Here is a 274,073-nt window from a genome sequence, read left to right on the forward strand (position 1 = left end):
ATAATGGTGCTGCAAAGGGCATGGGCTCACACTGGCCATGCTGGATTTTCTGTCATGGGCTGATTTTCCCCTCCAGCATTAAACCAGGAATAGTCCTGACCACGCAGGAGGTTCCTCCTGGGAGGTGGCATCTGCTGTCAGCCCTGGGGGGACATGGCAGGGACAAAGGTAGGAGCAGGGGGAGGCAGCAGCGGCCCTGGCACTGCTCCAGGGGCTGCACCTCCCAAAATTTTTAATAGAGTTTAATAGAGACACAGGTCCAACACATGGCCCCTTGTTTCTGTAGTCCTGACATGGATAATGAATGCAGGATTCAGCTTTTGCTCAGCAGATGTAGAAAACCCACCCCAAACTGTTGTTTAACCCTTGTGGAAGAGGATGCTCATGCCCTCCAACCTTGTTTGCATCTGGGCACTGTGAACCCCCAGCTGGACCTGTCCCCAAGGTTTGCTGCCACCTCAGCCTGTGCCCAGGGACGGGGAGGAAGGTGAGGGATGGAGGGATGAAGGACTGGTGTTGCTGGCAGCATTTTGGTCCCTGGATCTGTCCTCCCTCAGGAAAGAGGATCACCCAGCTGCCACCTGGGAGTTGTGGAGACATCCCCCCAGGACAGGCCTCTCCAGCCTTGGCTGCCCCCAGGAAAGCTCCCTTTAGACCCCATCTCTGGCTTGCCATCCCTGTCTCTGCAGAAACTCCCTGCCCAAATCCTGCTCTGGGGCCAAATCCCCCATGGAGTGACAGCCAGGTGCTCTGTTGGGCTCTGCTTGGGAAGCTGCAGCCACATTCAGGAGGGAGCTGTGGTCCCAGGGGATGCAGAGCCCAGGCAGTGCAGGGGAAACTGAGCCGGGGTGAGACCAGGTGTCCCCAGCCAGGTGTGTTTGGTGTCCCTGGCAGAGCAGCCGGGGTGAAATCAGAGTGTTTTGGGAGGATAAACCCTGGCCATGACCACATTGGGCAGTTTTGAAGTGGTTTAGGGGAGGTTTGGGAGCTTTTCCCTTTCTTTGGTTTCACCATTTCCTGTCTGCTGAGGAGGGCGAGTGCTTGGCACCACTGAAGGAAATGAAAATTAATTATGGGCTCATTAACATGGACTCATTACCTGAGCTGCAGCACTGGGGAGCGTCCCCACTGGGGACCCAACACCTCCCAAATCACCACAACCCCCCAGTCACCCCAAAGCCCCCACACCTGCCAGGGTGGGGGTGTTCCAGGTGCTCCCAGACAGTGCTGGAGAATCAGCTGGGACTGGGCAGGGCTGGGGACACTGGGCTGGTACTGGGGGAACTCTGGGGGCATCGTGGTGGGGAGGTAAAGGGTGGGATGGAATTCAGGGTGGAATATGGGACGGGATTCAGAGTAGGATATGGGATACAGGGTGGAATGCGGGATGAAACGCAGGGTGGGGTAGAGGATGGGATTTAGGATTGGATGGGATGGGATACAGGGTGTGGTATGGGATAGGATGCAGGGTGGGATATGGGATGGGATGGAATACAGGGTGTGGTATGGGATAGGATGTAGGGTGGGATATGGGATGGGATGGGATGCAGGATGTAGTATAGGATGGGATACGGGGGGAGCTCTGTGGAAGGATGGGGGGCTCTGTGCAGTGCGGGAGAGCTGTGGAGCGATCAAAGGGGCTGTAGAAGGACTGGGGGCTCTGCAAGAATGAGGGGGGGCGTGTGTAATGACGGGAGGCTCTGTGTAAGGATGAAGGGGGCTCTATGGAAGAACAGGGGTCTGTGGAATGACGGGGGGCCTATGGAAGGATGGGGGCTCTGTGCAAGGACAGGGCTCAGTGTAAGTTTGGGGGTCTATGTAAAGATGACAGGGCTCTGTGTAAGGGTGACGGGGGGATCTATGGAAGTACAGGGCTCTGTGTAAGGACAGGGCTCTGTGTAAGTTCGGGGCTCTGTATAGGGACAGGGCTCTGTGTAATTTCGGGGCTCTGTGTAAGGACAGGGCTCTGTGTAAGTTCGGGGGTCTCTGTAAGTTCGAGGATGTGTGTGATTTCGGGGCTGTGTGTCGGTTCGGGGCTGTGTGTAATTTCGGGGCTCTGTGTAAGGACAGGGCTCTGTGTAAAGATGACACTTCTGTAAGTTCGGGGCTCTGTATAAATTCGGGGTGTGTAATTTCGGGGCTCTGTGTAATTTCGGGGCTCTCTGTGAGTTCGGGGCTCTGTGAGTTCGGGGTGTGTAAGTACAATGGTCTCTGTAATTTCGGGGCTCTATGTGAGTTCGGGGCTCTCTGTAATTTCGGGGCTCTCTGTGAGTTCGGGGCTCTATGTGAGTTCGGGGCTCTATGTGAGTTCGGGGTGTGTAAGTACAAAGGCTCTCTGTAATTTCGGGGCTCTATGTGAGTTCGGGGTCTCTGTAAGTTCGAGGATGTGTGTGATTTCGGGGCTGTGTGTCGGTTCGGGGCTGTGTGTAATTTCGGGGCTCTGTGTAAGGACAGGGCTCTGTGTAAAGATGACACGGCTCTGTAAGTTCGGGGCTCTCTAAGTTCGGGGCTCTGTATAAATTCGGGGTGTGTAATTTCGGGGCTCTGTGTAATTTCGGGGCTCTCTGTAAGTTCGGGATGTGTAAGTACAAAGGCTCTCTGTAATTTCGAGGCTCTGTGTAAGTTCGGGGCTCTATCTGAGTTCGGGGCTCTGTATAATTTCGGGGCTCTCTGTAAGTTCGGGGTGTGTAAGTACAATGGTCTCTGTAATTTCGGGGCTCTCTGTAATTTCGGGGCTCTATGTGAGTTCGGGGTGTGTAAGTACAAAGGCTCTCTCTGATTTCGGGGCTCTCTGTAATTTCGGGGCTCTCTGATTTCGGGGCTCCCGGCGCGGCGCGGTGCAGGCGCGCCCTCCGGCCGGCAGGCGGCGCTGCGGGCGGTGGCGGCGCGCTCCCCGCGGCGGCGGCGCTCTGTGTGGGGCGGCTCCGTGTGCCGGAGCTGTCCAGCACTTCAGCAGGGGCCGCGCCGGGGCCGCGCGGGAGGGGCCGCGGCCGGCGGGACCCCCGGCACCCCCGGCTCCCCCTGCACCCACCGGCACCCCCGGCACTCCCGCGGCCGACAGCGACCCAGCGGGGCCGGGCCCAGCGGGACGGCGGGGCGAGGTGAGGCGCGGCCGGGCCCGGAGCTGTGGGGCCGGCACCGGGCGGGGGGGCTGGGAAGGGAGCGGAGCGGGGCGGGGGGCGGTGGGACCGTGCTGGGCCCTGAGGGGGACACTGGGAGGTGCAGGGAGTGGGGGAGGACCGAGCCCCCCCACCCATCGGGTGATGCTGGCGACAGGCGGGTGATGACCCCCGCTGGTGGGGCTTGGGGGTGCGGTGCTCCTCGGGGGGCTGGGAACTGGGGTCTGCACAGGGACATGGATGGGAGGGATGGAGAAGGCGTGCACGGTGTTGTGGGTGCTGGGACAGCTGGGGACCCCGCCGGGAGGGGTGTGCCAGGGGCGTCCCCCCGTGAGGTTTGATGCTCCTGGGGGTGTGGGATGGGGTGAGGAGTCTGGAGATGAGGCGCTTTTTGGGGTACAGGGGGTCCCTCCAGGGATGCGGGTGTGCCGGGGGCTCCCTGGTGCTGGGGGTACCCACTTCCCGCTTTTCCGTGCTGGGAGAAGACAGGCTGGGACTGGGACAGTGGGTGACCCCCAGCAGCAGGTTTTTGGCTGGGAAGGATGGGACGGGGATGATCCCTCAGCAGATGCTGGTGTCTTGTGTGGTGCAGGTGGGAGATGAGGCAGGGACAAGGTTCCCAAAGCCCCTTTTTCTGCTGTGTGGACCCCCAGGCTGTGCTGGAGAGGGTTTGGCTGATGAGATTTCAAACCCTGCGGGTGTTGCACGAGGGAAGGAGAGGGGGCAAGGCTTGGCAGCGGGGAGCCACAGCAGCAACTCAAACGCTTGTCTTTTGGGAGTGTTTTGTGCTTCTCCTTCCCAGATCAGGAGGTTTGTCCCCAGGGATGTCCGGGCTGTGCCGTGCAGGGGGCTGGTGGTGATGGGTCAGGCCATGGCTCAGGGGAGCAGGTGGCTTTCAGAGGACACAGGTTCATTCACTTCCTCCAGAGCAAGATTTCAGACTGGATGTGTCTCTGTTTGCCTGTGCTCCCACTGCTGCAGGGGGGTCACCTGGGAGCTGGCAGCATTTGGGGGTGTCTCAGGTTGATGACAAATGTCAAGGACCTTCTCTGAGGGTGCAGATGCTCACTGGTTTCCTTGCCCTGGCATGTGGATTCTTCTCTGGCAGGAGCACAGGGACACCCCCTCTGGGGGGGATTTTGGGGACAGTGTTTGTGTCCACACACACATCATCATCTCTGTCCCACTCTGCCAGCGTGGCCTCACACAGTGCCACCCTCTGTGTCTCACCTGCTTTCCCCTGAATCCCCCTGGCATCCCACCTGCCTCCCCCTGCCCCAGGACTCACCCTGACAGCACGTGCAGGGAATGTCGGGGCCTTTCAGAGCCACAAATTGGGCAGATCTGAAGGGAACCTTTGGTCCTTGGTCACTGTTGGGAATGGCAAGCAAGGGTTTTGCCAGGCAGAGGGGCGCAGGGGTCTTGGTTGGCTTTGTCTCTGGTGCCAAGAAAATGATGCTTTTCCCCTGGACAAAGGTCTTGTGCCCCAGATCCAGTTGTGGGTGGGTGTGTGGCAGCAGGTCCTGGGGGCTGCTGGAAGAGGGAGCAGAGGGTGCCCACCCTGTTTCTCTGGGCAGGGGCTGCCTGCAGGGTGCAGGTCACCCTGTGGGGTTAGTGCTTATGCTGAGGGTCTGCCGGATGTGGGGGTCCCCAATCCCCAGAGCCCTTTCTCCTCCTCCTCCTCCTTCCTGTCTCCCAGCTCCCGTTTTCCCCGGCCAGGTGGCCCGTGGCTTATATAATGTGCTCAAACCCCGGAATAGCTCCTCCCGTTACACAACCACCCAGCCAGCCACGGGAGGGGGGTGCTGGGGGGGATTCCCAGCTGGATGCTCCCCCTGCACTGGCCGTGACCCCCCTCTGCCTGCAGTGCTCGGCTCCAGGGGTTGTTCACCGGGATTGTGTCCCCATTGGGGAAGGTGACCTCATTGTGACAGTCATCCCCCTGCTGCTCCATGTGCTCAATAATTGCTTTTATTTGTACTAGTGTTATTACTCCCCTTCCTCAGAGGGGCCTCGGGCTGACTGTTCCTCCTCCTGACTCCTTGCCCAGCAAAGCAAATGGCCCCAAAGGTGCAAAAGCTGGGGTGGCTCTTCCCCCTCTCCATCCCCATTCCTTGTTTAAGCACCTCCTGTTTGGGGAAGGTCTGTCAGGGCATTCCCAAGGGGATGAGGGAAGTGTGGCCAAGGGATTCAGGGTTGGGGATCCCGTAGGAAAAGCCATCACCTGAATCTGCTGCCTTTCCACTCAGCATGGGGGGATTGCTGTTGCCACGTGGATGTGCTGCTCCTTTCCCTCATCCCTGATTCAGGAATGGGGTCACTGTGTGGGTCCTGGGCCTGCTCCCTATCATGGGGTGACCCCTTTCCCACCAGCTCTTCTCCAGCCAGAGCTGAGAATGGAGCTCCTCAATAGCCAACAGCCCAAGGAGTTCAGGCTGGGGGGGCTTCAGCCACGGCATTTTGGGGACAGGAGTAAATCCTGGCTCCTCACCCTCCATCGTGCCCTTTTCCCTGGATCATCTCCAGGGGATGTCTGTGCCCACACCCCTGTGTGATGCTTGTCTGGTGTGGGACCAGTCCCCAACCCTGGCTCCCCCATCCCTACATCCCCAAGCCAGGAAGGAGCCCAGTTGCTTAGCAACTGTTTAGCTTCTCCACCAGCCTCCTCATCTATTTTAAAATATATATGTATTTATATATATATATATATATATATATATATCTGCACAGACGTAGGTATGCACACGCATCTGCAGCTCCTGACCCCCCAGCCAGCATCCATATATTCTTTACTAATTGCTTTAAAATCTGTGAGGTGTCAAATTCTGTTCAGGCAGCTATGGGAAAAGATGCCCTGGGCTTTGGGAAATAGGGATGGAAGCACTGGGAGGGCTGTCACCAATCCCTTCCCACTGCCCCTTCCCGCGGGCATCATCCCTATGCCTTGGGGCTGGAGGGCAGCGCTAACGAGCCCCAGAATGGCTGCACTTTTAAAGCTACATTTGCCTTTTTTCCTCGTTCTTGAAGGTCTGACTCACAGTTTTTGGCACTGGAAGGCAGCTCCGGAGAAGGTCAGCCCAATTAATGGCAGCAACCCCGGACTTTTCCTCCTTGTAACTCCAGCTGGGTGTTCAGAGGAGGCTGGCTGCCTGGCCATGGTGTTCTGGCATATTTTGTGTCCTGAAAAAAAGATCTTCTCCCAGCTGTCGCCACAGCACAGACAGGGAGCAGCCTGGGATGGGGCTGTGCCTGCTTGGGTCAGGGTTATGGTTTCAGTCAGTGGTGGTGTGTCCTGATGAGATCCCAACAGGCAGGAGAACCATGGGGACCACCCCTCTCAGCCTCTCTGGAGTGACTGGAGCATCCTCTCCTCATCTGGGCTGTCTCTGGCGTGTTGGGGCCGAGCTCTGGCACGCTCAGTGCACGAGTGGTCCAGGGAGCCGCCGTCCTGGGCTCTGTGCCCACACCCCGTGCCCGCATCCCGGCACGCGGGTGCTCACGGCCGCCCCGGCTGGTGCAGCTGGATGTGGTGAGAATTAATGGAGCACCGGCCGGAGGCGGCTTTAATTAGCACCGAGGCACGGGGAGGGGGCAGGATGCCCGGGGACCGCTGCCGCCTTTCCCTAGCGAGGGAGAGACTCCGGGAGAGCATCCAGGTACTCGGGAGAGCATCCAGGCACCCGGGAGAGCATCCAGGCACCGCCGCCTCCCCGCTGCCGTCCCCGCTCCCCCCGGGAAGCCGCTCCAGCCGCAGTACGGCGGCAGGGCCCTGCGGCGGCTGCTCAGCGCCGGGGGCTGCGGGCATGGCCCGGGGCTCAGCGGGGCCCAAGGGGGGATCTCAGCAGAGCCGGATGGGAAGGGGCTTGTTCTGGGCTGGGAAATAAAAGGGCAAAAGTGGCTTGGTGAAATAATGCTCTTTTCCCCATCATTTTGCTTTTTTCTTTTCGGGCTAGAGTTCTGAGCCTGTGAGCTGGACAAAACCCAGGTGGGACAGCCCCAGGGCTGGGACATGGGGATGGTCACATCCTGGGGCTACCCCACTCCAGCCCACAGGGAGTGAGCTCCATTCAGAGCTTGGCTGGAAACCAGCAGCTCCAAACCCTGGCAGGACGGTGAGGCTGGGCCTTGCACCCCGAGCTGGCAGGGCCTGTCCTGGCTGTGTGACAGGGGCACAGTGCAGTGTGTCCATCCTTCTGTCTGTCCTGGCAGTCTGTGAGCTGGTACTGCAGGTGCCCAGGCCCTCCACACCCTGGGTGTGATTCAGCATGGCTGGGGAGGGAGGGAGAGACCCGGGCATGGGATGGAGGATGGTGGTGGAGGGTGAGGAGGAGGAGAATGTAGAAGAGGGATGAAGATGGGGATGAGGAGGAGAATGGACAATAGGGATGGGGATGGAGAATGGGGATGAAGATGGTGGATGAGGAGGATGCTGAGGAAGAGGATGAGGAGGAAGATGGGGGATGAGGTTGGAATTTGGGGATGAGATTGAAGATAGGGATGGAGAATGAGGATGGAGGAGGGGGCATCTCTGAGCACTTCCAAAAGCTCTAATCCAGGTATCAGAAAGCACCTGCAAGCTGAAAAGCTGGATTGACCTCCCCAAGGCCCAAGGTGGCACGTAGGAGGAGGATCAGGATCCCAAAATACGTGGGCGAATGCCTGGTTAATATAGGAAAAGAAGGATTTGCTCAGAAGTCTCCCCAGCAGCTGCAGCCCATGGTGCCAGGAGGTTTGGGCCCTCCTGGGTGCCAGTAAGGGAATTTGGGAGCTGGGAATGGATGCCAGCAACTGTGTCCCCAGCTACATCCTGCAGCCTTTGGGAGTGTGTGGAGACACAGAGCTCACCCCAGGATGCCTCCTCTCCCTCTGGGCAAAGCAGCCAGGCAGTGGCTGCCAGTGATTGATGTTTTGTGGGTAATTACTGCAGATAATGAAATATTTAACCATCATCTTTATTATCGGGGTAGCGCCGAGCCGGGCGGGAAACCAGTGCTGTTTGGCCAGGGCTGTGCTCGTGGGTTTGGTGCTGATTTTGGTGCTGGCAGAGCCAGGTGGTCCCTGTGTGGTGGCCAATGGATTGAGGTCGTGGTGGTGGCAGCCACTCTGTGTCCCTGAGCTGTCCCTTGTGAGTGCAGGGCATTGCTGGGGCTCTCCTTGTGGGGCACAGACCCAGCTGGGGGACATGGGCTCCCTCTGCCCTGATGCCTTGTCCCCATTGTCACCAGCAGTGTAGGGCTGGCTCTGTTTGGCACCCAGGGATTTGCCTGGGGCATCTTTGGAGAGCTGGAGGAGGGTTGTGGGTGGGTTTTTCCCATTCCTTTGTTTCCATGCTGTGGCTGGTGGCACCTCCCAGGGTGGATATTGCTCCAAGCTGAGAGGACACTGGGATCAGCACCATATCCATTCCCAGTCCAGCTCCACCTGCCTGGCCCCAGGTGCAAGGGGATTTCTCCAACTCCATCCTTTTCATGGGAACAGGGAGCATTTCCTGGTGGATCTGCATGCCTGCCCCACCATGCAGCCTTCTCTCACAGGTACCCATCCAGCTGCCAGTTTGTCTCCATCTACCTGCCCAGCTCTATATCCCACATGCTCTTAAGGTTTTTCAGCAATGAATTTATCCACTGCTGTGCTCGGGATAAAATGAATTCCCACTGGGGACAAGCAAGCAGAGGCTGCTGCAGAAAGCATCCTCTCTCCTTCCCTGAGCCCCTCTGTGGGGAAAGGTTTCTAAGTAGGGAGCTCCCCCCTTTCCCTAACTTCCTTCCAGGTTTTTGGCTTCATGTTCTGATGAGAGAAAGAGGGAGAGGAATCCCCAGTGCAGACTCCTGGCTGGCTCCTGCTGCACCAGCAGGATCTCCCCTGTCCCTCTGTGGAAATAAAGGCTGCTGACTCCTCTCTGCATGGTAGTAATGGGGGGGGGGGGAAGAAAAGAAAAAAAAAAAGCCTTGTAATTAAGCACTCAGCTGCTGTTCTCCCTGGACAGGCTTGTCAGGAGATAAATGATTGTGTGGGGCAGCCAGTGGCAGCAGGAGAGTCAGGGATGTCCTGTGGAGATGCTGTGGGGTGGGACACACCTTCTGGCCAGGCTGGGATCCCCACCACCCCAGGGACGGCTCCGATACTGCCTGGTATCCTGGTGGAATACACACTGGGAATGGCAAACCTTTCCTGGGCTTGAAACAGTGTGGATCAGTCCATGGTCCATCTGCCCTTCCTGCTTCTGCTGGGCTTAGGGATGCCTCCTTCCCTGGGCCAGGTTTTGCCCCATCCTCCATGGGCAGCATGTGCTAGCCACCCAAGGATTGGCTGTTGCCTGCTTAGGAGATAGCATGCAGGCATCACCCATCCTTGGAAAAGCTTCTCCAGCATGATCCCTGCATAGAAACACCTCAGAGAAGTGGCTTTTTGGCAAAAGCTGCCTCTCCAAGCCGAAATCCAGCTTGAAGAGTGAGGCAGGATGCTCTGCCTTTGCTCCTAATCTTTCTCTTTGTGCAGGGCCCCTGTGGTGCCTCTGCAGGTGGAGCTGGTGGTTAAGGCAGCAGATCTCCAGTGGGAGCATCCCACCTTTGTGCAGGGCCCCTGTAAAGGCAAGGTGGTGCCTCTGCAGGTGGAGCTGGTGGTTAAGGCAGCAGATCTCCAGTGGGAGCATCCCATGCTCGGGAGAGGGCTGGAGTGCTGGGCAGGGGAGCTGGGCAGGGCAGGACAGCGAGGAATGGGTGCTCAGCCATGTGCCGATGGCCCGAGGGTGCTGACACAGGGCTGTGTCTGTCTGGTTGATCCAGGAGATTTGGGAGCATCTCCTCCCTCAGGCTTGGGGAGCATCAGCCAGAGCCTCAGCACGGCAGGGCTGCTTGAGAACAGTTGTCCTCTTCCAGGGGTTATTTTTGGAGCCAAGTGAGGACACATTGACTGTGTGGTGAAAAGAGGAGGCAGAAACACGTGAAGGAGAAAGCAGAGGGGCAGCAGCTGGTGGGGACCCTCATCTCCCCTTGCAGCCCACACTGGGCCGTGCCAGAGGATGCCGGGAAAGAGGAGGCAGAAACACGTGAAGGTGAAGGAGCAGGGAGAAGGCAGAGGGGCAGCAGCTGGTGGGGATCCTCATCTCCCCTTGCAGCCCACACTGGGCCGTGCCAGAGGATGCCAGGCCATAGCCAAAGAGTTCCAGGCCATGGCCCAACAGCATCAGCAAGTGTTTGCTGTCTGAGCCAGACAACAGGACGTCCCACCACTGCAACCAAACCAGCCAGTGCAGCTGGGAAATGCAAGGGGATATCTGAGGTCTTTGGGTCCCTAGAGGACTGTGAGGGTGGATACCTGTCCCTGCTCTAAACCCACACTGGCTGACGATGGGGCTCATGGGGTCCCTGTCCTGCTGCTGTCTTGGGCCCCACAGACCCACCACTGGCCAGGTTTTTCCAGTACAAGGCTGGAGCAGAGCATCCTCCTCTCTTCCCCAGCAGCCAGCCCTCTTGTCATGGTGACAGAAGTAGCCCCAGCCTTGCTTCTGAAGCAAGGTGCAGGGACATCTAGTCACTGTCCCCATCAACCTGCTTTCAAGACTGATTTTACCCTCAGGTCCTCGCAGGGTCCCCTCACTGTCACAAGGTGAGAGGGAAAGCAGGGCAGGGTCTGACCCTGACTCTTCCTCTCCCTCCCAGGCAATCATGGCTCTCTACAACAATGGGGCTGACGTGCCTTCGCCCCAGGAAGCCTCCAACGGCTTCCCCCAGCCCGGTGCCTCAGGAACGTGGCACAAGGGCGAGGAGGAGGTGAGGCTGGTGGAGCCCAGCGTGGTGAAGAAGGCTCACCGGGAAATCCTGGACCATGAGCGCAAGCGGCGCGTGGAGCTGAAGTGCATGGAGCTGCAGGAGATGATGGAGGAGCAGGGGTGAGTGGTGGGGACATCGGGGATGGGATCCTTTTGACCTGTTTGCACCTTGTTCTCCCCCTTTAAGAAATACCTTGAGGTGGCAAATGTCACCATTTGGAAGTAAATCCACTTTTGGGTGAACCAAACAGCTTTGGTGGGTTGGTCTGTAGTGGGAAATGCCTAGGAGTTCATCCACTTGCCCTGCTTGGAAGTTTGGGCTCCCAGCTTGTCCTGCAGGGAAAGCTGAAGCAGGAAGGAGGAATGAAGTTGTTCGTGTGTGTGCAACTCATCAGTGCCACCTACCCTGTGCCCCACATGCCTGGGATGTGAGATCCCAGGGGAAAGCTGGGGTTTAGTCACAGGAGAGGCTGATTTGGGGCTTCAGTTTGCCCTGTTTTCCTTCCCCTCCCCAGTTTTGGGGTGATGGGACCCCCTGCCCCCATCCTGCCAATGCCATGACCAGGCACTGTAAGCTGCTCCCCAGCCTTTGCTCTCCCCTTGGGAAACAAAGGGATAGGGAAAAACACAAGGGGCTGAGGAACATCCCTTCCTGGGTGGGCAGAAGGGACTGGGGGGCCAGAAAGGAGACCCCCATCCCTGCTGGGCATGGCTGTGCTGTCTCTGGCAGCAGCCAAACATCCTGATCCCTCTGACAGCTCTCTAAAACCTGATGGATGGAGCAAATTCTTCAGCACACTTGGGTAGATGGGGACTGGTATCAGCTGGGGAGAAGGAAAATGGATTGAGGGAAGGCTTCGCCAAGGCTTTCATTAAGAGTGCAAGCGTGACCTAGAATTAAATTGTCTCACACAGACTGGAATAATGATTGTGCCTAATTTGTCATTATGGAAATAAATAAGGCTGACCTGGCGCTTTGGGGAGCCCAGAGCCTCCTGTCAGGTTCCCGAGCCCTAGTAGGGATCTTACTACTGGTAGTAGCATTACTGCAATGGGTAATAGCAACACTGCAACCAGGATTGTTGTTATTGCTGTAATTGCTTTGCTATTATTAAGGCTATTAATAACACTGATGATGGTGATATGCCAAAATGATAATATAATTACAGTAATAATCCTGGTCAACCTGCTTAATCCTCTGCATGCTCTTCCCCTCTGCACAGGGGCTTTCCAGGGGGGTTCCATGAGAAAGGATTTGCACCCCTGAGGTTTCTGCCTGCACCAGGGGCAGCCTCCTGGCCATGGCCTTGGGGGAGTTGTTGATGAGGGCAGAGCTCCAGGATGGATGTGAGTGTCAGCAGAGGGGGTTCTGCAGGGATTTAAGCACTCCCTTGTTTCCTTAAAGGGGGATGGCTCCTCCTGCCTATGCTGTAGCTGGCTCCAGGCTGCCTGCACTGTTATTCCCTGCCTGCAGGCTGGATTCCTGGTCCAGAAAAGAAGTGTCAGCAAATTTTCTTTCTTTCCCAAATCGGTTCTATATGTTAAATGCAAAAGCAGACCCCCTCCAATAGGGTTATAAGGAGCACCAGGGGAATGCAGGAGGGAAAGGGCTGGTGATGCTCCTGCCTCCATCCCTGGAGGTGGTGGGGACTTCCTCGCCTTGGCCTCCCACCACAGATTTGCTAATGGCCCAGCCCCAGTGGCCCATCTGTCACCTCCTGTTCGGCCTCATGTCCCCTCTCCAAGAGCACTGGCCGTGTTCTTAATATGCTGCAGCAAATGCTGATCTTGGGCAGACATCTTCCTGCTGCTGTGGGCTGGCTGGTGTCCATGGGATGACTGGGGCTGTCAGCTCTGTCCTTCTGGGGTGGCCACTCTGCCCAGCTGGGTGCACTGCCATCGAGGGAATGGAGCAGAGCAGCATTTGGGGGTGCTACCCTGGTTTTGGGGCTCCCCACACCCAGGTGCAAGGTGAGGGGGAGCAGGCTGCCTCCATACCCTGTTATGAGCCTTCCTTCTGTGTGGAGTCTGGCTGGAGAGTTAATGAGAGCCTTTCAGTGCAAATGAGTTTGTTGATATTAATTCCCCTCTCCTTGCTGTTCCCCTTCATGCACACTGCAGGAGGGGTGGGTGGTGCTGCGTGCCCTTTTTCACCCAGGGCACCCAGAGCACTGCAAGGGGCATCACTGTCCCCAGCACAGGCTGTGTGAAGTGCCAGCCTTGGGACTGCAGGGCTAAGCCTGGCTCTGGCATCCTGTTTTCTGGGCTCCTGGCAGTGATGCTGATGGGGTGTGATGGAAAGGGTGGGCCATGAGCAGCCCCTCTAGAGGCTGTGTCTGAGGACAGGGACACACACAGAGCCTGACCCCTTCCCTCCCAGGGTGCCAGTGTGGTGGTGACATGAGGTCCCTCCCCCTTCACCCTCTTCCCTGGGTTGCCAAGAGCATCGTGGGTCTCTCCATGACATCCCTCTGTTGGGATGTTTTTTGTTGAGGAGGATGCTCAGGTGCATTTGTGCAGCCACAGGATGTGGCACAGGGCCACCCACCCGGGGCTGTCACCTGTCCCTTCCTAGGGACACCTCAGGGATGGCAGGAGTGCCGTGGTTTGCAGTGGCTGTTCTCAGATGCCAGGACACAGTGATTAGTGTCTTTTGTTAATGACCCTGCAGTGCCTGAGTCAGCTCAGCAGCTACACAGAGCTGGCACAGCTTTCAGGGTCCCAGAGCATCAGGGGATGAGCAGGGGGAGCTCATGATGGGACAGAGATGCTGGGAGGGAACCCCAAAATCACTGGCTGCAGTGGTGGCACTGCCAAGAGGGTTTGGTGGGCACTTTCCCCAAAGCCTGAGGCAGTCACAGGGAATGGCAACTTCATAGTCATCCTTTTTTTTCCCCTTCTTGATGTCCCTTCCTCTGCCAAGCACTGCTGGGAGAAGCAGGCAGCAGAGAGGAGGACACAGATAGCGGTGGCAGGGGACTCAGCAGAGGTCCTGCTGTCCTCCAGGCCCTGATGACTATCACCATGCCACCTCCCCTTTTGATTGACCCCTCAGGCCATGTGTCACTTCTAAGGTATAGAATTCCTCAGCAGGTCCATGGGGAGACCATGCTCCAACCACAGCAGCCCTGACCACATCTTTGCCCATCCAGGTACTCCGAAGAGGAGATCCGACAGAAAGTGGGGACCTTTCGGCAAATGCTGATGGAGAAGGAGGGTGTGCTCACCAGGGAGGACCAGCACGGGCGCCACATGTAAGTCAGTCAGCTTCCAGCTGGTCCATCTGTGTGTCATCCCAGAGAGGCACGTCCTGGATTGCTTCTGAGCATCAGTGGGCAGGTGGGTGGGTGGATGAGGGTATACCTAGGCATGACTGGATAGATGGATGGACATGGAGAGGGTACAAAAAGATGGATGGATGGATGGATGGATGGATGGATGGATGGATGGGTGTTGGCTTTGAGTGAATGCTTATTTGATTTGGTGGTTGGTTGGTTGGTTGGTTTGTTGGTTAATTTGGTGGTTCGATGTCTGGTGGTTGATTGGTTGATTTGATAGTTTGTTGGTTGATTTGATGGTTGGTTGGTTGGTTGGCTGTTCAGTCAGTTGAAGGCAGGAATTGCCCCTCTAAGGCAATATCCTATCCCTGGAGAGGTTGAAGGTTATCCTGCAATGGTTGTTTGGAGATCTCTGGGTGCTGTGCAGAGGCCAGCATTGTAATGCTCCAGTCCCAGAGGATGAAACCCAAGTGCAGAAGGTCTCAATACTTGGCTAACCCCACCAGCCAGGGGCAGAGATCCCATGGAAGAAGCTTCTCCAAGGAGATCCTGTACTGTTCCTCTGCTTCTAATCACTCCTCACAGTGCCTGGTCCTGGGGGGCTGCATCTGCCCTGGAAGGGAGCTTTGGGCTCAAGTTTGGTGTCCAAAGCAGCCCAGCTCCTGCTGGGGACATGCCAGCTGCTGCTCCTGCCCTGCACTGGACTATTCCCTGCCTCACCAGGGTCTACCCGGCTCGATGATGATGATTTATCAGTGCAATGCTTAATGGCCCAGGCAGCATGGCTGGCCCGGCGTGCACCATCCATCAGCCTGGAAACCAGGTCACTTGGGACAGGAATAGATGCTTCAGGTTCACTGAATATTAATGCTTCATTAGGGTCAGGAAATCAGGGCGAGGGGGGAGGCAGGGAAGCCATGGCAGCAGGGAGAGCCTCCCTCACACCACTCTGCTGGCACGCCAGGCAGGGTGGGACACAGGGACATGGCTGTGCCCTGCCTGGATGGGGCTCATGGGCTTGGGACAGCGTGAAACATTCAGGATCCTCCTCCAGGAAGGAAAAAACAAAGCATGGGGGAAACCAACCTGCCCAGGTCACTGAGCATCATGCCTGAGGTGTTAACAAGTGGCCTTTGCTGGTGGGGGCAGGAGTCATGTCCAGGGCATCTTCCTGGCAGGCTCGTTAGGGCCAGCATTGTAACGAGCACATGGGGAAGCCAAAGGTGCCTGAAAGTTACCCGGGCAGCCCTGGCTGTCACCTTTACAGGCTTGGTTTTGCAAAATGAAGGGTAATCATTAAAGATTAGCCCCAGGGCTATAAATAATAGTGCTGAGCTGGAAGGAGCAGTCTCACAGCAAAGGATTGCTCGGAGGAGAGCAAAGCCAGAGGCGCTTGAGGAGGCTGGGAGGAGCTGGGTCCAAAAGGAGGTGGCTCCTCATGCTGCAGGGAGGATAGCCTCTGTGCCAAAGGTCTCTGCTGCATGAAGAGGCTGGACAAGGGGGTTAAATAAGCTTTAAATAAAGAGCCTCAGCCTGTGGTGGCTGGGAGAGTGCTCAGCAGAACATCTCATGGGCTGGTCCCGCTCCAGCACCACTCCGGGCTTTTACCGCTTGGTCCTTGGCTGCTGGAATTGTGAGTCTGAACCAGCTGGTCCTGTTTCAGAGCCAATGCGAGGGCTCAGCATCATCTGCATAACTCCCCAGGGAAAACTGAGGCATCGAGCAGAGCTGTGACCACCTGAGTCCCTGGCTTTGCTCTTTGTGCTCTCCCAGCTCCTGTCTCCGTGTGCACAGCTCGGTACAGCCCTGTCCCCAAGGAGAAGGGTTTGATGGACAGGCTGGTGGGATTGCAGACAAAGGCGAGCGTGTGCTGGGCAGGGAGGGATAATTGGAACAGCACAAGGCTGGTCTTGAGCTGCTGAGCACAGCTAATGGGTGAGATGCTGGCAGCAGGCTCCAGTGTGGAGCTCTGCCTGCTCACAGAGCAAAGACACACACAGAGAATTAACCCCACTCTCTTCTCTCTTTGCCTCTTTTGTCCCCCTTCCCACGGTTGGGTGGGTGGTTGAAAGGCTGATTCTACCCTTGGGACATGGCCAAAGCAGGAGTCATGTGGAGAGGACCCAGCCAGCCATGGCTGTGGCACAGAAGGGAGCCCAAATTCTGCTTGAGTGATCATCCATGGTTAGGGGGAGGGTGCCTCGTGTGTAGTTTCAGTCCAAGACATTTCTAATTAGGTTAAACAGCCCATGGCCTGCCTGTGGCCAAGGATGCCAACGCGTGCCACTGTCAGATCTGCAGTCTGGGACTGGGAGCTTCCCTCTTCTCAGGCAATGGCCAGGCTGCCAAGGGACTGATGCTGTGGGGCTGCACTTCTCCACCAGCATCACTGACTGCTCACCTCCAGGCTGGGAAGGGCAGAGGAGCCCACATCAGGTTTCTGAGGGCAAATTTCCCTTGGGAAGCAAACACCTGGGCTGTTGTGGTGCTGGGTACCCTCCACGCCCGTCCCCATCTCTTAAGTTTCCTTCCAGAGAACCTGGATGTCCTCATCCCTCCATGGGTGAGATGTCCTACATCCCTCAAGAGCAAATGAGAGGCTCCCTGTGGATTTTGCTCCAGGGGATGATGGCAGAGCCAGCCCAGGGAGGTGGGGGCATCAGGAAGAGGTTGGGCAGGGACTCCTGAGACTGTCCTAGTCCAGCTGCCAGGCCTCTACCAAGCCCTGCCCACAGCCCCGGTAGTCAATGGCAACCTCATGCCGGTTTCCATGGCAGTGGGTAAAATTAATGCTGATGAAGTCACTCAGGGGAGAGAGAGACCCTGATGGCTCTAGGCATGATGTCCCCTCACCCCTTCTTCACCTGGTCCTAAGAGGGACATTGACCTGCCTGAAGCTCCAGTGCTGAGCTGGTGGGACTGTGGGGTGCTGGCCTCAAAGCCCAGATCATCCTGGGCAGTTCCCACCTAAATTTCCACTGCTGGTCTTCTGCCAGCTCCTCTCACCCTTATCCAACCCTGCAACCCTCCTGGGCTGACCCAGCCTCCCGCCCAGCCCCAGCACTTGAGCAAAGCCAAAAGGAGCTCAAACGAGGCTCAGGGTGGGCCCTGTGGGGAGATGGTGGCCTGAGTCTCACAGTGTCCCTGTGCCAGCCTGGTGGGGATCTCTGCAGGGATTGGAGCCACAGGAATACTTTGAGCAGACCTCCACCCTGGGACTTTGCTGTGTGTGGACATCAAGGGACATGACCAAGATCCCCTGGGGATGCTGTGGCAGAGGCAATGTCCCTCAACCCCTGTAGCTGCTTTGGGGCTGCCCCAGCTGCTCCGGTGGGAAACAGGGAATGGGGATCCCCAAATTAATCCTGCTCTTCCTCCTTTGGCAGTGTGATAGAAAACCACCACGGGGCAGATGGGGAGGAGTACGAGGTGGAGTACGCTGGCTACGGAGAGGGCTGCCTGCTGCAGTGCGACTGCTCGGCCGAGTGCTACCGCGAGGACAGCGGCCACCGCGAGTACAGGTTTGTGTGGATTTTGGGCACCTGCTCTGCACAGGGTCCCCATCCAGGCACACAGAGTCCAAGGGCCTGTCCCTTCTTCTTTTTCCAGTCTTGTCTGCTGTCTCCCACAGGTTGAAAAGACGCTCGAGCAGCTCCACCTCTCCTCCACCCAAGAAGAAAAAGAAGAAGAAATCAGGTCACCGCCGGAGCCGGTGAGTCCCTGGCTGTCCCTGCACTGTCCCTCTGGAGGGCAGCTCACCTCCCAGCTCAGCACTTTGCCAGGCTCTGGAGGGGCAAGTCACCCCACTTTGGGGGCAGTACATCCCTGAACATGCACCCTTAAGAGGTGCAGCACATCTGCATGTATTGATGCTGCAACACACGTGTGTGCACACACCGACTGCATGCACTGGTGGGACCTTGCCTGGTCCATGTGGGGAAGGAGTTCTCTGCCACAGTGCACAGCAGGCAGGATATGGCTCTGTGAAAAGTTCATCTGCCCAAAACCTCACCACTTAGCACTAGCTGCCTGGGCAGGATGCTGTCCCTAATGTCCCTTTCTTCTCTGCCTTTCCCACGGCAGCAAAAAGAGGAAACCCGGCTCAGAGCGCAGGTGAGTAACCACTGGGCTGGGTGGGCTGTGGGGTCCCCTCTGGGCTTGCAAGACCACTGAGCACAGACTGGCCTCTGCCACCCACTGTCCCCCTCTGAAATTTCCCCTGGGAATTGGCCACCTTGTCTCCTGCTGGAGGCTGTAGAGCCCACGAGGTGGCAATGAGACACAGCAGGATTTGGGCATTCCAGAACTGAAGGCAACCAGAGCCCTTCTGCCAAAAGTCCCTTTCTGTCCCCCAGCCCAAATCCCCCAGGAAATAACTGTTTGTGCATCCGATGGGGTGGTCCAGGGGAAGCAATGTGGCTGGGGGTGGTGGGACCAGACTCCCCTGAGCCAGGGGGAAGAGGCTGGGGAGTCCCTTGCTCCCTGCTCAAGGGCATCCACTTCTCCTATAGCTGTGACAGCTCTTCACCCATCCGCAAGGAAAAGAAAAAGAAGACTGGAAAGAAACACAGACGTGACAGGTAGGATGGACATGAGAGCAGGCTGGGGACAGCAGGGGTGGTTGGGGACAGAGGGGCTCATTGGGGCTGCTCAGTCCATTGGGCTGGGATTTAGAAGTGGAGAGGGATGGACACTGATGACTTTTCATGGGGCCCTCATCTCCTCACAGCCACTGTCACCTGCCCCATCCAGCTGCCCACCTCGGGGCCATCCCTCTGTCCTTCTCCTCATGCTTGGAAACTGCCCAGCCTTTGCTCCCCCCTGGCCAGATCAGTGTATCTCCTTCATCTGTGCCTCCTCTTCATCCCTTAGGTCTGAGTCGGGGTCACGAAAAAAGAGAAGACACAGGTAAGAGTGACAGCTACCAGGAGCCACCCCACTGCCACCAGCTGCCAGCTTCCCCTGCCCTCCTGCTGTCCCCTCCCCTCTGCACATCATGATGAGCCTCCTCACCCCACAGCTGGACACTGCTGTGTGTCCTCTACCCTTGGATGTGGCACAAGGCCACTCTGGCTGACGTGTGGGGCCCCAAATGTCCCCCGGGAGGAGGGGAGATCCCAGGCAGACATGGCCAGAGCAAACCTTGACTATTGCCCTGCTCTACAGATGCCCTCTGCCAACACTGCTATTTTAGGATGAAAGGAGTGAAAAACACACAAAGGGTGCCAAAGAGGGCACAGGGCAAAACAAGTGGGGGTGTGTCAATGGTCCCCCCGAGGATGCTGAGCAGAGCCATTCCCCCCCTCTCTCTCTTGCCTGGTCTCACCAGCCTGCACCTGACCCCACAGTCCCCCCAAATCCATCTGGGATCCCCACCACGCTTTGAACCTCAGTGGAGCCTGGCTCCAGACCAGGCAGGTCCTTCCCCTCGCTCCTCCCGCAGCCTCGGTGTCTCTGGGGGCTGGGAAAGCCACCCCCAGGTGCTGCCCCCGCTCCCACGTCTGCAGCTTTCGGCTCTTCCCGCAGGTCCCGAAGCCCCAAGAACAAACGGAAAGAGAAAAACAAAGAGCGCAAGAGGTGAGGGGCCGGGCTGGCGGGGGCAGCGGGGCCCTCTGTGTCCCTGCGTGTCCCCCGCGGCCGCTCAGCCTGTCCCCCGGCCGCCCTCTCCGCAGGTCCCGCAGCGAGTCCCCGGCCTGGCGCTCGCACCGCCGCAGCTCCTGCAGCTCCCACAGCGCCTCGCTCTCCTCCGACGACAGCGGCTCTAAATCCCCGGGCAGGTAGGGACAGTCCGGGAAACCCGTCCCCACCACCACACCCAGCCCCCAGCCTGCGCGATGGGACCCTGTGGGGTAGAGGGCAGGGACAGAGATGTCCTTGTGAGGGACACATGGACACATGCCCTTATGTGGCAGAGGGCAGGGAGGTGGGGGCAGAGGTGTCCCAAGGATGGGGATCCTGGGGGGTGGAGGGCAGAGGCAGGTGACAGAGGTGTCCTAAGGATGGGTACCCTGGGGGATGGAGGGCAGAGGCAGGGGACAGAGGTGTCCCAGGGATGGGGACCCTGGGGGATGGAGAGCAGAGGCAGGTGACAGAGGTGTCCTAGGGATGGAGACCCTGGGGGATGGAGGGTAAAGGCAGGTGGCAGAGACATCCCTGAGACAGTTGTAGAGGGGAGTGGGATGGCGCTGCAGCATTTCTGGAAGGTTTGGGAGCATAGTCCCCAGACGGGGTTTCAATTTTTAGCTAAAGACAGCACAAAGCACCAATTCTCACCCCATTTCTGCCTTCGGCAAGGCCTGGGCTGCAGCCGGCGGCTCTGCCGGAGCCGGGCCAAGGCGGGGCCGGGCTCGGGGCCGGGGGTGCGGGCAGCTGACGGTGCGGTTCTCCTCAGGCTGAGCCCCAAGCGCCGGCAGGATGGCCCCAAGGGCAGCAGCGCCCGCTCCAGCCGCAGCCCGTCCTCGCCCTCGCCGCAGCGCTCGGCCTCGCCGCACCAGAACGGGCACAAGGGCAGCGCCCAGAACGGCCGCCACAGCCACGGCGCCCCGCTCCCGGAGCCCTCGGATGTACGTAGGCTTTTCTTGGATCACTCTTCGCTTCCCTCCCCTCCTCCCTCCACAGGACTGCCCCCCTGCTCTCCTCTCCCCTCCTTCCCCACTCGCTCGGCTCCCCGCCCTGCCCAGCCGGAGCACACGGGGCAGATGTGGGGTGCAGGTTGCACCCTCCCAGCCCGCGCTGGGTGCACGATCTTCCTGGGGGAGCCAGCCCACCACCCTGAGGCAGGGATCAGGGCAGCCAACAGGTCATCCCTCTCCCAAAGCCACACGTCACCCTGCGGATGTCACCCCGCCGGGATGACGGCTTGGCAGGCCAGCATCACCTGCCAGGGTCAGCACCGGGCTCGGCACCTCCCTGAGACTGATCCCAGGCAGCCAAGAAATGGCCAAAGCAGAAAAATTCTTGTTTGCCCACCAGCCCCAACTCTCCCTAGTGCCAAGGGGCCAGCACCAGTGCTCAGGACTCCAACACCCAGTCTGGTCAAGTTAGGGTTTGGAGGGGATTTGATGCTGGATGCTCAGATTTTAGGACCTTGAGGTCCCCGTAGCAGGTGACATCAGAGCTGAGCATCCCCAGCTCTGCCTCAGCATCCCGAGGTGAAAATCTTGCTGAAAACTTGGGGAGTGGGGCAAAGCCTCTTGCTGAGTGGGGCAAAGCCCAGGGGGCCAGCCCCAGTTTAACCAGTGCTGGGCTGGTGAGGAGCCTGCTTTGGCTGAGGGGGGCTGGAGGCAGGGCTGAGCAAAGGCAGGGCACTGCAGGACTCTACCAATGGAGCCCACACAGGTCCCCACTTGCCCCAGGGAACTTTATTCCACAGCTGAGATCCTGGGCTGGCAGCACCCAACGCTGACACCCCAACACCTGCAGGGCCAGGGGCACCCCGGGAAACGGGGCCAGGAGCCCCTGACCCCACATCCACATCCCCTTGGCCCTCCCCAGCCCAGCACCCCCCAGCAGCACCCAGCACCCTGCCCACCTCTCGGGGCACCTCTCTGCTTTCTTCTTTCCTGTGGTTTGGCTGGGGCGCGGGGGGGTTCGGGAGCCGAGGCGCCGCCCCCGGGTGCCCGGCTGGCCCCGCTCCCGCCCTGCCCACCCCAGCATCGCCCAGGCCGCCGAGCTCCCTTGGCTCCCCGGCACCAGCGGGACTTTTCTCCAACAACTTTCTCTCTCTCTCTCTCTCTCTCTTTCTTTCTCTCTCTGGTTTCTATTTTTTATTTTTTTTTCTTTTTAATCCCATCTGTGTTTTTCTTTAGCCTCCCATTTGAAAAAAACCCAAACGGTAATATACACTTCCATTTCTTGCTCAGCAGAAGCAGGGACGAGGGGGAGGGAAGGGCAATGAAACGTGCTTTTTCCCCCGCCCCCTTGTTTTAGTTTCCTTTCTCATTATTTATTTTCTTTTCCCTTGTGATGTACAGAAATGCAAACGATATATATTTCTCTTATTTTTATTTCCCCCCACCCCGTCGTCGTCGTGTTGTTCTAGAATTTTTTGCTTTTGTGTGTGTTAATGTGGAGAAGAAAAAAAAAACAACAACAAAACAAAAACAAAAACCCGATGTGTTTTCTAAATATTTACGGCCGCTGAATATTGTATTTCCATTTTCTATATTTTGAACAAGGAATTTAAAAGGGAAGAGAACCCAGCAGCTCTGCACTGCAAAGGAGCGGATTGCCCTTTTCCTCCTCAAATTGGCAACTGCCCGGTGTCCTCGGCTGGATCCTGCTGCCGTGGCGAGCTTTTCCTCCCCGGCTGCAGGATGAGGCCGCTGGGTGCGGGGCTGTCCCGCATCCTGCATCCCGACAGGATGAGCACCCAGCCCCCTCCCCGCCTCCCGCAGACCCCCAAAAGCTCCGGGCTCCGCCGGGTGAGCCGTGCCCACCCCAGCACCCCCAGAGCCGCCGGGACCACGGGGCACTGCGGTTGCCTTCCCTTTTAAATACCCCGTCCTGTCTCCATCCATCCCTGCTGCCTTCCCAGCCTTCCTCCTGGGTTTCTCCTCCTCCTCCTCGCCCACACGCACCTTCTAGCCCCTCTCTTTCTCCGGTTTTCTTTGGGCCAACACAACCCGACATCCCTCGCCGTGTCCCACCTCCATCCATCGCCTTCCCTGCATGTTATCCGGGACTTTGCCATGTTATAGAGTGACTTTTTAAGACTGAACCGCAGCCTGATCGGGTTACAGACACCAGCCACCCCCCCCCCCCAATAGTAATGCTGCCCACACGCACCTTCCAGCCCCTCTCTTTCTCCGGTTTTCTTTGGGCCAACACAACCCGACATCCCTCGCCGTGTCCCACCTCCATCCATCGCCTTCCCTGCATGTTATCCGGGACTTTGCCATGTTATAGAGTGACTTTTTAAGACTGAACCGCAGCCTGATCGGGTTACAGACACCAGCCAGCCACCCCCCCCGCGGCCCCCCCGCTCGGCGGCCGGCCGCAGCCTTCCAATTAAAAAAATAAACAAACAAAAAATTTTTAAAAAGAGAATAAAAATTAGAAGCTAAAGAGACCAATTTTAAAAATAATTTTAAAACTTCTAAGCAAAGCAAACGGGATTAGCCGAGGGGTCTGGATCGCCATACTAAAGAGTCCTTGTCTTTTTCCCATTCTGCCCTCCAAATGTGGAGATTATTGTTTTCTTTTTTTATTATTGCATTCCTGTCACTGCCAATTCCGAAGGTAGGTATTTTGTCCACCTCTGCACGTTCACTTCTGCAGATGAGCCTGTTGAAAAGCACCGTAGCTTGATTTAATGTTATTTTCTCTTTCTTTCTGACTTTCTTTCTCTTTCTTTCTCACTCCCCTTCTCTGTCTCTCATTTTGTCTCTTTTTGGTGGCTAAATATAATTTTTTTTTATTTGTATGGTTTTCCCCAGTTAGCTGCAAAGCCATGCTCTTCTCTTACGTTCTTTTTGTTTATATTTTTTTGCCCTGTCCACGTAATATTTTTTTCTTTCTTCCCCCCTTTTCTCTTCCCCGTCTCCTCGTGCTGTCGGTAGAATGCATTTCTGTGTCTTTCAGCCCTCTGAATTTGTGTTGGTTTCCATTCAGGGGCCGAGCACGGCTGTTCCCTTTCAGCCCCCCATTAGTGGCCGGGTAATGAAGGTGAATATATTTAGGGAGAAATAGGGGTAGTGGCCACGGGTAGAAGTGGGTTTTGGGGTGGATGGATTGGGCAAGAAATGAGAATTCTGGGGAGATGTGTGGGTTTAGCCCCTCTTCAGGGGGACGAAAACACAGCTCAGGGAAAATACTGAGGGAGGCTGCAGTAGGGAAAGGTTTAAATCTTCCTGCGTGGAGAGAGGCAGGTCCAGGACATCCCAGCCTGCGAGGGGCAGGTGACAGCATCCCTGCCCTGGCTGTCCCATCCCCACAAGTGCCCACTGTGTGTTTTCCCTCTTAGGCTGAGTCTTTGGCAATTTGGGTTTATTCGGGATGCTTTTACCTTTGCTGCCTTCCTGCATGCCAGGGCAGGAGACTCCAGGGTCTGGGTGGGAACGCTGCATCCCACAGCCCGAGCCCATGGCAGGGCCAGCCAGTGCCAAAATGCCATCCTGGTAGAGAGGAACCTCCTCTCTTTATCTCTTCATCGTCCTCTTCTTCTTCTTCATCATCTTCTCTGCTTTAATGTTCCTCTCCTGGGATGTGGGGCTGGGCATGGGCCCCCTGATCCCCCTTTCTGGGGCTGCTGATCCCCCTGGAGCAGATCCATGTCCCCCAGTACCTGCAGGGCAGCTGGGCAGGGCTGATCGTCACTGCCAGCCTCCCCCTCGCTGCAGACATTGCAACAGCAACTGGTTTTTAATAAAAACCCCAAATCCCCCCATTTTGGCTGCAGCTCGCTGCTCTGTGGCTGGAGGGATTGGCTTTTCTATGGGGACAAGGAGGTGGTGGGGTGTGGAGCAGTCTGGGATGCTCAGGGACATGGAAGCTTTGTGTCCCTTTTGCAGCATCTTCGTGGTGATCCCCAGAATCCCAGCCCTTCACCCTGCCCCCTTCTTTTCTGGGGGGAGAAAAGTGGCGCTGAGAACACAGCAGGATGGCTGGAGAGAACCTCAGCCTCAAGGATCCACTGACCATTCACTGGCGTATTTGGGGCAAGGGGATGGTGAGGAATTTGGGGTCAGCAGCCCTGGGCGTGGTGGCACAATCCTGGCACCAGCCCAATATCCCTGAACCCCTTTTGATCTCCTCGGCTGGACTCAGCCATGCCCTGTGCAGGATTCACCCTTCCAGGGATTCTCAGGGACCTGGCACTGGGCTGTGGCTGGGGGCAAGGAGACCCCAAAGCCCCCCGAGCTGGGGTTTGCCAGCTTGGGCAGGACTGGTGTTGCAGGAGCTGTTTCCAGCCATCTTTTTGGTCTCGTGGTGTTTGCAAAGATGGGGGGAACACCCAGGCAGCCTTTGTGGCTCAGAGGAGCTGAGATATTTGGGAGCCTCAGGGCTGGGCAAAATGCCTTGAGGTCTCAGTGCTCAGGGCTTGGCCACGGTGGTGGCCCAAGGTTTCCCCTCCCCGTAGGAGAAGTGAGTTGGTTTGTTTTATTTCTCCTCTCTCTGGCTCTGTCTCTGTCTCTCCTCCTTCTCTCGCTCTTTCTTTCTCTCTTGCATTTTTGTGAATCTAATGATGCACTTATATTGCCCCGCTTTTCCCTTCTCTTCATACCTTACCTACTAAAGGAGGAAATGCCACTTTTTTGGTAAGTGGATGTTAACCAAGAGGGACTTAAAAAAAAAAAAAAGCATATAATGGAAAAAAAAAATTAAAAAAAGGAAGCAGAAAGCAAAGTCTGTGTTGAGTGCTGATGAGGACTTAGCAGTTCCCTGCAGAGTCACAGCTAACAGCTCAATGCGTGTCCCAGGAAGAGCTCAGAGACATTCGTTTATCTCAGTAACGAGGACATTTGTGAAGTTTTGCTTTGTTTATTTTATTTATTTATTTTTATTATTTTTTTTTAATTATTTTATTTGGATGGTTTTTCTTCTTTATTTTTTGTTGGTTTCTTTTATGCCTCCTCGCCCCCCCGGCCCCCTCCCCTGCCTTGCCCTCCATTGTCGCTCTGTGCCGTTTTTTCCTCGTTTCTGGATTTGTTTTAAGCCGAAAGCCATACTATTGATAAAAACTACACGTATCAGAACATATATCTCTATATATGTGCATGCCTCTGTGTGAGCAGACCCCATCACCTCCAGCCCTCTTTGGTTCGACCCTTTCCCCTCGGCTCAGTCTGATTTACTCTCCCCCACTGCCCCACCTTCCCTCCTCTCATCTTTTCTTTTTTATTATTATTTTTCCCCCATTTTCCTTCCTTCGTTTGGGTTTTATCCCCCTTTTCCCTTCCCCTTTCTTGGTCGGGGCGGGCGGGCACCAGGGTTTGCTTTCTCCCCTCTCCAGGTGGTTTTTGGGGTGGGGGGGGTGTGTTTGTTTCTTTCCCTTCAAGCTCTCCCTCCCCGACGACTTGGGGCTTTCTTGGATTTGTTTATTTTCCTCCCATCCCACCCCTTCCTTTGGGTTTTTATTACGATTTAAGTTGAGTTATATTTTTTTGGCGTTTTGCATGCGGAGGTTTGCATGACCCACGTTGTTGAGGGCGAGGAAGGTGCAGAGTAGCGTCTGTGTAGCCTGCCTTATGCGATGTGCATTGACGTTGTGATCTGCGCCCCCGGCCCGGCGCCCCCCGTTAAAATCCCCTTTCTCCTTCTTTCTTCTCTTCTTCCTCCCCTTCCTCCTCTCCCTCCTTCTCTGTCTCTCTCTCCCCCCCTGCCAGAGGCCGGCCTCGGCGTCCCCCTCTCCGCGGGCTCACGGCAGGACGGAGCCGCCGTCCCCCCGCTCCCGGGGGAGCCGACACGGCGCCCGCAGCCCCCGCTCGCCCACGCCGGAGCGGGCCAAGCACGGCCACCGGCACCGCTCCCGCAGCGCCTCGCCGCCGTCCCGACACCGCGGCCAGAGCAAGGGGCGGCCCCCGGCGCCCCGGGAGCCGCCGCCGCCGCCGCTCAGCCCCGCCGGCTACAGCAGCGACTCGGAGGGCTCGGCCGGCTCCCACCCGTACCACCCGCCGGCCGGCCCCGACAGGAACCACGGAGCGCACGGCAAGAAGTAAGGGAGTGCCCCGGATGGGATCCTGTCATCCCTGCCGGGATATGGGAGCTGGGCTCGGATGTTTGGCGTGCGGCTCCCTGCGGGCACCTTAAATCCATGCAGGCAAAGCCCTGGGGGCTAAGCTGGGGAGCGGGGCTGGGTTGGGATGCTCAAGGGATGGGAGTGGGAATAGGGATGGAAAGGGACAGGAATGGGGGTGGCAATGAGGGCGAGTTGGAGATGGGAATGGGGATGGGGACAGACCCTGTAGACCTCCTGCACGATGGGATGGTGATAGGGAAGGGATGGGCTTGGGGATAGGGATGGGGATAGGGAAGAGCCGCAGTGGGTCAATGGTAGCACACTGTGGGAAGGGACCCTGTAGACCTCCTGCACCATGGGATGGTGATAGGGAAGGGATGGGCTTGGGGATAAGGAAGAGCCACAGTGGGTCAATGGTAGCACACTGTGGGAAGGGTCATCCCTGCGAGGGATTATCCCACTGCGAACGGCAGTGCCGGGATGGCAGCAGGGGATCACAGCACCCCACAGGATGCGGGATGCCAAGCAAATGGAAGCCCTGTGCTTTACAGTCAGGGATATAGTCCAGTCAAAAACTGGTGTCATGGAGGTGTTCCTTATGGGAACCTGGGGTCCCTGGCTGCTGTGGGAACCTGGGGACCCCTGCCAGCCAGGACGGGGTGCGAGGCGGTGCTGCCTTCGCAGGGTGAAGGAGACATCCTGCCAGCCAGGACGGGGTGCGAGGCGGTGCTGGCATCTGCCTTCGCAGGGTGAAGGAGCGGCACCACCGGGGCCGGCCCAACAGCAGCTCGGAGTCGTCAGCCAAGCACTCCCGGCACGCCTCGGAGCGGAGGAAGAGCCCGTCCCCCAGCCCGGGCCAGCGCAGCAGCTCCTGGAGCTCCAGCGGCTCCCTCTCCAAGTCCCGCTCCCGCTCCCGGGAGAAGAGAGCAGGACGCAGCCGCTCCCGCTCGCCCTCGCCGAAAAAGCCAGCCAGCAGGTCAGGCCCGAGGGGACAGGGGCACGGGGACACCGCGGGTGCCGGTGGGCTCAGAGGGCATCGCGGCTCAGGGTGGTCCCGGCTGCCCTGGGGCTCGGGGAGGGGCCGCGCATCTTGTTGGTCACACTGGAAAGGCCAGCCCCAGGTGGGAGTGTCATCCGTGCGGGGAACTGCTGTCACAGGGTGTCCCTGCGTCCCACACGGGACCCCAGCCCATTCCCTGACCGTCCTCCTCCTCCTCCCCGGGCTGTAGAGAGAAGGACAACGAGCCCCGAACACGTCATGGTGATCCCGATCCCGCCCGCCCCCGGCGCCGCTCCAGGAGCTACTCCCCCATCAGGAAGAGGAGACGTGACTCCCCGAGCTTCATGGAGCCCAGGAGGATCACCAGGTGTGTCCTGGCATGTGGCAAAGGCTCTGCCACGGCCCGGGGCTGGGCACTGCTGCCAGCTGACCCCAAAGGGCACGTGGGTGGGTGGGTGGATGGATGGATGGATAATAGATGGATGGATAACAGATGGATGGATGGATAATGGATGGATGGGTGGATGGATGATGGAACAACAGCAGCTCTGTGGATGCACAGATAGCTGTGAGGATGACTGGGTGGATCAGCTGGCCCAGACAGATGGGTAACCAGACTGCCTCCAGTGCTGTGACCTTCTGATCTCTTCCTATTTCGAGGCACGAAAACAGGAATTAATTTTAATCCGCTGTGCCTATCCCGGCAATGCTCACGTCCGCAATCACGTCTCTCCTGCCCTCCAAAAGCTGGTTTCTCCTCCTTGGGATCCTATTGCCTCAGGATCCTGAGCTGTAAGACAGGCAATATTTCGTGCCAGACAAAACACTGTGTGCATATGTAGCACCTCGTTAAGATGCAGCACTGGCGGCGGGGCCGTGCCCAGCCGAGATTACCTCCTTCCTGACCTATTTGTCTCTCCCACTATCAGCTGGGTGATCAGGGGGGGCTGGATTTTCAGAAATCTGCCTCCCTGTGGGAGGGATTTTGTTTTGCCTGGGCAGGACTGGAGCTGTCAGGAGGGAGGACAGGAGAAAGGACAGGAGGAACACTGCAGAGCCCACGGGTTAGAGCTCCCCACTGTTCTCCCTGACGGATGCCCTGGAAAGAGAATGGGCTGGGAAAGCTGCTCCCAGCCCAGCCCAGGTGCCACTGTCTGGCTTTCCATCCCTCCTGCTCCATCCAGGTTTTCCCAGGATGTCCCCAGAGAGGTGGCAGGGCTCAGCTGGAAAACACAGATCACAGGAGACTGTTCACCTCATCCCCATCACCATCCTTGGGGGGGATGGGGGTGGCAGACCCTGCTCTGCTCAGGATTCAGGAGGAGCAGAGCCTTTTCTGTGAGGTGTAGAGGATGCTGTGGGTGGGGGGCAGCCAGGGAAACACCCCCAGCCCCCCTTGCCTGCCCCACAGCCCAGCCAGAAGCCCCAGGGCTCTCCTTTGCCCGCCTGCCCTGTCCCCAGTTCCCATCACGCCCCTCCACCATGTGGTCCTACCTCAGTGATGCCAACTTCTCCTTTTCCATTTCATCCCAAGGTCCCTCCCGGAGAGCATCGCCGCCAGCCTGGCTCCCAGGGTAACCTTCCCCCTTCCTCCTCCTCCTCCTCCTCCTCTTCCTCCTGGACCCCTCTGTGTCTCCTCACACCTTAGGATGCCCTCAGCACCCAGCCGCTCTCTGGTCCCACTAACACCAGGCTGGGAGAAGGGACAAGGGGCCGACTCCCGATGTCGCTGCCCCCTGTGTCCCCCACCCCACTGTCCCCGCGCCTCCCGTGTCCCTCCTCATCCTCAGGCGCCAGCGGGCCGCAGCTCGCCTCCCGCTAATCCCAAACGTCTCTTTTTCAGCAGCTTTCAATCTTTGGTGTCTGGGAAACACAAAAGCCACATTAACCTGCTCACTTTCTGCCCTCGACGCTGCCTAATCCAGGACTAACACCCCGGGGGAGGGGACAGGGGAGGAGGAGAGGGATGGATGGATGGATGGAAGGAAGGGGAGGTGATGCCGGTGGCCGCATCCTGACACCCCGCAGCGGGTCTGAGCCCGGCCGCTGGGGCGCTCGGCTGCCCTGGCTGAATGCTTGGCCACGCTTCCCCGAACGGCCGCGGGGGGCCTGACTCAGTTTCCCTTTTCCATTTGCAGCGCACGCAAGCGCCCCATCCCCTACTACCGGCCCAGCCCCTCGTCCTCCAGCTCGCTGAGCACCTACTCGTACAGCCGGAGCCGCAGCCGCAGCTACGACAGCTACAGCTCCAGCCGCAGCCGCAGCCGGACTCGCAGCCCCCCCAGCCGCTCCCGCAGCCCCAGCCGCAGCCCCAGCTACAACAGCCGCAGCAGCTCGGAGAGCGCCGGCTTCTGAGCCCCCCCGGCAGCCGGCCGCAGCCCCCCGACAGCCCAGCTCTGCCCCCTCCATGCCACCTGCGCCCCCACAAGGGACGGGACCACCGGGGAGGTGGAAAGGAGCCGGGGGATGCTAAGGACGGACCTGGCAGCGGGGGAAAGCACGGACGGGAACTCAAATGGGTCCTTGGAACGCCCTGGGAGGGGGTGGTTCCCCCCGCCCCGGGGTGTTTTGGGGTCGGGATGGGGAAGGGGAGGATCTTCTTATTTCTGCGAGTGCCGGGGTGGGGCGGGGCGGGGCGGGGTGGGCGAGCACAGAGCGAGGGAACAAATGCTCTGCAGAGACCTTGGGGCCAGTGGATGGGGGTGGCTGGGGACACCCCTGGGGTCCCCCTGTGCTTTTTTTGGTTTTGTTTGACTGTTTTTTAGCACAAGAGCATCCCGGGGAGGTGGGCACGGGGGCAGGCTCAGCTGGAGGGTGTGATGCCAGCCAGAGGTGAGCAAGGCCCTGTTTCCCCCAGTGAAGTTGTCCCCAGGGTGTCACGGGGGACAGGGACTCTGCAAAACATTTTGGGGTCCCCCCAGACCTGAGCACACGCCGAGCCATGGATGAACAAAGCTGGCAGCACCTGTAATTCTCTTCCCAAGCGAGGAGATCCAGGGAGAAACGCTGCTTGTCCCAGCTCAGGGCCCTGGCACCCACCCACCCAGCCAGTCTGGGGGGCACCCCCAGGAGGAGGGAGCTGCAGGGCCCGGGGCTGGGCAGGGGGTGCATGCAGCCATCCCCTGGCCTGTCCCACCTCTGGGCTCGCAGCCCCCAGTCCCCTCCTGCTCTGGGGAAAAGTGGCTGCTTTTTAAACTGAATTATGGCAAGAGAGAGGCAGGAGGGTCCCGGGCTTGGCCCGCCACCCGGCTTTTGCAGGATTTTGCTGATTTCCCAAAAAACAAAAAGCCCCCCAGGCGCTGAGGACAGTGGTGGCCCCCGGGGGGGTTGGTGTTTAACGCCGCGGCCCCGCGTTTTCCGGATGGCTGGAGCAGGACAACGGGGATGAGCCTCCCTGGGTGGGAGAGCAGCTGCCCGGATTAACCCGCTGCCCCTGCATGGAAAGGCAGGCTCTGGCGCTGGTTTCCAGCCAGCCGGGATCGGGAGGATCCTCTGGAGCTCAGCCTCGTTAGGCGGGGCCTGATGAACCAAAGGAGCTGGGAGGACAGAGGTGGGAGCGAAGGGGCACTTCAGGGTCAGCCTCCCAAAGCTGGCGTGTCCAGGCCCAGCCAGAGGCTGAGGATTCACCAGCCCTTGGCCAAAATCCCAGGAGCTGGGCAGTGACAGGTGCCAGCCCCTGGGTGTCCCAGCACCCGCTGGACAGACACCTGAACAAGCAGAGGGGTTAGAAATGGGGTGAGCAGGTAAGGAGGGGACACACTCGTGGCACTCCATGGTGCAGCTTGTCCCCACGTGCCAGCCCCGGGCAGGGTGGCAGCTCTGGATGGAGCAGGAGGAGACAAAGGGTTCTGCTCTCCTGGAGCCTGGGGAGATGGAGGACGTGAGTTCCCCCAGCATCCCCACAAACCCTGAGCCACGCGCTCCGAAAACCATCCCAGCAATTCCAGCTGCTGCCCCACAGCCCCCGTCCCCCCACGGCCCCACGGGGAGCTCAGAGCGGCCGCTGGAGCCCCCACCCTGCTGGGACATGGGGGAATCCCCTGACAACAGCCGAGCCAGCAGCGGGGATTGCCCTGCAGCCCCAGCCCTGCAGTCCCCGCGGGGCCGCGGCTCCCAAAAACCCGAGCCCCGACTGCAGCGGCGCCGCGGACCAGCCAGCACATCAGGGAAAAATTCCAGTCTTCCTCTTTTACAGTCTCTGTCTCCTGCCGCGGAGGGAGCCAACTGGAACAAATACTCTGTAGAAATACTTCAGTATTTTCCTGTCGCGCGTGCGCTCTCTCTCTGGGTTGTGAGTACAGCTGTAGATGCCGTGAGCTGGTGCAATTATAATAAATATACAGTATATATTGTAAATTACTCTGCGGGGCACTGAGAGGTTTCTTCCTGCCAGGAGCACGGCAGGGTTATCCCGCTCCTTCCGTCCGGCTCCCTGCGGATCCGTCCTGCTCTTCCCTCTGGCTCCACGGGGAGCAGCACCGGGAGTTTTGTGTCTGATCCCACCGAGGGTCCCGCTGTGTCTGTGGGGGACCCTCTGGCTCCTCCCTGGCTCCCTGCATCCTTCCCTGAGGCACTCCCATTTGCCTGCCAGCTCCCATCCGTCCTGCCTGCATCCCTCCCTGCATCCCTCCCTGCATCCCTCCCCTCTCTCCCACATCCCGGCATCCCTCCCATCTGCCTGCAACTCTCCCATCCATTCCATACCTCCTGCATCCCTCTCCGATCCCTCCCATCCTTCCCTGCTCCTCCCTGCGTTCCTGCCTGTATCCCTCCCATTTCCCTGCAGCCCTTCCTGCATTCCCACCTGCCACCCTTCCATTCCTCCCTGTATCCCTCCTCTGACCCCTCCCTCCCAGCATCCCTCCCTGCATCCCCTCCATTTCCCTGCATCCCTCCCTGCATTCCTGTCTGCATCTCTCCCCTCCCTCCCACACCCCCTCGTTTCCCCACATCCCTCCCATCCCTCCCCTCTGCAGTACCACATCCTCCCCTATGCCCCCACATTTCCCTCTGCATCATCCCCCCACACTCCTGGAGGTCAGTAATTCGTGCACTGCGTGTGTCAGGGCTCAGCTGCCACCCACCTCCTGTCTTCTCCAGGGCAAATCTGGGGCCACAGGGGATGGGCTCCAGAGCTGCTAGGCTTGCTGGGCTGGAAAACAGCCCTTCCCCAGCACGGGAGCTGGGCTCTGGCCCCAGATGAGAATCCCTTCCTGGGTGCCAGGGGTGTGGAGAGACTTGGATGAGAGGATCCCCTTCCACCCCCAGTCCCCCTGCCCCGCCAGAGCCCCCCTAACCCCACTATCACAACCAGCCCCCAGTCCCCACCGGCCCCATCAGGTCCTGCAAGCCCCCACCAACCCCCACAGGTCCCACTGGCCCCCAGACCCTCACCAACCCCAAGGGCCTCAGGGACCCCACTCCTGGGGACTGCAGCAGCCCAGCTGGGTGCTGGGCTTTCCTACCACGGTGCTGAGAGAGCACTGCAGCCACTGGAGTGCCAGAGGGCTGGGGGGCTCTGGAACCTTCTGGCTGTTGGGTGACCAGGAGCTGGGGGCTCTGGAACCTTCTGGCCGGCGGTGACACAGCACAGGGTCACCCAGGGCCTCCTGCACTGACTCATCCGGCCGCTCCCGAGGCGCTGGCCCGGCCCCAGCCCCTTCTCACGCCGCATCCCGGGGATTGTTTTCCGGGCAGGCAGGCGGGAGAGGCCGGGAGCCACTCCAAGGGCCATCCATCACTCCCAAGCAGGCCGAGCCTCTCCCGATGAAAGGAGGACGGACAATTCCTTGGCAGGGGGGCCCGCAGGCTGCCAGCCCCCTCCCGCACACCCACCGCCCACCCACTGCGGCTGCGTGCGGCCGCCCCAAGCCCGGGCAAGTTTCTCGTCCCTTCCCCGGGGCCGTCGCAATTTCCATTAATAGCCAGCCGAGCAGCCCGGCTAAAAATAACCCCGGGCTCTCTTCATAAGGCCCCGGCGGCCGCCCCCCGCAGCCCCGCACGCCATGGCCGAGCGCCGCGTCCCCTTCACCTTCCTGCGCAGCCCCAGCTGGGACCCCTTCCGCGACTGGTACCATGGCAGCCGCCTCTTCGACCAGTCCTTCGGGATGCCGCACATCCCCGAGGATTGGTACAAGTGGCCCAGCGGCAGCGCCTGGCCCGGCTATTTCCGCCTGCTGCCCCGGGAGAGCGCCCTGATGCCCGCGCCCGGCTCGCCCTTCGGGCAGGCGCTGAGCCGGCAGCTGAGCAGCGGCATCTCCGAGATCCGCCAGACCGCCGACAGCTGGAAGGTCACCCTGGACGTCAACCACTTCGCACCCGAGGAGCTGGTGGTGAAGACCAAGGATAATATCGTGGAGATAACCGGTGGGTGCTGGGGTGGGGCTCTGCGGGGTCTCCAGGGATGGGGCAGATGCTGTCCTGGAGCTTGCTGGGTGGAAAAGGGTGGAATAAGGGGTGGGAATAAGGGGAAGGAAAAGCAGAAGGAGATGGAGGAGAGGACAGGAAAAAGGGAAGGAGAAAATGGAGACACAGAGGAAGGCCCAGCATTAGAGCTGAGTCTCAGGGTGCACTCGGGTGCAGAGACCCCCCAGCCCCATACATTGACCCCTTGCTGCTGTTCTGGAGGGACACAGGGAGACACAGAGGGACCCCGGGGGTGACGTGGGGTGTCATGAGCCCTGCAGCCCCCACAGCGCCCTGGATGCTGTGACAAAGCCCAGATCTGTGGCACAAGGCCAAGATGTGCTTCCTGCTGGGTGAAGGGTGGCCTGCAAGGAATGGGGGCAATTCCCAGATGAATTCAGGGAGGGGGGTTGCTCAATCTCCAGCCCTGCCAAGCTCTGGGGCCAGCTGGACACTGTTGGGCCCCTTTGGCCACCCCCAGATCGTGGCACAGCACTTTCCTCTGCTTAAATCTGGGGGATGCACCCGGAGTGGCCCTGCAGAGGGTTCCCCCAAGTTGCTCCAGGCTGATATTATGGCAAAAGCCCCAGGACGGGCAGAATCAGCCCCTCACAAGTGTTGGGGTGGGGCAGGAGGGTTCCCACCCAGCCAGTCCCTTCCAAGCATTGAGAGGTGTTTGTTTCCTTCCAGGCAAACACGAGGAGAAGCAGGATGAGCACGGCTTCATCTCCAGGTGCTTCACCCGAAAATACACGTAAGTACCAGGGAGGAGGGGAGACACCTGATGCAGTCCCGATGTTTTTGGGGGCGTTTTCCCACCCACCCACACCCTCCAAAGTGCACTGGCCAAACCGGGAGTGCTGCTCAGCCAAACTGGGAGTGGGGGAGGCAGCAATTTGGGGCTGAGCATTGCATCCCCCGGGGTGGTGCTGCATCACTCACCTCCCCTCCCCTCTCCTCCCAGCCTTCCCCCTGGTGTCGAAGCCACGGCTGTGCGGTCCTCGCTGTCTCCCGATGGAATGCTGACGGTGGAGGCCCCCCTGCCCAAACCCGCCATCCAGTCTGCCGAAATCACCATCCCCGTCACCGTGGAGAGCCAGGCCAAGGAGCCGGCCAAGAAGTAGGCGGCACCGAGGAGGAGGAGGAGACGGAGGAGGAGGAGAAGCCGCTGCTGCCCCCCGCCCCCAGCTGCCCTCTCACACCCACCCCCTTTTTACTGTTGATTTTGTACTCGCCCTGTCACTGAGTGCCTTGAATAAATGTGAAGAATCCACCGGAATAAAAGCTGGTGAAAGAAACCTGTCCTTGTGGCGTGTCTGCCCCGGCACCTCGGCGGTGCCGTTCCTGCTGGGAGCTGCCCCGGGAGCAGAGCACCGGGACGGGGCTGCCCGGGCCAGCGGGGCCAGCAGGGTCCCCGAGCCTGCCCAGCACCTGGGGTCTGTCACCCAGCGCTCCACATCCCAGGTGCTCCCACCCCAATTCTTCACAGCCGGGCTCAGCATCCTGGGCTCGATGTCCCAGAGCTGCACACCCTGAGCCTCCCCGGCCTGGCTCTCCTACACCTCAGCTCTCCATATCCACCTCCAGCAGTCTGGGGGCTTTACATCCCGGATCTCCAGCATCTCTGCTGTGTTCACATGCCAGGTCTCCAGCATCCCTGTCTCAGCATCCCAGTTTTCCACAATCTGGGTCTCCTACATCCCAGGTGTCTCCAGTCCCAGATCTCAGCACAGTGAGTCTCCTCATGCCTGCTCTCCCACACTCAGGTTTCCACATGCCCTATCAGAGAATATTTGGGGTTTCCACACCCCAGTGTCACCATGCTGGGATGCTGCATCCCTGAAAAACAACTACACAAACACCCCCTTTGGGTCAGAGGGCAAATAGGGGCTTCATGGGCAAGAGCCCACCCCAGCAGTGCAGCCCCTTGAGCCCCAGCCCCCGTGGTGCCCCCCTTCCTTCCACCCATGGTCCGAGGGGCCGGGTTGGGGGTTCAGCCTCCCTTGGGGGGCTGGGTCGTGGTCCCGGTGCCGTTTGGCCCCGGCTGGCCCCGTGTCCCCTGTGCCCTCCCTGCCCCCGGGTCTCTGGGCAGGACTGGCCCTACATGGCCGAGGTCAGGCCCACGGCTTCCATGTCCCCCGATGTTCCTGCTCCGTCAAATCCCACTAATCCCCCCTGAGTCATCCCGCTGGCAGACGGTGACCTGGGAGGAATCCCGCAGCTGCGAGGCCCCTCTGCGAGCTCGGGGGGCTCCACGTGCCCCCGAGCCCCTGCCCCCCACGCCCTGCCCAGCAGCCTGGGCTGTGATGAGCTGGGCAGGTCTCAGCAGGCACTGGGGATCAATTCCCGATCCCAGCCATCCATTCCTGCTGCCGGGGGTCCCTCCTGTGCCTGGGGGGTTCCCGTGTGTGTGTGAGCCGGGCTGGGAGCCCCCGAGGAGCATCCCCGGCCCCCTCCCCTCTCCCGTGGCCACTCCACGGTGACTTTTGCTTCCCCAAAAAAGCGTCCCCCGAGCGGGGGTGGGGCTGGGAAGGATCACGGGCTGGGATGGGGTGGGGGGTCCCTCCCCGTGTGGGGGTGTCGGTGAGCCCAGCCCCTCCTTGCCGGGGGTGTCGGCGCCGCAGCCCCGGATCCCTCGCAGGGCGCGTGAGTCAAGGCGCATTTCTGTTTATAGCTTCGCGGGGAGGGGAATATTTTTACAGCGTGAGTCACCGCGCGTGTGGCTGCGAGCGGAAAACCATCGGCAAGGGCCGGAGGTGGGGAAGGACGGAGGTGGGGAAGCGCCCACCCAGCCCCTCCTGAACCCCCGGGACCCTCCCCGCGCTCCCACCGCCCCGGGGAGGAGCGGAGCAGCCGCAGGGATGCGGATCCCCACAGCAGCGGAAGGGAGGCGGCCCAGGAGCAGAAGCCAGGCCGTTCCCGAGCCCCCTCGTCCCACGGAGCCCCCCAGAAAGTCGAGACAGGCGATAACAATTAAGCAGCGCTGACGTCAGATCTGTAAGTTTATTTGCTCAATGTACGACGGCTACATAATGACTCACATTCATGATATTCCATCACTGAGGAAAAACTGCTAAGAATGGTCCGTGTGTGAAATAATTCCTTACAGAAACACGGAGTTGGAAAAATAATCACTGATTAGACCTTAAAAATAGTTCACTGCATAACATGACAAAAAGCACAAACAAAGGCTCATTCAAAGAACACAGTCATTGTTCTCCTACACTGTAATAGTTATAATTTCACCATGACGAACACCAGACATTAAGATTAAGCTAACACTGGTGTTTTCTTTTGCTTTTTTTTTTTCCTTTTTAAAAACAAAATAATATATAATTGCATGTCACTATAGCAACATCCATAACAGATCAGTTTGTTACGATCACTATTTGGTAGAGCAAACTTTACCCCCGAAAAAAAAAAAAGGAAAGAAAAATAAATTAAAAAACTTTAAAAAATTTTTGAAGACTATTTTGTCATAGGAATACATAACATCTACAGTATAAGTTAATAAATTTCAAGCTACTGTATAGAAATACGACACTAGCATGCACAATATTGTATCAATAGAGTAATGGAGCAGTAATCATTTCACTGGAGAGACAGTATCATAGGCAAGTGCATCTCTTAAAAAATGAAAGAAACCATTCAAGCTGCTTAAAAATCAAGTCCCTGACCCCCACTCCGTTTTTAGCCCTCTTGTGCCATCTCTCCTGCATAAGTTTCCTAAAGCAGCCAGAGCGATAAGCCAAAAAGAGTAGTAATTATTTGGAGGAAAAAAAAAATAAAATAATTAAAAAAAAAAAAAGATAGGTTTTGTAATTCCAGTAAATCACTTCCAATTGTACAGCTGGGACAACACTGCTCACGGGACACGGGGGCGACAGAGGGAGCTCAGAAGCCTAAAGCATCTCCCGGCGCCGGCACGCACCGGCACCGCTCAGCCCCCGCCGCGGGACGCTGCGCCCCGAACCCCCTGCTCGGAGCGGGGAAGCCGGCCCAAAGCAAGCCGTGCCGGGCCGGGCCGTGCCGGGCCGGGCCGTGCCGTGCCGGGCGGGGCCGTGCCGGGCCGAGGCGCTCCGGGCAGCGCTCGGGGCCGGAGCCGTGCCCGTCCCCCCGGGCCGGCGGTGCCGTGTGTGCCTCACCACAGCGCGCCGTGCGGGGCTGGCTCTCGCAAGGGACAGGGAAAGCCTGGTTCCAAAATCAGCGCCACAACCACGACAGGGAATTAAAGAACTAAAGAACTAAAGCACGAGCGCGGTTTCTCCTCACTGCGCAGCGCTGGGGGAAGCGTGCAGGGCGCAGCACTCCGCGAGCCAGAGAACAGCAGTGAACCTCCAACAACCATGGAAAAAATCAAACTGAAAGCTAAATTTACTCAAAATGGGGTAAATAGTACCTGCTAAGCAATTCAGATGCCCCAACTCCCACCCCTGGCCGGATCAGACAGACTGAGAAAAGATTTTGCTAAGAAGAGAACTAAGTTCCTGGGCTCCTGATGGTGGACAGAAATGTCTATGATTGTAGCTCTTCCCTTGAGGAATTCCTCTACCAAATTAATGTCTAAGCTCCTGAAGTTCACTCATTACACCACAAGCTTCCCCAGGAGAAAGGAAAACACACCCGGCTTCCCTGGTGACAAACAAGGGAGCCCTGGGTGCCGGAGATCTGCTGACAAACCTCATGGTACAGTGGGAGAAAGTCAGGCAGAGTGAAATGGCAGTGCAATCCCTGAGGAAGCAGCTGTGGCACCTTAAATCAGGATGGTCTTTTGAAATACCAAACACAGTACATGACATACAGACCTGAATGCTCTTTTTTTTTAATATTTTTTTATTGTTTTTTATTTAAGTGGCATTTTTAAGTTTAAACACTTCCCCCTTTGTCTAATTAAGTTCTTAAACCTTTAGCTGTGGACTTAAAATAGTTGAAACAGCCGCTAGCCAAGCACCTGTTAAGCTGTTGACCAAAAAACTAGAGCAGCTTTGATGTTCCTCGGGCGGGCGGTCTTCTTGCCTTGGGCGACACAGAATAGCTAAAGCCAGTCCACAGGCGAGGACTGCTCAGGAAGGCAAGCCAAAAGAACTAGCAAAAGAAAGAAAAACAGACAATCAAAGGCTTGATGTCATATGGCTGTAATGTAGAAATACTGTAAACTGCAATTTAGTGTTAATACTGTAAGCTACCCTAATAAATATCTCAACCAAAAAATTAAAAGAAAAAAAAAAAAAAAAAAGAAAAAAAGATTGGATGGCCTAAATCCCAGGGCTTTGCGAGCCCCAAATTCTTTAGTTTTGTTGGTTTTATTTTTAATTCCTTCTCAATTTGGGGATTTGCAGCTGTGCCCTGGCAGGCAGAGCGCTGCAGAGAGAGGCCCCGCGACGTGGCGCGGGCACACGGCACCTGGGCTGCGGAAACAAACGCTCGAAGCCTTACTGGAACCACAGAACTCCCTTTTTTTTTTTTTTTTCCAAATGTTTTTGCGTTGCTTTCCTTAAAAATGAGGGCCATTCCATCCACGCAAATTCGTCTTAAAACCCTTTTTTTTTTATTTCTAGCAATAAAGTTAAATTAAAGACAGCTCCACTTGTATTAATAATCTACAGAACAGTCCATATGCCAGTGAGGCTGCTATTCCATACCAGCACAGCCAGCCTGACTTCCACTAGTGGTGTTTTGGCAAAAATGTCAACGAGGCAATCAAAGACAGGTTGTGGGGGGCCTCCCTGGGAAGGTGTCCCCTCCCTTTCCCTCCCCCACCCCGGACCCCCCCCCACTCGTGGGAAAAAAATAAAGACTGCAGTAGTTAGCATCAGCGTGCGGCTGCCAGTCCATCGGGGGGTCTAGTTGTTGCCTTCTCCGCCGTCGTCGTCTTGCTGATCGCTCGTCCAGAGCGTTAGGTTGTCGCGGAGGAGCTGCATGATGAGCGTTGAGTCCTTGTAGGAGTCCTCGTTGAGGGTGTCCAGCTCGGCGATGGCGTCGTCGAAGGCTGTCTTGGCCAGGTGGCAGGCCTGCTCCGGCGCGTTCTGGATCTCGTAGTAGAAAACCGAGTAGTTAAGCGCCAGCCCGAGCCGGATGGGGTGGGTGGGCTGCATGTGCTCCTTGCTGATCTCGTGGGCTTCGCTATAGGCCTTCTCCGAAGACTCCACCACGGTCGCCCTCTTCTCCCCGGTGGCCACCTCGGCCAGGTAGCGGTAATAGTCCCCTTTCATCTTCAGGTAGAAGACTTTGCTCTCGTACTGCGTCTCGCTGCAGTTCTTGATCAGGTAGTTGTCCAGCAGGCTCAGCACGTCCTGGCACACCGCTTCCAGCTCCTTCTCGATCTTCTCGCGGTAGGCACGGACCATCTCGATCTTCTTCTCGTTCCCATCTGCAGAGGTCTTCTGCTCGATGCTGCTGATGACTCGCCAGGACGAGCGCCGAGCCCCCACCACGTTCTTGTAGGCGACGGACAACAGGTTCCTCTCTTCATTGGACAGGGGCTCGTTCAGCTCCGTCACCTGTGCGGAGAGAGGGGCAGAGAAAAGAGACATTTGGGTTAAGCCCAGCCTTGTGACGCTCCCATCACACCTCTGGGTGTGCCTGTGCATCTCTAGAGAGAGGCAGGAGGAGGCAGTCAGCTCGCAAAGTCCTGCTCTGTCATCCAGCTCTGTCTCTGCTCCCATCCCAGCAGGAGCCAGCTGGGAATCATGCTGTGGCCCAGACCCACAACAAAAGGAGCAGGCGTTGGGTTTTATTTGAGAGATCAGCATCTTCCAGAGCGAGAAAAGTCTTCTAGGAAACAGATGCCTTTCACCTGTAGGATGAGAGTTGGGCGTGGTGATGCAGGGGAGAGGGACAGTGAAAGCAAGAGGGAGGAGATGGTCCAGGGTTATGAGCTACCTGCACGGATTAACACCACCAGAGATACAGGGTGTTCATCTCTTCCACTTCCCACAAACATGGGGCACACTTCACAGATACCCAAAGAATCTCTGAGATGGCACAATTACAACTGCCTCAGGCACCTGCACAGATAAGGACTTAAAAGCTCACATGGTGAAGGGGAAATCCCCCACACTGAGTTTTCCTCACTGAGGTTAACAGCGTTACCTGCCTCATGCACCACAAAAACCACAAAGGGATTACAGAGATGACAAGCACAGAGCTCTCTCAGTAACTTGGGAAGCACCACTTGGTATCACAATAATCCCATTCCAGCTCCCACAACACCATCTCTGGCTGAAGCCACCCAGTCAGCACCTCTGGCCAAGACTGCACAGCTTCCCACCCCCAGGAGCAGGAGGAGCCCTTGCAGCAGAGAGCACACCACACGGCAGCTGCACACGGCCGCTCCCCTGAGCTGGTTACAGCTGCCAAGTGCCACTTTGAGCCTGGGCATGGCCACTGTCCCCTTTCCCCCAGGACACGCCCCCACCCCACATCCACACCCTGGGCACAGCCACCTGGGAATCAGGCCACCAGAGCAGGAACCTGTGAGCCACCTCACGGCAGTAAAGGATTAGGTAATGCTTTGGATGTGAAAGGCTTCTGCAAACACTGAGTCACTTTCACAAGGATCTGTAAGGACAAGGTTTGCTCTGGGCCCAGATAACCACATTTATGGTGGGGATCAGGAGGCCAAAGGCCCAGCCCAGGACCTCATTTGAATGGCCTTGAATGACTCACAGTTGCTCACACCATATTGACCTGCACATTCCAGAACATCCACTCCTCCAGCAGCTCTTCAGCCATGCTCTGGCTAATGTCTCCTCCTAAAATCAGGCCACAGCTAAGCCTGTTTCCCCCACAGCAAGCAGAGTCTCTGATCAGCCCTTTCCCTCAAGGCAGAGGCAGCAAGCAGACCCTCCACTCCCACCCCTGCTGCTCTGTGATCTGTGCTGCTCCACAGGATGCTCTAGAGCCCGGCACAGGAACAGCAGACACTCCTTTTCCATATGGAAGAGGGTCTTGCTGTGCAAACCAGCACAACTGCTTCTGCTGCAGGGCAAGGACAGCCGGGGGAGCAGGGAAATGGGTGTCACGTTATGAGGGCAGGATCTCCTGGGACAATCAGCAGCTGCCAGCGGCGCAGGACAAAGAGCACAGAGCAGGATGCCAGGCAGCTGCCAGTGCTCCCGCCCAAGGTAAGCAGGGCAGCGGTGCCCGGGCCATCCCGCAGCTCCCAGTACCAACCCTCACACCCCTCTCCTAGCCAAGACAACAGTGACTGTTTAACCACAGGGCCCTGGGATCCCTGTGATATCCTGCTTCCTGCAGCAGGACCAGGCAGGGCCAACCACAATATGCCAAATACCCGTGGTGAGACACTCACACGCTGCCTGCTGTGCTGAGGTCTCTACTCTGCAGTTTTACAGAATGTCTCCATTTGTTCTTCCCTCTCAGTGACACCTGCACAAACACACAGTAATGATTTTGTGGGTTAAAGACCTCTTTGGGAGCACAACCAAGGTGTCCCCCTGCCCCAGAGCTTATGGGTTATCTGTCCTCAGAGATAGCAAAGACTCCATCAGGTTACCTGGGAGCTTATCCCACCTAAGCTGCCCTGTTTTGAGTGAGGGATTTGGAAATAGAAACATCCAGAAATCCCAGGCTGAGTTATTCTCTTCCATCTCTAAATGGAGTGTCCAACACCAACAACCATACAAGAGACTCACTGATTCCAAGAGTTTTCTGTCCTGACAGGGGTTGTGGAGATTGATCACCAGATGAAATTTTGCTTTTAGCAAGGTGCTCCCTGAGAAGAGACACCAGTTTTGAAGTGAAGAACAAGCAGGTGCCCCACAGCCACGTCTGCAGATACTTATCACTGCAGGAAGAAGTAGATTTACCTCCTCGCACCAGAAGAGTCTTGCTGGAGGACAGATTTATTAAAACTACAGGGAGTTTTGTGGGATTAGCTTTGCCATAAACATTTTAAATTCGAAGCTATTAAGGATTACGGAGGAAAGTTGCCTGTCAAAATCCTTTCAACAAACTGGCTGACAGATGGAAGGTACACCTGTGGAGACAGCAGATTCCCCTAGGGAGCTCACAGGGAACTTGTAAAAGCAGGAAGGGAGCCTTGTTAACCATGTCACTGCTTTCTAGCAGCACCCAGACTCCCAGGGAGGAGCACTGCAGAGACATGGCCAAGATGTGACATGGGTGGGGACAAGGACCATGGCCCTCAGCACCAGGAAAGGGAAGGGGCTGTAGTCCCACACATTTCGGTTCGCAGTTGGGCTGAGGGAGGAAGAACAGAAAACCATCTGGCTCCTGCATTCCCAGCAGGAAGAAAATGCAAAAATGCCCAGGACACAAGGTATCAGACAGTAGGGTACACTGAGCTGCCTTAGCAGAGTCAGAAAAAAGCAGAAAAGATGTACCCAGGGTCAGCTGTCTTTGAGGACATCTCTGCCCTCGGTCTGCCCAGAGCTGCCTGCTGCCCGCCTGCCTGTGCTGGCATTTCCTGCCACAGCCCCCTCCACACCCCAGACTGCGCAGTCCCCGTCACTCTGCCCTTCCCACAGCACTGCACCACTGCCCATCTCCAGCAGAAACCACTCCAACACCTCTGCACCAGCCTGTCACATGCACATGGGGCTGTGCCTTCTCTGCAGCCTGTGCTGGCCAAACAAACGCTGGGTTTTTTCTTACACTGCAGGATACCGAAACGAAGTGAGTTCAAGCCACGGGCTAAACAGCAGGTTCTGATAAAATGAGTTTGTAGCATTGCACTGAATGCCTCTGCTATAACATCAAATAAGGCAATATCCTGCAACAGGCCTGGAGCACACTGCAGCAGTCACATTATGGAAGGGCAGAACCATTCCCCTTCTTAACTCAGACCCTGAAGGGATTTCACCTCCCCAAAGAAGGGCAGTACCCAGATCAGGTCCCCTGATGCCATTTCCAGCACTGTTACATGGAGTCAGAGACTTCAAATAGCCAAAGGAAAATCTTAGTTTGGCATTAGGAGGGCTTGGCAGGAGCACAAAGCCATCAGCCCCTGGCTGCAGTCTACCTGCTCTTTGGGAAGCTCAGTTTAGTTTTACTTCCCTGGCTGCCAGCAGAGAACAGCAGAATTTGCTCTGCAAAGCTCAGTAACTGTCCAGCCTCACGTCACTCTTGTGCTCATGGAGACTAGGGAGAGGGGCAGGAGATGCACGAGCCAGTGTCAAGTCCTGGATGTGGCATAAACAGCCAAGGACAAAGAGCTCATCCACATGGTGGAAACTTGATAAAGGAAAGTCTTCTAGCTATTCTGGAAAAAAAAAAGAAGAAAAAAGGAGAACACACCTGCCAGGAGCAGACTGCACAAGGACACCTAGGCAGGGAGTGCAGGGAGCTTGGCATGGAGCAGTCCATGCTGCCAGGCTCTGGCTGGGAGGCATGTTCATCACCAAGCTGGAGGACACTGCCAGTTCCAGTCTCACCCGTTCTCTGATGGCACAGTGTCTGATGGCACTGAGACTCAAGGGCCCTTAAGCCATGGGGAAACTCTGTGAATTCCCGTTGGACAAAAATTACTGAAGTTTAGGGTTTATACTGCTTGGGAGACCAGAGGCTTGTACAAATGCAAGCCTTTTGATTTGCAACAAAGCACTGCAGAGGCAGCACCATCTCTGAGAAGGTTTTCCTGATTTCTCCACTACAGCTGGAGCTCTGACTCAGCACCCTGCCCAAAACCTGGCAGGCTCCCGGCATGCCCGAGGATCACATTGCAGCCAGGCAAGCTTCAGCCTCTTGAGAAGCCAGGGAACAAGCAAAACTTTACCTGTCCCTTATGTCAAGGTAAGTAAACTCCAAAAGCCCAAGGGCTGGTTCTACAGCACCTTCTTTCTGGAGGTATCCTGATTAACAGGCTTTGGTGAGACCCACAGGGAAGGTTTGCTCCCAGAGAACAGCAAGTTAGGTTGGTTAGGGGCTTATTCCAGGACTCCCATCCTCTACTTCCCACCTTGCAAGAGTAGGTCTGAGTATGCATCAGGAAATGACTGTTTTTGAGGTCCCTTCAGTGACTGCAGTGAAGATCCATCACAGGACTTAGCTCTACCTGTTTATTCTTGCACACTTTTCACTTAGTTTGATAATTAAGTGCCCACCCATTTACAGCTTCTGCCTGGCTTTGATGTCTTATCTTAAAGCAGACAGCACTGGCAAGCTGACAGGACCCAGAGATCCTTCCCTGGGGAATACCATCAACATCTGACAGTTTAACCCATGGTATAAACCTCAACACTTGCTCTTCTTATTGCCTAAAAGAGAATCCGAGTCCTTCAGGACATCAGACAGCTACAACAGACTGAAGCTTTCCTGGAGATACAGAGACAGCCATGAGAACTTCAAACTGTTCACTGAGAAAAGCTTTTAAAGATCATCAGAGCTCCTCTCCCACCAGGATACACAACATCCATCTCCCCTTCAGCACTCGATGCAACTGTTCTATCTACAGCTCCTGCACCATGTAATTAAATTTGTTATCTCTCCACACAAACCCTAGCAAGTGCCTTGTTTTCCTCCAAATGCAGCTTGTTAGTCTGAGCTCTGGCCTGAAAGTCCCCTTCTCTGTTTCATTTTTTGAAAAGTAAATGTGCTTTTGAAACGATGTTCTGACCAAGTCCAGCTACTGAAATTCCTTCTTGGTCTGTAGCCACTGGCAAGGGGAGCAACAAGCACACAACCCCGCCAGGCTCAAGGAGCTGAAAAAAGTCACAACACCTGCAGACATGTCACCTCCCCCCATCTCCAGCTGCTGTCTCATGCTGGGACCCCACTACCCATGTGCAGGGACAAGAGGACACAGCCTCAGGCTGTGCCAGGGCAGGTTCAGGCTGGACATGAGAAGAAATTCTTCACAGAAAGGGTTGTCAGGCATTGGAAGGGGCTGCCCAGGGAGTTGGTAGAGCCCCCATCCCTGAAGTATTCAAGAAATGACTGGATATGGCACTAAGTGCTCTGGTCTGGTTGACATGGTAGTGACAGGTTAAAGGTTGGACTCTGTAACCTTGGAGGTCTTTTCCAGCCTTAATGATTCTGTGACAAGACCACCTTCAGCAACCCAAGTGCTGTCATTCTGGAAGGTCATGACTGACAGACTGCCTGTTTTTTCCTGTCCCCAGCTCGCCCCAGCTTGAAGAAATGGCTGCCCTCAAGCACATGAAATTGTCACCATTACCCAGCAGCCTGGTGAGAGTCACGACTCGATGTCACACAGCCTCACCAAGAGCAGCTTCTCCCCAAGCACCAGAGCAAGCTGTCCCACAACTCCATCGCAGCACACAGAAGATGCTTTTCTTAAGCACTGTCCTACTTTGGTGAAGTAGGCGTGTGTTAAACCAGACCTAAATCTAAAATGTTACCAGATTGGTTTGGATTCTTTTCCCTGTTGCCTTGCCTTCGCCCCCATGTCACACTTCCAAAGTGGAAGTCACACTGTAACTGCTTCTCTCCTGGCTGACCCCTTCCGCTGTCCTCTGCTCATGTTTTAACTCAGTGTGGCCAGGGGGGTTTTGGGCTGTAGGTCAAACCCTTCCTCTCATCCCAGACAAGACCAGAAAACAGCACGTGCAGCATGCAGGCTGTGGGCAGACACAAGTTCCCCACTGTCTTCTCCTCTGCCTGTTTCACTATGAATAATCCCCTACTAGTTCCCGTTTTCTAAGCTGGCAGGACCAGTTCACATCACAGGACAGCAGCTGAGGGCACATGGGATGGCTCTGCCATTACATTTCAAATGGCTCCCAGTGCCTCAAGGACCAGTGTCTGCAGAGAACTGTTTATGGCTTGTAGCCCAACTGCATCTCAGAGGCTACTCGGGCGCTCCAGACACCAATTAGGATTTCTGCATGTTCCTACACTTAACAGCAGCTTTCATCCCACTCTGCAGCCTTTATTACTTAAGGCGACTTTGAACCACCCAAGACAAAGACTTCAGACTGGGAGATGTGGAAACCAAGAGCTCATTTATTTTATTGGCCTTTGTAGCTTAATAACTACATGTGATTGCACTGCGTTCAGGTTTGATCAGTCCTTGGAGCCTGCAGACCTCCTGCTCCAGTTTCAGTGTGGCCATCATGGATTCCAGTTGGAGAAAAAGCAAATTTCAGCTACTTGGGTCATTCTTGCGCATGAAAGGTTGAAGGGAGCCAAGGTGAGAACACCAGTAAGAGCAGCAGAGCTCTGAGCTGCTCCATTCAGTGTCTGGCAGCAGCGTTTTGTGTACCAGCCCTTATCTGCAGCACTGCAGTCCCAGCACTTGGGCTAACGACTCTGGGTTTCTTTCCACTACAGAACACCTGGGTGCCATTGATTTGTGTCCCTGACTTCTTCTGCAGCTTGAGATAAGGCAAACACGAGGGAGCATCTGCCTGCCGTGGCTATTGTGGACAGAGAGCAGCCCAGACACATCCCAGTAACCAACTGGAAGGAAAAACCCCGGCCTTCCAGTTTTGTGTATGTTCAAGTGTTCTACAAACAAACACTCAAGGAGCTACAAACCATTTCTGAGTTAGCTTTGCACAGTCCTGTTGCAGGGAGCTGCTCCTCTAGCCAGCATGTGCTTTTTGAGCCAGGAAGGAATTATGCTCAAATTTTCTTGTTTTCCTTTTTAACACCCTGATTCCCATTAGCCCTACTGACAGGTTATTCAACAAGATGAAAACTGGCTGTAGGACAACTTGTTTCAGCATCTTGCTGCCACTACCTGCCTTGTACTTATTAAAAACTCTCGGGGAAGATGATTGACCTCTGTTGGCCTAGTGCCTTCCAGCCACCAGATGGAGAGAGCAGCAAGTCCAACCACATCAGTCCCACGTTTCAGGGGACTGTCACTCAGGGCTCATCACATCGTCCCTGGCAGATGGGATACTAGCACCTTTGCCTGCTAACTACAAAGCAACAGAAGGGATGCCAAGCTATTCCTTCCCTGGGATACAGCATGCTGGCAGCATCATCTGCCCACTGCTGTGCTCTGTGAGTGCCTCAGCAGCAGCACAGGATCACCACCACCCTTCTCCATCACCCAACAGCTTGGGGAGCTCTCCTGCCTTGGATTATCTGCTCTGTTCCCTGCTGACAGGCCTGTTCTCCAAGCTCTCTGCTAAGCACGTGGAAGACCAGTGCCACAGTGTGCCACTGCTGTGAGAGCTCAGATGTGCCCCTGGAGCTCACAGCAAGCTTCAGAAGCTCAGAGTTGATCCATTGATCCTTTTGGAAGGAGAATGACAATTCATGGCTGCTACAGGCTCTTCTGGGCTGCATTAAGCTTTTCCAGGTGAGAGCTGAAGAGCTCTTCAAGAGTAACTGTAGCTCTTTCCTCAGAAGCATTTCTGTACAAGTTTAAAGACTTGAGGTTTTTAAATTTCTGTTTAAGCATTATTCCTCAGAAGATTCCATCTACTCACAGGCTTTTGAGCTGAAGCAGCCATTCACAGGATGGCTATTGGACATTGGCCATTAAGACTCAGTCCACACAAAGGAAGATGGCTTTTTTCTTTTCAGTTCATGGTAAAGCAAACCCAAGCTAGAGAGATTTCAGGGACTCTAGATAAATACACCAAGTTTCATGTGGGGAGGGTGTTTAGTGCTGCTGGGAGCATTAGCTGCTTAAAGATTTACCTCACAGCTTCCAAGGGTACTAATCTGGCTCAGATCTTTGTGCTTTCCTGCTCACCTCCAGCCCCACTGGCAGGCAGTAAGAATCCTGCCACCAGATCATCAAATCCTCCCCAGAGCATCAAGTGCCAGGCCTTGTCCTTAATCAGGGGCTCAAAAACTGCCTGTGCCCATGACCTCTGCCTAGCTGAGCCAAGTGGAGAGAGAAGACATGACGTGCCATGGGCAGGCCACCCCAAGGCTGAGAGCAGGTTGTGGCTGCTGGGAGAGCCTGTTGCCAGGTCTGCTGGAGCAGGATGAACTGGGCAATTCCTGTCTGCTGGCATGGCTTCCTTCGGCACGGCAGAGCCATTGCTGCCATGGCAGCTGCAAGCTGCTGCTCCAAAGGGTGACATGGGAGAAGCTGCAGCCATGCAAAACTCCCTGCAGTGAGCATGCACGTTTTTAGCTGCTCCATGTCACTCCCACAAACACTTTGGATACACTTGGTTGTCACACGTCAAGGTAAGATTCTGGAAGCATTAAAAACAAGCACCTCACAAGATTTTTGCTCTAGGTCTCTTGGTCTGCAGATCCAGCAGTTCCTTGGTGTCTCAAACATGTTTTACCAGATTAAGCAAGAGACTTCCCAGAACACCCAGGTGGATTTCTGCATGCCAGCTCCATGATAGGTTTAATTTCTACATCAGTGAGTAAGGTGATTATCCCTCCAGATGTACTTTACCCTCCCACTGCTTTGGGGATTTCAGGCTTGATCTTACACACCTTCAACAAAGACAATTTTATTTAATTTCTTAAATGAACTTGCAGAAAAGAAGAAAGTTTTTGCTCTCGCAGCTTTCTGGAGCACTGTAACCAATTTTAAATTACAAGAAGAGTCACTTTACTATCCTAGATCCAACAGTTTAACTCCTCTCACCTGGCTCCAGCCATCCCCTCCCAGCCTCTTCTGAAGCCCAAGGGACTCCTACCACAGATTTGACCTCAGTTCACCACAGGTGACAGAACCCCTCGGGTGCCGATGCCATCTTGACACCACCAAACACAAGAAGCCAAGCTCCCAGATTCTAGGTAATGAAATATTCACCCCGTGTAACAAAGCCCAACAGCAAAAACAGGCAAAGCTCCAACGCCTGCCCCAGCTGGGTGTAAATCAAAGGCTGTTAATCTCCCCCAAGTTCTCGTTCACTGCTGCATTAGCCTTTTACAAGTAGACATCTCCTACAGCAATTGTTGAGCGTGTCTGTTAGCACATGGCACAGCAACAGCTTCTCCACCTACTATTAATAAACTTGATGCTGCTGAGCACCACAACTGTCCAAACAACGTGTCCATCAGCAGCCTCGTTAGCACTGAGGCTGAGACTTCTCACTGGTGTTTTCCTAGAGCCTTGCTGAAACCATCTTAGAGAGGAGTCAGAAGCACACTGACACGCCAAGTAGCTTTGCTTGGTACGTAAGCAAAGACACATCCCAAGCAAGCCAACCCATCTAGCGAGATCAGAGGGAATTTGCAAACAATTAAGGAATGGTTTGCACTTGGAATCCCTACAGACTTGAGCTTGTCCAAGCACAGCTGCCTCAAACACCCATACACGGACTCAATTCCAACATCTCCTTCACAGAAGAAAAACATTAAGTACTCTCATCCCTAATCTGGGGATCACTTTAAGGGAATCTCATGCCATCATCAGTGAAATGTTCTCTAGTTACACTCCCACTGCAATTAACTAATACACTGCCCCTGGTCACTAGATCACTAGCTTGAGGCCAAAAATCAGGTTTGTTTAATATCTAATTGAGCATGTACTGGGTCATGTCCGAGATGTGACTAAATCTGGGTTAGCACAGAAAAACCTCAAACTGGGGGAAGTTTGCCCTTAAACAGGCAGACAAAGGCTTTTGTTTCACCAGCTACATGAAGGCTTTGCTTTTGAGACAGTCTTGCCAGTGTTTCCTGAGCAGCCCAAGAATTGCTGCCTCATCATTTCAGCTCAATTTTCCAGAATTTACCATTTCTGAGCTTTTCCAGACTATACCAAGATAACCAGCAGTACAACCAGCATGAGACTCCAGGGTGAAGATCAACCCTTATGATTTACCAGCCTCAGCAGCTCCCAGGGCTCTAGCTCACAAAAGGGACCAGAAAGATGCAGCAGCTCAGCCTCAGTGTCATTGTGCACTCAGAAAAGATGGACAAAGCCATCCCACTGCTGAGCTCCTCCCCCAGAGCCATGGGTGGGAATCCCACATCTTGACATCTGGATTCTGAAGCAAAGAGTCAGATCTCTTACTTAAGAAAATAAAGAAATGTAAACAGCAGAATAAAAGTAATTTTGTCCCAATTTTACTTCATTTTAGGTTGGGAGGAAGGACTTTGTGCTCATTAGATCAAGCAGCCAGGGGAAAAACATTCCCTCAAAGCCATTTCGTTTGCATGAAGAAAGAAGAGTTCCCCCACCAGACCAAAAACTGCACTGGCAGAAGCACAGGCACAGCCTGGCAGCCAGCAGCCATGGCAGAATGTTTTATCTCAATGCCACCAGCATAAAACCAGCCACCACCATTTCTCTGGACTGCTTCCTCAAGTCAAGCCAAAGGTTTCAGAGCTGAAAGACAAAGCCACCCAAAATCCAGCACACTGACTGATCCACTGCTACTTCCCCTTGTTTTAGCTGGTTTCCAGGCTATTGCTGCCCAGCAGTGGCCATCACTAGTCAAATCAAGTCAATACTTATGTTTTCACTCAGTTTTTGCATCCCAGACAAGGTGGTTGCCATTTTTCAGAAAGGGCAGTTGCCATTTCTCTGCAGTCACATGAATCTAACACTGGGGAACAAGACTTCAGCTAAGGACCAGTTAGGATAGTTACCTTTCCAGTAAAGAGCAGAAGTTGTTGAAAGCTTTCAGGTTTCCAGAAGGAAAAGACAAAGACTTGACCAGTGAAGGAAAAAAGGTCTAAGCTGGCTCTAAACCAGTCAGCACAAAAATATTCCTCTTTTGGAAAAATCTGTCATGAACTGCAGAGCACTGAAGTAGAAGAATGCCTGGAAGCACCGAGGTGCAGCAGCCACCCAGAGACAACCTCAGCCCTGCTCACAGCTTTGCCACAGTGAGGTGGAAGATGATGCCTGGATCCTATCAAGGCTGTCAATGGAGAAACGCTTGGGAAGCCAGGCAAATGCTGTTCCACTGTGCTTTGTACTGCAGTCATTCTAATATGCATTCATGTTTTTCTGGTGGCTCAGGAGGCTGCACAGGGCAGAAAAGCACAAGGCACAGTCCTAAATGCCTCAGGCATGGACCCATCTGAGGAAAAGCTCCCTCAGGTAGGCTGGAGGCATTTTCCAATGCCTCCTTCCCTGTACCTGCCTCTGAACAGCCTGGTGTGTGGCTGGGACGCCGAGCAGCCAGCTCTGGTCTGAACTAGTCTGACAGTCCTCATGGCTCTTCCCTGCCAGACTGGAATTGAGCTCCCAACACACCACTCACCTCTGCCAAGGAAAAAGCAGCACCAACAAGTTCAGCAGTGCTCCACATCCAAGGACACGTCTGAGCTCAGACAAAGCCTCCTCCCAAAAAGCAGCTGGTTACTCAAGCACTAGCAGTTGGGACACACAAAAGCTTGGATTCTTTTTTTCCTAAATATGTACCCTTGCACACAACTTCTGTGCATGGTTTAGCTGGCATGAAGCTGCTGCAAATAGAAGCTCAAGAGTTCAGTCACAGAGTAGATGCATTAGGCCCTGCCAGATGTGTCACCATGCATGGAGTTTTCTCCAGATGTCAGGTCATGGCTACCAGTCTCCTCCCCAGCCCCTGCTCCATCAGCTGCATCCAGAGCCATGTTTCTCCTTCTGTCCTCAAGAGCAACAGCTAGCAGATCCAATTCTCAGCTACTTTTAAGCCTGCTGAGGTAGTAGAAACATCAGGCTTTGAAAAATCCTTGTTCTTAAGATTGTGACCTTGGGGTCACTCACCAGCCTGGGAACAAAACCCAGGCTTCCCCATGGGCTAACGGGGTCCATCAGGTCACTTTTACTCCACCTCCCTGATCTTAAGCTTAGCAAGGCTGTGGCTGCTTATTCCTACTTGGAAAGCCAAGCTGAGCATGCTCCTGAGCAGCACTAATGCTACTGGCCAGGCACAAGAAACATGGTTCAGTAATACTCATGAAGAAGGAGAAAAAGTATGGTGGGGATCCTCGAATTAAGGAAATTCTTAACTCTACCAGCTGTAGAAGGTGAGGTAGAACCATGTTTTTCATCTCCCTGATCAGAAACCAAACCTCAGCTGCAGGAGGCAGAGGGATACACCAGTTATGTGGATAACCCTGTTAAAAGCACCATCCAGAACATCCATGAGAATCACTAAGAGGATGCCAAAGACATCATCCTGTTGCCAAGAACAGTGTATATGTCCCTAGGTGCTGCAGTTTTCAACCCAGTAAATATTTCTGGAGCTGAAGTTCTGTGGTTGTCCCTAAATTGCTGTTCCTGGGTATTCCAGCAAGCCCAAGCACACATCATCAGTGTCCAAGGAGTTTATTCCACAGAGCAACTTTGGGATCAGCTGGTGAACACAGCTGGAGCAGAAAGGGTTTATCCACTGACATTATGGAACTTATTTGGTGTACTGAAATAATTGAATCTCCTGTGAACCAGCTATCTTTTTACACAAGAAGCAGCAAATAAAGGTGGTTGAAAGAAAATTTAATAAATCAAGACAACTCAACCAATCTTTTTGCACTTTCATGGTTAGACATCATCAACAGATCTACTGGATAAGCCCAAATAATCCAGGGGTTCATGGAGAGCCCTTGCCCAAGTTTTACTATTTCTATGCCCCCAGGTATAATTCATCTGCTATATTCTCCCTCATAGTCTCAATATCACTTTTGTTTAGTTCAAGAAGAGCTATTCCAAGTCCAATCCACCCTGGCTGCTAACTAAGAAACCCAGCATGGTCTTGTAAGTCAGTGACTCTTCCTTAATGGACTAAATAAGAACCCACAGGAGCTCAAAGAGGAATTTTTAAGAGCTTGATCTGCTGAAGACTGGCCAGTTACTGAGCAGTGTCCACTGCAGTCACACACAGGGCACACTGCTACCTATCTGTGGCTTAGGAGCAGATGTGACTCAGGCTACTGCTACAAGGTCCCAAGGCTGAGTCACACGGAGACAACCCCACGCTGTGAACCTCTACAAGGTCAGAAGGACAGGAGCTCCTGACAGCCACCATCCTGTCCTGACCCCGTGGGCCTCCAGGAAGGAAGCCCTGCTCGTGAGCCAGGCTGTGTCCCATCCCCAGCACCACTGCAGTCCACCAGTGGTCTGCAGGCACCATGAGGCTGGGCAGCATTCACTCTGCCTGCACAAGAGCATCAATGCTGCCATGAGATGCCAACAGCTAATGACTGCACCATCCACCTCGCACTGGGAACGCTTTCTCCAAAGCCTTCCCCAGCCCCCTGGGAAGTGCTACTACAGCAGCTCGCAGTCCTTGGTCCCCTCCCACCATCACAGATGGCCTGCCCAGCACTCCTCCTGGAGAAGCCTTTCCACCTTCACCACCCTTTTGTCTGTGTACACTGCGAGCAGAAAGCAGCTAATCATCCCTGCTCTGCTTCCTGGGGACTCTCCAGATAGGCTGGATTTGTGTTACTACCCCTTTTTCCAAGGGTGAGCCTGCGGTCTGTGTGAAGCCTTGCTGTCACTGATGTGGAGGATGGTAACCTGCCCAGCTGGTGACCATCACAAGAGAAGCCCACATACCCCGTGCCAGGGAAGGCCTGCAATTCCCCATCCTCATGCTCCTCCTCCACCCACAATGGCCATTTACTGCACCAAGCTGTGCTGTCTAAAGCTCGGAGCAGCCATCTGCTTTCCAGCATCTCCAACAGTCCCCCCTTCACAGCCACACTTGGTGGTCCTTGCATACAGCACAGCCAGGGCCCTGCTGCAGAGGTTGGGCCCCCCAGAATTGAGCAGTCAGGTGATCCCCTCACAGGGGACAGCCCCACGCCTACACCATCCATAGGTGCAGTACAATAATTCTCCCCACACACTTTTAAAAGATGACTTATTTCCTGGTTAAGTAATTGCAATCATCTTGTTCATTCACCTGCACATCCCCCCAACACGAAGGTCTGTGGGGAGGCACGTGCTCTGCCCCTGGGCAGTGCTGGCCAGGGGCCTGGCAGGGCTCCCACCTCCGGAAAGCCTCCAGCAGCACTGCTCTCCCCAGCTAATGGATATTGATCCCCAGCCCTGGCGTGGGCTCGGACAGCAAAGCTCTTCCTGAAGCTGAACCAGACAAAAATACATCTTGCTCCAACCACCAGCACTGTGGGAAGTGAAACTCCAGCAAGCAAGCCCAAGGCCAATGTCTGACCACACTGGGGACCAGCAGAGAGCTTTCCTGTCCCCCAGCACCTGATAGGGCTGATGGCACCCCCAGACAGCACTGAGGTGACAAGGGACATGAACAAGGTCATGTAGACATACCCTGGATCGATGGGCCCAGCCCTGCACCCTTCCTGGGTGTGGCATCACCTTCTACTCCCTTCTGTTGTTTTCAGAGACCCCCAGTAAACCTGCCCTTTTTGGGGGCTGAAGGAGCAATCCTGCTCCTGCAGCAGCAACAAAACAACAGGCAGCAATCAGGGGCACTGGCAGCTAGCACTTGCAAGAAGGAAGGCGCTGGAAGTTATTATATATAAATATTATTTTTGAGAAACTATTGCAATCCCAGACATCACTAGATGAATCAGCAGACAGCAAGAACCCCAGCACACCATTTCCATTTTAAACCATTAACACAGCCATTCAGCACTGGCTCCCAAGCACACGGGGCTGAGGCCGAACCCAGCTGCCCCATGTGAGGCAGCTGCCAAAATGCACCGGTGAGATGAAGCTGCTGCAAAACGAGCCTCTTTAATGCCCATCATTGCCACGACAGGTTGGAAAGGAGAACCATCCAGCATTTCTCAGCAGGGTGCTAGGCAGGGCTAGGTTTGGAGGGCAGGATGGCTCTGCATCACCTTCGCTAGGCGCAGCCCGCATGCTCTCTGCTACCGCCTGGGTGCATTGCAGCTTGGACCATGGCATATGACATCACTAGGCGTTGCTACGGAAATGAGTGCGAGGTCATCAGCCTCCCGCACAACCGGGGCTGGGGGCTGGGCAGCGCACGGGGACGGGGATAACCGGCTGTGACACGGCTGTGCCGTGGCCGCCGGACCGGCCGTGCCGGAGCTGGGGCAGCGCGGTGCAGAAAGGAAGAACAAAGCTCTGCCTTTTGTTTGCTGGTGAAGGGAGGCGGCAGCGCTCCCGCCGGGGATCGTTTCCTTACGGCCAAACTACCCGGCAGCTGATAAGAGGCGTTAGCCCGGGTTACTGTTTCACCAGGGCCCGTAAGGAAAAATCACACATAGGAGCTCTTAACAACACCTGGGCTCGAGCACCCGGCCCGGGGAGGCAGGCTAAGAGAAATTCACAGTGCAACACGGCTGTGAGTCCCAGGCACATCCCTGCTGGCTTTGTCACGGCGGCTGTATTATCCGTAGGAAATGAGCTGTAGGATCTGCTCACACAGCAGGCTTTGCTTTAAAATGAATAGATGCTGCTATCAGAAAATGGTATAAAAGCCACAGTGCAGCAGAGGGACAGCCCGGCTGGTTTAATGTGATAATATCTCGTTCCGATTATCCGTATTTCATTCCTTGATAAGACATCTCCTCCCTCCCCGGGCTCAGGCTGTGACAGTTTTGTCTGTTTGATAAATGCAAGGTTATTGACAAAATGGTGCAATATGGGCAAACAGAGCTGCACCCACGGCAGACTGCGACATTCCTAGATCGGCATTCACTTTTCATCAGCCAGGGAGGACACCCCAGCTCCCAGCAAAGGTTCAGACCTGACTAAGAAGACAAACATAAAGAACAGTTTTCCCCTTTAAAGCACCCCCTCCCTCCCTCCACCCAGTCTAGCCTCTCTGCAATATGACAAATGCAGAATCTTCTGGAATGACTTGATCCTGCCTCCCACGATTGCTTTGTTTGCAAGATCAGATCAGCGATATGTTTTTTTTTCCCTTCTTATATTGTCAAAATGTCAGTATTGAAGGGGAGCGTTCAGTGTCACAAATCAGATCAGCCTGCTATATGCAGAGTCTTTATTTTAAGAGCGTGAAATGAATACAACATGACTCAATTCATAAATCTCCAACCAAGAGCAGTAAAAATAAGAGCTTTGACAGTGAAAGGGCTGCCGATCTTTGGGGTCAGGGGCACACACCAGCCTGGGCGACCACGCGTGGGAAGGGATGCACGGGGAGATATTTCGGCAGCCGGGAGAGACGTGCACGAAACCCCCCCACCCCGGGTCCCCCCCTGCCTCGCCCCCCGGGGCCCCGAGCCGGTGTGACCCCCCCGGGCAGCGCCGCAGCCCCGCCTGGCTCCTCTGCCCCGCCACGCCGAGGCACGGGAGGGGGCCTGGGGCGGGGGGAGAGAAGAAACGCGGCTGGAAGGTGATGTGGGGGGCTGCAGGAATGCGGAGGGAACGCGCTCCAAGGCAGAGGAGAGGATGTGGGGGTGCTCCAGGGCAGGGGAGGGGATGCGTGGGGCTGGGTGGGGGCAGCAGGGCAAAGAGCGGGGTTTAGGGCAGGGGAGGATGGGGGGCGGCTCTAGGGCAGAGAGGGGGGATGTGTGCGGCTGGGTGGGGGCTCCGGAATAAAGGAGAAGATGCGGGGGGGTTTGGGGCAGGAGACAGCGATGTGCGGGGCTGGATGCGAGCCCCCGAGCAGGCGAAAGATGTGGAAAGGGGGCTCCAGGGCAGAGGAGCAGGAGGCGTGGGGCTGGGCGGGGGTCCCACAGCAGGGCAAAGGGTGCGTGGGGGGCTCTAGGGCAGGGATGGGGGTCGGGAGAAAGCAAAGTAACGCTGGATCGGGAAAAGCGGCGGGAACGGGACTCAGCTGGGGGTGTCGGAGGGCGAGGGACCGGGGCCCTCACAGCCCCGCGGCCCCCCCGGCCGAGCCCACCACCCACCGCGGGGAACACGCGGGAAAGGCGAGGGGAGGGCGGCCCCAGCGGGGCAGGAGGAGGAGGAGGGTGAGGGTGTGTGTGTCTGTGGGGAGCGCGACGGCCGCGGGACGGGACTCACGTTCTTCATGGCGGCCGCCATGTCGTCGTATCGCTCGGCTTGCTCGGCCAGCCGGGCCTTCTGCACCAGCTGCTCGCGGTCCACCATCTTCGCGGGGTCCGGGGGGGAGAGGGGCGAGGAGGCTGCGGGCTCCGGGAGGAGGAGGAGGAAGGAGGAGGAGGAAGAGGAGGACGAGGAGGGCGCGGCGGTGTCGGCGCTGCTGCGGCTGAGGCGGCGGCGGCGGCTGCGCCCGGTGCTGTGCGCGCGCCGCGGGCCACCACAACCCCCGGGCACGACGGGAGATGAAGTCCTCAGGCGCCCGAGCGGCGCTGAGTTCATGCAGTCCAGCCTTTCCCTTCAGAACTACATCTCCCGTCGCACCCCGCGCCAAGGCACCGGCCCCTCGCCCCGCTGAGCCCCGCCTGTGCTGATTCACCGGAGCCCGGCCCGGGTGGGCCGCGGAGGGCGCGGCCGCGCCGGGAGAGCGGGGGGGTCCGCCACAGGCACCGTGGGACGGGCGGCCCTCAGGACGGAGCCGCGGGACGGCGCCGGGCACGGGCCCACGCAGGGCAGGGACGCGGCCGCAGGCCACGCACAGTCACAGCCCGGTCCCGCTGGCGGCCCGGGAGCCGTTCGCAGCATGGGCGCGCTCAGGGCGGGGACGCTGCCGCGGCCCAGGCACACCCGCAGGCCGGGCTCGCACACGGAGCGGACTCAGTCACAGGCCAGGCCCGCTCAGAGCCCGCACACGGCCCGTGCTCACCGTGCCCACCAGAGCCCGGCCCCAGTGAGAGCCCGCACACACCGCACACAGCCCGTGCCCACCCAGAGCCCACTGAGAGCCCGCACACACCGCACACAGCCCGTGCCCACCAGAGCCCACCCAGAGCCCGCACACACCACACACAGCCCGTGCCCACCCAGAGCCCACCCAGAGCCCACACACAGCCCGTGCCCACCCAGAGCCCACGGGCACTCGGCTCGGAGCCACCCGCAGGCTGCTCTCAGAGCCTGGACCCACGCACAGCCTGGTCCTGCTCATGGCCAGACCCACTCGTGGCCCTGGCTCACTCACAGCCTGAACCCACTCACAATCCAAAGCCACTCACAACCAGATCCCATTGAAACCCTGATCCACTCAAAACCCAGACCCGCTCCCATCCTGGTCCCACTCACAGCCCGTGCACCCTTTCCCCATGGAGACCCTGCCAGTGTTGCTGTGCCTGGGGTCTCTGACGCTGTGGCACTGCTGGGCCAGGTCATGGTGACACATCTTGGGGTGAACCCCTGTCCCCTGCTTTCCCTGCCCCCTTTTTCCCACCACAGCCGGGGTCCTGGTCCACAGAGGAGAGCATTCCCACTGGAGATCAATGCTGGACCAGGGACAATGACAGCCACCCTGGTCACCCACTCATGGATAACCCGTGGGATGAAAATGTGTCTGCTCCAGCCATGTGGGGCTCTGCTACATGGGGAGAGCCACTGGGAGTCGTAAGACATCCCACTTCCCTAAAAAAAATCTGTGGATAAAGTGATGCTGAGATGAGGCTACAGCACTGGGAGGAATGAAAGGGTTTAATGGATCCTGTTTTCCTAAAAAGCCTCTGGATAAAGCGGTGCTGAGAGGATGCTGTGGCACTGGAAGAAAGGAAGGGGCTCTAATAAACAGAGTGATCCCAATGGAAGCACTTTGTCCTGCTTGGAGAGAGCCAGGCAGTGCTGATGCACAGATAAACACTGTCCTTCACGTGCCACATGTCCCTGGCCCTTCCCAAAGGCACTGTCCCTGCACAGGTGCTTTGGAATGTGTGGGGATGAGCTCGGAGGACTCAGCCACCCCACTGTGCCCTGTGGTTTCCTTCTGAAACGCCACAGGAAGCCTGGGTGGCACTGGGACATGCCAGTGTCCTCAGGGCAATGCTGTGGCTGTCCAGAGCCTGTGGCCACGGTCTCACCCTCGTGGGTGGGGACAAACTGGTTTGGGAATGCTGGTGGTGGTGAGCAACACCCTTTTGGGGCAAGACCTCTGTCTTTATTGTGGGTTTAGCACTGCTCTGCAAATAACAGAGAATGGCATCGCCTGGATTTGTGCAGCACAAAATCCTCCTTTGTTTACAGCTTCCGAGAGCAGAAGAAATCCCCCCCGAGATAAACAGGGGCAGAAAGACGCCCGGATCCTCTCCATTTCCTCTAGAAAACTCACACTCCTCGCTGGCACCCCCGGCCTCACACCCCGCAGCACACGTGGCTCCCGAGTGAGAACAGCCTTTGTTCGTGCCCAGCCTTTGTTTACTGCCCGGCCATCCCGAGGAGACATCCCACAGACAAGGGCAGTTTATTCCTCTCCCCTGATAAAGGCTCATTCATCCTCCCAGGGGGCTCGCTGTCATCTCTGCAGAGCTCCCACAGCAGGGCTCTGGGTTGTTTTCAGCCTGGCGCCAGTTTTGGGAGAGGGTTTGAGTAAAAAAAGTGCAGAATGCAAGAGAATATTACAGGAGTTTGGTTCACAAATTAATTTCTCAGTTATTGCTGCTTTTTCTTATTGATTATCTGGAGGTATCTGTGGGGCATCACCCGAGCCAAGCACGCTCGTGTCTGTGAATGAATGACAGCAAATTCCCTGCTCATCCCCTTTTGGAGGATCCTACTGCATTTGGGCTGGATATATGCACCCTCTAACTTGGAAAATAAATAATATCATCCCTTGGGTACAATTCCTGGGTTCTCATGGACAATACTGAACACAAGCCCAGACCTGAAGAAGTACTTTTGCACCTGCAAGATCCCCTGATTTCTCCAAATATATCAACAGTCCTAATAAAAACTGTTGCCTCTCCATACAAACCTTTGGAGTCTTATCTAGTATTTTCCATAAACCTGGCACATTCTCAGCCAGCCCGACTCTGCTGATTTACAGTGACCCTGTTTTTGCCCCAAAACGAGCAAATACTGATTTATTTCTGTCAGAGCACCAGAGCCATAAATACATTTCCCAACGCAGATGATTTCCTTCCCCATCACAGGTCAGAACAGGATATTCATGATGCTGTAAATTCTTCAGAGTAGCAATCTGGCTGTAATATTTATCTGCAGTGAATCCAGCCCCCTTTTTGAGCTCTGATGCATAAATCAACACCCCTCACAACACCTGATTCCTCTTCTGCACAGCCTGGGCAGCAGTGGGGTGAAGGTTTGGTGATGGATGGTCCAAATTAGAAGATTCTGGTGGGCAGCACGGGCAGCTGGAGTTGTTACCTGGCTGGACATCACTAAACCCCCTTTTCCCACCTCTGGTGCCTGCAGACACCCCTCAGTGAGAGGCTGGGGCAGCTGCTGTGTTGGGAAATCACAATGACCCAAAGGATGTGGGTCTGTTCTGCAGATGTCCCAGAAAAACCTAATAACCTCGATTCTGCCTGCGGGATTAAAAATACTTCTCTGCGTTCAAATGTGCCACTTTGTTAATTCCTGTGGCCTGGAAGAAGAGTCTTTCTCTTTGCATTTTCTTGCCTTCCCTGCTACGTCTTGTCAATGCCTTGTGACACCATGAGGGAAGGCAGGAAATTCTCTGTGACTTGGAGGTGTGCTTGGGTGAGCTGCTGACTGCTCTGAAAATGGATCCAGAAATCCTCACCCCTCGCTTCCAGCAGGAGAGCAACATCATGTGCCCCTAGCCTTGTGCCTTTTCCCTCCATGTCTGCCTGCTTGGAGCCAGAGAGATGCCCAGGGAAGGGGATGCCCAGGGAAGGGGATGCTCAGGGAAGGGAATGCCCAGGGAAGGGGATGCCCAGGGAAGGGGATGCCCAGGGAAGGGCATGCCCAGGGAACGGGATGCCCAGCATGGGGGATGCGTGGTGCAGGTGTCCCAGCCTGTCCCCACGCCAGGAGCTGTCACCACAGGTACACCAGCACACCTGCCACACCTCACACCAGCAGTGACCCGACTGCTTGGTGTCTTCACCTGGTGGGTGGCAAAGCTGTGAAGGCCAAGGGACACAGGGTGGCATGTCCCAGGGCTGGTGTGTGGGCTGGAATGGGTCCCATCCCTGGTTTGCTGCCCAGGCTCACCCCAAGTCCTACTGCCCAGGCAGCTGCTGCTTGGATTGCCCTGAGGAGGGGCTGCCTGCCCAGGGGAGCACTTTTGTTCCTGTTGCAGTTATGTGGAAAAACAAGCTAAGGAAACCTCTGGCATCAGTGTCCCCTTCCCTGAGGTTGCAGGACAGTGGTGCCATCGTGTCCTCCTTGCCCAATCCCTTACTGGGCCAGACTGCCTGTCCCCACCACCCCAGTGCTGTGGCACCCTGGCTCCTTTCCCACCGTGCTGCCCCGAGCCTGGCTGTGTGACACAGCGAGGGACACAACCCAGGAGCAGGACAAGGCTGTCCCCTCTTCCCCTGCACCTCCCCAGCCCCCCATGGTGCAGCCTTGGCCCCTCCACCCTGACACAAACCAGGGCTGGGGGGGTCACACCCAACCAAGGACCCCACAACCAAGAGCGGGGTGAGCTCAGGGGTCACCAACCCTCCCCAAAATGTCCCAGATCGAGGCTGCCTCACCTGGGGCAGGAGGTGATGGAGGGGCCGTGGCTGCTGGGCTGATGACAGACCCAAGGGTGCTTTGCTGGGAGTTTCCTTCCCCCTGTCTGTGGAGCTGCAGTGCTTTGTACCCAGCCCTGGCCTTTCATCTCAGCCTTTCAAAGCACTTTCCAAGCTCAAATTAATTCTGCTGCAGCAGCTGCCCTCCCGTGCTGTTTAGCATAAGCTCTGTCTCGAAGCAGGGCTGCCCTACCCCTCGGGGCTTCCAGGAATGATTTTCCCGGGAACCACCTCAAGCTATGGGATGGCAGAGCATCACCCCGTGCCTCCCACTCTCCCCTTATTCCCAACACCCTACCAAGAACTGCAGCAATGCCTATGCCATGGCACCCTCCTCTTGGAAAAACCCCTCTCAGCCTCCTTCCCTGCCCTCGGGAAGATGTTCCCACATGAGACATGTCCCGTGGGAAGCCGGGGTGCTCTGGGATGTCCAGGCTGTCACAACCTGCCCTGGATGCTGGTGGGGAGCCAGGGGGACCTGGGATGCAGGATCCCAGCGGGAAGGTGGGCCCGGAGCAGGCGGGAGTGCTGCTTCCCTGCGGGGCATTAATAATTAAGCAGGCTCGTCAGGCTCAGATGGCAGCTCTTATTTAAGGAGCCGATATAAATACCGCCCAGACGGCACTTACGGAGCACCTAAAAAAAGCCCTGCCTGTCTCGGTCCCTCCAGAAGCAGCTCTGAGCTCTGTGGGGCTGGTAGGCAGCACCAGGCAGGGTGGTCACCAGAGTCCTGTGGGGACAGGGCTGTCCCGGACGCTGAGCCGGAGAGGTGGCAGCATCTGGGGCCAGTACTCGGGGCACAGCCCGTGCCTCAGTTTCCCTCTGCGGCAGGGACCTGCCTCAGCCTTTCTCCTGTGCAGTAGCAGGGTTGATGCTCAGCTCTGTGTCCTGGGTTGGTGGTGTTGGGTAGGAGCTGGGGGCATCTCTGCCCACTCACCACCCCACTCCAGCCATGCCAAGGGAAAGCTGCCCCGTGTTCCAGTGGCTGCTGAGTGTTCTTTTGTGTTTGTGCTGGCAGCGAGTGACCCCCCCGGCCCTGCTGTCCCCCATGTCACAGCTACCCAGGGACACCCCTCCTGCACTGGGGTCAGGGACGCTCATCCCCCAAGGGCAGCTCAATCCTCCCCTCTCCCTTCCCAGGAACTCCAGGACCCCAATCTCGGAGCAGCCCCATCCCTATTGAAGGGCAGGGGGGTGGAGAGGGGCAAGCAGGGTTGGGAACTTCGACACAGCCATGACCAGGGGAGCAGCGGGACCCCCCAGCCTGGACACCAAGCCCCATCAGCATCCTGGCCCCCAGGAGGAGGCGAGGAGCCGGAGGCGGAGGGACAGGGCTGTCACAGCGAGCCGCTTGCTGCAGTCCTGCTCGCAGGCTCTGCAGCGTGACTCAGCACAGCCTCACCGCTCCCAGCCCCACCGCCGCGGCCCCTTCCCCCAGCCCGGGGGGAGCACACGCTCCCCACCGTCCCCCTGCCCTCCCACAGCCCCTGTCACCCCACAGCGACCCCCCGGTCCCACTCATCGCTCTCTGTCCCCACCCCAGGACCACCAGCGGCTCCTCCAGCCCCAGCACAGGCAGGGACCCCTCCTCCAGGGGCGAGTCCGGGCTCCGAGCGATGGAGAGCAGGGTGGGGTCGGTCTGCGAGCGCCCATCGCCTCTGCTGTGCCCAGGGATCCATCTGGATCTAGCCCTTTCCATCCAGTGGGGATTCCCATATGGGATCAGGGAGCTGAGCACCAACTCCTGCTATGGCACCTCTCCAGGCGTTGGGAGAAAGGATTGGGTTTGTTTTCTCTTTTTTTTTCCTGGGGGATGGGACTGAAAGATATGTTAGGTCACATAGAACAGTCTGGAGATTTTTAAAGGATTTTTTGAGCCTCACTTTTGGGGTGTTTGGAGCCTGCCAGGATCAGCTTGTCCCAGCCTTTCTGTACACATCCCTTCTGGCCATGACCTGGAGGTTACCGGGAGGTGAGGAGGGTGGGCAGAGAAACCAAACAGCGCTGGGCAGGGGGACTGAGACCCCCAGCTGTCCCCTGTGACTGTCCCCACATCCCCGGGCTCAAGGACACTGCGTGGCAGAACGCCACCTCTCTTTGTGCTGTGCCCCGGGGTGAGGCGTCCCTCCGCTGTCACAGCAGCCCATCCACACCCCATCTCTGCCATGGGACCAACAGGGTCGCACTTGCGGCCGTGCAGCTGGGGCACCGCTGTGGCTGCGCCCCGGAGGATGCAGAGCGGGTTAAACCAAGCGCCCAGCTGAGCACCCGGGAAGAGCCGGTCCCGGGAATAGCCGTTCCCGGGAATAGCCGGACCCCCTCCCACCCTCGGGGCAGCCCCAGGGCCGCGGCATGGCCCTGGGAAGCGCGGCTGGCAGACATTCCCTCTCCTGCCTCTCCCCAAACGCGAGCGGTGGCAGCGAGGCGGCAGCGAGCTGGCTCAGCAGCCCACGTGGGGAGGCTCCTGCCAGGGGAGCGACATCAAATTAAATATTAAAAAAAAAAAAAAAAAAAAAAAAAAAAAAAAAAAAAGGCAGAGAGAAGGAAATGATGGATGCGAGGATTTGCAGCCGTGGCCATTTGTCCTGGCGGAGGGACCCTGCAGGCGCAGGGAAGCTGGCGGTGCCCGTGGGCCGTGGCTGCACAGCCCCCGGCACGGCACGGCACGGCACGGCACGGCACAGCGTGGGGAGCAGCCGTCCCCGCGGTCCCCCCGCCGCCCCGCTGCCTTTGCCAGCCGACTAATTGCGCCAGTGACTTTGCAGTTCCCAAAATAGCTGCTGGCTCCGGCGGTGACGTTAGCGGGAGCCGCGGCGGCAGGCCCGGCGCAGCGGGGAAGGAGCCGGGGAAGGAGCCGGGCTGTGCGGAGCGGCTCCGGCACCCGCCCTGGTCCCGCTGGGTGACCTTGGCACCCGGGGCCGCGCTCGCAAGGGAGCGAGGCTTGCAGTGCCGCAGGGATGCCGCAGGGAGGTCAGGCCCTCGTTCATCCCGTCGGAGGAGGAGGAGGTGCTCCGGGGCTGTCCGTGCTCTGCATCCCTGCCGCGCGGGTGTCCGCGCTCCCGGGACTCTGACTGCAGGGGCTGGGGCAGGCTGCCCCGGGGGGGCAAATCTCGGGGTGAGGAATGCCCCTCCAGTCAGGGCAGCCTGTCCCTGCAGCTCTCCGAGGGTGTCAAGTGGTGAGCCAGGACCACCCTCCCTATGTCCCCCAGAGAAACTGAGGCAGCAAGGAGGGCAGGGGAGGGCACAGTGAGCCGGGGGGCACAGCGAGCTGGGGAACAGAGCAGAGCCCAAGGTCACCCAGGTGGTGCAGGGAGCAGCAGAGCCAGGGATGCTCCCGGCCCAGGGCTGCCTCCGGCACTGACTCACCCTGCGCCGGATAGCGCCCGGCTCCTCCGGTTACAGGCACACACGGGATTGCCTTAACGGGGCACGGCGGTGGCAGGGCTGGCCCAGCCCGGGAAGGGCACCCCTGGCACCGGGCACTGACCCAGGGGCCCGTCCTGCTGTCCCTGCAGGCTGCAGCCTGCCCCCACAAGCAGGGCGTCCTCCACCACGTCCCGGCCAGAAGCATTGCTTGTGCTGGTCTCATACTGGTCCCAGGATGGATTGCCCATCCCTCGCAGCACTGCTGGGGGGGGATTTAATCATGAGTGTCCCCTCACCTGCCCCAGTTCCCAGGGAGCAGAGCTCCTGAGCCCCACACCGGCACCCAGCCAGAGGCCAGCTTATTATTCTACAATGTGGCAAAATAATTAAAGCCTCCTCCATTTCCCCTTGCTCATTTGTGCTCCTTCAGCCTGGATTAATGGGTCTCTTCTCTCAGCACAGACTCATTCCTTATTCCTAATAGCCCATAAATCCCAGCCTCAAAATAACCCCAGCTTTTGCCTGGACCTGCTGAAATATTTATTCTCTCCTCCCTGCTACCCCCCACACCATCCCCTCTCCGGGGATGGGGAGAGGAACTAATCGATGACATCGACCGGTGTGGAGCTGCAGCTGCTCTGGGCGCCGGGAAACAGCTGACGTCGGCAAGAGGATGGGAGCTGGGCAGGAGCTCGGCTTATCCCGGCTCCCACGCAGCCGCTGCAGCCTGGCTGTGGTCCCGTGGTGGGATGCTCCCGCACCCTTGGCATCCCCTGTGCTGCTGCCGAGCCTCAGAGCATCCCCTGTGCTGCTGCCCTGCTCCACAACATCCCCTGAGCTGCTACCGAGCTCCAGAGCATCCTCTGTGCTGCTACCGAGCTCCAGAGCATTCCCTGTGCTGCTACCCTGCTCCAGAGCATCCCCTGTGCTGCTGCCGAGCTCCAGAGCATTCCCTGTGCTGCTGCATCCTGCTGCAGAGCCAGGGCATTCTCCACCTCCCCGTTCCTTGCCCCAGGGCATCCCCTTGCTGGTACCCTGCTCCCACCCTGCCTGCCATTCCCTGCTCCCAGAGGAACAGGACGTGATGCCCAGCTTGGCTGTGAGTGTCTGGGGGGATCCCTGTGGATCTCAGCCCATCCCAAGCTGGCTGCAGGAGAAAAGGCTGGAAGACAGGGAGGCAGCTGCTGCCTTTCCTGGCTGGAAACCCTTTGCTTGCCGGATTGTAGGCTGTGAAAGAGAGAAACTACAGGATACCAAGACCTGCTCTTCCCAGATCAAAGCCAAGAAGAGCAGGGTGTGGGGTAAGACAAAAAAACAGCCCAGCTTTGACAGCTGAAGGCATAGTCCCCAAGAAAAACAGGGAAAACCCATCGAGCCTTTCTTATCTTCCTCCCTGTGACACCCCAAGAGGCAGCAGCTTCCAAAGCAGCTCCTGGCCCCACTCCCATCTCCCATAGGCACAGGGAGGGGACAGCAAAGCTGGAGGAGCCCACAGCACCCTCTGACCCATCCCCAGTGGGCTGTGGGTATGGGCTGGGAGCTGCTGGGGACAGCTCTGTCCCCCTCCTGCTCCCAGCAGGACCCAGGCATTGCCCAGCTGTCCTGGAGGAGGAGGTGAGAGGGGAAGTGAGGGGGCAGTGGAGTGTGCAGGACCTGGGAGCACAGGGAAAGGAGGATTTTGTTCCCACACCACCTCCCTGCCCTCTCCCAGTGCTCCAGCAAGCCCTTGCCCAGCTGTGCTGCCACAACCTGCCTGGAAGATGCTTCCATGCCTCAGTTTCCCCACTGATGGGGATCTGGACTGGGATCAAAGTGCTGGGAAAGCTCTGTCCATGGGAAGTGGAAGAGAAGCAACCAACAGGAGCCTGAGCATGGGGCCAGGGCCACCTCACAGCTCATGTGTCTGCCAAATCCCACTGGGGACAAACCCAAAGCTGAGCCAGCCTCAACTCCTGAGCCTGATGGGCTTCAGGGCTGTACCCAGAGCTGGGGTGGGGAAAGGTCCAAGCTGAGCTGTCAGCTGGGTGGGAGTTAAAGGCAGCTTGAGCATTTTGAGGTAGGGATTTGGGTAAATTTTTGGCACCAAGAACTGAGCTCTCTCCTCCAGGTTTGGGACATCTCCTCTTCTCCAGGTGTTTGCTTTTACCCAGGGCTTTGAGGGGATGACAGGAAAACAAGTCAGCTCTGAGAGCACTTTCAAAGGGCTTTTATGTATTCACAAAAACAAACCCACACACATATAAGAAAAAAAAAAATTGGAAAATGAAAAAAACCCAACCCAGGAATATGCACAGTCTCTTATCAACAAAATAATTGCACAAACAGAGGAGTGAGCTTTGTGCCACTGCATGAGCCCTTCCCCACTCTTGAACCCCATCCATGAGAACACAGAAGTCATTTTCCCAATGTCCCAGTAGGAATCAAACACTTGGTGGTGAAGGTGACTGGTGCTGCAGGCTGGGTCTTTCCACCTGAGCTGGGAGGAAAACAGCCTTTATACCCCAAAGGCAGGGCACTGGGGAAGGAGCAGGCTCCTGGGTCCCTTTCTTTGCTCTGGGAAGGGATTTGGGGTCTTCCCTATGGTTTTCCATCTGCTTGTGTCCTGTCTGCCAGCTCCCTGCCTGCTCTGGGCACCTTGGAACATGGAGCTTTTGGGACAGAGCAGCCAAAGCCAGCACGTCTGTATGGCACAGCAGGGAGAAGGATGGGGGGCTGCAGGGTATCCCCATCCTTCCCCACTCCCCAGGAGATTTTTTTGGGCATGGACTGGCTGTGCTGAAGCCCCCCAGGAAGGGAAACCTTATCTGAGCTCTCCTAAACCCCCCAGTGTTTGCAGAAGGAGCAGGTGAAACAGGCACAAGGATTGCAGATGGCGTGAGATCCAACGCCTGCATTTCTGCTGCATGGGAATGGGGGAGGAACTGGTATTTCTGATGCCAAAATGGGAAGAAAAAGCTGGTATTGGGATTGCTGGAGGGCTTGCAAAGCAAATTGCAGAACAACAGTAACTCACTGCCGAGCCACTGGAGCATCCTGGTGTGATTTCAGCCCCCTTTTTACATTTTCTGAGTATAATTTAACATCATTTTCACAGCAGAAAATCCATTTTTCTTTCCTCATCTCTTAAAAGAAATGGCTGAAACCAACCAGATTTCACACCAGAAGCAGTTTTGTTTTTCCAAGGGGCAGTCTGGGGGTGGGGTGGGAGGGTAAGCTTCAGCCACTCTTTCAGGAGCTGAGGAGAACCCAGTCCTCACCCAGCTCCTCCCATTCTCAGACCCCAAACATCCAATTCCTGGGCAGCAGAGCTCCTGAGCCCCACACCAGCACCCAGCCAGAGGCCAGTTTATTATTCCAGAATGTGGCAAAATAATTAAAGCCTCCTCCATTTCCCCTTGCTCATTTGTGCTCCTTCAGCCTCCCATTCTCAGACCCCAAACATCCAGCGCAGGGAATTTATCCAGACCAGCACCAAGGGTTCAACCTCTCTCTGTGGCATTGCCACCAGCTCCCTGCGGCATCCCTGTCCCCCCTTACCTGCGGGAGGGTCATAGGATGTCACAGACAGCACCGGCATCCTCGGAGTGGTCGCAGTTGTGGACGTCCCAGCGGATGTGGGAGCAGCGCAGCAGCGAGGGCTCGTGGCCCTTGCACTTGAGGTTGTCGAGGAAGATGTAGCCCGTGCCTTGGCCGTAGTGTGCCTCCCCCCAGGCTGCCAGGGCGTGCCCACAGCCCAGCTGCCTGCACACCACCTTGGCGTCCCGCAGGTCCCAGGCGTCGTCGCACACCGTGCCCCACTGGGACAGGTAGAACATCTCCACGCGGCCCTCGCACCGGTGGCTGCCGTTCACCAGGCGCAGGGACCCTGCGGAGGGGAGGGGGTGAGGCAGCCCCTGCCTGTGCCCACCCCAGCGCTGTGCCCCACTGTCCCTGCCTGCTCTGGGGTCAGCCCAGAGCTTTGCACAGCCAGGAGTGGGGGGTGACCACCTGCCAGAGCTGGGGGTGACCCTCAGAGCATCATGGAGCAGAAAATCACCTCTGTTGCCAGCTCTGCCCCTTTGGTCCATCACCTCCTCTCCCCACCCTGAGGTCCGTCACTCAATGGTCCATCACCTCTGCCTGAATCAGCCTTAGGGGCACCAGGAGAGGCTTAACAGTGTCATCAGTTTTTCCCCCTTTTGTGGGCTGCTTCAGGCACTGCCAGATCTTGTGCCTCTGCTTGAGCCATTTATTTTTCCACCCTGTGCCAGCATGAGCATTCCCAGGGCTGACACTGTGTCCTCAGGTGACACCCCAGTACCTACCCTCCTTGGGACGAGTCGGGGCCAATGTGGTTGTTGTAGCAGTGGCCTCTTGGAAATGGTCTTCAGTGTCATCAGCACCTGGTGCAGTGGAGGAGAGGTGGGAAGAGTGACTCAAGGGACAGGGTCAGGTCAGAGCCCCCCAGCAGTAGTGTGGGATGGCTGGGGATGGCTGCAGGGATGTGGAGTGGGATGTGCAGCCACTGTGCACAAACGGGGACCACAGGGGGTGCCACACTCCAGCCATCACCTGCACCATGGCACCGACTGCCACTGCTCATTCTTCACCCCCAACCCCATTTTGGGGGACCCCATTTCCCACAGCCAGCCTGAGCGTGGCCAAAATCCCCCCTACATCCATTCTCTCGTTGACTTTCCCACTGAGCTGGGCTTCACCGGATACCTCCAGACCCCCCTCTCACAGCTCCCCCTCTCACCTCGGCAGATGACCCCGGCGTCCTCGTGGTGGCCGCAGTTGTGCTGTCCCCAGCCCAGGTGGAAGCAGTCTGCCAGGCGCGCCTCGCCGCCGCCGCAGCCCACGTTATCCAGCAGCACGGGCCCGCTGCCGTAGCCGAAGGAGCCGAGCACGGTGGCGGCGAGGGCGCTGCCGCAGCCCAGCTGCCGGCAAACCACCTGGGCGTCGGGGAAGTCCCAGTCGTCGTCGCAGACGGTGCCCCAGGTGCCGCGGTGCCGCACCTCCACCCGCCCGCGGCAGCTCCCGTTGCCGTTCGCCAGCCGCAAGCCGCCACCTGCGTGGCACGACGCCGGGGGGACCGGGGCTCCACAGGGGGCCCGGTGTCCCCTGCTGACCCTCCAAGGGCGTGGGGTGAGCCCCCGGTTTTTGGGGTAACCCCTGGGGACCTGGGTGCAACCTCCTGGGGATGTGGGGCAAACCCCTGTGGGCATGGGGTGACCCTCTGGGGTATGGGGTAACATCTGGAGAGCACGGGGTGACCCTCTGGGTTATGGGGTAACATCTGGAGAGCACGGGGTGACCCTCTGTGGTATGGGGTAATAACTGGAGGGTGACCGTGGGGATGTTAGCTGAGCCTCTGGGGACACAGGGTGAGTCCTGGTGATGTGGGGTGACACTGGGTACATGGGCTGATTCCCAAGTTGGGAGTACTGTGAGCATGAAGCAATCCCTGGAGGTGTGGGATCAACCCTTGAGTGTCATGGGGTGAACACCCTGTGGGCATGGAGTAAACCCAGGGGATGTGATGTGAGCCCTGGGGATGTGAGATAATTGCTGGGGCAATTGAGCAGTTGGAACATGGGGTGATGTTTGGGGACATGGAAGGAGCCCTGGGGACATGGGGTGAGCACTGTGAGCACTGGGGATGTGGAGTGACTCCTCCAGGGATGTGGAGCTCTGTGTAGGACTAGCAGCAGCTGCACACTTACTTTCCTGCTCGATGGTCAGGAGCGTGGTGGTGACCACCTTGGTGGCCTGGGAGGGCTGGTCCCTGCTGTCTGTCACTGCTGGGACAAGCGTGGGGACATGTGGGCATTGAGGGGTCCAGACCCAGCAGCCACCACCCCTGTTCCAGTCAGTGCCAGTGACCACCAGCAGCATGGCTGCCCCGGCGAGACCCTGCCATGGGCAGTGTCACCCCTCGAGCATCACCCACGCATGGCAGAACCCCAGGGTGGCCAGGCTGGCTCACAAGAGGACACAGAGGGCACAGCTTCCCCCCCAGATGAGTGACTGCCCACCTCCTACCTGTGGCCGTGGCTGTGAGCGTCTCCTCGGAGTCCAGGGCCACCGAGGTGGTGAATGATGTGATGGTGGATGTGTCCAGTCCTGTGGTGACACAGAGGGATAGAGGTGACACCTGGGAGATTTATCATCAGGATTCATTACCATTTATGCTTCATTATCCCTTGCCCCTCTGAGCAAGGTGTGGGCGTGGTGGTGCCATCGACTCTGTGCCCAGAGGAGGTGCCAGAGGGGATGGGGATGTTTAAGCAGGAAAGGACCAGCCTGAAAAATTGTCCCTTTTGTCCTACATCATCCCCTTTGTCCATTAATTGTGAGAAAGGGAAAGCACTGGCAGTGACTGCTCCCGTCATTAGCCATGTTAATGAGGGAATTCAGGGGGATTATTAATATTGTAAACAGTAATCAGTGGAGAATGGCAGGAATACATCATTTCAGGAGGGGAAGGGGAGGCAGGCTGGACCTGGCGCGGTGCCCAGCCCCTGGCAGCCGCTCGCTCCTTCCGGACACGGGCAGCTCGTTTTCCAGCCAGCAGAGCAGGGAAATGGCAGAGGGAAGTGGCAGGATGGCAGGTGCATTTCCCCTGCAAATCACCACCCTGGCTGTGCTCCGGGCTCTTGACGTAGGGCTGCTAATCCAGAGCACCGGGATGAGGGTGGGTAAGGAACAAGGATGCTCCCACAGCGCAGAGCCCAGTCCCTGCCCAGCCTTGAGCACCTCAGCATCTCTCTGAGGCCATTTCTGCTTGGAGAACAGGATGTCCCTGGGTTTTTCCCCACCCTGAGGGCAGTGCACTGCCTGGTACCTGCGCAGATGACCCCAGCATCCTCGTGGTGGCCACAGTTATGGATGCCCCAGCCGAGGCTGTAGCAGGCGGACAGGAAGGGCTCGCTGCCGTCGCAGTTGACGTTGTCCAGGAGGATACGTCCTGTTCCATAGCCAAAATAGGCATTGCTCTTGTAATCCAGGGCTTGCCCACAGCCCAGCTGCTTGCAGACCACGCTGGCATCGCTCAGGCCCCAGTCGTCGTCGCAGACGGTGCCCCAGTTCCCGCGGTAGAAGATCTCCACCCGGCCCTGGCAGGTGTCTGGGCCGCTCACCAGGCGGATGCTGCCGTCACCTGGAGGGTGGCAGCATGAGATGAGAAGGATGTGGTGTCCCTGCACGTGGCACAACGCTGCCACCATGCCCAGACCCTGCCGTGGCCATCATGGCAAAGGAAATGAGTGAGAAAGAGGGGGGAAGGGATGAAGCTTTAGAGCAATGGGGCTTGGGAACCTCTGGGATAGGGTGTGGCCATGGCCAGCACAATGATGGGGTTTGGGGGTCTGCAGCTCAGGACTGGAGGGTTGGCAGGCTTCAAGAGGGACAGCAGGTGACAGTAAGGGACACTGCCCTCAGGCAGTGACAGCTGAGCAGCTTACTTTCCCCATCCTGTACCGAGGCTGTGAGGGTCCTGGTGGTCGGTCCTTCGCTGACTTGCGTGGGTGAGAACTCTGCAAAGGGAAGCAGAGAGGTGGCATCTGCTGCTGCTCCACCTCAAAGCTGGAGGGATCCCTCCCACCCCGCTACTCCAGGAGGGTCTGCACCAAACCAGCTCCAGCTGAAAATAGAGGTGTTTGCAGCTGCACCAGAGCTCTCTGCCAATGCCTCCAGCCTCTCTTCTGCCCTCAGACCCAGCTCTCCACCTCCTTTTTCACTCATTCCACCTCTCCTCTGCAACAATGCCACAATTTAGTTTCCTGCTCAATCCACAACCTCTGTTCTCTGGTTGCTGTTGGTACAACCTACCAGCCAACCCAGCATCCCTGCCTTTCCATCCCTCCTTTTCCAAGCCCTGCTTGGACGTGGGGATTCACGGAACAGCTGCTCCAGGTCTGCCCAGCCTCAGTTTCACAGCTCACTGATGCCTGGCTGATGAGCAAAGCTTGCACAGCGAGGGAGGAACGTGTGTGGGGTACATAAGGGTCGTCACAGAGCCGTTCCACTTTCTCTTGCCAAGTTCAAACACTTTCCACTGCTTTTCTCACCTTTAGGAACATCTACTGAAAAGCTCAGCAATTTAAAGAAACACAAGTCAAAAGGGGAAAGAGCAGTTGGGCAGCAACTGACTCAGAGGCAGGAGCGTGGGTGGGCATGTGCTCTTTCCCCAGGGATCATGCTGGAGAGGGCACAAAGTCCCTGATCTGGGAGTGACAAGGAACACAAAACAGGCTGGTCACCTTATGGAGCACCAGCCTGTGGAGCAAGGAGGTGACCTGGATTGAGGAGAAGGGTGAGAGGAGAGGGCAGGGGATGTTTGGCTGACCCAGGTCAGAGAACCAGGCTCTGAAATAAGACTCTTGGGCTCTAGCAAGGCCCCTGCAGCCCCCAAGTCTTGCACCCCATAAGAACCCTGTGCTCTCCTTGCCCCCAGGGAACCCAACCTCGTTACCGTTGCACACAACAGCCACGTCCTCGTAGTGGTAGCAGTTGTGGATGCCCCAGCCGTGGCTCCAGCACTCGCTCAGGGCTGCCTCCGAGCCCTTGCAGTCCACGTTGTCCAGGAAGATGGGCCCGCTGCCCTGGCCGAAGGTCATGGCGGCGGGCAGGGTGATGGCATGGCCACAGCCCAGCTGGCGGCACACCACGTTGGCATCCACGATGTCCCAGTCGTCGTCGCAGACCGTGCCCCAGGAGCCGTTGTAGAGGATCTCCACTCGCCCCTGGCACCGGCTGGGCCCGTTGGCCAGGCGGATCTCTGGGAGGATGGCGACAGAGAGGTCCCTCAGCAGGCAACGGGCCATGGGGAGCAAATCTACATCAAACTCCTGCTCCTTAGATAAAATCCTGCCCCTTCTCTGAAGCACAACGCAGTTGTTGGCTTGGTGTTGCCCACCTGCTGGTGGGACGTGGGCTCCCCTTCATCTGCTGGCAGCAGTGGCTGTGGTGACACAGCACATCTCAATCCAGGCATGAGATGCACCATCACCAAGGTCGGGCTGGATGGGGCTTTGGACAGCCTGGTCTAGTGGAAGGTGTTCCTGCCCGTGGCAGGGGTAGAATGAGATGGTTTTTGGGGTGCCTTCCAACCCAAACCATTCTGTGACTCTGTGATGCTCCCATCAAAAGACCCAAGGGTGAGGGGAAAAGCAGACACGTGGCACCACATGTTGGCTTACAATAGGTGACAAGTGACAAGAAGCAATTAGCAAATTCCTATTAGCCTCAATGAATGCACCCAGAGCTGGTCCCACATGGAAGCTGGTGGGATGGAGATGATCTTCAGGCTGCTGGCAATGGGGGGCAGGCATGGGAGTGCCTGGGGTCTACCATATCAAGGGAATTATTTACTTGTGTGTGATGCATGGCACAGGGACAGGGACTCAGCAGGAAGTGAAAAATTCTCCTCTCAGGATAATTAGCAGAATAGGGATAATAAAGAATCTTTATTTTCTTTCTGTAAAAGAAGTTTAGCTTCTTCATGCCACTTTTTGTTCCAAACCAATATATTTCCTTTTTTAAATTCCCCAAATCCCTTCTTTTACCTAAAAATGCATTTTTCAACTACAAAACTTCCTGGAGAAAAGTGACTTTCAAAGAAGAATCTCACCTGGGAATGGCAACATCTCGGGCTCAGAGGTGGTGCCTGCAAGGAAGAAGAGGAAGGATCAGCTCTTCCCAGAGAGGAGGAGGTGCAGCTTGGAGAGTGATGGCAGCAGGGATGGGATGGGGGTGGTGGGGACTGGCAGGACCCAGCAGCCCTTGGATCCTTCCCTTCCCTACAAAGTCCCAGAGTTTGTAGGGAGAAAATGAACACCCTTCCCCAGGGCATCACTTCACCTACTTCATAGGTGGGGAAACTGAGGCAGCATATGAGTGACTGTGACTCTGGTGGGGCTGTGAAGCATAAGGTGACATGTCTGACCCTAATGAGCCCAATGGCTAGCAGAAGCCACTCCAGGTGGATCCTGTTTTAGGCAAGATCTTGGGGACCTTTTTTTCTGTCCCTGGCTCCATTACTGCCTTGCTGTGGGCCCTGGGCAGCTCCTGCATCCTCCTGCCCCATCACCCCCATGGAAAACTTAGGTGGTGAGATGGGAACAAGGAAAATCAATCCTGCCCAGCTTGAGAAACCCACTGGAGATCTCTTGATGGAAGATGCTGCACCCTGTGTGCATTTTCATTGGTTTTTTCTTTTATTTCCCCAGCAAAATCCACTTTGTGGAAGCTCCATAATTACATGCAAGTACCACCACACCTCCTGATGGGGTGTAGCCACCCTAGGGGGTGAACAAACCTCATGCAGAGGGAGGATGAAGGATGCAGGATGTGTCCTCATCTCTGGACCCCCCTCCCACTGCTGGGCATTATTTGGGCACAAAATCCCTCTCAGCTCCACTGCTGAGTGATGTGGGAACTTCCCTGGAATGCTGCCAGCACAGGTCACTGTGGGCTCCAGCTTGTCCAGGAGGTCACAAGAACAAGATCATGGTGCCCTAGGGGATGGTGGATGGAGATGGGCAGCTGGACCTCGTAGACATCCCAGTCCACAAGCACTTGTCCAGTGTTGGAGCCCAACACAGACCTCCTTGGGCACCTGAGCTCTTGAGGCTCTGGCTGCACAACCCTCTCCCGTGGGTGACACCTTCCAAAATCCTTCCAAACCTAGTGGATTGGGAGGGGGTTGGTACGAGATAAGTGTTAAGGTCGCTTCCAACCCAAACCATTCCACGATTCTATGATGCCTCCATGCTAATTACAGCACCCAGGGGCTGATCAACACCTGTGGCCTCCTTTCCTCCCACTGCCTCGGACCAGCCCTGTGCTGCTTCACGCTCAGCCTACGAGCAGTGGCGGGAAGGTCAATCCCAGCTGCTCTGGAGGTGGATGTCAGCGCCGTGAGAAGCTCTGTGAGCCTGGGGGGACAGTGCAGCAGTGAACCCACCTCCCTTTTCCTCGCTGGGACGTTGCCTGGGAGACCATTAAGTCAGCCAGAAATCAGGGCTGTCAAAGAAAGACCTAGAAACCCCAGGAGAAAGGAGAATAAGGCAACTGTCTGGATGTCTCCATAACTTAGCAGGGATAGTGGGATGAACATCAGCAGCCAGGGAGCTGCCCCAGGAGAAAGGAGAATAAGACAACTGTCTGGATGTATCCATGACTTTAGCAGGGATAGTGGGATGAACATCAGCAGCCAGGGAGCTCCAGCATCGTCAGTGCTCCTGCCCTACCCAGCTGGACCAGGCATGGAAAGGCATGCTGTGATTCCAGCAAGAACTGGGGATTAAACAGGTGAGACCACGGGAGGAGAAAGGCTCTGCAGGAGAGGACAGGGAAGGATACAGGAGCCCCGTGGGCTGGACAACAGGGTAGAGGTAATTCAGCTCACCCCTGCACCAAAAATGGGGAGATGTGTGGGTTTCTAGGAAGAGTGTTTGATCCTGGTTTGTATTGATTTTTAACACCTAGTCCACTCCAGTGCCAAAAAAGCAGAGGATAAAAAGGACATTGATAAATATTCATCTCCCTTTGAGTCAAAATCAAAGCTCTGAAATATTCATTTAAGAGCATCCTCCAGCAAAGTCAGGAGAGATCTGAAAAGAATATGCCTGGTGTGTCTACAATAATAAGGAACTGTCTTTCTGAGGAGAGATAGAGCCCTCCATGTTTCTCTGATCCAGCTTCACAAAGCCAAAAGAAAAAGGGAAACTGCTCGAGTAAACACCGCTGCTAAACAAAACCACCAAACGGGAGGACAAATGGCCCCTCGTTAGCGACTAATCTGTGCCCATTAAGGCAGAGAACGAGGAGAGCCAGGCGGTGCAGGGGACCGCGACAGAGCCACCAGCGTCCCCCCAGGATCCTCACACCCGGAGTGTGAGCGCGGATGCTGCCGCAGCATCCCGAGGGGGAAGGGAAGCACCAGCTGAGGGGGTGGGAAGGTAAAACCCGATTTAACTCAATTAGGATGTCTGCCTACATCTGAATTCCCAGCTTTCCGGCTGGCTGTGCCTTGGCGCGGGTTTGTTGAGGCAGGAATGCGTTCCCCACCGCCCGGCTGCAATGACATGGATGGAGTCACACTGGGATAACTGCGCTGCCACCACCCGCCTTCCCGAGCGGGAATGGCTTTCCCAGGTCTATTGAAATGCTTCCCATCCTGGCTGGACACTGCCTGCCAGGAGTGAGTAGAGACGGTTCTTCTCAGGAGATGGGTGCATGTTCTGCCCATTTCCTTGGCAGGACTGGTCCCACAGGTCCTGGGGAGCAACTCCAGGAGCATCCCTTGGCCATCAGCATCTCCCCATGGGTGCTGCCTGCTCTCTGCTCCCATGGGAGCCCAGAACTGCTCTGTCGCCAGTGCTGGCAGCTGCCTGTCCCATTTCCCTGCCTGTCCTGCATGCTGGGCTTGCCATCACAGCCAGGTCACGGTGGGACATAAGAGCTGAACGTGCTCCCTCCGTCCCTGTGCACACTCAGCGCTGTAGGGGACACCACAATAATCCTGTGCCTGGAGAAAATCTGCCCACAAATCTGAGAGCAGGAGAGGGATCGCAGGTGCCTAAAACCCCTCCCACTGCCCCAAGCGGGAGCTCACCGGTGGGGCTGAGGAGAACGAGGAGGATAAGGAGTGTGGCTGGCATCAAGGAGAGAGGCAGCACCTCGGTGTCCAGCCCCCTTGTGCCGTGCCGGGTGTCAGGACAGGGACCGAGTGTCATTGCTGCTCGTCAGTCCTCCTGCAGGCGAATTTCCAGAGGACACTTCCCTGAAAACATGCAGACAGCAGTGTTAGTGGTGGTGGTCTGGAGAGCCTGTGGTCACCAAGGACCTGTCCCCTCTCAGTATTCCCAGGAGCAGTGACAAGAAGACATATGAAAATAATTCCAGCTGGATTCTTTGAGAACAAGTGATTTTTTTTTTTTTCTTTTGAGTGGCAAGATGACGCTGAAGGGCCATATCCCACCTGCAAGACAAAACTCAGCAACAGGGAATGTCAGCAGAAAATGGGGAAGAGATCCAATATCTTAAGGTTCCATTTCCCCTCATTTACTGCTCACTGCCGAAGGGGTGGATTTCCAGCTCTGTCTCACTCAGGCTCTCTGGGAGGGGGGTGGGTGCTGGTCCTGCTGGCCAGGACTGCTCCGGGAGCCCAGACCCACATCCCCGCCGTGCCAGCAGCCGGTCTGGCGGCAGCGTGCGCTGGGGGAGCAGTGCCATCGTGAGGATGCGCCCGCACGCCGGCTCCAGAGCCGGGCTGTGAGGCTCAGCTCAGCTAAGCCCTAAAATTAATCCCTCCAGCCCGGGGCACATCAGCTCCTGAAGGGATGCACAACGACTGCTGCCGCTTCAGGCATCTGCTGGTGGTCAGAAACTTGGGAAAGGTCATTGAAATCCACTGTATCAGTGACTAACCCCTCCTTCCCATGGAAACCCCTCATCCAGCCTTTTGCTGCTCCTGGCTTTCCCATGGGGAGGCATGGCATCAGAAGAGCTCCAAGGTGGGTGTGCTGGTGTCCACCCAGCCAAGGGCTCTCCAGATCATGGGCTGGGGGAGCTCCAGAGCATCCAGACCAAGGCTTGGACCTTGTTGCCTTCACTAGGGAGAGATGGTGGTGGACCAAATGGTTTTCTATGCACCAGCAAGAGGTGATGGAGGTGCAGGAAGGAGCCCGGGTGGATGGGGCACGGCCCCGTTACATCTCCCTGATCTCTGCTCGACTCCTGCTGCCCAGGCCTCTGGATGAGACTCACCAGCGGACAGACAGCTCAGTGATGGGGGCTGAAAACCAATCTACTCGCTGAGGTGGTGGCTTTCAATACTCCATTCATCCCTCCTGAAGCACCGAATAATGTCGCCTTTTGTCCCACGGGCCCTCCCCTCTCCCCAGCGGGCAGGGCTGACAGATGGCCCCTCCGCCGCCCTGTCCCGGCCAAACCCCGGCATCGCGTCCTGCTCGCAGGGACGTTGTCATCGCCGGCCACTTTTGTGCCGGAGCCAGCGCGTTCCTGCTCCCTCGCAGGGTGGCAGCGGGCATTAACCACTGCGGTGCTGTGCCACTGCTGACCCCGAAGAGGGAAAACCCAACTTTCCTTCTCTGTCTGTGCTTTTCCAACTGCTTCTCAGTCCTCACCCCAACGCTCAAGATTCAGCTGAAAACTGAACTCCTTTCCTTAAACCCAGGGGTGTTGGGGCTCTTTCAGAATTTCCACAGAAAAAAATCTGCTTTTAAGCCATAATTAGTCGTTATGGCATTGTAGCAAAACCTAGCATCCCTTTTAATATCAGTCAGAGAAGCTGTGGCTGCCCCATCCCTGAAAGTGTCCAAGGCCAGGTTGGACAGGGTTTGGAGAAACCTGGGCTGGTGGAAGGTGTCCTGCCCACGGCAGGGAGGTGGAATGGGATGAGCTTTAAGGTCCCTTCCAACCCAAAACATTCTATGATTTTGTGATGATTCTATGACTTAAAGAGTTGCTCAATGTGGGTTTATGGAAGTCACTTCACACCAAGGTTTTCAAGCTGTCAGGTGTCCTGTGAAGCCACCCCCCACCACGGACCCGCTGGAAAAGCAGCAAATCCTCCATCAGCCCCATGCTGCACAAGCACTGACCACCAAGGATGGTACAAAACTCACAGGGGAGGATCAGGGCTTTAACGTAGGGCACAGAAAGTCTCTGCTTTCACCTCAAATAACACAGCACAGCAGATACACTGTGCCCAGCCAGCCCTTTGCCCTCAGTGAGAACTCCCTCCTCACACCTGGACACAGGACCCTGCAGATCCTTTCATCCCTTTTGGTCCCCTTTGGACCCTTTGGCCACAGCTGGAGTGAACCCCAGGTCTCTGTTTATCACTTCTTCCACTTTTTGACTATTCAAACAACTTCAGGAGAAATCACAGTTTTTCAGCTGCCACTACCCTGCCAGATCATTATTTGTAATTACCACCCTGACCTAAAAAAAAAGCATCATAAATCCACATACCTGTTCAGTATTTTCTCTTCAGTATAAAGATGGGTGTATCAAATCCCAGAAATATCCGTCCGCTTTTGAAATACACAAAGGAGCTGGCTAGTTAGTTATAAAATATTCAAAAATAACGATTGAAATTAATATTCCTGGTAAGATGGGATGGGGATAAGGCAGGATTTTTTTTTTTCCTTAGGTGAGATCTTGCTTAGAAAATTTAAAAAAAAAAATTAAAAAGGGGGAAGAAAATGGATCTCATCCATCAACGGAACAGCTCCAGCCTGTCATCCCTTCGCAGTTTTGGGGCTGCTGCTGCTGGGTTACAGCAGGATGGCAGCCCTGCAACACATCCTGGGGCAGATCATCCCCAAGCAAAGGAGAAAGAGGAGGAGAAGGAAGAAGGGAGAAGAGGAGGAAGAAGAAGCAGAAAGAAAAGAGAGGGAATACCGCTAAGGAGACATGGCGGGGAGGGAATGGCTCGGGTTTCAGGGAGGCAGGCAGGGACACATCCTTAAATTGGGTGCTGGCAGAGCCGGGTTACGCCTCGAGGGGAAGGAAGAAGCTTTTTCAGAGGATTTGGGCTTTTCAGCTCCTTCCCACCTCCCTCCTCGGCTGTCTGAGTGCCCACCTGGAGAGGAAGTCAGCAGTAACCATCTGGCTGGAAATACTTCTGTCGGTGCCTGAGCCAGCACTGGGATGCAGCAGGAGGGGATGGTTCTGACCTCCCTCCCTGCCTGGGGGCCTTGGAGACCTGTTCCTTGGGCAAACCATGGTCTTCCTTGCCTGCTCCTAGGCAAGAAATTACCTTTAGAGGTCTGTTTTCATGTGATTTTTCCTGTCTGACCATCCAAGGCATCTCTGCTGAGGACATTAGAGGGACCTGACCTATCCCTGTGCTCTCAGCCTGTGGAGAGGGATGTCCTGTGGCTGGGAACCTTCCCCATTCACCTCCCCACCTTCTACTCTACACATTCATGTTGTCTTCTTCTGCTTCTGACCAGGGCATATCTTTATTTTAAAAATAATTGTGTGTATTTAATAATTTTAAACAAATACAGCCTTTAAACCATTTTAACCATCATTACAAGTAACAGCCAGATAATGTGAAACTTGTGGGTCTCAGCAGCCTTGAAGACCACAGAAAAGGAACCTCCAAACATACTGGGTTTCCCAGCCTTATGAATTCTTAAGTTCCCCAACAATTTTAGGAGCCTGGTGTGCTTTGGGCTTTGAACAAGTTGATTTTATGAGCCACAGGATTCCTGCCCTCATTCTCACAGGAGGCAGAATTTGCCTTGTGGCTCTTGCTGCTGGATTTTTCGCTTGTTCCTGTGCAAAGCCCAGACATCTAAATGCCCTAAAAAGTCTGGGTTTTGTATTTTAGCTCTGCACAAAGCCAGCTCTGGCTACAACTGTTGCCAACTGCTTCTGCTGTTCCTTTCTTGCAGAGATTCAGTAATTAGCAATTAGGCACTTTTATTTCCCAGTAGCAGCAAGGTTCTAATTAACCAGATCATGAGCACAAGTTTCAAAGGTGCCTTTTAAGTCTGTTTTGCCTAAACTTTGACAAACTCTCCACCATCCTGGCTGTCTGCCAGGGCCCATGGACTGGGAATCATCAGCTCCAGCATCAATGCCCATCCAGGTTTGGCAGACCAGGGGCACAATGTGGACATGCAGGGATGAGATGCTCTCCACCCTGTCCAGGATTTCTCTGGGCACTGGGGCAGCATCTCAGCCTTTTTCCATGTCTACATCGTTCCTGTGTGTGCTTTGAGTGGCTTGGCAGTATCAGGCTGGGGGATTACGCTGCTCTGAGGAAAAGAAAACACAACCAGCCTTATTCAAGGAGCAGCCACAACATAAAAAAGGCTAATTATAAAATTCCACAGGACAGCAAGGCTGTTCTCTTGTGTGCCAGGAAAAAAAGAAGCTCTTTTTGTGCTTCCTGATGGTCCTGCTGCCTAGTCAGGCAGGGACACTCTGGGACACTCCAGAGATGTTCAGGGGAGAGAAGCTTCTGGAGGACTCAGGGCCATCCCCACATGCACTCAGCAGCTGCCACGTGCCACAAGCAGTTTCCTATGGCAGTGGGTGGCATCTCCAGCAGTCATCTTTTCTGGCAGTAGTTTGGCCATGGGTAGAAACTGGGGAAAACAAGTGGCTCATGAAACTGCAGAAAATACAAGGCCTCCAGGAAAAAAAAAAAAAACAACCAACCAAAAACCAAAACCAAAACAAAAACCGAAACTCCAAAGTGATTTCCCTTTTCAATTAGCTGGGAAAATACAGAGAGGAGAGATAAATTCATTTGTCCAGGCTATACAATGGCCAGGAAATTCATTTGGGATGTAAAGAAGGGCCTGGTGCCATATGAAAAAACCTTAAGCTGAAACAAAAGTCATCTTCTTGCTGCCAGGAGGGAAACACAGGGCTAAGAACACCAGTTGCTGTTTCAAGCCATTAGCTAGTGTATAAAGAATGACAGGATTCCCCTGGTGATTGCTGAGCTAAATCACCAGTGTTTAGGGGGCTCCTGCTGCTGCTTTCACTTTTGGGAGTACCAGCACGAAAAATGCTGCATTTACAGCAGGATGGAGCTTCCCTTCCTTCCTCTGCTCCTCCTGCTGCTCCAGGGCACGGATAGTGGTGGGATCCTGCAGTGTGGGGTCCTGGCAGCTCTCAGCCCCACACCAGCCTGTGGCCAGCAGCCTTTGAAGAAGGGAAAGATGTAAATCCAGTACAAGACCATTTTGGTTCCCTGTCCTGACATCAAGCCCCGCCTCGGTGCAGCTGGGGCTGTGCTCCCTGTGCTATTTGGGAACCACGAGCTAATTTTAAGGTGTTTTCTGGCAGTTCACTGAAGGAAGAGCAGGGCTGAGGAAAGAGCAGTGGAAGCCCGCAGAGAGGCTCAGCATCGCCCTGGGCTGCAGCAAGCTGGAGTTCGGGGAGAGCCATCCCCTCCCCAGACAAAATCACCTTTGTTCCTCCCTAATCTGCTTCCTGCTACAGAAACCACCTGGGGCAGGTGGGAAGGAGCAGCCCAAGGACGCGGTGCTGACAGGAGGCTCTCCGGAGGCAGCAGACCCATGCCGTGGGCTCCAGCCGCCATCGGGGCTGGGGAGGAGCAGGAACGGATCACATGGGGGAATAGGGGATGGGAAACAGCGAGCTGGGTCCCCTCTGTCACCAAAGGCACTCGCTGTGAGCCATGAGCTTTAGGGTGTCTGTAACTCCCTTTTCTGCCTGCCATTACTTGTGAGGGTGAAACCTCACCTGGCAGCAGGATCCTGTGGGACAACAGCCCTAGATATGTTATATAAATACTCAGATATTTATATAGGTGTCTTTATTTTTATGACTTGTCCATTGGGACCAGCACTTGGTGGCTTCTCTGCCAGCCCTGGGGAATTCCTGCATCTCATTCCTGCTGCAGCATCGCTGTTGTGAGATGGGACTGCTGCAGCCTCAGTGCTTTTAGATTCACTCCAGAGAGCCCAAACCGTGCCAAAGTGGGTGACTGGGAAGTGATGACCTGTGCGGGGACAGCCAGGCCGACAAGACAGATGGGGTGGACATCGCTGCCTGCCAGCGCAGGAACCTGTGTGGATGGAACAGCTCGGGCTGGAAGGGACCTGGAAAGGCTCATGTAGCTCCAGAAAGCTGCGGAGGGATGGATGGCCGGCCGTGCGGCTCAGTGTGCACTAGGTGGCACGCAGCTGCAGGGAGAAGCGCCTGCCACAGCGGGGAGGCTGGGATTCGGGAACAGAGGAACGCTCCGCGGGGAAAAGCAGGCAGAAGGCAGAGCGGGATGAGTTCTGCCCCTAATTAGCATTAATGGCGAGGTGAGTGTGGCCAGAGCAGGTGAGACAGGAACACAACCCAGAGGAGTCGGCTTCAGAGTTTCCCGGCTGGATTTAGCAAAGGCAGGGATGGAGAGAACCTTTTGATCATGGTCAGGATGGCAGGAGAAGGGGATGGGGTTTCAACTGAGAATGGTAAATTTAGGGTTGACATAAGGAAAAAATGTTTTATGATGAAAGTGGTGAGGCCCTGGCACAGGGACCTAGAGAAGATATGGATCCTGGAAGTGTTCAAGGTCAGGTTGGGTGGGGCTTGGAGCAGCCTGGGATGGTGGAAGGTGTCCCTGCCCATGGCAAGGGGCTGGAACAATCTGGGCCGGTCCCTTCCAACATAAACTGTTCAAGATTCCATTATTTCCCCAGAGAAGGCAGGCACTGGGACACAGAGAGCTGAGCTGAGCTCCTGGGTCATCTCCCACTAGCAGCAGGGATGAGGAACATGTCCCTCTCAGCAGGTAAATCCCAGGGCTTGGACAGCAAAGCCACCCAGCAGGAGGAGGATGCCCACACCGGATCCATCCCTGCCTTGTCTAACTGGTCCCTGGCAGGAACCAGCAGCAGCTGCTGCAGAGAAAAATGAAATGAAATTTCACCTATTATCCTTTGCCTGCAGAGGAATTTCTTCCTAATTCCTGTCACTTTGGGTTTGCTGGTTCAGGGAAATTAATCTGAAATCGAGTGGGCTGTGAATTCAAAGCGCTGCAGCAATCCCAGCAGAGCTCGGACAGGCAGTTTCCTAAGTGGCCAGGCTATTCCCTGGAGCACCAGGCTAAGCCTGGCAATTTAACAGAGCCTCAAGCATCAGGTTCTGTAGGCATTAGTGTAGGACCTCGAGCCAAAACCCTGTGAGAGGGAGCAGCCACGGAGAAATTAATTCAACAGCCTTCCAGCACCACTGCAAGGAAAGGAGCACGGGGAAGGCAAATATTTGGCTGGTTACCCCAGTGCGTGGATGGATCAGACAGGAGGTGATGCCTCGTTGGAGGACTCAGTGCTTTGCATACTGATTTGGGGAGGATGCAGAGAAGGGTGTGGGAAAGAACAGCACAGGAAAAGAGGGATCCAGCTGGGACAAAAACCCAAAACCCCAAACAAGCAAACAAACAAACAAACAAAAAAAACAAACAAAAAAACCCCCAAAACCATAAGGGACTATGTTAAAATCTGGAGATCATTAAAGTAAAAATCATGTAAAATATAAAATATTTTTGCAGGCAGTAAGGGACTATGTTAAAATTTGGAGATCATTAAAGTAAAAATCATGTAAAATATAAAATATTTTTGCAGGCAGCGAGGATTGTGAGGTGTGCATCCCTGTGAATACAGGGTCCTTAGGGACAGCAGGACACTGAGGTTCACCTTTTAGACTCAGGGATCACCGAGGATCCTTACAGCCACCCTCACAACACAGAACAGCTGGAGGAAGCTGTTCAGTGGTGTCTGACAGGCTCAGCTGGTCACCAGACCCCTCATTCTTGTTGCCCATGGCTCTGTTGGTCCCTTTCAGGGTGTTGGACCACGGTGGAATACAGGACAAGTGATGGAGAGGTGTGAGAAAAGGGAGATGAGGACCAGCCATGCACTTGCATTGCTGAGGTGAGGTGCCTCAGCCACTCACTATGCCTGGCAAAACCCTCCAGGGCCCCTGATGCAAAATCAGATCATGAATCCCTGCTCAAAAATTAAAAATTAAATAAATCCAGTGCAATTTAAGACTCTTCCCACAGCTCAGCCACTACCTGGCTGCTTTATCTCTGCCATACAGCCCTTCCCTCCACCCAGGAGCTGCACCCAATTCACCTCTGCTCTCCCCCACCCTGCAGCCCTTATCAGTAGCACCCTCAGCTCCAGAGCATCACCCTGAGGCCTCGCCCATCCTCTCTCAGCAGCCAGGACTCCTCACTGGGAGCATCCCTTTATCTGCCAGCCATGCCACGGAGGTCTGCAGGACTCAATAGAAACCCTTCTTCACCATCCTCAAATCTCCATGAAACCTTTTCCTGTTCAGGATCACAGGATATTTAATACCTGTCCACATGGATCACATGGTCTGCTCCCAGCAAGGCTTTATGAAGCATTCCTATCTATTTTTCAGGAAAAAAAACCCCTCTGCACTGCTCTCCATTTCCTAATTACAGCCGCAGGAGACAGGAATCCCAAGCACCTGAGTTGTAAATGTGAAGCTTATTGCTTAAGCAGACACATTACAAGCAGGCTATCAATCACTTCTGGCAATTATTAGTACTTTGTGAGTATTTTGAACTCAAGTATGTGACAGTCTCATCCATCCTGGAGCAGAGAAATCCATGGGCATTTGCATACGAGGCTGAGCTGTGGGGGGATGCAGCTCCAGAGGGTTTTCACTGGAGCTGTCGTGGTTATGTGCTTGGCACTCTACATTTTGGGATGAAAACCAACTTTATTCAGGCTCTGTAAAGACGAGTCTCACATGTTTAACCATGGAAGAAGATTTTTATAAAATCCCTTCATTCCTACAGTATAAAGTGCTTCTAATTTTTTTTTTTTTTTTTTTTTTTTTTTTTTTTTTTTTTTTTTTCTGTGACTACTGACTCCAAACATAATCTTCTCTATTTTATAAGACTTTTGGGGCAGGTGTATCATGGCATGGGTGAATCAGTGCTGCTGGGTGTAAAGTCCAGGGAGGTTTAAGTCATTTGATAAGGACTGGTAAACATTTCCTTGTTCAGAAGGAATTACGGTGATCTTAATGGTCTTTTTCAACCTAAATGATTCTCTGGCTCTGTGGTTCTTTAATCACTGCTGCTGAGGTCTTGGTGGGGGCCCCAGGAAAGGGGAAAACCGAGGCTGGGTCTGACCTACCTCTAAGAGAGCATGAAGAAGTGATGCAGCACCCTCTAAGATGCTCCAGGAGCAAAGGAATTCCTAAATAAACACACACATCTTGCAAGGGTGGTGATGGAGGAGCAGCAGCCGGGAGGGAGCAGCGCTGTGTCCTTGGAGAGATCTGTGGCACACAGGGTTGTGTTCCACCATCCTCACCCCAACAAGGAGCAGGCATCTCCAGGGCTTTGCTTGGATGTAAGCAAACCCTCAAGGTGGTGAGCAGCTGATTAATGCAGGCTGGATCTGGCTCCAGGGGTCACAGCCACATTCCCACAGGAGCTGCCAGAGGTGTTAAACTGCAGGAGAGGCTGCAGTGGTGGTGTGCAACACACACACACACACACACTCACACACACACACACTCACACACTCACTCACACACTCACACACACACACACTCACCATCCCATCACACACAGACACACACACACAGCCCCTCACACACAGACACACACACACTCACACACTCACACACACTCTCACACACTCACACACACTCTCACACACTCACACACACTCTCACACACTCACACACACTCTCACACACTCACACACACTCTCACACACTCACACACACTCTCACACACTCACACACACTCTCACACACTCACACACACTCTCACACACTCACACACACTCTCACACACTCACACACACTCTCACACACTCACACACACTCTCACACACTCACACACACTCTCACACACTCACACACACTCTCACACACTCACACACACTCTCACACACTCACACACACTCTCACACACTCACACACACTCTCACACACTCACACACACTCTCACACACTCACACACACTCTCACACACTCACACACACTCTCACACACTCACACACACTCTCACACACTCACACACACTCACACACTCACACACACACACAGCCCATCACACACAGACATGATCCCGCACAGACACACACATCCCATCACCCAGCCCATCGCACTCAGAATCCCCTGCACACACAGCGTCTCACCCCCAGTATTACACACTCTCACACTCACATGGAGGATATCACACTCATGCACAGTCACTCACACACGCCCCACACCATCACACACTGCCACACTCACACCCACACTATCCCACATACACATGGCACCAGCTCTCTCTCACACACTATCAGTCACTATCATTTACACCATCACTTTTCCATATCTATTCACACTCACTGTGACACACAATCACTCACACACTCATTATCATACACTATCACTATACACTGTACGCTATCACATCCACTATCACACAGGCACACTATCTCACATTATCATACAGCATCACACGAACAGTCACTAACACACGCTCATTGTCACACACTGTCACACATTGTCACTCGCACTATCACACAGTATCACACACGCTCATTATCACTGTCACACACTCATTACCGTACTCATTACCACACTCGGTCCCGGGCACTCGCACTCATTACCACACTCTGTCCCGGACACTCACACTCATTACCACACTCGGTCCCGCACACTCACACTCATTACCACACTCATTACCATATTCATTACCACACTCATTATCACACTCATTACCGCTCCCACACCGCCTCACGCTCACCGTTCCTCTCCCTCACGCCTCCACCAATCACGTCCGTCCTTCCCCCATGGCCCCGCCCCCGGCCCCGCCCCCTCAACTCGCCCCCCGGCAGTCTGGCGTGCGCACGCGCGGAGGTTCCGTGACCGCGGGCCGGGAGCGGCGGCGCCGGGCCCTGCTCGGGGTGAGGGGCCGGGGGAAGGGTGACGGGACCAGGGGACAGCGGGACAGCGGCGCCGGGACGGGGAGCTGGGTTGGGTTGGGTTGGGCTGGGCTGTGCTTCGCGAGGCGGGCACCCCCGGCACCCCGTTCCCTGTGCCGCGCAGCCCGGGCCGTTCGTCAGGGACCGTCCGGGCCGTTGCGGCTGCTCCGGGACCGGCCTGCCTGGCGTCCCGTCGGCCCGCGGGCACGGGCGCCGTTCCCCTCGCCCCGGGCCCCCGCCCCGCCGCAGCTTCCGGAGCGGTCGGTGTCGGCACCCGCGGGGCCCGGGGTGTCCGTGGTACCGGGGGCCGGTGGGAGCAGGCAGGCGGCTGCGGTGGGTGGCGGGTGCTGCCCAGGGCCCCAGGGCCGGGGGGAGCTCCCTGAGGGGCGGGTGGTCCCCGCCGGGCCGGTCCGAGCCGCCGGCTCCTCAGGCGGGACCCGGCTTGGCCGTTCCGGAGCTCCGGGAGCTCCTGCCACGAGCCGGAGCCGTGGGGCAGTTGGAGGGACCCTGCAGATGGTGCCAGGTTCTCACCACACAAGTCAGATCTCCCCGCAAATAAATCCCCCGCCTGGGTGCCCAGAAGGACCCGGGAGCGGTCGGGTTGTAGCGAGCTGTGGTGAGATCCCGTGTCCGGGTGGGATCCTGGGTCTGGGTGTACCTGCCCTCCTCTCGCTGCCTCAGTTTTAAAATTCACCCGTGCCCGAAACCAGCCCTCGGTTTAACTGACAGGCAAACGCTTTGTTCCGCCTCAGTCGCCTTCTCTATTTTCCCCCTCCGAGGGGAACTCGCTTAAAGGCTTGTTTTGAATGGAAGCAGTCCAGGTTTGGAGCAGCCGGCTTATTTCTTCTGTTGTTTTGGCTGTCAACCCAGCCACCTTGTGCCGTGAGGATCGGCAGAGGCTGGGAGAGGGCAGGGCTGGGATGGAGCTGCGTGCTTGGAGTTATTTCTGTGACCCTTCCCTCCTGCCGAGCTCTGTTCTTTCTCTTTGGTTGGTCTAATCGGTGCTGGGTGCTTGTGTAAGGGAAGGTGTGTTTGGGTATGAATTACCCGGCAACAGCTTCTAACCCTGGTGCATCGGGTTTTGCTGTGCCCAGAAGTGCAGCTCAGCTGGTGTGGGGACCCTGGTTTGGGGTGGGAGGAGGGCGCAGGGCACCTGTAATGCTGCTCCAGTCGTGCCCCCTGCACAGGGTCACGTTTTACTGCAGCCCTGCGGCCTCCCTGTGCTTTATGTGCTCCCCTAATCCCTGTGTAATCTCTTCCCATGGGATCTTTGGTGCCCTCCCAGTCCTGTCTCTCAAAGTGGTGCCCTGATGCTTAACGATCCCTCCTGGGCACTCTCTTTTCTGAACAACCTGCTGAGAAGTCTCTATTTTACCTATCTGGCGATTTTTATTTTTAATTCTGCCCAGCTCAAGAGCTCCCAAGGCTCTTTTTCTTTTCCAGGTACAAGCTCGCATTTCGTGATAACTTTTATCAGCGCTGGCAATTCAAGTTCAGAAACTTAACAAAAGGAGTTGGCATTTTTAGAAATCATCTCAGACCCATGAATTTTAAGATCCTGCATTTAAAGCGAAAGAAAAATCTGCTTTCTGGAAGTAGAACAGCGAATTAAACACAGCTTTCAAAGGCTTTAATTCCCGTTCTCCAGTTTTCTCACCACCATTTGCTGGAGTTTGAGGAGCAGGGAGTGAAGCTGCTGGAAAACTCATCTGAAATGCACTCGGTTTTTTTCCTGTCCAAGTCCCCAATTAAAGCCATGTGGACACATGTTTCAGAGGTTGTGCTGGGTGTAAAGTTCCAACCGAACAAATCCATACTCAAGCTCTGAGCCAGTATTACCAAATACCTTCAAAGTGAAGGGCATCCGGCAGGAATATTTAAGTCTACACTTGAATTAGCCAGGGGTTTGTTTTCACTGGAGGAAGGGTGGCCCAGAGGATTTCTGTCTGGAGCCATGACTGTTTGGTGAATAAGAGCTTTTAGGGTTGATGCGAATTTCAGCTTTTCAAGGTGTTTTTAAAGCTTGAGATGAAGTGTTCAGGTCCATGGGATTTGAGTAAAGATGTGAGCTGGGTGTGTAACACATCCCAAAATACATGCTACTCTTCCCCAATCCCTTTCTGCTGTGGTGTAATGCTGAACACTGTTCAAGCAGCTCCAGTATTGAATTTCTCAGCTTTCACTATTTGTGTGCTGCTGAATTCTCAAAGAGAAGCCAGGAACTGCAACTTTAGGCCTTTTCTTTCTTATTTGCCATAACTCCAGGACTTGTGTAATTCTGGCTTACTGATGCTCTCCCGCATTCCTCACTTCCCAATCCGTGCAAACAGCTGCTGGCTCCAGCAGCTTTCAGCAAGAACTGGCAGGAGGCTGAAATACGCCCCTCGCTCCTCCTTTGGAGCAGCAGTCCCAGCACAGGAAATATTTTTCCACTCTGGTGGGGAAGTGGATGTTGGAGCACACGACACTCACGTGCAGCCAGCCCGGGTACCTTCACGTGTGCTCCAGGATTCACAGCATCGCTGCCACCCCGGGCTGAGGGACAGGCTGTTGTCACCCAGCTGTTACCCCAGCGAGTGTGAGGTGGCACGGGAAGGAGGTGGCTTTTCTGCTGCGGTGTCTGCTTGTTTGCATTTCCCGCTGCTGTTTCAGCAAGGAAGGAAAACGAGCCGCTGAGTCCCTCCTCACAGCCTCCCTCCTCTCTGCTCGGTGTGCGGCTGCTGATGAGTATTTGGTAACAGCTTTGGGGGGAAAACGGTGTTGGTTCTGTATTTGGGGTTCAGAGCACCTAATGGAGGTGGCTGGGACAGAAAACGCCACAGCCTGGCTTTTGCTCTGAGTTGAGCATGGACAATGCTGGTGGTCCTTGAGCTGGAAAAGTTTTGGTGTGAAACCTGCCATAAAAAGAAGTGGCAGAGGCAGGTGTTGGATTTGATACCTTAAGTCTTAATTTGCTGTTTTGAGCAGTGCAATGACTGTCCTTGGTGTGTTAGGTGAGAATGGATTACAAGGAAAAGATTAATAGCAGAGGCCAGGGTAGGATCTTGGTGATCTGGAGCAGTTTGTCACCAAGTGCAATTGAGCTGGGGGTGTCATATAAAAATCTCAGAGCACCTCCTAAACTAATTTACACTCAATTCCTGGGGAAACTGTTGCCTTCTTCTTATAAATGCAGACGTGTGGGTGTGTCTGTTCTGTGCTCACTCTCCTCTGTCTTTTTTAAGCTATCAAGCCGCACGGGCATGATGGATGGGACGCTCCACAGAGCGTGGGATCTTCCCCCATCCGGCAGGGATGTCATTCTCTGTGCAGATGGCATCCTCCAGTGGAAGCCACCCACTGCTGCTCTGCCTCTTGGGAGACCTGAACTTTTCCATTGGATGGGAAGGAAGCTCACGGCTCCCTGCTGACTGCTGGGAGTTAAGCGAGCAATCAATGACGTGAGACCTCAGAAGGGAGAAGGCGAATTTATTTTAAAACAAAATGAGTTTCACTCATTCACAGCCAAACCCACCTACACACGAGCACCAGCGTGAGGATCTCCAAGTGGTCGTCCAGCATTTGGACAGATGTGTGTGCAGATAGTTTGGACAGGATTCCTTGGAATGACACAACAGACAAGGAATGTCAAATATCAGACCTCTGGTGTCTCTGGGTGATCATGTGATGCCTTTGGATCTGTTCTTTTTACATCCCTTGGGGGCTGAGAGTGGTGATCTCTTCTTGTTGGAATTTATTCACTGTCCTTTGTGTCTTTGTCTGGTCTTTGGGCTCCTACCCTTTCTCTATTCTTTTCCAAATCATCTCTTAAGGGCTTGAGTCTCTAGTGCTGATTGTTCCTCTTTTCAGGATGTTCCTTGTTTTCCAGCCTGAGAAGCTGCAAATAGATCTGCTTTGATCTTGAGGACCTACTAAATCAGTGCCCTCAGCACAGGCAGTTGATTATGCCCTGTGCTCCTGGTTCTCTTGTACTCCTTCCCGTATGTTTTTTGCTGAGATCACACTGAACTAAGGAAGAGGGTGTACTGTCATTTGCAAACTGTGCCTTAAGAGTTGTCTTGTGGCTTTGTTTGCATGTGTAATGCAGCACTGGGGTCACAGGACTGATCCTGGGCCAAAACTAAGTGGTCAGAAGCCTGAATGGAGCTGATGGTGTAGTCCTGGATCTTAGATCAGTGTGAAGAGTTTGGGAACCATTTGTGTAACTCAGTCATTTCTGTGAATGAGTATTTAGCCAGCATTTGGCAGCTCACATTGGGGTGGTCAGTGTGATGCTGCCAGGAGCAGTGCTGAGCATGGGGAAGGGGCAGAATGGCAGCTTGCCTTGGCACACTGCTGGCTAGTGAGTGTCTGTCTGAGCTCATGCCAAGGCTTACAGGTCTGCCTGACACAGATCAGCCGCGGCTCGGGGGCGGTTTGGTACAGATCTGTGGGGATTCAGGTGTATTTGGTGCCACAAACCACGGGAAACAGAGTCTCCCTGAAGAGTGTTTGCCCTCAATTAGCAGAAGTTGCCAGCACTGGCAGGAAGTGAGTGGTGGTACCTCGCTCACCCTCAGCCAGAGGGTTTTGAGGCCAGTCTTTCTCTGGACTCTCTTAAATCCCTAGTGGACATCCTCTGTGAAAGTCGGAGCTTGTTTCCGTCTCAGGTGGCTTGTGTGATGTGGATGTGGGGTGGGGCAATTTGGGACGCCATTCTCAGCTCCCTGTGCTCTCTGTTTCTTGCTGCAGGTCCTCGGGAGAAAATGGTGTAAGGCCAACTCAGCTGCCACTTCCAACCGCGGTGTGCCCGGAGCTCAGGGAGGAACATGGCAGCAGCTCAGGGAGCAGGAAGCAGCTCAGCCGGGCTGGCCGGCCCGCCCGCTTCTGCCCCGGGGCACAGCAGCAGCTCCACGGTAGTGGCGGTGTGGGAATGGCAGGATGAATTTGGCAGGTGGAGGCCCTACCGTGGCAATGTCTGCAGCTACATTGAGCAGGTTATCCAGGCCTATCAGCAGAAGGGCCGGCGCTCAGGGTCGGGGCAGGTCAGCAGCATCCCTTTGGGACACGCGGATCCCGCCTTGGCTCCCTATGTCATCGACATTCCAAGCTTGACACAATTCCGACAGGATACAGGTAAGGGAGCTTCCCCAGCCGTTCTGCTGGTGTGCTTGGGGACAAGCAGGGCCTTGTGCTGTGTGTGACAGCCCTGCAAAGCTCTGCTGTTTGCTACCGTGCTGGGCAGCTCTGTGAGCACATCTGCTGCTCTCCTGATGCTGTCTGCTGCCCAGTGTGGAAAAATCTGTGGAGCTGGGTGCGGGCAGACAGCCGTGATCTCTTCAGGAGCATCAGCATGGCACTCGTGGAGCTCCCAGCCTGTGAGCCAGAGCTCTGAGAGCTGGAAACTTCCCTCCTCCCCAAATCCATTCAAGATCACTTGCGTAAAAGAGGCCTTTTTACGATTCCAACCCTCCTGCTTGAATCCCTTGCTCCCTCTGGAGTTGGAGTGCCAGCTGCTTTAGCTTGGCATGCAGCCCTGCTCAAGCTGCTTGCGAGTGCCTGCGGCCCCCGCGCGACACCAAAATGCTGCAGCAGAATATTCCCTCCACTTGTGCTGTGTGAGCCTGGCTCGCTTCCTCCCAGGGAGAAAGGGCAGGGTGGGCTCAATAGCAGAATTGAGACCTGATTTTCATTCTACCTCCTGGGGTCACTGGGAGAAGCAGCTCAGAATTTGCAGAGATTACTCCTGCCCTTTTTGCTCCAGATGTGCTGAACAGCTGGAGCTTAGAAAGTGGCGAGGATGGAATGCATGCACTTCATCCCTGGAAAATCCGGGGAGATCCCAAATTACACACCCTAAATGAATGGCTGCTTTGGAAAATTTTCCATCCATCAGTTTCCCCTTTGTCAGTGTCTCTTCTATCACTCCAGGGTGCAGTTGAGCATCATCCCAAGCTTTAAAGAGGGCATGTGCTGGTTTCTTGACAGTTGAAACAGTAAATGAGCAATATTTTGAATCAACTGCATGATCAGCCAATTCTGGCAGGAAAGGGAAGTGGTTGGAGCAAATGTGAGTGGTCATCACAGCTGCATCCGTGTTTTTATTCTGACTTGGTGACCTTAGGCTGAGTTTTATCTAGTGGTGTCCTGGGTGAGGTGAGGAGCTTTCTAAGATGGATGCCCTGGCAGGTGTGCTCAGCTTGGCCTGTTCAGACATCTGGAAGGCTGGCTGAGGCTGTGGCTTTGAGTGGTACAGTGTGGACCACCAGAGCTGGCACCAGCAGCTGCTTCTCTCCTGTTTTTTTCATGCCAAACTTGTGAAGGAGCCTTCCAGCCTCTGGCCCTTTCAGCCAGTGCTCCAACCTGTGGACAGCAGTCCTAAGGTATCTGTTGAAGGTGAGCAGAGAGCCTGTGGGGTGGGTGAAATGTGTCCCAGCGTGAATGGGACATTATTTTCCACAAGTACAACTGTCTGTCCTTAGAGGGTTAGTGTCTCTTTAGGTCCTTGTGAAAGACCTCAAAACACTCAGTGACTGTTGTCCATTGGAGGGTGGTTTGGAGCTGTTCTTCTCTGGGGAACAGTCCAGTTCAATTCTGGAAATTATGTTGGCTAGTATGATCTCATCTTTCCTTGGTCTAGATCTGCGTTTGAGTTTTTAATAACAAAAAGGCTGATTCTGCTCCACAGCTCTCCTGCAGTGCTTCCCGTTGATCCAAAGGGATGCTGATCAGAGTGGCCACTGCTATTAACCTCCCTCCACAAATACCTGTGTGCTCTGCAACGTGACTGTTGGAAAAGCTCTCATATCCCCTCGCCATGGCCCAATTCTAAGCAAAGCTTTTTCTCTCTGCAAGGCTCTGCCTTAAACGTGAACCTTTCTGAGCGAGCCGCCAGCTGAACTTTGTCATGTGTTGGAGAAAAGAATCTCTACAGGAAACATCCCCATGAAAAATCTTTAAACAGTGCAAAAAATAGGCTGTTGTATTCTGCTCATTAGCTATTAGACAGATAAATAGGCTCTTCAAAGGAAGCCAGGGAGAATAACAGGAAGCCAGTGTTAACGGGAGCAGCGTCCCCAGCAGCAGGGAATGACAGCTGTGCGGGGGGATCTTGTGGGCAGGATTAGCTGTGGGCTTCAGCTGCTGCTCAAGGCAGATTAGCTGGGAGTGAGTGCAGGGGAGCAGCAGGAGTTGTCCTCTCACCACAGCTGTTTGCCCACCCTGGAGAGGAATGCCAGTTTCCCTGCCAGTCTGGGGGAAGGGAGATGTTTTCCAAGTGCATTGTCTTGGTCTTGTTGACTCCTAAAAAATCTTGCTAATGCTGTTTGAGGGTGTTAAAACCACAAGTTGCTCGCAAGTCCTACAGTCCTTTGTGCTGCTTTCAGCTTCTGAGCTGTCAAAGAAGCAGGGGAAGCCTTGCTAATCTCCTGAGATGTGTCCCACTGGACACCTTGCCTTACCTGTAGTAGTCCCCTTTCTCTGGGAGCAGCTTCCCTGCATTCATTCCTAAATGTAATGCATGTCTCACCATCTCATTCCCAGTCCAGTCCCAACCCTAGTCCTCCTTCTGCTCAGGGGTTCATTCCTGAAGTTATCCACCTATTTGAGGCTGCTTGTGTTTCTGAAACTTGGCAAGACTTGCTGGATAGGAGAAGTCATTGCTAGAGTTTGCTTTTGTCTGTTTAGTCTGCTTTTCCACTAAGACATCGATTCCAGGCTGGGAAGGTCATCTTGGTTCTGCTGATAGTTTCTGCCAGAGGAAGGTCTGGTCCTACAGGAATCCTGAGCTCCATGGTTGAGCTCTTGAGGAGGTTGCTGTGTTTGACTGGCTGCTAGTAGTGTTTTAAGTGTACTGATAAGATGTTTGTTGGCTGTTGTCACTGGAGAGTCCTGCTCTGCAATCAGCAGGATGCTTGGTGCTGCTCTGGAGCAGAAACACAAGTCCTGGAATTCCTTGGTCTGGCCCATTCTGCCTTGGAGAGAGCCTTAGCCTTTGTGTCATCGCTGGAGCTCCAGCAGTGCTGACATAAGGAAACAGTTTTCACAACTATTGGGTACAATAACAGCAGCATGATCCTCATGCCAGCATGCAGGCAGGCAGAGCCTGATTTTGGCAGTGTGGAATCCCACGTGGGCTGTCCTCCCTCTTCTTAGGGATGTGCTTGTTGGGTGTGAAGCTTGCCTGGATTGCTTATGCCCCACAGAGTCTCCAGTGGTATCCTGGGGCAATTGTGTGGGTAATTGTAAACGTGCCAGTTTTCACCTGGGGTCCTAGAACATAGTGCCATAATTCTCATGACCTCTTTAGAGACCTCTTTTGCTTTCCTCACAGCTTTTCCTGCTCCTCTTTCTCTGTGCAGAATGCTGCTGAGGGTTTTTCCTGCAGTAGCAGTTTTGACCCTGCTGCCAAGGACCCATTTTTCAAAGGTTACAGAGCTCCTGTCCTGTTGGGTGGCTTCCTTCCCTCTCATTAGGCTGCTGCTTTTTTGAAGTAAGGGATAAAGTACCCAGGAGTGAAGTCATCCTGGAAAGCCAGGCTTCCAGGGAGTTCGAGCTCCAGCTGTCGCTGTCGCGCGGCCTTGCAGGAGTAGTGTTTCTCCTTCCATTTCTCTCCCTTTGTCTGAACAGCTGCTCTCTCCAGCTTGCAAGTTACTTCATTGTCTTCCCCTCTCTAGTCTTGCTCTCTCTCCCAGCAGTCAGGAGCCTTCAGAAGTTTGCCCTTCTCCAAAGTCCTTGCCCTTGCCCCTTGTGGGGCTTCACCCACTCTCCCAAGTCCAAAATTGCCCCAACCCTTGTGTAACAAAGTGGGCGTTCAGCCCCTTAAGTGCTCCTACAAAGTACTTCCCGATGGTGTCTTGTCTCTATAGTTACTCTGTTGTCAAGGCTGTGGGAGTTGTGTTTTTTTTAACCAGATCTGTGCCTCAGCCTGATTTTTTTTTCTTTTTCCTTTTTTTTCCCCTTTTAACGTCAGGGAGGCATATGTGATCACTGTGCCTTTGTGCTTGGGTGTGTCTGTCTGCATCCTCTCTCCTTCCCTCCTTTCCCACCCTTCCTCCTTGCAGCTTTTGAACCTGCTGCCAGCCCACAATCAGATTTGGCAGAGGGACAGGGATCTCAGGGATGTTGCGTTTTTCAAAGCTTCATGAGCAAACCCAGCCCTGCTGGGAAGAGAAGGTCTTTTAGTGCCCCTCTTGAGGGAGAATGAGAAGGACCACCCCAATGTAGGCAGCATGGATCTGTGCAGAAACAATTCCTGGGACAACATCCCTCTTAGTTCTCCGCTCACTAAATGGTTGTGTTTGTTCTCCCCTCCTCTCGCACACAGGGACCATGCGGGCTGTCCGCAGGCACGTCTTCCCAGGGGACTCTGCTGCTGGCCAGGGCATCGTCTGGGAGTGGCAGAACGACGAGGGCGGGTGGTCCCCGTACGAGATGAACGTCTGCGTGTTCCTGGAGCAGGCCCATGCCACCAACCACCAGCGAGTGGATCTCAGGTCCTTGGGCTACAACTACGAAGTTGACTTTGTGGCTCAAGTCCAGACCAACAAGACCACGAGGTTCCGCCGCAGCGTTCAGAGGCGTTTGGACGCCCCGTATCCCGTGACGACCTCCACCGCACTCCTTCACACAGGGATGGGATGTTCTTGCCAGCAGTGCTGGCCAAACAACGGGACTGGCCCCATCACCACACGCTACCGTCACTCCATGACAAACTCTCCCAACTCTTCCACTACGCACCAGGTTCCCGGGAGGACAGCGTCAGTAAGTTCTTCCAACGTCGGCTTCGTGCCCTATAACAAACCCACTTTGACTGGAGCAAGGTCAACACCAAGACTCAGTGCACAGAACACCGTGGTTTTGGCTCAGACTGGGAGCCTCAGTGCAGCATTGGCAGCGTCTAACGGAGTCAGGTACAGATCCAATTCACCTTTAAATACCATACGTGTGTCCAACAGATCTGCTGTGCTCAGGTCTGCATCCAGGAGCCTCTCTGTCCCAGAGGATTTTGCAAGGGTCTTGTCCCTAGGAGGGAGAGGTTTGTGCCTGTATGTCCAGTACAGTGGATGAAGAGACTTCCCCTCTGCTTTCTACCTCTTTCCTTCCCATTTGAAATACAATCCCTGTCTACCAGTCTCCCTGAACCACAGGGTAAATCACTCAGGTTGAGATTCTGAAGGCTTGAGAAAATTAATAGTGCCAGTGGTATTTTGGGTTAGGTTACAAAAACAACTTTGAGAGGAATTCAGTGAAGGAAAAGGGGACTTGTAAACACATTTAATTCAAATTAGGCAGTAGAGTGGAGCACTGCTCTGCTCATTCTGAGCTCTTCCCCTTCAAGGAGGGACCACAGTGTTCATTGCATGTGGTAAAGACGTCCTGAACTCTCTGTCAAAAGCAAGTTATTTTTCAGGCTAAGTGGTGATGAAGAGCAGAGGTGCCACTGGATCCATTTTCCCTCTGGCTCTTCTCTGACAGGGCTGCAACCAGTCTGCATCTCTCAGCCCAGGATTTCAGCTCCTGTCGACTAGAGCCAAAGAGGGCTGTGTTTGCACCTTACTGGTGGGGGAGGCAGAACCTCACTTCTCTTCAGGCCTTTTGGTTGCTGCCAGCTCAATGAAAAGCGGAGTCTTGTGGTCCGACAGCCTGGCTCCTCTCCATGGCATGGGCTGCTGGGGCAAGCCACAGTTGGTTATTCCACTTTCAGGATCTTAACTCTTCCTGTGCTCAAGCTCTTGCTGGCAGAGGTGTGTGTGGCCTGTCTGTGGCAGTGCTGGCACCAAGTGTGACCCAGCAAGGGCTGGCTGACTGCTCCCTCTGTTTGTGAATGGCTGGAAGTGGCAGAGCCTTACACTCACTTCACTGGGAGTAATCCAGCTGTTGAACCCCTGAGAAACTGCAGGGGAACTTGCCAGGGCTGACTTACCTGTCCAAGTAAGTACAGAGATAAGAGATCTAACAGAGTGTTAGAAGCACATTCTGCTAATTGCACGAGGCACAGGGGTTTGAGGTTTGTTTTGAATCTCATTTGTGTTTTAAACAAGACTGTGAATCTTGAGATGTTTTTCTTAGTGTCGTGTCAGGACTTTCCCTCTTCAGGGTCATTCGAGTGGAATGACTTCTGACATCCTGTTCTTCTTTCTCACGGTCTTTTTTTTTGTGCTTTTTTCCCCACCTGGTGATTTTTTGTGTTGCCTTAAGCATCCACAGTGCTTCTCTGTTCCAGTCACCTTCGAGTAGGGCTGAAAATCAGACCTCAGCACTGCCTGCAGGAGCCCCCAGTAAGGCTCTTGCTGTCTCCTGAAGAAGCTGCCAAATTCCCCCTCTCACAACAGTTGCTGGTGGGTGTGTGGGGCCACTGGGCTGCCTGGAGCCCCCATCCCTCCCCAAAGGATTTGCAAAGTGACTCAAGGTGGGGAGTTTGAAAAGGAAGAGCCAAGTGCTGCAGCAGTTGCCCCACAAGCCTGTCTGGAGCTGATCAGGGTCTGGGTATGTTGTGTGCTGCTGCTGGGGGGACAGGCTGTCCTGAAAGGAGGGAGGATGGGAGAGAGATGCTTGGAGGGGGTTGCCACGGGCTGCTGACCATGAACTGAGCCCATGGCCCAGGCAATGCAGACTGGGAGGAGAGGGGTGGCCAGGAGGTGCCCATGGCTGGTTGCCATGGCTGGTTGAGGTTGGGCTGTTTAAACCTGTTTTGCAGCTCAGCTGTTTGTGTTGTAGAGGGGGTGAGGTGGCTGGTGTCCTGGCAATCATCTCTAGCCAAGCCAGCCTTTCTGGGGAATGCAAAGAGATTGTACAGTTAAATCTATGCTAGGGACAGCGGGACATGGCACCCAGGGCAGGTGGCAGCTCTTTGGATACCTGGGAGTGTGTGAGTGCTGTCAGACTTGTGTAAAACCCACACCCCCAGTGAGCCCCACTCCCCTGGCCACCAGCTGTCTGTTCCCATGGGGTGTGATCTTCAGCCCTTGGGGATTAGTTTTTCAGCTCTCCTTTATCCCTGCCAGAACAAGTAGTGCACACAGGGGGGCAATCTCTGTCTCCCAGCAGGGTGCCATATGTGAAAGGGACTTTTTCATCCCCAGCTGACAGCTCGGGATGGCTTTTCCCCATCAGCCCTGTGCTGGTCGGAAATGCCACTGGGTGGGTGTAATTGCTCCTGGCTGGAGTTACAGGCTCATGAAACCCGTGTCCCAGCAGAAAATCCTTTAATTTCTGTGAATTAGGGGAAACCTGAGTAGCAAACTCTAACAATGTGTTTCATTTAATTCCTAGACCCAGAGCATTCCTGGGTTATTTTATCCATTAGGTTCCTTGTCTTCCCCCCTTGGACATAGTGTGGTGGTTAGTTCCCCTTCCCTTGCAGTCAGTGCCCCACATCACCCAACAGTCTAACCATTTTGGCTAATTATCCTGCATTAATTATCCTGCCACAGGATTCTGGCTGTGTTCTCTTAGCTGTGATGTGCAATTCCTGTGCTGGCCCATGCTCAGAGACCCAAGGGAGGGGAGCACTGGGCCACGGTGAATCTTCTGGTGTCTGCTAAAGGTTGTGTTATGTTCACCCCACAAGCTTTGGCTCCAAAGCAGCCCTGACAGATTACTTGCTTTTACAAAACTGCTGATCTCCACAAAACTCGCAGAGGTGGCTGAGCTGCAACTGGCAGAAGGGCTCAAAAACTCCTTGGGAGAGACTGAAAGGCAGTGCAATTGTTTACACCCAATTTCTTTAGGAAACACAGCTAAAAATGGTAGCACCTCTCTCCTGCAGGGCTGAGAACGAGCTGCAGTTCATCCTGGAAAGCTGCCTGACTCCCTGTGTGGCTGTTACAGTTATTTCTAGCAGGCAAGCAGGCAGGGGTAGCCCCCAGAAGGGGCATGCCCGGGCTGTTGTGCCACTGAGGGTGATTAAATGTATTTCCTGCTTGCTGGAGGGCGGATGCTGGTGTGAGAGCAGGCGGAGCTCCAGCACTGCCAAATGCACTTTAATTTCCTCCTGCTCTCAAGAGGGTCAAAGCCACTGGAAAACCCAGAGAGGAGTGCCAAGGCTTAACTAGGTGCTAATATCCTTGGCTGTGCTGCTAATAAATTCCATACATGTGGGCAAGTTCTTTTGCTTCTTGGTGCCTTAGTTTCCTCTTGTGGATTAAGCACAGTTAATGAATGTGGCCTCTCATGGACAGTGCTGGAATCTGCACGTGGAGTGTGCCATGGCAAGGGCTGTGTCCTTAGCACTGTTAACCAGGATCCCAGCCATCTCCTGGCAAATCCTTCCCACTCCACATGGGAAAGCATCAATTCCCTAGGGCAAGAGCTCCCCTGTTCCCTACACTGTGCTAATTACAGAGTAAGGCACTCCTGAAGCACAGCAAGGAGTGCCCTGCTTGTAATATGAGCGAGTAAAGCTGCAGGAAGCAATCTTCTGGGGGATATTAATTAGTGTCCCAGCCAAGCAAATCCCTACAGCAGCTCTGCAGGCTTCTCTGAGCTTATGTGGCTTTGGCTGCTGGTCTGGGTTGTGCCTACAAATAAGACAGGCAGCTGATGGGGGCAGGACTTCATATAAAATCAGTGGGAATGGGGGTCTTGGGAGCTGGAAAAGCATGCTGACAGAACTGGGGTGTTCTTAAGAGGTGCTGCACCCCAAATCTGCCATGGGGAACAACGTCCAGTCAGTGCTTTGTAGGATCAGGAAGGGCACTAACCAGGGCCTTTCCTTCTTTCTCTCCACCTTTGTATCCTTCAGCTTTGTCCATAGGCATTCCCCTGAGCTCCTTGGGTGGTGAGGAGCTCTCCTGGTGCTGGTTCCACTGTGAGTTGTCCTGCAGCCCTTTTAGCCAGCATGGGGCTACCACCAGGTGGGGTGATTAATGTCACCTGACACTCAGCCCTGGGAAGGGGTTTGGACCTGCAGGAGTTGTGGTAGCACTTAGTGTGAAGCAGGGCTGGATGCTGCCCTGCTCTGTGAGGAGAAGTGTTTGCTCTTGCCCAGAGGGTTACAAGGATGCCATGATACAGAGGTCTGTGGCCTGCTGGTTGTGTGCAGGGGAGAGGAAGGAAGGAAGTGCCATACCAGGTGGAGAGGGTGGGTTCCTGCAGGCTTCCCCAGTTCTGCTCCATTGGGCTGTTGTGCATGTGTGGCTCAGGTGATGGCTCCAACCTGGCCACCCAGCATTTGAAGTGGCAGCAGCCCTGGATTCCAAGCTGTTGACACAGTTCCTTGCTGGGCTTGTGCTTTGCTGTCTCACTGGTGTTGCAGATTCTTGAAATTCTGGAGAAGCGAGTGGGTTTGTCATGCTGAAAGCTCAGCCTGCCCTGTCTGCCTCCTGTAGCAGACTGCCTGGGAACCAGTGGTAGGAAATCTTACCAGGGTCTTGCTGAATCTCTGAGAACATTGTCATATTTTGCATCCTTTTCTTCACAACCTGGTGATCCCTGTTACACTCAGGAACATCCAGCACACACAGCAGTGGGAGAGCAGGAGCTGTGGCAAACAGCAGGACAAAATTGAACCAGGAAGGAGGAATTGGTAGCAAGACACATTCAGAGAATTCAGGTTTTGACTTTCAGGTGTTGCAAGCACCTGCAAGAACACTTGGCCAGGAGTCAGAGGCACTGCCTGGTGAGAAATCTCCATGGGCAGCAGGCACAGGTGTCTCAGTGGCTCTCTCTCATCTCTCCACACTGCAGTGCTTGCTCTTGCACTGATGCTACCCAGATCTCCCTTACCCAAAACATCATTTTTTCTCCTACCTGAGCTGTTTTCAATAAATGAGCAGGACCTTTCCCCAGAAGCCAGCACTGGTATGGCAATGCTGGAATATCTTGAGCTTGTGCTGTTCCATTATTGGATGCACAGTCCACGTTACACTACAATAGCAATATCCTTCCTTGTTACCTCATCCCCTTCCTCCCCTCAAACCCCCACTTTAGACCCAGGGTAGGCTCTGAGGAGCATTTCCTCACCTTTTTTGGCATGGCAGCACTTCCTCCCACGCACTGTGGCTGCAGACTTGCCCAGACAGTGCTGTGGTACCTCAGAGCAGTGTGGATTTCCCTTGATTTCGTCAGCCTTTGGGCTTTCTGCAGTTGTAACAGAACTCAGGGAGCGTGGCAGCCCTGCTCCCACGGTGCAGAGTGGATGGGTCAGCATATCCCACAGCACTGTTAGCTGGCATACTGCTAATGAATGTGTGTATTTGGTGAAATAAGAAATATTGGTTTCTCCATCATCACATCAGTTGGCTCAAAGTCTCCAGCAGCCAAAGCTGACACACTTTGCCTTTACACCAGGAGTGCAGCTGACCAGTGACTGTTTCCTGGCTCATGGATGGTAATTTATCTGCAGTGCACTCACAGCTTCCCAAACTTGATTGCTTGCAAATGCATCAAGTGCTTATCTATTTCTCTCTGAAGATCTCAAGGGCTCTTCTCACTTCTGTTGTGGTTTAACCCAGCAGACATTTAATCACCACACAGCCCTTCAACTCACTCCATCCTCCCCCAGGGGAATGGGGGAGACAAGTGGAAGAAATAAAGTAAAAATTGTGGGTTAAAATAAAGACAGTTTAACAGGATAGAGAAGGGAAGGAAAATAATAATGCTGATGATAATTGAAACATGCAAAACAAGTGATGTACTAAGCAATTGCTCACACCCACTGACCAATGCCCAGCCATTCCCAAGCAGCAGCCCCCACTCAGTTTTCCCCCTGGTTTTGCTACTGATCATGGCATCCCGTGGTCTGGAATATTCCTTGGGTCACTTGGGGTCAGGTGTCCCAGCTGTGTCCCCTCCCAGCTTCTTGTGCCCCCCAGCCTCCTCACTGCTGGGGTGGGATGAGGAGCAGAAAAGGCCTCACTTAGTGTAAACACTGCTCAGCAGCAACTAAAACATCCCTGTGTTATCAGCATTATTCTCATCCTAAATCAAAACCAGCTCTTAGGAAGGAAATTAGCTCCATCCCAGCTGAAACCAGGACAACTTCATACAAGTTCTAACTCATGGATGACTTGGATTTGAGTCTCACAGTTAGAAAAGAAGAGTGAAGGACTTCTCTGCCATCTTTCAAAGCATGGTTACCAGTGATCCCCTTCCCAGGGCAGCTCTGGATTTGGTTTCTCCAGCCTCAGGTATAATGACCCTGTGCTCCAGCCCATTGGAAGGATTCCCTGCCCCCACCTCTTCTCCCAGTACAGCAGAAGGTTCAGCTTTGTGCTTTATTTTATTTTTACCTTCCATGGGGAAGTGAAAGTGCCCAAGGTGCTGCTTCGTCTCAGGGCACGGCAACAAAACACAAACTTCTGTATCAGTCACAGGCTCAGTGGTGCCCTCTTGGCTTCTCAGGATGAAATGAGGGAAGGCCCAATGTCTGATTTTTTGGGAGCAGTTCTGTTAAGTTCCTGGTCCTCAAATATCCTTCATGTCTACAGCTGGAAAACAAGGAGTCCTGCTCCTTGCCATCTGCTGAAGAGGATCATAAAGGCAGAGATGAAGCAAAGGAATGAAACAAAGAAGTAGAGAAATACCTAAGAAAAAGCTGTGACAAAGAGGTGAATCAGGAAAGAAAGAGAGTCATAAAGACATCTGATTTACAGCCCTTTGAAATCACAGGGAAGATTTCCCCTGGGTTTGGTGGGTTTGAATTGTAGCCAGAACAATCCGTTGCATCATTTGAAGACATTGCAAAATTTGGGGCAGCAGAAGGGAAAGCACAGCCTTTGAAAGAGGCAGGAGGGAAACCTTTGTGGTCCAGAGAGCTTTATAAGGGTCTGGGGGTGCTGATCTCACTTGGCCAGACTGCCAGAGCTGCACCAAGCCTTCTCTCCTGCCCAGGGTTCTTCAGGGAGGCCAGCACACATGTGGGACCCTATTCCAAACTGGGACAGGTAGGAGAGGGGACAGGTGGGGTGGAAAACAGCCTTGTGTCACTCAAAAGTCTTTTCATCCCTGGTCATTGTTATGTGAACCTGAACAAAGATTCTGGTAAGACTGAAAGGAGGGACCTCTGTGGTGCCTTTTTGGGCAGGGCAGCTCTTGCATCCCAGCTGGACACAAGAAGGTTTCCCCTAAATAGTGGGTGAAATTTGGGCTCTTGACCATCTTAGTCTCTGAATTCCTAAGCAGCTGGCCAGGTTTGTGTAATTTTGGAGATTGTTTTCTGAATGCACCAACTGCTGCTGAGGTGCATGAGCCTCACTCATCCCAGACACATGGGCCACCTGAGACAAAGACCATGGGTGCCTTCTCTGTGCCAGCATTTGGATTTCAAGTGTTCCTGCTCTGCTAATGTGGATCCAGCTTGGTTTCTTCTCTAGTGATGCCCCATCAGCATTGCTGCTGCTCCCCTTTCCTCCCTGCTAATGGCATAACCCTGGCTGCCCACATATCCCAAAGTTGTAGTACAGCTGCCAGCACTGCCAAAACAAGTAGGTGATGAACCTGAAAGGCACGTTTGGTGTCCATCTTCTGTTGATTTCCAAATGAAAACAGGCCAAGCTCTTCTAGGTCTCCTTCTGCCTTTCTTCCCTCATCCCATCCTCCTTGGATGTGTGGTGCAGGTTGGCTGCTCTATGGGGAAGTGGCAAGAGCAGGAATGTATCACAGGATCAGAGCAGGGTCCAGCAGGAGGAATGGATGAGTTAGGAGAAGATGGGGCTGGAAGCAGCTACATACAGCATGGCTCTAAGGCCCCCTCTTGCAGGTAAGTAACTCTAGGAGAGAGCTTTGTAAGGACACAGTTCCTTAAGTACAGCTGCTGGACCAGTGGGAGAAGGGTGCATGTGTGAGGGTCCCAGCTGGGGCTCATCTGAGCAATTAATCCCTGCTAATATATCCAGGGCCCTGGCACTCAGCAGGGAGCAGTGCATTGCTGAATTGTCTTTGTTTGGCTGTCTCTAATCCTTGCTGTTAAAGTCATCTCTTTTTTCCTCTCTAGTGCCCAGGCCCTGCCTGTCAAGATGTCCAAACCCAGCAGGGTGAGCCAGGCCCTGGCAGGTAAGAACTCCCTTGTATTTTATTTGCTCAGTCCCTAGGAGTAGGTGAATGAGAGGTTTGCCTCTCTGTAGCACTTACTTTCTATTTTTGACTTATGGCAAGAGTCAGAAACGTTGCTGGCGTTTAAGGTTTTAGACCCAAAGATTTTCCAGAAAAGCAGAGGGCAGATTTGGGGAAGAATAGGGTAGACAAACTTTATTAGCTGTTTTTCTCATCCTGAGTCTTTCAAAAGAAGTGGGATTATTTGAGGCATGGCTATTCATCTTCTTCTGTACATGTGGGTGAGCAAGTAGCAAAGGAAAGGGCCTGTGAATCAAGCTCAGTGCTAGCTGCTATTTTCTGCTTTTTGTAAAGTCAAAGGAGAGGAGTGGTATGAGATTTTGTGTGGTTTTAATATGATTTTTCACAATGTGGTTTTATGAAAACAGCTCAGGTGGTCTTTAGCTTAAAGAGGATTGTGATGCCTTGTCTTGGGAAAGGGGAGACAGAAGTTGAATCAGACATTGTCTCCTGGTGGAGCAGAATACAGGTTTGCTTGTTATCCAAACCTGTGAACACGCTACCAAATATACTGAAGAGAATGTCTGTGAGGGATGAAAGTGCCAGTTTTCAATGCTCCTTTTCAGAGTAGATTTGTTAAAGTTGAAATAGTATTGTCTTGAAAATGACAATTTGTGCTGTCAGCTTCCCGTGGAAGTGTTGCTGTGCCAAAAGCCAGTGGCACCTTTGCTGTGTTTTGGCTCAGCCAGTGCCAAACCAGTGACCCTGGTGTGGTGGCACTGGGGGATTTGGGTGCTCTGGTACCAGCTGTGCTCTCAAAACTGTATTATTACCTGGTAGAGGAGTGCTAAATACCTGATATCTTCTGGAGTTTGCTCTGTTTCAGACACTACAGAATGTCTATTAACGCTCTCCTTCCTCTGTCTCTTAACTATGCATGGTCTCTTGAGGTCATTAGCTCCTGGGACACCAAACTTTGCTCCTAAGTGAGCAGAGACAGCTACTTTCTTGTTTTTAAGATAGTAGTTCCTACCTTATTCCAGAAAAGTTGTTTGGTCTCTTCTTGAGTGCCAGGTTTTACCCTGGCTGAAAAGGGTGCCCAGGATTGATGTTTCCCTTCATCTGACATTGGCACCATCCTGAGAGCTGCCCTGCATGTGTCTGTAGCCAAACTGGTCCTGCATGAAGGCTAACACAGGTGTCCTCTGACATGCAGCATGCAGCCCATCTGTCTCCTCCTTAGCAAATCACTGGAAATGAGGTGTGAAGTCAAGCTCAGACCTTGTCTAGGTGGGTGACCTGAGCAGAACTCCCCTTGCTTATAACAGCTCTGCCTTTCATGCCCTGGCTGTCAGCACTGACTGTGTAATTAGGTACTTAATCACATCAAGGTAAATAAAGCACAGAGCTGGTGAATCCAGGCTGTGTTGATGTTGGTACCTGTGATCTCATTCTCCATGTACAGGAGGTGAATATGTGCAGTCTGTTCGTGCCTGGTGGTGCCACCAGATAGAAAAAGCAGCAGGAAGTCCCAATGGAATAAATAATTTGCCACCATTTAATACAATAAAACTGTTAGAATTGTAATTGGTATCTCTGTTGTTGCAGTCTGGGGGTGTAAAAGAAGGGATGATTACTCATTTTAATATTCTTTACCTCTCCCTGAGGCAGCCAGCACGAGGCAAATGGAGATGTAGGAAAGTGGAGAAGCAGCTCCCTGGGGGCCAGGGTCCCCTTCAAATCCAGGTCTTCACACAACACAGCTTTAGGTGCTCTGCTGCCAAGTGTCCCACACCTCAGAGGTGCAAGGGAGAAGGGAAATCTGAATTTGAGTCCTCAAAGTCACGTAGAAGCAGAGGAAAGATTAATACAAGTTAATTAGGGAGTGGAAGGAAAGTAAATCTCTGGGGGTATTTCTTGTCAAGCAATGGAGTTCTGGTAAAAAGGAAAAGTTTTACTGAAATATTAATTGGCTGGGCCTTTAGGGACACCTTCTTCTCCTCTATGCTCTGCTCTGTTTTTAGAACCTCTTCTGGGAAGTGGTATTTTGTTCATAATTAAAATCCTGCTGGTGGTGTCCAGGTTACTCATTACTCAGGTTATTCTCTAACACAGGCTGGGCTCCTCTTGTTTTTCCAGTCCCCACTGCATGACTGCTTCCTACAACATCAGTGGAGAAGGCTGGGGGGACAGTGTTGTGGGGGGGAGAGAAGTCTCAGATGTAAATGAAGGAGGCTTTATTTTTATTTTGGGAAATAAGTCTTGATCTCCATCCCCTGGCATCTCAGCAGCCTTGGCTCTGGTTTGAAGCTGGACAGATACAACCCCTGAATCTCATGGGTGGTGTTGAGAAATGCTGCAGGTGCAGCTCTTGGATGCAGAGGGAACTTCTGGTGGCTAAACAGGAGATGAGGGATCCTGCGAGTCTGAATTAGAAGCTGGGTTTTGTTTGTATGATGGATGCTCAGGGATTTGTAACACTGTCAACCCCATGTCTTCTGAAAGCACCTCTTGGGATCCCAGAAATCATGAGGCTGACTTTAAACCCTGTTTCCTACAAAAAAGTATAATTTTTCCTTGCTTTCAGCTATTTTAATACTTCAAAGTGCATGTGGAAACTTGTCTTTAAGCTTTTTCTTTTCCCTTAAGTATTTGATCAGTAGAGTGAAATGCCAAACAGGTCTAAGCAAACTGTTTAACCACAGTGTTGGTGTTTAAGGATCATCTGGAGTGACATTTCTTGGGAATAATGCATTTTAGCTGCTGTGACTTGAGGCTGAGGGGTGGCAAGGTGCTCCTATAAAGGCCCTTCTAATACTGTGTCTAAGATGAAGTCTGAAAAGGAGCTTTTTTTAAAATAAAACTGGGTGGTTCTTGTTTGCATGATTCCAGGAGCTGGTGCATTTGGGGATGTACTAACCATACTGATTTTGCTGGTGAATATAATTGTACAAATTAAAAATTGTTTTCTGAGATTCTGCATTATCTGAAGGTGAGCTCTGCCCTTTCCCAGTCTGAGGCCTGTGCAAATCCAGGTCAGTGGCCAGAGGGGCATGTGGGGCTGGGTGTGAGTGACTGTGTGGCCAACACTCATTACATAATGTCAGGCTGTTTTTCCTGTGCTCAGCTTCTGCACAGGATATTACAAAAAGTCCCTTATTTACACAGCAGGATGAAAAAAGTTGGTGGATGTTGTCATAGCTCCAGTGAAAATAATTTTACCCCAAGGAGCCACTAATGTTGTAATTCTGGCCAAATAAGAGGCTTTGAGCAAGAGAAGAAAGGCAGTTCTGCATGTGGTTATTGCACACACAGAATCAGATCAGATCCCAAAGGATTCCTTGCAAGGCTTTCTGATTTCTGTCTCCTGCAGTCCTTGCAGGAAAGAAACCCAGAGCCCAGTGGAAAGTAGGAACATATAAAATAATATTTTTCAAGCTCCTGGATAGCTAGTGAGCAGCAGGAAGTCTCACAGGAACATATCCAAAGCAATCTTGGTCTGGGCAAACTTGTCATGTTGCAACTTGTATTCAGGTGAGATTTCATCCGGGTCCAGGGCTACACTTGCTCCTGGCATAACTCCTCAGATGCCTGGAACAGGTTCTGACTTGAAATTGTTGTGAGAATTGGAGACTCAATCTGCAAATGTGATGTGTGTCTGTATTGTTTTGGCACCTTGTAGGAAAACACACTCCCAGCTAAGGCCTGGGTCAGGGATGTCCCTTCCTGGGGACTGCAGTCCCCAAACTTGTGTGAGGATTGGTAATGCTGAGACTTCCAGTATTTCAACTTTAAAGGCATCGTTGCTACTGGGGGTTGACATGAGGCAGCAGAGCAATGTAACACCAGAACCTTTCTGAATGCTCTCTTGACTTGAATCTGCAGAACATGATTCATTGCATGTAGCTCCTAAGGCAGCAGAAGATTTAAAATTGGCCAAGAAAAAGTAATTTATCACTTACACCTTATCTTGAACAATGTAAGCTAGGAGAACATTGAGTTGGGGTAATTCTCCTGGTCCCCTGTTTGCCCTGGCTTGTCTGTGTGGAGTTGTAGATGGGTGTGCAGCTCAGAAAAACAAAAAGTTTGTGGAACAAATGGTGGATTTTTGATTGTTTTTTTGGTTTGGGTTTTTTGTTTGGGTTTTTTTTTTTTTTTTTTGGTGATGATTCATGATGCTGGCAGGCAGTTTTGGACATGTTTTTCCAGGTATGAGGGGGCTGTATTATAGAATAGCTGAACTCACCTGAGGTTCTGTGGCTTCTGCTTTTTGCTTGGTCTGAATTGTTGCCCTCTGCCATTGAGAATCTGAAGCCAGTTGTTCAACCTGTGCTTCTGTTTTCTCTTTTTTTTTCTGGGCCCTGCCTGCTAATGTTAGCAAGACAGTATTGATCTCTTCAGAAGAACACATTAATTTTGCATTTGCCTATCAGGCAGCTGTGCGTGGGTGGTGATAATCCCTGGTAGTCTTTGGACTCGCTTTTCAAATGTCAGTCTGTGCCACCAGTGCTACTGCACTGCTTAGAAACAGCTTTTTTAGGGACAACTTTCCTGTTCCTTTTCTGCACCAGTTCTAGGAATAGTATTGTGCAGCCTCGGTGGGGTCAGACTGAGATGATTTCCCCAGCTGTGGTGGGAGACCTCCCCTGTCTCTCAAGAATATTTTTCCTCCAGCCTCTCTAGTCAGAGTTGCTGCTGCTCTTCTTGGAATACCCTTGATCCTGTTTCTCAAGAATATTTTTCCTCTCTAGTCAGAGTTGCTGCTGCTCTTCTTGGAATACCCTTGACTGTTCTCTGCTGGAAGGGGGAAAGGACCTGAAAGGTGCAGGGAGCAGCTTTGGTGGTGCTGCTGGGCTTTGGGTCTCAGCTGCACTCATGAAAAAAACAAGAAGTTTTTGTTTCTGGGGACATTTAAGCTGTTCCTTAAGGCTCCCTGGGAGTAGTGGACTGATGGCTTTGATGGGTTGCAGTAGGCTTGTGGCCTTTAGTTAGGACTTAAAGGGAGTTACTTTGCTGGTGAAATTTCTGGATCTGGTGAGCTCTCCTTGGCTGTGCCTGGTGCTGTCAGTAGGGCAAGGGGTACTAACCCAGCCTTTGTATGCTTTGGAGGTCCTCCTCTGGCTCTGCAGCTCCTGGCAACTGGGAGAACTCTAGATCTCAGACCTGGATCCCCTTTGAGGGTGGTGCATTGCTGCCTGGTTACCTGCTTCCATTGGGAAGTGCATTTCACCATCCATTGGGCAGCCTGGTCTTGTGGTCAGCCCTGCTCTTCCAAAAGTCCTTGGGTAACCCTGGGGAAACTCCTTCCTCTGTCTCTGTCCCACTCCCTCTCTGGTGAAACCCCTGCTGTCTGTCTTTTGGCCCTTAGATGGGAAAGTTTTAGTAAAAACATTCAACTGTGGCTGTCAGGAAAGGAGTTGAACAGCTTCTGAAATACTTGTGCTCAGACCTTAGGAAAAGGAGGTACAAATTGTGGTCAGCACTGTGTAGGAGTAATTCTGCTTGAGGGGCACTGACACAGGCTTTGCACAGGGGATTTGTAGTCACAGGACACACGTTCTTGACTGGTTGCATATTTGAGGCAGAAAATAGTCTTACCACTTGCACACAAAGCTGATGTTTCCCATCATAACTCGATTTTTCAGTCATGTGTGGGCAAGGTTCCTCATTTTTGTCCTGAACAAATGTGCTCTAGAATCTTCCTTTCCCCATATGACTGAAGAGAGACTTTCAAAAATAAACTTTTTGGAAATCTCAGCTTTAGCCATGTATTACTGAGCAGAAATGTCTGCAGCTTTAGGATGTGGTCTGCCCTCAGAGGGGATTTCTGGGGAAATGCTGGCTGTTAGGTTTTCTGCTGTTGGTTTGCAACTATAAGCATTTTTTTTTTCTTATTTCTGGTTCTGGCTGTTGCAGGTGGGAAGTTGCTCTTGGGAAAGCAAAAGCAGGTGTTCTCTTGGATGTGTGAGAGCAGTATGGTACCTGGGAAGTGTTATGATTTGTAACCAGCCTGGATTTCACAGGCAAATATCATCTCAGATCAGCATGATCAGTCCTGTAGCTTTGTGTGCCAATTTTACCTTCAGGGAATGGCTGTCCTTTTTAATGATTCATTAGTTTTATCAAACTGCATCCCACTGATACAGCTGGCTGGGATGGGGGAGGATGAGGATTGCATTGCTGCTGGGAGTGAGGGAAAACCAGAGTGCCAGGGAGGAGAGGTTGTGGGGCAGCTGTGCCCTGGTGTTTGAAGGCAGCTCAGCTGCACTCTGGGGGTTGGTTCAGTGTGACACTGTTGGAATGTGTGGCTTTATGGGGGAGCAGCTGAGCAGGACCTGTAGGGCTCACGGGTGATGCCCTTCATCCTTCAGGCTGCTTCCAGGGCTCTGGTCAGCAGAACTCTGCTCCACAGCAGACTCGGTGCCTGAGGAGCCCTAAAGCCCAAAGAGGAAGGTCCTCTTTACCCACCAGCACAAAGACAAGTGCCCACATTTCCCTCCCTCTGAAAACCTCCAGATCCTCTCCTTGTGCTGACTCCAACCCTGTTACCTCTCGGACATTTTACGCCCTCAGAACTAAAGGCTTGGGTTTTATTTTATTTTACTTTATTTTATTTTTATTTTCTTTGAAAGGTTCAAGTTTTTTTTTTAATGAATGTGTTTCCCCATTGTTTCCTTCCTGCATGTTGACCTCGTACCCACTGTAGGCATGACAGCTATTCTGATGTCAGCCGCCGGACTGCCCGTGCACCTCACCCGTGTGCCGCAAGCTGCCAGCACCCATAAGGCCACTAAAAAACACAGCTCAGTTAAGGAGGGGAGGAAAGTGTCCAAGAAAGGTAGTTCCTGCTCAAACTGTGATATTTGCTTCCATCTCCTTCTCTTTATCTCTCTGCACCCCTCTTTTCCTCTTGTCTCTCTCCCCCACCCTCTTGGCTCTTCTGGTTTGACTGATGATGTTCATCCCAGCGAGGGGAGAAGCAGGACATGCCTCCCCTGAACTGAAGCGTCTCTGACAGCCTCTGAAGTAACATGGTGAAGTAGGTGTGGTCCTGTGGCAGGTCAGCTTGTTTCCACACAAAATTAAAGCTGGAACAGATCTGTGCTCTGCATGTCAGACTCCAGCAGCCTCCCCTGTGATGCTGTTACACCCTCCTGGGGAGTGTCCACATACCAGGACCTTGTGAGTTGTCGGTGGGATGAGTCTGAGAGCTGAGGGACCATTAAGAAGAACATCAAATCCGTATGTGCTCTGCAGAGAAGATTTGCTTGTGAGCCATGCTTGTCATGATTGAGTCATGGGATGACAAGGATCTCCCAGACAAGCAGGCTCCTGAGTCATGTAGGGCTTTTGAGGTCAAATTGCAGAGGATTTGTTCTCTCTACCTCAGTCTGGGGTGGAAGGGAGTGAAGTGGAGTACTCTCAGGTGGATGTACACTGGCAGAAAGGGATGGATTACCTCAGCTCTCTTGCTGAGTGGAGCCCTCTCCAGGGTAAGAGGGGGCTTTCATTTCTCCTCTTCATCTCTCACTGGCACCCCTCACCTTCACAGAGCCTGTGGCTCCTAGCTGAGAGCCTGGATCCCATCCATGTGCCTGGGACTCTGCCGGGGTAGGTGTGAATCCAGCCTGGTGTAGCTGTAGAGGTTGTTTGCCAGCCTTGGCACAGGGGTGTCAACCACCACCTCACCTACAGCATGTCCCCCTTTGGATAAGGCAGGTGGGGACTGGAGGTGTAACACAGATATGTACATTTAAGAAAGGAAGGGGCACAGTGGTGGAGAGGAAGAGGCATCTGCCTATCTAGGGAGTTTTTTTGTACCTTTTTCTCTCTTTGGAGTCCATGAGGTCCAAAGCTGTCTGAAGGAGACAGGAAGGAAAATAGAAATGAAATGAGAAGGGAGGTATTTTATGGAAATGCATTATGGAGAGAGCTGTGAGAAGGAGTGAGAAAGCAAATGTGGAGTAGGATGTGTGATCGAGGGGGAGGAGAGAGCAGGGGCGGCAGGAGAAGCAGCGAAGAGCAGGAGGAGCAAAGGAAAATGGGAGCTGGAGGAGAAGAGCTGAGCAGAGGTGGGTGCAGAGGGGCTGGATGAGGATCCTGCTCCATGGAGCCAGCTGGCAGTGTGGTGGGGTTGTGTGGCTCCTGGTGCTTCACTCCTGGCATGGGCAGCATGCAGGGGCAGGAATGAGGGCTGGGTGGTGGGGATGCCCTGGAAAGTGCCAAAAGGGAGCTGTGGTGGGGCCAGGCCCTCCCACAGAGGCACTGGCTTGCTCCAGTTGGTGGAGGAGCCCAAAACAAGGAGGGCCAGGCCTGCACTGATGTTGGTCTCTGCTGCTGCTTAGTGGCATGAAACAGCTGTATTTAGGTCACGGGGTGGCCACAGACACAGCCTGGCTGGCTGCTGCCTTCTCCTCTGTGGGGTCTGTTGCTCCAGGTGCTGTCTGCTCCCAGCATCCACCCTCCCTGGCACTGTGTGAGCAGCCAGCGTGCTGTGAGGGTGGGATGTTAACAGGAGGATGTGTCTTGTGACTTCTGAGCTGGGTGGGGAGAGCAGCAATGCAGGGCATGGGAAGGGTGGGACACGGGCTGGGAGGTGAGAGCAGCACACACTGCATTGGCTGTCCAGTGGCTGTATCTGTGCATCCCATCAGCATCACTTCTGCAGTTCCTCAGCCCCAGGGCAGGCTGTCACCTCCCTGCCAGCTCTGCAATGCCACCTGCTGGGGCTGGGACGTGTCTGGAGGAGCAGAGAGGCCGCACCAGCAGGAGAGATGGAATGGGAAAGGAGCATCAAACATCTCCTCCTCCCATCCAGCACGGCAGGATTTGTCCCAGCTGTCCTCATCCTGCCCAGGATGTGCTGCAGAGGAAACTTAGAGATCAGCCCTTTCCCACACTGACCCATGAGAAGGGGAGCCTTACAGTGGTTTAGGTTGTTAAAATCCCCTTTCTTATTTTAAAAAGCAGGATTCCTGTTGGTGGGGGCTGGGATGCCAGTCCAGTCACTTCTGAGATGCAGAATGTGTTCCGTCTGTTCTAGGAACAAGCTGTTTGTACAACACCCCTGGCTGGGATGCTAGTCCTGTGGAGTGCCTCACTTCTGAGATGCAGAATGTGTTCAGTCTGTTCTAGGAACAAGCTGTTTGTACAACACCCCTCAGGGCTTAGGAGCATTATTCTGCAGTGCAGGTACTGAGCCTGACTTTTGGCCAGACTGTTGTTCTCTTTCCTTCACAGACCCTGGTGCTGCCAACAGACAGAGGTGGGCTTGTTTTATGCCCTGAATTTCTGCATTGTGTGTTCTTGGCCACTTCCTGTTAGGATTTTCCGTCATGGAGAGCTCAAACAAGAGCTCTGCATCCAGGACTAGACCCAGCACTGCACTGACCACAACCAGTGAGCCCCTTCTCCCTCCCTGCTGCTGCCAGCCCTGGTCCCACACGGGAGAGGCAGCGCTGGTGGAATTGCAGCTGGCTCGGTGAATAGCTGGGGTGTGTTAAACAGAGGCACTAATCAGGACTCGTTAGCATTGCTGCTGCTCTGGCAGGGATGGCTCTGGCACAGCTGGGTGCTGCAGGGCTTGAGGAATCCATAGTCTCTGGGCAGGCTCTGCTCTCCATGCTGGCACAGGGCCTGGCAGCCTCTGCCATCCCCGTGGGTCGGTGCTGCCTCGGGATGCTGCAGCCGCTCGCTGCCCCGTGCCAGCACCGCTGGCACCTGACTGCTGTCCGGGAGGCAGGAAGGCAAATGGCTTGTCCTGCTCTCTCCAAGTGCTGCTTGTGCATGCTGCTGGCCACACAGGGCTCCCCAGCCTTTCCAAGGAACTCCAGGGGCTGCTTGGCTCTGCTGTGTCGCCTGTTACCCACTTCCCCCTGGTGAGGAGGTTTCCCTGCACATCCATCCTCTCTGGGATGGGCCATCACTGCAGGTGCTGCAGTGAGGAAGGAGAGGAGCACGCTCGTGCTTCCTTGGCATCCACCTGCAGCTGGATGTACAGACTGTGCCAGTGCCTGTGGGATGGGTGGGACTGGGGAGACCCTCAGAGCTGGGAGATGTTGTTGTTCCTGTTGGGAAACATCTGCTGAAGGAGACAGGCTGCAGGAACAGGGATGCTCTGACCAGAGCAGCCTGGTCACTGGATTATCCTGCTGAAATGCTGAATATGGAGAAATCTATAGACACAGCCTTTACAAGTCCAGGGAGCAGAGGTGATGGGAGCTGTGTGACTGTCCATGACAATAACTAGGAATAACCAGTGTCTGGCCTGCAGAGGGTATAAAAAAAAGTCTGCTGGAAACCATATGGCTCGTTTTGGGCTACAGAAGGAGACATTACTGGTGCAAGCATTTGGTTGCCGTGCAAGGATTCAAAACACATCTGTTAAATGTTGCCCATGGAAAGCCCTTGCTGCAGCAAGCAGCTTATTATCTGCAGGGAGGAAGGGGAAGCATTAAAAACAATTTGATATTCCTCTCTTTGTAAATGAAAGAATGGTAAACATTCTTTGGCATCCTGGATAAATCTGTAGCACAGCTCTGGGCCAGCTGGAGATAAACGGCACCGGTCGATTCTTCAGTCCATTTTCAATCCACTATTGAATCCACAAAACTCTGGGGACTGACCAGGCTTTGATGATCCCAGGGGATGGCTAGAACAAAGGTTTGGAGGTAAACACTTTTATGGAGTAAACAGCCCTGTAAGGAAGTGATTCACGTGCTGGAGCATGCGTGGCTCGTGTCGTGGTCCCAGCTGCCTCCTGGCTCCCCCTGTGCTGCTGGGATGTGGCCAGCCAGACGTGCTGGGCTGCCCAAGGAAAGCCATGTGGGCTTTGCTACCCTGCCTGAAAAAGAGCTCTCGGCATCAAAAGTCTCTTCTTTGGGACTGGACTTTGGAATCCTTGCAGCTGGGGATGGATTTTTCTAAAGTGTCAGGGCTGCCCAGCCCTTTCTCTCTCCAGGCAGCTTTGGTGGCTCTGAATGCAGTAGAGCATTGTCACAGCAAAGTGACAGGGACAGATTGCAGATGCCACAGTGCAAATCCATCAGGCCTGGGTTTCCTCAGGGTAGCTGAGGGCTGCATTGCCTTTTGCCTGTTTGGTTCCCAAAGCTCCATCCTAATGCCAGCTGGTGAAGTGGTGTAATACCCAAAATCCCAAGGACTTCGATGTTACCCAGCTCTGCACCAGAACTTCTGTCTCCTTTCATTTTTGATTTCATTTGAATGAGCCTAGCCAGTTCTTGGCTGAGTTCTTTGTTCCTTGGAGCTGCTCCAGAGAAAAGTCACAAGGCATTCTATGGAAGGAGCATCCCCCACCACCCTGAACGAGCTGAACTGCTCTAAAGCTGCTCAGATCTGCTGTGCAGGTGGGAGCAGGTGAGCTGGGGCTTTCAGCCAAGTGCTGGGCAGGTGTTGCTGCTGGTGTAACACCCCCTCCATGCTCCCTTCCCTCGCTGTCTTCACCTTGGCTGTGCATCTTCCTCCAGCCCAAAGCCAGAGGAGACAAGAAGGTCACTTCAGAAAGAGCCACCTGGAAAATGCAAGTTGGGTGGAGAAGGACTTGGTGGTCTGTCTGTCTGTCAGGCAGCACAGGATCCACAGGGATGAGAACACAGTGATCATCATGGAAGTGGATGGCTTTAGGGGGGACAGTAGCTAGTCCTGCTCACAGTGTTCTTCCTAAAACCTGTGAAGCAGAAGAAACTGAGTCCCCTACCCATCTCCTGTAGGGCCATGAAGGTCTCCAGAGGCTGATTCCAAGTGCCACCGTGTGTTTGCCAGCCTGGAGTACAGACATAACAGAACACTCACCTGGGGGGTTTCAGGCACAGTGAGCTGGGACAGCCCAGACTGAACCCATCCCCTTCAGACTCATTCCTCCTCTTGATCCTCTGCATGCAAGCAAGGTCCCAGCAGAGAATTCTTGGAATTTCTTTTGGAAAAGACAAGACAAGGAGCCACATTCCCTGTGAGATCTGCTGATGAGGCCTTGAAGCAGCTCCTGGCACTGCTGAACCCTTGGCCTCAAAGGTGGAAGCCTGAGGCTTGCCCAGGCTCCTCCCTGTTTGCTGCTCTTGGGACAGTTCTTGGAAATGCTTTTCCAGGGGATTTTGGCCCCTGAAGAGAAAAACACCTGCTTCTGTGTTGTTCTTTGGCTTAATGCTTAATCCTGCTGCCACCAGTCTGGCTTGGATCTCCAGAGATTGGTCCTCACAGCCCTGCTCTGCCTATCAGGCCTGACATCCCTCCTGCCCAGCACTGGCACTTGGAGTGAATGTCCCTTCACCTCCTGAGCTCCTCTTCTTGCTCTTGTGTGCTCAGCCATCCCTTCCTCCTGCTACTGCTGCCAGAAATCACAGGTTTCAGGATGGCCAGGAATCCCCTTCTGAAAATAACTCATCTTAATGACTGTGTTTTCATTTAAGAGAGTGCAGCCCACAGTTCCTCAGTCTTCTTAGCTAAAGGATGTTGGTGTTCTGCCTTGCTCTCTTCCATGGTGTTCTAGGGAATGAGGGACTTCTACCTGGTGGAGGATCTGTGCCATGCAGGCCTTTGCCTGTTCAACACCACTTGTGGCATGGGAGCAGTCCTTCCCTTCTGCTTCATGTTTCTCTCCATGAAAAGTGGTTACCCAGAAAATAGCACCCCCTCCTTCCTGCTTGTGACATACAGGGCTCTTTGGACTGGAATAACAGCTTCAGAGGCTGCCTCTTGATGTGCAGCTTTTTGAACCACAGAGCCAAGGCTTGTGAACCCTCTGTCTTCCCTGAGAGCCCCAGAGTGGATGGGGAGCTGAAGATGGGATGTGCAGCTACAGCTGCAGCTCTGATCCCTGGCTGCTCCACATGGTGATGCTCTCTGTCCTCCTGGGAATGTGGAGTTGGGAGCAGCAGTACTCTCCATGCTAAAGCATCCACCTGGACAGGATGGAGATTGGAGAAGGAAGAGCTGCACCTTGGCCAGCCTGTTTGGTACAGCACTGCTTTCTCCTGGTGTCCCCAGAAGTGGATTCAGGAAGGAAGGATGAGGTTCCCCCAAGCCAAGTGTCTGATCTCTCTTTGCCTCCTGCCAGGTCTCCACCAACTGGCAGTTGTAACATCACTTGTGCAAATGTTTCCTTTCCCAGGCTGGTGGAGAAGCCTGGCAGCTTCTGTGGCAGGCCTGATGCCTGGTGAGGAGCTCCTCTCCTCCCACCCAGGTCCATGTGCCTTGCAGAGGCATGGGATGTTCCCTGGCTTAAGCCAAGCCTTGCTAGGCCGCTCCAGGAGGATGGGCTGGGAGTTGAGGTGACACTGGATGCACTCAGTGGTCATTTGCTCTTGGTGTTGGGTGATATTTGTTGCTTCATCCCCCAGTGCCTCCAGGGACCAGGCTGCTGGGGCTGGTGGGCTGCTCAGGTGTCTGTGCCTGGGTGGATGGGACAGGGATTGTATTTGGGAAGATGCAAAGATACTGTCTCATGCTGCAAATAGGGTTCATGTTCAAAGCTGGTTTATTTTATACACCTGGTGACTTGTACTGTGTCTTGCCAGGTATGAGTGTGTGGAAGCTCAGGACCAAGGCCACTGTTTCATGTTAAGGATGTGGAGCTCATTGTGCTGTGTTCAGAACTGGGCCTGAAGCTCAGAGTGTTGCTGGGTTTCCTTGCTGGGCACAGCTGGGGTGGTGTGGGAATGCCTTTTTTTCTCCTTTGACAATAGAGACCATGTGATCCTCTATCCCATCAAGGCTGCTGACTTTGATCCCAGCTGGCTTCTGGGGGGCACAGAGTCCAGCTGGGACGTGCCTGGTGTCACTTGGGGTGTGTGAGGAGAGCAGGAGCACATCAGCTGCAGACCTGTGGCACTCACAGCCCTAGTGGGAGCCATGGCTGAAAGCAAAGCCTTTGCTGGGCTTGTAGGGATGTGTTGGAGTGTTCTCTTCTCCCCCTCTAACCCTGACCTTCCTCCTTGGCATCCTGGCCAGTGACCTGCTTGTCTGCCTTCTCTCTAGCTCGCCCCACATGTGCCCATCACAGCACAGTGTCTGACTTCTCTGTCTCCTCTCTCCTTGTGCAGCCACATCAACAGAGCCAGAATCAGTGGTGAAGAAATACCTGGAAGAGCTGAAGGGAGCTCCTGCTGATGAGGTAAGAGGACAGCGAAGCAACTCCAGCTTGTCCAGTTCACTGGGGTGCCAAGGAAACCACAGCAGTGCCCAAGGGCCATCCCTCCTTGTGTGTCTGGTGTGGTACATGGTGCTGCTTGCAGTGGCAAGTTGATGTGAGGTGGAGAGTCCTCAGCACTGCCTAGAATTCACAAGTGACAACAGGTGACTTGTCCTCACCAGAGGACTGTGATGAAGGCATAGTGTGGGTTGAGTAGCTCATCCTGACAGTGCCTCCCCATGTCCTTTGGAGGAAGGAGTTTGGTTTTGGTCTCAGAGCTAGGAGGTCAAAACTAGAGATCAACCCCTGCATTGGAGCTCCTTTGCAGAGAAGCAGGCTGTAACCATACTCTCCTCTCTGACTGATGACAGCTCTCCACCTCCTGGACAATGCAGGAAGTGGAGTGGAGTGATACCAGCCAGATAAGGAAACCTGTCTCTGTGTCCTTAAATCTCAATTAAAGCTGAAGGCAAACCTTCCTGAAGTATCTCCTTGATGGCTTCCTTGATGTGTCAGTCCTCAGGAGCAGCCTGTGCTCACACCACGTGGTGGTTTCTCCTCTAGGACTGCATGATCTGCATGGAGAAGCTGTCCTCCCCCTCGGGCTACAGCGACTCGTGCCAGTCCAGCACCATCAGGCCAGAGGCAGTCGGTCGCCTGAGAAACTGCCAGCACTCCTTCCACATGCTCTGCATGCTGGCCATGTACTCCAATGGCAACAAGGTACTGAGCTGGCCCATCCTCACCCTGTGTGCAGGTGGCTGGGCTGTGCAGCTCTGATGTGGCTTCTGTCCCCTGGCAGGATGGCAGTTTGCAGTGTCCCTCCTGTAAAACCATCTATGGAGAGAAAACCGGTACCCAACCCAAAGGGAAGATGGAGATCTCCACTTTCCCCCAGTCCCTCCCAGGACACAAGGACTGTGGGACAATCAGGATTGTGTATCACATCAGCAGGGGCATCCAGGTGAGTGCTCAGTGTGCTGGCACACAGCACATGCTGGGAGAGCCTCCCAGAAAAGTCGTGGGATGCAGTGCAGCACCTGCTGGCAGCCCTTTGCTGAGCAGCCTGTGGTGCCTGGAGCCAGCAGCTGATCTGGTTGTTCTTCAACATGTGAGGGTCTCCTCCATCAGAGATCTTTTCCTGAGTAGCCCCAGCTGCTCTGATGTCTGCCTGAAGCAGGGAGGAGACTGCCCATGATCCCAAGGTGGGAAACATCTCATGGTCTGGTTTCACAGCTCATGTTGGTTTCAGCAGTGGGAGTGAACTTTAAAAGGTTTGAGCTGAGTGACCTTTTTAAGGTGTTACAAGAACACATGGAAAAAGCAGTGTTTTGAGGCTGTCTCTCACCAGAATTTAGGTAGTTTTTAGATCTGGCTTTGTATCCCAGCATGAGACTGCTTTTGGAGGATCGGTAATACTCATGGTCCTATAAGAACAAGTCACACATCTTGGACTCACCAGCAATACCTTGCTGCCTCTACATGGAAGAGCTGGTTTGGGATGGGCCTGTGTCAGATCCTGCTGCTGATGGATTACCCAATTCATCTGAAGATGGATATGTCCATGACAAATCTGTCTCATCTCTTGCAGGGCCCGGAGCACCCCAACCCTGGGATGCCATACACAGCCAGAGGCTTTCCTCGCTATTGTTACCTACCAGACAATGAGAAGGGCAGGAAGGTGAGCTATCACACCCTGGTAATATCACCCTTAAGTTGTCAAGCTCCTGACAAGCTGCATTCATGGCACAAATCTCCTAGCTGCTGCTCCTAGCTTTGTTTTTCCTTTCCCCCTCTAGGTCCTGGAGCTCCTGAAGGTGGCCTGGAAGAGACGCCTGATTTTCACAGTGGGCACCTCCAGCACCACCGGCGAGAGCAACACGGTGGTGTGGAACGAGATCCACCACAAGACTGAGATGGACTCAAACCTCAGTGGCCATGGCTACCCTGACCCCAACTACCTGGACAATGTGCTGGCAGAGCTGGCTGCCCAGGGTGTCACCGAGGACTGCCTGGGCCAGTGAGCCTCAGGGGCCACCTAGTGCACTTATTCCTGATGCCTTAAGTTCCCGTGTCTGACCACCCGTCGCACTGAGCAATAACAGTTCCGTGGGAGCCCTGCCCGCTCTTCACATTTTTTTGGTGGGGGGGTGTGGGGTTGGGAAGGATATTTTTGTAGAAGCTGGGCTTGTGTCTCTGGGTGGGATTGATGGCTGCAGCCAGGAGCAGCTGGGATGGGACTGAGGTGACAGATGCCCTGTCAGATCCCCTGGGGAAGGCAGGACCTTCCTTTGGCAATGCCTGGGGACAGGATGGGAGAGTGCCTTGCTTCCAGTAGACCCCCTGGAAGTCACACAAGGTCCTCCTTTTGGGACACGTCAGCTCCCTGTCTGAGGCACCTCTTGCCTCCCTCCTGCCGTGTATCTCTGCTCAGTCCCAATAAACTCTTCGTTCTCACAGCAAGACCCTGCTCTGCCTTCCTTTGGGGTGGCTCTCTCTGGGGAACCAGCCTGCTCCATGGAGCCATGGACTGTTCATCCAGCCAGGAGGGAAAGCTCAGCTCTGCTGGAGGGACACACATCTCAGTGCAGGCAAGACACTGCTCCCAGGGGTTGTGGTCCCTGCCTGGCAGTGCTTTGGCCACTGGAGTTAGGTGGTCTGTGGCCATGGTGCCAGCAGAGGTGACTTATCAGTGTCCAGCCTGTGGGAAGCTGCAGCCCTCTGCTCTTGGCTGTGAGCTGCCAGCCCCCTTCCTCTCATCCCAACAATGAGAGGCAGAACCTGTCCCTCTCTCCCCTTCTCTCAGGTGAAATGGCAGCAATTCAGTGAAGCCTGTGCAGGGAAGAGCTGCTGTGCTTTGTGCTGCTGCTGCAGGGATGCTGGTGCCACCAGCTGGTGACAGTCACCTTCCTCCCAGCAGCAGTGGTGGCCAGCCCAGGTGCCAGCAGCGATGCTGTGGCTCAGAGCCTGTTCCTGCTCTGGCTGCTGGCACCTTGCAAGTGGATATTGCCCCAGCCCCAGTGGCCGTGCTGTATTGTCCCCAGGCTGCGTGTCATGTGGGAGTTGATGTCTTCTGAAGAGCTGTTTGTTGTCAGCTGGGGACTGATACCTTTTGAAGAGCTGTTTCTGGCTCTTTCCCTCCCCGTAGCCACCAGACCCAGCTGCCTGTTAAATCCATCCAATCCACCCCTTTGGCACTGATGCCATCTGCCACTTCACCTCCTTCCTGGGAGATCTGGGTTGGGGCTGGGTTTGTGGCAGCCCTACCTTGGCCTCCTCCTGGGGCCAGCACATGCTGGACCAGATAAGGGACACTTTGCTTTCTGTTAGGCCAATATAAAGATTAAAGGTTTTTCTGAGCCACTGAGGGGTGAGGCTTTCCCCAGTGTCCATCTTGTGCCTGCAGGCTCTAAGGAGAAACCCCTCGAACACCAGTGAAACCTGGGCCTGCTGCAGGAATGGCAGCTCCTTGGGCGCTGCAGTGACGTGTCTGTGCTGCTAAGCTCTACACAAATGGGCTCTGACTGCTCCTCTCCCACCCTGGTTGCAAAAGGGAGAGGTCTTGAGTTCAAACCTCAGCTTTGTATCCCTGGATCGTGTTATCCCAGCAATCAAAGCAGTGAATTGAAGCAAAAACTGAAGCAGGGTTCATTCAGCCCTGTAGAAAGCAAGAATTTCCTGCTGAGCCTGGCCTAAGGCATCTCCAGCAGCTGCTGCTGGGTGTGAATCAGCTGGAGCCTCCCTGCATCTGGGCTGGTCCAGGGCAGGGGCACTGGGCTGTGGTGAGCCAGCCAAGCTCAGCAGCTCAGCCCTGACTGCCCTGTTTTTGGACACAAGGCATCTCCTAAAATCCTTGCCTTCTCTGTGCTGGGGGATCCAAGGGGTGCAAGGGAACAGAGCCAGGTGCTCAGGCATGGTGGCATAGGGAGATGCTTTGAAAGGTGGGGAGAAAGTATAACCATGGTTCCTCTCGGAGCCAGGAAGGGACAGAGCCCCACATAAAAGCTTATGATGCTCCCAGGCACATTTCACCATTCGCCTTGTGTCCCCCATCCCCAGCTGGAGCCCCAGGGAGAGGAGAGGGGAGGTGTCTCTCCCAGCCCCGCGGGGATGGCTCATCTGCCACAGGGTGGTTATTATTAGCCCAGCCTTGACCCCGCAGCTATGCTGGGTACCGCCAGCTGAAACTGTGACTCACTGTCCCCCTGCGTCACCCCCCTGCGTCACCCACCCTGCCCCGCACCTTGCTGCTGGCACCTTGCCGGCCGGGGAGCACCAGGGAGGCTCTGGGGGAACTGGGGGGTCCCCGGGGCAGGTGTTGCTGGACAGGCGTGGGAGATAAGAACGAGGAGGGATGGAGGCTGCAGCTGCGCCTGTTTTTCCCCTCTGCAGCTGGACGATGTAATAATCTTTGAATGCCCCATTTCCACTTAATCTGAAGGCGCTGTCCCGGCCCCTTGGCAAGGGGGGGAAATCTCCTCCCACGCAGGAGCGGGCAGCCGCTCCCCTTGGCAAGCACGGGGAAGGAGCGCTCCAAGCCCTGTGCGGGGGGAGCGGCGCTGAGGGGCTCCCGAGCCGCGGGCACTCCCGCTCCCTGCCCCCATCCCAGGGCTTGGAAGGGCTACGAGAGATGGGGAAATGTCAGCGCGGGGTGGCCCCAGAGCTGAAAAGGCTTCCGCGGCCCTGGTGCTGGGTGCGACCGTTCACCTGAGCGCTGGATTTGGGTTAGTCCGGGTGTGATGCTCCGCAGCGCTTCCCTGCCCGCGGGGCAGGGCTGGCGGCGCCCGAACCAGTCAGGCACGGGCTCACCCCTGGCTCTGGGGCCCTGGTGGGCACAGGGCATCCGCAGGGACTTGGGTCTTGGTGGGGCGCCTGGGGGTCCAGCACGATTTGCCTGGCTGCCCCCATAGCGCCAACAGAGTGTGAGTCCTGCCAACCCACCCTGGAACATCACCCCAGAGCCTCCTCTGCCTCAGTTTCCCCTTTCACATGACTGTCCTGTGCCATGACTCCTCGCAGGTGCCTCGGGGGTCCTGCAGGACGGTTCCCAGCGGGTTTGGGACCAGCGGGTGCCTCGGCGTGCTCAGCTGTCCCCTCTGCCCGCGGGCTCCGGCCGGGCCGGCAGAGCCGGTGCAGGAATGCGGGGCTGGGAGGCTCCGGCTCCGGCACAGGCGGTCCCTGCTGCGGGGGCACCGGGGGCAGCTCGTCCCCTCGGCAGTGGGACGGGGTGAGCTGAGCAGCACAGCACATCCAGCACCACCAGGACGACGCCATGGAGCTGCCGTGGGTGCTGCTGGCGCTGGCTGGGACGGGCGCAGCCGCGGACCTGGGTGACTCTCTGGGGGACAGGGCAGAGTGGGACAGGGCCGGGAGGGGCTGAGAGGTGTTTGTGCCAGGGAGGGCTTACGGGGCTGAGCATGGCTGGGGGGTCCCCACCAGTGCTGTCCCCCTCATGCTGGCACCTCGTGACAGCCCCGTGTGCCAGCCCAGCTGTGGACGGGGGGTCAGCACCTGCTGGGAGGTGCAGAACGGGGGGGACCCCTGGCTCACTGCCCCCTCCCCCAGCCCGGCTGCCCTACGTGCCCCAGGTGCCCCCCATGGCACTGCTGGGCAAGGTCACTGCCACCACCTTCGCGCTGGAGAGGCCCCGCTGCGTCTTCGACGGCCACGCCGAAGCCTCCGACGCCGTTTGGCTGGCGGTGGCCTTCGCCAACGGTGAGCGCTCGCTGCTCCAGCGCGTCCCCCCTGTGGCAGGGGACATGGGGGACCCTCACGGCAGCCTCTCCCCGTGCCTGCAGCATCGGCCGCCTTCAGAAACCCCCAGTCGCGGGCTGAGGTGCCCCCGTACCAGCAGCTGCCCTCTGCCCGCTCCTACATGACGCTGGAGACGGCGGCGGCCGCGTTTTCCTGCTCGGCAGCGAGCCCGCCCGTGCTGCGGGTCGGGGCTGACACGGCGTGCAGGGAGCAGGGCAGGCAGGACCCCTGCAATGGGCCCCTGCCCTCCCCGGGACCCTACAGGTAAGGCCAGGAGCCCCAGATCCCCCCAGCTGGGGTGATTCGCCAGCCAGGGCCTGTTCCCCCCCGGTGTCAGCCCGTACGCGCCGCAGGGTGAAGTTCCTGCTGATGGGCTGCGGCGGCCCCAAGGCGGAGACGCGCTGGTCCGAGCCCATCCTCCTGCGCACAGGTCCTTGTGGCACTGCCACCCCCCGCGGGTCCCCTGCACCTCCCTGGCTGGGGTGGTGGCACCGCATCGGCCCTGTGCCATCACCCCAAAAGCTGCGGGAGAAGCGATCCCCGATCCCACGCCCACCCCGTACCCCTCATCCCGCCTCCTTGCAGCCGCCAGCCCGAGCGCCATCGCCGCCGTGCCCGCCCGCCGGGGCAGTGCCGTGGTGGTCATCGCCTCCATCCTGGCCAGCCTGGGCGCCGTGCTGGCCACCGCCGTGCTCGGAGCCCTGGGGTACGGGGGGCTACGGGGGGCAGCGTCTGCAGGGGCCTCAGGAGAGCGCCTCAACTTGGCAACCACATCAGCAAGGAAATGGAGGTCTTTTTAACATTGAAAAAGACTTTTTATTCCTGAATTGGGGGTTTGCCGGAGTTTGCAGGAGAAAAGGCTCCTTGGGGGTGGCTGGTGCAGAGCCCCACAGACCCCATTTGATGCCTCTGTCTCCTGCAGTGCCAAGGCGTGGGGCTCCCGGTGCCACCAGGGCTTGGGGACCGACGCCTTCATCCGCAGATCCTACCGGACCCACCACATCCCCCCGGCCGCGCCCCAGCCCCTGCCCCCCGGCTGCGGGTGCGGCCCCCCAGGGCTGTGCTGCTCTGCCCCCCAGCCCCCTGCTCCGTGTCAGAGGATCATGGAACAGTTTGGGCTGGACGGGACCATAAATGGCCCAGCTCGTTTCAACCCCTCTGCCACGGGCAGGGACACCTTGCACTAGACACGAACTGTCCTGGCAAGTAAAATCTGATTTTCCATCTGCAGCTGTCTCCTCCTGGTCTTTGGCCACGCAGGGTGGGACTGTGAAGATGGGGGACCTCAAAAACCATGTCTGGCCCTGGCTTGGTGGCACTTGGTGTCGGTGTGGGGGGCACTGGTGGGTGCGTGGGGCGCGTCACCACGGGATGTCCCCTGTGCCGGGTGACGCTGTCACCCACCCATGGCACAAACGCAGCGGCTCTCAGCACGCCTCGCCGGCGGGCGCTCAAACATAACAAAAGCTGCCGGGGAAACGAGCCCAACCTGTTTGCCACGGGGCTGCGGCCCTGCAGGAATGTGGGCGGTTGGTGACCACAGGCGGCTCCCGGGGGACGCGGAGCCCCAGCCGCACTCCCGCCCTCGGCACCCAGGAGCCCGCACCATGCTCCCGCTGCTCCTCCTGCTCCTGCCCGCCGCACACGGCATAGGTGAGTCCAGCCACGCCATCGGGATGGGCTCGGGACTCCCCTCGGCACTGCGAGGGGACTCTGAGTTCCGGCCGCAAGTTTTTTGTTTTCTTTGAGCTGTCTATTTAAAGCTACCATGTAGGTATTGTGGCTGGAACGGGCATTGTGCACAGGCACCAGGACCCCGCGGAGCCTGGAGGCGAAGGGCAGCTGATGTGCCCATTTCTGGGGCCTGTTATGGTGTCACCTCCAGTCTCTGGTGTCACTGATATTGGTTAACTGGCACAGTGTGGGTTCTCTGAGGTCCCCTCTGGAGTCCACCAGGGCTCCCCTGAACCTGGAGGCGAAGGGCAGCTGATGTCCCCCCATTCTGGGTGCCACCCCAAATGTCTCTGGTGTCACCCACCCTGGTCCTCCGGGTGTTCCCCCGAGGCTGGGAGCATGGGATGTTTATCTTCCTCTTTTAACGCAGCGTGTGTCTGAGCCCACACTGGGGATGGGAGGGGAGCAGAGGACCCACTGCCAAAATCCCCGGGCTCCTCCTGTCCCTGTCCCTGTCCCTGTCCCCACCCCGAGCCCCGGCACCGCGGCCGCCGGTCAGAGCCTCGGTTCCGGGGCTGCTGAGGGGGATCCACATCCCCACCGCACCCCCCGGCTTCTCACCGCAGCCCGGCTGGGGCCCAGGCCAGCCCTGACCCAGGAGCAGCTGGAGGGGCTGACGACCGCCTCCACCTTCGTGCTGGAGCAGCCCCGCTGCGTCTTCGGAGAGTACGGCAACGCCGTCATCTGGCTGGTGGTGGCCCTGGACAAGGGTAGGCGCGAGCAGCCCAGGGCAGGGGGCGTGCAGGGGTCCCTGAGCCCCCCACCAAGTCCCTCCTGACCCCCATCCTCATCCTCACCCCCATCCCTGCAGATGCATCCGCTTTCAACAGCAGCAGCGCGGTCCCGGGGACTCCCGAGACCGCATTCCAGAGCTTCCCTGATCCCGTCCGTGCCTACATGACCCTGAATGCCACCCTGAGCAGCTACCCCTGCCCCAAACCCCCCGGGGACATCACGGTGCTGCGCGTGGGCAGCGAGACGAGCTGTGCCCAGGACACGACGAGACCCACGTGCAATGGCCCCCTGCCCGGCCCCGGGCCCTACCGGTGAGCCTGCTCGAGGGACTGCCCCCTCCAGGGCTGCCCCCCGGCCCACGGGACCGTGGCCAACCTCCCTTCCCATCTCAGGGTGAAGTTCCTCGCCCTGGAGGGCGCCGTGCCCGTGGCTGACACGGAGTGGTCGATGCCAATCATGCTGAGGACAGGTACTGGCGCTCGTCCTGCCCCACACCCAGCCCACAGGGGGATACGGGGTGATCCTGGGCGTGTGGGGTGGCCCCAGGGGGCTGAACGCTGGGCAGCAGAGGTTTGGGGTGAGGGCTCCTGTGAGCAGCTGGGGAAACTGAGGCAGGGCTCTGCCGCGGGTGTCACTCGTGGCACCGTGTGACGGCACGTTGGGCTGGCACACACGAGCACACTGTCACCCCTCCGGACCCCTGAGCCACTCCGGGGTGTGTGTCCCTCCATCCTGCTCCTCTCCTCCTTCTCCCTCCCCAGCCAAATCTCCCAGCAGCATCCCCACGACGAGCGGCGGGCACAACGCCGGCATGATCGCCATCGCCACCATCATCTCCATCCTCTTCGCCATCCTCCTGGCCGGGCTGGTGGCCATGCTCGTCTTCTGGGGGTGAGTGCCACCACCTGGGCGTGCTGGGCCCGCGGGACCGGCGGTGTCCGGCGGTGTCCGAGGGTGACACCGTCATCGCTCGGTGCCCACCCTCATCCCCCGGCCCGCCTTCCCTCCCCAGCTCGGACTCCTGCGGCGGCAGCAGCTCCTTCAGCAAGCCGGAGTCGGTGACGGTGCGGCGGTACAACACCCACCACGTCTACGACCAGCCCGCCGCCCGGCTCTGAGCCCCCGCCGCGCCCCCCGCGCCCCCCGTGCGGGGTGAATGCCCCGCACCGCTCCGTCCCCGCGGGTGACACCAGCCCGCCGCCGCGGGGACACGGCCGGAGCCGCCCCCGGCGCAGAGGGACATTAAAGGCTTTTCCTCTTGCTTTGTGCCCGGCCTGTGCCGCCTGTTTGTGACCCCTCGATGTCCCCAGCAGCCCCCCGGAAAGCCCCACGGGCCCTGCACCCCACTGTGAGCCCCAGCGCGGGTGGAGGGAGCTGCTGGCAGAGCAGGGCGTGCCCGGGATGCTCTGCAGTGGGAGACGCTGTCACACCCAGCTGGGGCATCGATCTGTGCCCACTTCGGACGGGGAAAAGCCCCCTGGGTGCAGGGCAGAGAGGGGAGCCTGACCCCCAGCCCTGCTGCTGCGGTGAGGGGCAGGAATGCCCCGTGAGGTGGGGTGGCTGTGGGGGGTGCTTCTCCAACCCCTTTTATCCCACAGTGCTCTCTCCCTGATCAAGCCCAGAGGAGGGGCTCCCACACCCCGAAGTGACCCAATCCGTCCCGGGTGCAGCTCGGGTTCCTCTGAGAGCCATGAGAGCCCAAAAGGGCGCCGGCACCCCGGGGTGTCTGATCCTGCACCGGGGATATCCCTGATCCCGATCTGGGGGTGTGGGGCTGATCCTGCACTCAGGGGATGTCCCTGTGCCCGATTTGGGGGATGTGGGGCTGATCCTACACCAGGGGATGTCCCTGGGCTGGATCCAGGGAATGTGGGGCTGATCCTACACGGGATATCCCTGAGCCTGATCTGGGGGATGTGGGGCTGATCCTGACTGGTGAGGGGTGGCCTGGGGCGGGGAGGGGAAGCTGATCCTGTTCCAGCGGCTGGAAGGGATCGGCTCCATCCCTGCTGACCCTGCAGCGGGGTGCGCGTCTCTGGTGCTGCTCTCAGGGCTGTGCGGGCCCTGGTCCCGCAGCCCGGGCAGGATGCGACCCCGCTGGTGCTGGGGACCATCCCGCTGCGGGTGGATTCGGGCCAGGCGTGTGTCCCTACGCACATCACACACGAACATTAAAAGCCCCGTTTTCCCCGCGCCAGGGGCAGCATCACCCTGCCAGCGCAGCGCGGTCACAGCGCCCTTTCGGGGTGTCCTTGCGCCGCCGGGGGGGTGCCAGCAGCCTGCCCCCCGCTGCCGGAGCCGCCCCCGTGGAGCCCGGCCAAGGGAAATGAAGCAAATCCAGCGATTAACTCCTGCCGAGATCAGCGTGGGAGCAGCAGGATTGTTCCACCCGGCAAAGGCCGGCGCTGTCCCCGAAATAAACAAATGCCCTACACCCCGCGCCCCGAAATAAAACAAATAAAATAAAACAACTGCTTCACCTGCAAAGGGCTCTGGGGGTGTCACTGCCACGCGTGTGTCGCTGCAGGTGGCACATGTGGCCCCGACCGCCCGTGGCGCCGGAGCTGGCACACGGGGAGGCTCCTGGGCGGTGGCGGGGACCGCACCTTGTCCCCTTGCTGTCCCCCTGCGCGGGGGAGGCAGAGGGGCAGCGCTGCAGGAACAGAGCGGTGTGTTCCCAGCGTGTCCCCGCAGCGTCCCCACGGTGTCCCCGCGGCGAAAATGCCAAGGACCATCTCGGGCGGCACGGCCCTGAGCCCCAGCTTTGGGTGGGTCTCCCCATGGGGGGGTTCCCCGTCCCCCGCTGCTCTTTAGGGCACCAAGCACCCAGAAACGCGCCCTGCCCTCGGGTGCGCTGCGGCCGGAGGCGGAGTGCGCTAAAAACAAAAAAACCCAGGTTAAAAATCAGTAGAATGGGGGAGGTTTGGGGTGCGGAGCAGGGCGGCCGCTGCTGCCCCCCCGGGTTCGGGGGCGCGGAGGGGTCGGGGGGGTTGGTCCGGCCCAGGCGGGCTGGGCAGGCTGGGCTGAACTGCCCGGGAGCCGCGGGCGGTGCCGGGGACTGAGGGACAGAGGGGACCGAGGGGACAGCGGGGACAGAGCGGGGACACAGAGGGGACACAGAGGGGGGACACAGAGGGGATACAGAGGGGACCGAAGGGACACAGCGGGGACAGAGCGGGGGCACAGCGGGACACAGCGGGGACACAGCGGGGACAGACCGGGGGGATACAGCGGGACAGAAGGACCCCGCGGGACCCCGGCAGCTCGGGGAGCCCGGCCCCGCCCACCAGCACAGGCCACACCCCCTGGCTGACTGCCGATAGGATTACCCAATGGGAGCCGCGGATGTGCTCTGGGCCACGCCCCTTTCCCCGCCCCCGCACGCTGATTGGCGGGCGCCGGCGCCGGCCCGCACATGGGCTCTGTGCTGGGGACCGCGGGTTCGAGCCGCGCTCGGCGCCGTTTGGCTCGGCTCCGCTCGGCTCCGCTCCGCCCGCCATGGCCCGGCGCAGCGCCCTCTCCATCCGCATCGTGGAGGGCAGGAACCTGCCCGCCAAGGACATGTGAGTGCCCCCGCGGCGGCCGGGGGAGCTTCGGGGCGGGGGCATCCCGAGGGACTCGCCGCTTTTCCAGGGGGGCTGCGGGGTGTCCCCCCAACAGGTCCCTGGAGGGGACACCACCCTCGGGGTGGCCTTAGAGCCTCCTCCCTGCTTTGGGGGCTTGCCCAGAATGGTCTGGGGGCTCCCCAGCAGTGCATGTGGTTTAGGGGCTCACCCCCAGGCGGGTTTAGGATCCCCTTTTGGGGTGTCACCCCTCGGGCTGTTCCCTCCAGGATGGCTTTGGAGTCGCCCTGCATTGAGGATTCCCCCAGGGTGGCTTTAGGGTCCCCCCAGCAGTGTGTTTACTTTGGGGGTTCCCCTTCAGGGTAGATTTGGGGTACCCCTCCAGCAGTGCATCTGCTTTGGAGGTTCCCCATAGGGTGGCTTTGGAATCCCCCTTGCTTTGGGGGTTCCTCCAGGGTGGCTTTGCTGTTTCCTTGCTTTGGGGGTTCCCCCATTGCGGTTTTGGGACCCGCCTCGCTCTGGGGATTCCTTTCAGGACATTTTTGTGTGCCCCCAGCAGTTCTCAGCACTCTGGGGCTCCCTCAGCAGTGCTGTGATTTGGGGACCCCCCGGGATGGGGCTGAGGTTTCCCCCCGTGCTGTGGGACGCCCCCAGCCGTGTTTTGGGTACCCCAAGCAGCGCTCCCACTTGGGGGGCTCCCCCTGTGCTGCCACGGGCAGGGCTGTCCCCACCACGGGGGGACCCTCGCAGGGACCCCCGGATGCAGCAGGACCCGCTACATCCGTCCCCAAAGGAGCAGAGGCTGTCCCAGGGCTGTGTCCCCATCCCAGCCCTGGGGGGCAGCCCTTGGGTCGGGATTTCCCTCCCAGAAATTCCCGGTGCTCCTCTCATCGCTCTGATCCCTATGGGGCGGGATGTGGGGACAGCAGCGGGGTGGCCCCGCCGCCACCAAGGCAGCGGGAAGCTGCTGAGGAGCGCTCGGCAGCCGGAAAACCAACAAAAATCCCTGCAGCCGTCATGGAAAAAAGAGGATAAACAAGGAAAGAAACATGACTTTTTTTTTTTCCTTCTTCTTTTTTTAAATCCCGTGTGTCAGGGCCTGATTTTTAAATCCCTTGGCACAACTCCCCGCCGGAGCTTGACCCAGCACGGGCGGGCTCTGGGTTTTTTGGGAGGTTCTGGGTTTTGGGAGAGGCGGAAAGCCACAGCGCCCGGAGCGGAGCTTTCCGGCGCGGTGCTCTGGGACGCGGCTGGGCTGGGGCAGAGCGAGGGAAACCCGAGCGCGACCTTGGCCGAGGCTGCCCCGGGGATCCGGTTCCCGGCCCTGGCACCGCTTTGGGGATCGCTGCTTTCCTCCGGGAATTCCCTCTGCGGGGTGTCCCCGCTGCACGGGCAGCTCAGCCCCTGCTGGCGACAGCCAGGGGTGATGGAGGACCCCCAAATCCCCGTGGGAAGCCCCAGATCCCACAGGATTTGGCTCAGGGAGCGACTGGAGCCCCCCCAGCTGCCAAATGTTCTTTATCCCAGGGAAGCAAGGGAAAGGGTCTGCCTGATTTTTTTGAATGGATTTAATTTTTTAATTTACTTTATTTGGTATTGATTTTTTAATGTGACATGTAATTTATTTCACTCGAATTTCTGATTTATTATTTATATATTTTATTGGATTATTTTAATGTTAGGATAATAAATAACGCCAATAATTTTTAATCTTTAATTTATCCTAATCTATTCTATTTTTATTTCAGTATTTTCACTTCTTAAGTTTTAATTTCATTATTTTTTAAATTATGTTTTATTTCCTTTTTGCCCTTTTCCCTTTTTTTCCACTTATTTATTATTAATTTCTTCACTTATTATTCCTTGTTTTGTTTTATTCTTTTATTTTATTCTTTTATTTTATTATTTTTTTTTCTTTTATTTTTTCTTTTTAAAATTATGTTTTAAAATTCTTATTCAATTTTTCTTTTTATTTTTCTTTTTATTTATATTTTTATTCTACTTTAATTTTCTTTGATTTTTTTAAAAATTATATTTTTATTTTCTTTTTTAAAAATTCCATTTTCCTTCAATTCATCATTCTATTTTCTCTTTCCTTTTTCAGTTCCATTTTTTATTTAAATTTTTATTTGCTTATCTCACCACCCCCCGGGGCAGAGCAGCGCTGCTGCCTCCACCAGTTAATTTTTAATTCCATCCCTGCGCGGCTCTGCTGCCGGAGGGGCGGCTGCGGGTTCCTTCCCCCTTCCCCCAGTCCTGCCTGGGCTCATTTCCTCTTTCCCAAGCCCTTCTCCTTTCCAGCTCCTTCCCCGCACCCAGCGGGTGCCCAGGCCAGCCCCGCACCCGCCGCGCCCGCGGTGTCACCAATCCCTGGCGACATCCCGGGCCGGGGATGCTGCGCGGGCGGTGCCACCCCGCGCCTGCCTTTGGAGCGGGGATTCCCAAAGGCTGCGCGGCGGCTCGGGCGGATTCTGCCCATCCCGTCTTTGAATCCCCGGCAAACGCCACGCCCGGGTGTCCCCGCGCTGGGGACAAGGTTTGCCGCTGTCACGGCGCGTTGCCGGGCGCAGCCGGAGCGCGCAGCTGCTCCCTTTCCGCCTGCCCGCTCCCGGCAGCGCCGGTGGCTCGCACGAGGCAGGAAATGTCAGCTCCGCTCAGTGGCACTCCAGCCGCGGCCTCCTGAGAAATCCCCTCGGCAGGGCTGGCAGAGCGGAGGAGCCGGGAGCGGCTCCTGGCAACCTGCGGCGTTCAGCCCCGCGGGCCGGGCGGGGAGCGCCTGGGAGCAGGGATGTTCTTGTGGTACCCGGGATGCACAGCCCAGAGAAATCCAGAGAAATCCCTGCTGCCGTGCTTAGCAGGGCAAGGGAGCCCCCCAAATCCTTTCAGTCCCCTCCAGCCACTTGTGAATCCCCCAAAATCCTTTTCAGTCCCCCCCCAAAAACACCTTTCAGTCCCCTTCAAAACCCTTTCAGTCCCCTCCCAACTCATTTGATTCCCTCAAACCACCTTCTGATTCCCCTCAAGAACCCTTTCAATCCTCCTCAAAACCCTTTCAGTCCCCTCAAATTCCTTTTGATTCCTCCAAAACCCCTTTCAGACCCCCTCAAAACCCTTTAAATCCCTTCCAACTCCTTTTGATTTCCCCCAAAACACTTTCAGTTTCCTCCAACCCCATTTGATTCCCCCAAAACCCCTTTCAGTCCCCCCCAAACCCTTTCAGTCCCCTCCAACCTCTTTTGATTCCCTCAAACCACCTTCTGATTCCCCTCAAGAACCCTTTCAATCCTCCTCAAAACCCTTTCAGTCCCCTCCAACTCCTTCAGTCCCACCAAAAACCCTTTGGATTCCCCCAAATTATTTCAGTTGTCCCCAAAACCCTTTCATCTCCCCCCCCAGCAGCTGCCTCTCAGCCTCCTTAGATCTGGGATGTGAAAATCACTCAATACCTGGGGTCCCCCCACCCGTGCACCCTCCCTTTCCCCAGGACACTCGTGGCTGCCTGGCAGTGCCTCTGGGGTTGGTGTTAATGAATTCTCCATGCTCCAAGCTGCTCTGTGCCAGTGGGATGGGAGCCACAACCTTTCCATGATCTTGGCCACCCCCCAGGTCCTGGCTGCTCTGTCCCTGCTGGAGTCCTCACCCCTGACCCTGTTTCTGATGAAGCAGGGCAATAAGCTGTAAAACCGTGATTATTTTTTGGCAAGGGTGACTCGGGTTGTGTCCAGGGAGGAAGCACAGTCAAAGCATGGTGGTGGCTGTCCTTCACACCCTATGCATCCCTGGGAGTGTCCCTAGGGCTGTCCCCATCCCTGTGGGAGTGCTGGGTGTCTGGGGATACCCTGGGGCTGGAGGAAGCTGCTGTGGTCTCACTCCCGGTGTGTGAAGTTGGGCTGCTGGTGCCTGAAGCTGCTTCGGGGAAAGGGTGGGGTTTGTTTGCTCCTTGCCTTCCTGCATGCAAGAGGAAAAGCCACTTCTGGCAGCAGCGGGACACAGCGGCCGGACACGGTCCGGGAGGAGTGGCCCCGGTCTGGAGGCCAAGCCGGGGTCACCCCGTGCTGGCAGCTGTGGCCAGGTCCCCGTGGAAGCCTTTGGCAGCCTCTGCTGCCCAGCCACACCCGCAGGGCTCGGTCTCTGCAAGGGTCTGTGGGGGCTGTCAGGGCTGAAGGCTTTGGTCACCCATGGCCATGAGAGTCCTGTGGGCTGGGTGGTGGCCAGGCTGTGGCTGGTGGCACTGACAGAGCTGTCCCTTGTCCTTCTAGCACGGGGAGCAGTGACCCGTACTGCATCGTGAAGATCGACGATGAGGCCATCATCAGGTGGGTGGCCCAGGTCCCTGGCTGCTCCCTAAAACTGCTGGAGCCCCAAACCTTGCTCCTGGCAGGTGTCTCCATCTTTGCTCCTGGCAGGTGTCTTCATCTGCTGCAGGCACATTATTGTTATAATTATTATTAAGACCATTATTTATTATTATTTATCATTCATTATTATTCCCTCTGTTGGGCTGAGATGCTCCTGCAGACACAGCAGTGTCTAACAGCTCATGGCCTCCTCCCCTCTACTCCACCCCTGTGTCTGCCAGCCCAGAGCCACAAGACAGGACAAGGACAGGGACAGAGACTCATCCCTGCCCCAGCCAGATTCCAAAATCTGGGTGCTTCCCCCAGCCATGTGTCCCCAAAAGCTGGGATGGTCCCAGGGCTGGGGGGTACCCCCGAGAGGGAGCCCTGTCCCCTGTGTCACCAGTGCCACCTGCCCCACAGGACTGCCACGGTGTGGAAGACGCTGTCCCCGTTCTGGGGGGAGGAATACGAGGTGCAGCTCCAGCCTGGCTTCCACAGCATCTCCATCTACGTCATGGACGAGGATGCCCTCAGGTGTGGTGGGGGCTCGGCCTGGGGACTCCATTGGTGGCTTTTGGCTCCCCTGGTGCTGACAGCAGAGAACCCACACCTGGCCACGCTGCCCTGGCCTTTGGGACACAGACGGGTGAAGTTATCTCCCAAGGATATTGTCCATCTGGCAGCAGAGGATGGCTGATGTGCTCCATGGGGACAGACACACCATGGTGGCCCCAGTCCAGGATCCCCCAAAGTGGGGGCTGTCCTACCTGGGCACCAATCCCATGCCCCTATCTGGGCCTTGCTTCCCACTTTTGTTTTCCAGCCGTGATGACATCATTGGGAAGGTCTGCATCACCCGGGACATGCTGGCAGAGCACCCCAAGGGTAGGGGAAATCATGGCTGGGGTGTCCCAGGAGGGACCCATCTCCCTCCACCTTGGACAAGCTGGTCCTGAGGGGTTCCCCAATGACCCCTTCATGGGGATCCCCCCTTTTCCCACAGGATACAGTGGCTGGATGAGCCTCAGCGAGGTGGACCCTGATGAGGAGGTGCAGGGGGAGATCCACCTGCGGGTGGAGGTCCTGGGCAGCCAGGGCAGCCGGCGGCTGCGCTGCTCCGTGCTGGAGGCCAGGTGAGAGGGGGCACGAGGGTGACAGGGGCTGCGTGTGCAGCTGGGACATGGGTGCCGAGTCCGAGCTGCTCCATGACTCAGTTTCCCTGCTGTATCCGGTCCTTTGGGTGCAGAGCACCCTCCTCATCACCCAGCAGGTGCTGGGGCAGGGTCTACCTCATCTGCAGGTCTTTGAGACATAGATCTTGAGATACCCTGATAGGGGAGGGGGTGCCACAGGTGCCTGTAGGTATTTTGGGAGGTTGCTGGTAAATTCCCCTTCTTCTTGGCAGGGATTTGGCCAGGAAGGACCGGAATGGTGCCTCCGACCCCTTTGTCCGCCTGCGCTACAACGGGAAGACACAGGAGAGCACCGTGAGTGCGGCTTCAGCCATCCCCAGCCTGCCAGGGGTGCACGGGGAATCAACCCACGGGGAAGCCCGGAGCCACCCCTGTCCCCCAGCATCCCCAGCCTGGTGTCCCTGAGGGACAGACCCACCCAGCAAGAGAGGACAAAGCTGTTGCCTTTGCAGGTGGTCAAGAAATCCTGTTACCCTCGCTGGAATGAGACCTTTGAGTTCGAGCTGGCCGAGCCTGCTGGGGAGAAGCTCTGCGTGGAGGTGTGGGACTGGGACCTGGTGGGCAGGAACGACTTCCTGGGCAAGGTGAGCCCCAAACCCTTTCAGTGCTGCCGGGGTCCTGCCCAGCTGCACACCCAGCCCTCTCCTGCCTTCCCCTCCCAGGTGGTGTTCAGCATCCAGGGGCTGGAGGCGGCCGGGCAGGAGGAGGGCTGGTTCAGGCTGTGGCCAGACAAGTCTAAGCCAACAGAGGATGAGTGAGTTTTGGCACAGGGTGTTGGAGTGTGCTGGGCATGGTCCCAGTTCCCTCAGGGGCATTAGAGAGGGGAGTTTTCCTGGGAAGCATCATCACTTTGGAGAGATAGCCTGGGGTGTCAGGCCACCTCTTGGTGAAGTATCCATCCATCCATCCATCCATCCACCCATCATCCATCCATCCATCCATCCACCCATCATCCATCCATCCATCCATCCATCCATCCACCCATCATCCATCCATCCATCCACCCATCATCCATCCATCATCCATTCATCCATCCATCCATCCATCCATCCACCTACCCTCCTCGTGCTCCTGCAGGCGTCGTGGCAGCCTGGGCTCGCTGCAGCTGCAGGTGAAGCTTCGGGATGAGACGGTGCTTCCCTCCCACTGCTACCAGCCCCTGGTGCAGCTCCTGTGCCAGGAGGTGAAGTCGGGGCGCCAGGTGAGGGGTCCGTGCCCAGCCCTGCTGGAGCACCCACATCTCCCAGCTCTGTGCCGTGGTGCCTGCCTGCCTCGGGCTGTCATGTTGTGGTGCCTCTTCCCTCCAGGATGGCCAAGTGCACCTGGTCACCCTCCTGGACGAAACCACCACGGCCGAGTGCCGGCAGGAGGTCGCCATCAACTTGGTCAAACTGTTCCTGGGCCAGGGGCTGGTCAAGGAGTTCCTGGACCTGCTCTTTGAGCTGGAGCTGGCCAAGCCCTGTAAGGCTGGAATGGGGAGTGGACCTGGAGGCTTCCTAATCATCTCCTGGGGCTGCAAAACCTCCAGAGCCTTTTGTGGGGATTTTTCGGGAGTGATGGTTGAGGCTCAGCCATCACACTGTAGAATCTGTTGGGCTCATCCCAGCAGTCCATGGGCTGAGGTTGGTGGTGGAGCAGTGGTCTGAGGTTAGGAGGTCCCCATGACACCCATGGAACTGGCCAGGAGGCAGGGCACAGCCTCTGGGAATGACCCCCATGACTGCAGCTGCCCAGGGATGACCTGTGGCCTTCCCCAGGCCATGGACCCTCTCCTGCTTTGCAGGTGAGCCCAACACTCTGTTCCGGAGCAACTCTCTGGCCTCGAAGTCGATGGAGTCCTTCCTCAAGGTGCCACACCACCCAAAACCTGCTCTTCCCAGGTCATCCTGGCCCTGGGCTGCTCCCAGGGGAAGAACTGGGAGGCTGCTGTGCTTGTGCCTTCCCCTGGGGGTGGGAGGCTGGAGAAAATCCACTGGGTGACCCTGAGGGTGTCAGGTGCCAAATCTGCGGCCCATCCCTGTCCCCTGTGGTCCCTCGGCAGGTGACAGGGATGCCATACCTGCACTTTGTCCTGGGCCCCACCATCGCCCGCGTGTTCGAGGAGAAGAAATACGTGGAGCTGGACCCCGGCAAGGTGGAGATCAAAGACGTCGGGTAAGGGGCTCGTGGGGTGGCGGGGCAGGGGTGGCCCCAGCGCTGGGGGTGACAGTGACGGTGCCCGCAGGTGCTCGGGGCTGCACCGGGTGCAGACGGAGGGCGAGGTGATCGAGCAGGGCCGGCAGCACCTCCAGTCCTACCTGGGCGAGCTCCTGGACGCCATCGTCAGGTCGGCCCCGGCGTGTCCCCCCCTGATCCGCGCCGCGTTCCGCCAGCTCTTCCAGCGCGTCGGGGAGCGCTTCCCGCAGCACCAGGTCGGGATGGTGCGGGGACAAACAGGGACATCCCCAGGGGACAGCGCTCTCTAGGAGTGGTCCCCAGCTGTGGTCATTCCCTCTTGGGCAAGCAGCAGCCCCGGCCACCGGCGCATCGCTGTTTGTGGGGCTGTCCCACGCTGGGAGAGACCCTCACGTGTGTTCCCCACCCCCTCGGTGGTCACAGCACGCCAAATTTGTGGCTGTCACCAGCTTCCTGTGCCTGCGCTTCTTCTCGCCGGCCGTGATGACCCCCAAGCTGTTCCAGCTGCGGGCCACACACGCGGACGCGCGGACCAGCCGCACGCTGCTGCTGCTGGCCAAGGTGCGACAGGGGACCCCGCGCCGGGCTTTGGGGTGCCCGGCCGGTGCTTGCTGGGGCCAGCCGGGTCTCCCGGGGGTGACGCTGCCACTGCCGCGGTCCCCAGGCCATCCAGCTGGTCGGGAACATGGAGCCGGCGGCCGGGCGCGCCAAGGAGACGTGGCTGTCGCCGCTGCTGCCCGCCCTGCAGCAGGGCACCGCCCGCATGAGGGACTTCATCACCCGCCTGGTGGGCACGGAGGAGGAGCAGGGCGAGCAGGAGGGTGAGGGGCGGCCGCTGGGGCCCTCCCCGGCCGTGGTGAAGGAGGGGATGCTCCTTGTGCACAAAACACGGGGCAAGGGGCCGCTGCTCGCTGCTGCCGCCGGCAAGAAACTCCATTTCTGCCTCACCGGGGAGTCGCTGAGCTTCGGCAAGAGCCCCGGTGCGGAGGTACGGGCGTGCTGGGGGGGCGGGGGGCGGCAGCGGGGTGGCGCTGACCCCTGTGTGTGTGTGTGACCTCCATCAGCGCCTCGGTGCCATCGCCCTGGGCGACATCCTGGCTGCCGAGAAGGTGGAGGAGAAGAGCTTCGGCAGCTCCCACGTCATGCAGGTGGTTTACCTGGCCTCGGGCGGGCAGCAGGAGACGGCGTACCTGCAGTGCAAGGTGCGGCGGGGACATCCCGCGCGGTGGCACAGCCCGGGCGGTGGCACAGGGTCCCTCTGACTGTCCCCAACCCCGCAGTGTGTCAACGAGCTGAACCAGTGGCTGTCAGCCCTGCGCAAGGTGTGCGGCAACAACCCCCGAGTGCTCCGCTCCTACCACCCCGGCGTCTTCCGCGGGGACAAGTGGAGCTGCTGCCACCAGCGCGACAGGACAGGTACAGGCAGGTGGCCCCGGGGGGTCGCTGGGGTGTCCCCAGGTACGGTGACCCTGCTGTCCCGCAGGGTTGGGATGCGACCGGACGCGGCACGGCGCCACCCTGCAGGACTGGAGCGACCCGCTGGAGCCCACGGTGGAGGCTCAGCGCCTCTTCCAGCACCTGCAGGGCCTCCGGGGGACCCTGAGGTGAGCCCCTGCCCCGGGACCCCCGCCCCGCCCCGCAGCCCCTTCCCCTCCTGCCGAGGCCCGGCCCTGTCCTGCCGCTCTCCGCAGGGACAAGTACTGGGAGCTGCTGGAGCCGGAGCGCGCCCAGAGCGGGCCCCGCGGTGAAGGTGGGTTCGGTGCGGGGTTCCGGGGGTGTCCCCAGGGGTCACAGGGGCTGTGGTGGTGACCCCGGGGGAGCTGTGGGGTGTCACCGTGGCTGCCTGTCCCGCAGACGCTGCCCTGCCCGAGGGGCTGAGCCGGCTGCTGGCGGCGCTGGCGGAGCTGGAGCGCTGCCACCGGCGGGCGCAGCCCCCTCAGGCCGCGGCCCCGGCCCTGCTGCGGCTGCAGACGTGAGGGACCCGCTCCTCCCGCCGCGGCAGCGCGGCTGGCAATAAAGGCACTTTGTACCCACCGTGCGGCCTGTCCGTGTGTCTGCTGGGCATGGGGACGGGCTGGGGACTGCCCAGAGCCCTGCTGCTGGCACTGCTGACACTCACTCTGGGGACATCTGCGGGCCTGCTGGGGCCATTTCTGCTGGGGCCATTTCTGCTGGCATCGCTGGTGGCCTGGTGAAAGCACTGGTGGGGTTCTCTTGGTGGTGCCACTGCTTGGTGGCCCTGCTGTGCCATTTCTGATGGCCCTGCTGCGGCTGCTGCTGGTTCTGTTGGTGCCAGCACTGGTGGCTCTGCTGGTGGCCAGTTGTTGGCAGTGGTGGCAGCCCTGGACTCTCTGCCCATGGCCCGGCTGGTGCCGGCTGAGCACCGCGGTGGTGTCTCCGGCGGGGACTGATGGTGTCAGTGGTGTGTGTTCTCCTCCCGCCCCGGCGATGGCCGCAGCGGTGGCTCTGAGGCGGGAGCTGTCGAGTCTGTGCCGCCGTCCCCAGCCCCGCTGTCCCCGCTGTCGCTGGCGCCATGGCCTGCAGCGGGTCCTCCCGCCCGCTTGGGGACGCTGTGAGGCCACGAGGAGCATCGAGAGGGCGGAAGTGACGTAGCGGAAGCGAAGCGGCGGCCGCCATAGCAACGGCGGGATGAACGCGCCTCCGGCCTTCGAGTCCTTCCTGCTCTTCGAGGGCGAGAAAAAGTGAGGGGGTATCCGGGGGCGGCTAATTAAACACGGGGGGCGACTCATTAAACCCTAATGAGAGCGCGGGGAGCTGGGAGGCGGGAGCCCGGGCCTTTCCCCGCAGTGCCCTGAGTCGCTAACACCCCGGTATCCCTGAAACCCCAGGATCACCATCAACAAGGACACCAAGGTGCCCAACGCCTGCCTGTTCACCATCAACAAGGAGGACCACACGCTCGGGAACATCATCAAGTCGTAAGTCCAGGCGGGGAGGAAACCCCGGGGCCGGTTTGGGTTCCTGTCACTGCCTGGGCTTTCGTTCCCTTCCAGGCAGCTGCTCAAAGACCCGCAGGTGCTGTTCGCAGGGTACAAGGTCCCACACCCTCTGGAACATAAAATCATCATCCGTGTGCAGACCACGCCCGACTACAGCCCCCAGGAAGCTTTCACCAATGCCATCACAGACCTGATCAGCGAGCTCTCCCTCCTGGAGGAGAGGTTCAGGGTAAGGGCATTGTTCTCCTTAAACTCTTTGTTGTAGTGTTGGTGTGTGCCTCGAAGCTGCTGGGTTTTGGTTTATGAATTCAGTCAAGCCACCCTCCTTGTGTCGTTCAGCTGCTGTCACAGCCTGGCTGCTCTTAAGTGCATTTTTATTTTCTCTGGGTCTGTATTTTCCCTTCTGCTCAGTTTATTTATGGATTTAGCCCCTGAATGCTGAGGTTTCATCTAACTCAGACAAAACCAGGGAGGCTGTGACTGAGAAGTGACCTCTGATGTGCTGGGGAAAGGCACCAGGGCACCAATTTGTAAATAAGTTTTGATTTCAATTCCAGTATTCTTTTTCTGGTTGCTGTAGAGATTTCCACTGTGGGTTGTTGTGATTCTCAGAAGAGTCAGGAATCATTAAACACCAACCTCCAGCTCAGTAACAACTCCTGTCTTAGCACGTGTGTTTTTGCTTTTGCTTTCCAGGTTGCTATTAAGGACAAACAAGAAGGAATTGAGTAAAATGGAGCAGACTGCTACTTCTGAGGCAGAATGCTGTGTCTGTTACTGGATGAAATATTTAAACCTCCATTCATGGAAAATATTTTCCCCCTTGTCCCACTTCTGTTTAATTTTTGACAGCAATATTTTGAATTTTGGTTTGGTTTTTTTTTTCATAGCAGACAGGCACTTGGCCAAGAGGAAAAATGTCACATTGGATTTGGTGGATAAGTCATTAAAGTGAATTTTAGTTTTCTAATCGGAGCCTTAATGCAAATATTTGTCCTGGGCTGTTGGGGAGGGTGTTGTGGGTAGGATTCCAGCAGGAGAAGCTGCTCAGTGACAGCTGTAGGTGAACTCCCTGCTTCTCCTGCCAAAAAGTCCAGGCACTGCCAGCTGAACTGGTACTTTGTTTTATTAAGTGTCATTTCTATAAAACAAATGCACAAATTGTGAAAACTTACAGTAAAAGAAACCGGATGTTTACAATGAACTGATGAGTTTAACAAACTCTTACCTTGTTTGTTTTATTTTTTCTCCATCTGGCACATAAAGCTGCTCTAGAAAACGTTCATGGGCACATGGGGAACAGTCACTAATACTGCACGAGGTGAAAGCACGGGGGTGGAGCTGTGGCACAGGGGACTAGGATTTCTTCCAGATGGCTGTTATGTTGACACTGGTCAGCACAACAAGGTAGGTGAAGGCAGGGTCTGCCACCACGTTGTTCACCAGGATTTCGGGGGGCTGCTCCCCGTTCACCCGCAGCTCCGGCCACTTGAGGACCTGTGGGAGAGCAGAGGGGGTGGGGACGTGGCTCAGGGGACATGGGGCACTGGGCATCCTCAGGCAGAGCCTCTTCCTTCTCCTGAGGGCTGGTGGAGCTGTGGGATATTCCTAAAGGAGCAGGGTTTAGGGCACAAGTGAAAACAGCTGCAGCCCCAGAGGAACTGACTGGTGGCTTGGCAATGCACTTCCAAAAAACCTGAGCCATCACAGAATCACAGAAAACATCTCCCAGAGCATCGAGTCCCACCTGGGACTGAGCAGCACCTTGTCACCCAGAGCACAGCTCAGACTGCCACCTCAGGGATGGGGACTCCCTTCCCATACCTGAATAACCCTGTCAGGGAAGACATAATGGAACACTGGCTCACTTCATACCTCTGCAATGTAGCTCCAGACCAGTGGGTGAGAGCCTTTGGAGTGTCTGTGATTGTCCTTTCAGAGGGACAGGCAGGGGAACAGTGACTGCCCAAAAGAGAACTGTCTCCAGAGGGGAATACTGGGCAGAAAAAGGGTGAGTGAGCATAGGGAAGCAGCGAGCCCTTTCCTGCCAGGGAATGCTCACTCTGGCTTCCCTCTCCTCCCTGGGGGATGTGATGCCTGCACAGCTGTGCCTTGCTGCTCCTCAGTTTAACCAGAGCTTTTTTAGGGCTGTTTTAGGAAGAGCTGCAGGGGGTGACAGATTTGCTCTGCAGCTCCTCATTCCTGTCCCCAGTGAATGGCCTTGGCCACGCTCTGGAGATTGCTTTAATTGTTTGTGAGGGTCAGCTGTGGAAATACAAGGCATGTCCTGGGACAGGCCTGCTCAGGAGACTGGGATCTGCTGCCCTGGGGTGGAAGGGAGGCCCAGAGAGCAGCTCAGCCCTACCTGTGTGGGAGAGATCCTCCGCTCCGAGCGCTTTCCCTTCGGAGAGCCCCAGGCCGTGGTGTAGTTGGAGAGGTTGTACATCCACACACTGCCCTTCTCATCCCCACAGAACACGTAGTCTTTTGCTGTGGGAGCAGAAGAAAAAGCTGGGAAACGAGTGTGGAGCTGGAAATCTGCTCTGCTGTAAAGGAGAGCTGCAGGATCCCAATGGAGGGTGCCATATTTCAGCAAAATTCCCTTACTGGCACAAAAACATGAATCTACCTTGCTCTGAAAGAATTCATTTGAAGACAAACCAGCTCTGAATTCATTCGAAGATAAACCAGCTCTCTTTAGTGTAGAAAAGCTAGTGCTAAATGCTTTGGGATTTCTCTTGAAATCTCTTTTTTTAGACTGGTTTTGGGAAGTGCTGACTGGATCAAGTTGGTTTGTCAGTCTCCAAACCCAGCTGCCCCGTGTGTGACATCCCTGCCCACAGATGCACTCAGCATCCCTGTGGCTCCACAGGGCTCAGCCCTGAGCTCTGTGCTCTGAAAATCTGTGCAAGAACGACCCCCCAGCCTCGACTGTCCCCCCTTATCAGGCAGAAGGTGCAGCTGTAGTTATTTATTACTGGTGTTGTCTCCACCCAGCTGGTGCTGGAGCTGCACTGCAGAGCTGCAGGGCCTCTGCCTCCAGCTCCAGGCTGCTCCCATGGATCAAAGGAGAGCCATGGACAACTGGGCAAAGCATTAGCCAGGAAATGAGTGCTCCTACCTGGGCAGGTGCTGAGTGTCAGGTAGGACATGTCTGTTGTGGACCACTCCAGCTCAGCCAGAATAACTGCAGACATTGTACGCTGGCATCCTTTGCCCTTGGCATCAAAAGACTTGCTCCAGCTCCACAAGTATATGCATCCTGGTTTGGAGCTCTTGGAAACTAGGGAAGAAAGGAAGGGAGAGGCTGTGGCAGCTGCTGGGAAGCAAAGTGCAGTGAGACAGAGGTGGTCCATCCAGAATATAGATTTCAAGCCATGGGATCTGATCCAGCAGCAACTGTTTGCACCTGATTTACCTTATTTCAGGATAATTGGAGGTTGCAGAGATTTTCAGTGCTATGCTTATGTTCCTGAGCTGCAGAACAAGCATAAGCTGTTCAGAAAGAGCCAGCCCATGATGTGAAACCCACAGTTCCCCTAAAAAAATACTGTTGCCACCACCCTTGAGCAGAAAGAGTCTCCCCTCTCCCCTCTTTCCACACTGGCACTGCTTGGCCATGTGTGCTCTCAGGGATGTGTCCAGCTGACTTCTGGTCCTGTCCAAGCATGGGTGTGCACTCTAGGCCACATTTTTGGGAAAGACAAGTGACTCTGGGAGACAACTCCACCCTGTGCAGCCCCCCAAAAGCTAAAGAGGCTGTCACATGCCTTTCAACACCTCTGCTTGTCATGCTGGCTTCACCCTGCACATGCTAAAGTGCCCCACTGTTTTTGGGATTGTGCTGTTATGTTTATACTCACCAACGACATCATCATTGAGAAAAGCCAAACCATCAACCCTGTGAGATGTTGTCATGCTTTCCTCACCAGGAAACTGGAATATGGCTTCAAAAGGCCTAGAGCAGGGGGGAAGGGTGAAATCAGCCAAGTCCTGAACAGCCAGCAGTGAAAGGGCACCTGGCTGCAGAGCCCAGAAGGAAATTGTTTGTTAGTGAATTTCTTGCCAAGCTCAGGTGAATTCCCCCTTGAATTTACACTTTTGGTCACTGGGGTTTACTAGTACAGCAGAAGGCTGTTTGCTCAAGAGATTGCTGCACTCCATCAGCATTAGGATATTTGTCAGCAGGGCATGACTTTACTTGCTTCTTCCTTGTAATTTTGTCCTGAGCTCTCACAGGGTCCCAGTTTCCTGGAGCAGGGGAGGCCTCACTGTGAGACTGGAAATCGTTCCAAAAGTTTACACTCCGTTGCACTACCTGGAGATGACACACCCTTAAGTTTTGGGGTATTGGATTACACTCCTGCCAGCCTTCCTGCAAAGCAGCCTGCAGCACCTGCAGCTTTAATACAATCTCTGAACAGTCCTTGAGCATCATGCTCCTATTTTTTTTCTGGCTACTCTGGGAAGGGGAGGATATTTTAAGTTTGGTAGGACATGCTGCTTTTGCTCAGACCTCCTCAGTTAAAAATCAAGGACTGCTAGGACTATTACTTCTTGTTCTGGAAAGCAAATGCAGCTTGTGTTTCTCACCTGCTTTTTTGTCCCTTATCCAGTTTTATGTTCCAGGCAAAACAGCCATTTTCACAGCCTGCCAGCAGGTACTGCTCTGGGCAAGTGGGGACCAGGGCAATCCGTAGGGGGATAGAGGCCGTTTCCAGCACCAGCAGCTGGCTAAAAAAAAGCAGAGAACAAGCAGTTAAGTGGTGCTGTGATGTGATAGTTACAGGCTCTTGGACTGGCCACATCTGGTTTTTGAACCTTTACCTTGCTTTGAAATTGTAGTCGCAGTCTGGAATCCCAATATCCCAGAGTGCAATTCGCTTGTCATAGGATGCAGCTGTGGGACACAGAAGAGAAGCAGGTAGTGACACCGCTGCTCATCTGGCTCTTCTCGTGCTAGCTGGCACTTCTGCCTGAGTCACAGTCACCCTCTAAGGCTCCAGAGAGCTCATTAAAGAACAGCAGCAGTCCCTGAGGCTCCTGGCCCAGCACTTCCCAGACATTGTCAGACATGCACAGTCAATACTCAGTGTTCTTATCCTGTGCTCTAAGAGGGGCAGATAAAACAGTTTGTGTCCTGGTGTCCATTACTGACTTGTGGCTTCACAAGGTCTTTAGTTAGTGGCCCTCTGAGCTTGTTTCTGGTCAGGGCTTTTAGTGGAATCTAAAACATGAGCTCCAACCTCTACTCTCAGGCAGACATCACGTTATTGCACATATCCATGGCTTACTGTGTTCACATCCACAGCAGCTTCCACTGGGAAAATTAGGCACTGACAAAGGGTGAGAAACATGTCACCAAGCTGATACACTGGAAGCAGAAAGAGTGCTAACAGATTACTCTGAGTAACCTGGACCCTCATCAGATGGCAGCTCTCAAACTCAGAGTTTGTTGGTGTCCCCTCCCCAAAAATGATGCAGAGAACCTCCCTTAATTACTCTAAATTTTTCTATGAAATATAATGAGTCTTGCTGTCCACACCATTATATGGCTGTGCTACCAACCTCCTTATCCCTTCCACCACCCTCCTTATCCTTTCCTCTGCTTCTGCCTTTGGCACTCCTGAGATTCTTCTTGAAAAGTATCCCCTATTCTACAAAACATTCCACTTTTAATGGTTCATGTAGCACTTTAACCACTCCAGGATACGGGTAATTGTAGGCAAGAGAAACAATGTGCTGTGGGGTGCAGGTGTGGCCTGAATGGCTCTGTACTAGCTCACTGTACAGCCTGACAATGCAGTTGCAATTTGTAACATGATGGTTCATTACCAGTCCATGAGGCACAGCCTCTGTGAGCCCTACTGTGTGTGGCAAAGCTCTCCTTGACATCAGGACCTGAATAGAAATCTCTGTCGAGGCATAGAACTCACATTAAAAAAAATCAAAGTCAATTAAGCACATTGTTGGATAAAATGAGACCCAACAGCCCATAATAGGCTGCTGTGCTGGAGGAGAGCCCTGCCACTGCCTGGCTCCCAGCTGCCTGCTCTGCCATTCTTCTTACTCATCCCTGTGGAACAGATCCACTACTGGGCTTGTTTGTGGCTAATGTGTGTGTGACAGCCACCCTGAGAGCCACCAACGGAGAAACAGGAGCTGCTGCACCTCAGCTAAAGAGGCAGGCTCTGGCTGAAACAAGCTGCTCCTGCTGGAGATTGCTGCCAAAGGAGATGAACAATGTTCTCTCCCTAATGCCTGTCCGTGCCTTTTGTTTGTGTGTGCCTGCTTGCCCTGGTGACAATTCCCCTTGTTAAGGAAGCCCTGACTTTTCCACATCAGAACTAAAACCAGGGATTCTGAAGCAGACTTACTGAAGAGGTGGGTCTCCTGGGTTGGGCTGAAGCAGACAGTAGCAATGGGCTTTTTGTGAGCCTTTATCTCTCCGTAGCAGAAGTCTGCTGCCACGTGGATCAGTTTGACAATCCCTCTCCTCCCTGCAGCTGCCAGGATGTTGTAAGCTTTCTTGCGGCTGTCGCTGATCACCATTGTGAGGGTTGTCCATGCCACGCTGAAGAACTCCTGGAACACAGGGAAAACAAGGCTGGGGTGACAGAGAACAGAGAACAGCCAGCAGGGTGGTGGCTGTTAGCTCAGAGAAAAGACAACTGTCACAAGTGCTACTCAGGTGGAATGACACAACTATTTAAGATGGAGCATCAAAACTCAAAACAGCTCTCAGAAGAACATAAACTACAGAAAGAGGATGTTTATTCCTCTGCTGTCAAGCAGGCTCAGCACCAGACACACCTGTGTGAGGACTGGCAGGCTAATCTCCAAAACTAATAAGAAAATAAACCCAAACCAGGCTAAAAGGATGGGCAAGCAATGTTTATTATCTACCTTCATTTTAACATCTGCCCATACTAACACTTTCAGACCTCTTTCTAATATGTATTATTACAGATTGTAATTATTACAGATTGTGGTATTGTAATTATTACAGGCTCTGGTATTCCCATTCAATGCTTACCCTTCCCACTTGCAACCCACCTCTGTAGCCACTTTATACTTTTTCAGCACTGTTCCTGTCTCACAATCAATCAGACAGACAGATTCCCCTCCACAGGTTGCCACGGTTCTGGAGGAGCTCACAATGGGATCTGAAAGAGGAAAATAATGGGTGAGAAGTTCCCATGTTCAGGGATAACTCATGAAGACTGCAGCTTATCACTGCCTGGTGCTCTCCCAGTCTCCTGTTTTCAAAGTCAAAGGAGAAATATGTAAGCAAGTCTCTTCCTGACAACGGAGACTACCGCTTGAAGGAGCAGGGGTCTAAGCATGGAGTTCCACTGGGATTCCAGAGCCAGGTGGTTCTGGGAATCCTGCAAACCTCTTTAAGAGCTCACCTTTCCTGGCTCCAGAGTCTAGCACTGGCTCGAAGACACAGGACCAGAGCTGCGTTTTAAAATCCTCGCGGCTGTTGCCTTTACTGTGACACTGAAGAAAATGCAATGGCTCTGCACTGACATCCTCCTACAATAAACCATCCACATTTAGAAAATTCATTCCCTTGACACGGTTTGCCTGTGATTGCCTTGACAGAACCCTCTGCTGAACACAGCAATCTGAGTTAAACTCAAGTATTTTTTAGCCCATCTGTGCTATGGAGAATAGGAGAGACTGAGGTGCCACAATGCTCAAGACTCCTAAAGCAGCAGGGAACTGTTTAGCAAAGATGTGCCCAGCAGACCCCAGCAGAGAACCCCATTTCCTAGAGCAGAGAAACATGGAAAATCCTTTAGATCCCCACTGGCCCAAGCTGAGGGGGAAAACACCTTTCCCCATGCAGCCCCTGAGTTGAGAGCAAGGCTTGCCAGTCCCATTTCTAAGCACAGGCTTTCAGTGCACCGCCTCGGAGCGCTGGTCCATCCATCCCCCAGAGGGGATCCACTGGGGTCTCCCGGGGGGTTCCTTCTCTCCCTTGATGCCTCTGAGAGATTTAAAACAATGACAAAAAAAAACCAAACCAAAACTCACAATATATTTGGCCAACTATGAGCTCCAAGCTGTGCAGAGCTCTGAAGAAACCTGAAGGCAGCTCCTCCCACTATAAACCAAGAGGCCCAGAGCCAGTCCCAAGGGCATTGATGGACATACCTTGCGCTTGGAGTTCTTCACGGGGGTCAAGGTAACCACGCTGTTGTCCTGCTCCTGGCTTTTCTGCTCCCCTGTCATCTGGCTGGATCTTCTGGTTTTTTGCCCCTTGGGAGACTGCTCTCCATTTTTCTGTGTCCCTTCAGCTCCCTGCTCAGGGGTTGCCTCCTTAGCTGGTTGGTTTGATGTTCTTGGTTTATCAGGAGCTGGGTCATCCTCCACATGACTGGATTTTCTGGGATTATCTGCAGCCTCCTCCTCGGTGTTTGCCTGGGTCTTGGACCTCTTGTTTCCAGGGCTTGATTTTGAATGATTTCTTTTCCTCTTGCTGGGTGTTACTGTGACCTATAAGGCATGTTGTCGTGTTGTCAGGTTCTGCATAAGGTTTTCAGCTTCCCCGAGATGTGCAGATAATTTGTAAGTCAAAGGCATTAATTATTCAAATGCAAGTATCCTCCCACAGTTACAGACTGGGTTCCAGGAACCAGAGAGCCCAGAGCTGCAGGGTTCCTAGAGGCAGAAGCTAATGAAAACCACGCAGCCAGCCTCCTTTTCAGCTCCCTTCCCCTGTCTCAGTTATTTGCAATTTACATATGATGTGGAAAAACAAATCTGGCTTATGGACCACAGGGGTTCAGTCTGCAGCCATTTCCAAGCAGGCAAACACCAGCAGAGCCTGGCCAGGCATCAGCCCAGGTCTCTAATTAAAATATTTCTTCCTAGTGGAGAGGTGGAGTGAGTAGGATTGCACTCATGAAATGTTTTTGGTCCCCTATGAGAATGGAAGCTCTCTGAGGGAGCAACTCAACCTTCACATTTCTGGGAAAGCTTCAGTCTGGCTGTAAAGAAGAATTCTGAGCTGCTGGATACAGACTGGAGCCTGAGACTGCCCCTGTGGTTACCAAAGGGTCATAAATGTGAAGTGACAAGAGCTGCTGAATTCCCAGGAAACAGAAAGAACATTGCTAATGTAACTGGAAAAATCACTTACCTGAGCAACGTCTTCTGCAGCTTCCCTGGGGCTTTCTGCAGCTTCCCTGGGGCCTTCTGTGCTTTCTTCCTCTTTCTCATCCGTCTTTTCCTCTGGTTCACTATCAGAGTTTAACTCCAGACCTAGTGAGTTTGCCAGAAACTCTTCTGCAATCATTTTCACCTGAGAAGCAAATATGTGGATATGTTAAAAAAAAAAAAGACTACTACAAAAAAGCCACAGCATGTCAAGCTCTGATGTGTCACGGCACAAAGAGCTGCTCTGCTGAGTTTTCAATATCTGCTCCCACTATTCTGTGTGAAGTTCATAAGTGCTGGAGTCGTCCCCAGCTGACATTACATGACCCAAGAGCTTCATATTGTCATGGACATTAAGAGTACACAGCTGTGGAAACAACAGTACAGCAATAAAGCAAGACAAAGGAGAGATGGAAGTCTCAATTGTATGTAAGAACAAACAAATAAAACAAATGTTACAAACTAAATGGTGTCTTTCCCCACTGGGAGCAACTACACTTCTGTCATTATCTTCACTATTTCATCAAGAATAGAAGTTACTATTAAATTAATTTGCAAATAATTAAGTATTAAGGATACTGCAGTCTGATTAATGAGTACAAGTATCATGTGAGTACAAGTATCATTATATTATATTTAATGACAGCCATTTCAACTTGGTGCACATTTAGTCCTGGTAACTGCTTAACAAAGCAGTGAAGAAAGAGAACAAGTGATACTACTTGTGAGCAAGAGCACCCAAATCCATGGAGTGTTTCAATGCAGTCCATGCAGAAGCAGGAGCAGGGTCCTTGCCTGGAGAACAGGGTGGGTGGGATGTGACCTACCCGCCAGCGGGTGAACTCGCTGAGTGAGCTGGGCCCATCCACCACATTGGTCTGTACTGACTTCAGGAACTTTTTCTTGATGGACTTCACCTGCTCAGCTGTGTATTTCTCAGGGAGTTGGTCACTGAAGAATTTTTTCCAGTGAGCAGTAACCTAGGCAGAAAGACTGAATTATTTCAACAGAAAAGTACAAGAGAACTTGTGAAAGCATTTAAGAAGTGGCCAATCCTGAGTGCTGCATCCGACGTGATGGAACCACGTTAATTTATTTCTTCATGTTCAAATGACCACTTCAGCTAAGGAGAAAGTCAGTTCCTCTGTACCAAGCTGGAGTGAGTGTGGCTAAGCAGACACTGTCAGCATGGACCCACTTAAAGAGATACCTGGCTCCAAAGGCTGCTGACCTACAGGATGCTCACCTGCCAGCACAGTTTCCCACGGGAGTTTCTGGTGGCCAGTAACACATCCATCAGCATTTGGACCCAACAGACATTTTTACACTGAGACACAGGACTAAGAACTGGGGAGGCAGGTGCAAATAACATCAGGGAAAGGCATCAGGGCAGAGGCACCACAAAAAGAACAGCTCAGGGGAGTGTTTGGTGTCTCATTAAACAGCCAACCATGATCACTTGTCTGGGACAAGAGGCTGAGCAGCCCCCAGAAAGACCCTTTGAGGTTCACAGGTTTTACACAGACAACACTCAGCAGAACTCATCTCTCAGTTTTCAGGATCTGAGTTTTACCCCACTGTTACACAGAAGGAATTAAGAAGATCAATTAAGTAGAATACAAATGGTAAGAGCAGTAATACACAAGAACAGCCAGCCAATCAAACCTTTTTCACAACTGAACAATAATTTTGCTCCAGATCACGATGCCTTGTAGGGAGAATCTGTCACGAGCTAAATTGTGAGTGAAAATAGAGTTCTAAACATTCACAACTGAAGAAGAAAGAACAAATCCTTGTTCCTGGTGAATGGTGGAAAAAGCAGGATTATCCAGAGCCTGGTTTTGTTGTCCCCATTCCTGGGGCCACAAGAGTAACATAAATTAGATGGGGAGATGTTTGCAGCTGTTCTGGCAGCACCAGGCTTCTCCCATTCCTGAATGATGATCAGAGTGACCTGAAAAAACTACAGAATCAGACACAGACCTGGCTGACCCTGCTCCTGTCACTTAAACCAAAGTTCTGCCTGCACAGAACAGGTAGAGCAGATGCCAGCAGTGACCAGAGAAAGCAGCTGTAAAACATCTCCTGGGTGGCCCATTCTGCAGGCTGGGCTCAGATCATACCACAGGTATTGCAAACTACTTGAAGCTTGTTTGCAGCTCTGTCACTACACTGAGCACAGGATTTAGTTATTTTGAGGTGTTTAGAGGTTAAGGAAATACCCACATCTTACCTTGCTGGTGAGCTTATGGCTGTTGGCACGCCTCACGTGGTTGGCCAGTTTGGTAATGTCCTTGCCATTGAGCAGACGAAGATTTTGCAAAAGAAACATTACTTTATAGTCATCATTGAGCTAGAAAGAGAAAACACTGGAGTTACAAAATTTGTACACATGGTGCATGCTTTACCTTTACTCCTTGATTAAAATACAGCCTATATAAGAATGATATATTTAGGAAGGAAAAGCCATTTAATAAAATCTCCTCAAGATTTTCAACTTGAATTTCACATTTTAGGTGTGAACTAGTGTTCTCTATGAGTTGGGATCTTAAACTGCAGGCAGAGCTGCCCAGCCCTCAGGCAGTGCTAACATCCAGCACAAGGTGGGGGCTGTGTAACTGCTCATCTGCTGGGCCTGAGTGCAAGGCTGGGAGCTCTGTTCATATCCCTGAACTCTAACACAGGGGAAGGCCTGTCCTGACAGTCAAGGAATTCCAGCAGGAATTCCTTGGGTTAGATAGTTCACCATGCAGCCACACACATGCTTATTTGCTGTTACACACTGTTGTATGTAGGGATGGTGAGTAGTTGATGCCAGTTTACAGCACAAGTAAAATCAGTTTTGGACGTTTGACTTTTGGGAGTAGTCAAAACCTAAACCAGACTAATCATCAAGTTTAAACCCTCATCTGAGGACCAGTTAGTGCCCTCTCTGCATTTCCAGAGCAGAGAGGGCAGTAAACCTATCACAGATATTAGGAAATAAAACTAGCATTAGATATTAGGGAAAAACTCTTTACTGTGGGGACGGTGATGCACTGGCACAGGTTGCCCAGAGAAGCTGTGGCTGCTCCATCCCTGGGAGTGTTCAAGACCAGACTGGATGGGGTTCTGAGCAACCTGGTCTAATGGAAGGTGTCCCTGCCCATGGCAGGGGGTGGAACAGGATGAGCATTAAAGTCCCTTCCAATGCAAATCATTCTGTGATTCTATGTTTCTATAAGGACATCTCTTACACAGTCATTACTGTCTTTTACACTAGTAAAATTTTTAGTATGAGGATGAGATACTGTACCTGATAAGGCACCTAAGACAGGACTTTGGCCTAGAGAATCAGGAACTCAAGACACAGATTTTAATATCTGAGTGGTTTTGGGCAAGTCACCTCTGCAGATTGAGAAATAGTGGCACAAAATGGTTAAATGTCACACAAAGGCTGGCTGCTTTCTCAAATGCCCTCGCACTTGCTGCCCAAGAACAATATATAAGAACTTTGCACAAGTGCTGTTTGTTTGGCTCTCTGTTTAATGTAAGGAGGGGGGTAACTCACTGTCAAGTACACATTGTTCTCATAGGTCAGCTCCTCGAGCAGAGGGAACTGTTTCAGAGCAGTTACATCTTCCAGCTTGTTATTGTTGCAGTTCAGGACACGCAGATCAGGGAGGGTTAGGCTGTTGGGAAATTTGTCCAGCAAATTATCAGAGAGATCAAGTTTCTGCAGGTGCCTCAGGCGGGAAAACAAGCGTGGGTCTAAGTCTCCAGTCTTCAGTTGCAGCTTGGACAGGCTGAAAACAAAACAAAAAAACACCCATGAACTATCTGCAGCTCACTGGAGGGACAAATTTCATAGCATGGACAGTTCCACCTGCTGGCATCTCAGTCCAGCACAACCCACTGGGTACAACTGACCAATCCTGGTTTTTCTGCTGTGTTTTTTTTAGGGTTAACTCAACTATCTCTTGAATTATCACTTCCTCACAATGGAAGCACCATTTTGTTAGCTTTTCTAGTTTTTATAAAGATGAAATAACTAAAAAGTCTTTAAAAAAATTTATTATTAATCTCAACAAATAGTAAAACACAAGAGATGTAAAACTCAACACCATTCTATCAAAAGCTAACTTATTTCTTAGTTACAATACTTTATAAATGTTTTTCAACTCTCTATCAACTTTTAAGAATTCTTTTCAAATCCATTTCCTACACTGGTGGCAGCATTCTGGATTGTGAGCACAGTGTGGGACAGCTGATGTGTCTGAGCTAACAGCCACCATCAGAGACTCAGGTCTGCCAAAGTACAATTAACCTGCAATTCAGATCATCTCCTAGGGGTTACTGAGCTGTCTGGGAGCACCAAATCACCAGAAAAGGTCTTATTTTACAGAAAAAATTACCACACCTTTCAAAGGTTTGGTATTTTATTCCTGTGCAATGTTGATCCAACAAGACAAGCTGTGGCAATTCAAGACACTACAGCCTCAGTGTACCGTGTCCATAGAATGCACTACAGTCGTTATTTCACAGTTCATGCCCAGTGCAGAATGTGTCCCCAAATAGTCTGGCTGTTTTCAAAGAACTAACTTGACAAGAAAAGCATTTTTTCCATTTCTTTTATAGTGAGTTTTGCTGCAAAAGCTTCCAACGGTAAATGTAGAAATTCACCTAACAAAAATCCCAAGACTGCCACCAAAACAGAACTTTGTCCTGAAAAAGGAAGTGGTACAATATTGGTGAGGGGAAAAGAAATATCCCTTCTCTGTAAGAAAGTGAAAACTGCACAATATAAGCAGGGTCATTTAGATTTGGTTAGATCATTTAGGTGAGCTCCAAAGGCAGCTTCCACTCCTGGCAGCCAACATCTCTTGAGGGCACAAGCTTGGGCTCCTTTAACAAACAGAATCTCTTTCTCTAAAGACCAGTCAAAAAAATAGGCTTCTAGATTTTAATGAAGTGTGAATAAATGAGACAAATAAATCCAGAAAGCAAGATCCTTTCTCCTTCACTTGCCATCTCAGAAGTGCAAGCAGCCAGTCAGAGCTGGTAAGACAGGCTGAGGACAATCCAGCTGGCTGCAGAGCTGTGACTGTGGTGTCCTTTTGGGGAAAAACTCAGTGGTGCTCCCCAAACAGACTTGCTGAAACACATCACAGTACAAAGCTGCATGGACAAAGCCACACTCCAAAAATCCACAGCTTCAAACATCTCCCCACCACTCTGCTACCCAGATTACTGCAGCTGATAGTCAGAGAAACATGTGAGTTTCTCACTAAAAATAATTACTTTAGCACAAGGCAAACTGAAAGAAATAACTTTAAGGAGTACATGTGAAACCCAAACCCCTGACATCAGCAACAAAAACAACAAAGGTGCCAGACAGGAAGTGGCCAGCTGAACCCCTTGGACTGGCCAGCTCTGTGTTAAACATTTGGAAGGACACATATTTGCAATGACCTCTGGTAAGGACCTGAGTGACAAAACTGTTTTTAGGTGATTCAGAGTTTATTCTCTCCCTCTGCAATGTTTGAGGTAGTAGGATTACTGAATATAGAAGAGATGGAACATGATGAAGGGAGAGGAAAATGAAAGGGAAATAATGCCAAAAACACTTAAAAAACCCTCTGAAACCCATGCTGGAAGATTCTCTTATTCACATTAAGCAATTGCCAGCAAAGATGCAAGGGCTTTGGGGGTAGAGATGATACCTTGGGGTTAGGAAATCAGGATCCAGCCTTGAGCAGTTTCACAGAAAAATGGCAGCAAATATACAATAGAAATGGCAAGAAAAGATGACATCTGCCAACATCTTTAGTGAATGCAGTGCCACCACTGCTCACTGATCCTGCACTGGGAATGCCCTCTCAGCTCTGTGCTTTGATACTCTTTTCTTTTAAGTAAAAAAAAAAAAAAATGTTTATGGGAAGAAAGACACACAGATAAAAAGGCATTGCCAGGTTGAATTCATCTGGAATTTTCCATGGGCCTGTCTGCACTTACTTGAGCGTCTCGATCTTTCGGAGCCTCGTAGATCTCGGAACTGCTCTTTCCAAAAGAAGTTCTGTGGTAATTTTTGACATTTTTAACCTCCACCTCTCTGCTGGAACCACTAATCAGTCAGCTTGTAGGATGTCTTCTGGTTATCTTGATTAAAAAAAAATAGGAATAAGAGGAAATCTTTCAACAGCTCCAAGGGAAGGAAAAAAATTTTTTTTGAGGTTATCTGCTGGTTTTGCTGCTGTGTTGGAAGTCACCTTTTCTATTTGGTTGAAATGAACATGGCAGAGACTATTATTAGATTGGGCACAGGCTCCCAGCACGCTGATCCAATCCATCTCCAAAACAACAGGGATACATCCCGTGGCTGTTGGAGTGACAGACCTGCTGCAGGTGAAAGCTGCCCGTGAGTGATGGCACTCAGGACCAGGACAGCATCACAGGTACCTGTTTGTGCCTCTCCTGGGCTCTGCTCCAGGAATTCCAACATTCTTTCAAACAAAAAGCAGCAGTAAGAGTTAATGCACCTGCTGCGAATGGTTTTCTCCCGAGAAAGTGACACTGAGCTCACTGGCCTGGCCAACTGGACAGACTCTTGCCTGATGACTCCCGAATTCCCAAAAATTTTGGAAAACTGAAATAACCAGCAGAAATTCAAGCACACCAATCAAGGACATAATTTAGTCATCAAGGAAGGAAAAAAACAATCAACAGAGTTCTCTGTCTTGTTGGTGATTAACTGACGTTTCAGTACTCACCAACTGTGTGTGTGAGTAGACACACACACAGAGGGATATGTTGATATTCGGAATAACAGTGCTGACAGGGCCAAAAGAGCCCTATGAAATGACTGGTCCAGGGCTTCCCACTTTTCCTGACACAGGTTCCAAGAGAGGGAAATAAAAGAGAACAGAGCTCCAAGGCCAGGCTCGCTCCTGTCTTTCTGTGTTAGATCACTGCTGCCTAAATGCCACTCCAGAACATCGTGAGGGGCACGCGGGGCACTGAGCCGTCCTTGGGTTTGGTTTCAGCAGCACCACACTCCTACAGCACCTGCAACGTTGTGTGATGAGCAAGGGGCACAATATTGTACACACTGAAATATTGTATACAAGCACAAAGAGCTGAACTGAAACCCAGTTCAAACAGCAGCTGCTCGATCCTTCAAGCGACAGAGCTCTCCCTGAGAGTCAAAGCACAGGGTCAGGCTTGTCCAACCAAACCTCCCTCAGCTCCTGTGCCTACAATAAAAATGTGACCCCAGCGGCTGGACGTTCCCATGGCGCTCTCTTTGGCACACTGACACAGCTGTGACAGGGCAGGAGCTGCAGGGAAGGCCAGGCACGGCATGTCCCATCCCACAGCAGCGGGCGATGCTGCACAGGGTACGCTCGGTTACCGCGGGGCTGCCGAACGCCGCGGTTATTGCACCGGGAACAGGCCCGTCCTGCCCCACCGCAGCCCTGGGGATGGAGCCCCACGGCCGGGCATCCCTCTGACCTGACCGTGTTCGCCTGGAGCTGCCCTGCACCGCCCGGCACGGCCCGCGATGCCGCGGCGGTGACAAGGCCACGGATGCCGGCCTGTCCCCACACGCCGGGCGGTCTCCGGGCGCGGGGTATCACCGGCTGCGGGCGCAGGCCGCGGCTCCGCCCGTGGGCAGGGCCGGACCGGGCCGGGCGGGGCAGGTGCGGCCCCGGCCGAGGCCTCGCCCGTCACCGCCGCCTCCGGACACCGAGCACCGCGAGGGGCCGGCGCCGGCCGCGGCCTGAGGCGCCCCCGCGGGGCTTACGCCGCGCCTACAACTCCCAGCGACCCCCGCGGCGCCGAACAGCGGCGCGGAGCCCTGGCACGCCGCGGGGGCTGCTGGGAGCGCGAGTCCGCCCGCACCCCCCCCTTCCACCCCCTCTGCTCGACCGCGCGGCCTGCGCCCAGCCCCGCCGCCCTCACCTGGAAGCGGCCGGGGAGGAGGAAGAGGAGCCGGGGAGGAAGGAAGGGCGGGAGGAGGAGCGGGCGGGGGGGCTGCGTCCGCGGCGCAGGCGGCGGGATGCAGGCGGCGGGCGGCGGCGGAGGGCCGGGCTGCGGCTGCAAGGGGATCCGCTCCTGCCTGCTCTGCGAGGGGCCCGCGCCGGCCGCTCCGCCCCCGCAGGTACGCGGGGCGGCTGCGGGACCCCGTGCCCGGAGCGGGGCCGGGGCCGCGGGGTCACAGCACGGGGACACGGCAGAGCCCCTCGGGATTGTGGATTGTTCGCCTCAAAAACGCTCAGGAGGCGAGTGGGAGCTCACCTGAGCCTCGCGTGTTACGTTCACATTCGTTTGTTACAGCTCAGCCTCGTGGCCTGTGCGATTTTCATCAACTTTCCTCGTTCAACATTTATTGCTATGGCAAACCATATCTCTGCAGCAATACCCACCATGAATCTCCTTACACCTGTGGCCCTGAGGATCATCGGTTCTTCCCTGCCTTTCCAGGATAAAGACATCACTAGGAAAAAAACAAAAGTGGCTTCAAGCAAGCAGCACGTTGATGCTGCAGCTGGAAAAAAAGAACAGGGAATAGTTGTTCCCCAAAAGCAGCTGTAAAATGTCTCTTGTCTGCAAGAATACTGTACAGTTTTCATGCTGCAATAGCAAGGTTGTAGGGGTAAATAATGGAAATATCTTATTGCTTTTTTTTTCCTTTTCCGTTTGTATTTCCACAGGGAGAAGATAATTTCACTTACTGTCCAGCAACAGGCCTGGCTAAAGGAAATGAGCACTCGGAATTTGCTGGCTGGGCATTTCCCTTTCCAGGGGTGTTCCTGGTGGAGGAGTTCATTAGTGAAGATGAAGAGTGTGAGATAGTGGAACTGATGGATCGAGATGACTGGAAACCATCACAGTCTGGCCGAAAGAAACAGGTTGGACTTTGGAAGCACATCTGATCTTAGATCCCTCTGGAAAAGGAAAACTGTTTTCAGTTAAAACCCAAAATACTGAGATGTTTCATTAAGTGTTTTCCTTTGAAAGCTTTTCCTGAAACCAATGGCAAGAGTTATCTGTCATTAAAATCAACTTCTTGAAAAAATACGTGATAGTTACAACAATCAGTATTTGATGGTGTGTGCTCAAGCATTAAAGTTCACACAATCTCCAAGGGAAAGAAATGGGTTTTCAGATTTGGTTTTACTTTATAAATCCAGAGAGATTAATGTAGATTTACTGAGTCCTTTTGCAACCTGGCAACCAGGTCACTGGAAGAGATGAGAACAGAACGCTGCAGGAACAGCCTCTCCAAAAAGACTTGTCCTAGATTTTTCCTTTACACTAGCTTTCCCCTCCCTCTTCTTTTCCAACAGGACTACGGACCCAAAGTGAACTTCAAGAAACAAAGGCTGAAAGCTGGCAGCTTTAGTGGCTTGCCAAGCTTCAGCAGGAAGATTGTGGCCCAGATGAAGGCCTGTGCTGTGCTCAGTGGCTTCTTACCTGTGGAGCAGTGTAACCTGGACTACAGACCGGAGAGAGGCTCTGCCATCGACCCCCACTTTGATGACTGCTGGCTCTGGGGGGAGCGCCTGGTCAGCCTGAACCTGCTCTCAAAAACTGTGCTCTCCATGTCCTGCGATCCAGAGGACACCATCCAATTATTTCCCATTTCCAGCAAGGAGGAGTTAAGCCCCCCTGCACCTTTCACGCAGACATCAGCGTGCAGAAGTGCAGGAGAAGAGGGCACCGAGTGCTTTCTGTGGCCGAGGCTGGCTCGGGGGAAGGCGGTGAGCGTGGCCGTGCCGCTGCCCCAGAGGTCGCTGGTGGTGCTGCACGGGGATGCCCGCTACAAGTGGAAGCACGGCATCCGCCGCAGGCACATCGAGCACCGCCGCGTCTGCATCACCTTCAGGGAGCTCTCCGCCGAGTTCAGCGCCGGGGGGAGGCACGAGGAGCTGGGCAAAGAACTGCTGCAAATCGCTCTTTCCTTTCAAGGGAGACCCGTGTGACCAAGAGGTTGCATTTTGTTGGGAGAGGTGTAAAATGAGGTACGGAATTTGTATGACGAGGTTTATTTCTGAGGTGGGGTAAGGAACCGGGTGTGTGCAGAGATAAGCTCAATAAAATGAAGATTTAACAAACAAGTAACAGGGGTGAGCTTCGAAATCTCCTGGGCAACGGGAGCTTTTAAGCCAAAGTCAGAAATGAGAGGTTGCATCCATTACCTGTGTTGTAACAAAAAAAGCAAACAACCAGTTCTGAAATGCTTAAATGAACCCAAGAAAGTGAGAAACATTAAATAGAGTATCAAACAGCCATTGACACAGTTTCAGCCCAAACCCTGGCACGAATTTTAAGCTTTCCTGGACCATACTTGATACTGTCAGACTGGTTTGAATGTTGCATCCAGCCCTGGGGGTACAAATATCCCCTCAGACAGGTCCTGTGGAGACCAGGTCTCAGGGGAGGAAGGTAAGCAGGTATCTCTCCACAGACAGCAGAAAACACTGAGAACTAATTACAGTAATTATCCTTTGCTGAAGATTCATGCTCTAACAATGAGGATTAATCATAAATTCCATGTGTGACCTGTATCTTCTGGGACCAAAGAGCAGCATTTGCAGAGGGCCAGTGCTGACTCTTTGGGCTTGGACAGAGATCAGACCAAAGGCCTGCACAGACTGTTATTTTCTGATCGTTTGTCATCTCTGAACCCTGCTGTCAGCTCTCAGTAGCAAGAGTCTGATTTTGGGAATTAGCTGGGCAACAGACTGCAACCCTGGCAGCTATCATTTATTTTCCTGGCACCCCCAGCAGTCAGGTTTGAATCATGCCTCGTACCTAAGATTCAAGTAGTCATTTGCAGCAGAAGCTGATCTGAGGCCATCTGTCTGCTCTGAACAAACTTCTGCCCTCTGAAAATGAAGTTGTGCCGTGGAAGAAGCGTGATCCTTTAATAAACACGGCGCTGCCATGGCAGCCCTTCAGCACAGTCTCACCTGCAGCAGGAAAGCAAAAACACCACCTTGCCACCAGCAGGCAGTGCTGCCTGGCTTTGGGTGGCAAGGAGAGGGGACAGACAGACCTCAGCGTCCCTGCACTGCTGTGCTCTGCCCCAGAAGTGCTTCCTTGGCACTGCACAGGATTCCCTGCACAGTAAAGCACTCCTGCCACAGGCACTGCCCTCTCTTTTCTGCAGGGGAGGGAGCTCTTCACACAGGACAGCTACCAGGAATCAGATGGGTCAATCAGGATGTTTTTCATCAGTTTAAACCAACAGATACAAGAAGAGCCCTCTGTGGGCTGCAACGAGCCAGGTTCAGTTTAGTGCTAATTCCAGCAGGGACCTACTAGCAGGGCTCCCATGGGCAGTTCCAGACTCCAAACCTCCACCCAGGTGGGCTGGTGAGTGTCCTCAAGGAGCTCCAGCAGCAGTTCCAGCAGTCACAGCACATCCCCTCTGATGGAACCTCTTCACTGCAAACACAGACACACAACAGGCCGGCTCACAGTGAGCTCTGTCCCAGGAAATTCCTCCTAGGCTGCAACTGGAAGAGGGTAGATCTAGATTAGGTATTTGGAAAAAATTCTTCTCTGTGAGGGTGGGGAGGCCCTGGCACAGATTACCCAGAGAAGCTGTTGCTGCCTCTGGATCCCCGGGAGTGTCCAAGGCCAGGTTGGAGCAACCTGGTCTAGTGGAAGGTGTCCCTGCCCATGGGAGGGGGTGGGAACTGCATGATCATTAAAGTCCCTTCCAACCCAACCCAATCTGTCATGTCCAGCTCTCTCCCAAAAGCAGGGAATGTGCTGAGAGCAGCAGTTCCTCACTGTTTCCGCAGCCTGGCATCCACAGGGCTCAGCAGCTCTGGGAGTGGAATATTCCCAGGACAGCACCTGGAGCTGGGAAGCAGAGGGGCTTTGTCCAAGCAGGAGGAGGAGCCTGCCAGCCTGGCACAGACACACAGGGAGGAAACCCAGCACAGGCTGTCACAGACAGAGCAAACACTGCACCTGGATCCTCCTCACCCTGCAGTTCCAAGCCTCTCCACGGATCTGCTCTCTGCTCAGCACACTGCAGCAGTCAAGTGTTGCCATTAATGCTTGGCCCGAATTTCCAATGCTCCAATTTTACGTTTACATTGTGCTCTCAGGCTGCTAAAACACTTTCTGTGTGCATCCCTGCCGCTCCATTCTCTCCACAGTGAAAGCAGATGATGAATTCTGATGAATCAGATTGCCACAACAACTTACACAGTGTTAGTTCATCTTGTGCTCTGCATTTGCTGGCTGAATTTTTCTGCCTTGATTGAACTATACAGGAAGCTGCTGTTCTTGCCAGAAGATTCCAGCTCTTCCTAGCTGATATCTTAAATGTGAAAAAATGCAAATAATTAAATACTGAGCCAAAAAGTGAGGGCTTTTTCTTGGTGTTTTTGAATTCCAAAACTTAATCTAGTCACTACAGAGGCATTGCTGTGCCAGTCTTTTGACATTTTTCACCTGTTATACAGCCTCTTGGGCATCATCCTCAGATCAAAATGCACACCCATCTGTTCAGTACTACTCCTTAATACTTCATGTACATGTTCTCCTAAAAAGCCAGAAAACCAAAAAAAAAAAAAAAATCCCCAACCAACCAACCAAAAAAAAACAAAAACAAAAAAGCCAGAAAATCCTGTTTTGCAGTGTTACAAAACATTAACAATTTACTGTCAAGTACCATAGAAATCTGAGAAAGGTATGAAGATCTTAATGAGCTCTTAAAAGTAATTTTGTCCAATAAGCTGGTATTATTAACGAGACAAACTTTAATGGTCTTCCTGTTAGAGGAGTTCCTTGTCTCCTCAAACTCCTTGTAAAACGCGTGCCAAGACCCAGACCCTCATTAAAAGGAAGTACATCTAATTGTTATCTCCTTGTGCACTGCAAAAGGAGAACGATAATATCTGACCAAACTTTTTTCAAAAAGGCAGAACTCAAGTTAACCCATAAGAAGATGCTGCAGGACTTGAGCTGCCTTTCAAGAAATCAGTCTGAAATCACCAAGAAGCATAAAACTGAGCAAGTTTATCCAGTTTCTCTCACACAGCTGGACAATAACTGAGATACATTCGTTGTTCTACATTAAATATTGTTCATGCAGAGGTAAAACAAGAATAGGCAAAGCTAAAATACAGATTTTTTTTTTTTTTCTCTTAGCACTCATGGCTGTCACGCCTCTGGGCAGAAAGCAAGCTCCTAGCTGGACACACAGGGATTCAGGGAAATACTATGCAAATCCAGCCAGACAATTTTAATTACTAAAACTGCTTTGAAATGGCTGTAGGGGAGAGAACCTATGAGTTAACCACATAATATCCCCCCTGGCCCAGTTGAATTTGATTGCAGCTTGAGGGGGTGTTGAGGAAGCTGCCTTAGCAGTTGATGCAATGAGATTTAAAAGATAAGGGATCTACAGCAGCAGGGAAACTCCAAGGCCTTTTATTTGCTTGTTAGAAAGCAGGAAGGGAAAAGAAAGCACATTGTGAAAGGCAGGAGGAGCACCTCCACCCCCAGCCCAGCACAGGTAACCTCGAGGCAACCTGGGACTGCCCATCCCCACATCCCAGAGCCAGGGAACAAAAGGATGTGGAAAGGAAGGATGTGGAAGGGTGTGGAGGGATGTGGAAGAGAAGGATGTGGAGGGCTGGGGAAAGGAAAAGAAGGATGGGGAACCATGTGGAGGGATGGGAAGGGATGTTCTCTCTGCAGCTGCACCCACCCCGGTGCTCCCCAAACACTTCCAGGTGCGGGAGCGCTTAGGGCAGCCCTCCCTCCGCCCGGGGCTCTCGCTCGGTGTCGCTTTCATCCATCACATGCTCAAACCCAACACGACTCCACCTCTCAAAGGGGTCACAAAGTCTCCCCGAGAGTCTCCTCTCCGCTGCAGCAGGGAGCCAGCCCGGCCCCGGGGCGATGTTAAAAATAGGAGATCACAGTGAGAGCTGCCACTGAATACTGCAAAGGGAGAACCCGATCCTGCTCCCTCCAGCTCGGTCGTGCCCCTTCTTTACTCCTGCCAAGATGGAAAGGGAGAGGAACTGCCTCCTAACCGAGGCTGGAGCACGGGAATGACACAAAGAATTGTTGTTCTCCTGTCCTTGAGAGTTCCTTCCCTGCTTCAGGGTGGGCAGGCAGGGTCCCTGCAGTGCTAGAGCCGGCAGAGGCATTTTCCTGCTGGGCAAAAACTGGCCAAAAAAATAATCTGAAGCAAGATCATGGCTGTCCCTGTGCTAAGCTCCAGTGCAAAAATTGGAGAAATAGCTCAGACAAGGCAATAGCTGGTCCAGAGAGCCACAGCCCAAGGGGGCTGAGAATTAGGGCAGCAGCCACCCCAGAGTGCAGCAGCCCAGAGCCCAAAGCTGAAAACCAACACACACCACAGGAGATCCCCAACACTCATCCCCAGCTGAGGGTGGAACCCTTGGGAGAACCATCTCCATGCAAGCATTGCAGGATTGCAGCCACACAAAACCTGGGACACTCCAAGAATGACAGACACCCCAGGAACGACAGAGAGGTGACAGCACAGGACAGACATGGCCAGGCACGGCCAGACAAACCCAGAGGTGCCACAGAGAGCTGGCAGCCCTGTTGGGACAGCAGTGACAGTGTGGAAAGGCTGGCTTGACTGATGGGAATCCTGCTGGCAGCCACGGGGGCAGCAGCAGGAGCAAGGAGCACTTTCTGGTGCTGCAGCACAGAAACAGAAACGCCCAGCTGGACAAGTACAACATCCCCACTCCCTCCTTTATGGATGAACTCCCGTGCCTGGAACAACAGGTAACATTTCTGTGACACAAGCCTGGACCCAACAGTAGTGAAAATGTAAATAAATTGCAGGAAAAGAGGCAGGAGAAGAAAAGCAAGTATTGTTGTTGGGAAGGGAGAGGAGTTACAGCATGAAGGTGAATGGGTAACCTAGAGAATCAAAGAACAAAAATACCGCCATGAGCTTCTCATGGAAGGGAGAACTCAGTGCCCAGAGAGACACAAGAAACAGAGCTGCAAGCAAACACAGGGAAGCAAGTTATTACTCTGTTTTAGGAGCATTTGCCCTTGGGACACCATCCCAAACTGTACCTCAGACTCACCCCTGGAGTGAGGTGCTTCCACTCCAGTCACAAATGCATTGACTTGAGACTGATCTTGAATGCAATCTCACCCAAGCCTGAACAAGTTATTCTACAAAATCAAAGCAGTTTCTGCTGCTTTTCTCAATTTGCTGTTGCAAAAAATTAAATGAATGATCTGGCTGTTTCCAGACAAGCTAAATTGCTTTTGCAGCACTGTAAAAACAGGGAGAAGCTTTTTAAAAAGATATTGCAAAAATGGTGCAATACTTTCCTTGAGAGTCTTCTGAGCCCCTCAGCACACAAGGTCCTACTATTACTGATGTTAAAGGAGAGTGCAAAGTACAGATGAGAGATTCATCCCATCTGGTCTGGCTCTGGCCTCCCAACAGAAATTCTGTTGGTAGAGGAGCTGACATGTGTAGCACTTGGCAGAAAACTCAACTCTGATTCTGTTGTATAAACCTTTTAATTTTTATTATGGTAAAAAGAGGACGGAGAAAGGGCAGAGTCCTGGGGAGTTCATATGAATTTCACGACCACCCCACTTCCTGGAGGACACTCCTTGTTTTTTGCATATGCACATGAGTACAGATTAGTCATTTAGCACACAAAGACTATTTTCTTTGCTGCACATCAGCCAATATGGTACATGCCAACTGCAGCAAGAACAGCAGATGAAAGCCACAGACACAGTGCTAAGCAACTTGTTCAGCAATGCTCACATTCCCATGTAAACAAGAGAGATGAGAGATGGTTTCCCAAGGCCCTCGACAGAGAGGAATATTGGGATAGTCTCACCCTGCTCCCCTGGGGTTTGCCTGTAGTCTCCCTTCTGGGAAGCTGACATGTATTACACTGCCTTAAATCCCAGGGGAATAAGGGCCCAGGGTTAAATAGAACATTATAAACATCCTTAATGATTTCAGAAACCTATAAGGCCTCGGAGACTCTGAAACTGCAGTTCTGGAGTGCAGAGGAGGAAACTAGCACAGGATCAGGGCCAAGAAAATGTGCTTATGCTTCTTGCAGCCCCGTGTGTCAGAAAGTCTGACTTTCCCTTAAAAGAGCTGATGATTGCAAACCACTCTTTTCTCTCCACAAAGTTACCAAAAATAATAAAATCAGTTTTCTTTTTTACAGAAGTTTTCACCCACAAGGATGCTATGGAATTTACAAGCTTCCCTTGCTAAGCAACACAGACATGCAAGTGTCATTGTCTCAGCTGCTGAAAAAAGAAATGAGCTCAAAGGAAAGGGATAGCTCTTTAATGGCACACAGCATTCCTGCCAGATCCAGCTCCATCAGGCTCGCCAGGACTGCTCCAGGTTCCACCAGAGGAGTCATCTGCTTTAGTGGAGGGAGAAGGAAGCATTCATTTCTGACAGAAAAATGCTACAGCCAATTAAAAAAAGAAAAAAAAACAACAAACCCCAAATGATGAAATAACACAGGACTGGGCTTGCTCTCTCCAGCAAACCAGGCAAAAGACATCACAGCAATGCACAAATGAAGAAGACACTGTGGCAGATTTCTACAATACTTGCTGTCACTCCTGTACCTCCTTGAAACTTGCTTTGTTAGTCCTTCAAAGTCTTGTCTCATTAAATTCCCTGTCACTGTTCCGTTTTAAGAATGTCCTTGTTAAATCTAAAACACCTGTAAGCCTTCCCTGGGCACTCTTGCCTCTTACTGGGAAAAAACCATGATCTTGGCACTTACTCAACCTAAGGTGACAGATGCCACTGAAGAAAGTGTGAGAGAACTTCCCAGCCTCCTGCAATTCAAATTTCTACATCCCAAGCTATAAAAATATAGTAAAGAACAGCATGAAAAGAACACAAAAGCTAAGGCTGTTTTCTTTCTGGTTATGTATTTATGGAATACTTGCTTTGGAACGAACAATGGTGATCAACATTCTCAGTTTCTGTTGTGCTTTCCTGGATGTCCTTGAGTCAGCTGCAGGTACCCACATTAATCAGCTCTGCTCTAGGAATGAGCTGACAGTTAATTGTGGCTGCACTGACAGCCAGGAAGTTCTGGCATGTAAGACAGGTCCTACACACACACACAGACAGAGGTATTTGGGACAGCTGACATAGTTTCACTTTTGGCAATGGAATATTGCATTTGTAAAAAATACAGATTTTTGGCTACCAATGTTAAGGTAGATAAAGTTTTGACCTTGAACACCATGGCAGTGTCAACTTAAGTACCAAATGTGTGGGACCAGAACCAGGGCAGAGCCCCCAGCATGTGGAACAGCACAAGAACCCACAGCTAGAAATGGCAGGCAAATAGCATTTACAGATTTAAACCTCAAGAAAATCCATCCCTGGTGCATCTCATCCCGCAGCAGACCAGGTATTTTGCTCTCAGCCCTGGCTGAGCTGCGTGCAGGCTCTGTCACACCACCTGCATGCCTCTGTCATGCCCATCTAGCTGCACTTTCAGTTTGTGGAGCTCCTCGATCTCCCGGTTGTGCCGCTCCGTTTTGTGCCGCACCAAGGAGCGGTAGAAGTGGATGGTGAAGACGACAAAAATCAGACCCACAGGGACCATGATGATTGTGGACACCAGTGCTGACTGCCACCCCGCGTGGCTGCTGGGCTTCTCCACGTTGGTGGTCTCGTTTTTCAGGATGGAGCCCACTGGCAGGAATTTTATCCAGCACAGGAGCACGACTTCGGCAAGGAACAGGAGGATTCCCAGGACGGTGGAGAAGCCCCAGGCCAGCTCGATGTAGGGGTGCATGCGCTCGTGTGGGGACTCGCTGATGGAGTTCAGGTTGTGGATGTTGCTCACGGCCTCCACGTTGGGCAGGATGCAGGTGCTGATGAGGAGGGCGAAGAGGTGAACGGCCACCAGCACCGTGGTGCAGGCGCTGAAGGCGATCAGCAGCATCTGGGGGTACTTGTACTGCACCTCCAGCTGCACCTCCACCATGGCGACCTGGGGAAGGAACAAAGAGCTTGTCAACACCTGCTGGCTTTCCTCTTTTCAAGGCTTTCAGCCAGAGAAGCATCTTGATTCAGGAAGAACACCTAAGGTCAAGTATGCACTCCAGAGCTTTTAGGAATGGCAGCCCTGACGGATCGCTGCTGTCACCCACGAGGACGCACGCGCTGCCTGTGCTGTGGCCCTTCTGAGACCATGGTTTTCTCAAACAACACATCTCCTTGCCACCAAGAGCCACAGGAACTGCTCCAAACCCAGCACACAACAGAAGGAGCTCATTAGATGCCACGTGGGGCTGAGAGGCAGCTAACAGCCTGCTATAGCCCACCATCACACCCTCTAGTGCCACTCCTTCCTTGCGGCTGCAGCACAGGAAGTTTCAACTGCAGGCGTGTAAAGAAATGCAAAACCCAGCAGCTCCTCTGGCCAGTGGCCAGCCAGGTTTCACTACCCTCCATGGGAAGTACGCAAGCTACTTTACAGCTGAAGTTAGCCCATAGTTAAAATAACTGCCTTCTATTCTCAGAAGAGTTTACATTTGTTTTTATTACAAATATGCCCAGATAAATAACTTTTAAGTTATTTATATCCTCAAATTTCTCCCCTGAGAGGTAATAACTTGGTGATACACTCAGCAGAAGTGGACAGCTACCGGCTTATGGGTGTGCTCAGCAACTCAGGAGTCTGGTTCCCAAAACAAGAGCTATCGCACAGCAGGTCTCTAAAGCTATTTTTACTATAATCAAATAAAGCTTAAGAAGCAGAATATGTGAAGAGAGCAGGAGGTTCTTTTGAGATCAGGAGTCTTTTGGAGTCCTGTTTACTGGTTTAGCTCAAGAATTTTTACAATTAAGCTACCTGTGAAGTAAACCAGTACTTCTGTGTGGTGGCATCCCTGAAAGGACAGCACAAACTTTCTGCTAAGACAAGACACAAAAGTAGTGGACAAGATTATCAAACATTTCTCTCTAGCAGCTGGCTTGCATCTGTAGCTGCACTTCATGATTTGCAGAGAAGTTAACTTTCTTGGCAGCAAGGAAAACCTCTGGTGATCCCAGCTGACCTGCTGCTGCAGCACAGCACAGCTTGCTGGAAAGAAGCCCCTCTGAAGAACATCACGAGAAGGCAAAGTTTCAAATATGCACTCGATTCTGGGACACAGAAGGATTTTGCAGAACTGACTCATGATTATGTTATCCAGACTTCACATGAGACTCCCCTGAGCAGCCATTTCAGGCTCTGTATAATCACCTGCACCACTTGCTCTGGCATTACTTGTTCATAATATTATTTAGGCACTGGAAGATTAGGGGTATGCTCATGTTGTCCCTGCTGGAAACCCTGAAAAGGATTAAAGGGAATGGAAACCAGCTGGCATGACTGCTGCCTTACCTACATTTGCTCTGAAAACCATCAGATCACAGTCAAGTCTGAACACATTTACCAGCAAGCAAGATACAACATGTGTGGAAAATGGTCAATCTCCACAAGCCTGGATTTTATAGCTACATCAACTACTTAAGACATTAAAGGCAGCAAAAATACTGTGACAGTTCTTGGGCATTCCCAGCCTTCTGTTCTGACCATGAGCACGTTGGAGTTTTACCTTTGTTTTTATCAGCTCCTGGTTGCAGTTTACAGTAGTAAGCAGTACAGCAGTTCTTGTTGTATAGCAGAGAAAATCCTAACACAGGATTTTCTTCAATTCACTATCAATTGCAAGGTCAATTTAATTAGAACAGATTTCACGTTGCCTTGTGTATGTTCCCTTTGCAGTTCCCCTTATATTGATTTGAGAGGGAGGAGATCAGACTTATTCTCTGCTTCACTGTACAATGAATTTGTACAGCACTGTGGCTGCCAGTCACGCCCCATCAGCCAGGAAAAGCTGCAGGTACATTGTTCATTATGGGGTGCTGTAACACCCAGAGACACAGCTGAATGGGAATTGTACCTGCATGTCCAATTTATAGCTTTATATTAAAGCTGAAAGCCTGGCTGATGTCAACATATCAATTTCTGCTTGTTATCCTTCACATGAGCAGCACTTTTCAGCTAATTGGATGTTTCCTCCCAGACTAACCTATTCCCCAGGGCGAGCTTCAGCTGTGCAATGTGATGAATTTTTAACACTGACTGATGGCTCAGTAAGAGGTATTTCAGTGAAAAACACCAACAATCCAGATAGGGCAGCAAGGCAGAAAAACAGTTCATTTAATCCAAACAAGTACTGAAAAGGTGAGTAAGCTCTTATTGCTTTAGCCAGCACAGGCTGTCATGTCATTCCCTGACCGGGATAAGAGAAAGAGGACAAGCTGACATAACCCATTTAAAAAATCATTAAATAAGCTGTCTAGCCTGTAAAACTATTAATATGTCATGTTTGATACAATTATACTCTTCCATGTAATAGCCCCCCTTATTTTAACCTCTTCCCAGAAGCAACTTTGCAAGGCTGAACTCTCTGCCAAGCCATGGAATATTTCAGCACAGGTTTAATTTTAAGCTTGAGAATAACCCAGCTGAACTCCAGAATTACAGGATCAAGGGCTCAAAACATTTTAGAATTAAACTGCAGTTAAATTACATGCAATGATGGTGGAGTTTAAACCAGTATAGCTCAGACTGGCCACAACAAGGATGTTATTCATTTTGAGAAATTTAGACCAAGACAGATAATATCAAGAAAAAGGATGACAAATGGCTTAACATAAACCATGACACATTCACACAGATGGTTTGGCAGACTGTAAAAACAACCACTCCAGTAGATCTGTCACGGTTTTTGTTTTGTTTTGTTTTTTTTTTTAATCAAACACATATCCTGTAGCAATTGGACAAGTATTGAGAAGATGGATTAGCAGTAATCGCTCTTATTTCCATCAGGAAAATTATTAAGGAGGTTTCCTAAGCTGCCTCTAAATTTTCTTTATTTGCAGCCTCCTTGGGGCAGATGCAGCTGCCCTACAGCCCACCTCCAAGCACATCTGGCACTGGAATGACCCACATCCTCCTGACCTGCCCCAGTACTCTGCCAGAAATACCAGGGATGCTAACGAGGAAGGTTTGCATTATTCTGCAGCTTGTCCAGAAGGAGCTGGATCAGAGCCATGGCCTGTTGATTAAATATCCATCAGCTTGCAATAATTTCAGCCAATATGGAGCTAGCTTGCATCAAACACACTGACAGAGAAGTAAATAAAGCAATAGCCAAGCCGTGGATGACATTTGTTTATGTAGTCAAATGCACTCAGGCTTTGGGAAAACTGTTTAATAGAATCACAGAATCGTTCAGACTGGAAAACACCTCTCAGATCACAGAATCCAACCATTACACCAGCACTGCCAAGTCCACCACTACACTATGTCCCTAAGTGCCACGTCTACACATATTTATCTCTAAATAACTTCTTTCATCAATAGCCAAAGAGGTGCTCTTATTAGAGAGTAAACATCCGTGTACTAAACTCCTGCGCACCCGTGGAGAAATAACCCAGGAGGAACAAACACCTCAGCTTTCCCATCAGCTGGGGAAAAAGCTTGCTAATAAAGAGAACTCCTTATTGCAAGAGATTTTATTTCTTAGTTACTGTTTTCAGGTCTATTTCTTATGTTAGGCTGGTGAGCACAATTAACACTGTAGCTGTGTATATTCAACTGCACTTTAAACAGTTCAAAGACAATGTGAAACCAGTGGCTAATTTTGTGTGTTTGCCAAGGACTTTCAGTAACTTTCTGCTCCAAGAGCTGAGAAAGCGTGATTTGTTTTCAGAGATGTGGTTCAGCCCTGCAGTGTGGGTGGGCTGCAAGCCCTGAGTCCCAGTGGTGCCAGTGACAGCACACCCCAGCAGGGACACCTTGTGAGACCATGCTGGTAGATCAGTCCCCAACAACACAAAATTGTGTTAAAGACAACAGTCACAACAGAACTGCAGTAACCACAAGCACACACAGGACATGCACACGAGAGGCTTTTTAGAGTAAGAAAACTCCTGCATGAGAGAAGTCTACAGGAGAGCACCCAGCTTTCTCAAAAAGAGGAGGGACCTTCTGCCCCTGCAGCACACAAGTTTGGTTACAAACCAACCCAGACTTTGTGAAAAGCTTTTAAGAGCATCTTTTGCACACAGCCAGTGAGTGGAGAGCAATGACAAAGCAACTGAGCACCCTGTCTCCACTCCAGCCTGCTCCCACTGAAACCCCTGTCTGCAGCTTTCCAGCTTCACTTTGGGTGACCAACTTCATCATCCCAGGCTGTTGTAATGTTATGGATGATTCATGGTCTGGGGGGCTGGGGGAGGAAAAAGCAGTGGAAGAAGCTAAAATAAAACAAGAAAGGCGATCTGGAAAGTTCTTGAGATCTGTCTTTCCCTCCCAGCTTCTGAGCTGCAGGATGAAACATCTTCACATCATGTCCCACGCCACCCAGGCGCTGCCCTCTGCCCCTCTGCTGACAGACCTCGGGAACAACCAGACCTGCCCACTTCCTGAACAGGAAACCTCCCCCAAACTGGTTTCAATTCTCACTCACAGTAAGCAAAAGCTGAGGGGAGATAAAGGGGCTCACACCGACAAAGCATGGTGGTGTTTTAATGCACAGCTCACACAGGCCTGAGCACTGGACCACTGACTGTCTCAGTCTTGTTTATTTGCTCACCCCTGACATGGTTCTGACCTATGCAAATCACTTCCAAATAACACCCAAGTGCTGCACAGCGGAAAGCAAGCACCAGGGATCACTTCCAATATGCAGCACTGACAAAAATATACCGGGTTTGGCTCCCTGCAGGCTGCAGAGCCCTCTGACACCAGGTCTGAGGCTCAGGGCCTCCTCTCACACCTCAGTGGTAGAACACGATCTCCCTGATCACACTATGCAAACTTCACTTTGGCAGACTGCGACCCAACCTCCACCTTATTTTAGAAACCATGACCTGGGAAAACAGGCAGAGAAATTAAAATAATGTTCAGGACCATAGCAACCACAGGGGTCTGAAAGTGCCCCACACCCAAGAGCAGCCTCGCACGAGGGCAGTCAGCCTCGGGCCAAAGGAAGTCCTGGATTGTTTAGCAATGCTGCTGGAGCCCTTAGGATCACTTGCAGGTAGGGGATTAGTATTTTTAAAGGGCTGACTCGGGAGTGTGTGGGTTGGCTGTTAGACAGCTCATGTATCCCTGCTGCAGTGACAGAGCCAGCCTCAAACTTTGCAGCAGCAGCCAAACAGAAGCCCCCAGGCAGATGCCTCCTGTCTCTTCAGGAAACAACTCCCTGCTTCTTCCCAGGAGGAAAACACTGATTAATAGTTGATTTGAGGCAACCCAAAAACCTTCATAATTCAAAAAGCTATAAAACACACATTACCATTGCAAATCCAGAGAGCAGAGCAGAGGTTCTGCTGGAGGCTTTCAGTTTGGCTCGGCTCAGGTACAGTTTTCTCCAGGAAAGAGCTTGCACGGAGTGGTGGTTGGACGTGACCAATTCCAGGTAGCTGCGCCGGACCCAGTCCCGATAATCCATGCCCTTAGTGCCGGGCTCAGAGCAGCAAGCAGGAGTGGAAGGATCCACCGGAACGTTTAATTCAGAACTCATGGTGAGAGAAGTGCTGAGGGAACAAAAGAGACATGTTCAAGAGGGGGGTACAGGGTGAGCATTAACTACTGGAAAAGCTGCAGTTGAACAAAGTTGCCCTTGGTCAGTGGAAAATGATGGACCAAATAACATCACACTTGGAACTCAGAACTGAGAAAAGACCATTCATAATTGCCAAAAATGACCATGACAACTAGGAAGGATTACTCGGCAACTATCTCAGCAGGAATTCAGGAAGGCTGCACACCATCTGGATTTTCAAGGCACCTCAACTTTGCCCTTTAATTCCTGCTCGTTCATAAAAAATTGTTTAACATAAATACACTTCGCCCCCATCTTATCTTTGTTTTGATTTGACAATTCATTTCCCAGTGCATCACGGGCTGGCTCCAAAGGCACCTCCTTAAAGTATCAAACACCAGTTGAGGGAGTCACTTTTTGCTCCTTCTTTGCAAACCATTCCTCCTGGGTTACAACGTGGGGTGTAACCAAACTGAGTATTCTATTATTATCTGCATTATTCCTGATGAACTGTTAATGGGCGCTTGCAGGAGCTGCACGGTGCACACCCGACCCCCCAGGCTGCAAGCTGGGTGTTAGATAAGGGAAGGAGGCAAACCCTGCATGGCAGGGCGGTGTTTCATTGTCTTCACAAATCGCTTATCTCAGCCGTGATAGCTGCACCCAGCCCGGGGGTCATCCCTGCCAACGGGCAGCTGCAACCACCTAGGCCATAAAGGACTCCCCAAAATATCCCGTGACTCATAGCATCACATCATTCCACTGTGAAATTCCTCGCTCCGGGGGAGGTGCTGAACCTTCCTGCCTGAATCTGGCCGTATGTAATCTGGGCAGCAGTTCTGGGGACACGAACACCACTGCCACTGGACATGCAGGGGAGGACCTGAACTTCCACAGGAGAACCAGATCATCCCCAGCACCACTGCTTTGGAGAGGACTGCAACCATCACTTCAACAACACTGCAACCACTGCTTGGTCAGACTGCAACCACCACCCTGACCACCACGGGCCAGGCTGTACTCTGACTTTGTGGGTTTAAGCCAGATTTTCTGTATAATTCTAATTCTGTATAATTCATCTACTGTAATCTTTCTATTAAATTGTAACTCTGACCTGAAGTCTGTCTCAAGGTATTTGTGTGGGTGCTAATCTCTTCCCCTGGTTTACTTGCAAATCAGGGGAAGTACATCAGTATACCATTTTTTTCTCAGTTCAACCACTGCTCATCAAAGCTCAGTTTAGATGGGCACAGTTCTCCCCCAGTAATCACAGAGCTGAACGCTGTGTAGGGTTAACAAATGAACTTCCCAAGCTTTTGCAGTGGGAAGTTAAATTTCCTGAGCTGCTCACACTCCATTTATCAGCCACATCTGACCAAGAATCCTGTTCCCTTACTTCCACCGGTGGCTCTGAGCAGGGGGCAAGGAAAAGGCAATTCCAAGGAGGAAAGCAAGCTGCTTCCAGGAAATTCCATCATCTTCAGATTCAAGGGATTACACTGAGAGATGCATGAAAGCAGCAAGAGTACTTCAGGTGGTGGAAGCCTTACAGCACCGTGTCCCCAGGCTGCTGCCAAAGAGCTTTGGTGATCCCCAGACACAGAACAACATCCATGGAATGTTTACTGCAAAAATGTCTCAACTCTGACACACACCTGAAACTAACTCAGCCTTCCAAAAAATGGAAACCACGATTCCTTGTTTAATCCCCTCACTCACAACTCCACCTCTGAGCACTGTGGTGGTGGCAGACAGAGACACCAGAGCTGCACCTTCTGGCTATAAAACACTCACCAGCTCCCAGGAGGAGGAGATGCTGCCCAGAATCACACCTGGTGTGGCACTAATTAGTCCCAGCACCACCTCTCAAGGTCACAGGCACCTTTCAGCCCTTCCTGTGTCCCCCCAGCTCCCAAGAACTGGGGCCACGTGGGGACAGCTAATAAAGCCATGACTGCTGGGAGACTTGGAGAAGTGGAAAGATCAAAAGGACATCAACTGCTCGCAACTCTGAATGCTGTTACTAAAAGGGAAGGAAGCTGTTTCAGGCACAATAACAAAGAATAGCAAAGAAAGCACTGCAGGGCCAAGATTGTCCCTCCTGAACATGGGGGGGCTTTCAGGTTCCAGTCCCCTCAGACATAACAAGGATGGCAGCACAGGATGATTCCTGGGCAGGTTTTGACAAGGCCGTTATTTCAGCCCCTGGAACACTCCAGGAAGGCTCCTGACCTGCTCAGGAATTTTCAAAATATTTAAAAGTAACAAAAAAAAAAAAAAAAAAAAAGCCACAAACAAACAAACAAAAAGGAAAGGCCCACTAGAATCTTCATGGCATAATAAAAACAATAAGAGAAACAATAACAGGGACAAACCTTCCTGCTTGATCTGTGTTTCCAGAAAAGGCAAGAATCACTTATTTTACAGAATAAAAAAGCCTCCTGGGAGGACTGGAGGAAGAAACAATCTGTGAACAGCAAAATGATGAAGCTGTTTCCTGTGACAACATCCTGTGTGGGTCCTGCAATGTATAGTATGGAGTGAATTCACTCCCTTTGTCCCCAGCTGGGACAGTGATGGCCTCTATTCTGCCATTTAATTTCATAAAATACTTAGGAACTTTCTATGTAGGAAACTTGACCCCTGGGACAAATTCCATTAAAAAGACAAATGAATTTAGAGGTTACAGAGAGAGGGCAAGAGAACCCAATCACATCTGCTTCTTCCCTTAGAAAAATAAGCTAAAAATACCACAAGGCTGAATTTTCTCTCTGGAGCAGCTCAAGAGATGTTCTCAAATAAGTAAACAGCTTCAGAACGAAATCTATAAACACAAATGTAACCCAAACAAGCAGTGCCAGGAAGTCAAACTCACCTTGCTGGCTATGGACATGGAGGGACTGGGTGGAGGGCTCCAAGGGCTGAAACACAAGACCAAAGAAGAATTTTACATGCGCTGTAGCTGGAGCGGTTTTACTCTGGAAATACTTTTCAGCCTGTCATCTGCACCAGGGGAGGCTTATTCTGGAGATTTCACCTTCCTGCCTTGCAAAGTTAAAGGTTTAGGACACTTGGTCTTACAAAAATAACTATCCTACAGAGTTTGGCTGCACAGGGCTGTTGAGCTCTGGATGGGGAATGAGGAATTCTCCAGGAGACCTTTTCCTCAGGCAGCCCTGCCAAAGTCCATCCCCGCTGTGTCTTCACTCTCTTCCCCTGCACCACCTACGCATCTGACCCCACTTCATCTCGCACTGGGAGGACAGAAAGCTCTCTGTGATTGCTCCCTTTTGTGGATTTTCTTAACCTGCCAAGTGCTGTCCTTTGGAAAAGGGAAAGCCTTAGCCTCCTCCCATCTCCGTGCACGCGTGGGGATTTCTCCACGGCTGGGAATGAAGCCCGCACCACCGGGGCCGAGCTGACCGGGTCCCCCCTGTCACCGCTGCCGTGCTCAGGCACCCAGAGCGCTGCCTCTGCAGCTCCTCTGCCTGGTTTCGGGATGCCAGCCCCTTCCTCAGCCCCAGGTTTCTGCCCCACACCCCGAGACTGATCTGTGGGTTTGTGCCCGTCCCTTTCTTTCCTCTCTAACATTGTTCAAGCCCCTGCAGGCCATGGCTAAGCCAAATCCCGAGCCCTGTTACTCCACTCGGATGAGTTCAAGCCGTCTTTGCCATGGGAAACCCCTTCCTATGTTCTCGTCTGGCTTGGGACTCCTCCAAGCAGCACTTCTGGGGCGTCAGAATTCCCAGGCAGGGTGTGAACACCCCACAGCTGTGACCACCCTTGTGGCAGAGGGGATCACCTCCCAGGCAGGATGTGACCCCTGGTCCCAGCGCCACAGCTGGGATCCTCCTCACAGGGCACCTCCTTCCCAGCCACCCTCGGCACACCCTGGGCAGGAGGCGATCCCACACTGCGAGGATCGCCCCTCCAACAGCAGCCTCAGCATCAGGGCATCCCTCAAGCCAGCATGAAACTCACTCCCAGCGAGGACCTTTCCCTCTAAAGACAACCTGGACAGGGGATCTTTCCTAGGCAAGACACAACCCCCTACCACTGCATCCTGATCCAGCATCCCAAGGATCCCCCACAGCTCCTCAGGCAGGATGGGACCCAACCCCTCGATCCCGTCTTCCAAAAGCACCCTGGGCCAGGGTGTTTCCCGGACCGTATTCTGGAGGTGTCTCCCCATCAGCAGTCCAGCGAGAGCATCCCTGTCCGGATATATCCCACGGGAGCCGGCCTCTGCAGCCCGGGGCACCTCCGAAGCACGGCCGGACAGGACGGGACCCCCTTCTCTGCCCAGGGCGGACCCTTCCCGTTCACAGGGGATTGCAGGGGACTGTCCCCAGCAGGCAGGATGAGGCGCACATCCCACCACCACCACGGGATTCCCCCCGGCCGGGCAGGACGAGGCGCGTTCCCCCCGCACCGCCCCGGGCAGGGGAATCCCTGCTCAGGCAGGATAAAAACAACTCCCCCCAGCACCCCGGGCAGGACGAGACCCCCTCCTCGCGGAGCCGCGAGGGCAGGAGGCGCTCCCAGCTCTGCAGGACGAGCCCGCCACCCTCCAACGCGCCTGAGGGGAAGCCGCCCGCTGCCCCGGAGCGCGGGCCCGGCTGGGGATGAGCCCCTGCGGGCGGGATGCGGCCCCGGGGGCGGCGGGGGCGGGCCGTGTCTCACCGCGATGCTGTGCGGGGGCCGTGCCGGGAGCCCCGGGAGAGGGACCGGGAGCGGAGCCGGAGCAGGAGCGGGATCGGGATCGGGAGCCGGAGCCGCCTCCGCCGCTGCCACGGCAACGCCGGGCACCGGCCACGTGACCCGCAGGAAGAGGGGGGGGCAGCGCCGCCACGCCCCCGCACGTGACCGCTCGCTCATTGGCCCGCTGTCGGGCTGGCCACGCCCTCTCAGCGGCGGGGGCGGGGCCTGGGGACGCGACCCCCGCCCTGCCGCAGGCGGCGCCCCCCGCCCCTCCCGGGAAGCGCGGCCGCGCTCGCCCCCTGCGCCCGCGGGGCAGCGCCTGGGGCTCCGGGGGTCTCGCCACACGGGGATGGGCTCGGGGGTTACAGGGAAAGGGAATCCCCCCGGCACGGAGCCGTTCCCGCAGCGCTCGGGGGTCCCGCTGTGAGCATGCATCTGTCGGGGAAAAAAATGTCTGCGGTTCCCTAAGGTCGCAGTCGGGCTGAAACGCACCCACTGGTAAAGATGTTAGTGGGTCTGGACCTTGCGTTGTCTCTAAGTCTTGCCACAGAGAAGGTATTGGTGCAATGGGATGCAAATGTGCTTTTATTACAATTATTAATTATACAGCAAAAAGTCGCCACTTACATAAGTCAAAAGGCAGCGCTGCTCTGCCTCCGCCGGGCTGAACCTCCTCCGGCTGAGCACAGCTCCCTGCGAATCCCGACTGCTATCTCCCTGCACTCCTCCGCTATTGACTCAGCAGGAAATCCTGTATAAACCCATCAAAAGGACAGGGACAGCCTTATGGGAAAGAGAGGGAGTTCCTGCCCTGGAAATGAGATAAAGAAAATGCTGAAAGGCAGCACAATGGGTCAGCTTTATAACAGGGTAATCCCATCTTCCTGAATTCCATTCTGCCTGGGGGAGGGAACAAAGGAAAACAATTCTTAAACACCTAATAAAGAGACAGATACATGTCATCCTGAGGGTGCTTTTCACCTCTGAGAGCAGGAATACCCCTGCTCGGGTTCAGCACAAACACTGCCCTCTCTTGGGCTCCCACATTTGCACAAACACAAGTACAGAGCAACTTTAGCCCTTGAGGGTTAATCTCCATCAGAGAAAGGAGAGGGACTCCTCTAGAAAAGAATCCAGAGCACGAATTTAGTGTAAGCAGGTCAAACTCCTTGGCAGTTTCAAGCCTCTACGTTATTACTGCTTTCTTGGTGCCCTATTTGGAACAGCAATCACTTGTAGAGCTGTTCCTATTTTACTATGCACGGGAGCACTTCCCCTTTTCTACTCCACGGATGAGGTTTTCCCCGTTTTGAGGTCACATAGTATTTGCATTTTATTCTAAACGAAGAAACATCCCTTGAAACCTCCCTTTGAAGTGCTTTGTATTCTCAACGAGCTCGTACTGCCACCACCAACCACAACAGAGTGTTTATGGGAATTCACAGCTACACCTACCAAATGCAGCTCCTACTGCTACACTCAGCCACCCCGGCGAGACAGAGCGTGAGGCAGATGCCACCTTCACCAACATGCTCTCTTTGCTGTTTATGGATTTCAAACTCAGCATTCCCAGAAAACACAGCATGAATAATTCAGCACGGGCATCTCAGGCAGGCAGGATGAGGCCACACAACCTGAATTTATTTAATCACCAAGACAAACTTGAGTTCACCTTCCTCATGGCTGAGGGAAGCGTGTCCTCACTCAGCAGCATCTGCTCTGCTTAATGCAGAACAGCACTCAGCTCAAAGGCCTGACAAGCTCAGAGGCAGAACATCTTTATTTGTGAGACTCTCAGTTCTTCTCTGCCCATAAAAATCCCTCACGTTTCTGTGGTTCATTCTACAACACAGTATCCACAGGGTTTGCCTGCCCTAAGGAGGATTCATGTGAAGCAATGCTCATATCTAATCTCTCCACAGGGAAAAAGGATCCTGCATCTGAATGAAACACTGCCACAGCTTGCAGCACCTGCCCCCGTGGAGACTGAGCAGAAAGCAGTTCCATGCAGATCTCTAACCTGGGGGGCAGAGCAGATACAGACCTGGCAGGTCAGAAGTTATCCTGCTCTGAAGCCCTTGGATATGTACAGGGGAACTAACACAAACATCACTTGCACTTGGTCACAGCTGCTTCCCAGCCACCATGGTAATACCATGGAGAAGCCATTACATAAAGCCAGCTCAGACAAAATGCAGGATTTCTGGCAGCAATATTCAACAAAGGCAAAATCTAAAAAGAGATTCTCCCTTTTTACTGTTTTTGCTTAAAATAATCTGGCATTAACCAAGGCTTGAGAAGAAGTAGCACCGCATTCTGGATGCAAGGCTCTGGGATGAGCATGTCTGAAAGCCAGCAGGCACTTCTAATTAAAGATACACTGAAGAGACAAAAACCAGAGTTACAAGTAAAACCACCACTGCATATGCTTTAAGCACCAATAAGTAAATATATAGAGAGATGTTAAGATTCCTACCAGGGAATCCAAGGTGCAAAGCAGAGCGCTCAAGCAGAGAGAAAGGCAGGTGTCATCACAGGGAGCTGAGCACAGGCAAAATTATTCCATTCCAAGCCTTTCTGCCACAGGATTTGGAGGCTTTACACACAATCTTTGGGAAAAGGTATTGTTCCAATTCAAAAGCAAAAAGTGACATGCAGCTAACACCTTTTTCCATATTTTCATGTGTGCCACATCACTTGATCTCTTTGTCCCTTCCTGCAGCACTGCAGCATCTCTTTATTTTACTGAAATCCTCTTCCAAAAAGAAAAATAGAAGACAGAACAATCCAACACATCCCTTTTATTAATTTAGAAAACATGGAAGAAAAGCAATAGGGAAAGTTTTAGCATTAAAAAAGGGATCCAGATTAAAAATCTATAGAACTTGTCTAGCAACATAAACTGATTTCTTTGGGTTAGAGATGACCCCATACAAAACCCCAAATGCAGAACACTCACAGTGCAGGAGAGTCTGGCTACAGACCACTTTTCTACTTCAGGTTAAACTCTTCCCCTAGATTCATGTATCCCACTGCTACCAGCTTCAAGATAAGTAGAATACGTAGCCTTCACAGTAATATTTCCCTTAAATGGTAATAGTTATGTTTTAGCTTTCAGACAGAAAAACACTCTGGGCCATTTTAGAAAGAACTCTAGGGTCATAGAGACTTATGGCTGACTCTTTAGAGCAAACTTAGAGCAGACTGCACAGCAGTTATACAAGCAATTAAGAAAAAATCTCTTATTTGGCATTTCTCTATCATTTTCTCTCAGGCCTGTGACGTGAAGGCCATGCCCCGTTAAGCAGATGTAACGTATGCCAATGGGTTCTGCTTGGCTGAGATGAAAGACTTTCATGCTCCTGAATATAAAGCAATGAACAGTGTTTCCAGCTGTCCCTGGAAGGCCTCATCCTCTTCCCATCACAAAACTTGGCTCTTCAGCATCATCTTCCTTCTCTTCCTCCTCCTTGCTATCCTCTTCATCATCCTCGCTGCTGTCTTGCTCTTGGGATTGCCCAGGTTCTACAAACACAAACAGGATGAATGGATGAGGTGTTCCCACCTGGCTTCCTTGTCAAGCATTTCACAGCAAAACATTCTCAGGTGCTCAGCAAATGTGGATTAGGTCAGGCTAATTAGCACGGAGGGTAACATATTCCCCTGTGTCCTCCTTGTTAAGCATCTCACAACTAAGCAGTCCCAGATACTCAAGGAACACAAATCAGGTTCTATTAATTCTGCCAGGTGATGAGGAGCTCAGAATATCAAATTCTCCCTTGGGGAATTCCCTCATCTCCAATACCAAGTCCATCATTAACCAACTCCACCTCCTCTGGAACATTATTTCTTTCTGACAGAGTCAGTCAAACACTGAGGTGATAGATTATCTCATCCCCATTCTCACTCTGCAGGCTGGGATGAACATTGAAGGATCACAGTGGGAAGCCACAGGCAAGACTCAGTGTATTCCTACGACTTGGATAAGTTCACAGAAATTCCAGGAGGTGCCATAAACTTTTATAGACTGTTTGCTATACTGTCAGTACAGTATAGCATGAAGATATGCCTAAGGTTAACAAGGGTCACAGAAAACTTGTGAATTCTGCTAAAAACCAGGACACATCTACTAGAAATTAAATAACCAGTAACAAAAATGAGGTATGGCATAAATTGGGACCCGAACCCAAGAGCCATTTTCCTGCTCTCTGCTGTTCCTCAGGCCCAGTCACACTCTGGGTCCTGACCAGTTCAAGCGGGATTTAGGCTCAGTGGTCTGATGCCACCGCGTGGTGAAGTGCTGAACTTTGAGCGTTTATTGGGAGTTTGTTCATTACCGCACCTCAACAGCTGACCTCATTCAGTGCCAACCCTCAATGTTTTTACTACAACAAAGATGAAACATGGCAATTCCGAGGTTTCATTTAGTCATCCAAAAGGGAAGACAAATGTTTGCCTGCCATATCCAACAAATACACTTTAATCAATTTGAAAAAACTCTCAGATCACAACCCAGGGCACACAAAACTACAAAAAGGCTGTTCCCAGTTGACTAAAAATGGCTAAGAAGGACTTCTCTCCCCCGATATTATTATTTTACATAGAGAACTGTTTTATACAGACTGTAAAGAGTTAAGAACTGTTACAAATACCAGGGAGTTTGGATTCTGTCTTTCAGGAGCTTGTGCCAAACAAAACCACTCCTGCCCCACAGCTGGTACAGGGCAATCCCATACCACAGTGCCAGTCCCTGATCCAGCTCTCCTCTCTCCCAGCCACTCCCTAAGGGATGGGTATTCTGTTTGTTCACTCAAAATGAAAAAATGTTGACTCATACTAAAATTCTCCTCCCAGTTACAAATCATAAATGAGTAGCTTAAAAAAAAGCAAAACAAAAACAAACAAAAAAAAAAAAAAAAAAAAAAAAAAACCCCAAAAAAAAAAAAAAAAAAAAAAAAAAACCCAAAAAAAACAAAAACAAAAAACAACACCAACCCCAAGACCAAAACAAAACACCCAAAAATTCACTCTGCTACATTCACTTGCTGTCACAAGTAAAATTAACCTAACAATTTGTCCTCCCATGTTTACATGGGAGGCTGGCAGTGGTTCAGCTGAAACAGATCCAATTCTGAAAAGCAAAGCACAAATAAGGTAGAACTGTCAGGCAAGCCACTGTTCCAGCAGAATTACCAGAAACTGCTGTAACTTTAAGATTAACCATTTGTGCTAATTCACAAGGGACAACTTGATTTGAAAGAGTAAGCCAAAATATACTCACTGAAAAGAAGCAACAAGTATGCAAAAGTTTGAGCAAACAGTTACACTGACATTGCTGAACATTAATTTTCAAGAGAGAAATTAATGTTGCAGGGGAACAGAGGCAATCAGATTTTTCACCTTTATTTCTATTAAATAAAATAGTCCTGTGGAACAGATGGTACCAAGGTGGCTCAATTTCTTGCACACAAAATTATAACTCTGTTTCTGGCTGCCCAAGCTGTGCATTTTTTCCACCTGTTTTCCCATACACAATCAAAATACACTTTAAAAGAGCACAGCCTTGAACAATCCTGCCTTTCTGAGCAGGTGAGGTTCTGAATTTGCAGTTCACCAGAACAGCTGGGGCAAAACATCCACAGACTCAGATTCCAGAGTTTGCTGTCCAAAATTCCCCCTGATAAATGGAAAATATTCACAAACAGCCAAGTTATTTGTAAGATTAAATCTCAACATAGATGGCTTTCAAAGAGGATTTTGAAACATCAGCTAAAATAACAAGCTTAAGGCTCAGGCTTTAATCCATGTATTGAGAATGCTTGGGATGGGGGGTGGAACAAAACCTTCTAAGCTTCAGTGAGGGAACAGAACCAAGTCCTGAGAAAAGTAAACTGAATTTCACTGACCTTTTTCCTGTTTCTTTTGTTCAAGTTTATTTTTCTTAGCTTGCAGTTTCTTCTCTTTTAACTTCTGGCTATAAAGCAAAGAAAAAAGACTCTCTGGCAAACGCAATGTTGTAAAGCTTCTGCACATTTACACACTGATAAAGGACATATTACAGACATCTTGGAAAAGCTGATTTCAGAAGAGAAGTTCAATTTAAATTTGGCCTTAACTGAAAATTTAGCAGTAAATTCAGCATGTGATCAAGAGAAACTTTTCTATGTCGTTTTCAGATTAATGGATTTTTTAAGTCTTTCATGATGCACTGCAACCAGAACTATGATACACAAGAATCTCCAAGAACACAGATGGAACAAGAATGAAACTGCCCCCACATTTTATCTACCTAGGCTAATAAACACAAAGAGAAAATGGTGTGAAAACCCAGACTGCAGAAACTGAACACTGGGGGAAAAAAACACCAGTAATATATCCTTCAATTGAAGAAAATAAAATAGTGCAGTATGCTCTGACCTTCCTCTTTGGCTGTACTTTCTCAAGATGTCAGGCCCTAGGAATAGCACTGGGGGTAAGAGAGAATTTCAATTTATACAACCCAGCTCTCTTTGCCCAGCAAAGGCAACCTGGCAAGTTAATGGCAGATATAGGCAGAGCAGCCTGGAATTCACACGCTGCTCTCTCAACAGCACAACTGAATTCTCTTGAAACAGAGAGCCAGGAACTTTGTCCTTTTGGGTCAGGACAGAGAAGAGTGTTGAGGGAAATTAGAGGGGCTCCTGCAGGGCAAAGCCACACCATTAGAGCATAGCAGGGGGACAAGGAGGTGTTCGTGTTTAGGCAGCATCTGCTGTTGGAACAGTTGTTCCCAATCTCAGCCAGAGAAGAGGCAGCAGGCCAGATCTGACTTGCTGGCCATCTGTTGGACCACATTAAATTAAACTAAGATGGCAACAGTGTTTGTGTTGTGCACTTTTGTGTTAACGTGGCAGCGAGCCACTTTGCACAGGCCTTTCCACAGCAACTCTCAGCCACAGCATGCAAAACAGCAAGGGAGAGGCTGCTTAGGGCCAGACCCTGGGAAAGAGCAGAGGCACGACTCCCTGCTTTTTCTGAAACCTATCCTGGACACAGAGAGTGGGATTTAAATTCTTGTGTCACTGCACTACAATGCTCAGGCTATTTCTTGAGAGCATCAATCCTGTAACTGTTTCATTTTGTCTAAAATTTAGGGGAAAGATGGATTTAATATTTTTTTAGTATTTCCACCTAACTTATTAGATTTGGCCTGCCACACATTTCAACGGGCTAGGCAGAAGCAACCTACCCACGAAGCAGCACCCAGTTTTGCACTGAAACTGCTTGGTATCAAATGATTCAGACATAAACTTAGGCCAGATATAGACACAAACCTTTCCTGACACTGTTAAAACAAATCTGCAGCAAGGCATGTCGCAGGCAAGACCACAGTGTCAGCAAAAGCAGCTCAACCAGTCCAAAGTTATCCTGCAAGCAATGGCACGGAAAAGAAACCACCCCAGCAAAGCCTGTCAAGTTTACAGCTACCTCTGGAAACCAAACACTGACATTGACAAATTTAATTTCCACAGCCAGACTTCCCAGCTGATAGATGCAGACACAGAATGACAGTGTTTATCCAGAGCATGCAGCTACAGATGAGGCACAGGGAGTGAGGGTTTCCATGTCAAGCCTCCTGGGAAAAATCTGCCCTTACCGCTTCCTTCTGCGTTTTGCTGTTTGCTCTTCTGCAATCATCTTATTCCTCTCCAGTTTCTTCTGGAATTCCTCATCTAGTCTTTGCTGTAATTGATCACATGTCATACTTTGGTCACAATCTAAATTAAAATACTTATTTTAAAAGTCATGCCCTTTTAGGGAGAAGTCTTTTAGCAAAATACAGAAGGGAGCTCTGCCAGATTTTGCCTGGCTTCTTTATACAAAGCCACGTTCCTAGGGATGGCTCCTGTACAGACAGCATTTTTAACCTGCAACCTGAGCCAAACATTGGAACCTTCTGAGGGAGGAATCCTCACCAGAGCAGATGAGGGAGGTTGGGCTTCTGCCCTAATTAACGTTTCAGTAAAAACAAATGAATAATTGGAGACACAAACATTAACATACGGACTCCTCTCGGCCAAGAGAGAGTATATCAATAGTGTTTTCTAAAAGAGGGGGCATTCTACTCGATCAGGACTTAAACACCTGAACTCTGTGCACAGGCACTCACTTTGTTTCTGTCTGTGCAAGGCAGTGTTATCAGGGATTTCTAGCTTTTAAAGCATTTTCAAGTCAGCCTGAGAACACACACATTCCCATGAGGCCTTACAGCGTGCTAGGACCCCAGGGAACACAGGAGATGGAGCACGTCTGACACAAAGCACCAAATGTTTCAGTACTGACACAGACACCACGGATCACACACTCCTACAGACTGCTCCGACAAGGAGTGGCTCAGAACGGAATTATTTGTACATGACTTTCAAAGAAAACACAGATTTGCAAAGAACAACAAACAGCTGGGGGAGGGGGGAGTTCTAAAGAGTTGTGCTGACCTTCTCAGCCATGGCATCCATGAAATCTTGCCTCTGGTACTCTCGCCGACGGAGGTGCCGGTACACGTGGAACTCCCCGCTCCCAGCCCCAGCACTGGAACCTGCAACAAGGAAGAGTTCAGTCTGCTAGGAAAGGAGGCAAATAGATGTTCACAAACCACTGCAGCTGGGTGCTGAGGCATGGGACACAGGAAAGGGCACTGTCAGATGAAAATCTACCAACAGCACGTGGGGTGTTCAACCATTTTAAACTCAGCTCACAAGCAAAAGCCAGGGTGAGCTGCAAACCCACACTTTTGGGCCACTGCAGGTCCTACAGTTACCCCCTGGAGAGCCCACCCTTAGCTGCACATCAAGGCAGGCAAGGAACTGGAGATGAAATGCACTCCACAATCTCTTACAGGCACATGTGAGCTACAATACCCTGCTGATGCTGCTTCCAGCTGATTTTCAGCATTTCTCAAACACAAAGTAAAGGTCAACAGAAAGGTGGTAAAAGGTGATCTTGTACTTCCCCATGCAAGACAATCCACTGACAGTTTTCAACTGTTTCTTCACAAATTAAATCCCTACAGCTCTCCCTTCCTGCATCAGCCTGCATGCTGAAGCCTTGCAGGAGCTTTAAGCATCGTGCTCCACTCTCTTCCCCCATCTCCCGAGCTCTTTCTCAAGGGAAAGCACAGGAATACAAGCCTCAAAGAAGACACCTAATTAAAACCCAGCAGCTGGGACTGCAACAGAGGTGCTCTTGATACCAACAGAGCCCCAGCATGTCAGGTACTCCCAGAAAAACAAGACAATTCACTAAAGCACAAGCAAAGCTATTTGAAAAAGCCATGGGAGAATTCCAATAAGCAGATTTTATTCAGAAGCATATAAAAACCTGAGTCCAAGATCAATTATTCTGAAGTAAGAACAGGTCAACCTCTAGAAAGGATGGAGGTCTCAAAGAAAGAACTTCTACATGCAGCCAGTTTATACCACAGCCACTACATTTACTCCCTGCAGGGAGAAGTAAAGTGTACACAGAGTACTTGGGTCAGAGTCCTGGCACAGCTGCCAGCTCCCTACCTGAGCACACACAATCACACCTGCTGCATGTGCCTGCTTCTCACAGCCTGAGATTCAGACTCAAAGCAGTCAAAAGAAGGACTTCACACTGCCAATCTTCCAGAGCACTCTCAGATCCATGGAGAGGACAGATTTACTCATCATCATTTACTTGTCATCACCAGAGCAGCAGCTTATTGCACTGCAGGCAGCCCACGTGCTGCAGTGCCACAGGCTTTGTTCTCTCTGCATTCTGACAGCCAGCAGAAAAGTGGAACCAGAGAACCAAATAAAACTTGAAAAATCAACTCTCAAAGCACATTTCACACCTCTTTTCTCCAGCAAAATGAGCAGCAGAAAACCACCTCTGTCCTTCCCTGCTAAACATTTTTCTAAGTTAACTGTGGCTGACACCAGAGTTATCTGAAGAACAGAATCTTTACCCATGACGTCTCTAACGAACTCCGGGGGAGGTCGTGGTGCCCATTCATTCAGTTTTTCAGGAATTGGTACAGTCTTTTCCTGCAAGAACAAACCAACCAGCCATCAGTATCTTCCAGGAGCAAAGTCTGCAGTTTTAACACATTGTTGAAAGGTGGGATATGTCTGACAACAGTCTCTTCCACCAAGTGACAGATCTCAGAAGGAGCACAGCTGCAGCAATTTCTTCATGCACAGGGATCAGGAGCAGGCAGAAGAAGAGAATCCAAAGGGATCCTCTCTGTCCCTCACATTCAGGCCCGCAGGTCAACAAACCCCAGGAGGATTAGGAGTGTCTGTGCCTCTTTTCAGCACGGGAGCTAGGAGGAAGCATGACAGCACCTCCAAGCACTCGCAGGAACTGAGCACAATTCCATTACCAGTAGTCTGGGAAACGATGAAAGGTGTCTGAGCACCTTCCATGCCAGAGCTAGAGGACAGGGAAGAGCAGGGGAGGGAGAACACATGGTGCAAGGTCAGAGGAAGAACGTGCTGCGGGGAAGTCTCAGCCTGCTCCAGCACACACAGAGAGGGGGGTGAGAGTCTCCTCCTGGCAAAAAACCCCTCAGGAAAGGATCAAAACACCCAGTTAGAAAATCAGGGTCATGCTCCCGTACACTAAAAGCAGTGGATAAAGGACAGACTAGCGGGCAGAGCACTAAGGGGCCCCTGTGCTCCCAGAGAAGCTTCTCTTCCTCCACAGCACCCCAGAAAAGACGTGTCCTTCCCCCCTCACAGCAATACAGTGTGTGTGGGGGTCGGTCCCTCTCCCTCTGGGGACCCGGCAAGAAGGAGGGGGGCGTGTGTCGATCCCGTCATGGAACCGGGAAGGAAAGGGGGGGTTGGCTGATCCCTCTCTCCTCACAGACCCCCGGGAGGGGGTGTCGGCTCCTCTTCCCTCACGGACACGGAGAGGATAGAGGAGGTTGGTCCCTCAGTCCTCACGGACTCCGGAGGAGGGGAAAGGGGGTGTGAGTCCCTCTTCTCTCACAGAGCCAGAGGTGGGGGACCTCGGCGTCCTTCTCCCCTCACAGACACCGAGGGTGGGGGGCTCGGTGTCCTTCTACCCTCACAGACACCGAGGGTGGGGGGCTCGGTGTCCTTCTCCCCTCACAGACACCGAGAGGGTCTCAGTGTCCCTCTCCCCTCACAGACACCGAGGGTGGCGGGCTCGGTGGCCCTCTGCCCTCACAGACCCAGGGGGTGGGCTGGGGGTCTCGGTGTCCCTCTCCCCTCACGGACCCTGCAGGGGTCTCGGCGTCCCTCTCCTCTCCCGCCGCCCCGGGCCGTGCCCCGGCGGGTGCCCTCACCGGGTTCCTCATGAGGCGCTCGAGGCGGAGGCGCTGCTCCTCGGCCGCGCTCCTGGGGATGACGAGCGGCTGCGGCTCCTTGCGGGTCCGGGGCGGCCGCGGGGCCGAGGGCGCCGCCATGTTCCGGCCCTGGCCGCGCCCCGCCCCCCCGTGACGTCACGACGCGCGACGCGGGCGGCCCCGTCATGGCGGGTGCGGTGAGCGCCGGGCAGAGGCGGGAGTTGTGTGAGGGAGCCACGGAATGGGGTCCGTGAGGGGAGAGGGACACCGAGGAAACACCTCTGGGGTCATCTAACCCAAATTCTGCCCTATCACCACCCTGTCAACCAGAGTACTGAATGCTACAGGTCGTTTGTTGAACACCTCCACGGATGATGACTCCACCACCTCACTGGGCAGCCTGTGCCAATATCTGGTCACCCTTTCTGTGAAGAAATTCCCCCTCGTGATGTCCGTACCCTGCAGCCTGGACGGAGGCTGAAGGCAGAGTGACCAAACTGTATAGTTGGAAGCGCCCTCTGTAGATCACACAGCCCAAACCCCTTGGCAAGGCAGGGTCACCCGGAGCAGGTGACACAGGAATGTGTCCAGGTGGGTTTGGAATATCTCCAGACAGGGAGACTCCACCGCCTCCCTGGGCAGCTTGTCCCAGTGCTCTGCCACCCTCAATGGGATTCTCTGAAGGCACAGTCACAGAATGATGGTTCAGGTTGGAAATGACCATTGGGGTCACCCAGCCCACCCCCCTGGTCTGGCACGGTCCCCTGAGCGTGGCACTCAGGGCTATGTCCAGAGGGCTTTTGGGGGACACCCCACACCCTGTCTGTGCAGCCTGTGCCAATGCTTGATCACCCACGCAGTGAAGAAGTTCTTCCTCATAGAAACACAGGATGGTTTGGGTTGGAAGGGACCTTAAAGATCTTCCTATTCCAACCCCCTGATGTGGGCAGGAATGCCACCCACTAGACCAGGCTGCTCAGAGCTCTGTCCTACCTGGCCTTGGACATTTCCAGTGATGCAGAAGTCAAAGATTTTCTGGGCTATCTGTGCCAGAGTGACACCACCTTCAGGGCAAAAAATTTAATCCTAATATCTCATCTAAACCCACTCTTTCAGTTTGAAGCAGTTCCCCCATTTGTCACTACAAATTTGCGTTCAAAGTCCTTCTGCATCTTTCTGTCCATTTGGGTACTGAAAGGCCACAATTAGGTCACCCTGAAGCCTTCTCTTTTCCAGGCTGAACAATCCCAGTTCTCTCAGCCTTTCCTTGCAGGAGAGGTGCTCCACCCTGCAATCACCTGGTTTGTCTTCTCTGGGCTCACTCCAACAGGCCCCTGTCTCGTTTTTGGGTGGAATTGCCCATCCTCTCATGCCATGGCTCAGCCCCACTGAGGAGGGGCTGGCTCCAGCCTCTGACACCTCCCTCAGACACTCAAAAACTCAGACACAGCTTGTTCCCTGCGTCACTCCTCCCGTGCCCCAGCTGTGGCCGTGCATCCTGCTCCTGCCCAAGCTGTGTTTGCTGGGCTCGATGTCCCCTGTCCCCTCACACACGTTCTCAGGGCTGCAGTCTGTCCCCAGCAGGCCGCATTAGCAAGGCAGCTCCGGCATCTGCCGCGCTCTGTCCGGCAGAGCCTGAGCAGGATGAAAATTCAGTGTGTTTTTCACTGGCACCCTCAGCCCTGCCAAATCCCTTCCCCGTGAGGGTGTAAGCGATACAGCACTTCCTGGTGCCCCCGTGGCAGGCTGCCTGCGCCATCTGTCCGTGTCACTTTGGTCATTAACCAGCGCGGCCCGCGGGCTTTGTCTGCTGACAGTGATGAACGGCAGCACCGCTCCCCACAGCACCGTGTGGGCAGGTAGCGGGGGGGATGCTGTGCTGTTTGCATCCATATTCACACCTGGGGTTTGCAGGAGCAGCGCTTGCATGAGCTGAGGGCTGCTACACCCAAATCCACGCTTGCCTGGCAGAGCTGGAGGAAGCCATGGCGGGGAAGAGGAGCCAGAGCTGGCTGCAGTACAGGCCTCCTCTGCAAGCCAAATTTCGTTTCAAGTCGCTGTGGCCCTACAGAAATGGCATGGCATGTGCTGGGGCTGTGTGTGCGTCACAGAATTAGCCAGTAAAGGTCAGCTGCAATGGAAGAGGGGCATAAGCCTTTGTGCAGTTTATGGAGATAAGCCAGAGCCGGGAAGTTGGGCTCTGGGTTTCAGACAGCTTCGTGCTGTGCATGTGGAGAGGGTGACAGAAAGGGGAACAGAGAGGTTGGGAATGGCTCCTTCTGAGATTTATAGTTCATTTGTATGGCCTGAATTTATTAAGCCTCCATTCTCTTCCCCTTTCTGTGGAGAAAATCAGAGCTGATCCTCAGGTTCAGCCCTATGTTTACAAAAGACTTTTCAACCTCCGCTGAGGTTGCTATGGAAATCACACTAGTTTGTGTCTCGTGTTTTTCTTACCAACCTGATTTGTAAAAGAATGGTGTGAATTTAGTGCTGGCTGAGTTCCCAGCTGGCCGCTGGTCCTGGAAGGCATCCTTGCAGTCTCAGCCCTGGCTGGAGCAATGCAAACAGCTTCCTCCACGCTGTCTGCCAGCTCCCGGCTCCTGCCTGCGGCTCTCCCAGCCTTGGGTCGTCTTCAGCACACCAGGACAGAATCTTCCAGTGCCAGGCTGGACTCAGCCCTGCCAGGGAGACACCAGCTCTGTTGCAGAGGCCACGGCAGGTCCCCTGTCCCCTCTCGGTCACCACAGACTGTTTTACAAAGCAGAATTGCTGCAAACCGATTGAGTTTCCTCTGCTGAGTCCTAAGCACAACTAATCCCTAACGTTTCACTCTGTTCTTCCTCACAGCCACTTCTGCAAACACACAGCTTCCCACAGCAGGGCTGTGAATGATGAGCTGCCAGGACTTGGCCCTCCCGTGCCAGTCCCCATGGGAGGAAGGCAGAATGGCAGCCTGAGGACTGCAGGGAGCAGCTGGACCCACTTGCCCAGAACATGGCTTGTTCCAGCCATAGCTCACAGCTCCAGGAAACAAACAGGCAGCTGCCTGTCATCAGGCAGAGCCCTTGCAAACTGTGGGGCAAGAGACCTGGGAACATCTCACTCTCAAACTCTCAAAGGGAATTGATGCAGACTCTTGATGTATTCTGCATTATTTACTTTTAAAAAATAAAAAGTATTTTTTATAAATACTTTAAAAAATCTGGGGAAAGGGGCAAGACAGTTACTTAGGTAATACAAAAATAGAAAGTATTTCATCAAAATACAAAGCCCACAGACTCAATCAGAGTGCTGGGCTGGGATCTGAGCAGGACTGGGGTCAGCGGATTTGCATTAGAACAGGGTAGTGTTTTCATAGGTCAGTTCGAACAAAACTCGGCTCCCTGATCTTTATCAAAGGAGCTCATTTGTGTTTCTGAGGAGTTCTCTTTCCAAAGGGATCCTTCTGGAAGCACTGCAATCCTTTGCTGAGACAGAACCTGCACGTCAGGCGGGAGCAGCCGTGGAGCTCCAACACCCACGTGAAACGTGGGCAGCCGCGCCGCTGAAATCCCTTTGTGTTTTTGTCCTGCTCATGGTATGTGCCAGGGCACGGCTCGGCACCAGCAGCCCTGCAGCCCAGCCCTTCTCCAGCCCTGGGCAGAGGGCACTGCTGGCATGGAATCCAGCCCACACGCTGAGGCTGCTTTGCCCTTGTATCGCCATCAAATCTCTGCATTCGATGTTGTTTTGTCCTGCCCCTGCCCTTCCAGACATCCTGTGAAAGGAAAGGGATGTTTTTCAGCAAGCCTGATGCTGTAATTAGTCAATTTGCTAATAAGCTGAGGTGTGAATGGCTTTCTGCGAGGCAGGAGGAGCAGCTGTCCAGGCACAGCCCTCAGAGTCACCTCCCCAGCTGCCCAGCTCCTGATGGATGAGCTCTCCAGGAGCGGTGAAAAGGCTCTGGTGACTTTTGGGGAGGGAATGTTTTCGTGAATGGATCATGACACAACCATGGCCTGATTACCGAGCTGAGCAGCTCCCTCCACCCCCCCAAAAGCCATGTGTTAGCTGCGTCTGTCACTGCTTAGCTGTCACAGAACAGTCTGGGACAATGCTCCAGTTTTCCCAGGGGATTCTCAGCAGAAAAGAGCACACTAGAAAGACATACAACGTCAGAGCATGAGGCACAGTCTCCCAGGAGAGATGAAGGCAGAGGAGGGGGAATGACAGGCCATGGGGAGCTGCTGGGAGATGCTAGCACAGGCCTTTAGCCCAGGGCTGCTCATTCTCAATTATCCTGCTGCTCGGGGGATGGACCACTCTGACTTGCACTACTGACTAACCAGACAAAGTAAATAACAGACTGGAAGGAGAGGAAACCCTGTCCTCTACAGCCTGGACCCACCCTCATCCTCCCTCTGCTCTCCCTTCCTCCTCTTCTCAGTGCACTCCAGCAGGCAGAGACAGACCCAGCCTGGCCCCAACTGCCCAGAGACAGCAACGAGGTCTGCACACATGAGACATGACAGCATCTTCCCTCTGTTTTTCTTTTTTTCTTTTTTTTTTTTTTTTTTTTTTTTTTTGGTAGCAAATCCAGCAAAGCCCAAAGCTCTTGCTCACATGCTGTTGTTTTTGCAAGTGATTTTATTTTAAAACCGGAACTCGAGTTCTCCATTTGTTTAACAAGTCCCCCCCCCCTTTCTTTTTTTAAATAAAATTAATTTATTCTACACAACAGTAAACTCTTCCAGACTCTTCCCTATTTACAAATTAACATTTTTTGCTTGCAGATCATCGCTTCCCCCTCATTTTCCTATCCTGTGACACAGAAAGTGAGAAACAAAGCCAAAATCTGAAGGTCTGTAAGGCAGTGCTCCCATCCAGCCTTCTGGATCCCACCCTTGGGGCTCGGAAGAACCAGAGTCTGTGTCAGATCTGGAGCTCTCCCCTCATCCACCATCAACCAAGGGCATCCAGTCTCTTCCTGCTCCTCTGAGCTGTGTTTTAGCTGGGCTGAGGAAGGAGAAACACCCTCAACAGAACAAACTGCTCCTGCTGCCCTCTGAAGGGATGTGTGTTTGGGGAGAAGATGGCATTTGCTCCAGGAATGGGATCCACCAGGCACCTTACACATCCATGGGCCAGAAAGGCAGCTCTCACATCACAGGAGGAGGCAAGGAGCCTTGGAGACACCTCCCCTCTCCTCTTGTGAGTCAAGCACTGGGGACATGCTTTGCTCGCTCAGGAAAGAAGGCACCTAATAAATAAAAACTTGGCCCAACCCAATTCCAGGCAAATCCAAGGGTTTTTTTTGAGGTTGTGGCTTGGCTTGTACCTCTTTGAACTAAGTGATAACTTCTAGCAGCTGGTAGGGTCTGCTCCACCTGGAGACCTGTCCAGACACTCCAAAGCCACCTGGCTCATGTCCTGTGAGCACTGTCACTCCTGTCACTGCCACATGAGCAGCAGGTGTGCTGGTGCTGGGTAACACAAGCTGTGTCAGCCAAAACAAAGGGGGATGTGCAAACACTTTGTCTGCAAGCAAAGCTGCCCTTCTGGAGGGTCTCCCACCCCACATGAGGCACAAACCCTGGCCAGTAAAACCATCCTCAGGGCTCCCATGACCTGTTGGAAAAGAATCAATGTAGTGTTTTTACTCCTGGGAGCCCAGCCAAGCAGGAATACCTGCTTTTACATGCAAAACAAAGCTCTCCCTCACCTCTGGACCCAGCTCCTGGCCTCTGCCTGACCACCCAGACATCCCAAACGACCAAAAACTGATGTAAAGAGGAGGTGGTGTCATATTTTCCAAGGTTTGCCTTGAGCAATGGAAAATGTTGCCCAGTTGTGGCAGAGAGCAGGCAGAAGGCTGATGCCCTTGTGGAGAGCTTAGGTTTTGAAAAATCAAGGAAGGGAGGATGAAAGGGTTATCCAGGGATTCTGTTAGTACAGCAACGAGAGAAAGGAAACAAAGGAACAGAAAAGGCAGAACAGCAGGACAACCCTTCCTTGAACGCAATTCATTAAGCTTTGGACAAAAACCTTCTTCTGTCAGAGGGTAGGAAACGTGTGCCCCAGAGGGAGCCCAAAAGCCAGCCCAGATAAACCCTCAGGCCTCTGCAGCAGCGCCCTCAGTGCTCCATGTGTGTGAGAAGAGTTTCTGCATGGACATCTCACACATTTCCATGCTCATCCCAAAACGCCAGAGTCCCTCAGCAGCTGGTTTGCAGGGCAATGGTGCCAGAAGGATGTTGGCCATGCTGGGCTCTCGCCCCAGAGGGGACATGCCAAGGTGCTTTGGCTGGAGGATGGAGCCTGTCACAGCTTCGGGTGCCATCCCACAATGGTCACACCCAGGAGGAGATGCAGGGAGCCCAGCTCAGCCCTGGGAAAGCTCTTGGTCCGGAGGGAAGGAGAAGAGGCTACAAGCTCTAAAATGGCACTGACTCTTTCAGCCTCCCACACCTCCAGCACTGCCCCAACCGCGGGGCTGGCGCCAGGTCCAGCCGGGACATTGCCCACCGCTGACACAGCTCCCAAAAGCAGCAGGGAGCGAGGAGGACCTCCCGGCTGGGTCGCTGGTGGTGGCAGGAGGAGGTGGCGAGGCCGGTGCAGCGGTGAGGGGCACAGCTGCCCGCTGTCCCCAGCCAGCAGCCCCAGCCCGGGGGGCTCAGTAGAAGGAGTACTGGTTTTCCACGGCCCGGGTGCGGCTCCGGGCGCTGTCAGCCTCGTGGTAGTCCTCGGCACTGGCCGCAGGAGGCTCCGGCCGGCGCTCGGCGCTGTCGCTGCGGCTCCGGGGGCCCAGGGCACCCTCCAGGCGGTGGTAGGGTGCGGGGACAGGGACAGTGGGGGCCACGGCCACCCCCTCAGCGGGTGGCGGCACCGGCGGGCCCGAGGGTGCTGTGCTGCAGAAGTAGTGTGGAGGCGGCAGGTCGACCCGGCAGCCCGGGGGCTGCGACACGAGGGGTGGCGGGGGGCCAGTGTCTGCAAGGGAAAAAGGAGCTTGACCCCTCCTGTGCTGCCTGCGGCACCCTCCTCCCTCTCTGCTACTTCCCCACACCCCCTCTCCATCCCTGACTCTGTTCTCCAACCCTCCTTCCCGCTCTCTCCCAGCACAGCAGGATGCTCCGAGCCTGCAGACCTGTCTGCTCCTCTCCCGCCCCAGCCAGGGCACTGACACCCACAGCCAGGGACAGGGGTCCCACCAACACAGCCCCGCTGCTGCGTGGGCCACAGTGCCCGCCTCCAGTGGGTGACACCCACCCTGGCACACCTCCAGAGCCACACACATCAGCAGGGCTCTGCTTTAGGGAGGGAATCCCATGGATCTGTCCCTTTTAGGGACAAGATCCCAGCCCTCCCTGCCCAGCCCTGGCACCTACCAGGCTGCGGGGTCTGGGCCACCACGTAGCTGCGGAGGGTGATGTCGGCCGCGCCGCCCGACTCCAGCGGGATGGGGTGTGTGTGGAAGTGGCGCAGCATGTCAAAGATGGTCTGGAACCAGAGGTGCTGCACGTGGCACTGCCCGCTCTCGTTCAGCGACAGGCGCAGGTGCTGCAAGGGCAGGGGGCACGGGGTGAGCTGGGGGTCGTGAGGGTGATACTCACCCTTCAATCTGCAGGAGTCACCTCCATCAGCCAAGGGAGGTTTGCTCCTAACAGGATTGTTGTGTTTACCCTGCTGCAGGGTGTTTCCTGTAAAACCTCACTTGCTGCAGCCTCAGGAGCAGTTTGACCCCTCCTGGGGATGAACACCATAAAGAAACACTCAGAGAAGGGTGTCTGGGTATAAACCAGGGGCAGCTGAAGCTCTGATTCTGGGGTCACAGGCAGCCTGGGGAAGCCTCTAGCCCACCTGAACTACTTCTTGCAAGGTGACAAGAACAGGCAATCTCTTCTAGAAAAGGGACCCAGCAAAAAACTGCTTGTAGTTGGTTTTTCATAGTGCATCTGTGTATTTCAGGACACAGAACAGACAACAAGAGGGCAGGGGAAGGTGTGCCAGGCTACACTGAGGCCCCATAGGTATTCATCCATATGCTCACATGACAGGCACTGATCCAGCTGGGAAAGTGTAGAAGGGGCTGGGCAGGATGCAGGAATCTCGGGGCACAAGGGCAGGTGGTCCTGAGGGATGCCCTGCTGGGGGTGCAGCTCCCTGCAGAGCTGCTGCCTTTGGGGTCACCCACAGAGCAAGAAGGAACCTGAGGTGCTGGGCAGGGCTGGCACTAACATTCACAGAGAAGCAGAGGACAGGGAGAAGCAGAGGACACCCACCTTGGCTTTGCCCTGGAAGTTGAAGGTCAGCACGTACTCCCCCGGCCGTGTCTCGCTCTGCCGGATGACGAACAAGCCGTGGCTGCGGGCGCCCCCGAACAGCACCAGCTGGGCTGCCTTGATCCGTGACAGAGTCCCGTGGAACCAGGGGAAGTCAGACAGGTTGATCTCAGCCTCGGCCTCGCTGTCCTCCCCTGCCCGCAGGGACAGCAGGTTTTTAGGGATCACCCCCTCTCCTCCTGCCCCCTCCTCCTCTCCCGCTGTGCACCCTCCCGAGCGAGATGCTGGGGCTGCATCCTGCATCCCAGTACCTGTGAGGTGCCCACCGGCAGTGGGGGAGGATTCCAGCGTCTGCAGGAAGCTTTCCAGTGGGACGTGGGTGAGGAGCTCCCCCAGGGAGTCCCTGCCGCGGCCGTGGGGCACGGGGACAGAGGTGGCCATGGCAGCATTGTGAGTGCTGGGCAGGGCACATCTCTCTGGTGGCCTGGGTACCTCTGGAAGGGAGATTGCAGAGGGATGAGTGCATGGCTCAGCATCACCCACCATCACTGGGCAAAGATGGGTGCTGTCCTGCTCTGCAGGCAACTCCTGGATCTTAGAGGCACCTGAGGGCTAGGTTATGGCTCTGAGGGAGTCCCAGACTTTCCCAGATGTAGTTCCTTACCGTCATTCAGGAACTCGCAGCTGGATGAGGTTGTCCTGCCTGGCAGACAGGGACCCTGTGCACAGGACACCAGCTCAATGTCATCCCCACTGTCCCTGGAGGAGAGCACAGACAGAGACACACACATGTGGCACCTCCACTCACTGGCATAGAATGGGGATTTGGCCAAACAAAATTCCAGTGTGATCCAAGAGCACATCCTATTGCCTCTGAATTCCTCCCAAGGGATTGCCACTGCACCAACTGCATTGAGAGGCAGAGCAGCCACCAAACATGATTTTTGGGGGTGAGAAACCAGCGTGGGAAGGATTAAGCCCTTGAAAGCCCACACTGCATGGGTCACGCTGGTCGGTTCCAGCTGCAGGATTTTGTGGGTTTGGAAGGAAAGCTGTTACCTTGACTCTCAGTGCTTTGCACCCACACACCTTCCCACCCGAGGGCGCTTTCACTTTCACCCTCTGCAATTGGAATTACCCACCCACGGGAATTACATCCCTAAAAGACATAAAACACCAAGTCAGGAGGCCTGGAGCAAGACAGCAAGTGGGAATAGAGCCAGGGAGCCACTCAGAGCATCCCTGTTGCCAGCCCTCCCCGTGCACTCCAGCACCCTTCTTGCACAAGCATCCGACTTGCTCCACATCCTATTTTTATCCCAGCCACCAGCAAGAGTCCGGAGCTGCCCACAGCACTCAGCTGCTCTTGCTTCACACGGGCCACGTGGGCACAGGCAGCGGGGAAGCTGCTGAATTATTTAGTGGCCAGTGAGTGAATCAGCCATTGGGAGTCATTCAGCTGCAGCCAGTTAAAAACAAGGGAGGAAGGAAACCAAAACCGACAGCGCTCTGCAGAAAAGCCGTGGCTGGGCGCTCCCGCGGCGGCTCCAGCACGCAGCCCTTGGCAGAAGCATCGGGAGCTGATTGAGAATTCGCTCTTGGCGCCGAGCGTGTGTGTCGGTGTATTAAACAGCTCATTATTATTTGCTCTGGAGTTCATTATTATTTGCTTTACAGTCACGTCCGGAGGCCAGAGCGGCCGGCGCTGGGCGCTAAGCAAACAGAAAGGGCTGGGAGGCTGCCAGGGGCACAGCGGGGGCTGCTGGTGCCTCCAGGGGAGCACGGCCGTGGTGCTCTGCTCCAGCTGGAAAATCAGCACTGAAACATGGAGTGAGGGAAAAAAGGCCTTTTCCCAGCCTCACATCAGCAGCCCAGCCTCAGCAGTGCTTCCTGAGTAAGAGAATCACTGAATGGGTTGGGTCGGAAGGGAATTTAAAGCTCATCTCATTCCACCCCAACCACAGGCAGGGATACCTTCCACTAGCCCAGGTTGCTCCAGGACCTGTCCAGCCTGGTCTTGGACACTTCCAGGGATGGGGCAGCCACAGCTGCTCTGGGCAATGCATGCCAATGAATTACAGATTTCAGAAAACAGCAAAAGGAGCAAAGATCTGGAGCGCACCAGTGCATCCTCTCTGTGAGATGCAGCCTCCATGGTGACCAAATGCCTCCCTCTAGCAGGAAGGGGCAAAGGCAGCCTGGAGGGAGCAGGAGCCTTTCCAAGCCTCTGTTCCAGGTTTGTGTGATGTTTTCACTGTTACAAGCATGGGCACCTGGATGTTCCAAAACTGTGCCAAGAAAGGCAGTGCCAGGGTTTCCCAAGGCTGGGCCTGCCTGAGCCAGCTGAAGGGCAGCAGTACCAGGCACACAAACCTCCCTAACACAACTTGCTGCTTGTGCTGATGAAACAGCAGATAAGAAGTTTTGGCTGAGTTATGACTCCAATGATAACACTGATGCCACTGTGATAGAAATACAAATAAATCAATTCAACCAGAAGAATCTTAAATATGTCACAGAAGCTAAGCAGGAAAAAAAAAACCCCATGGAAAATGGCTCAAATATGGTATAAAAGCTTCAGAAGGTGGGTGTTAGGAGCTTCCTGCTTTGAGGCTGTGTTCCCAGGTCACCTGCCTCTGCTAGACTGAGGTACATGGGGCAGAGATGGGTGAACAAATGGCCAGTGCTCTGCACCCCTGGCAGACACAGGCTGCTAACTCTGCCTCCAGACCTCTGCTGGAGTGAGCTGTGCACTTCCTGTGACAACCCAAGCAGCAAAAATTACATCTGGGTAACAGCCTGTGTTCAGGCACCACAGCTCAGCCCCACAGAGCCCCTTCCCCAGCAATCCTTACCCAGGGTCGATGCAGTCCTGGATATCAGCCACCCACGAGTGCTTCTGCAGGGAGTCGATGGTCTCCAGGATGTACTCGGCCCCATTCTCCACCTGCAGGCCATGTGGGATGGAGTCAGCTGTGCCAGGGTGCTGCCCCTCACCCCGAGGCAAAACACACCCCACAACCCAGCCAGACCCCCTGAACAGCACCTCAGCTGAGAGGAGAGGGTCAGTGTCCCACCCCACCCCAGCACAGGGGTGACCCAGAGGGTCAGTGTCCCACCCCACCCAGCACAGGGGTGACCCAGAGGGTCAGTGTCCCACCCCACCCCAGCACAGGGGTGACCCAGAGGGTCAGTGTCCCACCCCACCCCAGCACAGGGGTGACCCAGAGGGTCAGTGTCCCACCCCACCCCAGCACAGGGGTGCCAAAGGGTGACCAGAAAGATGCATCCAAGGTGACCCCTGACCACATCTGGAGTTCAGAGGAAAACCCCACCACACTACTATCAGCAAATACAAGTTTTTTTACAAGGTTTTTACAGCCTCCATGGAAAAAAACACAGCTGGCTGGCAGCATCAGGGTACATGGCATTATGCCCAAGCACAGACAGCATCCCTCACTCCTGGGGCACCTCTGTGTCCCCCCAAAACTAGCTCTGCACAGCTATAGCAGAAGCCACACTGCTCTCTGCCCCAAAACCCTGCCAGACCCCAGGAATTTTAAACCTCTCCATTATTTTTCCTGCCTGCTGGTCCATGAGGCTTCTGATTGCAACAGAGTGGGAGAGAAACACCCTTTCACAGGAAAAAAAAATAAATAAAAATTAGGACACAAATGAGCCTCCAAACTGTCCAGCTCAAGGGAGCTGTGCCTTTCTGGGGTGAGGCAGAACCAGAAGCTCCACATCAGTGGGCTCAGATGCCATGGGATGCTGTGTGCCTCTGGCAGGTTTCCCTACATCCCTCTTGGAGCCTTAAACATCATGTTCCCGAGGTGGCAGAGCAGCCCTGATTCCGGGAGGGTGTCACATTGCCAGCTGAGACAACCTCCAAGCAAATTAAATTAATCACAAACAACTGAATCACTGTCCTGAAAATAAGCAGGGAGGGCAGGAGGAGAGCTCTGGCTGGGGCTGAGCAGTGACCTGGACCCTGTCCTGAGCAGAGGTGGAGGGGAGAAGCAAAGATCCCCCTCCCCAGTTTGTTTAACTTAAGAAAGGATATTCTCTGGCTTTTTGAGGGCAAGGCATGAAGCTGACGTGAGAGATGGGGCTGCTCACTCATGCAGAGCGTGACAGCAAGCAAAGCACGTGCAGGGCTTGGGTATTTTGCAAGCACCTGCTTGTGCAATGGAAAAAACTGCATGTGCTTGGTGTCTGATGGGCTCTGGGGACACGCTGGCTGCTCATTTTTAGGCAATCTGGCAGGAACTATTTCAGTGTGGCTTCCCCAAACAAGGCAGGGGCTTTTCCACCCATAGTAACATCCCTAACTGGGGCAGGGGCTTTTCCACTCATCATAACCCGTGTGTTGTGTGTGAAGGTGGAGACTGGGCTCCCCATCACACAGAAAGGGAAACCACAGCACCCAGCCTGCCCACCTACCTGCCCCCCAGCACTGAGGGTGCTTCAGACCCTCTACAAGTCCAGCCAGCAAAAGGGGAATGGGAGAGCAAAGAATATCCCAGCAAAAAGGACCCAGGCAGAAAATGAACCACAAGTAATAGTGGATGTGAGAAAGGGGGAGCAGCATCCTGTGCCAGCAGCTGGGAGGGGGAGAGCAAAACCTGGCTGGGGGCCCCCATGCTGTGCTTGCTGGCCCTGCTCACTCAAAGGATCAATTGTGATCAATTCCCCTGTGACAGGGTGAGAACCAGGGCAGGGCAGGAGCAGGAGGTACCCGGTGAAGCAGGTATTTTCCAGCTGGCAGGATTTGGAGCATTCCAGAAGTGCATTAAAGGAACAGCTGGAGCAGTAACCAAGCTCTTAGCAGTGGGAGAGGAGAGACCATGTCTGGCTTCAGAAGATGCGAAGAGGGCAAGTGCAAAATTTCCCTCCAGCAGCCAGAGAAACCAACGCTCACAGGCATCCAGAAGGCATCCCAGAGCTGAAACCCCCAGAAGGGATCAGCCATGACCAAGCCCATCTGCTCATGCTTGTGACAGATCCAGGGATAGGGAGAAGCAGTGGCACATCCTGGGTGTTGAACACACTTTGGACAACGATGTGATGCATTTGAGGTGGGGCTTGTAAGGGGATCTAGAAAACGTGACAAGAAGTAGCTGATGAGCCATATTCCAGGAGCAGAGATTGATGGCTGGTGGGTTGTCAGTGGTCAAAGGGATTGTCAGTGGTCAAAGGGATTGTTCCTTCCCATCAAAGGCTCTCTGTGCGTGCTCCTCAGTGAAGAGCACAAAAGAATGCGAGGCTACCTGATCAACTGATGGATGACATCACAATGAAAATGTGTTGGAGGACCAGGCAAGAATTCAAATGAACTTGTCAAAGCTGAAGTGGAAGAAGAAGCTGCAACCAGCCCCCAGTTCAAGGACAGGGCGAGCCCTGGGCTCAGGGTGCTCGCTGTGCGTGTGTGGGCTGGGGAACCACGGCTTGGGAGCAGTTCTGCAAAAACCATCCCAGAGTTACACCAGCCCACAGGCTGCATGTGAGTCAACAGCATCATCATCACCATGGCGTGAGGAAAGCAACTGCATCAGCTTGGGCTGGACAGAGAGGAAGAAGAAAGGAGAAGCAATCCTTCCCATCTGCTCTGGGCCATGGCCCCACGTACACTTTGGGGTGTTCCATCTCCAGAGCCCGCAAGGAAAGTGAGGAGGACCTTGGGCTGGTCAGTCTGGAAAATAGGAGATGCTTGAGGCTGGCCTTTGAGGCACAGGAAACAACAGCTGAATGAGCCTCTGTGCCCATGGCAGACACTGACCACTGCTGAGGCTGAACAGCAAGAAGCCCTTGGAGAAGGGAAGGTGCCAGAAGTTGTGTGACCTTGACAAGGAGCTGGATTTGATGGAAAGAAATTTCTCCTGGGAATGTGTGCTGGGGTCAGGTGGATTTCAAGGCTTGGGAATTTTCACAAAGCCAGGCTCAATTTTCCCCCTTTTTTCCTTTCATAGTTTTCTAAGCTTTCAAGCAGGTTCATTCAGTTGGGAGGCCTGGCCTCTCCGCTCTGCTTTGCCACTTGGGGAAAAGCCTCAGGGAGAGAGGTGTTTGTTTAGAAGAGGAAGAACACAGAAATGCTCAAAATCTAATGATCCATCACTGTCATGGTGTCCAAGACCCTGCAAAAGTCAGCCCTGATCTGCCATGACAGGCTGTTGTCCTCCAGCAGAACAGGAGGCAGCATTGAGCTAATTAATTGCATGATAGGGAAAATTCTGAAGAAAGACTTTCACTCTCTGCTCATGCCCCCAGACTCATGTGTAGTTGATCCCCAGGGTCTCATTGGTCCCACAGAGCTGTTCCCACAGAATCACTAAGGCTAGAAAAGACCTCCAAGACCATCAAGTTCAACCTTTGACCAGATGCCACCTCATCAACCAGACCACAGCACTAAGAGCCATCACACTGTGTCAATGAAACAGCCACCACATGTCACCGCTCCGGGACAGCAACAGCCACAAAACCACAAGCAGCTGCACCAAGGAGCATTTTCCCTTGCAGGTTGTCTCAGGTCACTGATTCAACCCATCTCCTGGTGACACAGAGAAGCCAAACAGCTTGATCCCAAAACACCCTGGTGTCAGCTGGAGCAGGCAGGGATCCTGTGGGGAGCATTCATGCTGTTGGCATCTCAGCTCTGAAAACCAAAGCAACGATCCCTTGGGGACTGAGCCTCCTGCACTGCAGGGTGCAGGTGCAGAGGGGGTTCCTGTAGGGATCCACACCCTGCTCTCACCTTTAGGACAAAGGTGTTGTCTTTGTCAGGCATCTCCAGGGGCATGGTGGTGCGCACCTCGATGATGGCCGACAGCGGGATGCTCACCTTGGGTTTGGAAGCCTGAGAAAAGGAAAAAAAATAGCAAAGAAAATAAATGAAAAGAAATCAATGAATTAAAAAAAAAAAAAAAGTCACTCAATTGAATCAAATTGTCCCTGGGGACAATGCAGCAGGGCTCTCAGAGGCAAGATCAGCTCAGCCTGTGTGGTTATTACAGAGGGGGAATAAACAGCATTGATTTCCCTCCCGTGCCTGATAACTCTGAGCTCTGTGAATTAAACCAAGAGGAGGCCCAGTGGAAGACAGGGAGGTGCTTTTAACTGCCAAACCACCCTCCATGCTCCAGCGCAGGCTGATGTGCCAGCTCTGCCAACACCACTTAATTTCTCTCCATTTTCAACCCTCTCCCGATGGAGAGAGCTGTGCTATCTGATGGGGGATGCTTCCCATGCAGAAAGCAGCCCCGTTTCTCCAGCACAGGAGCAGCATTTCAACCAAGCAGCTACAACACAGCAGCCTCAGCCATGCAGGGAATTTTAATTACATTAAAATCAAGAAAAATGAATTTCCCCCAGGGCCCCTGGCACCCGCCGGAGCCTCGGTGGGAAGGCAAGACCCGGTGCCTCCCACTCCAAGTGTTTGCTGAGCAACAAATTCCCCAGATATTTGTTTTAATTATAACAAATCCCCACAAAGGAGCTCGTGGAGCTGCTCTCCAGGGCTGGTCCCCTCCAGGGCTCTGGGATTTGGAGCACTGCAGCTGCAGGAAGCAGAGATGAGATTTAGTCACCAAAACCTGCGCCTGGTGCCGTGGATGCAGTGGTGGGATGAGGCCAGCAAGGAGCTCCAGGCTGTAAGTTACCAATAACGGGCTCAGTTCCCATTTTTATTGGGAAATAAAAATAAATAAATCCAAGACAGAACAGAAACTGCTTTTTTCCCTTGCAGGATGTTTCGTTTCTGCCAGCCCCAGAGCCCCAGTGCTGCCTGCAGACACGTCTCAACCGTGCAAGGCTCTGCCCATCCCTGGGGAATTTTTCCATCTTGGTGTTTGCACAGGAGAAGGTCAGAAAGGAAGCAGCAGCTGCTTCAAAAGGAAAGGAGACAAGGTGATAATTCACCCATGAGCCAGAGAAGGGTCTTAGAATCACAGGATGATTTGGGTTGGAAGGGACCTTAAAGAAAGATCATCTCATTCCAACCCCCTCCTTTCCAGGAGGGTTCTTCCCTTTAAAGGTTTACAGACATGGCCATAGTTTTTGTAGGGTCTATGTAAAAACAAAGCTGTGGGCTGCTGAAGCAAAAAGCAGTTTTCTTCCAGCTGTGCCAGACTGGTGCCACTTTTACATTTGCCAGATGGAAAGCAAGATGGGATGAGAGGAGAAAGCTGTAAACCAAAGTGGGGTGTGATTATAACAGAGGAGCAGACAATGTTCATAAAAGTTGCCATAAAATAATTTCAAAATTGATTTTTAGAGGCAAATCGAGATACACTAAAAAAGGAATCCCTCTATGAGCTCTCTCTTAAATGTTTTAAGAGCAGCAGTTGTTCCATTTTAACCCAAGTTTATTTTCTCTTTGGTGCAGCTGATACACCAGGCTTCATCAGATCCTCCATCCACAGAATAGGTTGGGTTGGAAGGAATCCTTTTCCACCCCCTGCCATGGGCAAGGATAACTTCCACTAGCCCAGGTTGCTCCAGTCTGGCCTTGGGCACTTCCAGGGATGGGGCAGCCACCCTGACCTTCTCTGAGCACCCTGTGCCAGGGCCTCAGCACCCCACAGAGAAGAATTTCTCCCAGTGTCCCACCTATCCTTACTCTCTTTCAATTTATAGTCATTCCCCCCTGTCCTGTCACTCTCTCCAGTTCTCCCACAGGCTCCCTAGTGGGCACCATGGACATTGGGGTTGTTTCCTTCCAGCCAGACCCCATTCCTGGGCTGGGGAAGCCCTCAGTCCAGCCCAGAGCAATGCCCACCGTCTGTACCCATGCTGAGCTGCTCTCCAGAGAGATGCACTTGAGTTCAAACTCATGTTTTATATTTTCTCAAAAGGTGAGAGGCACAGACCGACACCAAGAGTGCAAGGTTCATTTTGGCCTGCAGGTTGGATGGGTTTCAAGCACATTTTCCCATCCATTTGCACCTCAGCCACACAGCACCAGATCTCCCTCTGGACTAGAGCTGGATTTCAGCCCAGCTCAGCAGTGGAAACAAAAAAATCCCCAAAAGCAAAGCCCAACTGCTGCTTGAATTTCTCATAAAAGCAACGGTGGACAAAAGCCAGGACTTACCTTTGGAGGGACATAAAACTCCAGGAGGAACCTCTCTCCTTCCACCTTCACCGCCTTGCGGAGCAGGAGGCGGCACTTCTGCCACTGCGAGCTCCCCACACAGTTCGTGTCATCGGCCACCATGTAGCGCAGCGTCCCCTCCCTCTGGATGTCCACCAGCTCCACCTTGGACGAGGGCACCTTGGACAGGCGCAGCTTGTGTGTCCATTTCTCCCGAGGGTCCCCAGGCTCCTTGCCCCCGGCCGCCCACGGCTCCCTCTCGGCTCTGCGGCCGCCCAGAGCGGCCTCGGCGCCCGGCTCCGGAGAGGATTTGCGGTGCCACATCTCCTTCATGCCATCCACCACGCACAGGCTCATGTTCCTCAGGGAGAAGCCTTTCTTGAACTTGGGCTTGGCAGCAGCGTGGATGGAGACGTCCTCCGAGCTGCGGGACTGCCCGTAGGAGGAGACCTTGTGAGCCTGCACCTGCTGGGCTGGGGTCAGGTACCGGCTGGCGCCCAGCGGGGCGTCCATGCTGTCCAGAGACTCCGTGGACGTCTCCTCCTTCCTCGGGGTGACCTCCCGCCCGTAGGGCACGTGGCAGTTCTGCAGCCCCACGAAGGGCACGATGTTGTACTTGGTGGGCGAGTCAGACACGAACACCCGGCTGACCTCCAGGCTGAAGATGTCCAGGAAGTTGGCGGTGAAATGGTGGGAGAAGGAGGTCTCTGCCCCGGGGGTGTCGTAGTGGGGGTTCTCCTTCAGGAACTGGCAGAACTTCTGGGCGAAGTCCACGGCGGCTGCCTGGGCGTGCAGCTTGCAGAACTCCCTCCAGTCGGGGAGCGGGGAGGAGGGCTCCTGGCACAGGGCATCGCCGTTCATGGCTGCCCCATTCCACCTGCCGGCGGGCTGCGGGCAAGGACACGGCCTGAGAGTGGCACAGACAGGGACAACCCAGCCTGTCCCCCAAAAACAGGGACATAGACAACCCAGCCTGTCCCCCAAAAACAGGGACACAGACAACCCAGCCTGTCCCCCAAAAACAGGGACACGGGCAACCCATCCTGTCCCCCAAAAACAGGGACACGTGCAACCCAGCCTGTCCCCCAAAAATAGGGACACGGACAGCCCATCCTGTCTCCCCACAAATGGGGACATGGACAACCCACCCTGCACCCCCAAAGGGGGTATGGACATGAACAACAACCTTGACCCCCAAAATGGGTTCACCCCTTGCCATAATGCCAGAGCTGATCTGCAGTTCCAGTGCAAAGGAAAATGCTGTGGGAAAGTGTCTGTGCGTCGCTCTCTCTCCACCTCATCCACTAGGAAAAAATCTTGGCCCTGGCAGCAGCCATAAATTGTACTTATTTTACGATTATGACCATGCAAAAGCATTATTGATTTCTCATGAAACCGCTAAGGAGTCCCCGAGTGGAGGAGCTCAGGGGCATTTTCCTGCAGGATTCCTCTCACTCTGTGTCTGCCTGGGCATGGCACAGCTCTCCATAGGGGGATGGAGCACTGGGAGTCCTGAAGCATCCACCCAGGGCAGCACCCTCCCCTCTGCACCCCACAGCCAGTCCTTCTCTTGCTCTCCAGTCTCTATTTCTGCCCTCATCCTTTGCCACATCAATTTTGGGATTTTGCCCTCCCTGCTGAGCATCAGCTGACAGAGAGCCCAGGGCAGGTCCTCAGCAGGGGCCCATGAGTAGGTGGGCTGCAGGGGAAAAGGAACAGAAGCCAGACCCAGGAGCACACCAGAAGCTGATGGGAGCTGCAGACCAGACCTGTGGGCCCTTAGGACAAGCACCACTGTGCCCAAGCTCCACACTGGTCCTCCTCCCAGTGGCTGTGAGACTGGCAGGGCCCATGTACATTCCAGCTTGGCTCTCATCATGTTGCACTTCCCAAATCTCTACCTGACTCTGGGCAGCATGAGCAGCCTCCCCTGGGGGACCCCAGCAGTGACTGTATCTCAAAAATCACCTCTAAGTGCCAGAACTGCTCATGGCTGCTGGTGCTGGTGGGCCTTGGCTGGGGCACTGCTGAACCCATGACCCCAAACATCTGTCCCTGTGTCCAGACACCCTCCTTCCTCCACTCCAAGGGCAGCAGTTTGGCAAATCCACCTCAGCTGCTCAAACACCGAGCCCAAGGGTGCCTGTGGCTTCCCCGCTCCAGGCAGGGATTGTGCCTGTGGGATCCAGTTCTGGAAGGGCAGGACAGCTCCCCCGGGTTTTGCTGCTTTCCATTCACACAGCAGCTCTTTCCCTGGATTTTGCTGCTCTCCATTCACAGAGCAGCTCTTTTGCTGGCGAGGGATTACTCCTGCTAATAAATCACGCGCCGTATCCCGCCAGCAGCTTACAGGGCCAGTAATTAATTACTGCTCGGATGAACGGCACCAGCCACGGGATCGGGGCGGGCACTGGGGACTGGCATAACCCACTCCTTATCCTCCAGACCCCAGCCATGTCAGTCCCCAGACCCCAGGCAGGGCTGAGCCCTGAAGGCTGGGATTCAGAGCAGGAGCTGGCTGCCATACCCCCAGCACATCCCTATGGAGAGGAGTTCTCTGGGAGCACCTCCATCCCAGGAAGGGGCTCTCAACCCCCACAAACACTGAGAAACCCACACAGCCAACAAAATCCCACCAGAAACATGATACATGTGGCATTTCCTCACCTTTAAGGCAAGGATGCTGCTCAGTGCCCTGGCTGTGCCAAGGAGGCACTGAGGACAGGCTACACATAGGCCTGCACTGGCTCCTCACATCCCACAACAGCAGCAGAGCTCCAGCTCCCACAGAAATCCCTGGCAAAGCTCTCCCCAGCATCACAGGGATTTCCCGAAGACCTGAGCAGGGAGCCATGCCAGCTGGGAAAAAACCCATCCCTGCAGTTTAGGAGCAGCCTCTGAATTTCCCCAAGAGACATCAGCAAAGCAGCAGAAAATGCAAAGCTGTTTGTTACCCGCCCAGCAAATGAAATTCCTAATTATCCATCCATCACCAAGCAGAGGATTTAAAGACTCTGCCCTTTGAATTGAAAATTCACAACCCCAGCTCTGCCATGGGCCAGGAGCTGCCCTGGCACCAAGCCATGGGCCAGGAGCATTTGGGCTCAGGGAGAAAAAGGAGATGAAAAGGAGTCTCCTGCTGCCAATCCAAGCAGTGACAGCCAGAGCAAGGGAGAGGGAAAGGGTGCAAAGGGAAAAGAGCAGGAAGGGGCTTCTGGGGGAAAGAGAAAGCCCCTTGGTGATGGGGTTATTTGCATCTCCCCAGTGTGTTGAGCCCCAGGGCTCTGCTGGTTTCCCTCCCATGAATTTGGGGGAAAACACAGCTCCCCATCCCTCTCTCCAGCAGGGACTGGTGCTCAGGGCCTGCCTGTTTGAAACCAAGGGATGGCAAGCTAACAGACTCTGAGAGGTTAAGGGGCGGGAAGAAAGAAGAAGAAAAAAAAGGCACTTCAAAAAAGATAAAGCCCCAAACAAAAAGCCTCAAGGAGATCCAGGCATGGCAGCCAGGCTCAGGCTCGGAGAGGCGCACGCAGAGGCATCACAGCATCTTCCTTTCATCTGCATGGGGATGACAGACTTTAAAAGGCCAATTTATAAAAATGAAGCCTAGAGGAGAGACATCTGGCAGGTCTGAGGAGGCGGCGGCGGGGATTACTAACCCTGTGCCACATATCCAACCCCCCTGCCCAGCCCAGAGCACAGCCAGCAGCCCCCAGCCAGGATCCAGCAGCACAGGCTGGAGTCATGAGGTGGTTTAAGGGCAGCCCCTGGGACTGCAGAGCCATCCCCGCCCCTGATTCACCTGATTTCTGCAGGAAGCAGGCTCCCAATTATCTGTGTAGATTTACCTTTAATCTGGATGCCTGCACTCCCCTCCATGCCAACAGCTCTGCCCCACTTCTTGAAATAACTTATCATGCCACAGACAGCATCCCCGGGCAGAGCGGTGGAAGTGGAGACGAAAATAAGCTCACGATGAAAATAAGCAGCAAATCTGCAATTGCTTTTTGGAAAGGGCCATCCCCTGCCAGCCCAGCTTCCTGAGGCTGCAGCACACTCCAGGCACCTTTCTAAAGAGCCAGATCCCTTTGGAAGTGCCATCAGCCCACTCCAGAAGTGGCTCAGGACAGCCTTGAGTCCCTGGCCTGGATGACACGAGAGGACAGAAAAATAAATACATAAAGTGGGGTGGTTTGTTGTCATGAAGAAGCCACGGAGTGGCAACCACAGCATCAGGCTGGTGACAGGCTCCTAACCCACCTGCAAACTTCTCCCAGGGCAGAGCTGTGCCTGCTGCCTCTATCATTTGGGAAACTGAGGCAAAACTTGAGAAGAAAAGATAAAAATAAAGAACTTCTGGTGTTTGCCAAGTGGAAACCCAGGCTGGGATGACAGGTGAGAGCCAGCTGCTGGCAGCGATTTGGGACACCTCTCCCACCAAGGTGTGCTGAGGCATCCCCTGCTCCGGGGGGTGGCACATAGAATACTCTGAAAGCCTAAGTACAGCTACTGACCTCAAGAAGAAATGAAATTTAAACTGTCAGCAGAAGCGCAGGAGACCATAAAAAAACAACTCCCCGGTGAAGCAGGAGTCAGGGAGCAACAACAAAGCCACTGGGATTTGCTGAACCAGAGGCGTGGGGAGGAACCAGCATCTAATGAGGTGTTAATAACCCGAATGCGCAACACCGGTCATGGGATGGCCAGCACAGCCTGCCCAGCACGGCTGGCTCCGATGGCTTTATTTAAGGAAACAACCCTAATAAAGAGATGTTTCCCTTCCACCCAGCGCAGCGCAGCCAGGCTGGGACAAAGTGATCCGAAACTGAGCGGGGAAAAGCACTGTCTGCTGGAGGATGTGAGCAGCGAGCTGCATCCCTCCATCCATCCCTGCATCCCTCCATCCATCCCTCCACCTGCAGCTGTGCTGGAAACTGCCAGCTCCACGCCAGAGAGCAACGGGAAAGGAAAAGGCAGCGCAGGAGGCAAAGCCTGGCTCCTGGGCAAGGAGATCCCAGCCCAGCCCCGGCTGTCCCAGTCCTGCAAGGCTGCTCGGTTTCCAGCAAGATCGATGCCACTCAAAGCCCCAGCTGGTCACCGCGATCCCGCGGGAATGACATGAGGAAACCCAGGCACCTGCTCCCCCAGAAAAGCGCCTGACCTAAGCGTGCCATGCCAGAGGAGATCCCCGAGTCACGAGCAGGTCGCGGAGCAAGGCGATACCCCCGGCCCCCCCGGCCATGCTCCTGGCAGGCAGCTCCTGACACACGGGCAGCTCCCGGGGGAGCCCGCAGCCTGCCCGCACAAAGCCCAGGCACTGCCTGCCCTGGGCTCACGGCACAACGAGGCGCATTTCTTGCCCCTTTTCTCTTTTGAAGATGTGTCCCATCAGCACCTCCACTCCAAAACCTTGTCCTGGGGAAGAGGAGAGCAGGGCAGAGCGAGCAGCATCATCCCTGCTCCCGCTGTGCAAGCATGAGGGATGCTAGGAGCTGATCTCCCCCATTCCACAGCTGACACCTGAAGCCTGACCTCCTCCCTCTGTCACCTCGAGGACCCTTCCCAGCCCTCCAGAGCTTTAATGGCATGCAGAGGCTGAGCTGAGGAACAGAAAACCATAGGGGACAAAAGCAGAAGGCACCTTTTGCTTTCACACCCCCCAGACCCCTGACCACAGCCCTGGCGTGGGAGAAGCTGATTGCTCTCCATGCTCCTCAGTACTCCATGTACTATTTATACTATTGTGATCTTAAATCAGACTGCCTGTCTGAACCAGATAGAAATGGAAACATTCCTTGTTCCTCTCATTTACTGGCCATCCCACTAAAATATTAATTGAACAGCATTTTGGCCTTAAATTTTATAGTCAAACCACCTGCCTTGAACCAATCCCTCAGCAGGAGCATGCTTTAACTCCCTGCCCAGATGGACTTCAGGGTCCACCTGTCACCTGCAGCTTAGAAAACATTTTTCTGGAGTGAAAAGGCTCCTTGTGCCTTTTTCTGCTGCCCAGTGAGGGTCCCACTGGCCAGCCCAGCTCCCAAAAAGGATGCCCCAAAGCACTCAGTAGTGCTGAGTGGCCAGGACAAGGTTTTGGGGTGCAGGTGCTGATGGGACTCATCTTGAAAAGAGAAAATGGGCAAGAAATGAACCTTTCCTCCTCTTGCACATAAGGGTGTCCCCACAGCTCTGTGTGATGTTCTGATTCCAACCCCACAGGAACCAATGCTCCTGAAAATGAGCAGATGGGCCCATGAGAGCCCCCAGTAAAACCTGAGATTTTCTCATTTTCCACTACTCTGGCCATACCACAGGCTGTTCCTCTCCCTCCCCTCCAAAATCCCCCACAGTGGATGTTGTACTTCCTGTGCTGACAGCTGCTGGAAAATAAAGACAAGTTCATAGATAAGATCCACTGGATCTTAGATAATCTTTTCTCTGAGTAATTCCATCCAGCTTGTAGGGAGCCACTCTGCCAGCCCACACATGCCTACCCAAGCCACTCAACCCACTGGTGTTGTGGGAGCTGGAGGACACCTCAGCCATGGGGACAGGGTCCCCAGGGTGCAGTGACAATGACCAGCAAAGCTTTGGTGCATCTGGGCATCATGAATGCAGCTTGGGGCTTGGAGGCTGTGTGTTGTGTGTAGGAATAAAGCAGAGACACAATGCCCCAAAGCAAGAGCTATTGGAAAAATGAAATAAATTAAACCCCAGAGCTTTAGGTGAAGGAGGTGAGATGATGTTGTCCATTCCCCCTCACTCGGATGCCACCTCATGTGCCTGTCTCCAGCCAGAGAGCTTCCCACAGAAAACTGCCCAGTCCAAAGTCTATTTTTAACCACCACAATAGCAGAGCCTCCTCTGAGGAGCAGCAGAAGCCCTGTCCCCAACCAAGCAATCTCACATTTCCCTCGCTAAGCCTCGATTTCCTTCCGCCCCTCAGCCCACAGCAAAACCCTTCTCCTCCTCCTCTTGCCTTCCCATCCTTGGAAAACTATTTGCACATCCATCCATCCATCCATCCCCCTCCGGGCTGGCGTGCTGTGGGTGCAGTGTCCTGCACACCTGTTACACATTAACCACTGACCTGGTACCTGTGGGCAGACCCTTCCTGCACTCAGAAATGCCAAACAGCTCACCTGCTCAGCCCCCTCCCCTGGATGCACCCCAAACTCTGGGGATTTAAAGAAAAAGCCCTGCAACATTAACCCAGCTGTACTACACAAAGCAAGTGCAAACTCTTTAGAAGAATTTACTCTTGCCCTGGGGATTGCTGTGCCATGGAGGAGCTCTTTGGGGGTTTTTGGGGAGAGAGCTGAGTGGATGCTCAACAAAGCAAATCCTGATGGATACAGCACAGTCATCACTGGGGATCCCCCATCATTAGGTCAGAGAAACCCCTAAGATTGTTTTTCAATTACAGCACATAATAAACATGAGATAAAGTTACACAGTTCTGTAGGAAATTTTCTTATTATGTTTTTTTTACGTTGCAGATCTAATTCCCCACACGCATCACTGTCTCATACCCGCCTGCAAACAGCCTTAAACTGCTGCCTAATGGTATCTGAGCTGGGGAAATTCAATTCTACCCAGCGCCTCACCCAGGACTGCTACAATCACTGCTAATTGCTTAAGTGGTGTATTAAGCAAAATAAAAATTCCAGTGGGCTTTGAACCCCCCCCCCCCCCGAACCAGATGATGCCAAAACACCCTGTTACAGCTGCCAACCCTGGCTGGAGATCCAACCTCAAATATCTTTTTTCTCTTCACTGTGCAGGGATGCTCTTGGGCGGGCAGAGCTTCGTACCCAGCATGGCCACGACCACACCAGAGGGATCCACAGGCTGTGTCCAGCTTTGCCATCCCTCTTGCCAGGGTTCTGGGTGCCATTGCAGGCCCTCTCCTGCCCCAGGGTGCAAATGATACCAGGACCCAGGGAAGCAGGGCACAAACATCTTCCCAGTAGGACCCTGGGGTGATGCACACTGGGTCCCTCTCCTGTCCCCCACCTGTGGGTGTGGATGGATTTGGATGGATGTGGGGCTCCTGTCAAGTCTCATCCCAAACCCAGACCTTGCATGAGAGCAAGCAGATTCTCCAAGCCCTTCTGGTTTTCCCTTTAGCAAAAATCAGGTGTGGGATGCAGTGTTAGGCACGTTCTCTCCTCCTCTCCACCGTGATGGAGCCAGCTGAGATTGAGTTTCTGGGAGCACACCTGGGGGCAGGGCCCCATGCTCCCCCTGCCTGCACAAGGACGTGGATCACTGAGCCAGGGACAAGTCTCCAACTCGATCCCAGCACCTCACTGGCATCCACGGGCAGGGAAAGCAGCTGAGGTCAAGTGAGAGCAGCCACAGGCAGGAGGGGAATGATGCAGGAACCTCGGGGCTGGAGGCAGTGCTCTGGGGCATCCCAGGCAGCCTGAGTCAGCAGGGCCAGCAGATGTGCAGCCATCATCTGGTGTCTCTGCTTCTGCTGGGAAGAGGAGGAAGAGGAAAGGCACCAGCCAGCAACATCCTCATCTTGACGAGACGGGTGCTCTGCCTCCACGGAGGAAGGACAAGAGGAGGCTGGACAAGACCACACTGCCATGAGGGTGCTCACAGTCCAGGAGAAGAGAGGACAGACCTCAGATCAGCCAGAAGAGGTGGCCCTGCAGTCAAGCAGCCACTGCAGCCCTGAACCAGCTGAGGAATGAGGGGATTTTAACCCCAAAGCCTTCACCAGACAGGGATGGGGACCAGGGCTGACACATCCCCCTGGTGGCACAGGGGTCTGGTCACTGAGCTGGGTGAGACACCAGGCAGGGCTGGCAAACCTGAGTGCTCCCCAGGCTGGAGCAGAGAGGATTATGCAGCTTTTCAAAGGAAACACTCAGTGGTAGCCCTGGGCTCCTCTGCTGTGTTACAGTGATGGTGAGACACTGGGAAATACCACTGAAGGACACGCAGGGAAGGTCCAAGGGCACTTGCCATCCCATCTGAGCAGATCTCCTGGCAGCACACACCCACCTGTCTGTACAAATGTGCCCTCCCCCCCAGGGAAGGGGGGCTGAGCATTTCAGAACAGCCTGTGTGGTTCAGGTGGATGATTCCTACTTAGAAAGGCATCCCCAGAAATCCATGGTCCTTCTCCACTCTCCCAACAACCAAACCAAAAATCCTCAAGGAGGGCAGTTCTGAGTAACCATAGAATCATTTAGTTTGGAAAAGACATGTAAAATCATCCAGTCCAACCATTTCCCCAGCACTGCCCATGTCCCCTAGTGCCACATCCACACCTCTGTCTCCACCACTGCCCTGGGCAGCCTGACAACCCTTTCAGCAAAGAGATTTTTCCTAATATCCAACGAAACCTCCCCTGGCATAATTTGAGGCCATTTCCTCTTGTCTAGTCAGCTGTACCTGGCTACACCTTCCCTTCAGGCAGTTGTAGAATCGAGAAGATCCCCCCTGAGCCTCCCTTCCTCCAGGCTGAGCTGCCCCAGCTGCTCCCCATCCACTCAAAGCCACAGCAGCAGGGCCCGCGGGGGTTTTGGGGGGCACAGCGTTATTTTACCTCCTTTCCCGTTCCAGTTCACAAGATCCCCGAAGCACCGGTAGCGTGGCTCTTGCAGGTCAAATGCATAACTTCAACCGATCAATTTCCACACTGGAAGGAAGTACCAGACCGGCTTGGAGGGAGGGACCTGGAAGGCAAAGGTTTAGGCTGTCAATCCCTGGAGCCGGAGCAATAAACCCAGGCACATCTCACCTCCCCCAAGGCACAGTCCAGCCGGGCTCGGGCCTGACTTCACCAAAAGCAGAAACAAGCAGCAGGGCCGGGCAGAAAGTCCCCCAAGCCTCCCAGGGGCCTTCCCGCGGCGCGGCCCGGGCTCGGCAGCCGCAGCTGCCCCCGGGCCCCGCGAGGCACCGGGGCTGCTGAGCCTGGGGCCCTGCGAGCCCTCCGGGGCACCCGCACCCCGCATGCAAAGCCAGGCACACAATACTGACTGAAAATAAGGGACCACCCGTGCGGGGGGCTGCGTGTTGTCTGTGCCCCCCCTCCTCCGGCGCTGCCATCCCCAAACCACGGGGGAAACCAACCCATGGCTGCAGCCCCCCAGCCCCGGGGCAAAACCCCGGCCCCCGGAGCAGCCCCCATCTCCGGGGCAGCCCCCGGGAACGGAGCAGCCCCCATCCCCGAGGCAGCCCCAGGCAAGGCTGCAGCCCCGCTCCCCCGGGGCAGAGCCGGCCGTACCCCATCACCGCCCCCCGCCCCCGCGGGGCCCGGGGCCGGCCCGAGCGGCGGCGATGCTCACCGGGAAGGGGGGCTGGCCCAGCCGGGAAGGGGGGCGGCAGGCAGCGGCAGCCCCGGCCCCGCCGTGCGAGGGGAGGGGGCGGCTCGGGGACCTCCCGAATGCACCGCGCCGCAGCGGCGGGGGGCGGGACCCTCCCCCGGCCGGGGGATCCGCGGCTGAGCGGGGGGAAAGAACCGCGGATAAATACCCGCCCGCCGGTGCGGTGATGGTACCGGTGCCGGTACCGGAGATGCGCTCACCGGGCCCCGCTCGCTGCTGGGTTCGCCGCTCGGCTCGGCTCGGCTCGGCTCTTAAAGGGCCCCGCCCGGCCCCGCCGCCCCCGCCCGGCGCTCCGGCAAGGGGACCCGGGACACACCGAGCCGTCCCCGCCCAGCACGGGCTGGCCTGGGGCCGTGTCTGCGGGAGCGCCCCAAATTACAGGGGGCACCCCGAATCCTCCCCAAATCCTCGGACGGGCTCCACAACCCTCCTGGGAGCGCTGCAAATCCTCGAGCAGCACCCTAAATTTTCAAGGTGCCAGGTGTTCAGGTCCCCGAGATGCTCCAGATGCGCAGGTCCTGGCAGGGCTCCCCCGTGCTCTGCAGAGGGGCTGCAGCCTTTCCTCACCCCATCTATCACCCAGAATTTGTCCTTGCGGTGCCCAGGAGAGGGGATTGGGGTGATCCCCCCCACACCCACATTTCCAGAGGGCACAAGGCAGGAGGTGTGACTGGGGTGGCTCCAGGAGGAGTTTTTGGCGTCTGGACCCAGTGCCCACCTTTGTCATCCTGCTGATGCATTTTGGGCACATCTCAGAGCACTTTTCCTGCCAGGGGATTCAGGACAGATTGAACCCCAGAACAGGGTGGGTCAGGATGGACCAAGCCCCAGGACAGGGGCACTGAAGCCCAGAGAGGTTTAAGGGATGGAGATGGAGGTCACACTGCCTCTGGGACCCTGCACAGCTCCCCAGCCTCCCCATGGCGTGTCCATGCATGGATAGGGATGAGTCACCATTAAAAAAAAAAAAAAAAAAAAAAAAAAAAAAAAGATTTGCAGGAGGAACAAATCCTTTTTACTTCTGTGAAGCACCTGTAGGATTAAGACAATGCTAGTTATATAAGAGGTGGAGAAGGGTGGATTTTAGCACTTTTGTTATTATTAATATTTATTTGTTATTCTTCCTCACCATCCCATTACCCTGACGGTGTATTCTGAGGAGATTTGGAGGAGAAGAAGGAGATTTGTTGCAGGGCTGGTGCAGAGTGATGCACCATTTGCTTTTTCTTCCACCAAAGCAGCAGGGGCCAAAGTGAACAGTGCAAAAGCACTGCTGAGGAGGCACAGCTGGGACAGGGACTCTTGATTTTCTCCGTTATGGCTGGTTTGTGATGATTTTGGGTGGATTCTGTCCCTCCTGCTTCTGGCAGGTCACATTTTCAAGGCGAGGTTGGGCAGGACTTGGAGCAACCAGGTCTGGCAAAAGGTGTCCCTGCTCAAGGCAGAGGCTGGAATGAGATGAGCTTTAAGTTTCCTTCCAACCCAAACCATTAAATGTTTCTGACATTCTCTGATTCTCTTCCCAGGGGCATTCTGGGGGTGAATGGATGCTGACAGAGAGGCTGGATCCCACTGCTGAGTGCAGGTAGCCCTGGGCCTCCCACCTTCACTCACCTCCCATAGCAGCTGACAACGTGTTTCCACTCCCCCCCCCTTCCCCTGCCTCCTCCCCTGAACAGCCTCTCTCCCATTCATATCCATTTTTAAAGAAAACACACAATCAATAGTCTCTCAGGCTGGAATTTCATTAAGGTTTTCATTGCACTCGCTATCGATTGGCAGCAGGGCTGGGAGCTGCACGGAGCTGATGCTGTGCCCTGCCTGCTCTGGGACCCCCCAGACCATCCAAAAGGGAAAGGGCCATGCAGAGGGTGGGGCTGCTCCCATGCAGGCAGCAGAAAGCCCAGCATCCCAGCTTTTACTAGATTTTACACACCACCACTAAGAGCAAAGCCAGGAGCCCAGGGAAGGGCTGGGATGCTGGGATTTCTTTCATGAACCAAAACAAATGCTTTGTGATTGCAAAGGCTTTGCCACACAACAGGCTCTCCTCCATGGGATGCTGCTTGTTTCAGGATGTGTAAAGCCAGGCTGGAATGCCTGGCCTTGCTTCCATCAAACACGAGGGCTGCAAGTAAAGAACACCCAGAGCTCTGAGTGTGGAAGGGCACGGCTTGCTCTGCTGCTGGTCAGTCACTTGGAAAATCAAGTGAAAAATCCCAACCTCTAAAAGGGCTCCGTGGGCTAATTTTAGGTCTGGGCCTTGACCAGAGAGATTTACAATAATTGCCAGGGTGAAAGTTTAACTTCTCCCACGACTTTTCTCAGCAATCCCCAAGGAACCGCGTTCTGCTGTGCAAGGAGCATCCCCGGGCCAGCTCCCCAAATTGCCTTTTTAAGGCTTTATTTTTAAACCAAAGCCACAGGCTGCCTTCAACGGGACAAAAATCCTTCACGAGTCCCAGCCTGCAGCTGGTGGCAGCTCCTGTGGATGGGGATGAGCTTTGGCTGAAGTCCTTCTCCCCATTTTTTGGCCGTGCTCACCCCTGTGCCACCCCCTCTGGCACCCCCCATGGACACCCCTGTTCCCCCTCACCCCTAAACCCTTTTAACAGGACCCACGAGAGGAGCAAAGCCAAGTTCTGCTTGTAGAACTTTCTGCTATGCTAAATGATTTAAAACTGGTGGTGAATAAACCTAATATCTGCCCGCTCCTGCCAATTCTCATTACTCCGGGACTCCCTCGGAGCGATTAGCTGCCTTAAAAAAAAAAAAAAAAAAAAAAAAAAAAAAATCGCTGGAAGGAATCAAGCGAGTGGCTCAGCCAGCGCTGGGGAGGGCTGCTGGCAGCATCCCGGCTGGAGCGTGACGTGCCCTTGCAATCCTGTGCCCGGAGGCATCCGAGCGCTGCCAGCTCTGGCTCCATCCTCGCCACGTCCCGGGGCGGCTGGGGAGATCCGGGCAGCGGGGAGCGAGCTGCTGCTGATTGTCCAGCAAAACCCTCGTCTGGGAGGCCACAAAGAGGTGGAGAGGGGAGGTGAAGGGGTTTGTGAGCATCCCGGGAAAAGCCTGGGAGGGGAGTGCCAGCCCAGCCATGGAGCACGGCAAAGCCGGGTGTGTGTGTGAGCTGTCAGCCAGGCAGACGGGCCCCAGGCATCTCCCGGGCTGTCACAGCTGCAAATTGTCCAGGAGCAGTCCCTAATGGGATGTAAGGGGAGGATTTATTGGAGGGATGTCACAGGGATGAAAGGGGGAAAGAGAGGAAACCTGGAGAAATAGCGGTTTGGGTTTGTATTTATTTGCGGAGGAGAAATTGTTTTTAAATGTCCTTTGGTGTGTTGGAGAAGGCAAACAGGCAGTGACAGCCCAGCCACGGGGCTGGAGGAGTCTTCACTAAAGGGAAGACCTTGATGTGCAAATTCCCTGCTCCTCCTCACCCTGCATCTCAGGATTTACCTTTGAGAGGGAGCAAAGCCCTTTCCTTTCAACACAAAAACTGTGTTTAATATTTCCTCTGTGACCTGAGCTTTTTCTTCCCTAGCATGTTTGTGCAGCCCTGGCTGAGTTGTGCTCTCCCAGGATGACCTCAGAGATGGACAAGCCCAGCACAGACCAGAACAAAGCCAGACCAGCTGAAATTCCCTGGGGGAGGATGTACAAACAGAACAGGATACAAAACCAGGACCAAAACCCATCCTCATCTTTCTGTGGGACAACCAGTGCAGTTTGGATGGAGATGGAGAGCACCAGCTGAGGCAGGAGCCGTGCTGGCTCAGCTCACCCCACATTCTTTCTGTGTGCACACAGCCTGTCCCTCACCAGTGATGGCTCTTCTGTGCTTCAAACCTCTGCCCAGGATTGTGTTCAGCGACCTCTCAGTGTCTGACTCAGATGGGAGGGAGAAATATTTAGGGTTGATGAGTGGGGAGGGAGTGCAATCTCACTGTCAGGTGGAAAAAGGATTCAGGGCTTGATCCTTCTGCGTCCCTGATGGTGCTGGGAGAATCAGGAGCAAAAAGGGGGTTTTCAGCTCTGTATCAGCAGACACAATTTAACATTTTCCAGCTTACAGTGGTTTGTTCTGCCTGATTTTGGTGCCTCCAAGAAGGACAAGTCTCTCCTGCAGCATGCTGCTGGGATGGAGCTCACTGGGCCCCTCGGAATGCCAGGGATCTGCACAGCAGGATCTGTTTGTGCTCTCTCTGTGTCTCCTGGGAGCATGTCTGAAGGGAGATGGGTGCATCCCAACATTCTCAACTGACCCTGCGTTGTCCTGTAATTCTATTTTACTTATGTTTTTTTCCTGCTACAAAGTCACAGAAAAAGCTGAGCTGGGAGGGCCCCACAAGGACCATCGAGTCCAACTCCTGCCCTTGCACAGGGACCATCCCCAAGAGTCCCCTCCCTGTGCCTGGGAGAGGATTGTCCAAGCAGCACCACCCCTGAGGACACCTCCTTCCCTCCTTCCCTCGGGGGAAGCCGTCGGAGTCTGGCTCTGCTGCTGCTGCTGCTCTTTTTGGTGCTGCTGCTGCAAAGGAAGGCGCTGCTGTGGCTGTGCTCCAGCCCCCTCGGCACCTGCGGAGCCGCCGAGCGTGCAGTGCTGAGAGCAGGGGCAGAGCCCCGTGTCGGGGCAGGCACCCCCACACCATTCCTTGTGCTGGGGGGATGCGAACTGGGGCTGCAGAACTGAAACTTTAGCAAAAAAACCCCCCAAACCGCAGCGTGTTTGCTCCTGCCTCCTCTCACCCCAGGGCTCTGCTCCCCAGGGCTGTGCTGGGGTGAGCAGGTCTGTGTCTGTCCCAGGGGAACGGGCACCTTCTGCACCTTCTCTTCCCAACCACCTCCTGTTTCTGCAGGCAGAGGTCACGGGTTATCAGCTGCTTGGGGGTTGTCTCTTAAATATCCCTTTTCTTTGTGCTGCTCTGCTCTGCTGGGGCTGTGCCTGAGAAATGGTCTCAGAGGCTTTGTTCTGCCTGCATAGAGGCCACGGAGGAAAAGGCTTCAAAACGCTCTCCACAGCCCTCCGTGGCTGTGCTGCCCTGGCCAGGGGGGGTTTCCAGGGGCATCACCCTTCAGACACCTCCTGCAGCTGCAGTTTGTTGGCCCTGCCTGGGGACAGCCTGGCACTGCTGCTCCTGTCCTGACCAGCATGATGGAGCTGGGCACCTCAGGACCACATCCCTGGGGCTGTGCCAGGTCAGGTCCTTCCCCTTTGCTCTTTCTGGGTGTCACAGAGCTGTGGACTCCCTCGATGCTGCTGCTCCAGGATCCCATTGTCCCAGAGGTCCCTCTGCAGCCTCCAGGCAGCAGGAGCCAAACCCCTGGAGATTTCAGACACAGAGAAAGGGCTTTCACCTTTCCCATGTGCAGTGCAAACACTCCAGCAACAGCAGCTCCTTGCACCTGGAAACCTTGGGGAAAACTGTGCTGCTCCTGCTGGCAAAGGGCTGATCTTTGCTGTGCAGGATCCTCTCCCCAGCATTTCTTGCTGTGCTGGTCCAAGTGGCTTTTTCATTGCAGTTTTCCAGGGTTTTGCTTTTCCTACAGGCTGGAAAATGCCCTTCTGGCAACCTTGGCTTTGAAGCAGCCCCACGCTGCTGGGTCAGGCTGGCCGTGGTGCTCCTGCAGTGCCCAGCTCCCTGCAGCAGCTCTGAATGCTCCCTTGCACGTGTGTTCAATAAAAAAAGGGAAAAAAAGCATTAAATATTAAAGGAAAAACCATAGTTGCCTGGACTCAGAGCAGCTCTTAAAAATGTTAGCAGCTCCAAAATCCCAACCTTCCCTTGGCTTTGAAAGCTTCCATCTTTGCAGCAGCCTGGGGGGAGCTGGGCAAGGTGCGTGTGAGGAGCAGGGCTGGTGGGCAAAGTGCCCCCAAAGAAGTTCCCAGAATGAAGCTACCTGGCCCAAAGCAGCAGGCAGGGAAATTCCATAACCCTGTGAACCTGCAGGGGCTGGTGTGTGGAGGGGAACTGGGAAAAAGCCCTGGAAAATCCCAGTTCTGTGCCAGGGCACTGGGAGGTGGCCAGTCTGTGTCACCCCAGAGGAGGGGGACACCAGGCAGGGACAGGACAGGTGCCATCCTCCCCCAGGCACTTGGGATCTGCTCCTGGGGGAGGTGTTAGAGTCCCCTCCATCAGCAGGGCCCTGAGGGGCTTTTTCTCTGCAGGGGAATGGCAATGTCTTGCCTGGTCCCACCCCAATCCCAAACCCAGTCCCTGGGCTGGTGCGATGCTCCCTGGGATCAGGCTGCAGAGGGGAGGGTTTGCAGAACAAAGCCAGGTTTTTTTTTAAGGCAAAGAGCCTTTTCCTGGCTGGGCAGGGGTACTAAGAGGATGTTGCACTGCATACTCCCTGTTGCCCAAAATGAAGGCTTTAGGGAACATCAGTGGGATCATTCATGCAGGTCCAGCTCAGAGCCCCCCTCTGTGCTGAGCATCTTCACCAAGCCTCTAAAACCATCAAGAGGCTATTAAAAAAAACCCCAGAAAAACAACAACAAAAAAAAAATCATTATTTCCTAGAGCCCTTTCTTTCCCCAGGAGACTCTCGGGGGGCCCTTCCCTGATCCTGCTGCAGCTGGAACCTGCAGGATCACCTTCCCGAGCCTCACCTGAGCGCATCCCCTCGGGCAGGCTCGCCGGGACCAGCGCGGTGGGAATGGCTTTCCATAGGCACAGGCGCCTGAAAGGCTCCAGCTCCCGGCTGCTCAGGGCAAGGATTTGGGGCAGGGTGTGCTGAGGGTGTACCCCAGAGCTGGATTGCTGCTGGGATGTGGCACGACGGCTCCTCACCTCCTAAATCCCACTGGCATCGCCTCCCGGGGGGTGCCAGCGGGATGCTCAGCTCCTGGCCCCGGGAGCCAAGTTGTGATTGTGGCCAAAGCCCCGCGGTTCCCTCGCCCCCGCTCCCTCCATGGCTGTTTTTGGCTGCCATGTGCGGTGGGGATGCTTCTTCTGGGCACGGAGAGATGCCACAGGAGGATGATCCAGGGCTGTGGTGCTGCCTGGGGGCAGTGCGTGCCTAAGAACCCAGCCCACCCATTCTCCCAGTGCCCAAACACCCTCCCAGCCATTCTCCCGGTGACCAAAAACCCTCCCAGCCATTCTCCCTCTGGGAAATGAAGGGCAGGGGCTGTGGTGACCCCCTGGCACTGGCTGCTGTCCCCACTGGGATCCCTGGCAGAGGGTCCTTGCCCACGGGCCCTTCAGCATTCCCCGTGCCAGCGTGGCGTTTCCACCTTGTGTGCCCCGTTTGGGTTTCCCTGCCTCAACAGGAACAGGCTTTTGGGGTGGGGGGAGCAAGGTGAAGACCCCTCCCTTCCCCTGGGAGCTGGAAAAGCCTGCGAGGAGCATCTCCAGGGAGACTCTGTAAACAGGAGCAGGGGAGGGAGCGAGGGGGGCTCTCCATCTGCTGCACCAGCTCTGGGCCCCGGCCTGCCGTCAGATGTCTCACACAACAGGAAGCAATAAAACACTTATTACCAGCGTGGGGGAGCCTCTTTCTCCTGCTGGAGAGTGGGATTTTGCCCAGAATCCCACTTAGGGGTGGCTGTTCACAGGGTTAGGGGGCTCCTGTGCTATCAGAGCTCGTGGCAGAGGTGCCCAGCTCTGCTGCAGCAGGGGATGGTGCCAGCCCCGCTGGGATTCCTGCATCCCCCACATCCCTCTGCTGTCCCAGCATCAGGAAGAGCTCCCTGGCCAAGGGACTTCCAGCACCCAAACCCTGCTGGCCTGTTTAAAGCAGCCCATCCAAACCCAGCACTCTGTCTGCTCCGTGTCGGGGAGGGATTGAGAGGACGATGGTTGGTGGGCTGCAGTGTTCACCCTTGGATGGCAATTCCTGCCTGAGCTGGAGCATGGCTCCAAGACAGATGTTCAGCTGTGATCTAAAGGCATCCAGAGGTGGAGATGCAGCAGCACCATTTCCCTGCCTGCCTGTAGTGAATAATTAGAGCCACATTTCCAGAAATAAGTACCTGTGGCCAGCCTGGCCAGGTTCCTGCTGCCAGGTACCCAAACCCTTTATGTTTCACCTCCTTTTCCCCCACAGGGGCTGTGCCCCTGCCTTTATGGGGATACCCAAACAGCTCCTCTCTCATCCTGAGCGAGCTGTGTCCACGCACTGCCCCACGCTCTGTTTACCCACCACGCTCACTGGCACACCCTGAACTGGAGATAACCCGGGCTGGCTCTGCCCGTGTTTGTGTCTGAGCTCCTTTCCTGCCGGCTGGAGTCTCCCTGGCATCCTGCAGCCCTGGAGCCATCGATCTCCCTTCCCATCCCAGCCCCGCTGCCGGCAGGGACGCGGCGCCCGGGCGGAAACCTTTAGGAAATGGCATTATTGGTTTTTTATAGCACTGCAATAATTGCTGCTGCAGTTTGCTCTGCGCACAGTGCTCCTTCTGGAGCTGCCAGGGCATTCAGCATCCAGAATCCACGGGGCTGGAGTGGGATCAGCCCCCTCAGCCCAGATCACAACAGACTGGCCACATCCTGGCAGGGATTTCTCTCTCTGTCTCCTTTGCCCACAGCAAAAACTGAACTTGTGACCCAGATGTGAGCAGCCTGTTATCTCGTTAGCCAGCCCAGCTTCCCCAGGAGCCTTTTATTAGCAGATAAACCCCCGAAATTCAGCCTGGGTCTCTGAGATGGGCTGGGAGATTCGCAGGTTAAACAGATATAAGAAGCACAGGTTTGCCCATAATTATTTTCCTGAATATCTGTCAATGCTAATTAAAATTTTTTCCCATAATTAAATTTAAAACAGCAAGGGAGAGCAAGGGGTCGCTGAAATCCTTTTCTTTTGAATCACTCAGGGATAAAAGGGGTTTTCAAATCAAATCAGTAAAAAAAATCCAATTCCCATTTTCTCCCCCTGCCTCCAAGAGAGGGACAGATTGTGGGGTGCTTTGGGGCTGCCCTCTGAGCCTGGCTGGGAATGGGGTTTAGGGGGATGCTGGGGCTCAGGGCTGTGGCTCTGTGGGTGGCTGTAAGGAAAATTCACTGTGTCCCCAAAACCCAGCAGAGCCAGTGACACCCCAGAGCTGGATCAGGCAGGGAATGAGGAATTGGCTGTGCCCTAAATCCCACACGTGCCAGGACAACAAGGACAGTGCTGCTGCTGCTCCCCTCCAGCAAACCCTGCACAGGGTGAGCTCGTTTGGAGCCCTTGCCCAAAGCTGGGGCTCCTGCTCGCTTTAATTGATGCACAATGTCATTTTTCAGGAGGAAAGGGGTTTGGACACTGCACTTCCAAGCTTGGCTGGGGGTGCCAGGAGGTGTTGGGGGCTGGAGGAGCCATCCCCCTGTGCCTGGGCACTCCAGGACACCCCTCACGTGCAGGGCATCTCCCGAGGCACCAGAACTGCAGGATTTTGTTTTGTCCTGAGCAGGAAGATCCCTGTCCTGGCACACTCTGCTCTGCCTGGAATCACCGGGATCCCCTGGAGCCCAGCACCTCCAGCACAGCTCTGGGAAGCAGCTCTGAAGACTTGGCTGAGGCTCTGGGCAGTGACCCGAGAGCCCTCCCCAGCTCAGGCTTTCCCTGCCTCAGACACAGGGTTTGGCAGCCAAAGCCAGGCTCTTGGGAGTGGCTCTGGGGACACTGGGACATCCCTGGGCTGCTGCAAGGTCACCAAGGCTGGGGTGAGCCAGCTGAGGAGAGCAGGGCCATGCCATGGCACTGGGAGCTGCGAAACTCTGAGATCAGGAGAGAAAACAACAGCCCACATCTAACGCCTGCCCTCCCCGGGAGGGATCTTGGGACAAATCAGTGAGCTTGTCATTTTTATTTTGGACGGAAGGAGGTGACAGCTCTGCCTGAGGGACAAGATTCAGCAGCTCCAGGGGACTGGCAAGACCCAGGTATCCTGGAGGGCTGGCAAACCTCTGTGGTGGGGAACAGCTCCTGGCCCTGCCCAGACCCCCTTGCAAAAAGGAAGCTGTGCCTAAAGGACAAAGCAGCCCAGCTCTGCCAGGCTGGGCTGCTGGGGTCTCCCAGGGCTGGAAAAACCAGGAAAAAGGAGGATGAGGAAGAGGGGGATCGTGAGCAGCTCACCAAAATTAGCCAGGCAGATTGACACCGTTCAGCTGGAGCGCCCGTGCCAGCAGCCACGTGGGGATATCCAAAATATCTCAGGGTTTGGAGCAGCCTGGGCTCAGTTCCCGTGGTCCCTCCATCCCCAGAGGCTTTCTCAGGCCCGTGGGATGCTGGTGTTGATGGCAGCTGGGACGCTGGCTCCAGCACATGGGGACAGAGGTCCTGCCCTCCCCGGCGCTGCAGACATCACTGCCTTTAGCTGCTGTAATGGGTTTCTAAAATTAGCTGCACACTCTGCCCTTGGACTCGAGCAGGACATTTCTCAGTTGTTTAATATCAAAAGTCCAAAAAAATAAAAAAGGAAACAGAGCACAAAAGCCAGCCAGTCAATGCATGGCTAAGTTTATTTTATCACTTGTCCAACAGAACTCAACATCTATTTTAAGTCATTTATGAGGAGTACAAGTGTGAATAGCTGCAGAAGTTTTGCAATTCCAAGACACCACATACAGCTGCTAAAAAAAGCAATTTTAACCTTCCCAACAAAGCCTCAAAAAGCAGCCCACCCTTCCCTGGATCGTGTTTCCCATCTAGTGATTTCAGGCAGCCAAAGCTCATCTCCCCCAGATCTGAAGTGGATTGTTTTATGCAGAGGGCCCCAGCCGTGGCAGCATCACCCCCTCACTGCTTCCCTTCCATTTGGGCTTGGTTTTCCCTGTTCAGAGCAGGACAGGTGCAGGTTGGTCCCTCAGGGTTTATCCCTCCCTTCAATTTGTGAGTATTTTACATTTTGCCATTGGCCACAGCTCCTATAAATAAACCCTGGCTCCCGTGGCAGATGTGAGGCCTTTCCCTGCCTGCACGCTCCGTTAGAGGCCCTGGCTTCCCAGCAGCAGGAAGGGAATGGATGGGAGTCTGCAATGAAATATTAATTGGGAGCAATGCTGCTCTCCTGTCTACAGAGGGGAATTTTAATTGAGGACCACGTTAACAAGCTAATACCTTCCCTCACCATGTGGTCACAGCAGGAAGGAGAGATTGCTGGGACCTGCTCTTTTTAATTGGAGCATCTCCTATCACCTCTGTCTCCCCAAATCAGCCCAAATTAGCAGCTCATCACCCAGCAAACCCAGTCACCAGCAATTGCTTGATTTGACTTGTGGTTTCCCAAAAGGCAGAAACAGGCCCAAATTAGCAGCCCATCAAATTAGTGCTCATCACCCAGCAAACCCAATCACCAGCAATTGCTTGATTTGACTTGTGGTTTCCCAAAAGGCAGAAACATCTCAGCAAGGAGAGTCTGGAGCATCCCTGTGAGGTCAGGCCTGACCAGCAGCACCTCCCTTCATGCCCTTTAAGTCCTGGCTATTCCTAATTATTCCCAAACTCCAGGTCAAGAAGGGCATTGCCAGTGCCCAGCAGCATGGGCAGGAGACCCCCAGAGCTGGAGCAAAACAGGAGTTCTCAAATAGCACAACACCTGGAAATGCAAGTTCAGGAGGTTGCCTTTCCTCCCCTTTTCTGGCTGGATTTACCCACCCAGTGCTGCGCTGGACTTCAGACAGGATGGAGAGAGATGCGGACCTGGGAGGAGGGGTACCCCTGATCTTGCATTTTCCCTGTGTTCTGGTAAGGACTGAGCTCTCTGAGGAAAACATGGGAACTGCTGCAGCCTTTCCAGGGCTGGAGATGATTCTCCCTTAGCTGAGGTTTTAATTTCCCGGGTGGGAGTGGGGGGGATCATTGCCTTCATCCTACAAAGCAGAGAGCAAAGCACAGCAAGGCAGCAGCGGGGACAGCTCCGGCTGCAGGGGCCATGTCCAGCTGTCACTGCCACATGCCACCCACGTCCCCGTTCTTGTGGAACTCGTGGAGGTGGTCAGCATACCTGGGGAGAGAGCAGAGCCACGTTAAGCTGCAGCCAGCCCCAAGGTGCTCGGGCAGCCCAGCACCGATTCCAAGGGGCCGCTCCTCGAGGACAAGCACCGTGCTCTGCTCCAGAACCAGCAGGGAACTGGAGTCATGGCATGGGTCTGACACCCCCCAGGTCTCCAGGATCACGTTTATAAACCTTTATCATAAACCTTTAGCAGGATTCCTCCTGGGTAAGGGCTGCCTGCAGGAAAGGCTTTGGAGAACACCCAATTGAACACGAGCGGTTCCCAGTTCCGTGAGCTTTTTCTCCCTCCTCCCTCACTGGGTTTAAAGCCCAATTAACTGGCCTTGTTTCCAGCACTGGGGTGCCCAAAAAATCTGCTGCAGGCCACCAAGCTCTGCCCACCAAGCAAGCCCTGGGGCCGGGGCTGGCCCAGCCTGTCCCCACTCACTTCTTAGCACAGAAGGCGCTGCAGTCCCGTCCCACGCTCTCGCTCCAGGCGGTTTTGTAGAGCACCTGCAAGGGAAGGAACGGGATCAGCTCTGCTCCCACCTCCATCCCAGCCACTCCTCACTGCAGTCTGTGCCACTGCTGTGCCAGCCTGGCCCTGCCATCCCATCCTGAGAGGCACTTGTGACAAGGGGCACTTGTGACAGGGCAAAGGAATGGCTTCAAACTGATAGAGAGCAAGTTTAGATGTGATATCAGGGAGGAATTCTTCCCTGGGAGGGTGGGCAGGCCCTGGCACAGGGTGCCCAGAGCAGCTGTGGCTGCCCCTGGATCCCTGGCAGTGCCCAAGGCCAGGTTGGACAGGGTTTGGAGCAGCCTGGGCTGGTGGAAGGTGTCCCTGCCATGGCAGGGGTGGCACTGGGGGATTTTTAAGGTCCCTTCCCAGCCACACTGTGACTCTGTGGTCACCAGCGTGGGGAACCCCAGTGTGCTGCAGGGGCTGCCCTCAGGATGGTCAAGATGACCTTTCCCAGTGGGTTATTTTTACTGGGACAGTGCTGCTGTGGCTCTGGTGGTTTGGGATAAGGCTCAGGGCTGCACATGGATGGAGATGTATTTTTGGAACAGGCTTAAGGAAGGTCAGTGCTTGGCTTGGCTCCTTTTTACCTTCGTGCCTGCATGTTCCCACTGCAGAGCCGAGGTCTGAGGAGGCAGAGGCAGCGCTGGGCTTTGGGAAGAGGCAGAAGCTCTCCCATCCCCAGCAGATTGGTTCAAGCCCTGGGAGTTTGTAAGCTGTTCCACCAGGGAATCACCCTAAGCACACAAACACCCACCAGCACACCCAAACCAGGGGTAATTGGAGCCTCCCAGGATCAGTGGCAGAGATGTCACTGCCACTGTGGGGATGGAGGAGCAGGGGCTTCCTCCTGTGGCACACACACTTCATCCCCAGCCAGGCAGTGCTGGGTGCTGCATTTCAGGCTCTTTTGTGTCTAGATGATGTAAGATCATTCCAGCCATGTAATATTTATGAATTTTCTTTTTTCTTTTTTTTTTTTTTTTTTTTTTGGGTTAGCGCTTTAAACTTTAATGATGTTTAACTTTTTATTTCCTTTGCTCCTTTCCTCACCAAAATAACTTTGAGACCAGGACAGAAATATTGTTCTGATTTGGCTTTCATCTCACTTCCTCGTTTAATTATTGATGGTTTGTTTGGCTTTTTTTTTCCTCCCTGAAATGACAAATAAACTCCCAGAAACTGTGCAAGGATACAGGAGGAGTTTGCACCACAACAAACTCCCAAGAGATCTGGGCTGGCTGAAGCTTCCATTCCTCCCAAACTTCTGCTTCTCTGCTTTCAACCCTAGTGGGAAAACTTGAAAACTAGAGAAAAATGGAGCCACAAGGCATGTCAGGAGCATGGGGAGAGCCAGAGCTCATCCCTGGAGAGACTGCAAATGAATTCCACTGAGCTGGAGGTTATGATGCACCCAGGAATAGGATCCACATGGTCTAGAACCAGGTAGTGTGGGCTCAAGGGGATGTATTTTATTCCTAAAATCACTTATGGTATTAGATTCACAATAATTAACCAAAATTTTGCTGTCCACTGGACAGAGGCTTCCTTGGCAGCACATTAAACTCTGTGTGAGCTCCTGGCCTGGCACCACCACGATCCCATGGCTGATCCCAGGAGCGACACGGGCACACAGACAGCTCCCAGCTCCTGCCCATAGGCAAGGCTGTGCCCACCCAGGGTGGGATTTCCACCCTGTGAAGCCGTGGGGACATCCCTTGGTATGCCCCTGTCCCACGCTCCGGCCCTGCCGTGCCTGCAGAGCCACGTCCTGGCTTGGCACAACACCTCAAACCAGCCCAAACCCCCCCTGGAGGGGAGGGCAGGATGTTTTGTCTCAGTGCCCACCCCCCGTGGGCCCCCTCACCAGGAAGACGAGGCAGTGCAGGAGCAGGGTGTAGAAGAAGGCCACGGTGCGAGCGGTCTTGTTGGACAGGATGAGCCGCCCCTGCGGGAGAGCAGAACGGAAATCCCACTTTCATGTGGGCCCACTGGACACCAGCCCCCCTCAAACAGGCTTGGAGAGATCCTGGCCAGCACTGGGAGCCTGCACAGACCCTGCACACACATGCAGTGAGGGCTGTTTGCCACCCCCCGTGCCCAGCTCTGAGCAGCGATGCTCCTTCAGAGCACAAGAGCCCACGCTCTCAGCCCAAAGGTGCCCAAACCAAGGTGGGTTTAGTGTGGGCTTTCCCCCACTGAAAACCCTTCTGGGGGTTTATTCTGAGTTGCTTCAGCCCAGCTCTCCCTGCTCCTGCTGTGCCAGCCCTGCTCCTCAGAGAAACCCCAGCAGTAATTAAGCTCTGCACATTTTTAATTCGTGAGCTCAAACAACTTTGTGATTTGCAGCGTCCTCTCGTCGCCTCCTGAGCAGGGCACTGGGGCCAAGGCTGTGTTGGTGTCCCCAGAGCTGGGCCCTGGTGTCCCCTTGCTCTGGCTCTGCAGGCCCTGTCCCAAAAGCTTTGCTCTCCACCCTTGCAGAGCCTGTGCCACCCCCAAGCTCACGGGGGGCTGGAAACCTGTGGGGTCGGGATGAATTGCCCTCCACCCCTCATTCTGGAGAGGCCACTGAACCACAGCCAGCCCCTGATGATGCCTGAGCCCTTTTGGCACAGCACACTAATGTCCCAGTGTGAAAACCTTCATGCCCATCCCTTCAAAAGCACGAAAATCAGGAGCAGCAGAGGAGTGGCTTGCATAGAACGGGTCCTGCCTTCCTTCATAGCCACTCTTTATTCCTGCTGGAACCCAGGGACTCATTATGGACATAAGCACATTCCCCAAACACCACACAGGCTTTCCAAAGCTGGCATTAAAACCCACAGATCTCCCACCAAACCCATTCCGGGCTGAAATCGTCTTTGCTATTCACGGCCACGGCGGAGGCTGCTGTAACAAACAAGATTATGTTCTTAAATATTCCCAAGGAATAACTCCCCTAAGTCAGTTTTTTTTTGTGAATGCCTTTCATTAATTCTCCGTGGTGCTAGCACGCCACACAATCCATATTCATGTTGGCATTTGCTTGGTTTTATGCAAATGACAGCTCTGCCTTTATTACAGGATTTCTCTGTGTTCTCTGCAGCCCCACAGTCCCATGTTCACCTCCCTTGTGCCAGAGAGCCGGGGGTTAACTCAGCCAAAACCCTGTCCTGAGCCTGCTGCTAATGCCACAAATTCCTCTCTAAGTCAGATTTCCTCAATAACCACATTTTTAGCTCAGAAAGCTATACCCTAAGGGATGGCAGCCCAAGCTGGCAGTGGCAGCAGTCACCTCTGTGGCTCAGACAAGGACCCTCTGCTGCTGCAGACACCACAGCTTCCCCAGGATCTCCCTTGATGCTTTTTTGGAAGGAAGGGCCAGAGCAGGAAGGATCAGGGCTTGGGAAGTGGTTTTTAAGGAGAATGCAATGAGAAGCCAATGTGTGGAGCAGAGATCTTCCCTGGAGTGCTGGACCCCCTGCAGCCCCCCACACTCCTGCTCCCCACATGTGTGGGGTACTGGGGCTCTCGGGGGGGGGGGGTTCTCCTGCTTTGCCCCTGGCTGGGGGTACAGCCCTGAGCCCCACACCATGTTACAAACCAGAGGAGAGGTGCTTGGAGTCAGAGAACAGAATCAGAATTGTCTAAGTTGGGACAGACCTCAGAAATCCTTGAGTCCAACCATCACTGCCAAGCCCACCACTAAACCACTTTCCCAGGTGCCACATCTCCCTGTCCTTGAAATGCCTCTGGGACAGTGATGCCACCACTGCCCTGGGCAGCAAGGGAGGAAAGGGACTGCTCCTAACCCAAACTCCAGTTCTGCACCCTGCCCAGGACAGCAGGATGGGCCCTTCCACTGCCCCATTCCCTTGCAGGCTGGCCTAAAATCCCCTCAGCTGCCAGCAGTGCTGGCAGAGCAGCCACTCACCATGCTCAGCGTGGCTTTATCCCAGGGACTGAGGCTCAGGTACTTCCTCTGGCGTTCCTACAAGGAAACCATACAAGATTTGGAGGCTCAGAGGGCTATTTGGGGTTTGCAAAACACAGAAGGAGCTGTGTGCCCCAGGATGTGCCCCCTGACCCCAGCCATCATCTGGGCACAGTGACTTTTATTTATTTTGTTTTGTTTTTGAAAGCAAAGGACGTTTGAGTGCGTTTCATTCTGTCAGAGCTCCCTGGATTTCATCTGGGCATGGTCCCAGAGGGGCTGATGCAGAGGGAGGGTGCTGGGAACCTTTCATACCTTCCTGCTGAAGGAGGAGAAGGGGTCCAGGCGTTCCTCGTACTGGGAGGAGTAGCGCTGCTCCGTGTCATCCCTGCTGCTGCCCTGTGGGAGCAAAGGCAGGTGAGAGCCTCAGGGACACCCAGCACAAGGACAGAACCCTGAGCTCCCCCATTTGGAATAAAACACCCCCAAAGGATGGAGCAGCACAGCCCAGAGCTGAGCCACGGGGCTGACAGCATCTGTCCCCTTCAGAAAAGAGAAGCACAAGAGGAGCTGTGGAATAAAGTCCTTTCTTCACAGAATTGTGGAATGGTTTAGGGTTGGTTTGTTTCAGTATTTTGGGCCCTTTCCATGAAATAATTGTCACCTGTGTCATCCTCACAGAGCTCACCTGGGCTACTGCAAATCCCACCCTGAACTCCTCTGCTGCTGGGCCAGGCAGGAGGGAGACAGAGGCTTAGGAGGAGGAAATCATTGCTCAAACATAGAGCTGTTATAGGCTGGGAAAAGGGCAAGGAAAATGAAGAAAACCCCTTGAAAGAAGGGAAATATTTGGGTGGGTTCAGAGAGGATGGATTCTGTACTTCTCCTGTATAATTCCCCTTACACAGCCTTGCCGCAGGGAGCCCCGAGGATGCTCGTGCAGCCTCCCTGCTCCTCCTTCCTCCACCTCTGCAGGAGCTGCAGATTCCACATCATTCCTGCCCAAAGCCAGCCTGGGAAGAGCCCACGCTGCCACCAGCCCTGGGCACAGCCTGCTGCAGGCTCTGGCTCCTTGCTGCAGCGCTGATTCCCTGTCCCAGCAGGGCACCACTTGCTGCTGTGCCCGGCTCCGCAGGGCTCGCGCTCCCCCAGGGCTTTCTGGACCTGTTCCTACGTGCACAGGGTTACCCTGCCTGGCTGTTACACCTCTGTGTAAACCTTTAGTAAGCCTGGCCTCACACACTGCAACCCGAGCCTGGGGTCACTGTGGTGAGAGCAGAGCCCGATTTAGGGGCGAGGAGCTGCCACAGCCTGGCCAGTGCAATGATCTTTGCTGAGTATTTTTAACGTGTCACATGTCCCATTAGGGGGTGAATTATGCAATCCCCTGTGCTGCTGCCATGGAGGGTTTTGCTCTTTAGCTCATGGCAATGGCATTCAGGGGTTGCCTTGTGGCAGAGGATAAACATGGAGATGATATTCCACAGGAGAAAGGGGAAAAAATGTCAGAGGGGACGACCTGGCGTCATCACGGGGACATAAAGAAAGAACCAAATAAGGTGCCTCAAGCTGTAGGAGTTTCCCACCACCAAATGCTATTAAAATATCCCTCAACAAAGCAGACTCGGTGCAGGCAGCACGGAAAGGCAGCAGCCAGGAGGAAGGAAGGCAGGGAATGGGTGTCCCCTCTGTGAGTGGCACTTTGGCATTTCTAAGGAAAGCCCGAGGCCAGGAGAGCCCGGCTCTGACAGGGAAAGGCTGGCAGTGGAAAGCTCCCAGGCAGCAGCCTGAGCCTCCTGCAAACCCCCAGGGAGGAACTCCTGAGGGACATAGCAGGAGCACAGCAGGCTGCAGCAAAGTCTGGTTCCCCTTCCCAGCCTTCTCCTGCCCTTACTGGGATGATTTTGGGCTGGCTTCTTCTCTTTTGTCTTCTGGCTACTCAGGGAGCAGCTCTCTCTGCTGGATACAAGAAGTTCAGGAATGAGCACCAGTGGGACAGGATGAGTTATTTTCCAGGCTCTGCTGCAGGGGTTTAACCTCTGCAGCCTGGTCAGGCAGAAGTATCCCCACCTGCCTGCTGGAGCACCACACTGCCAGCAGTGAGCATCAGAGCGGGATGTAGCAGCTGTGTTAGGGAGGAAATTTGGGCTTCTGGCTTCGAAGATGCCAGAGATCCCTCAGCACAGTTCTAAACTGCCTTCCTGGCTGGGAGAACCTTTCCCACCCCAATTAGCTCCAACTTCCATGCAAGCTGCACACTGGAAATGTGCAGTTTCTGTGTCTGGGGCTGTCTGCTGGGTGAGCCCAGCCCGAGGAGGGACAGACAGACAGACAGATGGACAGGTGGACACTCACCCGGCCAGGGTAGCTCTGCAGGAACTTGATCTTCTCGTAGAGCTTGATGTTGTCAGCTCTGAGGGTGTCCAGCTCGCTCTGCAGGGCGTGCACCGTGTGCTGCAGCATCCTGTTCTCCTGCAGGGGAGTGGAGGGACAGTGGCATCCAGCCAGGGGGGATTTGGGGCACCCAGACATCAGTCCCTTTCATCCCAGGAATTAAACCCCCCTGGCTCAGAATTCAAATTGCTCCCTAATTAAAACCGTGCCAGGTGTGGCAGAAGGGGGCTCCCAGTCCTGACCAAGAAGCCCAGGAAGGGCTGGGGTAGCCAAGGAGGCTGAGGGGGATTTTGGGATGGGATGTGGCTCCCACAGGAGGTGCAGACACAACCGGACAGCTCAGAAAAGGTTATTTTGAGCTCTGCTTCAATTTGCCATCCCAAAATGTATCATCTATGTGCTTTTTCCATGGCATCCCCCAAACACTGTGCCAGGAGCACAGGGACACAGGGACAGAGGGACAGAGGGACAGAGGGACACAGGGGTTTGGAGCTGTCCTGCAGCTGCAGCAGCAGGGATGGGCTGGGGCGGGTTGTGCTCCTGCTCACAGCAGGATGTGTTTTCCTTTTGCCTCAGTGCTTGGCACAGGATTGCCTGCAGGCCAGCAGAGCAGCAGCCCCAGCCCCCCAGCAGCCTCACCCCCTCCAGCTCCTGGTTCTTGGCTCGGAAGCGTTCCCTCTGGCTGGAGATGATGGACAGCAGTGAGTCCACCTGGCCCTCGGGGAATGAGGTGCCAGGGGATGCAGGGTGACCTGTGGATGAGGTTTGGTGTGAGAGGTGACCTGGTAAATGCCCAGTGACCATCCACCCCAGGGGTGTGCTCAAGGTCCTCCTGCTGTGGGACCTTGGGGGCACCCAAATCCACCCCTGTGCACAGTAATTACAACATGGGCTGCTATTTATGTTTTGTTTTTTTTTTTTTTTTTTTTTTTTTCATTTTTGACTCAAAATGAACAGGAAAACCAACTGCATTATTTGGTGCAACCCATGGCTGCCTTTCCCTGACTCCAACCCTCCCCACCCATGCCAGACTCTCTCCTTGGCCTCTGCAGCAGCTGCAGCATTAAAATAAAGTCCCAGAGCCACAATCCTCTCTCCCCCACCCCAACCCCTCCACCACCAGCTTGCTATGCCCAGGACCCCATTTTTTGGGTGTTCCACATGGGTTGCCCCCCTTGATGGGGCTCTGTGGGTGTCAGGGGGACTGTGGCCATCCCTCCCTGCTCTTCCTTCCTGGCAGTGGCATTCACAGCCAAGGAGAAATGTGTCCCCAAGGCCATGACTCAGCCAGCTGCACTGAGCAGTTATTCATAGAGCAGGATGGGTGGCTGCAGGTTGTTTAGCTTGGTGGGACTGTTGCTGTGATAATGTTTATCTTGTGTTTTCAAAACCTTTCAAAACAAACAAAAAAAAAGCGCAAGCAAAAAAAAAAAAAAAAAAAAAAAGAAAAAAAAAGGAAAGGAATTCTTTTTTTTTCCCCCCAGAGGAGCACGGAGTTGTTATTTTTTACATTCATTTTCTCCTGCAGACCTCAGCACAGGGGCTGATGTCCAGGAAATGTTTCACTCTGGCTCTGGAGGGGTTTGGCGTGGGAAGAGCAGGAGGCAGAGCACAGAGCTCAGGCTGTGGAATTCTTTTTTTTCCCCCCAGAGGAGCAGGGAGTTGTTATTTTTTACATTCATTTTCTCCTGCAGACCTCAGCACAGGGGCTGATGTCCAGGAAATGTTTCACTCTGGCTCTGGAGGGGTTTGGCGTGGGAAGAGCAGGAGGCAGAGCACAGAGCTCAGGCTGTGGGGCTCAGCAATTCCCCTAATTTCCAGCTCAGCACAGCCTGGCACGTGCCCGAGCACCCCTGGGAGCACCAAAGGATGGCAAACCGTGCCCAGCACGGAGAACTGTCCCAGAGGGAGACACGCCGAGCAGGAGCTGCCGTCCCTGGAGAAGTGACCCCTGCCCTGGGGTGTCCCAGCCCAGCCTGGCTGCCCCTCTCTCTCACCATAAAACTGCGCCGTGGCCTCCTTGATGGGCTCAGGGATCCTCTCCAGCCCGGGGCTGGCCGCGCCCTGGGCAGCACAAACAGAGAAATTTAACATTGCCCACCCACCCCAGGTGCCTGGAAAAGCAGCCCCTGGTGGGCAGCTGCAGCCCCAGCCCGGCTGGACCGGACCCAGGGCCAGGGATGGAGGGGCCCCGGGAGGCACCGGGACCACCCCTCCCACCCTCTGCCGGGGGAGTTATCAGAAGGAGAAGGAAGTAATAACAACAATAATAACAATAATAACAAAGGAAGTAATAATAACAATAATAACAACAACGATAACAATAATAATATATCAGTAATCATCAATAATAAATAATAATGATAATAATGACGGAAATTAGTAGTTAGGAAGTATGACAATTAGTCATTATTAATAATAATTTAAAAACCAATGATAATGATAATAATAAATATTAGTAATAAATAATAAACAATGACGATAATAATAACGAAAAGTAATAATTAATAATTATAATAATGAAAGTTAAAAATCAATTATTATTGTTAATAATAATATAACAACTATAATGATAATAACAAATATTAGTAATTAATAATACATAGTAATGATAATAATAACGAAAAATTAATAATTATTAATGATGATAGTGCATGTTAATAATTAATTATTGTTGTTAATAATAAGAACAACAATAATAAGAACAATGATAATGATAATAAATATTAGTAATGAAGAATAGATAATGGTACTAATAAAGAAAATTAAATTTTATTATTATGATATATATTATGTTATGTTATGTTATATTATATTATATTATATTATATTATATTATATTACATTATATTATATCATATTATATTATATTATATTATTATATAAATATTAGTAATGAAAAATAGATAATGGTAATAATAGCGAAAATGAAATTTTATTATTATTATGATATATATTATATTATATTTTGTTATGTTGTATTATGTTATGTTGTATTATATTATATTATATTATATTATATTATATTAAGTTATTACTATTGATAATAATAAAAATAATAATAACAAAATTAATAAATATAAATAAATATCTAAATAATGAAACAAAGAAAACCCAAACAGCGAGGAGCAGAGGGGAGGCAGCCCGGGCCCTGGGCAGGGTTACCTCTGCCTCGGGGCGCAGCGCGGCTGCCAGGGCCTGCATGGTGCTGAGGTCGTGCTCCAGCTTGGCCACGAGCTCCTTCTGGGCAGCCAGGGTGGCCACGGCCTCGCTCAGCTGCATCTGCAGCTCGGCACAGCGCACTGCAAAACAGAGCCAGGGCTGTCACCCGGCCGTGCAGGGGACATCCAGGGGCTCAGAGCCCCCCGGAGCAGCTCAGAGCAGCAGCTCCGCTCTCCCCTCGTGCCTGGGGCCCTGCTCGCCCCTGGGCATGGGCACGGTCCGGGGAGGGAGCAGTGCCACCTGCCAGTGCCAGTGCCAGTGCCACCTCCCAATGCCACCTGCCAGTGCCAGTGTCACCTGTGCCAGTGCCAGCTGCCTGCGCTGGCACAGCTGCTTCAAAGGCATCAGCCAGGCGTTTTTGGTGCCCCAGGGGTACCATCCTGGCCGGGCACAGTGGGGGCACCTGGGGAGGGTTAAGGGGAGCTGAGCCCAGGTCTGGTCTGCCCAGGAAAGGTGATGGAAGAGGCTGCCCCGGCTGTGGGGGCTGGGAGAGGCACTCACAGGGCAGGTGGGGGCTGCAGCAGGGGGGGACACCCCCGGGAGGGGCTCAGGTGGCACCACTTCTGTCCCGGGGGCTCAGGTGGCACCACTCCTGTCCCAGGGGCTCAGGTGGCACCCAGTGGGGGCTGCAGCAGGGGGGGGACACCCCTGGGAGGGGCTCAGGTGGCACCACTCCTGTCCCAGGGGCTCACATGGCACCCCTCCTGTCCCGGGCACGGGCCCAGGCTGTGCAGCCCCTGGCATTCCCGCTCAGCCAACTTTCTACAAAGGATCCTGGGGGCTCAGGTGGCACCCCTCGTGCCCCAGAGGCTCACATGGCACCACTCCTGTCCCGGGGGCTCAGGTGGCACCCCTCCTGTCCCGGGCATGGGCCCAGGCTATGCAGCCCCTGGCATTCCCGCTCAGCCAACTTTCTACAAAGGATCCCTCTTCCCAGCTGCTCCCCAGAGGAAAACCCACACCCTAAACCACAACAGGCACTGCTGGAATGCTCCAGGAGCAAAACAAAAACCTCTCATTCCCCCGGTGTAACCCCAGATGGGCCCAGATGTGAAGCAGTGAGGCTGCAGCTACAGTGAGAGGCACGGGACCAGCCCCGCAGGGCAAGCTCCGTGTTCCAGTGGCAAATCCATCCCAGAACTGTCCTGCGGCAGAAATCGACCTGTTTCACCTTTCTCCCTGGCTGCCAGCAGTGTCTGGGCCTCTCCCTGGCTGGAAAACCTGCTCGGCTCCAGGTTCAGAGCTGGTGTTTTGCACTCCACTGTGGGGATGCAGGATCTGTCCCTCTGTGCCTGGATTTCCAGGTGGGTCAAAGCTCAGGTCCCATCTGTTCCAGTCCCTCCCTGATAATTCCTGTTGTAATTATTCCCCTAATTTCCAGACAGCTGGAAGGCAAAAAATTTCCTCATTTATCAACAGCCAGGGAGCAAGAAGTGCAGGGGCTGCCTGGGGAGCAGCAAAGGCAGGCTGTCCTCAGGGCTCCTACCCTCTCTGAGCCTTCACACGTGTGCACAGCTCAGTTCCAGCTCTCCCAGTCTTGCCAGGCTGGGAAATGCTCCACACACCCAGAAACCAGCTGTGGAGAGAGCTCCTTGCACAGGGAGTGATGCCCTGGCCACAGGGCTGGACTGAGAGCAGCAGTGATGGAGGCTCAAAGTGACACCCAAAGTGACACTGCTTGCCCAGGAATCAGGGTCTTTGCTGGTGCAAATTCCCTTTTTTTTTTGTAGATGTGGCACCTGGGAACGTGGCTTGTGGTGGGCTTGGCAGTGATGGGGTAAGGATGATCTTAAAGGTCTTTTTCGACCTAAACAATAAGAAAGACAATTACTGTGTTGGTGGAATGGAATCTCAGAGTGGTTTGGGTTGGGAACAAACTTAAAACTCATCTCATTCCACCCCCTGCCATGGGCAGGGACAACTTCCACCTGCTCCAAGCCCTGTCCAGCCTGGCTTTGGACACTTCCAGGGATCCAGGAGCAGGCACAGCTCCGCTGGGCACCCTGTGCCAGGGCCTCACCCCCTCACAGAGAAGAATTCCTTCCCAATTTCCAATCTCAACTTAGATTGGATAAACTTCTTTCTGTTTAAAGTCATTCCCCTTCCCATGTTATTCAGAAGGACCAAGCCTCACTGCAGGGAAAGGGAGGTGGCACACCTCACACACATGGATTTATTTTTTCCCCCTCTGCATATTTACATTTTGGAGCCCCCAATAAGAGACTCAGGATTGAGCAGTAGTTGTGCTAAAGGCACATCCCACTGGAGGTCAGTATTTCTCCAGGAATGGGGAATCCCTGCCTGCTCCAAAACATGGGTGGCCTGATGCAAAATATTTGCATCAACAAGATTTGGAAAGAAGAAAACCTCTTCCCTACGGTTAATTATTCAATTGGCTGTCTTTTAAAATTGCATTAAAATGTAATTGGGAAGCTACTGCTGGCCAAGCATGGGCTGGGGGGCCAATTCTGCACGTGGCACTGCTGAGCATCCTGCCCAAGAATCCCCACACCAGGAGGATTCCTGCGGCAGGAATTGTTCCCTGGCCTCCCACCCTGCCCAAAAATCCTCTGCACAGCTGAGCTTTGGAGCTTGCAGAAGGAGACCCAGCTCCTGCATCTCTCTCTTAAATGATCCTTTTGGCTTCTGAGTTTTTCAATTTAAGAGAAAAAAGGGTCACCAAAGCTCTCAGTTTTAAAGGGATCTGCATCCTTCCTTCCCTTGGGTTTCACTCGGCCTTGGCCACGAAACCATCCATGAGAACAGAAAAGGCTGGAACCGCGTCTGACACTGAAAGCAACCAAACACACAGAGCTTCCCTCTCATCTCCCTGTCAGTGTCACTCCTCACAGTTGGTTTTTGGGGTTTTTTTTTTAATCATAACTTTCTCTTTTTGCAGGGGCCATGTCCGCCTGCGAGCTCGGCGCTTCTGTGCCCGCGACTCTTCACCTGCAGCAGCAGGAGCAGGGCTGTGCCAGGCACCAGGGCAGCTCAGGCACTGAACCCAGCAAAAGGAATCTGCCTTTGTGCTCCCCGAGCTGCTGAGCCCTCGCTCTGACCCCTCAGATGTGCAAATACCTCAAAGGCCGGGAAGAGAAGAGCGACTGCAGAAGGTAATGGGACAAAGAAGGTGAAGTCCTGAGGAAAATGGGTTTTAAACCAAGTATCTTCAGCCTCAAACTCTGCCAGCTCTGGCTTGTAAAAGGCCAAGCCTGGCATTGCCATGGCCTTATGAAGGAAAGAGCAGAAGTGCAGGGCCTGGGCAGCCCCAGCCTGGCACAGACAGGGCTGGTTTCCCCCTGTGTGATGCACAGAAAATCAGAAGCTGGGAATGGACTATTCCCACCCCTGGAAGTGCTCAAGGCCAGGCTGGATGGGGCTCTGTGCAACCTGGTCCAGTTGTCCCTGCCCATGGCAAGGGCTTAGACTTGGTGATGGTAAAGGTTCCCTTCCAACCCAAACCATTTAATAATTCTGTGATTCCCTGCCAAGCACTGAATGAATCCCCAGAAAGAGCCTCTGCTCAGAGAAAATGCTCTGAAGAAATGACTTTTCTGGGAATTCTGTGTGCCCAAGGGCACAGCCGTGGATGACACTGCCATGGGATGAATGTTTCTGGAAATAACATCCAGGACCTGTATGGACAGGTCGTGTGGTGGGACACACAGTGAAGAAACAAAACCCAAACTGAGAAGAAAAGATTGACACGAGTCTCACACTTCTTTTGTTGTGAGAAACCTGGTCAGTCTCTTGCCATTCCAAAGCTGCAGGTTAAACCCTTGAAGTGGTTATTGAAGAAAAACTGGAGCCCCAGGGCCAGGCTGGAGGGGGGCAGAGCCTGGCAGATGCAGGGGGGGCTCACTGGGAGTGCCCCCGAGCCACGAGCCCAGCGCTGCCACAGAGCAACAGCAACTCTGACTCCTGTAACAAGCCCCTGCAACTGGGCTCCCTTGGCAAATCATCCAAAATAAACAGCATCTGTTTTCACAGATGGGGAAAATTAAGACATACTAGCAACTTAGTTTGAAGTTATAAGGCCAGACATAAATAAATGAGAGGCAATCTTTCCATAAGATGGTGGCTTGATTACTGAGGGTACAGACAGATGAATAAATCACCTTGGGGTGAGATAGGCTGTAACTTGCTACACATCCATGGGACCAGGGTAACTGCTCATGTGGATCCTCAGGGCCCTGAGGAAATGAGAGGTGAGTGGTGTAGCTGAAGGGATGGGGTAGGAGCACACACATGGGCAGTTATGGCAAATTACCTGATGCTCTGCGAGTTAACACCCTGATTTGCCTCGTGGAACTTTTTAATCTCCCTCCATTTGCTGTCTGGCCTCCCTGAATTTACATAATGTAAAAAAGAAAAAGAAACAGAAAACAAGCTGAGAAGTGATGTGGCACGCTCTCTTTGAAAAGTCAACTGAAGTGCATTGAAAGCCACGACTTCAAAGGTTTGAAGTCTATTTTATTGACTGGAAGGAAGATGATGGTAAGATAAGTAAACCTTGGAGTGCCTTGGCACGAAGGCTCAAAGCTGGAGACTCACTCAGCACAAACAGGGGTGTCTGAGAGTGCCAGGGGAGGAGCAGAAGCCAAAGGAAGAAGCAGGAAACTGTGTCTGCCACGGACCCTTTGATTTTCCCAGCTCTTTCACCTTTCCCCATGCTGGGCCACTCCAGTTCATGACTGGACAGTTACATCTGAGCTGAAATCATTGCTCTTCCCCATGAAGAAAACGTGCCAGGACTCTTGGCATCGCTCTCCAGGAGCCTTTTCAAGCCAGCAAAGTCTTACCTCCGGCTCTGCCTGATGCCAGAGCTCCCAAGGTTTACACATAAACTCAGGCCCAATTTCAGGCTCTTGAAACACTTGGCATTTAGCTTTTAAGGAAGTCTGGAAAAGGCTGTTATTGCCCAAAGTCCTGCTCCCCTTCCAGGAGAATCAACGGAGATGACTTGACCTTGACCCCGCTCTTTGCAGCTGGAGGATGAGGAGCACATGATCCAAACGCTGCAGATTCAACCCTGGATGCACAAGATGATTTTCTCTGCCTTCTTTTTTTGGTCTTTGAAGATGCCAAGGCAGAAAGATCTGAGCCAAAACCCTTCCTGCAACAGGAAGGTTGTCAAAGGCCTTTCACCTTTGCACAGCCTGATGGTTCCAGTTCTGTCTTGACCTTTTCATGGTGAGGGAAAACATTTCTGCCTGGCCCAGAGTGTGTGGGAGTCACTCAATCCACCTCAGCTTCATGCAAAGCCTTTTCCTCGGGGCCACCACTGCTGGGAGCTGTCAGCAGGCTGAGGAACAGGACAAGGAGGCAGGGAATGATGGAATATTTCTTTCTACAAGTCACCAGAGCCCTGTCTGTGGGCTCTGAGGTGCAAATCTGCTCAGAAGTAAAGGCTGAAGAGGAGGTTGCAGTGGAAAAGCCCAGCTGAGCATCTCACCTCCCATGAGGCAATGAAAAATCAGTGCCATTCGAAGGGACTGCACTGCTCCAAAAATGTCCCCAAAGTAAATAAAGACCATGTGCTCCAGAGATCTCACCAATACAACAGGAACACAAAGGAATTGGGCTTTTGGAGGATTTTAAAGCAACTTTTGTAGAAATCTCCAGGGAGGGAGGAAAGGTCAGTCAGCTCCAAGAGTTCCTGAGTAGCCAGAATTCCTGGATTATTAGCCTGGGAATCATCTCAGCCTGCAATGCTGCTTCTGGGCTGTCCTGGTCCATCTGTACCTGCCACGAGGGCATCTCTGACCAGACCCTCTGCAGGGCTTCTGAAAGGGCAGAAAAAGCAAGGAGAGGATGAAAAGAGAGGAATGATGACAGCTCTAGAAGCCATCTCTAAGTTCTAGAACGATCTCCTGGTCTCCAGGCTCAGGTGTCAGGCCTGGAAAAGCTCCAGGAGCACAGAGATGAGGTTCCTCTGCAGGTACAGAGTTGTAAGAGAAGACATCAAGAACATCAGTGAGGTCCTTCAGGGATGCTACAGGAGATGAGCAGCTCCAGCAAGGGATGGCACTGGCACCAGTGCAGGCAGCAAGAACAGCCCTGCTCAGTTTTATTTTCATGTGCTGCCAAAGAGACAAGAGAAAACAGGGACAAGTAGAGAGCAGATCATGTCCAACACCCTGAGAACAACATTTGAGACTTATCTGCCCAAGTGACAAAGGAAGCAGAAGGAAAAGCCCCAGCTGCCACGCTCATTCCAACATCTGCATCCTTCTCTGAGCTCCTGCTGCCCTCTCCTCAGGGCCAGCTTGGAAAATGGCCTTGGGGAAGAGAGAAGGAGCCACCAAACTGCAGCACGACAGGACAAGGTGGGGTGGTTTTCAAATAAAAGAGGGCTTATTCAGGTGAGTTCTAAGGAAGTTTTTTTTTATGATGAGGGTGGGCAGGCCCTGGCACAGGTGCCCAGAGCAGCTGTGGCTGCCCCTGCATCCCTGGAATGTCCAAGGCCAGGCTGGATGGGGCTTGGAGCAGCCTGGGACAGTGCAAGGTGTCCTTTAAAGGTCCCTTCCAACCCAAACCATCCCATGACTCTCTGGGGACTCCCTCCCACCTCTCTGGGTTTCTCTGCCAGTTTCTCTGCCAGAAGAGGTGCAGGTGAGATTTCTTCTCCCTCCCCTGCTTTTCTCCCTTTCTTTTCACATTTTGAGGGCCTGCTGGGAAAGGAAGGTTTGAAGGATTTCTCCTTCCCCTTCCTCCTGGCCCAGCCACTCCAAAATAAACAGCCCCCAGCAAAGAAACCCAGCACTGCTTAATAAATTCACTCTGTAAGGAGAGAGATTTCATAGAAGAAGGGATTATTTCCAAGGGTACTAAGATAATTACATGGGTAACTTGGAAGAGTTCAAGAAAACAGTTTGAATTTTCTTATCAGTTTCCCATAGCTTGGAGCAAAAAGAAAATAAAATGCTGTGCTGTAATCAAATCATGTTTTCTGAAGCCCTCTGTTGGCAAGTACACAATTCCTTCACCACTTCCATTAAAACAGAAATACTGAGGAGAAAATGACAGCATTTCCAAATGGAAAGAAGTGGGCTCAGAAGCACCAGGTCAGCCACTCCCAGCTTCTTACCTGGTGGGAACATGTGAAAAAATATCCCTTTTCCCACTGAAAGTCAAACTGGCTCTCACTGCTGGCGGAGCAGAAGCACAGCCAGGACCTTGGCACTGAGGTGTGAACTCCCTCCTGCACCCGAGGATGCCACAAACAAGGACTTTTCCCATCAATCCAGCAAATCCCTCTAACATTTCCTATGCAAACCTCACCCATCCAGCCCCAGCAGCAGCTCTGTCCCAGCAGGAACCCCCAGTGATGTCCCAGTTCAAACCAGTAAATGTCTGTGGGAACACACAGCATGCACTTCTTCTAAAAAAAGACAATTCTGGCATCCTTTTGAAGGGCTGCCCCAATAAAGTTATGGTGGGAGATCCAACTATCTCCATGGAAGGCCATAAATATCTATTCCTGACCTCTCAGATGCTTCCCTGTGGTTTGGGTTGCCTTCCTAACTTCCCAGAATTAACTTTTTGAGATGTATACTTGAGAGAACCACCTGGCTTTATCCCAAGATGCAAAATTCTGAGCTACTGTGAGCCTTCTCCAGATCAGTGCTTTCTCAAGTTCAACACACCCTTTGCTTATGACCACACGTGGCATTTTAGGAGTTTCATGCTGATACCACCTGAAGAGAAATGCAGGTTACAAATACACAAATTAACCTACCTGAGGCATGGTATTTTAAAAGTCTAGCTGCTTAGCATAAAGTTTAAAAAAATTAGGATCAAATTATACACAATAATACCATTTATAGCAATCAACAGTTGGACTAGTTAATAAAGGGAAGGGGAAAAAATAAAAAGTGTTAAACCATGAACCTTTCCATCCTGTGGAACAACCTGTCAGATGCTTTAAAATGAGAAAATGCACATTTGTCATGAAATGAAGGCATTCAGTAGCATTTTTAATGCATTTTGAGAATTCCCCCACAACTGCAGAACTAAAGATGGCAAAGGCACCACTGGACACCTGTGTGGAGCTGGACAAAGTGCCACCCTCACCGGGGTGGGAAATGCCAGGCTGAGCCCTGCTCTCCAGCACAGAACCACAGCCAATGTCCATCCTGGCCCTCCAGAACTCCTGCTCCACAGGAGAATCCAGGAGGGGCTCACGAGAGCCTGGCAGGAGAAATGTGTCAGGGATGCACTGCAGGAGATGGTGGAAACCAAGGTAGGTCCCCCCAAATAAACTTCAATTCACAAAAATCCAGACATGAGCAGGAAACAGAGCACCCAGGTGAGCACAGACACACACACACATCCTCTGCCTGACACCCAGAGCACCCAAAACATGATTTCTTCCACTGCTTTTGAAAACATAATCCCACTGACAGATTACAGCATCTGTTCCTTACCAAGCTCCTCACTCTGTAAATACTGAGAGTATTTATAGGAACACCCCATAAGGCACTAAATGAGGAATTTATTTTCCTGTAAAGGATCTTTAAAAATAAACAGTGAGCAAAATATCTGGGAAAATTATTTGACATTTTCATTTCCAAATCTAAAGCATTTCCAACCTCAGGTAACTGACATTTTTGTTTCTTTTTATTTAGTTGATATGTTGCTGTGGTGCTCAAACAATCCCTCTTGGCAGTCTCAGACCCCAAACATGTATTTCATGTCTGTGAAGCTGTGCCCACCTCACACTGACTGCAGCAGGAATGGCCACACTTGGATTTCACTGAGCATTTTGAACATCTAACAGTTCAATATTTAAGACACTGGAAACACACACACACTCCCCATAGGAACTGATACACAAAAAGTAAATTTTCCTCCCCGTGCCAAACACAAATCCCACCAAACCATCCCTGTGATCCCTGTGGGCACCACCAAAACCAGAAGCACAATGTAAATGTTTGCTGCTTGGACTCAGGTCTCACCTCAATAAACGACAGCCCACACGGAATTGTGTTTGTATAAAAGATATTTACTTCAATTATCACACCTAGGGTGCTAGTGAATAATAATAATAATACATCGTGTGAGTTTCATACAGTGATATTGCTTCTCCATATCATATAGGGACCGTTGTACAGTGCTGAGAACAAACATTTTATGGCTAAACCAAACAAAGACAGAAACAATGCCTCTGCTGACGAGGGAGCGCTGCCCTGCACTGCCAGCCAGATAAACTCTTACTTTTTATGTTTAAACAAATACCAAGAAATAAAATGTTACAAAAGATGAGTCACAGCAACACAATGTGGGCTTCTCAAAGCTACTTGTACAAAAAAATGACACTTTTTTTTTTTTTTGGTCAATTGGGTCTTTGTGAGGATCTTTTTTTTTTTTCTTTTTTCTTTTTTAAAATCCGTGATTGTGAATATAACAAACAAGCTCTAAAAACATCTAAGACCTAGTGCGTTACAGAAAAAATATAAAATACTGCTAAAAATGTAAGACACCACAATACACTGGGGTAAAAACTGAGCTTATTATTAAAAAAAAAAAAAAAAAAAAGTTCTCAGGAAAAAGTACACCACTTTCTGTTCGAGTTCATCTTGTGCTGTGTTAGTAGTCGGGGCATTTCCAAGGTCTGCCCATTCTCATGGCAAGTAGTTATTGCACAAATGCAAAGAGTTAATTTTTTAATTAAAAAAAAATAAAAATGAAAAGGGACATGAGGGAAACAATTAAAAAAAAAAAAAGAAGGAAAAAAAAAAGAAAAAAAAGAACATCCCCCCCTCCCCAGCCTCCATCTGCTTTGGGATCAACGTCCAAATTTGTATGTGTGACATTCTCACAGCATTTCCAGCAAGGAATGGGAGAAAATGCTTTTCACCACAGAAATGCATAGAGTATTCCAAGAGGAACAACCTTTTGTTTGGCAGAGCTGATCCAACACTTACACTAGGGCTTCCTTTACTCTCATTTTCAGTTTCTTTTTGGACTACACCAGAAGGAAAAAGGTGGGAAATTCGCCGGATGGTGGTTTTTTTTTTAAGTGGGACACCCTCGAAAGGCAAAGTGCAAATTTGCTTCCCAAGCCACAGAAGTGGTGCTGTGCCCTGCAGCTGGCCCAGCACCTTCCCCTCTGCCCATGCCAGGGGGAGCTGGCACAGCTGGCACAGCTGGCACGGCTGGAGCCTGCCCGTCCCTCCCTGGCCACGCTCCCGCCCGGCTCTGGGGCTGCTCTGCTGCTCCCCAGGGCTCCCTGGCCAGGGAAAAGCAAAACTGAACCACCCCTGCGTGCCACACAGTGCACAAGGTGGATTTCCAGAGCTCACACCAGGAAAAGTTGCTGCTGCACAAGGTGAATTATTATTTTTTGCCTTTTTTTTTTTTTTTTAAAGTTTTTTTTCTTTCCTTGACCAGCTTTTGAATGAGAAGGAAATCAGCTCTGAATTCAGAAAGTCAAACATATGGGCAACAAAGATGAACATCACAGGAAACCAGTCTCTCATTTTAAATGAACACTTGTGAGTTAATTGCAATGTGCTCTGACCAGGGGCTCTGTGTCTTTAGCAAATTCTCAGTAGAGGCTCTAGGAGGCTCAGGGTATTTTCTCTCTCTGTATATTTTAAGTCTCTTCTCTCACAACTGAGGCTTCTTATTCTCAGTCCTAAATTATTTTAAAAACTATTTAAATAATATTATTTATTAGGCATTTAGATAAAATACTTTTTTTTTCTTTAAAAAAAAGGAAAAAGATTGCTCTAGAGAACACAACTGGGGCACAATGATATGGATACTACGAGCCAACACCACCTGCTCCATCCCTAGGATATCCCAAGCTTTTTCCAACATACATTTAGGGGACAGCAACCTGGTCTAGTGGGAGACATCCCTGCCCATGGCAGGGGGTTGGAACAGGATGAGCTTTAAGTTCCCTTCCAACCCAAACCAATGATATGTAAATACTCCTGTTGTGTTCATATCCAACAAAAAACCAAACCTCGACAAAAAAGAAACTGTTACAAATTAATCTCATAAATAGGAAATACTGGATTGTTGTCATAATCACAAACCACCCCTCCCTGTGTATTTCACCTTCTGAGGCTGGAGAGAGAGCGAGCTCAGGGAGGGAGGGCTGGGGGTTCTGCACAACCCCAAATCCCAGCTGGAATGAGTGGACAGTGCCTCAGCCCCAGAGCCAGCAGGGGCAGTGGGGACAGCAGGTGTGACTGGTGGCACAAAGGAGCTGCCACAGCTGAAGTGCACGGGGGTTTCTTGGACACTCACAGACCTACGAGTGCACAGGGCACACTGAGCCCTACGAGCACAAACTGCTGGCTGACAGCTCAGTCCTGTCCCAGGAACTGCTGGAACGAACCCACAGGATTTCCTTTTCCCCAGGAGTGTGAATTCCCCTGAAGGAGAGCTCACCTCACTGGCTGTGGGACAGGAACCCCCCAGGCACAGACCCAGAGTTTCTATTGCACAAAGACTCCTCACACAGGGCTGGATGTGCCAGGCACCTGCCAGTGCTGGGACACTGCGATGCTCCATCAGTGTTTGCTCCCCCCCAAAAAAATGAAAACCGTCTGGGAATGCTGCAAGCCAGATCACTGTGCTTTAGATTATTCTCCACAGAGAGATTAGGAAATAAGGCACATAGCTTTCCAAGTAGAGAAAGTGAAAGAGTCAATTTCAGGAAGCAAAACCTAAAGACTTAACGGGAAATGTGGCAACATACAGGATTTTGATGATATGCCTGTGGAGTGAGAATAAAATCATTTCAAGCTCGACTAAAATCTTTTCTCCCACAGAAAAAAAGGAATGACCCATGAACTCCATCTCTCTAGAGAAGGTGAGAAGGAAATGGAAGCCCTGATCAAGGAAAAGGAAAAGTACAAAACAGATGTGACCTTGCTTATTCCCCAGGCTCCTCCTTTCCAAACCAGATGCTCAAGTACTCCCTGCATCACCTGTACCAGCAGCCAGAGGTAACCAGGTACTTTGGAAACACTTTTAAAGCTAGTAATAACTTACCCACACATAAATAACACATCAAAACAGCACAAAGGTCCAACACAAGCTAATAAAAGCCAGGGAAGTCTGATTGAAAGACTGATTGCAAAAATATTTTTCCTAGTTACTTGGAGACAAGATTGTACTTCAGAGCAAGTCAAGTGCCAAGTTTTATTTATTCTCTTGAAAGCACAGACACTTGCCTTTCAAGAGGAGCTGCCTATCAGAAAATTTCTACCTCATTCCTACAAATACTTGAATTTTCAGCTAAGGGAGAGCAAGGCTGAGCTGCTAGCTTTAATTCCGTACTTGGCTTGAATTTACTTCATCAGCTGGCTTTGTGATGGTTTTAAATGTCTTTACTGTCCACGGCACATTGATAAAGGAGAGAGCACGACACGTGTGCAAATATCTGGGATATCAACTTCCTGCAGGAAGCCAAACCTACAGACAAGGTTTGACCCCTCCTTTCCAATTCCTTGGCTCTTGCACATCTCAGACCCTTGGGATCATTTTTATGTATTCTGAGCATGATCTTCCCTGTCCTCATTAGCTAAAGCCATGCATCTCCAGCAGCCTGGTCTCTCCAGTGGCTAATCCCCTCTTTACAGCAGGGAATGGATCTGACAAGTGGGGAATGGCATCCTCTGCCCATTAAAATACATGCTGGTTTTAAGTCCTCGCTCACCTACATCCCAAATGATTTCACAAATTTGGCTGCAGCAATTCTGCTGCACCATTAAGACCAAAGACACAAATGCTAAATACACAGAGGGGCTTTTCCATCCTGGAATGATGCACAGAGATAGATTTCACGACTCCCAAAAATGCATATTAATTACCCACATGGACAGAAGAGAACACAACTCTTCTTCTTGCTGCCAGGAGAGAGGCTGTGCTGTTGTGACACTACCAGGAATTACACAGGAACTGTGCAAAAATCAGGTGTGGCACCACAACTGCAGGAAATTCCGGCCATGATTCTCCATTTCCAAAGAACTTTGGATGAAGATTGTACCATGTATTACAAATATCTCTGGAATTCAAACAGAAAGCCAAAGACACGACATCACAGGGGTATTCACTTTGCTGCACTGATCCTGCACTGTTTTGTTATGGTAAAGGATTTAGCTGCTCTCTGCACTCAGCTGGTTCAAAGTCCAAAGAAACTGAACTGATGTGATGAAACCAACAGATTTAATAACAGGAAATCTACAGAACTGTGGCTAAAATCTCCCAACACCACTGTGAGTAAAGCAAGCTTGGAACTGCCAGAACTGACCTTTACAGAAGAGCTGGACAAGGACAAAATACAATAATCTTACTAGTTTTTTTAAAAGGAGGCTTTTCCTTTTAATGCACTTTAGTGCCAGATTTTGTGAAAAGCAATGACAATCAAGCCCAGGAATCCCATCAGGGTTTTTTTTCCATTCACAAGGGTTGCAGAAACGCAGATTTCACAGAGAGCCAAGGATTTTGGGATGGATATGGATATAGATGCCCACGTCTTGGGAAAAGCACGTCCTGGATTGTACCAGGGGATGCTGGCCAGGGGCTCACTAATAAAGTTCATTGAATGACTTTCTTAAACTGGAAAATGACCTTATAACTAATAACTGCTATTAAATATGCCACAGTACCACTTGGCTGGGGGGAAATCATCCCTGAGGACAGAGATGGCACCACTTACACACCTGTTTTTAAGGCTTTCTGAAAACTTAAGTGCACAGGCCTAACGCTAATCTTCTCCAAAAGGATAAATTTCACGTTCAGAGCATAAAACCATTTTATCCTTGCATATTAATAGGGTAGGGTATAGCCCATGACCTGGTCATGTAGGACAAATCCGTCCCTAGGCATGGTTTAAAGAGCTTTTCTTGCTATAAAGTCCATTATTAACTATACTTTATATATGGCATAGTCAATATATCCTACAAAAGAGGTGGGGAGGAAAGAAGAAATTGGTGAAATCATATTTCTACATTTTAGAGCTCAAATATATGTGAAGGAGACAGGGACTGCTACACCCCTTTTGAACTACAAAGGTTACATCAGAAAAGAAATTCAGATCTTGTACTTCCCATGCCAGTGATTCTCCTTGCTATTTAAAACCAGACTTTAAACTGCTGGGGGTGTGGTGGTGGGAAATCTTTCCTTTGTATAGAATTTTTAAATTCTCAGAAAAGTTGATTGTATATGCAACACAAAGAAAATGTTGATGTTCATAGAGCAGAAAGGGGAAGGCAGAACAACACAGGAATCAACCCAGTCCTACTTTGCCAATGTTTTATCCATGGGAGTTAAATTTAGGGATAAAAGGCTACAACCAGCTGGTCACACCAGGGCCAAAACTGCCACACACTCACAGGAAAGCCTTGACTTGGTTTCAGGGAATGTTAAATCCAGTCCTCACCTAAGAACCAACTTTCCTTCTCCTCTTGTTTCTGAGTCCCCAAGAGGAGCTCGGCCGCACTCGTGGCTGAAGACAGAGAACATCCACAGGATAAAAAGGAAATCAGAGAATTTCAGGAACTCCTTTGTAGGAAGAGACACAAATGGAGCAAAAATAGTGCCCTCCATGTGCAGGTTAAAAATGTCAACACTCCACTTGCAGTCTGCAACAAATTGCCAAGCTACTGATCTCTCACAACCCTGCGAAAGGCACAGACTGCCGCGGCATTTCAACTGAAATAAAACATTTTGGATCCAAGTGCAAAGTGTCCAAACCCAATTACTTTTTTTTTGTGTATTCTCATAATTTCTATATGGTCAAAATGTGATTTTTTTTTCTTGTTTCTAACCTGCTCTGTTTTTGCCAGGAGCATTATTATTCATAAAAGCTTTAAGAATACTGGAAATTATTAATTTTAAAATGGAACATTACAGACTTCTGACAGCAGCTGTGCTTGTAGGGACTGCAACCACTGTTAGCATTTTCCATTATTTCATCACATTAATTTGTCACATTTCCCTCAATCCTGTTTTATGTCAATTTATCAGCTTTGCAGTTTGAATTACCACCAGCATGATGCACTTCTCTGACTTACTATTTCTCCTGTTAAAGGATTGAAAAATAGGGACTTTTAAGTAATTGGACTGGAAAATATTGCATAGAATTCTGTGGTGTTCATGGTCCCCCTGCTCTACACCAATCCCATACCAACAAGTTACATAAAAATAATGCAGAGATCTTTCAGCTAATGAGAAAGGCACATACTTTTTTCTTTTTAACTGTAATATAGATCTTTCCTATTACAGCAAGGAGTTTATTACTAAAGGACTCACTAATTCATGATATGGGCAGAGTGCACTGATATGGGTTCCTTTAAAGGGTGGCTCTATTCATAGGCATTTCACTGATGAATAAATAAAATGGTCAAATTTTATGGCATCAAAAGCAACTGTAATTAAGTGCATTTCTGCCAATAAACATCTACAATGCTCTTGTCTGAAATCTGTATCCTGAAAAATGGAAGTGTATTGACAATTCCACTGCATGAGCCTTCTGCCAGGGGATAGTCTTTCCTGGCTTTTAGCAAACAAAGCACTGCACTTTTTTCCTTCCCTAATCATCCAGAGAGAAAAATCAACAATTTAACTGCAATATAAACGTATTTCTATTAAAACAGCCCTGGCCCTTCATGCACAGCACTGGTAAGAGCATGGAACTGGAAACAGAGAGAGAAAATAAAATGCTTTTAAAGAACCTCAGGAAAAACAGAATCTGGCATGACAGATTTCCTGAAAACTGCCTGTGCTTTTATCCATCAGGAAAAGAAATGTCAGCAACGAGAGCTCTGCTGCCCTGTTGAGATGAGCCCCATGTCACACCTTTCACACATTCCCTTCCCCTGGAATCAGCACCCAAGGGATGACAGCCACTGTGCTGCTCTTTGGCATTTCTTCTCCTTCAATTTTTTATCCTTTGAATTAAGTTAAAAAAAAAAAAAAAAAGTTATTCCAAAGCACATTTTCCTCCCAAGGGTGAGTTCCAAATTGATCCCAACTATCTCTCACACCCTGCAGTATAAGTTCAGCCTCTAAACTGGGGGGCCTTGGCCAGAAACACCAGCAGGTAACTCATGTCCAACCCGAGAACATCAGCAGTAGTTCAACTAATCCATCCTACTTTCCACTGGAACAGAAAAGCAGCTGTGACCTTGGCCAAACACCGGGACAAAGCCCAGGAGCATCTCTGAGCTCCAGGTCTGGGGGTGCTCCTCGGGCCCTGCCCTCCATCCAGGGGGTCACCAAGGAACCCAGAGGGACTCAGGGCAGAGATCACCCCAACAGCATCTCAGCAGGCTAATCCACATTCAACACAGATCATTAAATATGAAACAGCAAAAGGAGCTAAGCCATTAATAAAGTGCCAAAAATATAGGAAATACTGACAGCATTTTATTTGATTAATTTTATAATAGATCCCAATGATAACGCTTGGCAGGATGGAGTGACTTCTGACTTCTGAACGCTGTCTTTAACCAGCAAAATTACATGACTCAAATAATGGAATAATGGAGCTTAGAATTAACAGTTAGTGTTATGAAAGAAAGATTTCCTCTAGGGCAAGCTACAGATATGCTTTTTAAAAATCATTACAGCATTAAAAACCAGGCGGACACTAAAGAACCCTAAAGAACTAGTGGAAACCTGAAAAGCAAACCAAAAATAAACAGGAAAAAGAAAAAAAAAAAAAAAAAAAGAAGATATGTTTCAAGGCACTTACGTATTGCTTATTAAGAAGAGAGATTGACCTTAAGTGCTGCATTTGCGTGCGACCTGTGAATACAGTTCTGCTGTCGTACAGTGCAGCCAGAGCTCTCAGTAAGCATCATGGAATGCAATCAGATAGACACAGGCACAAGAACAGTTTGGGGAATATTAACTTAAAAAACAAAATAAAATCATCAAACAGAAAAAAACCCCCTCGCTATGGAGAAAGCCGAGAGGAACCACTTGACTGCATCCAGCACCTGGGTCTCAAATCAGCAGACAAGGACAGTAGGAACAGACTGGCAAGTGTATTGCCTAGAATTAATTAAAAAACCCAACCTGAACCAAACAACAACGAAGAAAAAAAAAATTAAAAACAATTAAAGAACCTAAGAAAATATCTGCGTCTTCTGGGCAGAAGTTTTGCTCTCGGCTGGAGACGCGGCCCGTTGTGACTTGTACTAAGGTACGTGAACTCCGACCAGGACGCGCTCATCCACGGAGCTGTGCTTTGGAAGTCAGAGCAGGACACTGGACAGGTACAGAGAGGTCACCCTTGGCTTCACCCCGTTCCCAGGCACTGGCCACGCTCCCACCAGGAGCGCTCCCAGCACGCGCTGCCACGCCCTGGTGTCTGTCACTGCCATTGTCCCTCAGCTCGTCACAGAAAGGGGCAGCCTCTCTCTCTCCCTTCCTCAGCTTTCGTTTCGCACCACGAGTCCCCAGTTACCCAAGGAGGAATCCTGAAACAGCTAGCAGTGAAAATTGGAAATAAATCCCTGCCTTTCAGCCTCCTAGAGCCTTCTTTCCTTAGTCATGAGAAGGATGGATTTTAGTGTACTGATTCTTAAAATTTGTGAAAACTTGCACTAAGTGCTGCTGTCGCATGTTAAGAGACTGTAAATGAAATACATAAGTTCTAAAACATCATGCAAGAAATGTGGTTTCACATCTTACAGTCAAAAATCCTACTAATGAATTAATACAAGCACACTGAGGTGTAATATTGGGAACATACCTTTAAAGTCGGAACTCCTCTCCCCCATCCCTCCCTCCCCCAAAATCAGAAAAGTAATATTAATTAAACTTAAGAAGTAATGAATGCACCATTAAAGTGTCATCAAAAAGATGCTGACCTAAGACAAAAGTTCAATGATACACAATACGGTCAAAAAAGTCTTCAATCAATAATATACAGTATGACAACTACATCTTGTAAATTATACCCAATACTGCCGGCAGTCTATCCCTCTAAAGAATATTTGCCCCCTTTCATCCCTTCCTAACAATCAGATAATAAAATACAGCACCTATAAATAAGCAAAAAAAAATTATATATATATATATTTATATATATATATATATTCCGAAATCATCTATTGTTAGTTTTAAAGATATGGCAATAAAGGAGTCTAAATTAGCAAACTTGTAGAAGCCATAACTGATAAAACAGCTTATTGAAAAAAGGTGGCAGTAATGCACTCTATGTGTGCACAAGTACGTAAGAAAATACACAGACGTATAAAATTGCACGCACACACCCACGCACACACATCCTTCCACACACCTCTATGCTCACGCATATACATATAGACAACAGGAGGAGTTAGAGACAAGTTAGAATTGGATTTGTACTTTGATCAGCCCTAACCTGTGCATAAAATAATGGGAAAAGGCTGTATGTCTGCAGGGCAGAACGGGCCGGACTGGGACTCGAGAGCACGAAGGTTTTGGTTTCGAGCTTGGGCTGCTTCCACCCCGCTGAGAGCCCGTCTGGGCATTGCCATGTACTCTTTATCCACGCAAAAAAGGAGCTTCCCACAACTAAAACGTATTTAAAATCAGTGCTCGTGGTGGGAAGAGAGTCAGTAAATGGCCACCAACAGCAGGAAAAGGGCTGGGTCTGCGGCAGCTCCCGTCCCTCTTAGTGGTGTGTGACAGCAATCGGACACGTGAACTGCGTTCCCAAGGATCCAGGTAAGCTGAATGTTCGGGATACGGGCTAGGCCCCCAAGTAGCAGGCTGAAATGTTACTGGCCAACGTTTTTGGAGCGATCTGTCTTTGCTGAAAGGAAATCCTGTACACTACGAACCAAGTGAAATGATCAAGTACATGCTGCTTCTAAGTTGTCTCCTAAACCTCCCAGATATGAGGTCTGATCAGCGTGCTCTGTGGTTAGAGGTTAAAAAGCAGATTATAAAATACCTAGATTCAGATTTTTTTTTTTTGTCCTGATTTGGCCTAAAATGGAGTGTATTAAACAAATTCTGGGCTGCAAAAGACCAGAATCAGTTAAAGCTATGAAACAATGTGCACTACGTGTCAATATTCTATTTCACTTACAAGAAAACACTAAGTCAGCTACCACAAATTAAGATATTTTCCTGATGTGACTTTTTTTTTGTTTTGTTAAAAAATATGTGGAGTAAATGTGTTTTTTTTTTTAATTCAAAGTTTCAAACAACAAGATTCTTTTCTTTTCTTGAAAATATGTAGGAATCCAAACTAGTGTGTTTAGAGTCGGTTGACTGTGCAATCTCTTAGTGGCAACTGAACAGCTACAAAAAACTTTCTTTTTTTTTCTTTTTCTTGAAAAATCTCCCCTTTTTTCCTGGTTTAAGAAGATAATAGTGTATTATCGCTCTGTAGCCATTAGATGGCAGATAAAAAGCCCCCTTTTAATATGTGGGTTTGATTTTTTTTTAAGATTTTTTTTTTTGTTTTTTTTTTTTTTCCTGTTTTTCATTTTTTTAAAGCCCCACACCAAAGAGGAGGGCACAAGGCAAAGCTGTATGAGTTATTCCAGAAATTGTGGAAATCACTTAGGGCAATAATAAAAACACTTCAGGGTACAAAAAAGCTTGACTACACATTTCAGTTTTCTTCCTCGAAAACACAAACATAAATTGGGCTTAACGCTCCTTTTTTTTTTTTTTTTTTTTTTGATTTCTATATGCACCTTGGCCTATGGCGTTTTTGCCCTGTGGCCCGCAGGGCGGTTAAGTGCGAACACAATAAAACCAGTAGAGGTCCAGTTTGACTTCCCAGCTCTCCCGAGTTGGGCCAGTTTAATCTCAAAACTCCCACTCCACGGCCTCTTCCCGACTCGCGGCCTTCTCCAAGCGGTGGATGATGTTGTTCAAGTTGGCCGCTTTCTTTTTCCTCAGGGAGCTGTCTCGCGTGTTCCTGGAGCTCGCCGCCTCCGAGAAGCCGAACAAGCTCTGCAGAGAGTTGGCTTTCTGCGAGCCCGAGGCCGGCGTCGAGCTCGTACTTGGCACACTGGAGATTTTCTCTGAACTTTCTTTTGACTTGTAGGAGCTCTCCCCCGTAAGGACTGAGGTGGAGGCAGCTGAGGTAGAGGCATCCCCTTCCGTGGCAGAGTTTGGCAGTGTCTCCAGAGCGTCTCCCGGGCGCTGCGGTGCCGGCGGGGAGCTCTGGCGCGGCGCTCTGAGCCGGCCCTCGTCGTCGGTGTCCTCCAGGCTCTCGGGCTCCGCTCTCTCCGAAGGCCTGGCGCCTCGCAGTGCCTCTTCCCCCGCCTCGAAAGCCGGCTCGGCGGGCCCTCCCTGAGACTTGGCGGCCGCATTGCTGAACTCGTCCGCCTCCGGGCCGCTCGGCTTCCCGTCGGGAGGGCCCTCCGCGTCCACGCCGTCGCAGCTGTCCCCCTCGGAGCTGTGGGCCGCCCTGCTGCTTCTGGCCGAAGGGGAGTCACTCGACCCGGCCTGGCTCTGGCTCCCGGCTTGGATCTCCTCGATGAACAGCTCCCGGCGGATGCGGGACCTAGGAGAGAGCGGAGAGGGGTGTGAGCTCGGAGGAAGCATCGAGGCTGGAGAGGGGCTGGGAACACAAACCCTGTGAGGAACACTGAGGGAGCTGGGGGTGCTCAGCCTGGAGAAAAGGAGACTCAGGGGTGACCTTATCACTCTCTACAGCTCCTGAAAGGTGGCCGTGCTCAGCTGGGGCTGGGCTCTTTCTCCAGGCACCACTGACATAATGAGAGGACACAGACTCAGGCCTGTGTCAATGGAAATACAGGTTGGATATTAGGAACAAGTTTTTCACAGAAAGAGTGATAAAGTTCTGGAATGGCTGCCTGGGGACGTGGTGGAGTTCCCATCCCTGGATGTGTTTAACAAAGCCTGGATGTGGCACTGGGTGCCAGGGTTTAGTTGAGGTGTTTAGGGCATGGGTTTGACTCGATGATCTTGAAGGTCTCTTCCAACCCAGTCATTCTGTGAACTCTTTGAGTCTGCCAGGGCAGCAAGGAGACGCCCACTTCCACTAAAAAAGCCCTTCCCATGCCACTAAACATGCCCTTTTGTGGAATCATTAAGGCTGGAAAAGACTTCTGAAACCATTGAGTCCAATTTCCAACCAAGTACCACTAAACCCTACTGCCAAGTGCTGCATTGACTCGTTGTTTGAACACTTCCAGGGGTGGTGACTCCACCACTTCCCTAGTGAGAAGTTAGTATTTTTAATAAAAAATATGAATACAGTTTTAGGAGATCCAGAATGAAGTGGATTATAAACACAAAACAATTCAGTTTTCTACTAGAAATAAGCCAGTCTGCCTAAACAAAAAATAAACCAGGAAAAAGCTGGACAAGCCCCACGTTCTCCTGGACAGTGAGGAGAAATGAAGATGAAACCAAGACTGTTGTGTTGAAAGCACTGTGAGAAAGCCAGCCTGTGACAGGCTGCAGTCTATGAGCTAGTCTGACTTTTGCCTCATTTTTTATTTAAAAAATCAAATTCAGAACATGAATAATGACAAGCCAAGCAGTGCCTTTCATAGGAATGACTGCACTCCACGTGTGGGTAGAATTGCCTGGTGTTCAAGGACACCCCAAACACACCACTTCTGCCATTTAAATCAGGACTTCCTCCCTCTTCCTTCTCTGATGAGGAGTTCCCAAAATCCTCACAAGTACAGAAAGGTTTATGGAAAAACCTTAGGCTCTGGGCTAACCCTTTCTCTGTCCTGTTGCATCCATGGGAGAAGTGATGAACACCTTTAAGTCCTAATTTATAACCAAGAGGGAGCCCAAATGATCTGTGGTTAGGGATGGGACCACAGCCCTGGGGAGAGTTTACCAGAGCTTACTATTTTTCAGAGTGAAGATAAAAAACTCTTGGTTTCAGCCACAGGGAACTGCCAAGGGGTCTGCAAACGACAAGTGACACGCTGTCCCAGCACTGATGGCTGTAAGGATTTTCTGTTTTCCCTTAACTGTGCTGTGGAAGACAGCACACAATGGAAAAACATTCAGCTAAATGGAGAACACCACCTGAATACTGCTTTTGAAGCTATTGATCTTATTGACTTACTTGAAATGCAACAGAGTATTTCAGCAGTACTCGCTGACTTCACACTTTTGAAGGATTTAGGGGGTCTGTAATTTTCCCTCGGAGAATATTACTCACCTAACAGAAGCCCACAGGTGCTAACATTTATTTTCTATTACCATTAACTGCACGCATCCTGCAACATCGATTATCAGGCTCTATTTATGCCTAAAATCTCCCTGTATGGACATTGATCCAGAACATGGTGTTTCTGTAGCATTCCCCAAGTCAGGAGAGGAGGCTGGTAAGAGCTCTGTGCCTGCATGGCATTTAAAATACCTCAGCTCCAGCACGTACTGAACCTCACTGAGAATCTGACCACAGCCCTAGAAACATCAAACCCATGTCTGTGGAAATCCCTGGAATTCACACCCAAGATACTGCTGCTGGAATCTGGTCTGGCTCCTGATTAACATAGTAATTAAATTCTTATGGTGAAGAAGACCTGGTGACAGCAGCTAGAGGATTCCAGAGAGCATTCTTCTTGAGGAAGGTGTTGGCCTTGACATCCACACACCCTGCTGGATTTCACCAGTGGAACGCAAAACATCAGAGATCTCCTGGGTGTCTGCTGCAACTCCCCAGACAAACCTTCACACAACATCAAAACCAACACAATTTGAAGTGCATTGAAAAATACACTCAGAATTTAGGCTCCAAGAGTGCCGGAGTGCCATTCTAGAAAGTTTCATTCCTGATGCGTCAGTAGTATAATTTCTGTTGCATACTGAGTTTATGTGCCAGTATCCACAGGTGAAGTGGGATAGAAATTCCTCCCTCCTGCTTTTTTCTACCATTCTTAAGACATCAGAGCCTCAAACTCTGATGTGTCCTGTATGTGCTTCACTAGTGCAAAGCAAGGGATATTTATTGGATATTCTGAGAGCTCTGTGACTGGTATGAATGCAAAGCTATAGACTCGGTGAAGTTTGCAGACATGTCAAAATCCTTTATACCTATTTATATTCTGAAGTGAATTATTTCTTTGCCTGCTGAGGATATTTTTTCAGCGTTTCTTTTTGCTGCAGGAAATAAATGCTAATGCTGACTTTCCATCTGGTGGATATAAAGGTAGATCCTGCTGTAGCAACCACGTTTGGAATGTGAGATTTGGGCTGAATCCGAAAGGAAAAGCATCACTGCAGCAGGATTCCCAAGAGACAGCAAGACAAACTTGTCCAAATCTGTGCCCTCCCTTATCTAAAGCTACTAATAAAAATTAGTATTAAAGCACAAGCAGATGGTCAGAGATGTGGAACTGCTTCTGTATAAAAAACTCTTCAGTTTGGAAAATAAATGGCTTAGGGAGAATATGAAAGAGATAAATGAAGTTAAGTGTGGCCTAGAGAAGACTGAAAGAAAGACCACCCATTTGTTATACAAGCTGCAGAACAGTCAGACCCTGCTCCCCTCACAGAACATGGAACCTGTCCCTTTTCTACAACACCCTCCACGATTTAAGAGAAAATCACGCATGACAGCTAAGAAAGTTATTGTTAAGGGGAGCAAAAAATAGGTTTGTGTTTTGATTTTTCAGTGCTCAGAGCACACAGGGCTCCAAACAGGCTTGAAACAGCTTTTGAAAGCCCTGGAGCCCCAGCAGCACATCTGGGAGCAGGCCCAGATCACTCAAAAGCTCAGCCTTGTGCTGCCCCCAGCCCCCAGTTTGCAGGGTTTGATTTTGTGTCCAGCTGTCAGCACCTCCTCCCCGGGAAGGTGGGGCTGGATCACACGCCCAGGCAGGGATGGGTCTCGTGGTGACGAGGGAGGTGACACCTGCCACCAGCGCTCCCGCTCGTCTGCCCAAGTGAGAACAGCACATTTTGCTGTCAGGCCGAAGGGAACTTATTTTCATAGGCATCCCTCCAACTTGTGTATAATTGCCTGCAAGTGGGAATTGGAAGAGGCCTGCATTTGGAGAACTCTGAGCGGTGAAAAGAGGCTGCATCTGTACTGAATTCAAGGCCGCGAAATTCAGCGTAAATATGATTACTCGATTTTTTAAAATTTTGTATTGTTTACTATAAACATTATTTAACTATTGTGCATAATATTTCTGAGATAGCTCATTAAACTCTGCTGCTTTTGCTTCGGCAACTTCCCTGGTAAAAGCTGAGAAGGGCTAAAGTAAAAAACTACCCTTTAAATGTTAGCAGTTTTTAAAAACAAACAAGTTTAGCAATCTGGACTAATTAGGAACATTACTGGCTCCAAGTGAAGGAGCAGAATAGTATTAAATCTGGTAGCTTAACAGTACCTGTTCAATATTCATTAGCACAAATTTCTTGGAGAAAAGTCTGCTGCATTAATTAGGACTTCCAATCCCAAGCACAGTTGATAATATGTTTATTCAAATCCTTATAATTCTTATGTGCTATTCCAGCCTTGGCTCTTTTTATCGCTGTCTCTAGGCCAAAACCTGCTTCAGGGGCTCAAATGTGAAGAAGTTTCCTCCTCAAATGAGAGAGGAACTGAACAGACCAACATTTTATTTCAGTGGGACTCAATGATTTAATCATACCAATGAAACAAATCATAGAATTTGGAATGGCTTGGGTTGGAAGGGACCTAAAAGCTCCCCTTGTTCCCCCCCCTGCCACAGGCAGGGACACCTTCCACTGTCCCAGGCTGCTCCAAGCCCTGTTCAACCTGGCCTTGGGCACTGCCAGGGATGCAGGGGCAGCCACAGCTGCTCTGGGCACCCTGTGCCAGGGCCTGCCCACCCTCCCAGAAAACAGTTCCTTCCCAATATCCCATCTGTCCCTGTTCTCTGGCTGTTTAAAGCCATTTCCCCTTGTTTTGGCACAACAGGCCCTTGTAAGAAATCCCTCTCTGTGGCCACATCTGACTTCAGGCTTATTGGTTCTCTGTCCTTCAGGACTCCATGAAGCTTCCCAGAGCACAGCACAAACACTGTGCCTATTTTCAGAGCTCGGTGACTCAAGACCTAAAAGAAAATAATTTTTTTTCCTTCTGATGCAGAAAAATGACACAATGAAAGCAGGGCAATTCTGATGACATCCAATAAAGGACATTTCCAAGTACCCCCCACCCAGTGAGCCAGGGACAACACCCACCACGCACCCGACACGTGTCTGTGCGTGTGCACATGTGAGTCAGACAGAACAGCCTGGCCTGCTGCAGTGGCTTCATAAATATTCATCAGTGGACATCTCTACATCCACGCCCACCCCGAAAGCCAGACTTTCTGTTTAAAAGCACTACTCACATCAATATGTGAGTACTGCTGCTCCTCAGGGATGACTTAAAATTAGTCTGGAGCATTAGCACTGTGTTAGTGAGAACCCCCCTGCTGTCGAAGCTGCTTGTTTTGCACAACCACCCGACACATTCCGCCGAGGCAGAGCAGCACCTGCCAAAGCCAAGCCAAGCCATCCCTCAGGAGCAGGGCTCCAGGAGGTCACACACCTGTAATTGTGGAACCAGTTGATCACGGTGCTGGTTTTCAAGTTGAGCTGCGTGGCGAGTTCCTCAATGGTTTTTGGTGATGGGTATGGCTTTTGCTGGTAGGCTCGTTTGAGAGCTTCTTTCTCCTCTGGTGCCAGCACCACCCGGGGCTTCTTGAGCTGGTGCTGGGGCTGGGGGCTGGCGCCCTGGCTGTAGTCGATGCCAGCGGACGAGGACTCGCAGGACTGGCTGTCGCTGACGGAGCTGTGCCGCCGTTTCATGTAGGCTGAAAGAGAAGCACAGTGGATCAGCCCAGGATGAATACAAATGCAGAATCAATGGATTCTTATCTATCAGGGTCTTTTTAACCTGGGTATAGGCTTGCTGCTGTGAGAAGGAAAGATGGGGAAAGCTGAGGGATGAACACGGAGACGGCAGGTGGGGATGCAGGGATGGGTTGCTGGGAGGGGATGGGAAGGATGAGGTGCCACCAGAGACCAAATGAGGGGAGGATGCAAGAGGCAGAAAGAGAAGAAAAGAGGGTAAGACAGCTGGAAACCTGCCAGAGTTTTCTGCCTTTACAATGAACGTGGGACACGAATGACAGGGTTCAGTTCACACGACTCATCTCAGATTCACTCCTTCAAGAGGAGTGAACTCCCACGTAAGGCCCCGACTGGGACAGTTGTGCTTTCTTTTGACTGAAAGGGGTTTGGTGGTTAAAACACTTCAGGTGTACACGGAGGTGTCTCTGACATGAAGGAAAACACGACTGTGGAAGTGGAGCTGCAGCATTCCCAGCCTTCCCAAGCCATCTCCAACACACGATGGCGCCTGGAGCCCAGAGATGCCAGGGAAAGGCTGAACAACCATCAGGCGTTTGCTGCCTTTCCCTACAGCTCTCTGCTGTGGCAGTGACAGGTTATGAAAGAAAACCAGCCCCCAGCACCCTCCTCCCCTACACAAAGCTCCTTCCAAAACACAGACACTTGTAAGAAAGCTCTCCCTGCTCTGATGGGCTCGGTGAGGCTGATGGCAGGAGCCTGTGATTCTGTCACTGACCTTCCTCCCTGACTGGGAGTGAATTATCCTGGCAAATTCCACAAGGAAGGAGTCCTAGCAAAGACTGTCACTGACTTGATTGATTTACACTGGGCATGGAGAGGTGGGATTTACTGCACCTGGCAGTATCATGCACAAGCATTGCTAATGAGGGGGCTGAAAACAGCAAATACAGATGAATCTTGTCAATAAAATATTTAACAGCCTGTTAAATGCCTTCTAGATATTTAAGAGTTTACGTATTCAAGAGCTAAAATTTGATAACCTCAGGTATTAAGTTCCAGATTACCCCAGCCTGACATCAATCCAGGAGGCATTAAATCTCCAGGAGACAGGAGCTCTGGCTGGAGCCAGGGACACTGTGGGGCCAGTCACACTGGTCAGCAACCAAATTCTTCAAAAATTCAATTTTTCTCTCCCCACAGCTCTGCCTTCAGGCTGAGGATGCACAGTGAATAAGAAATCAGTGCAATCAAATAAATTGCAGTGTTCAAACCCCAGCCAATGCCTCCTGGCAGGGCTCCCTCCAGGACTGGCTGGGTTTTCTGGCTCCAGTGGGTTCCAGCACCCTGCCCTCTCCATGGTACCTCCAGTGGGACCTTTGGCACTGTGGCTTTACTACCAGGGAAGTGAATTCTGAACACACTCTGTAACCTTTGGGGGTATCTGCATGGCCCACATTTTGTTTTTCCTGAATATGACAGATTACCTGAGGATTGCCTACTGTGTAAGATCACTGATATGGAACACAACGTGAGTTGCTCATGATCCATCACTCTGACGTGATACAGTCCTGCACACGTTTGAAATAACCATAAAAAACAAAGTGTTTTTTTAAAAAATAAATCTCCTTTAAAAATCCACCTATTTAAGTTGTCCCAACCAGATGTACAACTGCAAAAAAATCTGCATTATTTCAAGGTGACCCACTGGCCTTATTTTTGCAGTCTTCAAGGAACTGTTACAACCCTCAACCATGGAATTAATCATTCCAGCAAGACAATCTCATATTTCTGTAAGGTGTTTAATCTCAAAACTCCTTCCTGGGTGTTATTTCCTACTGCATTGACCTGCAAACTACAGCCAAAGCTCCCTTGTTTCCTTGCACAGCAGAACCAGGAGGCTGGAGGACAACATCCATCACCTCAGCAATGGGCAGCAGCTTCAAGGAGGCCACGAGACAAAACAGAACCTGGCATGGGAGATGTGACAGGGGCTCAGACCACCTCTAACCGGAATTTCTGGAATTTGGTCAGGTGACTGAGTCAGCACAGACACAGGGATCAGGATGGGCTGGATCTCCCTCTGTCTGCTCTCCAAAGGACGGGTTTTCTGGCAGGACACAGCTCCTGTCTTAAGCAGCAAAGAATAATTCAGAGCTGTGAGAGCTTGGGAAAAATGTCATTCCTTCCTCTGCTCCTGTGAACTCACACTGGGATCACAAAAGGTGCACTGGCTGAGATGGATTGCTCATGCTAATGGAACAAATTATATAAAGGCACATATTTCATTAAAATACAAATAAAGAGGAGGATGTCCCACTGTTCTGCCAGAGCAATTGTTTTCTGGAGGACAATCTACTATCAGGACAAATTTCCATTGGGCCAAAGGCAGAACTAGGACTCAGACTTCAGGCTTTAATGCTGGTGTCTGGAAACTTAGATGACATTTTTAAAAGCTTTTCCATTTTTATTTTTATTTTTAAACATATGTGCTGCGTGCAGACAACGTAAGGAGATCATTCAGCACATTTGCAGTGACAGCAAGGCTCAAACTAGAATCCAAGTTGCAAACACACTTTATTTTTGGAGAAGTTTGATTTTTGTCTGTGACCATTTCTCAGGAGACATGAAAAAAAAAAAAAAGGAAACCCAGCAGTAATTTGGGCAAAGGTCTGGATCTGGGTCTGAGGCTGACTGAGTTACACCTTTCCCCCCAGCATCCACCTGTGCCCAGCTATGGATGCCACAGACACCACTGCACAGCTGCCCACTGAGATAAAACAGAGCTCCTTTTAATATAATTTTTACCTTATGTGGTATTGAACAAGATTATTAAAAAGTGAAATAATGGGGAAATAAAGGGAATTCAATTTTCTTCTGACAGCAGTGCTGTTCTGTGAGGAGTGTGATGTTCCAGCAGCCCAATAGCCCAGAGGTTATTGGAGGAATGAACTGTTCCAAGGCAGGAAAGGTGGGCAAATGTCTCAGCCTGGTGAGCATGAAGCCCCAGCTCCCTCCAAAGAGGTTGGTAAGTGTACACTGCAAATTTTCAGAACCTCTTAAAAAGGACATTTATAGCACAAACTTCAGACTGGTGGAACAGAAAAAAAAAAAAAAAAGAGATATGCAGCTCACCTTTATCATAATTATTAATTTACTCCCTTAATAAAATGTGGCAGAGAAATAATTGATAATAATGTTTCACTGGAAGCAGACCCAGTCGCATTGTTCTTTAACTGACATTAGCTGAAGGGGAAGTTAAATTCTTAATGTGGCTCTGGAGCAATTTAAAAGGTTAAATTACAGGATTCTTACCTGCATGAAAGGATTTTGCACAAAATACAGGGTTGGATTCACTTTAGACTGCTCTGAGGACAGCACTTGCACAGTTCAGGAGCTCAGAGCAGAGTCTCAATGATTTATGGCCTTATCTCTATTCAGATGCCATCTACAGACCATATGTATTGCTCACTATTTGATAAGAATCCAGTTTAGAAAATCGTTTTGAAAGGATATTGTCAGTACTACTTTTAAATTATTTTTATTTTATTTTGCTGCATTATGGGCAATATTCTCTGTGAGGCTATAAAAATCCAGCTAGTTGACAATTTTATTCCTGCCATGTTTCTAATACAGCAAAACTCCTCATGATTCCCTTTGGTTTACAGTTGTAAGTGGGAAACCCAAGTGGATTTTACTCCCTATGGAAGATCATACACGTGCTGAGATACTGCATTGCTTTATTTTATACTGGTTACTCTGACAAGGGCTTGAATTTCTTCTTAAAAGCCTGCAAGACTATAATTTTCCCAGAAGCTCCCTCACTGCAATTTTAAATATAATCACCAAGTTCTTGATCAAATGTGTAAATGCTTTCAGAACATCAGTCAACAGCAGAGCTTTCAGTGTACACGATTAATGATGTCTGTGCTAATATCATTAAGGGGTAGCTCCAGAGATGTATATATCATTAATTAGTTAACTGCTGATAATGGCAGCCCACGAGTCTCTCTTGTAAAATCACATGAACATACTAAAAACAGGGCTCTGAATAACCACTGGGTTTTAGTGATGAATTTAAAATGGAGAGAGTTGGATAAATTTGCAGGATGTACTTCCTACTGAGATATCCAGTAACAACTCAGAACAGTCACGTGTCCATCCCCATGACCCTGTTTCATGTGAGCACAACACAAATTTTATTTTATTAACACAATCACCTTACCCCTCTCTATAAAGGCTACAAATATCATTATTCTGCAATAGCCTTTTATAAAGGCTGCATTTTTCTCTCCTCCCAGCAACCATCAGTGCAGGACTGGCAAGGAGCTTTCCCAGGAACCAGTGCTCAGTTCTTCCAGCCCAACATCTGTGACCAGCTGCAGCACTATTAACTAATAACCCAAAGCCAGCTCCCACCCACATTTCTCATTTGGTAAGGCAAGTTATCAGTGATACACCAGGGCCTCAGTAATTAATCTATAGGAGAAAACAGCAATGATTCCCCAGCAGCTGGTGAATATTTAGGGTTTGGGGTTGGCTTTTTGTTGTGTGTTTGTTTTCCTTTTATTTTGAGATGTATCTGCTTGAGCAAGCATCAAATAAAAGCTCCAAAAAAAGCTGTGGTGAAGTCCTTTTGCATAAGCCTCCTAACAGTGGATCAATGCTGCCTCTCCACTATTTCTGCAGGGTTATAAAAGCCAGGCTGAGGAGCGCAAGGCGTGAGTCAGCACTCTGCTCCCCGTTACCTTTTTTCTCCATGCGCTTCATATCCATCAGCTTCTCCACGTTGTTGGGATCGTTGAGCCACAGCTGCATGCGGACAAAGGGCTCCCTTCCCTTCAGACTCAGCTTGTGCCAGGGCTTGGGGCGAGCCAGCAGGTCTGAGACAGAGCCTTGGGTCAGCCCCAGGATTGTCTCCCCGAACAAACGCTGACCTAATGGGAAATTGAGAAGAGCGTGAATTCGCTCAGCCCAGACACGGCAAAGAACACGAGATCATTCCTCAATTATTCTTACTTCAGAACCGCTTCAAAACCCAGAAGAAACATTTAGAAAAATAAATGTTCTGCCTCCCCACTAGAAGGATAAATATTGAGCTTTAGTTTAATCCTCAGGATCTGCCTGGGATAAAGGGAGGAGCTCGACACGTTTGGGGAGTGGGACCTTACAGTGAAACTGTGCAAAAAATAAAATTAGGAGAGGAAAAATAAACTGAACCTCTAGCTAAGCAGGCAGCTAGTGAGAGCAGTGAGGCTACTTAGCTCTTATGCAGGAGGGCAGTGCCACAGCCTTGTTCCAACAGGGCAATCCAAACATTTCCAGCAATCAGTGAACCAACAGCAACGCAACCTGCCCCTTCAGCAATGTCCTCACAGAAACACGTATGGAATTTCTGTGCTGTGCTATCTGTGGGGATCTAACTGTGCCTTACCCACTAGAGAAAATCAGAATTTGCAATACAATTTTTGTTTTACAATCTCTACAGTATTTCTAGTTAAGAATAGTTAATTTTAGTTCTCACAAAATGCTGTCATCTGGCAGGGTGAAATCTGCCAATGCTTTACAGTGTACAGTGTTCATATGTGATTGCTGACAATGATTTTATATGGAAAAAGCCTAACTTACCAAGGACTGGGGGAAATGCCTGTGCACCTCAAACCCAACCACAGAGCTGATTTTCTAACCCCCTTCACTTCAGTGTTTTTCCTCAGCTGCACTGCCTTGATATCAACTTCTGCTACAGGAGAAGATCTGAGTCATCAGGATTTAAGATACAAGTGCTGCTGCCTTGGAATTTCAAGGTAACCCCAAGATCTTTCCATAACCCCCAAATTTGGGGCTCAGGGTTCTGT

At 53.1% G+C, this 274,073-nt stretch overlaps 16 protein-coding genes and 1 long non-coding RNA gene across 46 annotated transcripts in view; 9 read left to right on the forward strand and 8 right to left on the reverse strand.

Moving 5' to 3' along the window:
* Positions 1-10,786: 10,786 nt before the first annotated feature.
* Positions 10,787-30,322, forward strand: SRRM3 (serine/arginine repetitive matrix 3). Its single transcript, XM_041423061.1, has 14 exons — positions 10,787-11,010; positions 14,043-14,144; positions 17,555-17,689; positions 17,800-17,880; positions 18,252-18,281; positions 18,680-18,748; positions 19,041-19,076; positions 19,695-19,745; positions 19,841-19,945; positions 20,560-20,731; positions 26,495-26,823; positions 27,596-27,823; positions 28,077-28,214; positions 29,986-30,322. Exons 1-14 carry the CDS (start codon positions 10,787-10,789, stop codon positions 30,200-30,202), a joined length of 1,917 nt encoding a protein of 638 aa, XP_041278995.1. The 3' UTR covers positions 30,203-30,322.
* A 303-nt stretch (positions 30,323-30,625) lies between these two features.
* Positions 30,626-33,605, reverse strand: LOC121345822. The gene is made up of 3 exons (XM_041423062.1): positions 33,313-33,605; positions 32,932-33,060; positions 30,626-32,164 (listed from the first exon to the last, which is right to left on the reverse strand). The coding sequence occupies exons 1-3, from the start codon at positions 33,579-33,581 to the stop codon at positions 31,471-31,473; spliced, it is 1,092 nt and encodes a 363-aa protein (XP_041278996.1). The 5' UTR covers positions 33,582-33,605; the 3' UTR covers positions 30,626-31,470.
* Positions 33,606-33,754: 149 nt separating this feature from the next.
* Positions 33,755-35,550, forward strand: HSPB1 (heat shock protein family B (small) member 1). Its single transcript, XM_041423064.1, has 3 exons — positions 33,755-34,213; positions 34,943-35,006; positions 35,217-35,550. Exons 1-3 carry the CDS (start codon positions 33,853-33,855, stop codon positions 35,374-35,376), a joined length of 585 nt encoding a protein of 194 aa, XP_041278998.1. The 5' UTR covers positions 33,755-33,852; the 3' UTR covers positions 35,377-35,550.
* A 269-nt stretch (positions 35,551-35,819) lies between these two features.
* On the forward strand, positions 35,820-57,113 carry LOC121345825. Of its 9 annotated transcripts, none has more exons than XR_005954006.1 (4): positions 35,820-35,984; positions 36,927-37,249; positions 44,892-45,028; positions 45,385-57,113. It is a non-coding gene; the product is annotated as an uncharacterized LOC121345825 (long non-coding RNA). The 9 variants fall into 9 exon arrangements; XR_005954012.1 differs by lacking the exons at positions 35,820-35,984; positions 36,927-37,249 and adding an exon at positions 42,251-42,378 and having other exon boundaries at positions 45,385-49,354; positions 51,211-57,113; XR_005954011.1 differs by lacking the exons at positions 35,820-35,984; positions 36,927-37,249 and adding an exon at positions 42,251-42,378 and having other exon boundaries at positions 45,385-47,689; positions 47,866-57,113.
* Positions 37,237-58,271, reverse strand: YWHAG (tyrosine 3-monooxygenase/tryptophan 5-monooxygenase activation protein gamma). The gene is made up of 2 exons (XM_041423063.1): positions 58,011-58,271; positions 37,237-40,752 (listed from the first exon to the last, which is right to left on the reverse strand). Exons 1-2 carry the CDS (start codon positions 58,095-58,097, stop codon positions 40,096-40,098), a joined length of 744 nt encoding a protein of 247 aa, XP_041278997.1. The 5' UTR covers positions 58,098-58,271; the 3' UTR covers positions 37,237-40,095.
* Positions 58,272-69,498: 11,227 nt separating this feature from the next.
* Positions 69,499-81,076, reverse strand: SSC4D (scavenger receptor cysteine rich family member with 4 domains). Its single transcript, XM_041422857.1, has 10 exons — positions 80,936-81,076; positions 78,552-78,719; positions 75,564-75,599; positions 74,406-74,711; positions 73,342-73,467; positions 72,777-73,091; positions 71,975-72,055; positions 71,656-71,733; positions 70,689-71,000; positions 69,499-69,884 (listed from the first exon to the last, which is right to left on the reverse strand). The coding sequence occupies exons 2-10, from the start codon at positions 78,670-78,672 to the stop codon at positions 69,499-69,501; spliced, it is 1,761 nt and encodes a 586-aa protein (XP_041278791.1). The 5' UTR covers positions 78,673-78,719; positions 80,936-81,076.
* Positions 81,077-84,705: 3,629 nt separating this feature from the next.
* DTX2 (deltex E3 ubiquitin ligase 2) lies at positions 84,706-123,990 on the forward strand. Of its 3 annotated transcripts, none has more exons than XM_041423074.1 (10): positions 84,706-84,765; positions 94,147-94,530; positions 98,720-99,305; positions 107,330-107,388; positions 114,095-114,226; positions 121,446-121,516; positions 122,099-122,257; positions 122,337-122,498; positions 123,126-123,215; positions 123,334-123,990. In XM_041423074.1, exons 2-10 carry the CDS (start codon positions 94,224-94,226, stop codon positions 123,556-123,558), a joined length of 1,791 nt encoding a protein of 596 aa, XP_041279008.1. In that variant the 5' UTR covers positions 84,706-84,765; positions 94,147-94,223; the 3' UTR covers positions 123,559-123,990. The 3 variants fall into 3 exon arrangements, with proteins under 3 accessions (XP_041279008.1, XP_041279006.1, XP_041279009.1); XM_041423072.1 differs by lacking the exon at positions 84,706-84,765 and adding an exon at positions 89,323-89,397; XM_041423075.1 differs by lacking the exons at positions 84,706-84,765; positions 114,095-114,226 and adding an exon at positions 89,323-89,397.
* Positions 123,991-126,916: 2,926 nt separating this feature from the next.
* Positions 126,917-128,679, forward strand: LOC121345722 (uroplakin-3b-like). The gene is made up of 5 exons (XM_041422858.1): positions 126,917-127,249; positions 127,333-127,552; positions 127,642-127,994; positions 128,211-128,330; positions 128,549-128,679. The coding sequence occupies exons 1-5, from the start codon at positions 126,952-126,954 to the stop codon at positions 128,677-128,679; spliced, it is 1,122 nt and encodes a 373-aa protein (XP_041278792.1). The 5' UTR covers positions 126,917-126,951.
* On the forward strand, positions 128,556-131,295 carry LOC121345809 (uroplakin-3b-like protein 1). The gene is made up of 6 exons (XM_041423043.1): positions 128,556-128,941; positions 129,589-129,732; positions 129,834-130,068; positions 130,150-130,226; positions 130,519-130,648; positions 130,770-131,295. Exons 1-6 carry the CDS (start codon positions 128,695-128,697, stop codon positions 130,873-130,875), a joined length of 939 nt encoding a protein of 312 aa, XP_041278977.1. The 5' UTR covers positions 128,556-128,694; the 3' UTR covers positions 130,876-131,295.
* A 1,882-nt stretch (positions 131,296-133,177) lies between these two features.
* LOC121345744 (ras GTPase-activating protein 4-like) lies at positions 133,178-143,632 on the forward strand. 8 transcript variants are annotated; one of them, XM_041422909.1, is made up of 20 exons: positions 133,178-133,320; positions 137,580-137,636; positions 138,081-138,194; positions 138,484-138,545; positions 138,664-138,793; positions 139,066-139,147; positions 139,306-139,437; positions 139,516-139,607; positions 139,931-140,054; positions 140,161-140,314; positions 140,637-140,701; positions 140,895-141,007; positions 141,078-141,264; positions 141,452-141,589; positions 141,693-142,016; positions 142,093-142,230; positions 142,309-142,444; positions 142,512-142,632; positions 142,720-142,778; positions 142,883-143,017. In XM_041422909.1, exons 1-20 carry the CDS (start codon positions 133,256-133,258, stop codon positions 143,002-143,004), a joined length of 2,415 nt encoding a protein of 804 aa, XP_041278843.1. In that variant the 5' UTR covers positions 133,178-133,255; the 3' UTR covers positions 143,005-143,017. The 8 variants fall into 8 exon arrangements, with proteins under 8 accessions (XP_041278843.1, XP_041278842.1, XP_041278846.1 ...); XM_041422908.1 differs by lacking the exon at positions 142,883-143,017 and adding an exon at positions 143,534-143,632 and having other exon boundaries at positions 139,306-139,607; XM_041422912.1 differs by lacking the exon at positions 142,883-143,017 and adding an exon at positions 143,534-143,582 and having other exon boundaries at positions 139,306-139,607; positions 141,693-142,008.
* LOC121345747 (DNA-directed RNA polymerase II subunit RPB11-a) lies at positions 143,595-145,209 on the forward strand. Its single transcript, XM_041422920.1, has 4 exons — positions 143,595-143,730; positions 143,878-143,967; positions 144,043-144,217; positions 144,685-145,209. The coding sequence occupies exons 1-4, from the start codon at positions 143,678-143,680 to the stop codon at positions 144,718-144,720; spliced, it is 354 nt and encodes a 117-aa protein (XP_041278854.1). The 5' UTR covers positions 143,595-143,677; the 3' UTR covers positions 144,721-145,209.
* Positions 145,097-161,204, reverse strand: LRWD1 (leucine rich repeats and WD repeat domain containing 1). 3 transcript variants are annotated; one of them, XM_041422917.1, is made up of 16 exons: positions 161,098-161,204; positions 159,151-159,294; positions 156,707-156,941; positions 155,390-155,509; positions 153,984-154,136; positions 153,140-153,301; positions 152,152-152,493; positions 151,401-151,527; positions 151,045-151,154; positions 150,366-150,573; positions 148,816-148,888; positions 148,582-148,722; positions 147,852-147,946; positions 147,110-147,271; positions 146,354-146,478; positions 145,097-145,485 (listed from the first exon to the last, which is right to left on the reverse strand). In XM_041422917.1, exons 2-16 carry the CDS (start codon positions 159,228-159,230, stop codon positions 145,345-145,347), a joined length of 2,274 nt encoding a protein of 757 aa, XP_041278851.1. In that variant the 5' UTR covers positions 159,231-159,294; positions 161,098-161,204; the 3' UTR covers positions 145,097-145,344. The 3 variants fall into 3 exon arrangements, with proteins under 3 accessions (XP_041278851.1, XP_041278850.1, XP_041278852.1); XM_041422916.1 differs by lacking the exon at positions 161,098-161,204 and adding an exon at positions 160,648-160,770; XM_041422918.1 differs by lacking the exon at positions 161,098-161,204 and adding an exon at positions 159,405-159,527.
* ALKBH4 (alkB homolog 4, lysine demethylase) lies at positions 161,165-163,260 on the forward strand. The gene is made up of 3 exons (XM_041422919.1): positions 161,165-161,296; positions 161,850-162,047; positions 162,486-163,260. The coding sequence occupies exons 1-3, from the start codon at positions 161,195-161,197 to the stop codon at positions 163,119-163,121; spliced, it is 936 nt and encodes a 311-aa protein (XP_041278853.1). The 5' UTR covers positions 161,165-161,194; the 3' UTR covers positions 163,122-163,260.
* A 5,442-nt stretch (positions 163,261-168,702) lies between these two features.
* ORAI2 (ORAI calcium release-activated calcium modulator 2) lies at positions 168,703-183,551 on the reverse strand. 4 transcript variants are annotated; one of them, XM_041423011.1, is made up of 4 exons: positions 182,122-183,551; positions 179,669-179,714; positions 176,545-176,785; positions 168,703-171,176 (listed from the first exon to the last, which is right to left on the reverse strand). In XM_041423011.1, exons 3-4 carry the CDS (start codon positions 176,770-176,772, stop codon positions 170,631-170,633), a joined length of 774 nt encoding a protein of 257 aa, XP_041278945.1. In that variant the 5' UTR covers positions 176,773-176,785; positions 179,669-179,714; positions 182,122-183,551; the 3' UTR covers positions 168,703-170,630. The 4 variants fall into 4 exon arrangements, with proteins under 4 accessions (XP_041278945.1, XP_041278944.1, XP_041278947.1 ...); XM_041423010.1 differs by lacking the exon at positions 182,122-183,551 and adding an exon at positions 181,477-181,605; XM_041423013.1 differs by lacking the exon at positions 182,122-183,551 and adding an exon at positions 180,962-181,422.
* Positions 183,552-184,280: 729 nt separating this feature from the next.
* Positions 184,281-192,952, reverse strand: PRKRIP1 (PRKR interacting protein 1). The gene is made up of 6 exons (XM_041423014.1): positions 192,809-192,952; positions 191,462-191,540; positions 189,969-190,069; positions 189,131-189,216; positions 187,401-187,468; positions 184,281-185,019 (listed from the first exon to the last, which is right to left on the reverse strand). Exons 1-6 carry the CDS (start codon positions 192,926-192,928, stop codon positions 184,904-184,906), a joined length of 570 nt encoding a protein of 189 aa, XP_041278948.1. The 5' UTR covers positions 192,929-192,952; the 3' UTR covers positions 184,281-184,903.
* A 4,374-nt stretch (positions 192,953-197,326) lies between these two features.
* On the reverse strand, positions 197,327-220,754 carry SH2B2 (SH2B adaptor protein 2). 3 transcript variants are annotated; one of them, XM_041422985.1, is made up of 10 exons: positions 220,704-220,754; positions 219,723-219,852; positions 210,158-211,045; positions 207,821-207,922; positions 203,925-204,016; positions 201,734-201,828; positions 201,381-201,563; positions 201,070-201,263; positions 200,176-200,347; positions 197,327-199,777 (listed from the first exon to the last, which is right to left on the reverse strand). In XM_041422985.1, exons 3-10 carry the CDS (start codon positions 211,016-211,018, stop codon positions 199,464-199,466), a joined length of 2,013 nt encoding a protein of 670 aa, XP_041278919.1. In that variant the 5' UTR covers positions 211,019-211,045; positions 219,723-219,852; positions 220,704-220,754; the 3' UTR covers positions 197,327-199,463. The 3 variants fall into 3 exon arrangements, with proteins under 3 accessions (XP_041278919.1, XP_041278918.1, XP_041278920.1); XM_041422984.1 differs by having other exon boundaries at positions 220,465-220,748; XM_041422986.1 differs by having other exon boundaries at positions 220,652-220,736.
* A 10,997-nt stretch (positions 220,755-231,751) lies between these two features.
* The window catches only part of CUX1 (cut like homeobox 1), a 267,150-nt gene continuing 224,828 nt past the window's right edge, over positions 231,752-274,073 (reverse strand). For 5 of the 6 annotated variants that reach the window (XM_041423196.1, XM_041423199.1, XM_041423195.1 and 2 more), the window contains 3 exons: positions 272,967-273,155; positions 267,956-268,220; positions 251,829-262,957 (listed from right to left, as the gene is read on the reverse strand). In XM_041423196.1, the coding sequence (XP_041279130.1) occupies positions 262,255-262,957; positions 267,956-268,220; positions 272,967-273,155 (1,157 nt within the window). In that variant the 3' untranslated portion in view covers positions 251,829-262,254. Of the gene's footprint in view, positions 232,430-232,868; positions 232,934-234,810; positions 234,892-236,856; positions 236,914-237,171; positions 237,256-239,211; positions 239,329-239,889; positions 240,003-241,247; positions 241,315-242,415; positions 242,553-251,828; positions 262,958-267,955; positions 268,221-272,966; positions 273,156-274,073 lie in introns of those variants that run through there. The other variant, XM_041423197.1, reaches the window with a different exon arrangement.

Source organism: Onychostruthus taczanowskii, unplaced genomic scaffold (genome assembly GCF_017590055.1).
Source record: "Onychostruthus taczanowskii isolate IOZ18803 unplaced genomic scaffold, ASM1759005v1 scaffold75, whole genome shotgun sequence".
Lineage (NCBI taxonomy): Eukaryota > Metazoa > Chordata > Aves > Passeriformes > Passeridae > Onychostruthus > Onychostruthus taczanowskii.

What these genes read in the sequence shown, in the direction of transcription:
- SRRM3 (XM_041423061.1), top strand. Translation starts at nt 10,787, where the DNA reads ATGGCTCTCTACAACAATGGGGCTGACGTGCCTTCGCCCCAGGAAGCC. An exon ending in AAACCCGGCTCAGAGCGCAG is followed by an intron (nt 18,282 to 18,679) that starts GTGAGTAACCAC and finishes CTTCTCCTATAG; the next exon opens with CTGTGACAGCTCTTCACCCA. An exon ending in CGCTCCCGGAGCCCTCGGAT is followed by an intron (nt 20,732 to 26,494) that starts GTACGTAGGCTT and finishes CCCCCCTGCCAG; the next exon opens with AGGCCGGCCTCGGCGTCCCC.
- LOC121345822 (XM_041423062.1), bottom strand. Translation starts at nt 33,581, where the DNA reads ATGGCCCTTGGAGTGGCTCCCGGCCTCTCCCGCCTGCCTGCCCGGAAA. An exon ending in AGTGCTCTCTCAGCACCGTG is followed by an intron (nt 33,061 to 33,312) that starts GTAGGAAAGCCC and finishes CCTGGCACCCAG; the next exon opens with GAAGGGATTCTCATCTGGGG. An exon ending in TGCCCTGGAGAAGACAGGAG is followed by an intron (nt 32,165 to 32,931) that starts GTGGGTGGCAGC and finishes TAATTGCACCAG; the next exon opens with CTCACGGCATCTACAGCTGT.
- HSPB1 (XM_041423064.1), top strand. Translation starts at nt 33,853, where the DNA reads ATGGCCGAGCGCCGCGTCCCCTTCACCTTCCTGCGCAGCCCCAGCTGG. An exon ending in TAATATCGTGGAGATAACCG is followed by an intron (nt 34,214 to 34,942) that starts GTGGGTGCTGGG and finishes GTTTCCTTCCAG; the next exon opens with GCAAACACGAGGAGAAGCAG. An exon ending in TGCTTCACCCGAAAATACAC is followed by an intron (nt 35,007 to 35,216) that starts GTAAGTACCAGG and finishes CTCTCCTCCCAG; the next exon opens with CCTTCCCCCTGGTGTCGAAG.
- YWHAG (XM_041423063.1), bottom strand. Translation starts at nt 58,097, where the DNA reads ATGGTGGACCGCGAGCAGCTGGTGCAGAAGGCCCGGCTGGCCGAGCAA. An exon ending in TGGCGGCCGCCATGAAGAAC is followed by an intron (nt 40,753 to 58,010) that starts GTGAGTCCCGTC and finishes CTCTCCGCACAG; the next exon opens with GTGACGGAGCTGAACGAGCC.
- SSC4D (XM_041422857.1), bottom strand. Translation starts at nt 78,672, where the DNA reads ATGACACTCGGTCCCTGTCCTGACACCCGGCACGGCACAAGGGGGCTG. An exon ending in CGAGATGTTGCCATTCCCAG is followed by an intron (nt 74,712 to 75,563) that starts GTGAGATTCTTC and finishes CCATCCTCCCAG; the next exon opens with AGATCCGCCTGGCCAACGGG. An exon ending in CCTGACCATCGAGCAGGAAA is followed by an intron (nt 71,001 to 71,655) that starts GTAAGTGTGCAG and finishes CGTGCCACGCAG; the next exon opens with GTGGCGGCTTGCGGCTGGCG.
- DTX2 (XM_041423074.1), top strand. Translation starts at nt 94,224, where the DNA reads ATGGCAGCAGCTCAGGGAGCAGGAAGCAGCTCAGCCGGGCTGGCCGGC. An exon ending in ACAATTCCGACAGGATACAG is followed by an intron (nt 94,531 to 98,719) that starts GTAAGGGAGCTT and finishes TCTCGCACACAG; the next exon opens with GGACCATGCGGGCTGTCCGC. An exon ending in GAGGAAAGTGTCCAAGAAAG is followed by an intron (nt 114,227 to 121,445) that starts GTAGTTCCTGCT and finishes CTCCTTGTGCAG; the next exon opens with CCACATCAACAGAGCCAGAA.
- LOC121345722 (XM_041422858.1), top strand. Translation starts at nt 126,952, where the DNA reads ATGGCTGGGGGGTCCCCACCAGTGCTGTCCCCCTCATGCTGGCACCTC. An exon ending in GGCGGTGGCCTTCGCCAACG is followed by an intron (nt 127,250 to 127,332) that starts GTGAGCGCTCGC and finishes CCGTGCCTGCAG; the next exon opens with CATCGGCCGCCTTCAGAAAC. An exon ending in CCCTCCCCGGGACCCTACAG is followed by an intron (nt 127,553 to 127,641) that starts GTAAGGCCAGGA and finishes TACGCGCCGCAG; the next exon opens with GGTGAAGTTCCTGCTGATGG.
- LOC121345809 (XM_041423043.1), top strand. Translation starts at nt 128,695, where the DNA reads ATGGCACAAACGCAGCGGCTCTCAGCACGCCTCGCCGGCGGGCGCTCA. An exon ending in GGTGGTGGCCCTGGACAAGG is followed by an intron (nt 129,733 to 129,833) that starts GTAGGCGCGAGC and finishes CCATCCCTGCAG; the next exon opens with ATGCATCCGCTTTCAACAGC. An exon ending in CCCGGCCCCGGGCCCTACCG is followed by an intron (nt 130,069 to 130,149) that starts GTGAGCCTGCTC and finishes TTCCCATCTCAG; the next exon opens with GGTGAAGTTCCTCGCCCTGG.
- LOC121345744 (XM_041422907.1), top strand. Translation starts at nt 133,256, where the DNA reads ATGGCCCGGCGCAGCGCCCTCTCCATCCGCATCGTGGAGGGCAGGAAC. An exon ending in TGCTCCGTGCTGGAGGCCAG is followed by an intron (nt 138,794 to 139,065) that starts GTGAGAGGGGGC and finishes TCTTCTTGGCAG; the next exon opens with GGATTTGGCCAGGAAGGACC. An exon ending in GTGGAGATCAAAGACGTCGG is followed by an intron (nt 141,008 to 141,077) that starts GTAAGGGGCTCG and finishes CGGTGCCCGCAG; the next exon opens with GTGCTCGGGGCTGCACCGGG.
- LOC121345747 (XM_041422920.1), top strand. Translation starts at nt 143,678, where the DNA reads ATGAACGCGCCTCCGGCCTTCGAGTCCTTCCTGCTCTTCGAGGGCGAG. An exon ending in CTCTTCGAGGGCGAGAAAAA is followed by an intron (nt 143,731 to 143,877) that starts GTGAGGGGGTAT and finishes CTGAAACCCCAG; the next exon opens with GATCACCATCAACAAGGACA. An exon ending in TCCTGGAGGAGAGGTTCAGG is followed by an intron (nt 144,218 to 144,684) that starts GTAAGGGCATTG and finishes TTTGCTTTCCAG; the next exon opens with GTTGCTATTAAGGACAAACA.
- LRWD1 (XM_041422917.1), bottom strand. Translation starts at nt 159,230, where the DNA reads ATGTCAAAAATTACCACAGAACTTCTTTTGGAAAGAGCAGTTCCGAGA. An exon ending in TGAAGAACTCCAAGCGCAAG is followed by an intron (nt 151,528 to 152,151) that starts GTATGTCCATCA and finishes GGTTTATTGTAG; the next exon opens with GAGGATGTCAGTGCAGAGCC. An exon ending in GACTACAATTTCAAAGCAAG is followed by an intron (nt 148,723 to 148,815) that starts GTAAAGGTTCAA and finishes GCTTTTTTTTAG; the next exon opens with CCAGCTGCTGGTGCTGGAAA.
- ALKBH4 (XM_041422919.1), top strand. Translation starts at nt 161,195, where the DNA reads ATGCAGGCGGCGGGCGGCGGCGGAGGGCCGGGCTGCGGCTGCAAGGGG. An exon ending in CGGCCGCTCCGCCCCCGCAG is followed by an intron (nt 161,297 to 161,849) that starts GTACGCGGGGCG and finishes GTATTTCCACAG; the next exon opens with GGAGAAGATAATTTCACTTA. An exon ending in AGTCTGGCCGAAAGAAACAG is followed by an intron (nt 162,048 to 162,485) that starts GTTGGACTTTGG and finishes CTTTTCCAACAG; the next exon opens with GACTACGGACCCAAAGTGAA.
- ORAI2 (XM_041423011.1), bottom strand. Translation starts at nt 176,772, where the DNA reads ATGAGTTCTGAATTAAACGTTCCGGTGGATCCTTCCACTCCTGCTTGC. An exon ending in TGCTCTCTGGATTTGCAATG is followed by an intron (nt 171,177 to 176,544) that starts GTAATGTGTGTT and finishes TTCCTTCCCCAG; the next exon opens with GTCGCCATGGTGGAGGTGCA.
- PRKRIP1 (XM_041423014.1), bottom strand. Translation starts at nt 192,928, where the DNA reads ATGGCGGCGCCCTCGGCCCCGCGGCCGCCCCGGACCCGCAAGGAGCCG. An exon ending in AGCGCCTCATGAGGAACCCG is followed by an intron (nt 191,541 to 192,808) that starts GTGAGGGCACCC and finishes TTGTTCTTGCAG; the next exon opens with GAAAAGACTGTACCAATTCC. An exon ending in ACAAAAGAAACAGGAAAAAG is followed by an intron (nt 185,020 to 187,400) that starts GTCAGTGAAATT and finishes TTGTGTTTGTAG; the next exon opens with AACCTGGGCAATCCCAAGAG.
- SH2B2 (XM_041422985.1), bottom strand. Translation starts at nt 211,018, where the DNA reads ATGAACGGCGATGCCCTGTGCCAGGAGCCCTCCTCCCCGCTCCCCGAC. An exon ending in CTGCGAGTTCCTGAATGACG is followed by an intron (nt 201,564 to 201,733) that starts GTAAGGAACTAC and finishes TCTCCCTTCCAG; the next exon opens with AGGTACCCAGGCCACCAGAG. An exon ending in GGCCCAGACCCCGCAGCCTG is followed by an intron (nt 199,778 to 200,175) that starts GTAGGTGCCAGG and finishes TTTCCCTTGCAG; the next exon opens with ACACTGGCCCCCCGCCACCC.